Below are 287555 nucleotides of genomic sequence, written 5' to 3'. Positions count from 1 at the left end.
TAAAGAATTGTCTGTGACTGTATTCATCTTTAAAGAATTGTCTGTGACTGTATTCATCTTCAAATAATTGTCTGTGACTGTATTCATCTTCAAATAATTGTCTGACTGTATGGATCTATAAAGAACTCTGTGGCTGTTTTGATATTTCAGAAATATCTGTGACTCAGTGGAGGCTGCTTGGGGGAGGACAGCTCATAATAATGTCTGAAACTAAGTGAATGGAATGGTATTAAACCATGTGTTTGATGCATCATTGTACCATTCCACTAATTACATTCGAGCCATTACCAGGAGCACCTTCTCAACAATTAAGGTGCTGCCAAACCTCCTGTGCTGTGACTGTATTAATCTTTAAAGAACTCTCTGTGACTGTATTAATCTTTAAAGAACTCTCTGTGACTGTATTAATCTTTAAAGAACTCTCTGTGACTGTATTCATCTTTAAAGAACTCTCTGTGACTGTATTCATCTTTAAAGAACTCTCTGTGACTGTATTAATCTTTAAAGAACTCTCTGTGACTGTATTAATCTTTAAAGAACTCTCTGTGACTGTATTCATCTTTAAAGAACTCTCTGTGACTGTATTCATCTTTAAAGAACTCTCTGTGACTGTATTAATCTTTAAAGAACTCTCTGTGATTGTATTAAGCTTTAAAGAACTGTCTGTGACTGTATTAATCTTTAAAGAACTGTCTGTGATTGTATTAGCCTCCCTGTGGCTCAGTTGGTAGAGCATGGTGTTTGCAATGGTGTTTGCAACGCCAGGGTTGTGGGTTCGATTCCCACGGGGGGCCAGTACGAGAAAAAAAAAATGTATGAATTGAAATGTATGCATTCACTACTGTAAGTCGCTCTGGATAAGAGCGTCTGCTAAATGACTAAAATGTAAAATGTTAAAGAACGGGCTGTCAGTGTCTATGCTGTCTGTCTGACCTGCGTGTAGATATATTAGTTCTGATATCCATCTTTTATCTTATTCATCTGATACTGCCATTCTCAGACCAAGGAATATTATACTGCACTGAGGAGAATCAGAGATCTTTTTATAGCGCCCTCCTCTGGCACTACTGTTAAATGTCAAGTCTGCCGCCAGACACCTCTGTAGATCTACAGGGACCCATAGAGACGTATAGAGATCTCTACTTAGCAACAACCCATTTTGCATGGACATTGCCATTGAGGGCTTCCACCATTTTAAAGTAGTCAACTGGGTGGGTATTCCTATGGGTTGGGAACGATCAGTCAATGACTTCTTCAAATTGTTTTGCCTAGTTTATAAATGTATTTCAGCTATATTACCGCCATCTAATGGCCACAATAAATAAATGACCAGATTTGGTTCAAGACTCCAGCACTGCACGTGGTGGTAAATCAACAATATTATCTTTACACTTTTTTCCAAACTTCTAAAGAAAATAAGACTACTTGAAAGTGGATATTGCCTCAATGTGGGTGCTTTGGTGTGTTTGGACCCCAGGAATAGAAGCTGCTGCCTTGGCAGGATGGAAAAGGGATCCCTAATAAATACAACATAAAAATGCAAACGGCACTCCCCATTCTGCCACAGACGCCATAATAGCAGATACAATGTTGAGAACTTTTTGCATCTCTATGCCAATGACACATAGGTTTTAATGCCACTCCACAGCACACAGACATCAGAGAACGCATCAGTGCAGGTTTTATTTCTTTTATTTCAGGCACACAGTACTGACACACCTCAGTAAAATGAAAATGGCAGGGAGGTATTTAGCCAACCAATATCAGTCGTCTACATGTAAAACACCACAGACATCTGGACCTGGAAGTTGCCCCTCGAAACTGATCTAGGGTCAGTTCTGCATTCTCCACCTCAATGGTGGTGAAGGTTAAGATATGGGGAGGGTTATCTGATCCTAGACCTGTGTCTGTACAGCTATCTCCTAGGTCCAGGTGTGTTCAGTGGGCAGACAGACACTTAAACAGGTATGTTCAGGGTCATGTTCATTAGGGCCCGAAATGGAAAGGGTTTTAAAACAATTTGCAATGGAAAGAGTAAATGAGCGTTCAGGGAGTGCAGGAAGTTCCTCACAGGTTGTATTTTTTCTTCTGTTTGGTAAGTAATGAACACAACCCGGGTATGTCACATCAGTCAGAACACAGTAACAAAGCTCATCTCCCTCCTATTCAAAGATCACTCAGAAAAAGAAAGAATCCTCTTAAAATACCAGGCAGTTTCTACTGATAAATCTGCTAACTCTCCTCAGTCTCTCAAACCCATTATTGTGTGTTCACATCTGTATGGCACTGGAGGGGATGTCGAACATGGAGGGATCAAACTGTTGTCCTTTAAAGGGAGAGCCCTCAGCATCCCAGCCCTTCTTCAGCATGTCATGCACCTTCTACATGAGGAGAAAGAGAGAGAACTTGTGAGAACGGAATTCCCACATACATACAGTGCATTCGGAAAGTTCAGACCCCTTGACTTGTTCCACATTTTGTTACATTACAACCTTATTCTACAATGGATTAAATAGTTATCCCCTTCATCTATCTACACGAAAAACTGAAATATGACATTCACATAAGTATTCAGACCCTTTACTCAGTACTTTGTTGAAGCACTTTTGGAAGCGATTACAGCATCGAGTCTTCTTGGGTATGATGCTACAAGCTTGGCACACCTGTATATGGGGAGTTTCTCCCATTCTTCTCTGCAGATCCTCTCAAGCTCTGTCAGGTTGGATGGAGAGCGTTGCTGCACAGCTATATTCAGGTCTCTCCAGAGATGTTCGATCAGGTTCAAGTCCGAGCTCTGGCTGGGCCACTCAAGGACATTCAGAGACTTGTCCCGAAGCCACTCCTGCGTTGTCTTGGCTGTGTGCTTAGGGTCATTGTCCTGTTGGAAGATGAACCTTCACCCCAGTCTGAGGTCCTGAGAGCTCTGGAACAGGTTTTCATCAAGGATCTCTCTGTACTTTGCTCCGTTCATCTTTGCCTCGATCCCGACTAGTCTCCCAGTCGGTGCCGCTGAAAAACATCCCCGCAGCATGATGCTGCCACCACCATTCTTCACCGTAGGGATGGTGCCAGGTTTCCTCCAGACGTGACACTTGGCTTCCAGCTAAATAATTCAATCTTGGTTTCATCAGACCAGAATATCTTCTTTCTCATGGTCTGAGAGTCCTTCAGGTGCCTTTTGGCAAACTCCAAGCGGGCTGTCATATGACTTTTACTGAGGAGTGGCTTCCGTCTGGCCACTACCATAAAGGCCTGATTGGTGGAGTGCTGTATAGATCATTGTCCTTCTGGAAGGTTCTCCCATCTCCACAGAAGAACTCTGGAGCTCTGTCAGAGTGACCATCGGGTTCTTGGTCACCTCCCTGACCAAGGCTCTTTTCACCCATTTGCTCAGTTTGGCTGGGTGGCCAGCTCTAGGAAGAGTCTTGGTGGTTCCAAACATCTTCCATTTAAGAATTATGGAGGCCACTGTGTTCTTGGGGACCTTCAATGCTGCAGAAATACACTGCTCTAAAAAATAAAGGGAACACTAAAATAACACATCCTAGATCTGAATGAATGAAATAATCTTATTAAATACTTTTTTCTTTACATAGTTGAATGTGCTGACAACAAAATCACACAAAAATAATCAATGGAAATCCAATTTATCAACCCCATGGAGGTCTGGATTTGGAGTCACACTCAAAATTAAAGTGGAAAACCACACTACAGGCTGATCCAACTTTGATGTAATGTCCTTAAAACAAGTCAAAATGAGGCTCAGAAGTGTGTGTGGCCTCCACGTGCCTGTATGACCTTCCTACAACGCCTGGGCATGCTCCTGATGAGGTGGCGGATGGTCTCCTGAGGGATCTCCTCCCATACCTGGACTAAAGCATCCGCCAACTCCTGGACAGTCTGTGGTGCAACGTGGCGTTGGTGGATGGAGCGAGACATGATGTCCCAGATGTGCTCAATTGGATTCAGTTCTGGGGAACGGGCGGGCCAGTCCATAGCATCAATGCCTTCCTCTTGCAGGAACTGCTGACACACTCCAGCCACATGAGGTCTAGCATTGTCTTGCATTAGGAGGAACCCAGGGCCAACCGCACCAGCATATGGTCTCACAAGGGGTCTGAGGAGCTCATCTCGGTTACTAATGGCAGTCAGGCTACCTCTGGTGAGCACATGGAGGGCTGTGCGGCCCCCCAAAGAAATGCCACCCCACACCATGACTGACCCACCCCCAAACCGGTCATGCAGGAGGATGTTGCAGGCAGCAGAACGTTCTCCACGGCGTCTCCAGACTCTGTCACATCTGTCACATGTGCTCAGTGTGAACCTGCTTTCATCTGTGAAGAGCACAGGGCGCCAGTGGCGAATTTGCCAATCTTGGTGTTCTCTGGCAAATGCCAAACGTCCTGCACGGTGTTGGGCTGTAAGCACAACCCCCACCAGTGGATGTCGGGCCCTCATACCACCCTCATGGAGTCTGTTTCTGACCGTTTGAGCAGACACATGCACATTTGTGGCCTGCTGGAGGTCATTTTGCAGGGCTCTGGCAGTGCTCCTCCTGCTCCTCTTTGCACAAAGGCGGAGGTAGCGGTACTGCTGCTGGGTTGTTGCCCTCCTACGGCCTCCTCCACGTCTTCTGATGTACTGGCCTGTCTCCTGGTAGCGCCTCCATGCTCTGGACACTACGCTGACAGACACAGCAAACCTTCTTGCCACAGCTCGCATTGATGTGCCATCCTGGATGAGCTGCACTACCTGAGCCACTTGTGTGGGTTGTAGACTCCGTCTCATGCTGCCACTAGAGTGAAAGCACCGCCAGCATTCAAAAGTGACCAAAACATCAGCCAGGAAGCATAGGAACTGAGAAGTGGTCTGTGGTCACCACCTGCAGAACCACTCCTTTATTGGGGGTGTCTTGCTAATTGCCTATAATTTCCACCTGTTGTCTATTCCATTTGCACAACAGCATGTGAAATTTATTGTCAATCAGTGTTGCTTCCTAAGTGGACAGCTTGATTTCACAGAAGTGTGATTGACTTGGAGTTACATTGTGTTGTTTTAGTGTTCCCTTTATTTTTTTGAGCAGTATATTTTTGTACCAGATCTGTTCATAGACACAATCCTGTCTCAGAGCTCTACGGACAATTCCTTTGACCTCATGGTTTAGTTTTTGCTCTGACATGCACTCTCAACTGTGGGACCTTATATAGACAGGTGTGTGTCTTTCCAAATTATGTCCAATCAATAGAAATTACCAGAGGTAGACTCCAATCAAGTTGTAGAAACATCTCAAGGATGATCAATGGAAACAGGATGCTCAATTTTGAGTTTCATAGCAAAGGGTTTGAATAATTATGTAAATAAAGTTTGTTCTTTTATTTTAATAAATTTGCTAACATTTATGAAAACGTGTATTCGTTTTGTCATTATGGGGTATTGTGTGTAGGTTGATGAGGGGAAAAAACAATTTAATCCATTTTAGAACAAGGCTGTAACGTAACAAAATGTGGAAAAGGTCAAGGTCAAGGTCGGAATACTTTCAGAATGCACTGTACATACAATACAAATACAGAACTGCACAATTGGACTCAACATAGTTCAGCACCAAATTCCTCCACGTGTCCCTACAGTTGAAGTCGGAAGTTTACATACACCTTAGCCAAATACATTTAAACTCAGTTTGCACAATTCCTGACATTTAATCCTAGTAAATATACCGTCTTAGGTCAGTTAAGATTACCACTTCATTTTAAGAATGTGAAATGTCAGAATAATAGTGGAGAGAAGTATTTATTTCAGCTTTAATTTCTTTCATCACATTCCCAGTGGGTCAGAAGTTTACATACACTCAATTAGTATTTGGTAGCATTGCTTTTAAATTGTTTAATTTGGGTCAAACGTATCGGGTAGCCTTCCACAAGCTTCCCACAATAAGTTGGGTGAATTTTGGCCCATTCCTACTGACAGAGCTGGTGTAACCGAGTCAGGTTTGTAGGCCTCCTTGCTTGCACGCACTTTTTCAGTTCTGCCCACAAAATTTCTATAGGATTCAAGTCAAGGCTTTGTGATGGCCACTCCAATACCTTGACTTTGTTGTCCTTGTCCATTTGGAAAACCCATTTGCGACCAAGCTTTAACTTCCTGACTGATGTCTTGAGATGTTGCTTCAATATATCCACATAATTTTCCGTCCTCGTGATGCCATCTATTTTGTGAAGTGCACCAGTCCCTGCTGCAGCAAAGCACCCCCACAACATGATGCTGCCACCCCCGTGCTTCACGGTTGGGGTGGTGTTCTTCGGCTTGCAAGCATCCCCCTTTTTCCTCCAAACATAACGATGGTCATCATGGCCAAACAGTTCCATTTTTGTTTCATCAGACCAGAGGACATTTCTCCAAAAAGTACGATCTTTGTCCCCATGTGCAGTTGCAAACCATAGTCTGGCTTTTTTTATGGCGGTTTTGAAGCAGTGGCTTCTTCCTTGCCGGCTGAGCGGCCTTTCAGGTTATGTCGATATAGGACTCGTTTTACTGTGGACATAGATACTTTTGTACCCGTTTCCTCCAGCATCTTCACAAGGTCCTTAGCTGTTGTTCTAGGATTGATTTGCACTTTTCACACCAAAGTATGTTCATCTCTAGGAGACAGAACGCGTCTCCTTCCTGAGCGGTATGACGGCTGTGTGGTCCCATGGTGTTTATACTGGCGTACTATTGTTTGTACAGATGAACGTGGTACCTTCCGTTTGGAAATTGCTCCCAAGGATGAACCAGACTTGGAGGTCTACAATTTTTTTTCTGAGGTCTTGGCTGATTTCTTTTGATACACCTCCAATTGACTCAAATTATGTCAATTAGCATATCAGAAGCTTCTAAAGCCATGAAATCATTTTCTGGAATTTTCCAAGCTGTTTAAAGGCACAGTCAACTTAGTGAATGTAAACTTCTGACCCACTGGAATTGTGATACAGTGAATTATAAGTGAAATAATCTGTCTGTAAACAATTGTTGGAAAAATTACTTGTGTCATGCAGAAAGTAGATGTCCTAACCGACTTGCCAAAACTATTGTTTGTTAACAAGAAATGTGTGGAGTGGTTGAAAAACAAGTTTTAATGGCTCCAACCTAAGTGTATGTAAACTTCTGACTTCAACTGTATGCCCTTCTCAACATCATGAGGCTTAGGTTAGTTTGATGGTAGTGTATGCATGTTTACGCGCGTGTGTGTGTCCATTCTTGTGTGTGTGTGTGTGCGTGCTCTCACCATCTCGTGGCTCTGGGGCTTGCCCTGTAGTTTCTGGTGGTAGTCGAAGGTGAGTCTGTCCAGCACGGCGTGCTCCTCCTCGTCCACCGTGGCCATGGAGCGCTCTCTGTTGATCTGGTTCACATCAATCTCCTTCTCCCCTTTCAACACAGCACTCCACCAGACCTCCCCACTCTTACTGAGAGACAACTACAGGGAGAGGGAGGAAGGCTGCGTCAGTGAGTGAGTGTGTCTAGATACATTTGTAGGTGTGTGTGTGTGTGTGTGTGTGTGTGTGTGTGTGTGTGTGTGTGTGTGTGTGTGTCACTCACCACCACACAAGATCCAGGCTCCAGGCTCCATAGTGAGTTCTCAGTGTTGATCTTATGTGTGAGCTCTCCTTCCATCAGGACCGTCTCTCCTGCCTCCTCCTTCAAACACACACGCACACTACCCGGTTGCATGTTCACACACACCTGGCACGGACACACACAAAGAGAAATTAAAGCATGAATACTTCACATACATTACATGGTACAACCCCAGGAGAAATGTTTAACTCAAGAATCACATCAACTGGACACAGAAAACTCATCACATCATAATAATTCAAACAGGAATTTATAAACATTAAGGATTTGTTTTTGAAAAGGTTGAAATATGTAGAAAGAGGAGCCCTGTGGTGACCGTGTTTACCTGTCTGCCCTTGACGACGGTCTTGGGAACGTTGACCCGGACCTCAACATCGGTGTAGTCCTGAGACCAGCTGTAGGTGTCCCTCACCGCCCCATTGTAACTATCTGGACTGGCCTGTTGCACCACCTGACCACTGACACACACACACAGTGGAAGAAGCACTCGATACAAGGGTTGGTATTAGGGTGGATTTTAGTATTGGGGTCAATTCCATGCCACTAAGGAGATTCTACCAAATTCGAAACTGCCAACATGTATTTGTAGAGCATTTCTGCAAATATGTAAATGTCCCATCTATAACAGGTTTTAACAGTTGTGAACCTGTTTTGTGTAACTTTGTGAAAGCATTGAAAAAGCTCGGAGAAAGAACCAGTCATACTGGCATGGCCAAGAGAGGCAGTACAATACTAACTCTGTAGATGCTGAACAGGCTGCTGCTGCCTGGTCTCCATGTGATGACGGCTGGGCCACACTGCTGCAATGGGGCTGTGGAATAGAGTCTGGGGCTTGGCTGGAAGAGGCTTGGCTAGAGGAGGTAGTGCTAGAGGCTGCACTGGGCTCTCCAGAAGCTGAGTCAGAGCTCTCTCTCTGGGCATCAGGCTCTGTCTTCTCCCCTCTCGGCACCTCTAGCTGCTCAGTGGCCTGCAACTCCAGCTCCTGCACCGCGGGGGGCACCATCCTGGCCTCCTGTCTCTGCTGCAGCTCCCTCTGTTGCCTCTCTCTGTCCTGCTCAGCCACACGCTCAAACAGACGGAAGGACTGTGGAGAAAAACAGAGACATGACGAGCTAAGTCCATAATTAACCCCCTAATCACTTTTTGTGCACCTTAAAAGGTAGTCTGCAAGATGGCATCATCATCATAGAAAAGGGGACGACATCCCAACTTATAACCAAATCAGCCTAACATCAGACTAACATCTCTTCCCATACGAGTTAAGACGCAAGGAGAGATGCCAACAATGGTAGTCTTGACAGATTAGGTCACTGTTAACCTATCGTAGCAGGAGTAAAAGAAAATGCATGAGCGGAGTTCCCACATCCGCTGAATCCCTGAAAACCGGATACAGCCGACTGTTGGCAACTAAGTTAAGAGTGGGTCAAATGCCACATTCAAAACAACTGTAGCAATCATAGCCAAATACCATCCGGTCACGCAGGGCGCCTGACCTCCAGGGCCCACCCCCCTAGCTAATTTCCTGCAATTCTACACATTTTACTATGACTTATGCCATGTTAATGATACCTGAATGAGAGTGACTAACAAAATCAATGGGGCCCCCTGGAGGTCAGGGCACATGCCCTGCGTGACAGGTCGGTATTTAGCAATGATTACTAGAAGTTTAGATAGCTGGCTAGACTAATTTACCAATCTAAAAATGTTTAGCTGACATGGCTAATTGAGTGACTGTAAGTGACCGACATAAGAGAAAAATTGTTGATGCACAACCCAATTTCGAACTTGCACCTTATCTATTCTACTATTCTAACTCTCAACAGTAAGTTGAGACTATGACTGAGTTCAATAAGCGCGGTTGCTTATGCCTGGAGCAGGCCCTTGTTCAAGACCACTTGACTCGGAATTCCTAGTCGGAAACTCGGGCATCTTTCTAAAGTTCCGACCTGAAGATCACTGACGTGAGGATTTTTACCTCGTTTTTTCCGACTTCCCTGTTGTCTTGAAAGCACCATCTGTTGATGTTGTAGGTAAATCGACCCGTTGTTTATGCTTATGTCATACTACTGAGTATACGTTTAAAAATTACGTCTATGTTGAGCAGATGTCTATGGATAGGATGGACACCTTACATTTTTAGCAATGCTTTTTGTCCTGATAAAAACTAGATAATTGTATCCACCGTGGGGCCCAGTTTCATAATATTACCATATGTCCCAGCTGGTTGCTGTAGTTTTGAAGAAATCACGAAAAAACAGGCCTTGTTTTAGGGCATTTTCACCCTGCCAGCTCCTATTTGTTCTATTGACCACCATGGTACCAACTCGCCTTCCGAACATTCTAGGGGGCAAATTGGCTGGCCTAAACGGCTAACACAGAAGTTGTCAAATATTTAACTAGCTAACTGCAGTAGTAGGTAAGCTACATTTGCTACCTTTAGGACCATTTTCTCGGCCACCCCTGGAGGGAAGCCCATACGGTCGTTGGGGGTTGACAGCAGACGGTAAAAGTCTGTCTTGCGGTACAGGAAGCCGAAGTAGACCTGAAGGAAATTCTGGATGTTTCCAACATGCTGCAAGATTCCAAGCAAAGCGTTGTCATACAACTCTGTCATTTCCATGGGCGACGCCATTGTAGATTTTAAACGTTCTGCGTAGTTTGTCAAACTGTTGAAACTTGACACTAAAGACTATTGTATTTCAATAAATGTATCTTTATCGCAAAAATATGTAGTTGTCGTTTGAGATTGTGCTCCCAAGCTAGCTGGATAGCTATTTTGATTTTTAGGTACGAACTGAAAATTGTCCCCAGGGTAACACCACCACCTGCAAAATAAGGTTCCTATGTCAAAACACTGTTTTCTAATATAATACATTGTGTTGAATATAATGCATCCATATCAATGTATATAATCAATAACAAAATGTAATTAGTGTTTATATAATTGTACATCTTGATACAATGAGAACGGCTAATTTCTGGCTCTTCCCACAAACCCTCTCATCAGTCAAAATGGCTGCGTCCTTGAGTTGTCAGTGTGATATCGGTGAGAAACATGTTTACATTCGTTCAATAACTGTTTGAGATTATTCTACTTTAAAGTGTTGTGATATAGTCGAACGATGACTAGTTTTGTTTTGATACGTTGGCGGGGCTTGGACAAATAGCGTGTTTCTGGCTGGCTAGCCAATGATATAGCAGCTAACGTTAGCCAATGTTACTTGGCTGTTGCTCAGTGTCTTTGTTTCCACACCTTTGCCCCACAGAACGCGCTTGCCAGAGTCGGCACTTCGATATACAATAACTTTGCAACACGAGCACTTCATGTCACTGCAGCATGCTGCAAGGTATGTATTCAACCTGACTGTTAAAGCCATTGACTACTGCCTCACTCACTGGCTGCTAAAAAGAGCCTCCAACTTGGCATCTGGTACTTAAACTTTTGTGTTGTCAGAATCGTGCAGCTCGTATTCGGGTGGGGAAAGGAGACCGACCAGTAACCTATGAGCAAGCACTCCATCCCCACCACATAGGACACCGCAAGGGCTGGCTCTCCCAGCACACGAGTGAGTCACTGTCTAGTTTTCCCCACTTATCTGACCGTGCACAAGATAACTCGGTGTATAGCGAGTAACAAAGTTACTGTCAATACGCTGGGCTAGGTTATAGACTAACCATAGTAATCAGATAGAAATGCTGACAAACTTGATCGTGTGTCAAAGGAGACCTAACCTTTCTCCCTCCATCCTGCGCTTTATCTCCTAGGTAATCTACAGCGAGAGGGAGGAGCATCAGATCGTACTGTGGAAGACGTGTTTGTACGACGTTTCCTCTTCCGAACTTTCCATAACTGCCTGGCCAATGAGATTGTGATAAAGCTACGAGGCAACATGCTGGTGGTGTGTACCTTGATGCTGCAGAAACTCCCACAGAAGTTCTACTTCCTGATTGGCTACACTGAGACACTGCTCTCCCACTTCAAGTGTCCTGTTAAAATGGAGGTACAGACCCTGGAGGATAAGGCTGTCTACAAGTACGTCTGAGACAGGAATTGCTAACAGATTTGATATAAGACTTGTATACAGGACTATTCTGGGGAAACTCACCGATGTACAGTTAAAAAATAAATTGAATTTGAAAGGGTCTATTGAAATGTATCTACAGTGTGTGGAAACCAACTATTGAGTGTGTGCCTTGGAGTTGGCTCTTCAGAGTTGGAATAGACAGACTACCAGATAACATTATCTTCAGGTTAACAGCAGTACACCTGTGTATTTAGTCAGGTGAAATGTCTACTTAGTGAAAATAAATATAATGTATACAAGTGACACGCGTCTCCATCCTACACAGCAGACAATCTGTTCCAATGTGCTACATCTCTTTTTAAGGAGAAGGAAGTGAGAAAGGTAGGAGAGCGTGTCACAAATAGGCATTGGGTTAGATTCAAACCCACAAAGTGGTAGGTATGTGCGCCAAAAGTGGTGGTACTGACAGCCAGACCATACATTTTTTTCGGAGCATTCTGTAACACATTGCACCCTCCTGAACAGGCCCCATTGTTTTTCCATCTCTTTGAATTCCATTCCAGTCTAACTATTCACTACTTGTAAATCATGTGTTGGAGTTAAACGTACTTATGAAAAATTCAGTGGAATGCTTTTCGTTTATTGATTTCTCACGACGCTGTCACATTGAACAAGGCATTAAAAAGCTGCTTCAGTGCAAAAAGACAAGGCACATGGATTACATCATTTTCGTCCATATCAAAGGTTAGAGTATGAAAAATTCCCTTAAATATCAGTGATATATTCCTGTCCGTAAGGCCACATTGATTTTTCAAAACAACTTAAACGATTCCACACGAACATAACATTTGTCTGATCTACATCTAGGAAAATGTCCCTCTTGATTTATTTTGAAAAAAAAGAGTCATTGCTACTGTAATGGTTAATACTCAGATTGTATCACTCATTGTAGAACATTTTGTTTACACCGACAGTAAACTTCACATTCTCAGACACTTTGCCTGTGTCCAAATCTGTTCTTTCTTCTGAAGTGTGCACTTGTACACTCCTCCCCATACATGTAATACCATTGGATCAGTATAGACATGGACTAAAGGGAGTTAATGTCTTATAATACCAGTCATTTACTTTGAAAGCCACAAAGTCAACAAGTGCACACTAAATGGAAAGTACAGCTTATTGCAAAGCAGGTTTGGAGACACACAAACAGCAAAGATAGGACAAATACCACTTGTCCTCTGGGCTCACATTCTGAAGGAACAGGCTCATTCAGTTTTCCCTTCTTTCACCTCACTTTCCCTGGAAAAGTGCTCATAGACTAAAATGTAAAACACAGCTCTCATCTTCGTTATGCTCCATACATACAGCTAGTGGCAAACACAGGGAAGTAATTCCATTGGGCGAGAAGTAGCTACTTTGCCACCCACAGTGTGAACAAGACCATAAAGCAAGGGGAAAGGCAGGTTGGCTAAATGGGATTGATGGTAAAAAGCATTGAGGGGAAAACAAAAAACTGAGATCAATGTCTAGGGACAACTTCATCTTACTCCGGTAAACCTTGGGCTAAATTGGTTCAAAACCCCTACATTGCTATTGCAACCTCTTCCTTTCGGTGGTTATGACACTGACTTCTGATTAGCTCTGGCTAGTGAGAAAAAGGTTCTGATTGGATGCCAGACCCTGTACTCACATATAAAGAACATAATCATGATAAAGAGTGTGTTCCAGGTACATTTTCTGCATATATTTTCTTATTATTAGAACATATTGATGTGGTTCCTTAAATTCCAATTCACACATGCGAGTGAAATAGGACAAATATAAGCACCCACCAAATTATTATAATCATCTGCATGGAAAATGTGTCTCTGGAACACACCCAAGGAGTCTATACAGTGCAACATGTCTGCCAACACAATAACTTCACAGTATGCGGATGGACTGAGGGTAGGTCGAGAGTTAGTCCATCCACAGAGTGAAACATCAGCACAGTTCAGGTGGAACAGTGCTCACTATGCTAATTATACTCCCAAATCAACCTCTCTAGCCCTTGCTCCTAGGCACTTGTGTAGATCTGAAAAGGAGCATTACACCACAAGCAATCTGGTGAATATTATGCCAAATCTATCAAAATGGACCTTATTTTCACATTCTAATGGGGATTTTCTAAACATTGACACCCATATTGATATGAGCCGTGCTTTGGGAAAACCTCTGATGGTGTCCAACATAGTGGTCACAGACGGTACCTCCCAACCGTCACCTACTGCTTTCGAGGCGTTTTGTATGCCATCTCAAACAAGCTCGTCGCCATATTGTTAATACCTTTCAGATCTACATTTGGTTGCATATGGATAAGGGGCTATGGGGTCAATTTGGGATAGGACGTTGGCACTAGGCTATGGTCCCGCCCTGCTTGCAGTGTAATTGGTTAAATCTTGGTGGCGCGGCAGCTGTCGCCCTCGCATGACTGCAGCTTGATCAGCCGTTGGTTCATGGCCTGGAGGAGGGTGGGGTCAACCTTCTTAACAATGTTCTCCAATTGGTGCGGGTCAGAGGTCAAGTTATATACCTCCACAAATGACTGAGGAGAGAGAGAAAACAGATTGAGAGGTCAATTACTCATTAAAATCCATAGAAACAAGACAACATGTATTAAATAAGCTAGGTAGTACACTTCCAAAGTTCATTTAAAAACGGTACATAAAACAGAGCCATATACAGTCTTTACATATATGGCTCTGCATAAAACTACTAACAGACAAAACTGCAAGTCATAAAAACATGACAAATGCACATGCCCACACACACACACACACCTCACTGTCTGCAAACTCGCAGTACTGCAGGTTGTGTTCAACCAGGGTCCTAACACAGGCATAGGTGTTGTTGTAGGCATCCTCACACACACAGTCTGGGAAACATTGCTGGAGCGAAAAAGAACAAGAGACATTTTGCATTCCTCCAAGACACAGAGCTGCACTTCAGTGGGACTATTGCCTCTACTACAGGAATAATGTACAGTACTAAAAGAGTCAGTCAACTGCTGCTGGAGGGTAGGACAACAGGGCAATTACATGAGTTCATTGTCAGTGGTAACAAGGGTATTGTAAAGGGGTAACTCACTGACAGACCAGGGCCCAGTTTAGGGCAGGCGGGGTCGGGGTCAAGGTGTCCCTCTCCTGTGTACTCTACCAGGAAGTAGGGGCGAGCTGTACCGTTACGCAGCTCAGGAGCCTACAAAGAGACAGAGTCAGATGGACACACTGTTACATAGAGAGAGGTGGATTGATAACCTGCAGACACACAAACAGACGAAGACGATAAATGGACAGAGAGAATAATAAGTAACCTAATTGACCATTAGAGAGGAAGGACTGTCAATCCAAAACACTCAGAGACAAAAGATAGGAGGTAGACAGTCATTTAGCTCACCATCTGAGAGAGGAAGGACTGTCCATCCATATTAACAAAGGAGAGGTTGAGTCCGGAGATGTCCAGAAAAGTGGGTGCCAGGTCTATGTTCAACACCGGGGCCTGGAGGAAGACACACACGTATGGATGGAAAAGTGGAATGAGAGCATAGATGGATGTGTGGTTGATGGATAATAAGTGGATTGATAGATAAATGGAGCTAGGGACTCACCGAGAGTGTCTGTTGGGGTTTGATGCCTGGCCCACGCACCATGAGAGGGATCCTGATATCAAAGTCGTACAATTGTCTCTTGTCAATGGGCAGAGAGAATTGACCTGGGAGACAGAGAACATAAAAGGCACAGAATACCTTAGAATGCCATTAGAATACATCACTATAGAACATTTCTGTTGAGAGTGGTGACATATCCTGATACAGAAAACTGGGGATTTCATTACGTTTCCCAAACGTAGCTTTTAATAATCTGACAGATGTGAAGTTGATACTAGGGGTCTGTTTGTTGTGAAGTCGAGCTGTGAAGTTGAACTGTTACATCAACCACAGGAAGGGGGTCACTGCAGGTGTGAAACAAACAGATACCAAATATAAACAGGCAGACAGACACATACACCCACACTTACCGGTGTGGTAGCCATTGTCAGAAGTGTAGAAGATGTAGGTGTTGTTGAGCTCCTTCAACTCTTCTAGTTTCTTGACCAGCACCTCCACCATGTCGTCCACTGACAGCAGGGTCTGCCACCTGCAGTACGGGAGGGGAATTACAACCATTACTGGAAAATCAGACGAGATAAGAACATTTTTATATTTTGCTACAATTGTATCCAGGTGAGTATTATGAGAGGTTTATTGCGATGGAGAACAGTGATTTGATTAGCTGGGTGTATTATGAAAAGTGTATCAGGATGATTTGATTGGCTGTTGTACCTTTTCCTGTAGGCGTTATCCAGGAAGTTCAGGGAGGTGCTGGGCATGGGGTTGCTAGGCTGGCGCAACAACCAGTGTTTATCCTTCCCGGGTTTGTCAAAGCTACCATCCCGGGGGGCTTTGACATCTGTAAAGTTTTTCTCATACTGAGGTGCGGCGGTCCAGGGGGAGTGAGGGGCGGGAGGGGACAACATGATGAAGAACGGACGCTGGGGACTCCTGTCATCCAGGAAATGGAGAGATCTGTTCAACTGGAGAGACAACATTAAAGAGAGAGCAAAGATTAAAAAAAAAAAATAAAAAAAAATCAGGTGCTTTAATCAAATCCTAACAATCACAACACAGCCAGATGAGCTTTTGTTATATGAAAAACCAAACTAAAACCTGTAACTTATAGTAGTTAGAACCCAAACAAGACTGGGGGAATATATTTTTGGAACGTCGAGACAAAACTCCTCTCAAGCATCCAGAGACAATAGTCGGAGTGATGGCGGACAAAACAAAACCAGACCGGCCATGTAATGAACTGGAGGAGTTGGAACGAAGACAAGTGGTGAGTTGCACAACACATCTGTGAAACATTACAGGCTTAGTTCTGGTCCTGGTTCAGATGGCTCAGTGTATTGGAGCATGGTGCTGGCAAAAAAAAACAGTATGCTTCATAAATGTGAACACTAAATAGCTACTAAATGAACATTTCTGCTAAATATCCGTACAGTGCATTCAGAAAGTATTCAGACCCCTTGACTTTCCACTCCCTCTCTCCCTCTCCTTTGTTACGTTGCAGCCTTGTAAAATGTATTAAAATTGGGTTCTCTCATCAATCTACACACAATACCCCATAATGACAAAGAAACTGGTTTTTAGAAATGTGTGCAAATTGATTAAAAATTAAACTGAAATATCACATTTTATTAGTCACATGCGCCGAATACAACAGGTGTAGACCTTACAGTGAAATGCTTACTTACGAGCCTCTAACAAACAATGCAGTAAAAAAAAAAAAAAAAATACGGATAAGAACAAGAGAAAAGTAACAAGTAATTAAAGAGCAGCAGTAAAATAACAATAGCGAGACTATATACAGGAGGGTACCGATATAGAGTCAATGTGCGGAGGCACCGGTTAGTCGAGGTAATATGTACATGTAGTTAGAGTTATTAAAGTGTCTATGCATAGACGACAACAGAGAGTAGCAGTGGTGTAAAGAGGGCGAGAGGGGCAATGCAAATAGTTTGGGTAGCCATTTGACTAGATATTCAGGAGTCTTATGGTTTGGGGGTAGAAGCTGTTTAGAAGCCTCTTGGACCTAGACTTGGCACTCCGGTACCGTTTACTTAAGTATTCAGACCCTTTAAGCAGTACTGTGTTGAAGCACCTTTGGCATCGATTACAGCATCGAGTCTTCTTTGATATGAAACTACAAGCTTGGCACACCTGTAATTGGAGAGTTTCTCCCATTCTGTTCTGCAGATCCTCTCAAGCTCTGTCAGGTTGGATGGGGAGCGTCGCTGCACAGCTATTTTCAGGTCTCTCCAGAGATGTTTGATCGGGTTGAAGTACATGCACTGGCTGGGCCACTCAAGGACATTGAGACTTGTCCCGAAGCCACTCATGCGTTGTCTTGGCTGTGTGCGTAGGGTCGTTGTCCTGTTGGAAGGTGAACCTTTGACCCAGTCTGAAGTCATGAGCGCTCTGGAGCAGGTTTTCATCAAGGATCGTGCTTTGCTCCATTCATCTTTCCCTCGATCCTGACTAGTCTCCCAGTCCCTGCCGCTGAAAAACATTCCCACAGCATGATGCTGCCACCACCATAGGGATGATTCTGCCACTTCACCGTAGGGAGGGTGCAAGGTTTCCTCCAGACGTGACACTTGGCATTTAGGCCATAGTTAAATCTTGGATTCATCAGACCAGAGAATCTTATTTCTCATGGCCTGAGTGTCCTTTAGGTGCCTTTCGTCAAACTTCAAGCGGGCTGTCATGTGCTTTTTACTGCAGAATTTGATCATATTACTCCAGTGCTAGCCTCCCTACACTGGCTTCCTGTTAAGGCAAGGACTGATTTTAAGGTTTTACTGCTAATCTACAAAGCATCACATGGGCTTGCTTCTACCTAGCTTTCCGATTTGGTCCTGCCATACATACCTACACGTATGCTACGGTCACAAGACGCAGGCGTCCTAATTGTCCCTAGAATTTCTAAGCAAACAGCTGGAGGCAGGGATTTCTCCTATAGAGCTCCATTTTTATGGAATGGTCTGCCTACCCATGTGAGATACGCAGACTCAGTCTCAACCTTTAAGTCTTTATTGAAGACTCATCTCTTCAGTAGGTCCTATGATTGAGTGTAGTCTGGTCCAGGAGTGTGAAGGTGAACGGAAAGGCTTTGGAGCAATGAACCGCCCTTGCTGTCTCTGCCTGGCCCGGTTCCCCTCTCTCCACTGGGATTCTCTGCCTCTAACCCCATTACAGGGGCTGAGTCACTGGCTTACTGGTGCTCTTCCATGCCGTCCTTAGGAGGGGTGCGTCACTTGAGTGGGTTGAGTCACTGACGTGGTCTTCCTGTCTGGGTTGGCGCCCCCACTTGGGTTGTGCCGTGGCAGAGATCTTTGTGAGCTATACTCGGCCTCAGGATGGTAAGTTGGTGGTTGAAGATATCCCTCTAGTGGTGTGGGGGCTGTGCTTTGGCAAAGTGGGTTGGGTTATATCCTGCCTGTTTGGCCCTGTCCGGGGGTATCATTGGATGGGGCCACAGTGTCTCCTGACCCCTCCTGTCTCAGCCTCCAGTATTTATGCTGCAGTAGTTTGTGTCGGGGGGCTAGGGTCAGTCTGTTATATCTGGAGTATTTCTCCTGTCTTATCCGGTGTCCTCTGTGAATTTAAGTACGCTCTCTCTAATTCTCTCTCTCAGGGGACCTGAGCCCTAGGACCATGCCTCAGGACTACCTGGCATGATGACTCCTTGCTGTCCCCAGTCCACCTGGCCGTGCTGCTGCACCATTTTCAACTGTTCTGCCAGCGGCTATGTAACCCTGACCTGTTCACTGGACGTGCTACCTGTCCCAGACCTGCTGTTTTCAACTCTCTAGAGACAGCAGGAACGGTAGAGATACTGTCAATGATCGGCTATGAAAAGCCAACTGACATTTACTTGAGGTGCTGACTTGTTCCACCCTCGACAACTACTGTGATTATTATTATTTGACCATGCTGGTCATTTATGAACATTTGAACATCTTGGCCATGTTCTGTTATAATCTCCACCCGGCCCAGCCAGAAGCGGACTGGCCACACCTCATAGCCTGGTTCCTCTCTAGGTTTCTTCCTAGGTTCTGGCCTTTCTAGGGAGTTTTTCCTAGCCACTGTGCTTCTATACCTGCATTGCTTGCTGTTTGGGGTTTTAGGCTGGGTTTCTGTACAGCACTTTGAGATATCAGCTGATGTAAGAAGGGCTATATAAATACATTTGATTTACTGAGGAGTGGCTTCCGTCTGGCCACTCTACCATAAAGGCCTGATTGGTGGAGTGCTGCAGAGATCAGTGTCCTTCTGGAAGGTTCTCCCATCTCCACAGAGAAACTCTGGAGCTCTGTCAGAGTGACCATCAGGCTCTTGGTCACCTCCCCGACCAAGGCCCTTCCTTCTCCCACGATTGGCCAGCTCTAGGAAGAGCCTTGCCAGTTCCAAACATCTTCCATTTAAGAATTATGGAGACGACTGTTCTTGGGGACCTACAATGCTGCAGAAATATTTTGGTACCCTTACTCAGATCTGTGGCTCAACACAATCCTGTCTCGGAGCTCCACGGACAATTCCTTTGACCTCATGGCTTGGTTTTTGCTCTGACATGTATTGTCAACTGTGGGACCTTATATAGACAGGTGTGTTTCTTCCCAAATCATGTCCAATCAATTGAATTTACCACAGGTGGACTCCAATCAAGTTGTAGAAACATCAAGGATGATCAATGGAAACAGGATGCACCTGAGCTCAATTTCAACTTTTTTTTATTTAAATAAATGTTTGAATAAGGCTGTAACGTACCAACATGTGGTAAAAGTAAAGTGGTCTGAATACTTTCCAAAACGCTGTATAAAATATGCATCTAAAACAGCAGACAGGTTGGTTGTTTAGCAACAAAACCGACGTGTGTGCAACTGGGCATCATAGCAAAGTTTAAAAAATATATGGCAAATAGAAATCAAAACGGGATGGTCTTCAGAGATAGATGGGAGTTGTCGAGGGTAGCTGAAGGATGGGACTAAAAACACACAAAAGATAACTACTGTAAAATAGACTGTGTCCGTAAACTGCATATAGTATGTATAAGCTGAAAGTAGAAGTATTGTTGTCTATTAGTTTACTCCAATTAGGAGGGGTGGTAGGGTTAGGGGAAAATAATAAAAAGTGGGAAAAAATGAGATTCCTACTTGGAATGTATCAGAACCAACCAATAGGAAAGCTCTACACAAATTGTTCTCTTTACTCTGAGGCTCAGAGTTTCCGTCATACAGCATATGGCTCTGGGTTTATGATCACAAAAGGTGTTCAATTTTAGAAAACTAATTGTAGACGTCGCACCATTTGTACATGTATGTTTTTTATACAGAATAAATGTGTCAATCATAAAGTTGCCCTAATATTCTTTTTTTTTATTAAACAGACTGGGTTGTTGACATGTAAACTATATTTCATCTCCAATGGTTATTGTGCAAATGCATTTATGTTTTCAATGAGCACTTCTGTCTCAAACACATTGTTACAGTTGTTGGTTAGTTAGCCAGCTAGAATTTTTTGCCATATTAGCATTGACATGAAATCAGTCAAAACACGGTATTAAGAACAAGATGAAACTATGATTCCCACATCGCAGTTTCTTGTCATTTTTGGTAGCTATCTGGCCACCCAGCCAACTCACGGCCCCATTTAAGCCTGTGCATCAATTGTGACATTGTCAGCTACCAAACTCTTACAGACAAGTCCAAGATCCGTTCATTGACATTTGTAAGTAACAGGCATCTTTTACATACATAAACACAGCTAAACTGAAGCTTTAAAGTAAAGTGCCTGTGGAGCTGATTCACCATGGGTTAAGAGACCGTTTCACCCTTTCAAAGGGCCAGCCAAGCAGAAAGTTGACCAAGTCACATGACCAGGGGTGGGATATACATGCAGACACACATAGGTAAGAAGACTAACTGCCGGAGAATAATCACTCATTAACCACACACAATATGGAAAATAAAGAAACTGCCCTTTTTGCATCTTTTGCATCTCATTGGCTGCTCCAGATAGCTACCTTTCCATTGGCAAGATTAGTAAACTTAGGCATGACATGCCAACAACAAAATTCTGACCTACATGCATAACTGACCAAATTATGAAAGACATTGTAATTTTGAATTCCATAAAGTGAGTATGGAAGAGGTGAAAAACAACAATGGAAAGCCATCTGGGTCTGACAAGTTTGATGGAAAATTACTGAGGATGATAGCGGACTACATTACCACTCCTATTTACAATCTCTTTCATCTAAGCTTACAGACCTGGAAGGAAGCAAGTCATTCCACTACCCAAGAATAGCAAAGCACCCTTTACTGGCTCAAACAGCTGACCAATCAGCCCGTTACCAACCCTTACTAAACTTCTGGGGGAAAAAATGGTGTTTGACCAGATTCAATGCCATTTCACAGTAAACAAATTAACGAGACTTTCAGCACATTTATAGGGAAGAGCACTCAACATGTATGGATGGCACTTACACAAATGACTGATGATTGGCTGAAGGAAATTGATAAGATTGTGATAGCTGTTTAGTTAGACTTCAGTGCAGCTTTTGACATTATTGATCATAATCTGCTGCTGGAAAAATGTATGTGTTATGGCTTTACATCTGCTGCTATATCGTGTTACCCATCTAACAGAACACAGAGGGTGTTCTTTAATGGAAGCCTCTCCAACATAATCTGGATAGAGTCAGGCATTCCCCAGGGCACATCCTTTATATCCATGCCAAACTTGGTGCAAATCAATGCCCACGAGAAACCTAGCAACATTCAAAGCCACACTGATTGAGTTCGGTTGTTCCCTTGTGAGAAGCAAAGGCACGTGCGAGAAGGAAGAATGCAAGAGACAGATTCCCCACCAAAACAAAACATTGCCATCAATACCTTGCATTTTCCAAAATAAAAAATATATATAATAAAAGGGGGTCAATGTAAATAGTACGTGTAGCCATTTCATTAACTGTTCAATAAGATGGTCCTAAATATTGAAAAAAACTAAAAGCATTGTATTTGGGACAAATCATTCACTAAACTTCAACTAAGTCGTGTAATGAATAATGTGTCAATTTAGCAAGTTGAAGGAGACTAAACGGTGTAACCCTGGATTGTAAACCGTCATGTTCAAAACATATTTATGCAACGGTAGCTAAAATGGGGAGAGGCCTGTCCATAATAAGTGCTTCTCTGCTTTCTTGACATCGCTATCAACCAAAGTCCTACAGGCCCTAGTTGTTGCACCTGGACTACTGCCCAGTCATATGATCAAGTGCCACTAAGAGGGACATAGGCAAATTACAGTTGGCCAGAACAGAGCAGCAAATAACTCTATTTCACATCAAGTAACTCATGAATTAAAAAATAATTTAAAAAAGCAAGCAATAAAATCAGCTTTAAAAAACTGCACCTTATGGAACAGCGCAGACAGAAGACACACTCGTACATTGTAATATTGCTGTATTATGGATTTGGTATTGTAGATATGTTGTGGCATTGTACTGTGTATTGTACAATTAAGGTGCCACCAACCTCCTGTGTCACATACACCCTTACATAGTTCAGAATACACAAGATCAAGCACATACAAAATAACATTTTTTTCATTTTTAAAGCCATCAGTGTGAATTATTGATGCCCAGAGCTGGAAACACATCAGATGGCTTCCACAACAAGAAAAAAAATTGGGATTGATAGACTGCAGAGTGAAGGAAAAGCAGTCAACAAGTGCTCAGCATATGTGGGAACTCCTTCAAGACTGTTGGAAAAGCATTCCAGGTGAAGCTGGTTGAGAGAATGCCAAGAGTGTGCAAAGCTATCATCAAGGCAAATGGTGGCTACTTTGCAGAATCTCAAATATATTTGGATTTGTTAAACACTTTCTTCGTTACTACATGATTCCATATGTATTATTTCATAGTTTTGATGTTTTACATCCCAGGTGTAGATGATTAGATTTCACATTCACCGTAGCTTGTGCATGTCGTGATAGAAGGACTGCTTCAAAAACGCTGCCAGGAAACAAAACGAACTGGCATTTATAACAGAAGATCTGTTCAATACTTGCAGTTCTTCCTTTTGTCATGCATGTTGGATAGTGGCACTCACCTTGAGTGAGGGGTCAGGTCAGGTGATGGTTGTGAGGTTGCTTTAGGCCACCAATTTAGCCATTTCCAACACCAGCTGCTCTTGGAAAGCCAACTGGGAGGGGTTTGACCTTTTGCTTGTGGAGAATGAAAGCATTTACTGTAGCAATGTCCACAAAGTTTTAAGAAAAAGTCTTATACCACTTCCTGGTCTTGTGGAGGACCTGGTAGTAGCCTATCAGAGCATCAGATAGGTCGACACCCCCCACGCTGGCATTGTAGTCCTTCACAGAAACGGGGACATTCTTCCCTTTTCACCCTCGAGACATGGTCATAATTGAATGTCTTATGCTGTGTGGTGAGTATGGTTACTTCCCTAGTGATCTTCCATTTCACAAAAAGCAGCTCGTTAGTACTGATCCAACATATGGTCCCCCTCTCCGCTGTCTTTGTCATATTGTTTACCTAGGTCTTGGGGAAACCGATTCTGTTAGGATGAATGGTGCCACAAGCCCGTATTTTCTTTTTCAAGAGGTCTATTAAAAGTGGATGTAGAACCACCAGACGGGGTGACATAGCAGTGGGGGGTGAAGACCTTGACCGGGGGCGTGTGCTGGGGAGGAGTGGCTCCCAAACGTCATCATCCAAATCCTCTGCATCCTCCACTCTGTGGTGAATAAAATAAAGAAATATTATTGTAAGACACACAGAATTACAGTTGACAATTTACAGAACAACATAACTGTAAAGTAAAAACACCAAGTCTAAACTGTCTGTACAGTGACTCACATAGGTGTGAAGCACACACATGGCAAACATTAACACTTTGGAGACAAAGGCAGATTTGAGAACCACAAATAAACAATGGCCATGAGAGTTTAATAGCCTCTCTAAAGTTACAAGAATGAAACAGCAAACAGTGAACTAATATGAAGCATACACAATAACTACTTTGGAATTATATAACATTGGAATGATGTTACATAGGCCTACGTAAACTAAATCCAAAGCACAAAAAGCAGACAACTTAGAAAAAACAAAATACATATAGTAAGTTAGCTATATAAAGTCATGAAAATTATTTACTTACAGATCTAACAGTGGATCCAATCCTTCTAGAAAGCAATATTCGTCGGCCGAGTCGAAATCCTTGTTGTCCAAATTGTTCCCGAGCCGAGTCCGACCAGTATTTTATTCAAAGCTTCTATGTCGGAATACTTATTAATATCTGTCTTGTTTTTAGCTTCCTGTTCGATATTCTTAGTTTACCTTTTTTTCCCCCCCTTGAGAAGCCATCTTTCATGCTAAAGCAAAATGAAAGCGATGAAATCTGTTTACAATGTAAAGTAGCGTGCTCAACGCATCTCTGAGCCAGGTAGCAATAGTTCGCATTAAGCATAAAAGGTTCTAGGCCTTGCTTTGTCCCACCCAGGTCAACTGCATATCCCTGGAAAGCTTATCTCATTGGCTACAAGACTGTCAAGGTGCCATAGTAGCCAATCCCCTGAATAATAGATGTCTACAGCTCGTAAGCGGGCAACGTCATATTTTTGAGGCGCAAAGAGTCACTCGGTGGACAGTCGATGTTGCCATTAAGTCATACATAATTAGATAACATGGCAATAGGCTACATGTGTTCCTACCAACCTAAGGATTCATTTGATCCCCCCACCCCCCCACGTAGCTTCAGCACAAACACAGACCAAATCAAAGCTTACCTTGTAAGATATTTGCTGTTTGGGGAAAACGTTGTGTAAAATGAACATTTTGACTCTCGGGGCTGGTGACTAATAACTGTAGGTCACAGGCAGACAAATAAGATATCCTCATGATCTGTGGAGTCCCAGCTCTCGGTGTGTATTAACATATTCTGTGTTTATTTCATTTATGCTTCACAACGCTAACCGGAATGTAGGTAGCAGCCATCTTGAAATGAGGTCATCGGCTCGGCCTGCCCTTATACATTTGTATACCCACATATGGTAGTAAGTCACACCAAAGATTTTAAGGCACAGATCAATAGTCAAGATACTCAGCTTTCCGCAAGACACCCTGCTTTGACAGATAGGGGGTTACCGTTCTCATACCAGACTGAATTAAAAATAATCAAATAGGGTCCCCAAATATGCGCAAACTGTTTCGGGTGGGGAGCATGCGGATGGTTTAGGGGTTAAGGAAAATAGATTTTGAATGGAAATCAATTTGTGGTCCCCACAAAGATAGTAAAACATATGGTGTATGTGTACTGTACGTGTTTGTAGAAGGACAGGTTTTTGCTATCATCTGTGTATTGTGTAAAGTGTCCCGATAAGCAAAGCTCCTCTCTGAGAATCTACATTCCACTCAGGGAAGTGATCTCTGTATCTGTCATCAAAAAGGCTCTACCGCGTCACGTCTCACAGGGGCTCTACCGCGTCTCACAGGGGCTCTGCCGCGTCACGTCTCACAGGGGCTCTGCCGCGTCACGTCTCACAGGGGCTCTGCCGCGTCACGTCTCACAGGGGCTCTACCGCGTCACGTCTCACAGGGGCTCTACCGCGTCACGTCTCACAGGGGCTCTACCGCGTCACGTCTCACAGGGGCTCTACCGCGTCACGTCTCACAGGGGCTCTACCGCGTCACGTCTCACAGGGGCTCTACCGCGTCACGTCTCACAGGGGCTCTACCGCGTCACGTCTCACAGGGGCTCTACCGCGTCACGTCTCACAGGGGCTCTACCGCGTCACGTCTCACAGGGGTTATACACACCCACACAGTTGCATGGGTTGAGGACTTACTATGAGGTCTGTGAGGTAGTCTTTTTCATAATTGTCTCCGTGCTGCTCCGCTTTACCGTTGACTGACAGAGTGTAGTTGTAGTACTGAGAGTTCCCCATCTGCAACGACACACACACACACACAAAAGCATCAACACAGCTGTGACATCATCATCATCATGCACCAATATATCATGTGTCTGTACAGGACTTACCAGTGCATGCCATTGGTCCCAGCCTGGGGGAACATAGCCAACATTCCCTGTTTCCTTCTTCCCGTACTGAGGAGAGAGAGGAACACGTGACATAGTGCTACAGACAGACACATGTGAAGCAGGGTTGGGGTCAATTCCATTTCAATTCCAGTAAATACAGAAAGTAATACAAATTACAAGTTCAAATGTTCCATTCAGTTAGGAATGGACCCCAACTCGGATGTGAAGTACAAAAAGACTAGACACACAATAGACAGATCTGGGAACAACTGACAGTCTAACTAGATGACATTACAGAAGGATCTGGGGAAGGAAATGCATGAAGCCAAAAAGAGACTGATTTCACCACAAGAATGTGCACATATTTACTACTTTTTCTATAATAAAAGAGCTGTTAATACAGTTTGGAAGTTGAGATGATTCATAGATCTGATGATCTTGGCAGAAGTTAGCCTAACTCAGGTTGAGCCTGGTGAACATCCGGGTTAAAATGACATGACACGTCAGCATGTCCAGCAGAAAAGTGGAAGCAGTGGTAGATCCATGCACAGATTATATGACCACATCAATTAACAGCTAGGGAAACATCACATGATGACATGCATGTAGTTTGTATGATGGGGGAAAAAAAACATCAATACAGTTACATAGATACTTTAACTCCAATTTATATATATATATATATATATATATATATATATATATATATATATATATATATATATATATGTTAGTACCAGTCAAAAGTTGACACACCGACTCATTCATATTTAATAGTCAAGACATCAAAACTATGAAATAACACATAAGGAATCATGTAGTAACCAAAACCCAAAAAAAGTGTAAAAAAAAAATCTAAATATATTTTATATTTGAGATTCTTCAAAGTAGCCACCCTTTGCACACTATTAGCATTCTATCAACCAGCTTCATGAGGTAGTCACCTGGAATGCATTTCAATTAACAGGTGTGCCTTGTTTAATGTTAATTTGTGGAATTTCTTTTCTTCTTAATGCGCTTGAGACAATCAGTTGTGTTGTGACAAGGTAGGGGTGGAATACAGAAGATAGCCCTATTTGGTAAAAGACCAAGTCCATATTATGACAAGAACAGCTCAAATAAGCAAAGAGAAACGACAGTCCATCATTACTTTAAGACATGAAGGTCAGTCAATTCGGAAAATGTTAAGAACTTTGAATGTTTCGTCAAGTCGCAAAAACCATCAAGCGCTATGATGAAACTGTCTCCCATGAAGATCGCCACAGGAAAGGAAGACCCAGAGTTACCTCTGCTGCAGATAAGTTAATTAGAGTTACCAGCCTCAGATTGCAGCCCAAATAAATGCTTCACAGAGTTCAAGTAACAGACACATTTGAATATCAACTGTTCAGAGGAGACTGCGTGAATCAGGCCTTCATGGTCGAATTGCTGCAAAGAAACCACTACCTAAGGACACCAATAAGAAGAGACTTACTTGGGCCAAGAAACACGAACAAATCAAAGTTTATTTGTCACATGCGCCGAATACAACAGGTGAAATGCTTACTTACAAGCCCTAACCAACAGTGCAATTTAAGTAACAAAAAAATAGGTATTAGGTAAACAATAGAGAAGTAAAGAAATACAAAATAAAATGAAAATAGTAAATGACAGTGAAAATAAAAGTAGCGAGGCTATATAGAGGTGGTACCGGTATAGAGTCAGGCTAATTGAGGTAATACGCACATGTAGGTATAGTTAAAGTGACTATGCATAGATGATAAACAGAGTAGCAGCAGCGTAAAAGAGGGGTTGGCGGGGGGAGTGGCGGGACACAATGCAAATAGTCCGGGTAGCCATTTGATTACCTGTTCAGGAGTCTTATGCTCTGTGTTTTGGGTCATTGTCCTGTCAAATAGACTTGGTGCTCCGGTACCGCTTGCCATGCAGAGCAATGGACATTAGACCGGTGGAAATCTGTCCTTTAGTCTGATGAGTCCAAATGTGAGAATTTCTGTTCCAACCACGTGTCTTTGTGAGATGCAGAGTAGGAAAATGGATGATCTCCGCATGTATTGTTCCCACCGTGAAGCATGGAGAAGGAGGTGGGATGGTGTTAAGCTGGTGACACTGTCAGTGATTTATTTAGAACTCAAGGCACACTTAACCAGCATGGCTACCACAGCATTCTGCAGCAATACACCATCCCATCTGGTTTACACTTAGTGGGACTATCATTTGTTTTTCAACCGGACAATGACCCAAAACACCTCCAGGCTGTGTAAGGGCTATTTGACCAAGGAGAGTGATGGTGCTGCATCAGATGACCTGGCCTCCCCAAATCACCCGACCTCAACCTAATTCAGATGGTTTGGGATGAGTTGGATGGCAGAGTGAAGGAAAAGCAGCCAACAAGTGCTCAGCATGTAGGAACTCCTTCAAGACTGTTGGAAAAGCATTCCTCATGAAGCTGGTTGAGAGAATGCCAAGAGTGTGCAAAGCTGCCATCAAGGCAAAGGGTGGCTACTTTGAAAAATCTCAAATATATTTGGATTTGTTTAAAACTTTTTTAGTTACTACATGATTCCATATGTGTTATTTCATAGTTTTGGCGTCTTCACTATTGTAGAAAATAATGTGTCCAACTTTTTGACTGGTAATGTATATTTACTTATTTTTGCTAGGAAGCGTTAGCTAGCGCTAGTCGGTTGTACCTGCACCAAAACTTTTTCATCCTCTATCTTGTTCTCAATCTTCTTTTTAAAATAGTGAGCCAATAGGGTTTCAGCACTTTTATTTCCATGACTGATCAAAACAAATGTTCTCATGCTTTCTCTCGTCACTCTGCAGCAGACATAAGAGTAATATGTTTGGCACATCAAATTGCAATCAATCGCAGTATCCAATCGCAATACATACAGAAACACGAGAAAGGTGCCGATACGATATGTATTGCCAAAGTATCATGATAATATCGTATTGTGAGGTCCCTGGCAATTCCCAGCCCTAGTGTGTGTGTTACCTGGTTGAGGTACTTCCCGGCGTAGAAGGTCTGGTAATGCTGTTTGCTGAGGTAGACAGGGAAGGCCGTGGTCTCTGGTCCTTTCTGCCACAGGGGGCTGGAGCAGTTCCCATCCAGGGAGTTGTTCCTCACTGCGTGGTTATGGGGGTACTGCCCCGTTAGGATACTACTCCTACTGGGGCAACACAGCGGGGTCGCCGTAAACTGGAGAGAGAGGGAGGAAGAAATAAGATGAGGGGAGAGGAGAGATTAGGGACATCTCAAAACCTTAGTGAAACTGCAGCAATTGGAATCTCAGTGTAATGGCTTAGGTGTTGGACTGACTGACAGGTGCAGGTTCGAGGACCATGTTGTTGACGTGAAGCTGTTCGGTACTCACAGCATTTGAAAAGGTGGCTCCAGCATCTCCAATCAAGGCTTTGGTTTTCTTCATAGGTGTCTGTTGAACCGAGAAGCACAAAATGGAGAAGTGGTTTATTTTACCTCAACATGAAACCTTAAATACACACACTTTTGTTTAATCCGAAACAACACTAGGAAGAATAAAAAATATTAGACAACCTGTTTTGGTCCAGATTGATATAAAATGTTTTAGGTTGAAACATTCGGTAGCCTATTTCTCATACTTTTAATAGACTACCTGACACAAGAAGCATGTAGCATGATGACCATACGATCAAAAATATATGAATAGTCCTATTGCCTATATATTGACCATGGTTTTGATTTTGTTGAACGTCACTGCTACAATGTGGGCTTCTGTATGTCGCACAATGTTATTGCCCTCTGCCTCAACATATAGGCCTTTAGCCACGTAATGTACGTATGGCAAGTAGGATAAGAACATGGCTGTGAGTGGATCAAGCTTGTTCCCCTCCATTCAAAACACCGTCAGCCCACCATAACTATAGGCCTGGCTATATCAGAGGACCACCACAATTATATTAGCCTACACATTATACAGTTTTCATATACATTAATTAATACGTTTGATTTACGCACAAAACGTACTCGATTTAGTTCTTAACAAACCCAGCCAAACTAGAATTACTCACCATTCCCCCGAGGTACACGTCCTGATCATCGGCTAAAATCAGGACGATATTGCTCGGTTTTTCGCATTCCGAACACCTGAGCGTGCAGGTAAACAGCGCGAGAAACAACGCTGCGCGCACTCCCACATTCGGTGTTCGTTGTCGCTGCTTTTGTCTGGTTCTTGCCTCCGAACTTGCCATGAGTTAGCTGGCTACGGCTCCACTGTTATAGCGCGGTGTTTTCTGCTCTAGGCGAAGTAATGTACATATGAAAACACCTATGGAGAGGGCACAGACAAAATGCAAGTCACACTGCAGCTGGTCACAAGGGAAGAGACGGCTGAAAAAGTTTGAGGAAGTAACCAGCTAATGATCATATGATCACCTTTTTTTCACTCGATTGAAGAGGGAGGACTTTAAACCGCTTGTGGTGTGGTGTTTTAGATAAATACCAATAAATGTGCCAACTTGCTTGAAATACCACAAAAAAAAACAGTGTTCTTAGAACGAGTCACAAATTGCAGACATCAGTGTAATGCTGTTTAATATATTATGTTGATGATTCGTCTTGAAACAGCTGAAACTTGTTACAACAGTTTGGTCTACATTTCTGTATACTAGTTTTGCTCTATTCGAAATCAAAATAAATGTGTATTGGTTTCTATCTAGACATTTGCCATGCGGGTCATTACATGTGTTTATCCTAATAGAGAAGTGATTAATTGGACGTACAGGGATAAAACCCCGCGAACTCTTATGTTGACCACATGGGCGCGTGGTGGGAAGAGCACTTCCTGTTTCCCCGTCGGAACAATTTTTTGTGTTGCACCAAAATTGACTTGATGAGACATGTAAATCATCGTGGTAGCAAGACAGCAGCACGCTTTTTTTTTATTTAACCTTTATTTAACTAGGCAAGTCAGTTCTTATTAACAATGACGGCCTACCCCGGCCAAACCCGGACGACGCTGGGCCAATTGTGCGCCGCCCTATGGGACTCCCAATCACGACCGGATGTGATACAGCCTGGATTTGAACCAGGGACTGTAGTGACGCCTCTTGCACTGAGATGCCGTGCCTAGACAGCTGCGCCAGTCGGGAGCCCAAGATACTAGTCACTATCCGTACTGTAGGTGGCGGCAATACATCAAGTCTGCCATGAAACCTCAAGGAAGAAGAAGCACACTCGTGAGAATTATGAACCGTTGTGTATGTATCTGTTGTCGTTTTCTAGACAGATGAGCGAGTCTGCCAACAAATATGGTCCCTCTAAAGCGCAGGAAAGTGAACTGCTCCGTTACAAGTGACAGCAGCGGTGACAGGACCAGCAAGTTTCCCGGGGTTGTCATCTTTCTCCTGGAGAGAAAGATGGGAGCCAGTCGGAGAGCCTTCCTCACTCGGCTCGGACGGGGGAAAGGTTTCAACATAGAATACTCCTTAAGGTAGTGTGAACAACAATCTTCTGGGGTGAAAATAATGTATGCTAATAACTTCACCTTGTCTCCAGTACTATCCCTGCTGATCTAAGACCGATAGCTAGACTAGAAAGATTGAGTATGTATCATTCGAGACTTAAGTTCCTATAAATCAGTGGTCTTGAATGAAAGGGAACAAGGGTGCTTAGGGACACTTTAGGGATATTTGCCAATGTAAATCAAGTCTTGGTAACCTCTGTTTTTCCCTAGCCGTTCCATCACTCATATTGTGTCCGAGAATAATTCTGGGGAGGAAGTCCGGACTTGGCTGGACCTCCAGACTGGAGGACAGGGGAGAGAAGGAGGAGAAGGCAGGACAGCCCGACCTGGTTCTGTCCATCTCCTGGACATTGTGTGGTACACAGAGAGCATGCATGCTGGCATCCCCGTGATTATACTGGACAGACACAGACTACAGGTAGGATATAGCCTGGCCACCTACCTGTACCTACTACCACTACCCGTACTTTGACTAATATCATCTTCCTTGCATAATGGGTTATTTTCATGGGGGCACGCAACTGAAAACCTTTTGCAACAAAAAGTCCAGGTTTGTCCTTCCCTGCTTGTCTGTTTTCTGACAGCCCCTGTAACATAACGCATTTCATTGCACCTGTCCAGTCTGTGACAATAAAATAAATGTTGTGGGGTGTGCCTAATGTACACAACCTTGTTCCACAGGAGAGAGAGAAGCCTGGTTTGGAGCTGACAGTGGTCTCAGTACCCAGCTATGCCTGTCAGAGACACACCCCTCTACTGCACCACAACACAATACTGACCGTGAGTCCTTCTCACAATCCCCTCCTTACTTACGAGGTGTTGATGTTCTGAATGATGTCTATGGCTACTTTGTTCCATCCCAAACACTAACTTATGATGTCAAAAGCATATTGTATTTTCTGAACGAGCTGTCTATATCTTTCTCTCCTCCTTTTCTCTCTCTCTTCCTTTTCTCGCTCTCTCTCGCTCGCTCTCTCTCTCTCTTCCTTTTCTCTCTCTCTCTTCCTTTTCTCTCTCTCTCTTCCTTTTCTCTCTCTCTCTCTTCCTTTTCTCTCTCTCGCTCGCTCTCTCTCGCTCCCCCCTGTAGGATGCGTTGTCCATACTGGCTGAGAATGCGGAGCTCAGTGAAAACGAGGGACGGGGAGTGGCGTTCCGTAGGGCTGCAGCCTTGTTGAAATCCCTCCCCCAGGAGGTCAGAGGGGCAGAGCAACTACGAGGACTGCCTTGTCTGGGGGAGCACTCACTCAGAGTCATCAAGGTCTGGATACAGACATCTGTCTATTTTTTTCACTTCTCTATGTTTTCACCTCTTGCTCTTTCTGTCTGTGTATTTCTCTCTCTCTCTCTCTCTCTGGTCTCTTCTCTCCAGGTCTCTTATCAGAACCTCTCAATTTGCCTCTCAGTCCCTCCTTCTCCCTGTTTATCTTTAGGAGGTTCTGGAGGATGGTGTATCTCATGAGGTGGAGACCACCACACATTCAGAACAGTTTAAGGCCATGAAGGTGAGTTAGGGTGCGCTGAGACCTCCATCTCTGGTTATGGTCCCTGAATCTCTGTCCTTTGCTTCCACTTATTGGAGAGAAGTGTGTGTGTGTGTGTGTGTGTGTGTGTGTGTGTGTGTGTGTGTGTGTGTGTGTGTGTGTGTGTGTTTCAGGCCCTAACAGGTATTTTCGGGGTAGGGGCAAAGACAGCAGACCGTTGGTTCAGGGAGGGAATACACACCCCCTCCAACCTGCAAAGATCAGGACACACACTCAACAGAGCGCAACGAGCAGGTGTGTGTGTGGAGCCTCTGAGCAGTGGTAGTAATGGTAGTAAGCCCAAAGTGCCCTCTGCACAATAGTTTTCTACAGTCAGTGCAAAGGTCACTCAATCCTCTTCTCTTCCTCTCTCCCTCTCAGGTCTGAAGTATTATGACGAACTGAACCTGCCTGTCACGAAACCAGAGGCTGTTGCAATTGGTCAGATTGTGGAGAGGGCGGTCCATGCTGTGCTCCCGGGTGCAGAGATGACTCTGATTGGAGGATTCAGGAGGTACGCTGAGCAGTTTTCACTGCTCTACGCATTCGGTGACATAACTGGTCTGTATCTCTCTCCTTTTCTTTCTTTCCTCTCTTTCTGTCCTCCGTTGATCTCGTTCCTCTTTATTTCTCTCTCTAGAGTAGGGTTGTGAACGTTTAAACGAAATTTGGATCCTTTCCCCCCACACAATTAAATTCACAGTGCAGCTGGCTCTCCTGCTCTTTCTCTTCACTAATGATGCCAGTGTGTCATCAGTCTGTTGCGTGTAGAATATCCTAGCATATTCATTGATGATAGGCCCTGCTTTACTGAAGTTGCAAGACATTGCAAGCTAAGAACTTGCGAAATACAGCATTCCATTGCGAGATACAGCTTTTGATTGCGGATAGATGGGCCTACTGCACGGTTCTGACTCGTCTGTCTGGTGGCCGACCTGTCTATACTGATAGATAGGCCTACTGCACGGTTCTGACTCGTCTGTCTGGTGGACGACCTGTCTATACTGATAGATAGACCTACTGCATGGTTCTGACTCCGTCTACCTGGTGGACGACTTGTCTATACTGATACATAGACCTACTGCATGGTTCTGACTCCGTCTGCCTGGTGTACGACCTGTCTATACTGATAGATAGACCTACTGCATGGTTCTGACTCCGTCTGCCTGGTGGACGACCTGTCTATACTGATAGATAGGCCTACTGCATTGTTCTGACTCCGTCTGCCTGGTGGACGACATGTCTATACTCATAGATAGACCTACTGCACGGTTCTGACTCCGTCTGCCTGGTGGCCGACCTGCCTATACTGATAGATAGACCTACTGCATGGTTCTGACTCCGTCTGCCTGGTGGCCGACCTGCCTATACTGATAGATAGACCTACTGCATGGTTCTGAGTCCGTCTGCCTGGTGGCCGACCTGCCTATACTGTGCCCCTCCCCTCTCTCTGTCCCTCGCTAGCTCGCTATGAAAGATACGAGTGTTTGTGTTCTCGGAAGTACTGCAACTTATTAGTCTCCTCCGTTCCAAAAATACTGGAACTTTGTAGTCGATGCCTAGTGGAAGATGTTTTCTGGTAAATGTCTTGGTAAGTCACAGTATTTTAAAAAGAATGTACATACTTTTCTTAGGCGAGAGTGGTCTGCACGCAGGCAGCTCGAGGTCATTTTATTGACCGTTATGGTTGAATAGTGATGGAGGTTAGTAAAATGCCCGTTCAGTGGCGCTTCGAAACGATCCCCAGAGAAGGTTAGTTTCAGCATTTAAAAAGCCGTAGTGTACCCTTACAGACAAACAAACATGCTGTAGCCGAGGCGTTTTCAAGGGTAGGCTATATGACTGGTAGTTAGAACTTCATTGCCTGGCTAGTGGTAGTACGTGCGTAATAGGACCATCAAATTGTATTGGTCACATACACATGGTTAGCAGATGTTATTGGTCACATACACATGGTTAGCAGATGTTATTGGTCACATACACATGGTTAGCAGATGTTATTGGTCACATACACATGGTTAGCAGATGTTATTGGTCACATACACATGGTTAGCAGATGTTAATGTGAGTGTAGCGAAATGCTTGTGCTTCTAGTTCCGACCATGTAGTAATATCTAACAAGTAATCTAACCTAAGAATTTCACAACTACCTTTTACACACAAGTGTAAAGGAATGAATAAGAATATGTACTTAAAAATATATGAATGAGCGATGGCCGAACGGCATAGGCAAGATGCAGTAGATGGTATGGAGTACAGTATATACATATGAGATGAGTAATGTAGGGTATGTAAACATTATATAAAGTGGCATTGTTTCAAGTGGCTAGTGATACATTTATTACATCAATTTTTCATTATTAAAGTGGCTAGAGATGAGTCAGTATGTTGGCAGCAGCCACTCAATGTTAGTGATAGCTGTTTAACAGTCTGATGGCCTTGAGATAGAAGATAAGGATTGATTGAATATGTCCGTAAACACACCAGCTAGCTGGTCTGCGCATGCTCTGAGGACGCGGCTGGGGATGCCGTCTGGGCCGGCAGCCTTGCGAGGGTTAACGCGTTTAAATGTTTTACTCACGTTGGCTGCAGTGAAGGAGAGCCCGCAGGTTTTGGTAGCGGGCCGTGTCAGTGGCACTGTATTGTCCTCAAAGCGAGCAAAGAAGTTTAGTTTGTCTGGGAGCAAGACATCGTGGTCCGCGACGGGGCTGGTTTTCTTTTTGTAGTCCGTGATTGACTGTAGACCCTGCCACATACCTCTCGTGTCTGAGCCGTTGAATTGCGTCTCTACTTTGTCTCTATACTGACGCTTAGCTTGTTTGATTGTCTTGCCGAGGGAATAGCTACACTGTTTGTATTCAGTCATGTTTCCGGTCACCTTGCCCTGATTAAAAGCAGTGGTTCGCGCTTTCAGTTTTGTGCAAATGCTGCCATCAGCCATTTCTGGTTGGGGAAGGTTTTAATAGTTGCTGTGGGTACAACATCACTGATGCACTTGCTAATAAACTCGCTCACGAATCCGCGTATTCATCAATGTTATTGTCCGACGCTATGCGGAACATATCCCAATCCACGTGATCGAAGCAATCTTGAAGCGTGGAATCCGATTGGTCGGACCAGCGTTGAACAGACCTAAGCACGAGCACTTCCTGTTTTAGTTACTGTCTATAGGCTGGGAGCAACAAAATGGAGTCGTGGTCAGATTTTCCAAAAGGAGGGCGGAGGAGGGCTTTATATGCGTCGCGGAAGTTAGAATAAAAATGATCCAGGGTTTTGCCAACCCGGGTCGCGCATTTGATATGCTGATAAAATTTAGGGAGTCTTGTTTTCAGATTAGCCTTGTTAAAATCCCCAGCTACAATAAATGCAGCCTCAGGATATGTTGTTTACATAGAGTCAAATGAAGTTCTTTCAGGGCCGTCGAGGTGTCTGCTTGGGGGGGATATACACGACTGATTATGATCGAAGAGAATTCTCTTGGTAGATAATGCGGTCGGTATTTGATTGTAAGGAATTCTAGGTCAGGTGAACAAAAGGACTTGAGTTCCTGTATGTTGTTATGATCACAACACGTCTCGTTAATCATAAGGCATACACCCCCGCCCTTCTTCTTACCAGAGAGATGTTTGTTTCTGTCGGCGCGATGCGTGAAGAAGCCAGGTGGCTGTACCCACTCTGATGTATCCCGAGTGAGCCATATTTCCGTGAAACAAAGAACGTTACAATCTCATTCTGCACTGTGAATTGACTTGGAATTGTAACATATTTTTTCTTTCTGTTTTTAAATGTGAAGCAAACTTGTTCATTTCTCACATCCCTACTATAGAGGTAAGCAGACTGGTCATGATGTGGACTTCTTGATAACCCATCCCGACGAGGGCAGAGAGGAGGGGCTCATGCCTAAGGTGGTGTCCTGGCTTGAAGCACAGGTAACACACACCAGTTGTTTCTATTTTCCATCCGAACAACTTTACACTATCTATTACAATTCCCAGAAAGCATTTCCCTATTTCCTTCTATCAGCTAAATATGGAACGTGTGCTTAGCTGTTTACTATACAAAATACCATCAGGCCTGGTCAGTTCAACAAGCCAACCTGAGTAAGGATGGTTCTGTACCTCCAGGGGTGTAACACTCTATTTTGTCCCCAGGGCTTCCTGTTGTACCAGAAGACCACCGGGAACTCTTATCTGGAGAGCAAAGAGGGTCCTGCGAGGCCAGCCTCTAACATGGACCGCTTTGAAAGATGCTTCTCCATCTTTAGACTGAGCACAGACAACGAAGGGAGGGAGATCCAGACTGGGAGGGAGATCCAGACGGGGGAGGGTCCACAGACATACTCACCAACACTGACCAATACAGATCCACACACCCACTCAGACACTCACCCACACTCAAAAACAGACTCTCACCCACTTCCCCAGACCCTTGTGGTGGTGGGTGACCATGCCCAGAAGGTGAGCTGGGTGCTGGGTAATTCTCAGTGCTCAGGTCCCCGGTCCTGGAGGGCAGTGAGGGTAGACCTGGTGGTCTCTCCATACAGCCAGTTTGCCTTCGCATTGCTGGGCTGGACTGGATCGAAGGTACGGCCTAAACCTAAACCCCGACCTCTAACTTGTGATCCTGTTATAAGGCTTCAAGATGCACCTCACCCCCCCCCCCCCCCCCCCCCCCACCAGCCTTCCATGTGAATCTTAGGCCTTATCTCATTTGGGGAAAAGTCTGTCCTCTGTCTTCTCTCCTCCGGAAACCAATAAGTAGTCAAGGAGAGTATACATTTGTTAGTAGGAAGTGTGTCCTCCCCTCCTCGATAGCCACCTTTCATCGAGGATAGTCGTGTATCCTACCGGAGTCCTTCCAGGAAGAGTTTTGATCTGCTACACCCCCTTTGAAGCAGTTGTTTTCTCCAAGGAGAAAAGCATGCACACATTTACAAACAATATGCTAATTACTGTAAAATGTCTTGCACAGCTAGCTACATTTTGTTTGATCACTTTACACGTTTATTTTGGGATTCCACCCCTGTAAATGTCTTTTGCCTGATGACGTGCGAGCGGAGCGCATTTTCAACCAGCCTTCTCTCTCTTTCACTGTCTCTCTCTGCCTCTCTCTCTCTCTGCTTCTCTCTGCCTCTCTCTCGCTCTGCCTCTCTCTCTCTGCCTCTCTCTCTCTCTGCCTCTCTCTCTCTCTGCAGTTGTTTGAGAGAGAGCTGCGTCGCTGGGCAATACATGAGAAGGCCATGACTCTGAGCAGCCATGCTCTGTACGACAGAAAACGGGTACATACACTCTAACACACACATTTTAAATACTGTAGGGGTTAATTTCTGTATTATCAAATGAGAGACAAACTTATCACACAAGTCAGAGTTATACTTAAACTAAATCTTTATCCACTTATTAATAAGGGAGCAGGTCAATACAACACACATATGAAGTGACTCGATTGAGTGCTCTGCGATAACGATGGCTGGTTGACGAACCACTCTTAGATGATTTGTTGAGAGCCCCGAGACCAAGGATACCTTTTTTGCTACATTTTTATAACAAAGATACATCCTCTTAGTCTACATGACAAACAACAGATGTGTGGAATGGGTCACAGGGTTAGAATTTGTATAAAATATACTAATAATTCACAGCAGACAGTATCTGCTGTAAAGACTTCTCATTGTGTAGAAACCAGGGTATGGCCCCCATAGACAAGGTTTGTCTCATAATTATTCCTACTCGAGCCATCTCCACCCTGGTACCTCCCAGCACACAAACACCAACTCATGCGATGGAATGCGGCCTTTTAGATTTTATCACCAAAGGCATCATAAATCTACTGTCCGCATTAAGCCCGAGGCCCACTGTTCACACAGACACAATATAGTTCTAACAACCCCCATTCTGTTGCATAACACAACCATTTGATGCAATAACAGTATTATAACAGTCTTGTAATTTCAGTCTCACAATACTTTATTTGAATCAGCACAGTCCAAGAAGGATTCAAACATTTCAAAGGTCACAGATACTTGGACACTAATGGATACAGACACACACTCTCAAAAGTCATACACATGCACACATTTGAAATACTTTATTTGGGTACACATAGCATCATGTCTTTGTGTGCTCACTTCAAAGGGCTGGCACCTGCACAAAGACGTGATGCTGACAATCAGCTGTAGCGATCTGAGGGTTAAACTGTGGTCTTATGTTTCCTACCTCAGTCTTTTCCATCTCCCTCTTATTCTCTCTCTTGCTCGTTCTCTCTCTCTCTCCCTCTGCTCTCTCTTGCTCTCTGATCAGATGCAGTATCTAAGGGCTAGTTCAGAGGAGGAGATTTTTGCTCATCTGGGTCTGGAATATATCCCTCCGTGTGACCGGAATGCCTGACGACAACATACTGGACTGATAACAGATACAGTCTAAGAGCTAAGCTAAGCAAACCCAAGCTAACTTTAACCTAAACATAAGCCACATCAAACTAAGCCTTATCCCGAGAACAACACACAGGCCAGATACAGCCCAGGGTAGACAAGATGGGAGGGTGAGAGGTAGCTAGATCGTTACATATCTGTATTTTATTAAATTGTAAATAATAGATAACATACAGACCCAGGATGTTGTAAAGTACCAAATCTATAGATGTGTTTAATTTAGTTAACTAAATTAAAATAAATTAACTGCTCGAGCCATTAATTGTACAGAATATGCTTTTTTTCATATCTGACATATTAGCTCATTTTCTTTCATTGGTGCCATGTTATTGAATACGTTTTTAATATTTACTGCAATTTGTCTGCTTGTTTGTAATATTTAGAATGCAGTTAAACTATGTGAATTAAAATTATATCAATAATTTTAGACTTACCAAAAAGCTTTTAAAATGTGACATAATGTAGGCCTAAAACTGTGTTCATTCTGAGGGAAAGTGCTTAATATATGCATGCCGTCATGCAGTGTGTGTGGTTTTGTTACATTTTGCATGATGACAGCAGTGGCCTATTTACACAGCAGGTGTACACTACACACACACCATCCATCCAACTCACATTATGTACAAAATAAGTTTAAAAAATGCCAAAAAACACACACAATAGCATAATTGGTTAGGGGATCGTAAAACAGCAGCCATCTCCTCCGGTGCATGTGACAAATAAAATGTGATTCTATTACCTCTCATGACATGTCTGAGCATATATATATGTTTATACATTATTTTATATATTATCAATTTATGCATTGTGGTGGTTTCTGTGTGTACTCTTATTTTTTTATTTGACAGAAATAAAACTCCCCTATTATTGAATGAGGATCATGTGGGTGCAGCAGTTTATATACGACCAGTCGGGGTGTATGGTCCCTCACCAACTCAATCTATGGATTTCACATAACTGGGCAGGGGCGCAGCCATGGGTGGGTATGGGAGGGCTTAGGCCCACTCACTGGCTGGGCCTGGCTCACAAATCAGAATGAGTTTTTCCACACAAAAGGGCTTTATTACAGACAGAAGTATTCCCCAGCACCCCCATGCAGGTGAAGAAACCAGGTGTGAGGGTCCTGGACAGTTGGACTTACTGCCAAATTCTCAAAAATGACATTTTATTTCAGCTCATAAAACATGGGACCAACACTTTACATGTTGCTTTCATATTTTTGTTCCGTATATAACTGGGAATAAAGTGACAGTTGCAGTAGCGTATGTGATGAGTCCAAAAAAGTGCAAAAGGTTTAATGCAGAGGTCCCGAGTGGCGCTGTGGTCTAAGGCACTGCATCTCAGTGCTAGAGGTGTCACTACAGTCCCTGGTTAGATTCCAGGCTATATCACAACTAGACGTGATTGGGAGTCCCATAGGGCGGCGCACACTTGGCCCAGCGTCGTCCGGATTAGGGTTTGGCTGGGGTAGACCGTCATTGTAAATAAAGAATTTGTTCTTAACCGACTTGCCTAGTTAAATGAACGTAAAATAATAGTCCAGGTAGCTATTTGGCTAACTATTTAAATATTTAGCAGTCTTATAGCTTGGCGGTAGAAGCTGTTCAAGGTCCTGTTGGTTCCAGGCTTGATGCATAGGCACCGAGTCTATGACTCGGGTGGCTGGAGTCTTTGGCCATTTTTTGGGGGGGGCCTTCCTTTGACATCGCCTGGTATAGAGGTCCTGTATGGCAGGGAGCCCGACCCCAGTGATGTACTATGACTAATATAGTCATCGGATGAAATGAAAGCCAGACAGTACCCCAGACAGTCAGCCAACCAATCAACAATTGCATAAAATTGAGGTTGATTTGATTTAAATCAGCATCAGATACAATTACACTCTTCAGTCTGATTAACCAACTTTTTTTTCTTTAAATGTCTGCTTTCTCAGGCTGCTGAACTACCAAACATACATTTGACACAAATGTACCCAAGATTCAAACTTGCAGTAGAAAATTATATGCAAGAGAAGATTTAAGTTATTTTGCTCAACATTTAAACACAGCTCACATAATGAAAATCTCCTCACTGCAACCCTGCCTTATATTTCATGTTCACATAATCACCACCTCTTCCTACAGGGTTTTAAAGGTTTATTGGAAACAGACCAGGTCATTTATCATAGTGTGCGTGCCTCCACTGGCGTTTCCAGCACCTCTTCCTAACAGCCTCATTAACCTCTAAATGCCGGTTCAACTTCAAAAGCACCGTCACCTCTCACAAGTCCTTGGTTACACCCCTCACACACACACACCTCAGATCGCTCTGTCACACCAAACTCAATGGGACAGGAAAAGCTTAGTGAAAGACCCCTAGGATAGATCTCTCCTAAAGGCATTTCTAATCGTCAAACTAGTTATGAGTTAAAATAAAACATTTATTTATATAGATAAGCATGTAAAGGGGCTTGTCAATCTCAGAATGTGTGTCTGCATGTGCGTGTGTGAGAGGTGGAGCAGCAGTTTTCCTCCACGACGCCTGCTCCCCATTGGCACGTCACCTGTTCCCACGCTAGTGATGCCACACGTGTGAAACAAATGTTTACTGACTGACTGGGAGGGAGAGACACACAGCAACAACACCTTTTGTGTTCTGAGAGGAGCAGCAGCGACTGTAGGTCTGTGGGACTGGGTCGTGTTCTGAGAGGAGCATCAGAGACTGTAGGTCTGTGGGACTGGGTCGTGTTCTGAGAGGAGCAGCAGAGACTGTAGGTCTGTGGGACTGGGTCGTGTTCTGAAAGGAGCAGCAGAGACTGTGGGACTGGGTCGTGTTCTGAGAGGAGCAGCAGAGACTGTAGGTCTGTGGGACTGGGTCGTGTTCTGAGAGGAGCAGCAGAGACTGTAGGTCTGTGGGACTGGGTCGTGTTCTGAGAGGAGTAGCAGAGACTAGGTCTGTGGGACTGGGTCGTGTTCTGAGAGGAGTAGCAGAGACTGTAGGTCTGTGGGACTGGGTCGTGTTCTGAGAGGAGCAGCAGAGACTGTAGGTCTGTGGGACTGGGTCGTGTTCTGAGAGGAGTAGCAGAGACTGTAGGTCTGTGGGACTGGGTCGTGTTCTGAGAGGAGTAGAGAGGAGTAGCAGAGACCAAAGGCTTGTTCCCCCCCCCCCTCCTCTCCTTTTGATCATAGGAGTCACAGTGCCTGCTTTTCCTCCACAACCAGTATATCAAAGCACCAGGAGCCTTTGAAGGAGCTGATGGGGATCTATAAGACAAGGAGAAGAGGTCTGACTGACTGGCTGTTATACACCACACAGGGCGGGACACTGGTGGACAACAGGAGCCAAACAGGTTCATAATTATTACATCACAGACAAACTAACATGAACAAACAGGCCGTGAATAGCAGATTCACCGATATAAAACTTCAACCAGAGGGTTGTTTAGGTGTCCTTCAACTGATTGGTCTGATGATATTGTACATGTATTGAACTAAAACAAAAGGCACCTCTGTATGTGTGGTATTTGAACATGTGTTACAATATTTTATCAATCCCCCTTTCCATGTTGGGCTGATGTATCAATGCTGTCAGTTAGACTGCTTCCTGTCCTCTGTCTCTCCTAAGCCTGCACTGGGCACAGATCATGGATCACCTTAACCTCCACAAATCCTAACCATAACCATTTGGGGGTTAAAGTGCTAAAGTGGTCTTAGATCCGTGTCTAGTAGGGACAACTTCTGTTTGTGTATGTGTCTCTGCACGTGTGCATGCGTGCATGTGTCGTCCACGACAGTGCCTGTGTGTGTGCGTGCCTGTGTGTATGTGCGTGCCTGTGTGTGTGTGTGCACCCCTGCATGCTCGTGTGTGTGTGTCCTGAGAGGGCAAGGGGAGTGTCTGTGTCCATAACAGAACAGCAAACAGGGCCGTTAGAGATGAAAGGCTGTGAATGGAGCCAATCAAAGAGAAGCACAGCTGGAGACTGTCAGCCCACAGACAGAATGGCCTCTCCCTGATCACACACACACACACACAAACCAACTAATAATGTAACCATGTGAGTTAGTTGAACACACACATACAGCAGAGTGTTGGTCCATTTCATTTTGTCAAGAGTTGAATTTGAGAAAAGACAAAGGGGTCTATCTCAAATCGGGAGTGGAATTTGACATGAAGGTCAAATATGGCCCAGTTATGTAGTAGGGTTTGACCCAGGTGGAAACAGTGTGGCCATAAATAAGTGTAATGACAGAGCAAACAAACTACGTGAGCTATAGCTAATACAGTTGAAGACACACACATACCACGAAAGACCAATCAGTGACTACATTAAGAGTCCAAATGGAATGGGCCTTTAAACAAGGACATCACAGAACCAGGAATATGCCTTAGCAGTGTATTTATGAGTGTGTGTTGGGTTGACTAACTCAATGCCATGTGAGTGTCACTCACATACCAGGTTTTAAGATTCTGGAAGTAGGGCATTGTCATGAATAAAATGTCATAACCTGTTTTTATTTTATTTAACCTTTAACCTGTTCTGTAACTGCAGATTATAATGTTCCGGGAGCTTCCAACAATAGAATAAGAACTAATTCTAAAGTTCCATCTTACACAGACAGCAGGGCTTCCCAATAGCACCTTCCCTCCCTCCATACCCTGCAAGGACTGTATGTATAAATTAGCAAGGAAATAGATTAATAAAATAAAATAAACTACATTCAAATTAGAAGTAGTAGTGCAGAGACACATTCCTAGGATTCATTTCCTCAAGTGATCTGCCTTCCACACACACACACACTGAGGAATTTGCACACAGGCCTATTTATTACAGTTAGGACTTCAAAAGATTCTGATCTTTTTGTTTACTCTCTCCTTCCATATCTCCATCCCTATCTCTCTCTCTTTGTCTCTTTCACTGCTAGGCACTCGGTCTCTTCATGCTGTAGAGTGGGATGGGTACCTAGCCCACCTGTCTGTCTCCCCTCTGTCATTCTGATCGGTGATAGTGAGCTGGGTGCTGTGCTTTGATCTGGGGCTGTTGAGCAAGAAAGTGAGAGACGGGAGTCTCAGACGGGAGAGGTACTGCAAGAGACAGCACGACCATCTCTCCCATACCACTGGCATACAGAGGCCATCAAAAACCCTGATTTTGTGCGTGTGTGTTGCTCCCTACATAATAGAACAGGCTTCTGTCCCAGGAACCCCACATTAATGATTATTTACCACAGAGTGACTATAGACAGTTACTACTTGCATTATTAATTAATAGGAGCCTTTTTGTACAGCAATGCAGCTCCTGTTGTGCTGTAGACTATAGTAGCCATGCCTGCCTATTGATTGGCCTACTGGCCATCTATCCATTTAAATCAGACAAATATCTGATACCATTTAATAAAAAAATGAAGGCATGGAGCGACTTTTGCCAAATGCGCAATGTTTGGAGACAGGAGCGGTGACGCGCTGCTGTGGATTCGTGGTTCAGCTGACGCCTCTAGTCCCAGTGGGTTTCTGCCAGCCTTGTGTCTTGTCTCCCTCCCTTTCAATGTTACAATAACGATCAGGTGATCAAGTCAATCGGTCGCCTTTATGGCCGATAACAGATTAAACGTTCCTGTCTTTTCTAAAAGACCAAAGTTGTGAAGTAGCCTCTCTCCACTCTCCAGCACTGTGTCTCTGAAGGCAGGGGAGGGAGAGAGGACTGAGGCTGAGAGAGGGGATGGTATTATGTGGATAATATGCAGAGTGGCTGAGCGAGTGATACATTGTGTTAGGGATTAAATCTAATCTAATCAAAGTTTATTGGTCGCATACACAGTTTTGCAGATGTCATTGCAGGTGCAGCGAAATGCGTATGTTTCTTGCTCCAACAATGCAGCAATATCTAGCAATAAAATAACAATATACAGATAATAATCCAAAATCGGCTTAACCACAAACTGACCCATTAATACAATAATTAAGGTCTGTTATTCGGACCGGTGGGTGGAATGGATCCGAGGGCTGCTGCGCGCACTCTCTCTCCACTTCTCCGCCTCCAGACGGCTGTCTCTGCGCGCAAACGGAGACCGGTCCCTTCAGTGGAACGCGGATCTTTGATACTCACAAACCCGAATGACATAGACGTCTCAAGGCGACCGTCTTCAGAGAATAAATCACATTCGGTAGCTTCTCAGAACTCCAATAGGAAAATAAATAGTTTCCATAAATGTAAAACAGTGATGTGGTTGATTGAAGGCCAATTTTATAATTCTACGCTTTTGGCGACATGACCAGTTTAACACTTTAGAAAGCCTAAATACTACATACAATAGACCAAGGGTTTCAATACATTTTTGCGCAAACAAACCAAACAACAACCCAATTATTAAATTAGAGCTGTCAGTCCTCTCGCTCACCAGTGGAGACGAGACCCAATGAGACTGAACATTATTAGACAACAATGTCTTTCGGGATCAGGAAGATCCGCCATTATGTCATAATGTTGAGCCAATCAATCAAGCCTGGTCACCATTCAACGGGTTAAAGACATATTCAAGTGTTGAATGACTTCCCAGTAGGCCTATACTGTAGCATCAGCAGATCATGGAATGTATGAAGTTGTAATTTGATATGATGAAATATACAATGATGGGTGTTACTGGATCAGTTAATCATATTAATAAATATAGTGAAACATTCTATTTTTATTCCATGGGTGGAGCCGAGGAGCAGGAGGAAACGCTTCAGTGTTAAAGGAATAGTTCACCAAAAGTACAAAATGTAATATTTTTCTTATTCTGCTTAATGGAGAGATATGACAGCAATCCATGCTTTGGTTTAGTTTCCCTGCTTACAGGTTAAGGAAACCAATGGGTAATGTTGTTATTTGGGTGAGCTATCCCTGATAAGAATACAATATGTTATTTAAGAATACATGTACATGATGATTTAGCTCCTGAATGGCGCAGCAGTCTAAGCCACTGCATCTCAGTGCTACAGGTGTCACTACAGCCCCTGGTTCAATCCCGGGCTGTATCACAACCGGCTGTGATCAGGAGTCCCATAGGGTGGTGCACAATTGGCCCAGCGTCGTCTGGGTTAGGGTATGGTTTGGCAGGGGTAGGCCGTCATTGTTAATAAGAATTTGTTCTTAACTGACTTGCCTAGTTAAATTAAATAAAAATGAAATAATGAGCCCTTGCTCTCACACACACTCATAGGGCTGTATTGTGAGGACAGTGTGTGTGTGTGTGTGTGTGTGTGTGTGTGTGTGTGTGTGTGTGTGTGTGTGAGGGGGGTAACCTTTCCAGACTCACTGGAGCCAGCGGGTAATGGCCTCATCTCATTCAGGTTGATTTAGACATCTTAATTACTGCAGTTGTGAAAACTGAAGGAGGAAGGAGAGGATGTTCTTTGATCCTTAGCTGAGTGAGTTGTAAATGAGAAGGAATTCCCTGGATAAATACTGACTCTACTCCTGAGACTCAGATCATTACTCCATTTACCAGGACACTGACCCGCTGAGAGAGAACACACACTCACGCACAGTTTTCACTGGATTTACCCAGCTTTGAGAAAAGGTTGTTTCCATTTCTGGAACACAAAGGATAACCTTAGATGATATAAGTTTTTCCACCCAAACAACAGGACTTTTGCTGGATTTTGATTTATTTTGTTGGATATCTCCATCATCCAACCATGAGGGGACATTTCTCCATCGAGTGGCTTGCCCAAAGTAGTCAGGCATTAGGAAGCACGAGACCCTCGCCTCTCCCCTCTTCCTGGACTTCTGTTGGACCCAACAGCACCTCTGTGACCCAACCTGAGAGCCTGCCTGGGTTCTACTGCTGCCCGAAACCCGAGAATCAGGAGAACCAGGCAAGGAGAGGACAGGGGCTCAACCCATGCAGCTATCCCTGCCTGGCAGGCCCTGAGATGGGTAAACATACCAAGAGGATTAGCCCCCTCCACCACAACCACCAAGGTAGGTTCACTCTCCCTCAAATGAACTCACCTCAGGATCTGAGCTTAGATGGGAAACATACATTAATTTAAATAGTGTCTTGTTGTTTTGGGGTGTGTTTTAAGCTATGTATTAGAGGAATTAATTGGCTCAGAGATAGAGAATTCATAAGCAATAGCTACATCTGATTTGGCTCTTAAGTGCTGAAAGCTCCATAGTTAGGACGCACCTCAGAGACATGAATTTGTTTGAAAGGTACAGAGCACACAAACGTTTTGGGAACTACTATGATGTGACATAAGGATGGATTTGAAATCTAACTTCTCTCCATTTCTACCCCCTGTCTCCTCAGAAGTGGCTGAGACTGGCTTCATCAGGAGAACAGAGGAGGAAACGTCAGGGTACGAGAGCGAAGGCGGGCGATCCCTCTCCCCCACCACCCTCCCGGACGGCACCTTCACCTCTCCCTCCTTGTCTCCCATCTCTCTCTCTCTTCCTACAGGGAGGCGGCCACGTACAGCCTACACAGCGGAGCAGATCAACAGTCTAGAGATAGCCTTCAAGAGGAACGCCTACCTGGGCACTCAGGACAAGGCCGAGCTCTGCAAGAGACTCAACCTTACAGACAAACAGGTAGGTACCACCCACACACACACACACACCGAAAGGTTGCAAGATCGAATCCCTGAGCTGACAAGGTAGAAATCTGTCGTTCTGCCCCTGAACAAGGCAGTTAACCCACTGTTCCTAGGCCGTAATTGAAAATAAGAATTTGTTCTTAACTGACTTGCCTAGTAAAATAAAGGTTAAAAAAATTGTCAAATTACCCGCCAAACCATGGGTAATTTTGTTAGTCACGCCCACTCAGATATCATATTTAAAACTGCAAACATTTCTCTCTGCCCCATGGCAAAATGTGTAGAATTGCAGCAAACCTGCTTTAAAAGTGCAACATTTTGGGGCCTCCCGAGTGGTGCAGCGGTCTACAGCACTGCATCGCAGTGCTAAAGGCGTCACCACAGACTCGTGTTCGATCCTGGGTTGTATCACAGCCGGCCGGGATCGGGAGTCCCATAGGGCGGCTTACAATTGGCCCCCGAGTCCTCCGGGTTAGGGGAGGGTTTGATCGGGGGCTTTACTTGGCTCATCGTGCTCTAGCGACTCCTTGTGGCGAGCCGGGCGCCTGCTAGCTGACCTCAGTCGTCAGTTGAATGGTGTTTCTTCTGACACATTGGTGTAGCTGGCTTCCAGGTTAAGCGGGCGGGTGTTAAGAAGCGCGGGTTTGGCGGGTCATGTTTCGAAGGACACAGTTGGGAGTTGCAACGATGAGACAAGATCAAAAAGAGGGTAAAATAAAATTGCAGGAATTTAACTCTAAAACGTAAAGTTTTTTTCTCTCCTCTGTCAAGAGGTGGGCCGCTGAAATGTTTTGCCCGCAAGGTAGGTTGGAATCCTCTCAAATTTCACTTAGGTCCCCCAAAAGGCTAGGACTGCATGTGTGGGTATGGATGTGAGTATGCAGACCCGCAAGCCACTGCGGCCCTTAATAATGAGTTCAGATTTTGTGGCCCCATCAAAGTTGCCCATCAGTCCCTAAACTAACTCTTCTCTCTTTGTTTCTCCTCAGATCCGTAACTGGTTCCAGAACAGGCGTATGAGGATGAAGAGGATGGTCCAGGATGCTCTGGCCCAAGCCTGCCAAGCTAAAGTAACCCCTCACCTGCTGCACTACACCGAGCTACAGGCCTACCGCCCTGGCCCCAACCCCACCTACCATCCCCATCACGCAGGAGCCGAGGGGGGCGCTTCCACCCCATACCTCCACCCCCACTACAGCTCCTCCATGGCCGGTTCAGCACTGCCCAGCCTCCCTGCCACTCCCATGGACTCTTTATACCAATACGCCAGCCTCCCCGGCCTGGTGATGCCCACTACCGGGTCTAACCCACTGATGGGGGCCTACCAGCCTCACTCTCACCTGTGTTAGAACTTTTGGATGAAATAGGGTGGTTCTCAATAGTCTGAAGTGATTTTAAGGAAGTGAGATGAGGGTAGAAGCTACTTTAGACTATTGAGATGTATTCCATTACCTCTTCACCAGCTTCTATACTATTCTAATGGATTGACAACTTAAAAAGCTACTTAAAGGAGTGGTGAAATTGTTACGTTTTCCACTCAGGGTAGAGTGCAATAATGAATGTGTTCCTGCTTTCTTTTGTATTGTCATACTGTAAGTTCTATTCAAGTATATTCACTTTTAATTAATCTATGTGGCTGCTGTATGTGTTCTAAAGAAGTGAGAAATATACTGTTTTTTTGTTCTTCAATTGCATTATAATCAAGATAATCTCTGTTCCTCCACTTGATTTATATATTTGGAAGTATCGTGAAAAATAAAAACAATGCCTGAATATAGACTGGATTTTGTTGTACTGTGATAGAATGTCTGATGTTTCAAACACCTCAATATCTCTGACCAGTTACAAATGGTTGAGGAGAGCCACCTACTGCCTAACAGACGTTGTCATGTTGTGTGGATGTGACTCAGTATGCACCAGCTAACTCACATCTTTTCTTTCTGCTTGCATTTAGTTTTCATATTTTGATGTGTGTATTTTCTGTAATTCATGGCTCATCTGTAAGAGATTGTGGTCTCAGTATGACTCCCTGATAAAATGAAGCATCAAGTAAAAACATTTAATAGCGAGAAGGTCCACACTCATGAATGTGGTGAAAAATTTAAAATTGATTTCTCAGAACAAACATTTCACAAAACTTGTTTTATTCCCCCCCCCCAAATTCATGAGTGCCGACCGACCTTCATTCTCCACTGAATAAAATTAAATAATATCTAAACTACTATATCTCTAAAGGTAAGCGAGGTCAAAGCTACATAGAAAACCACTAATCATATTCTGACTAAAATATGAATAACACACACAGGTAGTTTTTTTAAAAGACTTTATCTTTTGTAGGTATAAAACAAGTTTGTAGCAAAATCCAATCAACTCAAAGTTTTTCAGAACATGACAAGAACTTCAGCATTTGTTGGTCAGTAGCTAGGTTTCCATCCAATTGGCAACAGATTTTCATGCGAATACTCAAAAATGTACATAACGAAAATATGCAAATTTTTCCATCAGTGGTGTTTCCACCAAACAGACTTTTTACTGATAGAAATCTGTGTGTGATGACAGTGCACACAAAATGTACTTTTTTGCTTACGTTTTCATGTACCGAATAAAAAATCTAAAGTTCCATGTATGTGTTTCCATCGCATTTTCAACTCTACCGGTAGTTGTCACAAAAATTGTTGCATTAACTAGCAAATATGCCTACTCTGTTGTTATTGGAAAGGAGCATCAAGCTCATCACCATACACTTTCACCACCCTGTGAAGTTCATCATAAAATTTCATCTGTAGCCTAATAAAATGCATGGTTTCTTCTTGTCAATATTTGTGCATAAAGGAGTTTTCACTGGCATTTCTCGCATCATACATTTTACCAACACAAAAAGATCCCACCATGTTAAATGAACAAATTGTCTGTTGGCATTTATAAAATTGTACCGAAAATTCCTGTTTCCATCACAGCTGTCTTGGTTTTTTATACACTATGACTTTACTCGCATAAAAACTGTGGATGGAAACATGGTTATTGCACAAGTTTCTTGTCTGCAAAAAACCCTACCCTAAAACACACCCCTTTAAAACAGTACAAATCAACACATACCTCAAAGACTACACATCTCCCTCGAGAGACTACAACTATGGTTACAAAATTTCCCCTCAAAAAAATATGAGAAACAAAATGAACATGGCTGCCCATTCCTTCCTGGTGATGTGGGAGGTCACTTCCTCTATGCAGTCTTCTGTTGGCCCTTCTTTCCAATCAGAGACTTGTGGATGTGAGGGATCACACCTGCAGGAGGGAGAAAAAGGGACATTACGAATGGGTGATAGTGATACACATTGGTAGGTGAAGAGGTGAGTTTGCCCTAACCCATGTAATATAAAAAGTGCTTTGAGTTCCTGGAAGAACAATACATAAACCCAATTCATTAGTTTACAACTCACCTCCTCCAGCGATGGTAGCCTTGATGAGCGAGTCCAATTCCTCATCTCCGCGGATGGCCAGCTGTAAGTGACGTGGAGTGATACGCTTCACCTTCAGATCCTTGGAGGCGTTCCCTGCCAACTCCAACACCTGAAAGGGAAACACAAAAATAGGTTCAGTAAGTGTGCATTAGGGAAGTGTTGGAGCAAAAGCCTGCTCTATTGACCTTCATTAGAGTCCTCAATGAGTCTCCTTTTTTTGGGGGGGGGGGTTTAAATAAAAACATCTCACTTCAGCAGTGAGGTACTCCAAGATGGCGGCGCTGTAGACAGCTGCGGTGGCTCCCACTCTGCCATGGCTGGTGGTCCTGGTTTTCAGGTGTCTGTGGATACGACCCACCGGGAACTACACAAGGAGAAACATACACACAATGAGAAGATGCCTATCTTATGTAGGACTCACTTGTGACTAATTCAACAGGGAAAACCTGGGAAAAGAGACTGAGTTTCACATGTGACTACAGAAAACCAGGGGAAAGAGTGGGTACATGCCTGGAGTCCAGCCCTCTGGGAGCGAGAAACAGCCTTTGCCTTAGCTTTACCACTGTCCTTTCCAGCTTTTCCTCCTGCCTGGAAGGGGACAAACAAAAATTCAGTGAAATGACTTATGATACATCAACTTGATAAAATGTTTTTTTTTGTTCTACTTCTCAAAGCCTTGCCGAACTGTGTCCAGGGTGAAAAATACTCAATGTAGCGTTGGTGTACAAATACATTATTAATACACTAGCATTTTGTTAATGTTATTTTTGTTTACAACTTCCAGCAAATCGAAGAAGGCACATGCAATCTGTCATTACAATCACACTTATCCCGCCAACTGGAAGATAATGGACAATTTCCGGTATATAGTTTACCAGTTACCTAATTGTCATTTGATTTATTCAAGATGATTCATTCAAATGTTGCAAACAAAAAATATGCATAAATACGCAGTAAGAATGGTTTTACAATAGCTATCTAAAACTGTGAAATATTGGTATGCTTGTAGCTAGCTAACGTTAGCACAGGTTTTCTTGGCTGCTCGCCATTAGTATCTCTGTGCTCACAAGGCGGATTAGTGCTAACCTGGTTTAGCTGGCTAGCTCGGTGGAAACTTGCTACCGTAACGTTAATTCAATACACAACCCAAACTTTGCGAATATCTTGGAATATTAACATAATAAGAATCAGAAAGAGGCGGGGGGTAACGTAGCCAGATATTAGATATAGTTAAGCTATGTTTGAAATAAGTATGAGAAGCGAGTCGGTTGTAAAACAGATGGCGTACTAGCTAAATGTAGATGGCGCTCTTTCGTTAGCTAGCTTTCGAGTGTCAGTCGACGACGTCCTAACGTTATTTTGCACGCAAGCTTGAATTCGTGAATGCTACTAGCCTGTTTAGCATATCATTTACATTTAATCCAATTTACTATATTATGTCCTATAATACAGAGTGCACACACAGAATGTGCATAAAATAATCAAAAACTCGTTACCATGTCGCCGGTGACTTTTCCCTGTTCTATTTCGAAACGGAGAGAAACAATAAACCACGAAGCAACGCCAAGCGGATGAATGAGGATTCCCCGAGCTTCCAGAGCCAACCAATAGCTTTACTGCTTGCTCGTTCGAACGGTCTCTTCAACCAATTACAATCGTGTTTGTACAGTGTTTACTCATTCCTGCAACTGTATTGGACATTTTGGGATAGTAGAAACACCAGATAAATACTACCGCATTTATAATTCATTGAAGGTACGGTCACACAAGTAGGTCCTACATGCAGATTAAGATGAAATACCAACAATTCTGTGACATGAACAAATTTCAACTACATAATCCATGTAATTGTGCTGATCTATGAATTTTAGAAATAATGACTGTCTCATTGTTTAATATTTTTTTCCGGTGATATTCAGAATGATCATTCAGATAGAACGAAAGAGTAGGCTACATTTGTACTTAGGTTTTTTAATAAATGAATAATGATGGGATTTATATTGTGCTTTTCCAGGTGCTCAGAGCGTTACATTGTATAATAAAAACTCCCCTCATCCACCACACAACCAATAACTGACGTACCTGAATCCCATGTCACTCTGTTCACCAGCTCTCGCTTGATCAACGTTGATGCTGCCAGACCCGGGTAAAATGCATGAGTGCTGTGATTTAGTTTGGCTGGCACAATCGAAGCAATAAAAATGCCCCAAAAGTGCAAACTCCAAACTAGTAAGTGATGTGCCCCTCAACTAACCTAGCCTGCTTTACAGTATTTGACCAATGTTATCTGCCACTAGATTCAAAACCCTATACCAGTGGACATTGACGTTTGCAACCTATGTAGTAGGTGAGCAGGCTAGGCACTGTTAGCTGATGCCCTTCCACATTCAAAAGGATGCAAATTTACAAAAATTTAAAATATAAATTTAGTATATTGGACCAATGTTTGTATTGATATTTTCTTGTTAGGATTTAGGTTAAACATTGTTTAAAAAAAGAAGTAAATAAAACATATAATGTAAAGCCTAGACTGTGGCTTTAATAAGTATTTACTCTAATCATATCTAATTGACAGAGAGAAGCATGTCTGTCTTCTACTATCTGAACTTTATGTAGCGTTATGTCCTCTTGGGAAATCCTCTGGCTTGCCCATCTTCCTTGTGAGAGAAGCCCATCCCAGTCAGGCCTCCTTAGTGGTGGAGTGAGTCTCCCCTGCTGCCAGTACTGCTGTGTTTGGAACTGGACTGGACTGATGGGCATTACAAATCAGGGCGCCTACATAGGAGATTAAATATCAATGTGGTTTGAACACCCCCATAAGTGTCGCTGTCAAGAATATTTTGGGCACTCCCAACATTCAATGTGTAATTTGTACCCTTGACTTACGTGATAAAAGGTGAAATATAATGGGATAAAACATCGGTATGGGTGTTGCCTGCCTGCTGGATGTACACTGAGTGTACAAAACATTAGGAACACCTTCCTAATATTGAGTTGCACCCCCTTTTGCCCTCAGAACAGCCTCAATTCGTTGGGCATGGACTCTACATGGACTCTACAAGGTGACTTCAATGCTTCACACAGGTGTGTCAAGTTGGATGTATGTCCTTTAGGTGTTGGACCATTCTTGATACACACAGGAAGGTGTTGAGTGTGAAAAACCCAGCAGCGTTGTAGTTCTTAACACACTGAAACCGGTGTGCCTAGCACCTACTACCATACCCTGTTCAAAGGCACTTAAATCTTTTGTCTTGACTGTTAACTCTCTGAATGGCATGCATACATTTTCACTCTCAATTGTCTCAAGGCTTAAAAATCTTTCTTTAACCTGTCTCTTCCCCTACATTTACACTGAATTAAGTGGATTTAACAAATGACATCAATAAGGGATCACATTTTTCACCTGCATTCACCTGGTCAGTTTATGTCATGGACATAGCGGTTCCTAATGTTCCTAATATTTTGTACACTCAGTGTATATGAGGTCAATGTAAAGAGGGCCTCTTTGCCACATTATCAATATACTGTAGCGTGCTTGTTTTGGAACCAGAGTGGCCTTGGCCCAGTAAAAAAAAATCCAGATCAAAATGACGCTTTGTTGTCCCATTCGATTTTGTTCCCCCTTCCTTTTAGAAAATATTTAGACCAAATTTCATGGGATCATATAACATGATCTTTGTTGTAGCATATGATGTGATATGTTATGGTTCGGTTCTGTTTTTGTCTTTTAAACTACATCAAAAAAACAACGTGGGATCACATCTGAGGGAGGAACAGAATTTAACTCATGTTTTTATCTGGATTAAATGTTTTGAAAAACTGGGCACTGGGTTCGAGTCATAACCAATCCACCACTGAATTCCCTACACTGGTGTCAGAAGTGAGATAGTGGAGGAGGGATATATAGTGTAGTGATCTTTGGTGCTTGCCTCTGAATCAGAGCCCCATGTTCAAGTCCAGTGTACAACCCCTCTGAATTTTCTACAGTACTAGCTGACTGATCATGGGTTGATTGTTTGATTGGTGGCAGGTAGTCTAGCGGTTAAGAGAGTTGGGCCAGTAACCAAAAGGTTGCTTGTTCGAATCCCCGATCCGACTAGGTGAAAACATCTGCCGATGTGACCTTGAGCAAGGCACTTAACCCTAATTGCTCTGGATAAAAGCGTCTTCTAAATGACAAAAAAAATTATAATAATATGGGCACCACTGTGGTGTAATTAATAGTAACATTCATATCTGGATGACAGGGAAAATATTAGGAGTTACATGGTTAAATATTTCTTGTAACAATGCCTAGGTTTATGAAAATGTACAAGGTAAAATGTATTAATCTCATTGTAAATGGCTGGTCTTTTGTGACATTGTCAAATGACTGTCACTGTATAGTATAAGTGTAACAATTGATATGGAATTGCTTTTATTACTGCTTTTGTCTGTAGTATTCCACCAGTCTAGAATTTCACGTTTGCCCAGTTTTGCCTTAAATACCATAGCAACTGCACAGAAAAGGATCAGCTACAATTTATTGGAACTTCATTATAAAAATGGTTGTAAAAATGTTGGCCCGTTGATTGGACGGTGGTGTGGTCGTGATCCCGGTGTCCAGTAGGGTAAAAGCTCCATGAGAATTACGTCAACAGAACCTACATCTGAACCAATTACATGTTACAAGGTTAAGATGTAAGCGTGATTGACAGCGGAAATCGACCAATGAGGGAAAGCGAATTCGTTGAACCTAGAGTGATCGCCAGACCCAAGGCCAATGCGGGAGCGCTTGGGGCGGGTTTTGGTGATGACCATGAAAGGGGTGTGCAAGCCGAGAGGGAGATACGCAGGAGAGGGAGAAGCTGGCTGGCGGTGCTGAAGATGGCGGATGGTGACAGTGGGAGCGAGCGCGGCGGTGGCAGCAGCGGAGGAGGAGGGGGAGGTGGAAGCGGGTTCCAGCACTCCCAGAGAGAGCAGGAGACCCAGGAGCTGGCGTCCAAGCGACTGGATATCCAGAACAAGCGTTTCTACCTGGACGTCAAGCAAAACAACAAGGGCAGGTTCATCAAAATCGCCGAGGTCGGGGCCGGGGGCTCCAAAAGTCGCCTGACCCTGTCCATGTCAGTTGCGGCGGAGTTTCGCGACTACCTGGGGGATTTCATAGAGCACTACGCCCAACTGGGGCCTAGCAGCCCGGAGCAGATCGCCCAGTCCTCGGTCGGAGAGGACGGCGGGCCCAGGCGAGCCCTGAAGAGCGAGTTCTTGGTCCGTGAGAACCGTAAATACTACCTCGATCTGAAGGAGAACCAGCGGGGGAGGTTCCTGCGGATCCGACAGACCGTAAACCGAGGGCCCGGGTTCGGAGTAGGGGGGCCGGGAGGAGGCATGCAGGCCGGCCAGACCATAGCCCTTCCGGCCCAAGGCTTAATAGAGTTTAGAGACGCCCTTGCCAAGCATATAGATGATTACGGTGGAGACGACGAGGAGTTGGCGGGTGGAACGGCGGCTGGGGCCTATGGGGAACTTCCCGAGGGCACATCCATCATGGTGGACTCTAAACGGTTCTTTTTCGACGTCGGGTCCAACAAATACGGCGTGTTCCTGCGAGTGAGCGAGGTCAAACCGAGCTACAGGAACTCTATCACCATCCCGTTCAAAGCGTGGGGGAAGTTCGGAGGAGCTTTCAGCCGCTATGCGGAGGAGATGAAAGAGATCCAGGAGCGACAGCGGGATAAAATTTATGAGAGAAGAGAGGAGTCGGAGGGAGAGGAGGTGGATGACGACTGAGTAGTTGAAACTGCTTATATAGTTCAGTTCACACAGTAAGATCAGCAATAGGATATCTGGCAGAAATGGCAGATTTAAGTGCATGACGAATCGAACTTTAATACTAGAAAATATCGTGGCGTTAAAAAGTAAATTTGACAGGGGAGCTATTGACGTATTTAACACCTGGAGTTTGTTTATGAGGGTTAGATGGGGTGTGAAGTAAAACAAAAAGTTAAAGTTATGGGACTAGTATAGTAGTGTGTAAATGAGACTTTTCTCATGGATTTAAAAAAGATTGCAATTGTGTTTTGTAGAAAAAGAAATATACCTAAAACCAGCAACTTGGTTTTCATAACAATTTAAGAAGCCAATGACACCTTTATAATAAATGTTTCCTTTCAAATATAGATCTATATTTAAAAGAGTAAGGAGTGTACCTTGACCCCATTAATTTAGCTATTTCCATTTCTCCATGTAAGGAGATAACCAGCATCCATTGTATTCCCATTCTAGGTCTCCTATGTGGGCAGTGTGTGTGGGATCCTTACAAGTTAGTGAAAGTAGTAGGAAGGAATGTCTAGAATGCTGCCTGCTGTCATTTTGTGGAGGTTTATATTTAGTGTGTTAACCGATAGAGATAGCTATATAACACAGGCAGGCCCCTTTACAGACGATTATGATGAGAAATGTTACTGAGAGAACTATATCTGCAGGCCTGTCTAAAGGCCTCAGAGACTAAATTGGAGCCATGTGCTAATGTAGTTAGCTGGCAGTATCACATCACTCTCCAAACAAATAGACCTAAACATGGTGGAGGAGTGAATTATTTTCTTCTTTTTTTTTACATATAAATGCCAGGCAATATTTACAAAGTCTGTTTCCTCTGACTTAATGGGTTTGAAAGTAATCTGTAAGTCTCTGTAAGAGGGGAGCACTGTGTCTCCTCAGTCCTCACGCAATGTGGCCTGGTGTCAATAGATTGGCAGGCCTGTTAACCAATTGGCAACCAGGAAGGACAGTATCTTCCTGCTGTATGAGTCCCGTGGGAGCCTTCCCTCTCAGCGTTGACACACGGATGGGACCCCCACTTATCCACACACACACACCAACACACTGCGAGAGCCTTGTGAGCAGGTCATTGCAAGTTATCGCTGGGTGAAACCCAGAGCTACTACTACTGTCACCCAGCCAGCCAGGCTGTGTGGGGCATCAATGATAACATAGCACCAGTTCCTCTGCTCAGGCCCAGCCAGGACAGACCACACACACTCTGTCTCTCAGAGCCCAGGCATCAGCACAGCCACACCACTAACATCACACTACGTTACTGGATAGTAACGGATGGATGGATGGTTTCCTTTTTATTTCGAAAGAGAACTATATTGAAAGAAGATTATACGTATAAAAGAGAAGATACTGAACAAACCAGCATACAATATTTTTTAAATACCTTAAAAAGAAAAGGAAAAATGTATATGAATTATATAGCCTAAGTATTTCATGAAACATAGCTGGGATGTGACTAAATAGTCCATGATGTTGTTTTCTTTGAGTTTTTTCTTTATTTTCACTTTCATTTTCATTTGTTGGGTTTCTCCCAGAAAGTGAAAGAAATAACACTTCTGTGATTAAAAATAATATAAATGCAATAGATATTGTGATTGTTACTTCAGAAATCCCTTTCTCTCCCCTCCTCACTCTAACAACCAGCAGCTGCTGAACGGTACCTCATAGTTCTCCATTTTAACGTTCCCTTCTTAGGTCGTATGACTTTTAAAGCTCCTACTACAATCAGTTAAAATCATTCTAGTCCCAGCTATTCTCTGTTGCTTGTAGTTGTTCCAAAATAAACATGTAGAACCAGTCACAGGCATTTGATCTGAGTTGGGGGATGACTGCCCAACGCATCGTCAATACCTAAGAGTTTTCATATTACACCTTCTCAACTCCAAGCTTGAAGTCGCCTTCTGTTTACCTTATACCATATTCTCCTTTAACTTTGTTCACAGTGCCATCAAGGCAATTAGATGTTTTTGTAATTGAAAACCGACTACCAAATAGTGTGCTATAACTACATGAGAAGGCAAACAAAGCACTGACGGACATTCAGGGCTCAGTTAGGTATTTAAAATGCGTAGTAAACCAATTGCTTTCTGACACTAAGAATGTGTGGTGTTGGATTCTTTGCCACTTTGTTGTTGCACTTTAAGATACCAAACACAATGTCATATTATTCCTTAGACTCAGCCAGTTTAGGGAGGGGGGGGTCTCCAGTCTTCTCCCCAGCACCATCTCAGTGACACGGCAGCTGTCCTGTGTGCTCTGCTGTTGCAACATATCAAGACCCTCCTCTCTTCATCAGTCAATAAAGTAGCTCTTTACTTAGGAAAACAGCCTATCTGGCCTATACATTTACCACAACACAAGGTAAACGTCTCAAGCATACAGAAGAAATAGGAGCTAGAAGGCATATCTTTCTGGTTTTGATCTACAATTTGTCACAACTGTTCAAATAAATGAGTGTGTTTGAGATACTCAGACTCGGCTTATAATATGTCTGCACAGATGAGCGGTTCATTATCAACAGCAAAATATCTGTTGATTTGTATAATCTGTTTATCTGGAACAAGTATGTCTCCATCAGACCAAATGAAACTAGGGGTAACATGTTTGACGTACCATAGAAGTTGTCCTTAACCATATGTCTCGCAGATTACTTTACCCCCAATCCCAACCTTAACCATTTTGGGGGTTGAAAAAATATCTGCCCCTACATCTGAGGTTAGGGGTAACATCTACCTACATATGTGGCTTGGTGAAAGCACATGCCGTGTCGGCTGAGGGGAGGGTGAGCTCTGTCATACGAAGCAGCAGGATGACTACTGTAGGCGTAACCTGACTCCTCCTCCCTTGCACTGGTCTCTTCCTCTGTTCTCTGGGCCTATCAGGTCTCTCGCCCTCTTTCTCTCTCCTCTTTCTCTCTCCCTCTCCCGCTCTCTCTCTCTCTCTTTCTTTCTTTCTTTCTTTCTTTCTTTCTTTCTTTCTTTCTTTCTTTCTTTTTTTCTGTAAATCTGGAGTGAGGACATCCTTGTGTGTGTGTGTGTGTGTGTGTGTGTGTGTGTGTGTGTGTGTGTGTGTGTGTGTGCTGACAGGGCAGTGGGTGCTATTTTAATGTTGGAGGCCTGGACAGACTAACATTCCTCCTGTCGTGCCTAGGAGTCAGCTGTGCCATTAGATCCTGAGTGCCCCACACACGCATGCTCATATACACACATGAACTCACATTCTCACACTCTCAGGGTTTGATAGTGTTAAAGCATGTTCACACGCAGTGCACAAACCCAATTACAGACAGACGACAAACTGCACATCCAGAGAGACGGAGCCTGGCCGGACAGGACTAGCACAGATGCTCAGTGTCTCAGATATTGTGCAAGCACACACACACACACACACACACACACACACACACACACACACACACACACACACACACACACACACACACACACACACACACACACACACACACACACACACACAGCGATGTAGACCTCAGTATACCTCACCCGGATCATCCTAGCAGACACGTTATTTATACTACCAATCTTTGTGTCTGGTCTAAGCAGCTGTGATGTGATGGTTAGAGGAGACAGGTTCAACATAGTCAACCATTCTGCCTGCCTGTTCTACCGGCTGTTAGTGCTGTGGTGGGCGGTGATGTGTGTGCTGGTTGTGTAGCAGCTGGTGAGTCACTGATGGAATTGGTGGTGTGTGTGTGTTTGTGTGTCGTTTTAGTAGTCATTTTGTGTCTCCAGGAGGAGGCAGGGTTTGGCCAGTAAATCAACTGAAAGCGTGACACAGCTCTCTCTCTCTCTCTTACACACACACTCCCCTCTTCTCCCACTCTCTCCTTCCTCTCTCCCCTTCTCTCCCTCTCTCTCCTTCCTCTCTCCCCTCCTCTTCCTCTCTCTTCTCCCTATTTTCCCCTCCTCTTCCTCTCTCCCCTCCTCTTCCTCTCTCGCCTCCCTCTTCTCCCCTCCTCTTCCTCTCTCCCCTCCTCTTCCTCTCTCCTCCCTCTTCTCCCCTCCTCTTCCTCTCTTTCCTCCTTCTTCTCCCCTCCTCTTCCTCTCTTTCCTCCTTCTTCTCCCATCCTCTTCCTCTCTCTCCTCCTTCTTCTCATGTCTTCTGGCAAACTGTTTTTGTGAGGCAGAGCAGAGAAGTTAACTGGCATGTGAGGGAGAGGGAGAGAGAGTGGCCTGTGGAGGGGAGGAACACACAGCATGATTACATCACCCTATCCTGTGATGCTTTGAGAGTGTGTGTGCACCACCTGACACACGTTAAGATCTTAGGTTTAGACAATGAGTGTGTGTTGAGGGTTAGTAAAAGGGTTGTGGATGATTCTGGAAGATCTTTCCCCCTCGAGGCTGATAACATGTTCTACCACCAGCTTCCTGCAGTGCAGTATGGGTTTACTCTATTATTCCTTCAGGCTGTGCAAGCTTTGATATGGAGTCAGATACATTTCCCCATTGACACTGTTATGAGGTCAGTTTTACGTCTAAACTGCACATAGATCAGTAATATCTCTGTTACTCCTTAGGCTAGAGTTTTACCCAGAGCTCCTGACACAACAAAATGACGCAGCGTCGATGATGTCACCCGCCACAAACACACAGAGGCATAGTTGCAGACAAAAAGCTGGCAAATGCCCTTTTTAGCAAGCGACACAGGGTGGGGTGGAGGATGAGGAGGGGGCATGAGAGGGAGGTTAGCTCTAAACCCCATGTCAGTGTGTGGACAGATCGACAGGAAGCAGCTTTCACACACAGAGGGAAGGGCAAATGAGAACATTTCCTGCTGGACTCTCCACCCATCAGATTCCTCCTGATGACAAATTTGACTTCCTATTTCTCTTAGATGGGAGAACGATGTGTTTACTCTTATAAACAAATCTATGGTCATTTTTCCATTATAAGTCATCCCCTGGGCACAGATCTAGAATCTGCTTACCCTCCCCAAATCCTGACCTTAATAATTATGGGGGGAAACGCAATATTGACCTTAAATCATTGCCTAGGGGCAACGTCATCCTACTGTCCTACAGTCCTACAGTCCTACTGTCCTACTGCCCTACAGTCCTACAGTCCTACTGTCCTACTGTCCTACAGTCCTACAGTCCTACTGTCCTACTGCCCTACAGTCCTACAGTCCTACTGTCCTACTGTCCTACTGTCCTACTGTCCTACAGTCCTACTGTCCTACAGTCCTACTAGTATTTCTGTCCTGACTGATCCTTTCCTTACAGACAGCCTCACGCTGACCTCAAATCCTCCCCCCAACGTCACACAGACAAACCTTCTCTTCTTCAAGCACAGGAGATGTGTGAGAGAGAGGGAGAGAAAGAGAGAGAGCGAGGGAGGGAAGTGGAAGTAGTGAGACTATGAGCCCTGTCATATCACACTGGGCTCTGTGCCAGATCAAACTGGGATTATTCCACATGCTCCCAGCAGCTCTCTGCCATCACGCTAAGTGTGTGTGTGGATTCAACACTTGAGCAATTGAGGAAGCCTGTAAAACACCTTGGCTTGGACCCATGTGTGACTGTATGACATCATAGTGTTGGCCAGTGAGTATAAAAACACTTTATAAAGATAGAGTTAACACTATTATCCCTGTATGATTAGATCAGAATGGTAGCTAGCAATAATAAGCCTACACCAACTGTAGTCAGTGTCTCATCAGTGCAGCTACGCGTCAGCTGGGGCACTTCCTACAGCCATGTTTAATCATAATGTGAGGGTCCAGTGTGTATGTGTGTGTGTGAATGCGTACATGCATGTAAGCGGGTGTGTGTGTTGCACGATTCAGAGGGCAAGGACCAAAAGGCTTCTTAACAGCTTCTACCCCCAAGCTATAAGACTGCTGAACAATGAATTACCCGGACTATTTACATTAACCCCCAGCTGCTACTCGCTGTTTATTATCTATGCATAGTCACTTCACCCCTACCTACATGTACAAATGACCTCAACTAACCTGTACCCCCGCACATTTACTCGGTACCGGTACCCCCGTATATAGCCTCGTTATTGTTATGTAATTTTGTTGTTTTTTATTTATTTTTATTTCACCTTTATTTAACCAGGTAGGCCAGTTGAGAACAAGTTCTCATTTACAACTGCGACCTGGCCAAGATAAAGCAAAGCATTGCGACACAAACAACAACACAGAGTCACACATGGAATAAACTAACATACAGTCAATAATACAATAGAGAAAGTATATACAGTGTGTGCAAATGAGGTAGGATAAGGGGGGTAAGGCAATAAATTGGCCATAGTGGCGAAATTATTACAGTATGGCAAATTAAATACTGGGGTGATAGATGTGCAGAAGATGAGTGTGCAAGTAGCGATACTGGGGTGCAAAGGAGCAAAATAAATAATATGGTGATGACGTAGTTGGATGGGCTGTTTACAGATGGGCTATGTACAGGTGCAGTAATCTGTGAGCTACTCTGACAGCTGGTACTTAAAGCTAGTGAAGGAGATATGAGTCTCCAGCTTCAGAAAGTTTTGCAGTTCGTTCCAGTCATTGGCAGCAGAGAACTGGATGGAAAGGCGGTCGAAGGAGGAATTGGCTTTGGGGATGACCAGTAAGATATACCTGCTGGAGCGCGTGCTGCGGGTGGGTGCTGCTATGGTGACCAGTGAGCTGAGATAAGGCGGGGCTTTACCTAGAAAGGACTTATAGATGACCTGGAGCCAGTGGGTTTGGCGATGGATATGAAGCAAGGGCCAGCCAACGAGAGCATACAGGTCGCAGTGGAGGGTGGTATATGGGGCTTTGGTGACAAAACGGATGGCACTGTGATAGACTGCATCCAATTTGCTGAGTAGAGTGTTGGAGGCTATTTTGTAAATGACATCACCGAAGTCAAGGATCGGTAGGATAGTCAGTTTTACTAGGGTATGTTTGGCAGCATGAGTGAAGGATGCTTTGTTGCGAAATAGGAAGCCGATTCTAGATTTCATTTTGGATTGGAGATGCTTAATGTGGATCTGGAAGGAGAGTTTACAGTCTAACCAGACACCTAGGTATTTGTAGTTGTCCACATATTCTAAGTCAGAAACGTCCAGAGTAGTGATGCTGGACAGGCAGGCAGGTGTGGGCAGCGATCGGTTGAAGAGCATGCATTTAGTTTTACTTGTATTTAAGAGCAGTTGGAGGCCACGGAAGGAGAGTTGTATGGCATTGAAGCTTATCTGGAGGTTAGTTAACACTGTGTCCAAAGAAGGGCCAGAAGTATACAGAATGGTGTCATCTGCGTAGAGGTGGATCAGAGAATCACCAGCAGCAAGAGCGACATCATTGATGTATACAGAGAAAAGAGTCGGACTGAGGATTGAACCCTGTGGCACCCCCATAGAGACTGCCAGAGGTCCGGACAACAGGCCCTCCGATTTGACACACTGAACTCTGTCTGAAAAGTAGTTGGTGAACCAGGCAAGGCAATCATTTGAGAAACCAAGGCTGTTGAGTCTGCCAATAAGAATGTGGTGATTGACAGAGTCGAAAGCCTTGGCCAGGTCGATGAATACAGCTGCACAGTATTGTCTCTTATCGATGGCAGTTATGATGTCGTTTAGGACCTTGAGTGTGGCTGAGGTGCACCCATGACCAGCTCTGAAACCAGATTGCATAGCGGAGAAGGTACGGTGGGATTCGAAATGGTCGGTGATCTGTTTGTTAACTTGCCTTTCGAAGACCTTAGAAAGGCAGGGTAGGATAGATATAGGTCTGTAGCAGTTTGGGTCTAGAGTGTCTCCCCCTTTGAAGAGGGGGATGACCGCGGCAGCTTTCCAATCTTTGGGGATCTCAGACGATAAGAAAGAGAGGTTGAACAAGCTAGTAATAGGAGTTACAACAATTTCGGTGGATAATTTTAGGAAGAGAGGGTCCACATTGTCTAGCCCTGCTGATTTGTAGGGGTCCAGATTTTGCAGCTTTTTCAGAACATCAGCTATCTGGATTTTTGGGTGAAGGAGAAATGGGGGAGGCTTGGGCAAGTTGCAGTGAGGGGTGCAGGGCTGTTGACCGGGGTAGGGGTAGCTAGGTGGAAAGCATGGCCAGCCGTAGAAAAATGCTTATTGAAATTCTCAATTATCGCGGATTTATCGGTGGTGACAGTGTTTCCTAGCCTCAGAGCAGTGGGCAGCTGGGAGGAAGTGCTCTTATTCTCCATGGATTTTACAGTGTCCCAGAACTTTTTGGAGTTAGTGTTACAGGATGCAAATTTCTGTTTGAAAAAGCCTTTGCTTTCCTAACTGCCTGTGTATATTGGTTCCTAACTTCCCTGAAAAGTTGTATATCGCGGGAGCTATTCGATGCTAATGCAGTACGCCACAGGATGTTTTTGTGCTGGGCAAGGGCAGTCAGGTCCGGAGTGAACGGCCTTCCCTGTGGCTCAGTTGGTAGAGCGTTGTGTTTGCAACGCCAGCATGGTGTGTGCAAAGCCAGGGTTGTGGGTTTGATTCCCACGGGGGGCCAGTACAAAAAAAAATGCATGAAATGTATACATTCACTACTGTAAGTCGCTCTGGATAAGAGCGTCTGCTAAATGACTAAAATGTAAATGTAAAAAATGAACCAAGGGCTGTATCTGTTCCTGGTTCTACATTTTTTGAATGGGGCATGCTTATTTTTGTGTTACTATTTATTTTATTTTTTACTTTAGTTTATTTAGTAAATATACTGCTAAAAAAAATAAAGGGAACACTAAAATAACACATCCTAGATCTGAATGAATGAAATAATGTTATTAAATACTTTTTTCTTTACATAGTTGAATGTGCTGACAACAAAATCACACAAAAATAATCAATGGAAATCCAATTTATCAACCCATGGAGGTCTGGATTTGGAGTCACACTCAAAATTAAAGTGGAAAACCACACTACAGGCTGATCCAACTTTGATGTAATGTCCTTAAAACAAGTCAAAATGAGGCTCAGTAGTGTGTGTGGCCTCCACGTGCCTGTATGACCTCCCTACAACGCCTGGGCATGCTGATGAGGTGGCGGATGGTCTCCTGAGGGATCTCCTCCCAGACCTGGACTAAAGCATCCGCCAACTCCTGGACAGTCTGTGGTGCAACGTGGCGTTGGTGGATGGAGCGAGACATGATGTCCCAGATGTGCTCAATTGGATTCAGGTCTGGGGAACGGGCGGGCCAGTCCATAGCATCAATGCCTTCCTCTTGCAGGAACTGCTGACACATTGCAGCCACATGAGGTCTAGCATTGTCTTGCATTAGGAGGAACCCAGGGCCAACCGCACCAGCATATGATCTCACAAGGGGTCTGAGGATCTCATCTCGGTACCTAATGGCAGTCAGGCTACCTCTGGCGAGCACATGGAGGGCTGTGCGGCCCCCCAAAGAAATGCCACCCCACACCATGACTGACCCACCGCCAAACCGGTCATGCTGGAGGATGTTGCAGGCAGCAGAACATTCTCCACGGCGTCTCCAGACTCTGTCACGTCTGTCACATGTGCTCAGTGTGAACCTGCTTTCATCTGTGAAGAGCACAGGGCGCCAGTGGCGAATTTGCCAATCTTGGTGTTCTCTGGCAAATGCCAAACGTCCTGCACGGTGTTGGGCTGTAAGCACAACCCCCACTTGTGGACATCGGGCCCTCATCCTCATACCACCCTCATGGAGTCTGTTTCTGACCGTTTGAGCAGACACATGCACATTTGTGGCCTGCTGGAGGTCATTTTGCAGGGCTCTGGCAGTGCTCCTCCTGCTCCTCCTTGCACAAAGGCGGAGGTAGCGGTCCTGCTGCTGGGTTGTTGCCCTCCTACGACCTCCTCCACGTCTCCTGATGTACTGGCCTGTCTCCTGGTAGCGCCTCCATGCTCTGGACACTACGCTGACAGACACAGCAAACCTTCTTGCCACAGCTCGCATTGATGTGCCATCCTGGATGAGCTGCACTACCTGAGCCACTTGTGTGGGTTGTAGACTCCGTCTCATGCTACCACTAGAGTGAAAGCACCGCCAGCATTCAAAAGTGACCAAAACATCAGCCAGGAAGCATAGGAACTGAGAAGTGGTCTGTGGTCCCCACCTGCAGAACCACTCCTTTATTGGGGGTGTCTTGCTAATTGCCTATAATTTCCACCTGTTGTCTATTCCATTTGCACAACAGCATGTGAAATTTATTGTCAATCAGTGTTGCTTCCTAAGTGGACAGTTTGATTTCATATAAGTGTGATTGACTTGGAGTTACATTGTGTTGTTTAAGTGTTCCCTTTATTTAAGTGTTCACTCTATTTCTTGAACTGCATTGTTGGTTAAGGGCTTGTAAGTAAGCATTTCACGGTAAGGTCTACACCCATTGTATTCGGACTATGGTGAGAGCAGATGGGGTCATGTGTTTTCAGTATTACAGAAGTGCTAAAAACAGCCCTGTGTGTTTGTGTCAGCAACAGAATATAGCCGTCTATTTGCAGCAAAATAAAGACACACAAGCAGAGAGAGAGAGAGAGAGAGAGAGAGAGATACACACTATACTGGCACTACTGTATCGTTTATACTGTAGTGTGTTTATAATTCTACTGCTGCTATGGGCTTCCCTAGTGACCCAGAGAGGAAGCCCACTGAGCATGCTCAAAAACAGAGGGGATGGAGCGGGGGGAGAATGAGGGAGCGAGGGAGAGGGAGCAGGAGAAGGAGAGAGAGAGGGTGCGAGTGAGCGATTAAGTGAGAGAGGGAGAGGAAGGGGGTGAGGGAGTACCATGATGGCTGGAATGAGAAAGAGGGAGGGATGGAGAGTAGCATGACAGAAGGATCCATGCCTGCACGAGGAAGCGCTGATCCTGCTGTGATGCCGGGTCTGCTGGGCTATATTTAGCTCGTGTTGCCATGTGCCCGGAATGTCCATGGCAGATGCACACACACACACACAGATTCAAACGTACACATGCAAACACACCCGGGTGTGTGTGTGTGTGTATGTATGCATGCCACAGAGAGACAGGATGAACATCAACAGATGATAACTATCTTTCTCTGTGTTCAGTGTCTAATGGTAACACAGCATCTCTCTCTGTGTTCAGTGTCTAATGGTAACACAGCATCTCTCTCTGTGTTCAGTGTGTAATGGTAACACAGCATCTCTCTCTGTTCAGTGTCTATGGTAACACAGCATCTCTCTGTTCAGTTTCTAATGGTAACACAGCATGTTTCTGATCAGAGTCTAATGGTAACACAGCATTTCTCTGATCAGAGTCTAATGGTAACACAGCATCTCTCTGATCAGTGTCTAATGGTAACACAGCATCTCTCTGATCAGAGTCTAATGGTAACACAGCATCTCTCTGATCAGAGTCTAATGGTAACACAGCATCTCTCTGATCAGAGTCTAATGGTAACACAGCATCTCTCTGATCAGAGTCTAATGGTAACACAGCATCTCTCTGATCAGAATCTAATGGTGACACAGTATGGTAATCAGTGTCTAATGGTAACACAGCATCTCTCTGATCAGAGTCTAATGGTAACACAGCATCTCTCTGATCAGAATCTAATGGTAACACAGCATCTCTCTGATCAGAGTCTAATGGTAACACAGCATCTCTCTGATCAGAATCTAATGGTAACACAGCATCTCTCTGATCAGAATCTAATGGTAACACAGCATCTCTCTGATCAGAGTCTAATGGTAACACAGCATCTCTCTGATCAGAATCTAATGGTGACACAGCATCTCTCTGATCAGAATCTAATGGTAACACAGCATCTCTCTGATCAGAATCTAATGGTAACACAGCATGTCTCTCTCCCTCTGATCATCACTAACCTTAAAAGGAGGGATGAGGAGTGCATTGGTGACTGTACATTTTCAAGGTCAAATGATGCACAAGCTAGTACAGTGCAAATACACAGTCAACACACAAGCAATTAATATATAGAACCTATATAAACTTATTGAAACATGACCATGTAGATGGCTAGAATGAGGGGGCAGGGCGACCCCTATAGGTCTTCAGTGAGTTTTCAAGGGTCCCCAAAAGCAGGGAGAAAACTAACAAGAACCAAATACCTGAAGCAAGACCAAACATTTCAATGTATTTTCGAAGAGCAGTACAGTATTTGACTTGCTTACAGATCACAATAGAATATAATTCCATTAATAGCTAACTCATATAGGCTAGCAACATTTATTTGGGGGGGGGGGGGGTCTGCACTTTAGAATGTAGAATCCTCTCTCCACCCCTGACATGAATCTGTCCTATTTTTACCTTCCTAGAGCCAAAACCACATACACTGAGGGAAAAAAGGATTTGATCCCTTGCTGATTTTGTACGTTTGCCCACTTACAAAGAAATGATCAGTCTATCATTTTAATGGTAGGTTTATATGAACAGTGAGAGACAGAATAACAACAAAAAAATCCAGAAAAACGCATGTCAAAAATTTTATAAAATGATTTGCATTTTAATGAGGGAAATAAATATTTGACCCCTCTGCAAAACATGACTTAGTACTTGGTGGCAAAACCCTTGTTGGCAATCACAGAGGTCAGACGTTTCTTGTAGTTGGCCACCAGGTTTGCACACATCTCAGGAGGGATTTTGTCCCACTCCTCTTTGCAGATCTTCTCCAAGTCATTAAGGTTTCGAGGCTGACGTTTGGTAACTCGAACCTTCAGCTCCCTCCACAGATTTTCTATGGGATTAAGGTCTGGAGACTGGCTAGGCCACTCCAGGACCTTAATGTGCTTCTTCTTGTGCCACTCCTTTGTTGCCTTGGCCGTGTGTTTTGGGTCATTGTCATGCTGGAATACCCATCCACGACCCATTTTCAATGCCCTTGCTGAGGGAAGGAGGTTCTCACCCAAGATATGACGGTACATGGCCCCGTCTATTGTCCCTTTGATGCGGTGAAGTTGTCCTGTCCCCTTAGCAGAAAAACACCCCCAAAGCATAATGTTTCCACCTCCATGTTTGACGGTGGAGATGGTGTTCTTGGGGTCATAGGCAGCATTCCTCCTCCTCCAAACACGGCAAGTTGAGTTGATGCCAAAGAGCTCAATTTTGGTCTCATCTGACCACAACACTTTCACCAGTTGTCCTCTGAATCATTCAGATGTTCATTGGCAAACTTCAGACAGGCATGTATATGTATTCTTGAGCAGGGGGACCTTGCGGGCGCTGCAGGATTTCAGTCCTTCACGGCGTAGTGTGTTACCAATTGTTTTCTTGGTGACTATGGTCCCAGCTGCCTTGAGATCATTGACAAGATCCTCCCGTGTAGTTCTGGGCTGATTCCTCACCGTTCTCATGATCATTGCAACTCCACAAGGTGAGATCTTGCATGGAGCCCCAGGCCAAGGGAGATTGACAGTTCTTTTGTGTTTCTTCCATTTGCGAATAATCGCACCAAATGTTGTCACCTTCTCACCAAGCTGCTTGGCGATGGTCTTGTAGCCCGTTCCAGCCTTGTGTAGGTCTACAATCTTGTCCCTGACATCCTTGGAGAGCTCTTTGGTCTTGGCCATGGTGGAGAGTTTGGAATCTGATTGATTGATTGCTTCTGTGAACAGGTGTCTTTTATACAGGTAACAAGCTGTGGTTAGGAGCATTCCCTTTAAGAGTGTGCTCCTAATCTCAGCTCGTTACCTGTATAAAAGACACCTGGGAGCCAGAAATCTTTCTGATTGAAAGGGGGTCAAATACTTATTTCCCTCATTAAAATGCTAATCAATTTATAACATTTTTGACATGCGTTTTTCTCGATATTTTTGTTCTTATTCTGTCTCTCACTGTTCAAATAAACCTAACATTAAAATGATAGACTGATCATTTCTTTGTCAGTGGGCAAACATACAAAATCAGCAGGGGATCAAATACTTTTTCCCCCCCACTGTATCACCCCACAACCTGCATCTCTCTACTACTCCACATACATTATGTACAGCTACAGCATAGGAGCCAACATCGCCACACATGGCGGGAACCAACCACATGGCGTACAGAGATATCACTATGCAAACCAGCGTACCGACGACCAATGAGGAGGTCTCTTCCTCCTCTGGTTGGCTGGGTCCATTTCATCCCGCCATGCGAGATTCTAGGCTTATGGGTTTGTGTTTGATGGACACAGAGCTCCAGAGCCCTGATTCACACTGTGTGTGTGTGTGTGTGTGTAAGAGTCGCTGCAGAGCGCTACACCAAGCCTATTTCAGACGGAATATTAACAGAAGTCAACTCAGAAGTCACTACCGCATGTAGATGTGTGTTTTAGGTAGATCGTCCATCCTCCTGTTATTGTCTGTTCTGCTCACATCTCCACAAAAACATCCAAATGCATTGTAACATATAGCAAAATACATCATATACTCATTGAAAATGTTTTTTTTTTAGTTAAAGTGTCTTGAATCATTTAAATATGACAATAATTGCTTTAAAAAGACATAACATTGTGTATTACATATTAGTTGACGTTAGCTGTTATGTAATATATTAGCTTAGCTTTTTAAATACATCATAATATTAGAAAAGGGATAACTGACTTTCTTATAGACAATTAACTAAATAGCATTGATGTCACAATGTCACAGTGGATAATACTCCAAATAAAAATTACATTTGCAATGTTAGACAAGGAAAAATAATTAACTTTCTTATAGCAAATAGAACAAAATAGCTTAAAAATCTCCTCTTCACTGATATGAAGCAGATCATTCAGTCAGAGCACAAAGACACATTAAAAAACGATTTTCACATAACTAGATATTACCCAGTAGTACAGAAAGTTGACAAAATAAAAACAAATGAGAACTGTCCTGCTTGGAAGACTATTAATGATTCTACTCTACTGTAATATTGGCCTACTGTACTTAGCCGGTGGTACTGCAACCATAAGATAAAGAATTCAATATCAAGTTACTTTTTTTTTTATACTGAGTATTTACGGTCTGTGACTAAAACTTTGCGAAGCTAGAGCAAAGGCTCTTGATCCTGTCTCTAGCTGACAGCGTGGTCAGTAGTAACTGGGCCGTCCCTGAAACAGAGGTGGCGCTACTGAGCCACAACTCAACACTGCAGAGAGAATGAACACACAGCACCACCTGCTGGTCACACACACTCACTACAACCAAACCACTTTCAAAAGACAATTGGTGCAACTAATTTTGCACGGCCAATTTTTCAGTTTTTTATTTGTTAAAAAAGTTTGAAATATCCAATAAATTTCGTTCCACTTCATAATTGTGTCCCACTTGTTGTTGATTCTTCACAAAAAAATACAGTTTTATATCTTTATGTTTGAAGCCTGAAATGTGGCAAAAGGTCGAAAAGTTCAAGGGGGCCGAATACTTTCGCAAGGCACTGTACATCAGCATGCAAATTGGAAATAGGTTTAAGGCTAACAAATACATGCAAACCAAAAATACAGTATTCCTCAGGAATCAATTCAGAGATATCCTACCTCGTCAGAGCATCTGCCAATTTCAACTCCATGATTCTGAGACAAAATCAAAACAAAAATGAGATTAGCCTACCATTAAATACCTGAAATGAATTGGACTATTTTCTATCTTTTTTAAATGTATTTTGAAAAGTTTAGTACGTTTTTCTAAATACCCTACCTTTAGAGTGATCGTTTAACTCTTAGTGGAGTTTAAGCGTGAAAATGATGCCAACTGTGCTTTGGTAAACTCTTTATGTTCTACTTGTCTCTGGGGCATGGAAAACTCCCGCACCTGCTCTAAACGTGGTGGGAAAGGAAAGATCAATTCCACAGTTTAATCACTATCTAGGTTTCTAGTTGGCGACAGATTTTCATGTAAATAGTCACAAATCCGCATGTAGAAAATATGCGTATTTTCCCACCTGTAACCACATTTCCGTCCACAGTGTGAGTAAAGTCATACCATATAAAAAGCAATTCACGACAGCTGTGATGGAAACAGGAAGTTTATGTACAATTGTATAAATGCCAAAAGATTATTTGTTCGTTCGACATGGTGGGATCTTAATTATGCGCGAAATGGCGTTTGAAACGTCTTTATGCTCAAATATTGATATAATAACCATCATATCCAAGTAAACTTGGAAACACGGGATGATATGGTTTGTGGTCCTCCCACTACTATAATAAATTACACTACATGGACAAAAGTATGTGGACTGCCCTTCAAATTAGTGTATTCGGCTAATTCAGCAACACCAGTTGCTGACAGGTGAATAAAATAGAGCACACAGCCATGCAATCTCCATAGACAAACACTGGCAGTAGAATGGCCTTACTGAAGAGCTCAGTGACTTTCAAAGTGGCAGCACTGTTTCCAACAAGTCAGTTCGTCAAATTTCTGCCTTGCTAGAGCTGCCACTGTCAGCTGTAAGTGGTGTTATTGTGAAGTGGAAATGTCCAGGAGCAACAACAGCTCAGCAGGGAAGTGGTAGGCCACACAAGCTCACAGAACAGGACCACTGAGTGCTGAAGCACATAACGCGTAAAAATCACCTGTCCTCGGTTGCAACTCTCACTACCAAGTTCCAAACTGCCTCTGGAAGCAACTTCAGCACGTTAACTGTTTGTTTGGGAGCTTCATGAAATGGGTTTGCCTGGCCGAGCAGCCGCTAGCAAAGCCTAAAATCAAAGCTCGCCGCCATTGGACTCTGGAGCAGTGGAAACGTGTTCTCTGTAGTGATGAATCACGCTTCACCATCTGGCAGTCCAATGGATGAATCTGGGTTTGGCAGATGCCAGGAGAATGCTACCTGCCCGAATGCATAGTGCCAACTGTAAAGTTTGGTGGAGGAAGAATAATGGTCTGGGGCTGTTTTTCATTGTTCGGGGTAGGCCCCTTAGTTCCAGTGAAGGGAAATCGTAACGCTACAGCATACAATGACATTCTAGACGATTCTGTGCTTCCAACTTTGTGGCAACAGTTTAGGGAATGACCGTTCCTATTTCAGCATGACAATGCCCCCGTGCACAAAGTGAGGTCCATACAGAAATGTTTTGTCGAGATGAGTGTGGAAGAACTTGACTGGCATGCACAGAGCCCTGACCTCAACCCCATCGAACATCTTTTCAGATGAATTGGGAGGCGACTGTGAGCCAGGCCAATTCGCCCAACATCAATGCCCGACCTCACTAACGCTCTTGTGGCTGAATGGAAGCAAGACCCCGCAGCAATGTTCCAACATCTAGTGAAAAGCCTTCCCAGAAGAGTGGAGGCTTTTATAGCAGCAAAGGGAGGACCAATTATATATTAATGCCCATTATTTTCTAATGAGATGTTGGACGAGCAGATGTCCATATACTTGGTGATGAGCTTGATGCTCTTTTACAATAAATATAAAATTGAAGGTCTTATTCTGGTGATATGATGATCGATGCTTGGCTGCCGTTTGACAAATAAAAATAATCTTACTCTTTTATCCATAATAATCTCATCATGTAGGCATCATGTACCCGTTGCGAGCTGTTGGCTAGAGCGCAGGTTCCAATGCCAGAGTGGGCACATTCCCTATATAACACCATTTATTTTGTGATAAAACCATCAGTAGAGTTGAAAATATGATGGAAAAGTTATGTTTATTATGTGCACAACATCACGCACAGACTTCAATTTGATGGAAACACATCTCTGGTGGGAAAATGCACATATTGTTTTTATGCATATTTTTGAATATTTGCATTCAAATCTGTTGCCAAACAGACTTGCTGTGGATAAAAAATCAGTGTGTGATAAGGAAGTGCACCAGTAGAGTCTCCTCAGAGGAGGAAGGAGAGGACCATCCTCCTCAGTGAATCTCAGAAAAAATGTAATAGTGTCACCAAATAATTGATTAAAACACACTGTTTTGCAATGAAGGTCTACAGTAGCCTCAACAGCACTCTGTAGGGTAGCACCATGGTGTAGCCAGAGGACAGCTAGCTTCCGTCCTCCTCTGGGTACGCTGACTTCAATACAAAACCTAGGAGGCTCGTGGTTCTCACCCCATTCCGTAGACTTACTCAGTAATTATGATAACTTCCGAAGGATATCCTCCAACCTATCAGAGCTCTTGCAGCATGAACTGACATGTTGCCCACCCAATCAAAGGGTCAGATAATGAATCTAGTACTGAAAGCATAAATTAGAGCTAGCTAGCACTGCAGCGCATAAAATGTGGTGAGTAGTTGACTGAAAGAGAAAGACAATAGTTGAACAGTTTTGAACATATTCATTTCTTCAAAACTTAAGATGCAAGAGAGAGAGAGAGTGAGCTAGCTATATTTCTTGTTTTTTCACTTTCACTTACTTAGCTAGCAGCTAGATAGTTTAGCCTACTCAAACACTTGGCTCAAGCAGAGAGGGATGCTATGTTACCTAGCTGACTATGGCTATCCAACACAAACTCTTCCAAGTCAAGGTTGTTTATTGCCACCGGGGCCCTCCTGTGTAACTGCTAAACTGCTTTCTAACTGTACACTGTACTGCATGATTGTTGCATGTTTACTAACGCGTTAGTTCTAGTAGCTATGTTGATGTTGACTTGATGTTAGCTAATATGGTGACAACGATGTAGGCTGTGAGTAGCGGTTAGCGGTTATGATATGAAGGTTTGACTTGGAAAGTTTTGGTTTTCCTGGTAACAGACAGCTGATGTGTTGTGCTCTGAAGTCGATAAGCGAATGGAAAAGGTGAGAGGAGGAGAGCGCGTAGATCCTAGAAGGAATAATACAACGATCTGGCTGCTATGAAAGTGAACTTTGTTTGCGTGTGATTCATTCCGCCGGGTCTGTTAAAAACGTTTCTTAAATGGAAGCAAACGGAACGAAAAGGGGATAAACATAAATGAATGTCCAATAGAAACTCTCGAAACTCTAATATTTACACCCTAGATTAGCTAGATGTTGGCATGATTGTCCAAGGCGATATTATATTAGTCAGTCTGTCACCTTGATTACCCTAATTTCTCTCGACCTACGCTGTAAACTTTCATTCGTAGGCTAGGTTGTAGCAACCTCATGATGGTTATGAAAATTAGAGTATCATGTAGTAAGTAGCCAAAACATATCCATGTTACATTGAGCTGGGTGTATAGAATATGAATTACAGTCTTCCAATGAGCTGTAATAGAAATAAGGCCATGCTCATTAAAAAAATAATTGTCCTCCTGTAACGGTTGTCCAAAGGAGTAGACCAAGGTGCAGCGTGGTAAGTGTTCATCTTTATATTTATTTTAAATCAGAACACTTAAACAAAATAATAAACAATGATAAACGACCGTCACGTCTTGCAGGCTATACCGAGCAGTACAAAAATAAGATCCCACAACTCAAGGAGGGAAAAGGGCTGCCTAAGTATGGTTCCCAATCAGCGACAACAATAGGCCTCTGATTGGGAACCATACTTGGCCAAAACATAGAAATATAAACCATAGAATGCCCACCCCACACCCTGACCTAACAAAATAGAGAAATAAACCGTCTCTCTCAGGTCAGGGCGTGACACCTCCCTCATCTTCAACAGCACCGACTGCCACTGAAGTGCACACAGAATGTTTTTCATGTACCAAATTACAATGTAAAGTTGAATGTGATTCCAGCGCATTTTCAACTCTACTGGTAGTTTTGTCACAAAAACTGTTGCATTAAATAGTACAGTAAACGTGCCTAGTCTTGGCACTGACAGACACAATGTGGGTAGGCTAGTAGTCCACATGATGACATTATTATGGGTAAAAGTGTTGCCACTGCCATTTCTCACTAATTAATTTTACGGACACAAAAAGATCCCACCATGTCCAACAAACACATTATCTGCAGGCATTTATTAAATTGCACCAAAACTTCCTGTTTCTATCACAGCTGTCTTGATACATTTCTTATAGTATGCATAATGAAAACATGGTTACTGATGGGAAAAGCTTAAATTGTAAAATTGCACACTTACAAATAGTGTCATCGAATATGGTTAAGGTGTGTGTGGAAGATTGAAGTAGCCCTATAATTCCTTCTTCAGGTCATTAAGATCACAGGTTAATTGATATAATAATATTACTATTAGATAATTACCATTAGACCTATAGGCCTACTCTAATTATATGTTTTATATCCCACAAAATACAGAGCAAGTGTCTCAATCCTGAAAAGAGCCTATGCATTGCTTATAAGAGTATTATTGTGCTGTATTTAATTGTGCCCCACAATGTAATTGGAGAGGGGACTGTGGATCTGTCTCCATCCCTACTATCACACATTAATCATGCGCAATATATCAGCACAGTCACCGGATCTGAAACCTGTTGAGCTGTTGTGGGAGCAGCTTGACCGTATGGTATTGAGCTGTTGAGGGAGCAGCTTGACCGTATGGTATTGAGCTGTTGTGGGAGCAGCTTGACCGTATGGTATTGAGCTGTTGAGGGAGCAGCTTGACCGTATGGTATTGAGCTGTTGTGGGAGCAGCTTGACCGTATGGTATTGAGATGTTGAGGGAGCAGCTTGACCGTATGGTATTGAGCTGTTGTGGGAGCAGCTTGACCGTATGGTAAGTAAGAAGTACCCATCAAGCCAATCCAACTTGTGGGAGGTGCTTCAGGAAGCATGGGGTGAAATCTCTTCAGATTACCTCAACAAATTGACAACTAGAATGCCAAAGGTCTGCAAGGTTGTAATTGCTGCAAATGGAAGATTCTTTGATGAAAGCAAAGTTTGAAGGACACAATTATTATTTCAATTAAAAATCATTATTTATAACCTTGTCAACATCTTAACTATATTTCCTAATAATTTTGCAACTCATTTCATGTATGTTTATTGGAAAACAAGGACATTTCTAAGTGAACCCAAACAGTGTAAATACAACAATTACTTGATTAAACACTGAATTTGGCTTTACTGCTATTAGCCCGTAGAAACACATTGAATAACAGATTCATACATGGAAAAACAGATAGTGAAAACATTTATCAAAAGGAAGTTTGTTTTGTAGGTTCTGTCCTATATCTGAGAGATGCCATATTTACCCCCTTTTTGGGGGGCACTAAACTATTTCCATATATATACAGTACTGGTCAAAAGTTTTAGAACACCTATTAATTCAAGGGTTTTTCTTTATTTTTACTATTTTCTACATTGTAGAATAATAATGAACACATGTAGTAACCAAAAAAGTGTTAAACAAATCTAAATATATTTGAGATTTGAGAATCTTCAGAGTAGCCACCCTTTGCCTTGTTGACAGATTTTACACTCTTGGCATTCTCTCAACCAGCTTCACCTGGAATGCTTTTCCAACAGTCTTGAAGCAGTTCCCATATATAATGAGCACTTGTTGGCTGCTTTTCCTTCACTCTGCGGTCCGACTCATCCCAAACCATCTCAAGTTGGTTGAGGTCGGGATTGTGGAGGCCAGTTCAATCACTCTCCTTCTTGGTCAAATATCCCTTACACAGCCTGGAGGTGTGTTGAGTCAAAGTCTGTTGAAAAAACATGATAGTCCCACTAAGCCCAAACCAGATGGGATGGCGTATCGCTGCAGAATGCTGTGGTAGCCATGCTGGTTAAGTGTGCCTTGAATTCAAAATAAATCACAGACAGTAAAGCACCCCCACACCATAACACCTCCTCCTCCATGCTTTACGGTGGGAAATACGCATGAGGAGATCATCCGTTCATCCACACCTCGTCTCACAAAGACACGGTGGTTGGAAACAAAAATCTCAAATTTGGACTCCAGACCATAGGACAAATTTCCACCGGTCTAATGTCCATTGCTCGTGTTTCTTGGCACAAGGAAGTCTCTTCTTATTATTGGTGTCCTTTAGCAGTGGTTTCTTTGCAGCAATTCGACCATGAAGGCCTGATTCACACAGTATCCTCTGAACAGTTGATGTTGAGATGTGTCTGTTACTTGAACTCTGTGAAGCATTTATTTTGGCATCCTGACTGGTTGCATCACTGCCTACGGTATGGCAACTCCTCGGCCTCTGACCACAAGGCACTACAGAGGGTGGTGCGTACGGCCCAATACATCACTGGGGCCAAGCTTCCTGCCATCTAGGACCTTTATACCAGGCAGTGTCAGAGGAAGGCCCTACAATTTTTTATTTTAATTTATTTTATTTCACCTTTATTTAACCATGTAGGCTAGTTGAGAACAAGTTCTCATTTGCAACTGCGACCTGGCCAAGATAAAGCAAAGCAGTTCGACACATACAACAACACAGAGTTACACATGGAAAAAACAAACATACAATCAATAATACAGTAGAAAAATCTATATACCGCATGTGCAAAGGAGGTAGGATAAGAGAGGTAAGGCAATAAATAGGCCATGGTGGTGAAGTAATTACAATATAGCAATTAAACACTGAAATGGTAGAATGTGCAAAAGATGAATGTGCAAGTAGAAGTACTGGGGTGCAAAGGAGCAAGATAAATAAATACAGTATGGGGACGAGGTAGATTGGATGGGCTATTTACAGATGAGCTATTCTGCAGTGATCTGTGCAGTGATCTGTGAGCTGCTCTGACAGCTGGTGCTTAAAGCTAGTGAGGGAGGTAAGAGTCTCCAGCTTTAGTGATTTTTGCAGTTCGTTCTAGTCATTGGCAGCAGAGAACTGGAAGGAGAGGCGGCCAAAGGAAGAATTGGCTTTGGGGGTGACCAGAGAGATATACCTGCTGGAGCGCGTGCTACGGGTGGGTGCTGCTATGGTGACCAGTGAGCTGAGATAAGGCGGGGCTTTACATAGCAGAGCCTTGTAGATGACCTGGAGCCAGTGGGTTTGGCGACGAGTATGAAGCGAGGGCCAGCAAACAAGAGCATACAGGTCGCAGTGGTGGGTAGTATATGGGGCTTTGGTGACAAAACGAATGGCACTGTGGTAGACTGCATCCAATTTGTAGTGTGATTTGTTTGTTGGATTTGTTGAGTAACTCTAATGAATGTATCCTCTGCAGCAGAGTTAACTCTGGGTCTTCCAAGAATTTCAAATATAAAATATATTTTGATTTGTTTAAACCTTTTTTCTTACTACATGACTCCATATGTGTTATTTCATAGTTTTGATGTCTTCACTATTATTCTACAATGTAGAAAATAGTAAAAATAAAGAAAAACCCTTGAATGAATAGGTGTTCTAAATATTTTGACTGGTAGTGTACCTCCATTAATGCTTTTAACTGGTACCGGGCTACCTTCAGACGAGTCTTGTGAGGCTTATGGGCGTGAGAGCATAGAGCATGTATGTGTCATAGAGCATGTATGTGTTATAGAGCATGTATGTGTTATAGAGCATGTATGTGTTCGTGAGAGTCTCACCTTTTGATGGTGAGGTCATATTAGTGTGTAGCCCAAACAGGCAGAAGTTGGCAGGTCGACAGTACAGACTTCAGACGAGTCCCGGGACGCTTGTATGTGTCATAGAGCAAAACGGAGAACACCATCGTATTCATGAGTCTTTCCATAGAGGGTATCAGGTAGATGGTGATTCTTTTATTATACTAATTACATTTCTGCGTGGGCGCAGATATCGACTCTAGGGTTTTTTAAATGCATAGCAGAGGTGTAAGGTGTAAAGATGAAAGTGTGGTGTTATGTTCACATGGCAAAAGACAAGGAGAATTACGCACTTCCTTGTTCAGCTGACTCAATTCAGTCTAACATGGTGCTAGGGTTTCCATTAACAGGAAGTTTGGGATTTGGGGGGAGAGGGTTTGGGGGATTCTAATGGATTTTTTTGTGATGCACATTTGAATGATTTACAAGACAAAAAACGAAATCATTCTAATCATTGTAACACTGGTCTTTTTGATTCAGGTGCCAAAGACACTATGACATAGAGGATTTTGGACAATGGCAGAACCCTGCACTATATTCCCTATTGGCTCACAACAGTGGTTTTGTAATAATGAGAATTAGCCAGTAGTGTCCCTTGCCTCCCACATTAACAGAGTTTTCTGCTGCTCTAGGTCTGGGATTTGGTAGACTAGCCAGTAGTGTCCCTTGCCTCCCACATTAACAGTTTTCTGCTGCTCTAGGTCTGGGATTTGGTAGATTAGCCAGTAGTGTCCCTTGCCTCCCACATTAACAGAGTTTTCTGCTGCTCTAGGTCTGGGATTTGGTAGATTAGCCAGTAGTGTCCCTTGCCTCCCACATTAACAGTTTTCTGCTGCTCTAGGTCTGGGATTTGGTAGATTAGCCAGTAGTGTCCCTTGCCTCCCACATTAACATTGTTTTCTGCTGCTCTAGGTCTGGGATTTGGTAGATTAGCCAGTAGTGTCCCTTGCCTCCCACATTAACAGAGTTTTCTGCTGCTCTAGGTCTGGGATTTGGTAGATTAGCCAGTAGTGTCCCTTGCCTCCCACATTAACAGAGTTTTCTGCTGCTCTAGGTCTGGGATTTGGTAGATTAGCCAGTAGTGTCCCTTGCCTCCCACATTAACAGAGTTTTCTGCTGCTCTAGGTCTGGGATTTGGTAGATTAGCCAGTAGTGTCCCTTGCCTCCCACATTAACAGAGTTTTCTGCTGCTCTAGGTCTGGGATTTGGTAGATTAGCCAGTAGTGTCCCTTGCCTCCCACATTAACAGAGTTTTCTGCTGCTCTAGGTCTGGGATTTGGTAGACTAGCCAGTAATGGTAAAAGGTGCAGGTTAACGTGTGTCGCTCTATCAGACCAGAGAGGAAAGTTAGGCTGGGTATGTAACCCGTGTGTTTCATCACCTCTGCGGACGGTACTCTTACCACACTGGGAATTCCACTGACAAGGTCAATGCAGTGCACAGGAGGTAAGTGTGTGTGTGTTTTTGTGTTTATGTATACACATGCAGGCCACTCTCCCACACCTCTCTTCACTTTCTCTATTGGTTTATAAAGAGGCTTCTCTTCACCGGAGACACCTGTTGTTGTTATTTTACCTTCATCAATATGACCACTTTTTCCCAGAACAATATCGAAGTTATGGAGAACCGCTTTTTGTTGTGGAACTAAAAAGTGGTAAAAAGAACTACAAGTGAAACTTATTTTGAGGCACTTTATTGGAGAAGTGAATTACTCTGGCATCTATACAGCATAGTCTCAGTCCCATAGTCTCTCAGTCTCATAGAATCTCAGTCTCATAGTCTCTCAGTCTCATAGAGTCTCAGTCTCATAGTCTTAGTCTCATAGTCTCTCAGTCTCATAGAGTCTCAGTCTAATAGTTTCTTAGTCTCATAGTCTCTCAGTCTCATAGTCTCTCAGTCTCATAGTCTTAGTCTGATATAGTCTCAGTCTCATAGAGTCTCAGTCTAATAGTTTCTTAGTCTCATAGTCTCTCAGTCTCATAGTCTCTCAGTCTCATAGAGTCTCAGTCTCATAGTCTCTCAGTCTCATAGAATCTCAGTCTCACAGTCTCAGTCTCATAGAGTCTCAGTCTCATAGTCTCTCAGTCTCACAGAGTCTCAGTCTCACAGAGTCTTAGTCTCATAGTCTCTCAGTCTCACAGAGTCTCAGTCTCACAGAGTCTCTGTCTCATAGTCTCAAGTCTGAAAACCATGATTGTGTTCTGACACACACACACACACACACACACACACACACACACACACACACACACACACACACACACACACACACACACACACACACACACACACACACACACACACGAATGGCATCAAACAGTCGGAAACCATGTTTTATTTTTTATTTTCTTGTTTGTTTCGGAGGAAACACCATACACCTGGCTACTGTGTCAGCGTGACCTGCGCCCGGCCCGCCACAGGAGTTGCTAGTGCGAGATGGGACAAGAACATCCCTGCCGGCCAAACCCTGCCCTAACCCGGACGACGCTGGGTCAATTGTGAGCCGCCCCATGGGTCTCTCGGTCGCGGCCGGCTGCGACAGAGCCTGAACTTGAACCAGGATCTCTAGTGGCACAGCTAGCCACGGACACAACTGCTACTCCTGTGTGTGTGCGTGTGTGTGTGTGTGTGTGTCACAGGAGGTTGGTGGCACCTTAATTGAGGAGGATGGGCTTGTGGTAATGGCTGGAGCGGAATGAGTGGAATGGTATCAAATACATCAAAAACGGCCTCCCGAATGAGGCAGTGCCTTAGACCACTGCGCCATTCGGGAGGTCGTTTTTGATGACTGACACACACACAAATCTGCTGAGCAGGCACTGAAGTCATCTTGATGTCATCACTCTCTCCATTTCCCTGATCCTTCAGTCTCTACTTTCTGTTGTCCAGCAGTCACAATGTTGCAACTTCCTCTTTCAGTCAAGTGGGTGACCAATGTGCACAGAAGATTGATCATGGTTTTAATGTTGATTCCCATGACTGTTGTAAGAGTAGATGTGATCATCTGGGGCCTCATTTATAAAACATTCGTTCACAGAGATTTGATCACAAATTGCGTGTATGACGAAATCCAAGCTAATGTGATTTAAAAATCTTGAACTTACACTGTCAGAAAAGTGGACCAAAACTGAGGCTTGAATGGAAAAACAGAGCTGGTTTATTGGGTCGTCATGATGCCCAGGAAGTGCAGAAAAAAATGCAGGTCTATTGCCAATTGTTTTCATATCTAATACCTATCTGATCTTTTCTTCAATGTGTAAACAGCAAACAAATCGGATCTGTTGACTTCCGATATATATAACCTCCATATGTGAATCTCATTCCTGATACAAACCCGATACTCCATATGCGACCTCAGTTTGGACGCTCAGATGAGATATCTTTTTTACATGGCCTATTGTTACCATGACAAACACAAATTTAAAGGGACAGTGACAGGAAATGAGCATGGCATCTGTGTGCTACTTCAGAGGCTACATCAGATTTAATGCGCAAATCTGATATGGGTCACATGTAAAACTGAGTGGACAGTCAGAAAAAAAACCATCAGATATAGAAAGAAAATCAGATTTGTGTAAACAGTGTGAATTGATGTTACTGAACTGCACTGATTGCTCTCGCAGGTGTGGCATGCTTTTGGCTCCCTCTAGTGACAGATAGGCTTCTACACCAAAGGCCACTCAGACCGTTATGCACCATAGGGCCCTAAGACAATGAGCTAAGGTCAGCGTTGCTTGTTCCATCTTAAAGGCTAAGGTTAGGATTGACAGAGGGTTATCTGATCCTGGATCACTGCCGAAAACTTCTGCCCAGAACGTAGCATATAGACAGACGATATACACTGAATATACAAAACATTATGAACACCTGCTCTTTCCATGACAAACTGACCAGGTGAAAGCTATCACCTGTGAAATCTACTTCAATCACCGTAGATGAAGGGGGGAGACAGGTTGGAAAATGATTTTTAAGCCTTCAGACAACTGAGACATGGATTGTGTATCTGTGCCATTCAGGGGGTGAATGGGCAAGACAAAATATTTAAGTGCCTTTGAACAGGGTACGGTAGTAGGTGCCAGGCGCACCAGTTTGTTTCAAGAACTGCAAAGCTGCTGTGTTTTTCATGTTCAACAGTTTTCTGTGTGTATTAAGAATGGCTCACCACACAAAGGACATCCAGACAACTTGACACAACTGTGGGAAGCATTGGAGTCAACATGGGTCAGCATCCCTGTAGAACGCTTTCAACACCTTGTAGAGTAGAGATGAATTGAGGCTGTTCTAAGGGCAAAACGGGGAAGGTGTTCCTAATGTTTAGTGTACTCAGTGTATAACCTCAGTGTTACTTTAGTTGAACGAAACAGTGGATCTCCTGAGTATGTGGATGATGCAACATGGGGTGTTTAGGAGGAATATGACTAATGTGATTAACTCTCAAACTTATTTGATCTACAGTGAGCTGCAAACAGTGACCAATGTTTTGTTGTTTTGGCTCTATACTCCAGCACTTTGGATTTGGAATTATACAATAACTATGAGGTTAAAGTGCAGACTGTCAGCTTTAAGGGCATTTTCATCCATTTACCATTTAGAAATTACTACACTTTCTGTACATGGTCCCCCCATTTTAGGGGACCAAAAATATTGGGACAAATTCACATATGTATTAAACAGGGGAGGGCGGCTCATAATAATGGCTGGAACAGTAGAAATGGAATGGCATCAAACCATGTGTTTGATGTATTTGATACCATTCCACTTATTCCGCTCCAGCCATTACCACAAGCCCATCCTCCCCAATTAAGGTGCCACCAACCTCCTGTGGTATTAAAGTAATAAAATGTTGAGTATTCGGTCCCATATTCATAGCACGCAATGACTACATCAAACTTCAGACTCAACACATGTTTTGGATGCTTTTGCTGTTTGTTTTGGTTGTGTTTCAGATTATTTTGTGCCCAATAGAAATTAAATGGTAAAAAGTGTATTGTGTCATTTTGGAGTCACTTTTATTGTAAATAAGAATAGAATATGTTTTTAAACCCTTCTACATGAATGTGGATGCTTTTATGATTATGGATAATCCTGAATGAATTGTGAATAATGATGAGTGAGAAAGTTACATGCACAAATATCATACCAACAAGACATGCTAACCTTTCACCATTACAATAACAGGGGAGGGCAGCCTTTTTTTTTTTGGGGGGGGGGGGGGGTTATGATATTTGTGCATCTAACTTTCTCACTCATCATTATTCATGATTGATTCCGTGTTATCTGTATTCATGGTAGCATCCACATTAATGTAGATATTGTTATTTACAATAAAAGTGACAATACATTTATCATTAATTTCTGTAATGGAAGAAGACCATTTCACATGGGAGAAAGGAGCCATTTCATAGGATGTAGTCTGGAGAAGGTTGCAATGTGCAACTAAACCAAACGCTTTCTTTCTGGCGTAGTATTTGGCACGAGCAGTGTGAACAGACCATAAAACCATCTAATCCTGAAATGAGGGAGTAAAGCCGCACTGTAACTAAGTAACAAATCAGGATAAACAAACAAAAACAAACAGAAAAAAGACAGATGTATACAAGGACTGGGTTTATTTACTAAGAAACAGCAGATATTGAAATAGTTCAATGCAATGTTCTCTGCACACACACACACACACACACACACAACTCTCAGCTTCCAGAGAAGAATTGGGGAAAAAAAATCTATACAAAAAAATTCCTGGAGAGAAAGTAGTGCTGGTCCGGTTCTCATCATGATAACAGTATTCTACATTTGTACCTGAAAACTATGAGCTTAAATCTGCATCCTTGATTCATATTCTCTCTAGATAAGCATATATATAAATATACAGTTTTCTACCCCCATCAAAAAACCCAACATTTCTCCCAAACAATATAAGTAGCATAAGTAATGACCTTTTTTACAATATACATTGTCTTTTAATACAATATAAATGGACTTGAAACATAACCAACAGTACAATATCGTTAAAACAGATGGAAAATATTTACTTTGAATCACATAGTTAATCCCTTGTCTTAGCATATGTCATTAATTAGCGTATGTCTGTAATTAGATCAACTAAACAAAAACGCTTTATGGGGTGGAGAACGACTGAGGCAACCAAGATGGCCGCCAAAATAGCCGACCCCCATCATGGTTGCTGGGAAACATGGGTCATGTTCATTAGGCACCAAACAGAAGAAAACGTACTGAAACAGGGAGGGACTATCTAGAAGAAATGTTTGTTTTCCGTTTCAAGACATTTTGCAACAGTGTGCACTAATGAATATGACCCTGGTAGAATCTCTGTTCCACGCCAAAGACTCCTATCCCCAATCCCCGCTCCAAAGACTCCTAGCCCCATTCCCCGCGCCAAAGACTCCTAGCCCCATTCCCCCCTCCAAAGACTCCTAGCCCCAATCCCCACTCCAAAGACTCCTAGCCCCAATCCCCACTCCAAAGACTCCTAGCCCCATTCCCCACTCCAAAGACTCCTAGCCCCATTCCAAACCCCTATGTTTGCAGATCTGAAGGAACCAGATAGGTGCTGCCATCACCTTTTAATCAGATCTGTAAACACTAAGTGCTGGGGCCTAGGAGCAAAGGGTAGACAACTAGGGGCCAGGGGAAGGACCAAGGGGTTGATTCTGGACCAGGCCTTTATCTAGGCGTTTCCTGTCTCCACAGGACAGTGGGAAACAGATGTATTCCCTGCACACATGGGTAGTTACACACAAACATGGGAAATTGAGTTTCCTGAAAGAGTCTGTAAGACTGAATACTGACTGACAGGCGGCAAGAGTCACGCACTCAGTCATGCACACACACACACACACCAGGCCAGCCACACAAGAGCACATATCACTTGTGTCTGTGTGGAATGTTAATGGAACTCAACCTACTTGGCTATCAAGGATGAGAAAATCAACAAGGTGCTTTAGATGTGACACACACAAACATATTGTCTATTCTGTATGGTGTCTATGTGGACTTGTCTGTTTTATCGATTCTGTATGGTGTCTGGGTAAATATACTGAGTGAATAAAGGGGATTGTGATTGTCTCTATGGCCAAACAAAAGGAATGCATGAAAGCAGACTGGGTCAGAGTTGGCACGCCGTAAGAGAGGTCAAATGGGAGAGGGCACACACACACACACACACACACACACACACACACACACACCTACCTACCACTCCCATCACAGACCTGAAGCTAAACATTGACTGTGCAAAGGAATGGACACAAGCGTTGCATCAGCTCTCTTAAAGGGATAGAATGAACATTTTTCAAATACATATTTGTTTCTTTACTGTTGGGTGATCTAGCCCTTTAACTGGAGAAAACAGTTCCAATCATCCCGTAGGTCTCCTGATATACAGGCCTTCCATTAGGTCTAGGTAGACAAATATGTGGGAGTGTATCAAATAAAATATGGACGTATAATCAAACAACTAAAGCAAATCACCAAAAGCGGTGTACACATTTCTGTGAAAATTGGCTTTTTTTGACCAACCTGTGTCTAATGCTTGGATGGATGGGTTTTGACAACACGCACACACAAGCACACACAGGGGGCTGACGTGAGTTGCTTTAGCACACAGACAGGCTAATAATGAAGGAACAGGCAATGTAACTTTTAGGCAAAGGAGGCTGAATTACAACAGGAAGGAGAGGCGCACGCGCGCACACACACACACACACACACACACACACACACACACACACACACGATTGGCATAAACGCGAAATGTATAATGAATGAGGAAAACGGCTGAGGACAGTGCAGTAGCCACACACACACGCTCACTCCAGCCAGGTCCAATCACTGCATTCTAGAGATAAGAGATTCACTGATATATTTTTTTAAAAAGCCTCCTTGTTGGTTGTCTGAGTAACACACATAGTTCTGACAGAGAGAACTTCATTACCCATGAGCCTCCTCTTCTGTTGAACTTTCCTGGGATTTACTGCCACCTGTGGAACCCAGTCAATGAGAGAGAGGGGGAGGCCGTGAGTGGGGAGATGACATCACACAATGACATAATGCCACCGATTACGAAGTTACAATGCAGCCCACTATGACATCACAATATGCTCTTTGACATTGACATTCAATGCAATGCAATGGACACGTTTTGGTGCTTGTTTCTTTTTGTCAACAGACATGCAGTCTTTACCTCCTGTGGGTGTCCTGTACACACAGGAGATGGAGAAAAGCAGCATACGTACCCAGTACAGAGGGATGAGATGGGGCAGCCAGAAAAGGACAGAAAGATGCGACGAGATAGAACAAGGAAACAGACATAAGCTTTTCAAGCACATACACGCACCTCTCATTCACCCTGACCTGATTGCGTCTCACTATCTGTATGATACAAATAAAGGGCACAAAAATAAATGGCACCAAGTATTTAGAGAAGAAACAGTCTAAAAGAACCCCTCTAACTGGGCACATTCCACACAGAAAGCTTTATCCCAGTGTCTGTGAAAGATCTGGCAAAGAGACTAACCTTTCTAAAGGCCATATTCAGACTTGAAATCTGCATGCTTAACTTTCACATAAACCATACAGTGATGTCAATAGAAGACTTCAGTTGCAGATCTCAAGTCTGAATAAATCCCTAAATGACTCTCCGGTGCTTGTGACTAAAAATTTAATTCTCAATGCCTTGGTGTCCTTTTAGTGTGTGTGTGTGTGTGTGTGTGTGTGTGTGTGTGTGTGTTGTAGTTGTCATGCCACTGAGGAGACTGCGTTTTATTTACCTCATGCACACAGAAAACACTAACAGTAGTTCTCAATGGTGTCAAAAAAGGAAAAGTTTACAGGGAACTCTGGAGTGGCCAGAGGAGACGAGAAGGAGACGACAGGGGAGAGGAGAAGACGGGAGAAGAGGAGTCAGGGAAAGGAGGAGAAAGGGAAGAAAAATGAGAAAAAAAAGAGAAAGAGAAGTCTTAGTTCATCTAAAGGTAGCACAGGTTATACATTATGGAGAGAAGTAACAACAATTGTTATTATACTCTCATGTTCAGTTTGTCTTCATTCTAGCCCATGGTGTTAGTATAAGGGTGTGTGTATACAGTGTGTGTGTATACAGTGTGTGTTACTCCTACCTTGTGTGACAGTGTTCTTCTCGTTGAGCAGCTTGGTCTGACTGTTAGGCAGGATGTTGATCTCAGGAGATTCTGGGCTCTGGCCAACACGCGACGCCATCAAAGCATTCAGGTACTGCATGCGAGTCACCTGGCAGAGGGAGGGTACTGTTAGTCTGACACACACACACACACACACACACACGGAGAAAGACAAACACACACTGACCCGTATGAGCTGCAGGTCAGTGAGGGCGTGGACGGTGTAGTCAGGACAGTAGCTGGACGGGCTGGTGGCGTCTCCCATCTCAAATGGATCCTTGGGAGGACGACGCTGGGTTGAAACTGGAGACTGGTGCACTGGACACACACAGGTGAATCAAACATGCACACACACAAATGCTGCAGTCAGCAAAATGTTGTGCCACCCCCAGTAAATTTCTGCCACGATGGTGTTGCACTGAAGTTCACAGGAAACTCAAGAGACAGAACTCGTGTCAGCTCATTTTGTGCTTCCCTGTCAAACTGTGCTGCCTTCAAATAATTATGACACTAACTTTGCATTATGTAATCAAATAATTACAACAGAGTAAATGTAAATGAGGCTACTAGTCTGGAACTCATCCTAGAACTGGGTTAGGGTCGGGGGGCCGGAGCGGACAGTCTGGGGGCCAGAACATCAGAATAATTTGTACAGTGCAAAGTGACCACAACTAAGCCTAAACATTGAGACATGATCACATACACTACATGACCAAAAGTATGTAGACACCTGCTTATCGAACATCTCATTCCAAAATCATGGGCATTAATATGGAGTTGGTCCCCCTTTGCTGCTATAACAGCCTCCACTCTTCTGGGAAGGCTTTCCACTAGATGTTGGAACATTGCTGAGGGGACTTGCTTCCATATTCAGCCACAAGAGCATTAGTGAGGTCGGGCACTGATGTTGGGAAATTAGGCCTGGCTCACAGTCGGCGTTCTAATTAATCTCAAAGGTGTTGGATGGAGTTGAGGTCAGGGTTCTATGCAGGCCAGTCAAGTTCTTTCACACATTTTTGTATGGACCTCGCTTTGTGCATGGGGGCATTGTCATGCTGAAACAGGAAAGGGCCTTCCCCAAACTGTTTCCAGAAAGTTGGAAGCACAGAATCGTCTAGAATGTCATTGTATGATGTAGCATTAAGACTTCCCTTCACTGGAACAAAGGGGCCTGAACCATGAAGAACAGCCCCAGACCATTATTCCTCCTTCACTGGAACAAAGGGGCCTAGCCCGTCCACATACTTTTGGATATATAGTCTTGTTTTATTCGTGGGAATACTGAGAACAAATTTCCAAAATCAAACTTATTTCTTGCTGAATTTTACAAAAAACTATTTTGTAAAACAATGACTTGCGGGCCAATTGTGCTGACTCCTGTCCTAGAAGCTCTAGGTAGCCGATGTGGATTGATAACCTACAGGGTTGTATTCAATAGGCACTAAGCAGAGGAAAACAGACCGAAACGTTGTGAAACATTTTAGAACATCTTCCATTGACAGCCCTAATGAGCCTGACCCAGGTAATGGTACTGGTGAGGTAAGTACTCATGTGCGTGCTGCAGTTCTGTGTCTTACCTGAGGTTGGCGCTGTGAGTGCAGACACACCGTAGTAAGTGAACGCTCCGTTTTCAAACTTCAAGCCCTCTTTACCGATTTCAACCTCCACACGCCCCTACAGGGACATAGTTAGGTACTGTGAAACGTGCCAACACACACACTGACCTGTAGTAGCAGTATGAAGTAGTCTACGGGGTGGTTGTGTGTGTAGAGGTAGTGGTCACACACACACACTGACCTGTAGTAGCAGTATGAAGTAGTCTACGGGGTGGTTGTGTGTGTAGAGGTAGTGGTCACACACACACACTGACCTGTAGTAGCAGTATGAAGTAGTCTACGGGGTGGTTGTGTGTGTAGAGGTAGTGGTCACACACACACACTGACCTGTAGTAGCAGTATGAAGTAGTCTACGGGGTGGTTGTGTGTGTAGAGGTAGTGGTCACACACACACACTGACCTGTAGTAGCAGTATGAAGTAGTCTACGGGGTGGTTGTGTGTGTAGAGGTAGTGGTCACACACACACACTGACCTGTAGTAGCAGTATGAAGTAGTCTACGGGGTGGTTGTGTGTGTAGAGGTAGTGGTCACACACACACTGACCTGTAGTAGCAGTATGAAGTAGTCTACGGGGGGGTTGTGTGTGTAGAGGTAGTGGTCACACACACACACTGACCTGTAGTAGCAGTATGAAGTAGTCTACGGGGTGGTTGCGTGTGTAGAGGTAGTGGTCACACACACACTGACCTGTAGTAGCAGTATGAAGTAGTCTACGGGGTGGTTGCGTGTGTAGAGAAAGTGGTCACACACACACACTGACCTGTAGTAGCAGTATGAAGTAGTCTACGGGGTGGTTGCGTGTGTAGAGGTAGTGGTCACACACACACTGACCTGTAGTAGCAGTATGAAGTAGTCTACGGGGTGGTTGTGTGTGTAGAGGTAGTGTTCACACACACACACTGACCTGTAGTAGCAGTATGAAGTAGTCTACAGGGTGGTTGTGTGTGTAGAGGTAGTGGTCACACACACACACTGACCTGTAGTAGCAGTATGAAGTAGTTTACAGGGTGGTTGTGTGTGTAGAGGTAGTGGTCACACACACACTGACCTGTAGTAGCAGTATGAAGTAGTCTACAGGGTGGTTGTGTGTGTAGAGGTAGTGGTCACACACACACACTGACCTGTAGTAGCAGTATGAAGTAGTCTACGGGGTGGTTGTGTGTGTAGAGGTAGTGGACACACACACACACACACACACACACACACACACACACACACACAGACCTATAGTAGCAGTATGAAGTAGTCTACGGGGTGGTTGTGTGTGTAGAGGTAGTGGTCACACACACACTGACCTGTAGTAGCAGTATGAAGTAGTCTACGGGGTGGTTGTGTGTGTAGAGGTAGTGGTCTCACACACACACACACACACACACACACACACACACACACTGACCTGTAGTAGCAGTATGAAGTAGTCTACAGGGTGGTTGTGTGTGTAGAGGTAGTGGTCACACACACACTGACCTGTAGTAGCAGTATGAAGTAGTCTACGGGGTGGTTGTGTGTGTAGAGGTAGTGGTCACACACACACTGACCTGTAGTAGCAGTATGAAGTAGTCTACGGGGTGGTTGCGTGTGTAGAGGTAGTGGTCACACACACACACTGACCTGTAGTAGCAGTATGAAGTAGTCTACGGGGTGGCTGTGTGTGTAGAGGTAGTGGTCACACACACACTGACCTGTAGTAGCAGTATGAAGTAGTCTACGGGGTGGCTGTGTGTGTAGAGGTAGTGGTCACACACACACACACACACACACACACACACACTGACCTGTAGTAGCAGTATGAAGTAGTCTACGGGGTGGTTGTGTGTGTAGAGGTAGTGGTCACACACACACACTGACCTGTAGTAGCAGTATGAAGTAGTCTACGGGGTGGTTGCGTGTGTAGAGGTAGTGGTCACACACACACTGACCTGTAGTAGCAGTATGAAGTAGTCTACAGGGTGGTTGTGTGTGTAGAGGTAGTGGTCACACACACACTGACCTGTAGTAGCAGTATGAAGTAGTCTACGGGGTGGTTGCGTGTGTAGAGGTAGTGGTCACACACACACACACACTGACCTGTAGTAGCAGTATGAAGTAGTCTACAGGGTGGTTGTGTGTGTAGAGGTAGTGGTCACACACACACTGACCTGTAGTAGCAGTATGAAGTAGTCTACAGGGTGGTTGTGTGTGTAGAGGTAGTGGTCACACACACACACTGACCTGTAGTAGCAGTATGAAGTAGTCTACGGGGTGGTTGCGTGTGTAGAGGTAGTGGTCACACACACACTGACCTGTAGTAGCAGTATGAAGTAGTCTACGGGGTGGTTGCGTGTGTAGAGGTAGTGGTCACACACACACTGACCTGTAGTAGCAGTATGAAGTAGTCTACGGGGTGGCTGTGTGTGTAGAGGTAGTGGTCACACACACACACACACACACACACTGACCTGTAGTAGCAGTATGAAGTAGTCTACGGGTGGTTGTGTGTGTAGAGGTAGTGGTCACACACACACTGACCTGTAGTAGCAGTATGAAGTAGTCTACGGGGGGGTTGTGTGTGTAGAGGTAGTGGTCACACACACACACTGACCTGTAGTAGCAGTATGAAGTAGTCTACGGGGTGGTTGCGTGTGTAGAGGTAGTGGTCACACACACACTGACCTGTAGTAGCAGTATGAAGTAGTCTACGGGGTGGTTGTGTGTGTAGAGGTAGTGGTCACACACACACTGACCTGTAGTAGCAGTATGAAGTAGTCTACAGGGTGGTTGTGTGTGTAGAGGTAGTGGTCACACACACACACTGACCTGTAGTAGCAGTATGAAGTAGTCTACGGGGTGGTTGTGTGTGTAGAGGTAGTGTTCACACACACACACACTGACCTGTAGTAGCAGTATGAAGTAGTCTACGGGGTGGTTGTGTGTGTAGAGGTAGTGGTCACACACACACACACTGACCTGTAGTAGCAGTATGAAGTAGTCTACGGGGTGGTTGCGTGTGTAGAGGTAGTGGTCACACACACACTGACCTGTAGTAGCAGTATGAAGTAGTCTACGGGGTGGTTGTGTGTGTAGAGGTAGTGGTCACACACACACACTGACCTGTAGTAGCAGTATGAAGTAGTCTACGGGGTGGTTGTGTGTGTAGAGGTAGTGGACACACACACACACACACACACACACACACAGACCTGTAGTAGCAGTATGAAGTAGTCTACGGGGTGGTTGTGTGTGTAGAGGTAGTGGTCACACACACACTGACCTGTAGTAGCAGTATGAAGTAGTCTACGGGGTGGTTGTGTGTGTAGAGGTAGTGGTCTCACACACACACACACACACACACACACACACACTGACCTGTAGTAGCAGTATGAAGTAGTCTACAGGGTGGTTGTGTGTGTAGAGGTAGTGGTCACACACACACTGACCTGTAGTAGCAGTATGAAGTAGTCTACGGGGTGGTTGTGTGTGTAGAGGTAGTGGTCACACACACACTGACCTGTAGTAGCAGTATGAAGTAGTCTACGGGGTGGTTGCGTGTGTAGAGGTAGTGGTCACACACACACACTGACCTGTAGTAGCAGTATGAAGTAGTCTACGGGGTGGCTGTGTGTGTAGAGGTAGTGGTCACACACACACTGACCTGTAGTAGCAGTATGAAGTAGTCTACGGGGTGGCTGTGTGTGTAGAGGTAGTGGTCACACACACACACACACACACACACACACACACACACACAGACCTGTAGTAGCAGTATGAAGTAGTCTACGGGTGGTTGTGTGTGTAGAGGTAGTGGTCACACACACACTGACCTGTAGTAGCAGTATGAAGTAGTCTACGGGGGGGTTGTGTGTGTAGAGGTAGTGGTCACACACACACACTGACCTGTAGTAGCAGTATGAAGTAGTCTACGGGGTGGTTGTGTGTGTAGAGGTAGTGGTCACACACACACTGACCTGTAGTAGCAGTATGAAGTAGTCTACGGGGTGGTTGCGTGTGTAGAGGTAGTGGTCACACACACACTGACCTGTAGTAGCAGTATGAAGTAGTCTACAGGGTGGTTGCGTGTGTAGAGGTAGTGGTCACACACACACTGACCTGTAGTAGCAGTATGAAGTAGTCTACGGGGTGGTTGCGTGTGTAGAGGTAGTGGTCACACACACACACACACTGACCTGTAGTAGCAGTATGAAGTAGTCTACAGGGTGGTTGTGTGTGTAGAGGTAGTGGTCACACACACACTGACCTGTAGTAGCAGTATGAAGTAGTCTACAGGGTGGTTGTGTGTGTAGAGGTAGTGGTCACACACACACACTGACCTGTAGTAGCAGTATGAAGTAGTCTACGGGGTGGTTGCGTGTGTAGAGGTAGTGGTCACACACACACACTGACCTGTAGTAGCAGTATGAAGTAGTCTACGGGGTGGTTGCGTGTGTAGAGGTAGTGGTCACACACACACTGACCTGTAGTAGCAGTATGAAGTAGTCTACGGGGTGGCTGTGTGTGTAGAGGTAGTGGTCACACACACACACACACACTGACCTGTAGTAGCAGTATGAAGTAGTCTACGGGTGGTTGTGTGTGTAGAGGTAGTGGTCACACACACACTGACCTGTAGTAGCAGTATGAAGTAGTCTACAGGGTGGTTGTGTGTGTAGAGGTAGTGGTCACACACACACTGACCTGTAGTAGCAGTATGAAGTAGTCTACAGGGTGGTTGTGTGTGTAGAGGTAGTGGTCACACACACACTGACCTGTAGTAGCAGTATGAAGTAGTCTACGGGGTGGTTGCGTGTGTAGAGGTAGTGGTCACACACACACACACACTGACCTGTAGTAGCAGTATGAAGTAGTCTACAGGGTGGTTGTGTGTGTAGAGGTAGTGGTCACACACACACACTGACCTGTAGTAGCAGTATGAAGTAGTCTACAGGGTGGTTGTGTGTGTAGAGGTAGTGGTCACACACACACACTGACCTGTAGTAGCAGTATGAAGTAGTCTACGGGGTGGTTGCGTGTGTAGAGGTAGTGGTCACACACACACTGACCTGTAGTAGCAGTATGAAGTAGTCTACGGGGTGGTTGCGTGTGTAGAGGTAGTGGTCACACACACACTGACCTGTAGTAGCAGTATGAAGTAGTCTACGGGGTGGCTGTGTGTGTAGAGGTAGTGGTCACACACACACACACACACACACTGACCTGTAGTAGCAGTATGAAGTAGTCTACGGGTGGTTGTGTGTGTAGAGGTAGTGGTCACACACACACTGACCTGTAGTAGCAGTATGAAGTAGTCTACGGGGGGGTTGTGTGTGTAGAGGTAGTGGTCACACACACACACTGACCTGTAGTAGCAGTATGAAGTAGTCTACGGGGTGGTTGCGTGTGTAGAGGTAGTGGTCACACACACACTGACCTGTAGTAGCAGTATGAAGTAGTCTACGGGGTGGTTGTGTGTGTAGAGGTAGTGGTCACACACACACTGACCTGTAGTAGCAGTATGAAGTAGTCTACAGGGTGGTTGTGTGTGTAGAGGTAGTGGTCACACACACACACTGACCTGTAGTAGCAGTATGAAGTAGTCTACGGGGTGGTTGTGTGTGTAGAGGTAGTGTTCACACACACACACACTGACCTGTAGTAGCAGTATGAAGTAGTCTACGGGGTGGTTGTGTGTGTAGAGGTAGTGGTCACACACACACACACTGACCTGTAGTAGCAGTATGAAGTAGTCTACGGGGTGGTTGCGTGTGTAGAGGTAGTGGTCACACACACACTGACCTGTAGTAGCAGTATGAAGTAGTCTACGGGGTGGTTGTGTGTGTAGAGGTAGTGGTCACACACACACACTGACCTGTAGTAGCAGTATGAAGTAGTCTACGGGGTGGTTGTGTGTGTAGAGGTAGTGGACACACACACACACACACACACACACACACACACAGACCTGTAGTAGCAGTATGAAGTAGTCTACGGGGTGGTTGTGTGTGTAGAGGTAGTGGTCACACACACACTGACCTGTAGTAGCAGTATGAAGTAGTCTACGGGGTGGTTGTGTGTGTAGAGGTAGTGGTCTCACACACACACACACACACACACACACACTGACCTGTAGTAGCAGTATGAAGTAGTCTACAGGGTGGTTGTGTGTGTAGAGGTAGTGGTCACACACACACTGACCTGTAGTAGCAGTATGAAGTAGTCTACGGGGTGGTTGTGTGTGTAGAGGTAGTGGTCACACACACACTGACCTGTAGTAGCAGTATGAAGTAGTCTACGGGGTGGTTGCGTGTGTAGAGGTAGTGGTCACACACACACACTGACCTGTAGTAGCAGTATGAAGTAGTCTACGGGGTGGCTGTGTGTGTAGAGGTAGTGGTCACACACACACTGACCTGTAGTAGCAGTATGAAGTAGTCTACGGGGTGGCTGTGTGTGTAGAGGTAGTGGTCACACACACACACACACACACACACACACACACACACACACACACACACACACACACACACACACTGACCTGTAGTAGCAGTATGAAGTAGTCTACGGGTGGTTGTGTGTGTAGAGGTAGTGGTCACACACACACTGACCTGTAGTAGCAGTATGAAGTAGTCTACGGGGGGGTTGTGTGTGTAGAGGTAGTGGTCACACACACACACTGACCTGTAGTAGCAGTATGAAGTAGTCTACGGGGTGGTTGTGTGTGTAGAGGTAGTGGTCACACACACACTGACCTGTAGTAGCAGTATGAAGTAGTCTACGGGGTGGTTGCGTGTGTAGAGGTAGTGGTCACACACACACTGACCTGTAGTAGCAGTATGAAGTAGTCTACAGGGTGGTTGCGTGTGTAGAGGTAGTGGTCACACACACACTGACCTGTAGTAGCAGTATGAAGTAGTCTACGGGGTGGTTGCGTGTGTAGAGGTAGTGGTCACACACACACACACACTGACCTGTAGTAGCAGTATGAAGTAGTCTACAGGGTGGTTGTGTGTGTAGAGGTAGTGGTCACACACACACTGACCTGTAGTAGCAGTATGAAGTAGTCTACGGGGTGGTTGTGTGTGTAGAGGTAGTGGTCACACACACACACTGACCTGTAGTAGCAGTATGAAGTAGTCTACGGGGTGGTTGCGTGTGTAGAGGTAGTGGTCACACACACACACTGACCTGTAGTAGCAGTATGAAGTAGTCTACGGGGTGGTTGCGTGTGTAGAGGTAGTGGTCACACACACACTGACCTGTAGTAGCAGTATGAAGTAGTCTACGGGGTGGCTGTGTGTGTAGAGGTAGTGGTCACACACACACACACACACACACACTGACCTGTAGTAGCAGTATGAAGTAGTCTACGGGTGGTTGTGTGTGTAGAGGTAGTGGTCACACACACACTGACCTGTAGTAGCAGTATGAAGTAGTCTACGGGGGGGTTGTGTGTGTAGAGGTAGTGGTCACACACACACACTGACCTGTAGTAGCAGTATGAAGTAGTCTACGGGGTGGTTGTGTGTGTAGAGGTAGTGGTCTCACACACACACACACACACACACACACTGACCTGTAGTAGCAGTATGAAGTAGTCTACAGGGTGGTTGTGTGTGTAGAGGTAGTGGTCACACACACACTGACCTGTAGTAGCAGTATGAAGTAGTCTACGGGGTGGTTGTGTGTGTAGAGGTAGTGGTCACACACACACTGACCTGTAGTAGCAGTATGAAGTAGTCTACGGGGTGGTTGCGTGTGTAGAGGTAGTGGTCACACACACACACTGACCTGTAGTAGCAGTATGAAGTAGTCTACGGGGTGGCTGTGTGTGTAGAGGTAGTGGTCACACACACACTGACCTGTAGTAGCAGTATGAAGTAGTCTACGGGGTGGCTGTGTGTGTAGAGGTAGTGGTCACACACACACACACACACACACACACACACACACACACACACACACACACACACACACACACACACACACACACACACTGACCTGTAGTAGCAGTATGAAGTAGTCTACGGGTGGTTGTGTGTGTAGAGGTAGTGGTCACACACACACTGACCTGTAGTAGCAGTATGAAGTAGTCTACGGGGGGGTTGTGTGTGTAGAGGTAGTGGTCACACACACACACTGACCTGTAGTAGCAGTATGAAGTAGTCTACGGGGTGGTTGTGTGTGTAGAGGTAGTGGTCACACACACACTGACCTGTAGTAGCAGTATGAAGTTGTCTACGGGGTGGTTGCGTGTGTAGAGGTAGTGGTCACACACACACTGACCTGTAGTAGCAGTATGAAGTAGTCTACAGGGTGGTTGCGTGTGTAGAGGTAGTGGTCACACACACACTGACCTGTAGTAGCAGTATGAAGTAGTCTACGGGGTGGTTGCGTGTGTAGAGGTAGTGGTCACACACACACACACACTGACCTGTAGTAGCAGTATGAAGTAGTCTACAGGGTGGTTGTGTGTGTAGAGGTAGTGGTCACACACACACTGACCTGTAGTAGCAGTATGAAGTAGTCTACAGGGTGGTTGTGTGTGTAGAGGTAGTGGTCACACACACACACTGACCTGTAGTAGCAGTATGAAGTAGTCTACGGGGTGGTTGCGTGTGTAGAGGTAGTGGTCACACACACACTGACCTGTAGTAGCAGTATGAAGTAGTCTACGGGGTGGTTGCGTGTGTAGAGGTAGTGGTCACACACACACTGACCTGTAGTAGCAGTATGAAGTAGTCTACGGGGTGGCTGTGTGTGTAGAGGTAGTGGTCACACACACACACACACACACACACACTGACCTGTAGTAGCAGTATGAAGTAGTCTACGGGTGGTTGTGTGTGTAGAGGTAGTGGTCACACACACACTGACCTGTAGTAGCAGTATGAAGTAGTCTACGGGGGGGTTGTGTGTGTAGAGGTAGTGGTCACACACACACACTGACCTGTAGTAGCAGTATGAAGTAGTCTACGGGGTGGTTGCGTGTGTAGAGGTAGTGGTCACACACACACTGACCTGTAGTAGCAGTATGAAGTAGTCTACGGGGTGGTTGTGTGTGTAGAGGTAGTGGTCACACACACACTGACCTGTAGTAGCAGTATGAAGTAGTCTACAGGGTGGTTGTGTGTGTAGAGGTAGTGGTCACACACACACACTGACCTGTAGTAGCAGTATGAAGTAGTCTACGGGGTGGTTGTGTGTGTAGAGGTAGTGTTCACACACACACACACTGACCTGTAGTAGCAGTATGAAGTAGTCTACGGGGTGGTTGTGTGTGTAGAGGTAGTGGTCACACACACACACACTGACCTGTAGTAGCAGTATGAAGTAGTCTACGGGTGGTTGTGTGTGTAGAGGTAGTGGTCACACACACACTGACCTGTAGTAGCAGTATGAAGTAGTCTACGGGGGGGTTGTGTGTGTAGAGGTAGTGGTCACACACACACACTGACCTGTAGTAGCAGTATGAAGTAGTCTACGGGGTGGTTGCGTGTGTAGAGGTAGTGGTCACACACACACTGACCTGTAGTAGCAGTATGAAGTAGTCTACGGGGTGGTTGTGTGTGTAGAGGTAGTGGTCACACACACACTGACCTGTAGTAGCAGTATGAAGTAGTCTACAGGGTGGTTGTGTGTGTAGAGGTAGTGGTCACACACACACACTGACCTGTAGTAGCAGTATGAAGTAGTCTACGGGGTGGTTGTGTGTGTAGAGGTAGTGTTCACACACACACACACTGACCTGTAGTAGCAGTATGAAGTAGTCTACGGGGTGGTTGTGTGTGTAGAGGTAGTGGTCACACACACACACACTGACCTGTAGTAGCAGTATGAAGTAGTCTACGGGGTGGTTGCGTGTGTAGAGGTAGTGGTCACACACACACTGACCTGTAGTAGCAGTATGAAGTAGTCTACGGGGTGGTTGTGTGTGTAGAGGTAGTGGTCACACACACACTGCCCTGTAGTAGCAGTATGAAGTAGTCTACGGGGTGGTTGTGTGTGTAGAGGTAGTGGTCACACACACACACTGACCTGTAGTAGCAGTATGAAGTAGTCTACGGGTGGTTGCGTGTGTAGAGGTAGTGGTCACACACACACTGACCTGTAGTAGCAGTATGAAGTAGTCTACAGGGTGGTTGCGTGTGTAGAGGTAGTGGTCACACACACACACACTGATCTGTAGTAGCAGTATGAAGTAGTCTACGGGGTGGTTGTGTGTGTAGAGGTAGTGGTCACACACACACTGACCTGTAGTAGCAGTATGAAGTAGTCTACGGGGTGGTTGTGTGTGTAGAGGTAGTGGTCACACACACACTGACCTGTAGTAGCAGTATGAAGTAGTCTACGGGGTGGTTGTGTGTGTAGAGGTAGTGGTCACACACACACTGACCTGTAGTAGCAGTATGAAGTAGTCTACAGGGTGGTTGCGTGTGTAGAGGTAGTGGTCACACACACACTGACCTGTAGTAGCAGTATGAAGTAGTCTACAGGGTGGTTGTGTGTGTAGAGGTAGTGGTCACACACACACTGACCTGTAGTAGCAGTATGAAGTAGTCTACGGGGTGGTTGCGTGTGTAGAGGTAGTGGTCGGGGCTCAGGCGGTTGGAGGGGTCAAAGTGGACTTCCTGGTTGACACTAGGGTGACGGAGCAGGTGGAACAACACCTTTTCTGACACACGGGCTGGACTGAAGTGCTCTACCTCTGCAACGAGAGACACACACACAGCACATTGATTATCATTGCTTTGTTCAAGCATCCTGTCTAACACACAGGTCTGTGGAGCTTTAGTATCCAATACATTTGTGTAGGGTTGGGGCAAAAGCCTGCAACTATCCAGGAGCAGGGTTGGCGAACCCTGGCCTATGGTTTCGTCACTGATCAAAAGCATACTAGTTTGTCTAACAAACCTTACATCTTGTCTTTTCTATTGTAATTAGCTACACTATTCTATCGTAGTATACATTCTGTTCTATTTTCAGTCCAAACCTCAGCAGCTAAAGGTCAATCTATGTCAAGAAGCTGAAGAGGACAGAGAAAGGTCAAACAACACCCACCCACATCCAGAGTGTAGTCCTATAATGCAGACAGATTAACGATCCAGGTTGAATATCCATTCCTGCATATTTTCCACTGTGAAGACTTAGTGTGTTTCCATTTCCACTTCTGTTACAGCGATGTAACCATTACTTGTGGTGATAAAGTGTTACTGTCCTGGTTAGAGGTCGACCGATTATGATTTTTCAACGCTGATGATACCGATAGGAGGACAAAAAAAAGCCGATACCGATTAAATCGGCCGATTTTTAAATATATATTTTAATATATATTTGTAATTACAACAATACTGAATGAACAATGAACACTTATTTTAACTGAATATAATACATAAATAAAATCTATTTAGTCTCAAATAATGAAACATGCTCAATTTGGTTTAAATAATGCAAAAACACAGTGTTGTGAAGAAAGTAAAAGTGCAATGTGTGCCATGTAAAAAAGCTAACGTTTAACTTCCTTGCTCAGAACATATGAAAGCTGGTGGTTCAATATTCCCAGTTAAGAAGTTTTAGGTTGTAGTTATTATAGGAATTATGACACGTCAACTATTTCTCTCTATACCATTTGTTTTTCATATATCTTTGACTATTGGATGTTCTAATAGGCACTTTAGTATTGCCAGCCTAATCTCAGGAGTTGATAGGCTTGAAGTCATAAACAGCACTGTGATTCAAGCATTGCTAAGAGCTGCTGGCAAACGCAGTAAAGTTTGAATGAATGCTTACGAGGCTGCTGCTGCCTACCACCGATCAGTCAGACTGCTCTATCAAATATCAAATCATAGACTTAATTATAATAAACACAGAAATACGAGCCTTTGGTCATTAATATGGTCAAATCCGGAAACTATCATTTAAAAAACAAAACGTTTATTCTTTCAGTGAAATACGGAACCGTTCCGTATTTTATCGAACGGGTGGCATCCCTAAGTCTAAATATTGCTGTTACATTACACAACCTTCAATATGTCATGTCATAATTATGTAAAATTCTGGCAAATTAGTTCGCAACGAGCCAGGCAGCCCAAACTGTTGCATATACCCTGACTCTGCGTGCAATGAACACAAGAGAAGTGACACTATTTCCCTGGTTAATATTGCCTGCTAACATTAATTTATTTTAACTAAATAGGCAGGTTAAACATTTTTACTTCTGTGTATTGTTTTTAAGAAAGGCATTAATGTTTATGGTTAGGTACATTCGTGCAACGATTGTGCTTTTTTCGCGAATGCGCTTTTGTTAAATCATCCCCCGTTTGACGAAGTAGGCTGTGATTCCATGATAAATTAACAGGCACCGCATTGATTATATGCAACGCAGGACAAGCTAGTTAACCTAGTAATATCATCAAACATGTGTAGTGATTATGTGAAGATTGATTGTTTTTTATAAGATAAGTTTAATGCTAGCTAGCAACATAACTTGGCTCTTTGCAGCCACAAGGTCCTTTTGCACTCTCGTAACAAGTGGTCAGCATGCCACACAGTTTCCTCGTGGAACGCAATGTAATCGGCCATAATCGGCGCCCAAAAATGCTGATTACCGATTGTTATGAATACTTGAAATCGGCCCTTCCGATTAATCGGTCGACCTCTCGTCCTGGTAAACCACTGACTGAATGAGACAGGTACCGCAACACAACTCATGAGATCAGTGTATGTCTCCATGCGTTACGCACACCCGCGTGCACCCTCACCTCTGGAGAGGAAGCGGTGTGTGGCCAGCAGTAGCTGAGGTGAGGTGCGGATCTTGGGTTCTCCCTCTGGGAGTTTGAACAGAGAGAACTCTTGGTGGACGCTGCGAGGTTCCAGAGGAATCTCCAGAGGGGCCAGGGGACGCTTCACCTTCATGTCCACTACAGAGAGAGGGTGGAGGGTGTAGGGGTTAGTGGACAGTGGGGAGGGAGAGGTGTTACGGGACAGGGATTAGAAGAGAGGGAAGAAAGAGGATGAGATTAGGAAAGAGAAAGCCGGAGAGAAGGAGAAGTGTAATGTTTAACCATCAATATTTCCTTACAAAATACACATTCTATCCTCTTTCCCAACCATTTAGTGTAGACATTGCACACACACACACTACCGTTCAAAGATTTGGGGTCACTTACAACACTGTGTACTACTCCCTTCACAGAACAGCGCAAACTGTCTCTAACCAGAATAGAAAGGAGTGGGAGGCCCCGGTGCACAACTGAACAAGAGGACAAGTACATTAGTGTCTAGTTTGAGAAACAGACACCTCACAAGTCCTCAACTGGCAGCTTCATTAAATAGTACCCGCAAAACACCAGTCTCAACATCAACAGTGAAGAGGCGACTCCGGGATGCTGGCGTTCTAGGCAGAGTTCCTCTGTCCAGTGTCTGTGTTCTTTTGCCCATCTTAATCTTTTATTTTTATTGCCCAGTCTGAGATATGGCTTTTTCTTTTCAACTCTGCCTAGAAGGCCAGCATCCCGGAGTCGCCTTTTCACTGTTGACGGTGAGACTGGTGTTTTGCGGGTACTATTTAATGAAGCTGCCAGTTGAGGACTTGTGAGGCATCTGTTTCTCAAACTAGACACTCTAATGTCCTTGTCCTCTTGCTCATCAAATGATGATGCTCCAGATACTCAACTAGTCTAAAGGCCAGTTTTATTGCTCGTTTAATTAGTACAACAGTTTTCAGCTGTGCTAACATAATTGGAAAATGGTTTTCTAATGGTTTCTAAATTTCAATTAGCCTTTTAAAATGATAAACTTGGATTAGCTAACACAATGTGTCATTGGAACAGAGGAGTGATGGTTGCTGATAAATGTAGATATTCCATTAAAATCAGCTGTTTCCAGCTACATTAGTCATTTACAACATTAACATTGTCTACACTGTATTTCTAATCAATAAGATGTTATTTTAATGGACAAGAAAATGTGCTTCTCTTTCAAAAACAAGGACATTTCTAAGTGAGCCCAAACTTTTGAACGTTAGTGTATACACACATACGCGCGTGCGCTCACAAACACATTAGCAGTTTCTCGCGCTCTCTCTTACTGTAGCCGTCTGACTCATCCAGGATCTCTGATTTGATGATCTCCTCGATGACGTCCTCCAAGGTGACCAATCCCAGCACCTCGTAGAAGGGATCCCCCTCCCCCTCGTTGTTCACCTTCTGAACGATGGCCAGGGCAGAGCTTCCTGGGGGGGGGGGGGGGTGAAGTAAAGGTCAAAGTTGAGGAGAGCTGGGTACCTTAGTGGTCATATCGCAAGCCGACCCCAACTTTTTCACATTAGTCTACAAGGAGGGCAGGAATGACGGTAAAGAAATTGACTTGATATTGTGGCTATCTTTCTAAAACGATCACCACATACACACACGTATTAACACACACCTTTCTTGAACTCCTCCAGCATGGCGTCCAGTTTAGTGTCGTTGAAGACAAAGTGCAGTGGGTGATTGTAGAACTTGGTGATGGTCGTCATGGGAGTACAGTCGTCAGGATCGACCAGAGCCAGGTCCTTCACGAACAAGATCTCCACGATGTTGGACCTGGGTAAATTACATTAGATATCTGTTAGTGTGTGTGTGCTTGAATGACCCACCTGTCTTCTTTGTAGACAGGATGTGTGTGTGTATGTTTCTTTAAGTGCATGTCCCTTTGTGTCAGAGTGTGTGTGTGTGTGTGTATGGCCCATCCACCCACTTCTCCTCTTCATAGATGGGGACTCGTGTGTATCCACTCTGCATGATCTCTGACATGGTGGAGAAGTCCAGCACAGCGGTGGACGGCAGCATGAAACAGTCGTTCAGCGGAGTCAGGATGTCCTCCACGGTCTTCCTGCGCAGCGCACCACGGCTAAACTCCTCCTTCACAAACTCACTGCAAATCACAATGATGACAAACGATAATGATGGATTATAACATTTACCATTTATTCGGTGTCAAAGAACTTTACAATCCCATATCAACCCATAGCCTCTAAACCCTAGACAGAGGGCAGTCAACTCCAGTCCTGCAAGCTTTTCAGCCCAGTACTCGCAAACCTGATCAGGTGTGTTAATGTTGGGCCGGAACAAAAGCCTGCTCCTGTTGGTCCTCATGACCTTGTGGGGTATAGGGGCTAGATATAGATTTTGTTTATTGCAGTATGGGAATCACCATAGACACAGTTGTCCTATTGATCAGTGATAGAGCAGTGCATGCTGGTACCGATGTGTGTGTCAGGTACCTGTAGGGGTCGTTGACGTTGGTGCGGATCATCTCCATGGCCCTCTCCCTCACACCGCAGGTGCTGATGTCACGTCTCAACACCAGGTCCAGCACCAGGCCCAGCGGGCATGACAGTGGGCACGTCAGCACCATACACACCTGGCAGAGGAAGATGTAACCTGTTCAATTCTACCTTCTTGTTAAGAAACAAAATGTATACGAGGTTGCTAGGAGCCACCGGTCCAGGTATTCCCTCCCTGTTTCAGTCTGTTTTCTCTCGGTTGGTGCCTAATGAACATGACCCTTGCCTTCTGTTAGGTTCCATACAGACCTGTGCCAGCCAGGTGAAGCCTGGGGCTAGCTGGAAGCCGTAGCCGGAACACACTATGTGGGGAACAAGCTCTGACACCATAAAGATGAGGAACCCGCTGGTAAAGACGGCGGGCGCTATGGAACCCAGGACCCTGTAGAGTAGCACACCAAGAACCGAGTGGCCCAGAGCGCACAGGAACAGCAGAGAACACACCTAGAAACGAGAGTGGGGATGGTGTGAAGTTAGATAGTGTGGATTTCAGAGTGTGGATTTCAGAGTGATGTCATACATCTGAATATTATTTGATACGGTAGGCCAGGGATCTCTAGTCTTGGATGTGCAGGCTTTTATTCCAACCTAGCACTAACACAGGGTTGGGGAGTAACTGATTACATAAAAAAAATTGTAATCAGTTGCGTTTCCAGCTAAAATATTGTAATCAGATTACAGATACTTTTGAAAAACTAGATGATTACTTCTTGGATTACTTTTAAATTCAGAAAGGATGTTTGTGAAAAAAACACATCATACCTTAATGTTTTCTCAATGACATTCAATTCAGCATTGAAAAAAGCTGCACGTTTAAGCTTGTGCCATCTGAGTGAGTCTGACCCCAAGTCAGAGACTATGATGACACATCAAATGCGTTTGATGGATCCCTTTTGTCTTCTTCTAATGCCTCTTAAAGGAAATGTAATCCAAAGTGACAAAGTAATCAGATTACATTACTGAGTTTGGGTAATACAAAAGTTACATTACTGATTACAATTTTGGACAGGTAACCAGTAACAGATAATATTTAAAAAGTAACCTACCTAACCCTGATAACACACCTATTTCGACAAATTTATGTCCAGACATGAGCTGTTTATTTGAAACATGTGTGTTAGTGCTGGGATGGAACAAAAGCCTGCACACCCAATAGCATAGCTCTCCAGGAGGGGTGTAAATTGGGACCCCAGGCATGGGCGTCATGCACGCTAAAATTCTGAGGGGTCAAAGTATGTGAGGCTCTGCCCCCCTGTCCGTAAATTGGAGAATTTAGCATTTTTTCAAACATCTTTGTCCTGCAATCTAGAGCCATAATCAATATTCTTAATTCGATGAAGGAAAAAAAACATTTTTTTCTGCATATCTAAGCATACCTGGAGCATACCCCATACCTGGGTAAAAGATTGAAAGGAATGTGAGTTTTAATCAGCACATGTATTCAGTCTACCAACCTTGCCAGCAGGCATGCCAGCTAAAATAGACAAGCTAGCTACTCTAATTTGAGATAGCATAAAATTGCTACTTGGTAGCTAGTTATGAGGTTGGGAGATGGAAACCTATGTGGGCTGGCTAACGCCAACTACAATTGCTAAATGGCTAGAAGTATTACAGAGAAGAAAAAAAACTATTATTATAAACAGGACAAATCTGAAGGGGGTATGTGCCCCTTTATCCCCCATGGGCATCACGTCTCTGACACCAGGTCTAATCCTTGTGTTGTGTCGTAGTAGTAACCCACCAGGCAGTTGCCTCGTCTCCGGATTGGCTCGAGGCGCTTGGCGGTCCGTTTGTCCTCCTCTGAGCCGCAGCTGTGGAAGACGTAGAGCTCCAGGGGGTCCAGCCACAACAGGCTGAGGTTCACGCTCCTCAGCACCCCGCACACCAGGATCAGCAGCACGATCAGCACCGCCATACCCCACGGAGGGATGTAGTCCGCCGGGAGACCTGCGTCGTTGTTGATCTGCAACCTGTCCGGTCCCACCGACACCCAGCTTCCGTTCTTCAGCACGCACAGGTGGTGGTGGTGGTAGGTAGGGTTGGCATCATCCCCTCCTCCCGTGGAGGATGCAGCGGGAGAGATGCTGCTCTTGTCCCGCGTCTGTACCGTTATCAACCCGCTGTACTCCTCGTCCGCTGTGAACTCCCCGGTGACCTGGAAGGCGGCGGAGTCACGGCGGGTGTCCTGCTTGCACGGATCAGCTGCATCCTCCACCACCCCGGTCTCCTCCTGTCTTGTTCCAGCGAACGCCACCCACGGCCAGGTCCCATTTAGATCCCAACCGAACAGCCGAAGCTTGAAACTGGCCCCTTGCGGCGCAGAGATGATCCGCTCCTTCATATACACCTGGCCTTCTGGGTCCTCCAGTCGCAGCCCCAGAACCCACGGGGCTTGCTGGGTGCAGGCGCCGTCCCTGATCCTCCAGCAGAGCAATAATATCATCAACAAGAACCGTAGGTCTGCCAAGCTGGCCACCATATTGGAATTGGGCAGCTGGGCTTTGCGCGAATCATGTGACTGCCTGCCCGCGTCGCAGCTGCCCGCCCACTGAGGCTCTGCGAGCCACACAGCGCTCAGAAAGACACTGGCTCTCTTTCGACGCCATTTTGGGGAGAAAGTGCATGAGCTTCGTGTCTTCCACTGCTCTCGTTTGGAGCCGCAATGGACGTAATTTCCTCTTTTACAAATGTTTATAAACGCCTCGAAAATTGACCAATGAGTCTCTATGGCTGATGACACCCAATCAAAAAAGTGGATTGTACCACGCCCATATTTGTTTGGGAGTCTTAACAAGTCAGCTTCCAGCCAAATGTAAAATGTCCTTGCTATCCGGGATCCTTGGGACGTCCCTACCCCGCCCCCCACTCCCAGAAGTTTACATTTAAAATGGTTAGGTAAGGTTTAGGGTACGGATGTCCCAAGGATCCCAGATAGCACTGACCAAAACTTAAAGGGGCTTCATCAATATTCCTTGAAGCATAATAGAGACCACTTAGGCAGCCTAAAGATTATGTAACTGCATGTTGTTAAAGCATTCTTTAGTCATCCAGATTTCTGCTGTTCTCCGTTTGAGGATATTGTCATCAGCTTTGTTCTGCACCGTGAAAACAATAGGCCTACAAAGAGCGTTCAACTATAATGTTATTTCAGGATCCCTGTGAGTCCAACTCCTAACCCTGATCGCAGATGAGTTTAGGACCAAATGCATGATACTCTGTACAGAGAGACAGCTCCACCTGAGACAAAGACATCCCCTGGAGGATACAATCACCACAAAAGTAGCCTAAACAGTCACACCCAGCACCACACTGACTGGGCAAGTTAAAACACTGACTAAGTCCCTGTCACAGAGCCAAACACTGTAGTTATGTAACCCCCAATGAAAACACAGCATAAACGTGCAGTGGAACAGTTCAATTCCTATCTTCATGTAGCAACCTGCAGACTTCAACTTTCTGAAGAAAAACTGTCTTCGACAAACTGAACTACATGACTTTGTGCTGTTGGGAAGTTATACGCACCACAAAGAAAGATACTTTTTGTTTATCTTTTGTTACTTGGCATTGGCAAAAAGGAAATCTAACAGTCACTAATGTTTGCCATCGGTGTGGCCTACTGTTGACATTACCATTGTGGGAATTTATTTAACCTTTTCTATACGTTTGACTTGTCTAGGTGGAAAAAAAGAGCACACGAGACACAGGAGTTTACATAGAGAAATATCTCTCAGGTTTATTAACCCAATATCGACTTCTTCAGAACTCCATACAGATTCATTATTAGAAAACAGTAAGTACGCATTGCTTACCACAGAACGTATTGCTGATCAGTCATTACACATGAAAGTCGTTGTGGGACACAAGCACTCCAAACCCTAACCTCAAGTAATAAATAATAGAACATTTAGAACTCTGACCGGCTTCTTGTGGAAGACTAGCAGAGAGAAAAACTGAGAGTGAGATCAGTGTGAACCGGAGGCCAGACCCCTAGTCTCTGTCAGACTGTTCAGTGTGTGCTTATGGGTTTATCTAAAGAATCATTGTACCCATTCTAATTTCATACACAAAAAACATCCTTCTTGGAGGAGTTCTATTCTATTCCATAGTGGGGGTCTGGCTCTCAGGCTAGCAGTATGGCACTAGGCTGTTCCCAGATCTGTGTGTGCCGTCTTGCCAATTCCTGCACTGAACAAAAATATAAACGTAACACCTAAAGTGTTGGTCCCATGTTTAATGAGCTGAAATAAAATATCCAATACATTTCATATGCACAAATTTGTTTACATCTCTGTAAGTGAGCATTTCTCCTTTGCCAAGATAATACATCCACCTGACAGGTGTAGCATATCAAGAAGCTGATTAAACAACATGATCATTACACAGGTGCACCTTGTGCTGGGGGAAAATAAAAGGGAAATCTAAAATGTGCATTTGTGTCACACTAGTCCACAGATGTCTTAAGTTGAAGGAGTGTGCATTTGGCATGGTGACAGCAGGAATGTCCACCTATTGCCAGAGAATTTAATGTTCATTTCTCTTCCATAAGCCGCCTCCAACGTTGTTTTAGAGAATTTGGCAGTACGTCCAACCGGCCTCACAACCGCAGATCATGTGTATGGCGCCGTGTGGGTGAGCGGTTTGCTGATGTCAACGTTGTGAACAGAGTGCCCCCATGGTGCCAGTAGGGTTATGGTATGGACAGGCATAAGCTACGGACAACGAACACAATTGAATTTTATCGATGGCAATTTGAATGCACAAAAATACTGTGACGAGATTGTGAGGCCCATTTCTTTTTAGGCATCTGTGATCAACAGATGCATGTCTGTATTCCCAGTTATGTGAAATCCATAGACTAGGGCCTAATGAATGCATTTCAATTGACTGATTTCCTCATATGAACTGTAACTCAGTAAAATCTTTGAAACTGTTGCATGTTGCGTTTATATTTTTGTTCAGTATATATAGTCATTGGCGTGACAATGGCCACATAGTAGCTGGCAGACAGGCTAGTATGGCACCCTCGTGTCTCCCCCGTCATCACCTCTACCAGCCACCAGTGAATCAACCACCCACAGTGGAAAAGCGGTCTCTGGTCTGAGAATACAGCACCAGGAATCTTTATACCTCCTCGTCTAGGTCCCAGGTCTAATCACAACACTGGGGCTGAGCTAACAACCACACAACAGAGCCTGGCTGCCAGTTAAGCTCTGCCATCCCGCCAGGAGCCAACCACCAGGAGCTGGACAACCATCCCGCCAGGAGCCAACCACCAGGAGCTGGACAACCATCCCGCCAGGAGCCATCCCGCCAGGAGCTGGACAACCATCCCGCCAGGAGCTGGACATTAAAAAAAGCTTATAGGAATGTTCAGATCAGAAGTCAAAGAATTTAAACATTACTTGACCAGCGAGAGGGAAGAAGGGGGTAGAGAGAAGGGAAGGAGGGGAGAAGTGGGGGTGTGAGGAGCATAGAAGCTTGGGGAGTGGGTAAAGAAAGGACCGGAGAAGAGGCAAGAGGGAAGGAAGAGAGGAAAGAAAATTAGGAAAGGAAAAGAGGGGAAGGAGGTATGCTAGTCTGCCCAGACAGCCAGCTAACAGCCAGCTAACAGCCAGCTAACAGCTAGCTACGCTACCACAGTGCTGTGACTTTGATCATTCCTGTCAAATGACAATTCACGGTCAGTGTTACTAAATGCTACAGAAGGCTACTTCAGCTGGGGGGAAAAAATATATCAGAGAGAAAGAGAGAAATGTTCTTTGAGGTCAAATCCAAGCAATGTTTTTATTGCTATTCCAATGTCTTCCTAGTAAAACATCTTAGTCTAAAGACATTTTTATCTCCGGTAAGTATTCTCACAGAGGCTACTTTATACATGTGTTCCATATAGGCATCCTCGCTTACTCCAATTACACACAATATAGCAGACAAATGCCTGTTTCTTCATATACAGTAGTATTTACAGTAACATAATACAAGCAGGAAATATATAACATCTCTTCGCCTGTCACAATAACCCGTTGATAGACGCGATTGTCGTAAATGGAAGCCCATTTCACAAGAGAACACATAACAAAAAACAGAATATTATTACTTTTCAAATAAATACAACATTTCTAAGTATTTGAACAATGCTTTCCTAACATCACCGTTCCTGGTACACAGACTAGGAGCATCACAGCCAACCAGTGGCTAGACTGGCAACCAGACCAGTGCTGTAACACAACCAGTAAGACCCAATTCTACAAGTGACCTATGTGAACCAGCAGTCAGGTCTAGGGTTTCTGTGTGAAGTAGTGTGTAAGGCCACACCCACCATAGACTTAGAAAATCCTAGAATAGACGACCCCATTCAATACCCTGTACTAAGGGGCTTGTGTCAGTTCTATTCATTCTAATATGTGCTATACTCTTAAAATTCAGGTATGAACTCTTGCCTGTGGAACAGAATAAATACTCAGTTCTACCTCGCAGTTAGTGATTTTCTTACCAAATTCATGTGTGTAAATCAATCTTTATCAAGTTGTTTTCCTTCATGTTGATGGTTGCTTGAGTTACTTCATTGTCAGTTCATATATCTCTGGGGCTCAAGATCGGTAGATTTTCATGATAGCAGCGTTATATATCTGGTCTGCCCTCCATCCATAAAGAATGCACGGTGAAGGAGACACAGTCATCTCTAAGCTCTGTGTCCATTCCTCTGGAGGAGAGCCCAGTCCTACAGTTCCTCTATATGTGTTATAGATACCATATCTACCCATAGACAGCAAGCCTGGGCACAGAGCGTGTAACAATTTCACAAATTCACACAATAAAACCTACATCACATTGAATCTGAATGGTCAATTGTGGATCCCCTGTTTTGGAATGTCATTTTTGGAGTACATAAAATGTAAATGGGAAATGGGAACATTGTGGTAGAGCTGACATGCCTGTTTTCAGGTCATTAGCAGTGCCAACCACCACTCACTGACTGTAACATCACATAACAAAATTCTCAATTCTAAAGTTCATTGTGACATCACAAATGGGAACTTTGAACTCCATTGTGACATCACCCCTGAAAACAGTGAATTCTATACTCCATTGTGACATCACACAGTAACACTCGGAACTCTAAACTCCATTGTGACATCACTCCAAAGCAGCCAATAATGTTAAACCACAGTGTCTCAGACACCCAAGTGCTATTCCACTGCTTATGTGAAATGATATAAACAGGAAAAGAAGCTAGTATCATAGTCGAATTGAGCTCTGTTCACAGTTAGGTGTGTGAGTGTGTAGGTGCTAGGAGGAGTTGGTTGCAATACAGTAGTAAAGTCTGTTCTGGAGTGTCAGTGTCATCAGTCACAGTACATGGAGTTTTGAAAGTTTTCAACAAAATAAAATCTATAGAATATAAAACATTTGACATCAAATAAATCTCTCTCATATATATATATATACACACACACACACACACACAAAGTAATAAATAAATATTACTATTTATATTTAAATAATTCATAATATAATACACTTCACATCTCTGGTCAGGAGGTGGGTCTGTGTTAAACAAACCCACCTGTTAGTCAATCAGTCAGCCAACTCCTCTCTTTCAGTAATCCCACCCCCACCCCAGCCTGATAGGCCTGACAGGGTCAGCTAATCAATCACTTCTAGTGTGTTTCATTCAACAAAAATCCCAAAATGAGATGCAGCCCAGGAGGTACACACACAAATCCTTACTCTCCTGTATAGCCCTTGTGTAAACAGACCCCAAACGCAACAATCGCCATCTTTAACAATCATCTACTCACAACCTTCTAGTTCACTTTTTGGGGAAATCGCCATCTTTGGAAAAAAGAAAGAACAGACAAACAAAAATAAAATAAAAACGAACCAAGATTCTAGGACTCCCTCATGAGAATGTTCCATTGAGGGGGGGGTTCGAAAGTCATTGCCATGGAAACTGGGCATGTGGGAGGGGAGTGGGACAGAAGGTTTTTAGAGAGAACACAGGTAGAGATGTGTGGGTGAGGGTTCACAGTGAACACTAAGCTAAAAATGAATGACTCTCTCAATATTGCTACATTTCTCTTTAAAAACATATTTTTCAGGTCATATTATATATTTTACCCAAAACCTGAGGGCAAAGAATTAACACATACAATAAACATGCTATAGGCTGGGGTGTATATCACCCCCTCCTCTATCCTCCTCACCCACATAGCTGATCCCAGGCTGTCTGCAGCATCTGTAACACTGACACACACACACACACACACACACACACACACACACACACACACACACAGAACCGTATGACAGAGACATCACACATGGTCTCCGCACTAGTGCGTAACGCACCAGTGCTCCTGGTCTCCTTCTCCCATCTTGAGAGGAGGGTGGGAGGATAGGGGACAGAGGAGGGTGGGAGGATAGGGGGCATTATAGGGGACAGGGGAGAGTGGGAGGATAGGGGACAAGGGAGGGTGGGAGGATAGGGGGAATTATAGGGGACAGGGGAGAGTGGGAGGATAGGGAGCAAGGGAGGGTGGGAGAATAGGGGGCAGGGGAGAGTGGGAGGATAGGGGGCAGGGGAGGGTGGGAGGATAGGGGGCAGGGGAGGGTGGGAGGATAGGGGGCAGGGGAGAGTGGGAGGATAGGGGGCAGGGGAGGGTGGGAGGATAGGGGGCAGGGGAGGGAGGGAGGATAGGGGGAGGGAGGGAGGATAGGGGGAGGGAGGGAGGATAGGGGGAGGGAGGGATTATAGGGGGAGGGAGGGAGGATAGGGGGCAGGGGAGGGTGGGAGGATAGGGGGAGGGAGGGAGGATAGGGGGCAGGGGAGGGAGGATAGGGGACAGGGGAGAGAGGATAGGGGACAGAGGAGAGTGGGAGGATAGGGGACAGGAGGATTCCCATAATGCACCTTGCTCCTTAGAATCCTCCAGCGCTCCAGGGATAGTGTCAGTCAGGGCCAACAGAACTTGAGAAGGGAATGTGTGTGTGTATTTATTTTAACACATCTTAACAAACCCCCCTCATGGGTAGTTGTCAGATGGTGCTCTCGGTGTGTGCGTGACTGATGGTGTGCATGTGTGTGTGCGGGTGTTGGTGTGTGTGTTGTGTGTGTGTTTGTGGGTAGCTGGGCCTGCGTGTGCCACCCAGGCAGTTCTGTGGCTGCTCAGAGAGCAGAGAGGTCATCTCACCTGGCCCATTCTCCCCCCCTGGCCTCGCAGAAGGGGGGGATTTGGGGGGGAGAGAGGTGAGGGGATGCGGCAGGTGGGGGAGAGAGGATGAGGAGGAAGATGGAGGTGGGTGAGGGGTGCGTGCACCCGAGAAGGGGGAAGGGGTTGTCTTGGGCAGAGGTGTGCCTTTTGTGGGAGGAGGGGTGGATTGGGGCAGGGCCGGGTGGGGATTGACTTGGGTGGTGGTTTGGGGTAAGGGTGTACGGTCGGTGGGAGGAGGGGTGGGCTGGGAGATGGCAAGGGGGCGTTTGAAGGGTGGGGTGGCCAAGGGGAGAGGGATGCGGGGAAGGGCTGGGGTGGTGATGGGGGGCAGGGATGCGGAGGTGCTGTCCAGGTGGGGGTGGCTCCCCTCGGGTGACTGGGGGGTGCTGTCCAGCCTGGACGCCAGCAGACCGTTCTGGTACTGGGAACGAGTGATCTGAGGAGAGGAGAAGAAAGCGACAGAGTGTTAGGAGGAGGAGAGTACAGAGAGACCAAGGCCCTGTTAAAAAAACAAACCCTCACCCAAGTATGTGCGACTACTAGACAGAATAGTGCTGTCAGCATGAAGGTGACTAAGATATACGTAGAGTTATAAGCAGCTTAAAAGTCAAGGTCAGGGGTTAAAGTTGAGAGAGTTACCTTGACATACTGCAGGTCAGTAAGAGCCCGTACGTAGAAGTCTGGTGTGTACTGGCAGGTGGTGACCTGCGTGTTGCTAGCGGTTACCGAGCTGCATTCTCCGGGAGCGCCACGCTCAGTGCAGCTCAGCGACGCCGAGCGGTTCAGACCACTGCTGTGAGTAGGAGAACGGAACTCTGGGATACGGAGAGGGAGAGAGTGGGTGAGCTTGGAATAATACACCTACACACATTCACACAAGAACACACACATTCACTCGCACCCACATGAATGCATGCACACACACATATATTAGGTAAACACATACATGCATGCACGTGCACAGACAGAGGAGAACACAGGAGAACAGAAGAGTAGAACAGAGCAGAGGAGAACAGGGGAGGGGAGAACAGGGGAGAGGAGAACAGGGGAGAGGAGAACAGGGGAGAGGAGAACAGGGGAGAGGAGAACAGGGGAGACGAGAACAGAACAGAGGAGAACAGGGGAGACGAGAACAGAACAGAGGAGAACAGAACAGAGGACAACAGAACAGAGGACAACAGAACAGAGGACAACAGGGGAGAGGACAACAGGGGAGAGGACAACAGGGGAGAGGACAACAGGGGAGAGGACAACAGGGGAGAGGACAACAGGGGAGAGGACAACAGGGGAGAGGACAACAGGGGAGAGGACAACAGGGGAGAGGACAACAGGGGAGAGGACAACAGGGGAGAGGACAACAGGGGAGAAGGAGAACAGGGGAGAGGACAACAGGGGAGAGGAGAACAGGGGAGAGGAGAACAGGGGAGAGGACAACAGGGGAGAGGACAACAGGGGAGAGGACAACAGGGGAGAGGACAACAGGGGAGAGGACAACAGGGGAGAGGACAACAGGGGAGAGGACAACAGGGGAGAGGACAACAGGGAGAGGACAACAGGGGAGAGGACAACAGGGGAGAGGACAACAGGGGAGAGGACAACAGAGCAGAACATGATTGTACAGTAGAATGTCATGGCTCTGACAGCAGTAATTCAGACACAGATGAAGTTAGTGAGACAGTGTGGTATAAATCACTGGATGGATGCTGGAGGTTAGTGGACAACACACACAGGCATGCAGACTCACATGATACGCACCAACGTCAGCAGCCACTACAGCCATGTCTCACTCACACACACACACACACACACACACACACACACACACACACACACACACACACACACACACACACACACACACACACACACACACACACACACACACACACAGCAGCAGCAGCAGCAGCAGAGAGCAACAGATATATATATATATATATATATGCAACACAAACATATGGAAACACAAAGACACAGGTTGCGTATGATTGACTGGTGATTAGAGGAGGAAGTGGTTATATATACACGGATCGGGAGTGATGGGGACCAATCAACAGCCAGGACCAAGGGTGATGGCATTATGGCTACCAATCAACAACCAGGATTCTGTGGCGTTTGATCTCGTTGAGTTTTCATGGCCCTGGGATCTGCCTGCCATGCAAACGAGGCTCTGATTGGCTTGGCGGGAGGGGGAAGGGGTCTGGACATGATGAGTGTGTGTGTGTGTTGGTTAGGGGAAGTGGGGAGAAGGAGTGTGTAGCTCGTTCCTTCTAGGCACACTTCTGAAAACATTGGATAGGTAATGAGGTAGAGCCCACCTTGTATTTGGGTAGGCTGGGTCAAACTGGCCTCATATTGCCTGTACCCATCTACTCTTTTTAGATCTATACAAGTGCCTAGGGGAATGGTCTAGGGAAGTATTAGTTCTAGGAAGTAGGGAGGGTCAGAAGTAGAGCAGTGATCATAGAACTCTAATTCTATGCTAGTGACAGGATCAGGTAGTAGTGGCGCAAGGTAGAACATGGCCTTTAACCACAGATCTAGGATCAGATTACCCAAAATGGAACCAGTAGGGCGATGAGAAAAGATCTGAACCTAGACCAGTGGTTAAGGCAACTAGGTAGAAGGGGTCAGGGGTTAAAGGTCAGAGATGAGAGGTAGTGCCGTGGAGCAGTGGCTCCACCTAGAGCCCCATCCAGCAAGTTCCTTCCATCCTCCTTCCTTTCCCTCAATCTGTACTGTGTAGTCCAGCAGTTCCAAAGGTCCAAAGAAATTGGTATCACTCAAAGTCCCTGACCCTGCTCCAATATCATGAAAATACTTTCCCTCCCTACTGTCCTACCTTCCATACTTCCTCACTTCCTTCCATACTTCCTCCCTACTGTCCTACCTTCCATACTTCCTCCCTACTGCCTCTCTTCCACACTTCCTCCCTACTGCCCTACCTTCCACATGTCCTCCCTACTGCCCTACCTTCCACATGTCCTCCCTACTGCCCTACCTTCCACATGTCCTCCCTACTGCCCTACCTTCCACACGTCCTCCCTACTGCCCTACCTTCCACACGTCCTCCCTACTGCCCTACCTTCCACACTTCCTCCCTACTGTCCCACCGTCCACACTTCCCCCCTACTGCCCTACCTTCCACACTTCCTCCCTACTGCCCTACCTTCCACACTTCCTCCCTACTGTCCCACCGTCCACACTTCCCCCCTACTGCCCTACCTTCCACACTTCCTCCCTACTGCCCTACCTTCCACACTTCCTCCCTACTGCCCTACCTTCCACACTTCCTCCCTACTGCCCTACCTTCCACACGTCCTCCCTACTTACCTACCTTCCACACTTCCTCCCTACTTACCTACCTTCCATACTTCCTCCCTCCCTACTGTCCCACCTTCCATACTCTTCCCTACTGCCCTACCTTCCACACTTCCTCCCTACTGCCCTACCTTCCACACTTCCTCCCTACTGCCCTACCTTCCACACTTCCTCCCTACTTACCTATCTTCCACACTTCCTCCCTACTGCCCTACCTTCCACACCTCCTCCCTACTGCCCTACCTTCCACACTTCCACCCTACTGCCCTACCTTCCACACTTCCTCCCTACTGTCCTACCTTCCACACTTCCTCCCTACTGTCCTACCTTCCATACTTCCTCCCTACTGTCCTACCTTCAATACTTCCTCCCTACTGTCCTACCTTCAATACTTCCTCCCTACTGTCCTACCTTCAATACTTCCTCCCTACTGTCCTACCTTCCACACTTCCTCCCTACTGTCCTACCTTCCACACTTCCTCCCTACTGTGTTACCTTCCACACTTCCTCCCTACTGTCCTACCTTCAATACTTCCTCCCTACTGTCCTACCTTCAATACTTCCTCCCTACTGTCCTACCTTCCACACTTCCTCCCTACTGTCCTACCTTCCACACTTCCTCCCTACTGTCCTACCTTCAATACTTCCTCCCTACTGTCCTACCTTCCACACTTCCTCCCTACTGTCCTACCTTCCACACTTCCTCCCTACTGTCCTACCTTCCACACTTCCTCCCTACTGCCCTACCTTCCACACTTCCTCCCTACTGTCCTACCTTCAATACTTCCTTCCACGTTACTGATCTAACATAAGGTTGGTGAAACCAGTACTGAGGAAAGTAGATAAGCTATTATTCCAAGGAAGAGACCAAGGAAGAAAGGTGAGATGCATAATATATAACTTGTAAACCCTAACCTCATTGGAATAGGACCCGTCAACAGCACTAAACTGAGTAATGTTGTCCCAGGCTCCTCTGCTCTGTCCTGCTGACTGGGGACGAACCCACTGATGTGGCACTTGGTCTGTTAGCATCACATACTGTACAGGGCTCAGCTGTCAGCATCAGCAATTACCAGGCAGAGTAACAATTGCACCACATCACTCAGTCACTCCTAGTGAGAGATGACTGCAGAGGACCGGCTTGTCCACCAAACCATGAATAATTCAATACCATCCCACTCCACTGAGAGTGATGTGGAGCGTAGATATGCGTTATGCTAAAATAGCGTTATTAACTAGCATTAGTGCCGCTGCCTGTTATCTCGACCGGCGTTCAGTCTGGTTTGACCAGGCTACTGTGAGTCTGCTATCATCTCTGGAGAAAAGCATTAGAGGCTTGAGGGCCTGATTAGATTACTAAACCTTTGTAACTGCTGGTTTCCAGAGGGAATAAGACCAGCAGAGAAGGAATAGATCTTGGGAGTTAAGAGTCGTTTGGGAGTTAAAATGTTTTAGTGTTTACTCTACTTAAAACAAAAAAACAACAGGTAAAACAAACAATTAGTATAACTTCCACTGTATGTAAGGTATGGATATTCTAGTGGATCTCCACGCTGTTTTTCTATCAGGTTGTACTTGCTGGAGCAGGGCTCTGAAGAAGAGGATGATGGGAGGGAAACAAATGTGATTTTGGCATATAAAGTGACCCCACCCCCCTCCCCCATGTTACCCCGCCCCTTAGGGTGGTTGGTTCTTTACCTGGAAAGCGAGAGAACAGAGAGAATCTCTTAAGGGAGAGGCGTCGTGGAGGGGGGGACGCCACTGAGGGGGAGAGAGGGGGAGTGACGGCTGAGAGAGGGGTGGGCAGAAGGGGGAGAGAGAGAGACGCTCTCGTTTACTCATCGGTAGGCAGTAACAGCACTGTAGGAGTTAAATCTGCCTCTCTCGCCCAGACTGACCTGAAGACACACAAACCTTTCTCCTTCACAGAGCACTTTGACATGATCACCTCTATACATCATATACATTTAGTGAACAATACATTGAGTCTGTGTCTAAAATAGCACCCTATTCCCTATTATAGTGCACTACTTTTGGCCAAGGTTAGCCACATAGGGCTTTGGCCTAAATTAGTGCACTACATTGGGGTTAGGGTGCAATATAGGATTCGTCCTGAGTGACTCGTCATTTTCAAAGGTCAACGAAGGCCTGCTGTCAGATTGGAGGCAGACAGACCAATGGTAGGGGCTTAACTGAGTGACATCAGACACAGATGTGAGTTGGACACAGTTTGACATGTAGGCAGCAGTACAGTACACAGCATATAGCACATGCATACACATCATACACAGACAACACCATTACAGAGAGATATTAGACAGAGACAGATGGAGAGAGAGCAAGAGAAAGGAAGACAGGGGAGAGAGAGAAGAGAACCCGTTTGTCCTGTAACGGTAATATTTGGGTTTAACTTTAAAAGGCTTTCGACAACCAGAACCTACTCTGCTTACGTCTGAATGTGTAGCGCCATCTACAGGACTAGTTACACTACTGACAGCATAGAAAGCCTAACTTAATTCCATTTTATGACTCTCAGCACACTGATTACATTGTCAAATCTTTAAGGGAGGCTGCTGGTCATACTGGTATCTGACCACTAGGTGGCAGCAGTGTTTCTAAAGAGATCTGGTTTCAGAGACACATTTCTCTCCTATTTCAACAACTCCAGCTCACGTGGGACTAAACACCGCTCTCTGTATCAGGGAGTGTGAGTCACCTGTTAGGTCCCAATACTACCCATAGTTGGTATCACAGTTCCAGCCCTGTGGCATCATCACCTTCCTGCCAACTAAGCCCTCTCTCTCTCACACACACACACACACACACACACACACACACACACACACACACACACACACACACACACACACACACACACACACACACACACCACTGGGGGCTGGTGGCAGAATGGGCTGGTGGTAATGACTAGAGCGGGATCAGTGGTATGGTTTCCATGGTTTCCAGGTGTTTGATACAATTCCATTCGAACAGTTCTGAATATTATGAGTCGTCCTCCCCTCCTGCCAACACACACACCTCATTGTGAGTATTTCCAACACACACGCCTCATTGTGAGTTTTTCCAACACACGACTCATTGTGAGTTTTTCCAACACACACACCTCATTATGAGGTTTTCCAACACACACCTCATTATGAGGTTTTCCAACACACACACACCTCATTGTGAGTTTTTCCAACACACACACCTCATTGTGAGTTTTTCCAACACACACGCCTCATTGTGAGCTGTGGACAGTGCTAGTAGCAGCACTATCTACTCTGGTGTGTGTGTGTGTGTGTTGGAGTTTAACATTTATGGATGTTGGTCAGTGAAGCTGGTGTTTCAGAAATAAAACAAGCACACTAGAAAAACAGGATAGAAATACTGTCTGACTGAACCAAGGTTATTGTTTGTGTTCCTGCCAGTGTGTATGACAGAGAAAGTTAGAGAAAGTTAGAGAGAGAGAGAGGCTTTGTGTTTGTCTTTGACAGTTTGTATGTGTGCATTGCTTGTCTTTTGTCTGATCATATACTGTATACAGTACACTACGTGTGTGTGTGCTCACCCAGTGATGCTGTGCTAAGTGCCATGACTCCATAGTAGGAGAAGGGTCCTGTCTCAAACTTCATGTTCTCGTTTCCAGCCTCCACCTCCACTCGGCCCTGAGGAACACACAGTGACGCACACAGTGACACACACAGTAACGCACACAGTAACGCACACAGTGACGCACACAGTGACGCACACAGTGACGAACACAGTGACGAACACAGTGACGAACACACACCCAGTGACCCAATACATAAAGACAGGTACCTATACACTGATGAGTACACCTGGAGTATGTGCAGTAAAACGTCCATTCATCAGTGTGCGGATACCTACCTTCATGTCATACACATGAACACACACACACAGAGACATGCAGTGTCTACGGTTTCACTGGTGTTGTTTGATCACTGATCGACCCATAAAGGCCAGAACACTAACCATTGATATTCCATGCATGATTTACACGGTCAAGTTAAGGCTGAGCATCTGATGATAGGATTTCTGCCCAGGATTATGGATTTATGGGATTATTATAACATGATAATTATGGATTGTTATTATTCTATTTGTACTGCGAGAGTGATGTCTGATCTATCTGCTACGTTTCTTTGAGAGAGCTCTCCTAACAGGGTAAAAGAAAACCCTGGCAATCTCATCAATATTATATCAAAGTGCAGGTGTGCATGCTGTGTCACACCCCCACCCTGAGGGTTTCATGTCAACGCGCCCTGGATCAACACACCCCAATCAGGGTTCATTTTGGCAGCTGTTAGTTTTAGTCTTTAAATACCTTTTAGTCTTAGTCACATTTCAGTCATTTCATCCTTCATTAGTTTTAGTTATTATCAGTCGATTAAAACTCAGGACAATTTTAGTCTAGTTTTAGTCACAGACATTTTAGTCAGATAATAGTCAGCGCATTTTTCTTCTTCTATTAAATAATGAATATTTAGGCAACCTCTAACTTCCATCACGTTCACATAGTCTTGTCCAACTTGGCCTCGTATAAATTAGCTGGAAACATTGATATTGTGGCAGATTGTAACCAACACCAGCCACAATTAACCACATAGGCTATAAAGCCTTGGCTACAGGTTAAACAATTTACAATTCAGATTTTCTTCCCATCATACCTGTTAAGGGGGGGGGGGGGGTAAGCGTTTCCAAAAATCCCAGAAGTATTACTGTACTAGTATAGCTATGGCAATACAGATGAATGAATAACAGAACACATGACAAAATAGAGCTTCTGGTGTGATCAAAGCTAAAATATCCTCCATGACAGTAAGAGAGAGAGTAAACATTGTTTCTAGCTGAGGTTAGTTAGAAGTGAAGGCTCCCGGCTTCGCATCAGTTCAAAAGATTGACGAGTGACTGAAGTGACCTCCTGGGAACTGTGCAGGAGAGCCAGGAACAGCTCAATCAGACTGCGCAACTGAAACAAGTCAATTCTGCCAACGAGAGGATTGCATGAAATATTCTGCATGAAATGAAAAGGGAGCTTCGTGTCAAATGAACTGTCCATTAGTCTCATGTGGAATAGTCGCCTCGTCACATTTTCATTGACTAAAATGAAAAGTAATTTGTAATGGGTATGGTTTTTTCCAAGGGCATCTCATCTTGTTTTTGTCATAGTTTTAGTCAGGAAGAACAGGTTGTACAGTGATCCCAAAGACCTCCTGGAGATGACCCCCCCACACACACCTTCCTGAATGATGGTACCAGAGCAGCTGTGCTCATGTTGCCGTCAGTGTATCTGCAGTGTCACCTTGTGTCAACAACAGAGTATCACACACACACAGGGGGATTGGGTTCTGAGGGCAAAGTCTGTGTTGATGTATTGTCTTTGAGTGGATTGTGGTAGGCTATGGTGTGTACACTTGTAGTGCTTTGACCTTGCTCAGAAAAGAGATCCAAACCTCCCACACTGACAGGCGTGATGAAGTGACTGATGGGAAAACCAAGAGTCATCGCCCTGATCTCTGCCCCAGGGTGATCTGGGTAATCCCCCCAGCAGGGGGATGGGTAACCTTGGCCTGACTGCCACTAAGAGAGAGGTAATCCAGGCTGTGATTTAGTGATGTGCTCTGTGGGGCAGTGTGTGTGTGTCTGTGGGCTTGGCATACACAGAAGGCTTTATCGGTCTGCAGTCAGGGTGGACTAATGTGTGTGTGTGTCTGATATAGCACAGTGCCAACTTAAGCAGGGATGTGATTCTTGTGTTAATGAGAATGACACTAAAGTGACTGTGTGTAGCTGTGAGCCTCTCCCTCTCTTCTCTCTCTGCGTGTGCTTCACTTCTACTCCTCTCTCTCTCTGCGTGTGCTTCACTTCTACTCCTCTCTCTCTCTCGGCGTGTGCTTCACTTCTACTCCTCTCTCTCTCTGCGTGCTTCACTTCTACTCCTCTCTCTCTCTGCGTGTGCTTCACTTCTACTCCTCTCTCTCTCTGCGTGTGCTTCACTTCTACTCCTCTCTCTCTCTGCGTGCTTCACTTCTACTCCTCTCTCTCTCTGCGTGTGCTTCACTTCTACTCCTCTCTCTCTCAGCGTGTGCTTCACTTCTACTCCTCTCTCTCTCAGCGTGTGCTTCACTTCTACTCCTCTCTCTCTCAGCGTGTGCTTCACTTCTACTCCTCTCTCTCTCTGCGTGTGCTTCACTTCTACTCCTCTCTCTCTCTGCGTGTGCTTCACTTCTACTCCTCTCTCTCTCTGCGTGTGCTTCACTTCTACTCCTCTCTCTCTCTCTCTCTCGGCGTGTGCTTCACTTCTACTCCTCTCTCTCTCTCAGCGTGTGCTTCACTTCTACTCCTCTCTCTCTCTGCGTGTGCTTCACTTCTACTCCTCTCTCTCTCTGCGTGCTTCACTTCTACTCCTCTCTCTCTCTGCGTGCTTCACTTCTACTCCTCTCTCTCTCTGCGTGCTTCACTTCTACTCCTCTCTCTCTCTGCGTGCTTCACCTCTACTCCTCTCTCTCTCTGCGTGTGCTTCACTTCTACTCCTCTCTCTCTCTCTGCGTGTGCTTCACTTCTACTCCTCTCTCTCAGCGTGTGCTTCACTTCTACTCCTCTCTCTCTTTGCGTGTGCTTCACTTCTACTCCTCTCTCTCTCTCTCTCTCTCTGCGTGTGCTTCACTTCTACTCCTCTCTCTCTCTGCGTGTGCTTCACTTCTACTCCTCTCTCTCTTTGCGTGTGCTTCACTTCTACTCCTCTCTCTCTCTCTCTCTGCGTGTGCTTCACTTCTACTCCTCTCTCTCTCTGCGTGTGCTTCACTTCTACTCCTCTCTCTCTCTGCGTGTGCTTCACTTCTACTCCTCTCTCTCTCTGCGTGTGCTTCACTTCTACTCCTCTCTCTCTCTGCGTGTGCTTCACTTCTACTCCTCTCTCTCTCTCTCTCAGCGTGTGCTTCACTTCTACTCCTCTCTCTCTCTGTGTGCTTCACTTCTACTCCTTTCTCTCTCTGCGTGCTTCACTTCTACTCCTCTCTCTCTCTCTGCGTGTGCTTCACTTCTACTCCTCTCTCTCTCTGCGTGTGCTTCACTTCTACTCCTCTCTCTCTCTCTGCGTGTGCTTCACTTCTACTCCTCTCTCTCTCTGCGTGTGCTTCACTTCTACTCCTCTCTCTCTCTCTGCGTGTGCTTCACTTCTACTCCTCTCTCTCTGTGTGCTTCACTTCTACTCCTCTCTCTCTCTCTCTCTCTGTGTGCTTCACTTCTACTCCTCTCTCTCTGTGTGCTTCACTTCTACTCCTCTCTCTCTGTGTGCTTCACTTCTACTCCTCTCTCTCTCTCTCTGTGTGCTTCACTTCTACTCCTCTCTCTCTGTGTGCTTCACTTCTACTCCTCTCTCTCTCTCTCTGTGTGCTTCACTTCTACCTCCTTTCTCGGCGTGTTCCTTTCTTTCTCTCTCTCTCTCCCTCCCTCTCTCCCTCCCTCTCTCTCTCTGCGTGTGTGTCAGTGTAAGCGTCTCCAGGGTCAGTAGCTATAATACAGGGTCAGATCCAGGGTCAGTAGCTATAATACAGGGTCAGATCCAGGGTCAGTAGCTACATACTGGGTCAGATCCAGGGTCAGTAGCTATAATACAGGGTCAGATCCAGGGTCAGTAGTTACATACAGGGTCAGATCCAGGGTCAGTAGCTACATACTGGGTCAGATCCAGGGTCAGTAGTTACATACAGGGTCAGATCCAGGGTCAGTAGCTACATACAGGGTCAGATCCAGGGTCAGTAGCTACATACAGGGTCAGATCCAGGGTCAGTAGTTACATACAGGGTCAGTAGCTACATACAGAGTCAGATTCAGGGTCAGTAGCTACATACAGGGTCAGATCCAGGGTCAGTAGCTACATACAGGGTCAGTAGCTACATACAGAGTCAGATCCAGGGTAAGTAGCTACATACAGAGTCAGATCCAGGGTCAGTAGCTACATACAGGGTCAGTAGCTACATACAGGGTCAGTAGCTACATACAGGGTCAGATTCAGGGTCAGTAGCTACATACAGGGTCAGTAGCTACATACAGAGTCAGATCCAGGGTAAGTAGCTACATACAGAGTCAGATCCAGGGTTAGTAGCTACATACAGGGTCAGTAGCTACATACAGGGTCAGATCCCGGGTCAGTAGCTACATACAGACTCAGATCCAGGGTCAGTAGCTACATACTGGGTCAGATCCAGGGTCAGTAGCTACATACAGAGTCAGATCCAGGGTCAGTAGCTACATACTGGGTCAGATCCAGGGTCAGTAGCTACATACAGAGTCAGATCCAGGGTCAGTAGCTACATACTGAGTCAGATCCAGGGTCAGTAGCTACATACAGAGTCAGATCCAGGGTCAATAGCTACATACTGGGTCAGATCCAGGGTCAGTGCCAATACCATATTTACAATGTGCAGGGACACTGGAGTGGTTGGGTTATTTGTGTGTGAGCCCCCCCCCTCTCTCATATCTTGGTGCAGGGTAGGAGAACAGGGGAGGAGAGGAGAGCAGGGGAGGAGAGGAGAACAGGGGAGGAGAGGAGAACAGGGGAGGAGAGGAGAACAGGGGAGGAGTGGATAACAGGGGAGGAGAGGATAACAGGGGAGGAGAGGAGAACAGGGGAGGGATTAGTTGATGCTAATTCACTGGCAGTGGGAGCAGAAACACTTGGCCTCTCCTCTCCCCTCTTCAATTATCATTCCATTTTTCTCCCCTTTCCAATCCTCGCTCTCTTCGACCCATTGTCTCCTCTCCTTCCTTCACCTTTCCACCTGACTCTAGTCATGTCTTCTCTACTCTCCATCTCCACCCTTCCTTGCTCCTCTCTTCTCCCTTTCTCTCCCCTTCCCCCCTGTCTCTCCTTACATAAGAGGGATCAATTAGTGAAGGGCAGGTCTGCCCCCCAGCAAGCTTCACACGAAGACATCTGACACACCCACCCATATATACATTGTGCTCAAGTGCTGTACACTTAAAGCGCTAAAGCCAGTAGCCTTAGTCACACCACAGGAATCACACTGTTCACCTTAATCCAGTCTGTGTTTAAAGCTGTGAGTGAGCCGTCTATCTGGAAGATGAGGATAGATATTGCATTGGTGTTGAAGTTTTTACATGTTGGACTATGTGTGTGACTGCACGTGTGCATGTACTGTGTACCTGCAGAATGAGTATGAAGTAGTCGACAGGTTTGCCTCTCTGGTAGATGTAGTGCAGAGCAGAGCGCTTGTCGCTGTCGCTGAACTTGATCTCCTGGATGACGTCAGGGTGCCTCAGAATCCTCAGTAAGACCTTCTCAGTGACCTGACTGGGACTGAACAGACTCACCTCTGTTGGGCGGAGACACACACCCAGAAATCACTTCCAGATTCTACCATCAATTTAGACAAATCAGTCACACTAAAGGCTGTAGAACACATGAACAGGATGCAGTTATACACTGTAAGACTTGTTATGAGGATGTATGACCCATTTATGATGTCTAATCATCTCAACATCATCCCGACTAAATACCAACAATTTTGTTGATATAGAGATTCCTTTTTTTAATGACATTATAAAGTCTCATAAATGCTTATAACAAGTTAAAGCGTTATACCTTCAGGCTTTAAGTCAAGTGTAACCGACAAATCTCCACTGGAATGCCATCTGGTTGACCTGTGTTAAGTTCTTAACTATAATACCATGGTATGGTACTTCCTGTCAGGTGATAGTCAACTCACCTGTAGCCAGGAAGCGATGAGCAGCCAGCATCAGTTGAGGAGAGATCTTCACCCTGCACTCGTTCTCTGTGTGCTTAAAAGCAGAGAAGTCACGCATTCTCTTGTCAGGGTCCACCTTCTTTCTGTTCCTATTGTCAGCTGGAGAGAGGAGAGAGAAAGAAAGTAGAGAGAGAAAGAGAGAGAGTCGAGAGAGAGAAAGTAGAGAGTCGAGAGAGAGAAGGTAGAGAGAGAGAAAGTAGAGTCGAGAGAGAGAGAGAAAGAGTAGAGAGAGAGAAAGAGAAGACAGAGAGAAAGAGTAGAGAGAAAGAGTAGAGAGTAGGGAGAGAGTAGAGAGAAAGTAGTGAAAGGAGAGAGAGAGAAAGTAGAGAGAGTCGAGAGAGAGAAAGAGTAGAGAGAAAGTAGAGAAAGGAGAGAGAGAGAAAGTAGAGAAGGAGAGAGAAAGCGAGGATAGAGAGAAAAGAGAAAGCGAGGATAGCGAGAAAATAGGAAGAGAGGATAGAGAGAAAATAGGAAGAGAGGATAGAGGGAAAATAGGAAGAGAGGATAGAGGGAAAATGACAACAGCCATGTTTACCATGAGTGAATTCACTATCCACAAAAAAAAATGTTTAGGAGTATGGGAGCTTCATTCTCTTTATGTATTTTTCTGTTGACAATCCTGAAATGAAATGGGACACAGTGATAGATGGGAGATGAGAGTATGAAATTGGCGGAGGGGTTGGCATTCGGAAGGCGATGTGTGTTGGGAAACTGCAACGCTGTCTCTGTTTCAATACAACACAACTCCTCCTGAAGAGCTGATAGGTAGGCTTTTGCTCCAGCCCTACACTTGAACACACGATTCAGTTAGTCAAGGTCCTGAGGAGAAGCTGCTTCGTAGAATCAGATGTCTTAGAACAGGGTTGGAAACAAATCCTGCAGGAGGGTTGTTCTCCGGGAGTGTTAACCAATTTCCATCCATAATTTAACTCATTACACTCCAGTTCACTACAGAATAAGTAAATTGACTCTGGACTGTTCCATTGTCCATGTGTAGTTTAAAATCAGGGTTGGTTGATGTTGACTCACTATAAAGGTCGGACTCGTCCAGTATCTCTGATTTGATGATCTCCTCGATGACATCCTCCAAGGTGACCAATCCCAGCACCTCGTAGAAGGGATCCCCCTCCCCCTCGCTGTTGACTTTCTGAACGATGGCCAGGTGAGATTTACCTAGAAGGGTGAACACCAGAGACAGAGTCAAGGCTAGAACCCACAACACCAAGAAGCAGAAAATACCCAGACCTAGTGTTTCCAAGTGAGACTGTGACAAGACCAAGATCAGTCAGTACTGGGGTCAGTCAGTCAGTACTGGGGTCAAGCAGTCAGTCAGTCAGTACTGGGGTCAGTCAGTACTGGGGTCAATCAGTCAGTCAGTACTGGGGTCAATCAGTCAGTCAGTACTGTGGACAATCAGTCAGTCAGTCAGTCCTGGGGTCAGTCAGTCAATCAGTACTGGGGTCAGTCAGTCAATCAGTACTGGGGTCAATCAGTCAGTCAGTCAGTACTGGGATCAATCAGTCAGTCAGTACTGGGGTCAATCAGTCAGTCAGTACTGGGGTCAATCAGTCAGTCAGTCAATCAGTACTGGGGTCAATCAGTCAGTCAGTCAGTCAGTACTGGGGTCAGTCAGTCAGTACTGGGGTCAATCAGTCAGTCAGTCAGTACTGGGGTCAATCAGTCAGTCAGTCAGTACTGGGGTCAATCAGTCAGTCAGTCAGTACTGGGGTCAATCAGTCAGGACTGAGGTCAATCAGTCAGTCAGGACTGGGGTCAATGAGTCAGGACTGAGGTCAATCAGTCAGTCAGTCAGGACTGGGGTCAATCAGTCAGTACTGGGGTCAGTCAGTCAGTCAGTCAGTACTGGGGTCAATCAGTCAGGACTGGGGTCAATCAGTCAGTCAGGACTGGGGTCAATCAGTCAGTCAATCAGTACTGGGGTCAATCAGTCAGTCAATCAGTACTGGGGTCAATCAGTCAGTCAGTCAGTACTGTGGACAGTCAGTCAGTCAGTACTGTGGACAATCAGTCAGTCAGTCAGTACTGTGGACAATCAGTCAGTCAGAACTGGGGTCAATCAGTCAGTCAGTACTGGGGTCAATCAGTCAGTCAGTACTGGGGTCAGTCAGTCAGTCAGTACTGGGGTCAATCAGTCAATCAGTACTGGGGTCAATCAGTCAGTCAGTCAATCAGTACTGGGGTCAGTCAGTCAGTACTGGGGTCAGTCAGTCAGTCAGTACTGGGGTCAATCAGTCAGTCAGTCAGTACTGGGGTCAATCAGTCAGGACTGAGGTCAATCAGTCAGTCAGGACTGGGGTCAATCAGTCAGGACTGAGGTCAATCAGTCAGTCAGGACTGGGGTCAATCAGTCAGTCAGTCAGGACTGGGGTCAATCAGTCAGTCAGTCAGTACTGGGGTCAATCAGTCAGTCAGTCAGTACTGGGGTCAATCAGTCAGTCAGTCAGTACTGGGGGTCAGTCAGTCAGTCAGTACTGGGGTCAATCAGTCAGGACTGAGGTCAATCAGTCAGTCAGGACTGGGGTCAATCAGTCAGTAGTGGGGTCAATCAGTCAGTCAGTCAGTACTGGGGTCAATCAGTCAGTCAGTCAGTACTGGAGTCAGTCAGTCAGTACTCTGGACAATCAGTCAGTCAGTACTGGGGTCAGTCAGTCAGTCAGTACTGGGGTCAGTCAGTCAGTACTGTGGACAATCAGTCAGTCAGGACTGGGGTCAATCAGTCAGTCAGTCAGTCCTGGGGTCAATCAGTCAGTCAGTCCTGGGGTCAATCAGTCAGTCAGTCAGGACTGGGGTCAATCAGTCAGTCAGGACTGGGGTCAGTCAGTCAGTCAGGACTGGGGTCAGTCAGTCAGTCAGTCAGTCAGTACTGGGGTCAGTCAGTCAGTCAGTCAGTAATGTGGACAATCAGTCAGTCAGTCAGTACTGGGGTCAATCAGTCAGTCAGTAATGTGGACAATCAGTCAGTCAGTCAGGACTGGGGTCAGTCAGTCAGTCAGTACTGGGGTCAATCAGTCAGTCAGTACTGGGGGTCAGTCAGTCAGTAGGTACTGGGGTCAATCAGTTAGTCAGTCAGTCAGTCAGTACTGGGGTCAGTCAGTCAGTCAGTCAGTCAGTCAGTACTGGGGTCAGTCAGTCAGTCAGTCAGTGCAGGGGTCAATCAGTCAGTCAGTACTGTGGACAATCAGTCAGTCAGTACTGGGGTCAGTCAGTCAGTCAGTACTGGGGTCAATCAGTCAGTCAGTACTGTGGACAATCAGTCAGTCAGTACGTCAGTCAGTCAGTACTAGGGTCAGTCAGTACTGGGGTCAATCAGTCAGTCAATCAGTCAGTACTGGGGTCAATCAGTCAGTCAGTCAGTCAGTACTGGGGTCAATCAGTCAGTCAGTCAGGACTGGGGTCAGTCAGTCAGTACTGGGGTCAGTCAGTCAGTCAGTCAGTACTGTGGACAATCAGTCAGTCAGTACTGGGGTCAATCAGTACTGGGGTCAGTTAATCAGTCAGTCAGTACTGTAGTCAGTCAGTCAGTTCTGTAGTCAGTCAGTCAATCAGCTGGAGTCAATGGTGTTGTGAAATATCTGAAGATTGAGAGGAGATACTATTCCTGGTTCCTGGTTGTTAGGGTACTGGGGGTAACCTACTTAAGTGTACTGTATATAGTAAGTCACATAACATCACTCCTCCCCCTCTCTCTCCCCCCCGAGTCTGTTCTGATCTCTGGTTCTTCCCCCAGTCCTCCTCTCATTAAGCTCGAAGTCCATACAAGAAAGGGGGATGGGGATAGAGAGAGACAGAAAGGGGTAATCCACTCACTCTCCTGGTTTACTATTCCTCCTCTCTTATCCTCCTCCCAGCTCTTATCCTCCTCCCCGCTCTTATCCTCCTCCCAGCTCTTATCCTCCTCCCAGCTCTTATCCTCCTCCCAGCTCTTATCCTCCTCCCAGCTCTTATCCTCCTCCCAGCTCTTATCCTCCTCCCAGCTCTTATCCTCCTCCCAGCTCTTATCCTCCTCCCCGCTCTTATCCTCCTCCCCGCTCTTATCCTCCTCCCCGCTCTTATCCTCCTCCCAGCTCTTATCCTCCTCCCCGCTCTTATCCTCCTCCCAGCTCTTATCCTCCTCCCAGCTCTTATCCTCCTCCCCGCTCTTATCCTCCTCCCCGCTCTTATCCTCCTCCCCGCTCTTATCCTCCTCCCCGCTCTTATCCTCCTCCCCGCTCTTATCCTCCTCCCAGCTCTTATCCTCCTCCCCGCTCTTATCCTCCTCCCCGCTCTTATCCTCCTCCCAGCTCTTATCCTCCTCCCCGCTCTTATCCTCCTCCTAGCTCTTATCCTCCTCCCCGCTCTTATCCTCCTCCCAGCTCTTATCCTCCTCCCAGCTCTTATCCTCCTCCCAGCTCTTATCCTCCTCCCAGCTCTTATCCTCCTCCCAGCTCTTATCCTCCTCCCAGCTCTTATCCTCCTCCCCGCTCTTATCCTCCTCCCCGCTCTTATCCTCCTCCCAGCTCTTATCCTCCTCCCAGCTCTTATCCTCCTCCCAGCTCTTATCCTCTCAGGTGTTGGGAACACACTGTTCTGTGTATTTTACAAGCTCTGTCACATGTATAATATTGAGTGTGATATACCCTATTGTATTTTCAGCCTGCACTTAAAGGGACAGCGAACACACAGTGGGAATTGATTGGCTGAGTCAGTCAACCTAACACACACACAAACATCAGAGTCAACCAAACCCAACACACATATACTGTACTGTATACCTTCCCACTGATAACACGGCTGACATCTCACACACTGCTGTCACAATCCAGCCAATAAAAAAAGAGTAGAGAGACACCAGTGGGTCAGAAGAGTGAGGTCACACGGTAATTCTAGCCACAGCGATGATCTGAATGCGTGGTTGTTAGGCTCAGTCAGTGTCGTCCATCTTTGATCTCTGACTGTCTGTGTGGTGTGAAGATCAGCACTGACCTGTCACTATCCCTCCACTAGGTCACCATGCTGTCTAACCACAGATACAAGGCTACTTCAACAACTAACCCTTAACCCTCACCCATACCTTGTCCCCAACCTTACTCGTGTGTAATGTAGGGATGGAACAAAAGCCTGCACATCCTGTGTGTCTGCAGGACAGGCACTGTGGCAGCAGCAGCTTGCTCTACAGCTGAGACCCCAGCTCCAGACTGACCGTTCAGCTGTTCCCAACTGGTATCCCAAGTCTGAACGAGCCTCTGATTAAACTTTGAGGATGTAAACAAGCAGACACAGTGGCCCTCCAGGACCAGAGCTGTCCATCCCTAGCCTGGAATTCAAACTGATATGCACCGTTTGCAGTACATAACAGTTTGGATTCCAGGCTACATCCCTGCTCTGAGCACAGAAATGAGACCATCGAAGGTCATCTAGTCAGTTCTGCTCACTATGGTGTGTTCTGATGGTGCTGGATAACAACTGCAGTGATGCTTGACTAGGACCCTCTTCACAATAAGGCCTAGGCTATATATATATATATATATATATATATATATATATATATATATATATAAACAGTTATGACAGCTGGTGACATTGTCATTCTTCACACACACGATGATACAAACTGTAGTTTGGGTCAGCTAACTGGCTAGGCATATAGTTAGCCACCTAGGTTGTGTTATGAGCATGCAACATCAAATGACTTGATGTTGATAACATGCGTTACAACAACAGCCTAGCTAGCCTAGCCCCTGGATAGCCCTAAGACTGAGTGACGACAGCAGCCCTACGACTGAGTGACGACAGCAGCCCTACGACTGAGTGACGACAGCAGCCCTACGACTGAGTGACGACAGCAGCCCTACGACTGAGTGACGACAGCAGCCCTACGACTGAGTGACGATAGCAGCCCTACGACTGAGTGACGATAGCAGCCCTAGCCCAATGCTCTCCCCGTGTGGCTCTACCATCCTAAATGACAACAGAACTGAAATGACAACAGAATGGACCCAGAACTAATTATGGCAGAGTTCCTGGAGAGTTATAGGTACAGACTTCAGTTCCAGGCCAGCACTAACACAGCTGATTCAACCAGGTGTGAATAGTGCAGGTCTAGAACAAAAGCCTATTCCCTGAAGCTATCCAGAGACAGAGTTGATGACCCCTAGATTGTGATGTGTCACATTTGTTCCCTGCCATGACAACTGGGTTAAGATATTCCACTCATCGATACACACATCAATACAGCCAGGGGCACATCTATGTCAGTGTGTGTGTGTGTGTGTGTGTGTGTGTGTGTGTGTGTGTGTGTGTGTGTGTGTATTGATTATGGGGAGTGACGGATGCATTATAAATACTTTTCCATACATCAACCATTTATGTAAATATGGTGATGTATGACACATGCTTCCCCCGTCCCTCCAGATATACACACCTTTCTTGAACTCCTCCAGCATGGAGTCCAGCCGTGTGTCGTGGAACACAAAGTGGACCGGGTGGTTGTAGAACTTGGTGATGGTCTTCAGGGTGGTGCAGTCGTCAGGGTCCACGAACGCCAGGTCCTTCACATACAGGATGTCCACAATGTTGGAGCGCTCGTCGTCGAACACGGGGATGCGCGTGTAGCCGCTCTCCATGATCTCTGACATGGTGTTGAAGTCGAGGACCGCGTCATTCTGGATCATGAAGCAGTGGGCCAGAGGAGTCATCACGCTCTCCACCGTCTTATTCCGGAGTTCCAGAGCTCCTTGGATCATGTTGAGCTCCTCTTTGACCAGGTCGTTGTATGGTTCCGTCACCCTGAGCATCTCCACCAGCTTCTCGCGGTTATACACAGTGCCAATCTCCTGGCCGAGGAGCACGTCTAGGAGCTTGCTGACGGGGAAGGAGAGGGGGAAGGTGAGCAACATGAAGAACTTGGTCACCTGGATGGTGTTGGCGCCCACCGCCAGCCCGTGGCGAGAACACAGCGCCTGGGGGACGATCTCACCGAAAATCACAATACCCACTGTGGAGGCGACCACGGCGCCCAGCCCAGAGCCTATCAGGTCGTCCAGGAGGATGGTGAGTGTGGTATTGACCAAGACGTTGCCAAGCAACAGAGAACAGAGAAGGTAGTTCCCCTTGCTGCGGATGGGCTCAATTTTGCTGGCGTATTTCTTCTCCTTCTCTGAGCCACAGCTCTGGACTATACGGAGCTCCATCGGGTCCAGAGCCATGAGCCCCAGGTTCAGCCCGCTGAACATGCCAGACAGCACCAACAGACAGCAGATGAGGATGATCTGGAACCACAGGGGGAGGAGAGTTTTCTCCCCCTCCACCACCCGCAGTCTCCCGTCGCTATCCCCGAGCAGAGCCCACCTACCATCAGCAAAACTCCTGATGCACAGCCCGTACTCCTTGTGCGGCTCGCTCTTACGAAGCGGCTTAATGTTTATGCTGAGTACCCCCGTGGTCCCCCGGCTACTGATGTTCATGTAGTTTGCGATGCTGAAGTCTTTTGTGAAATCAACACAAGTGCTGTTAGGTGTGTCGTCAATGAGGTTATTATTTCCCCCATCCTCGCTCCCATCCCCTCGTTCTGTGAACCGTATCTGAGCCCAGGTGCCCGAGTTGAGCTGCACACCGTAGAACCGGAGCTGCACTGTGCTCTCCTCCGTTACCTGGATGACCCCATCGTCAGTGGTCGAGGCCGGTTTGTCGCTCCTCTCCAGCCGCATACCGAGCACCTGGCTCCCGCTGCTGCTGACACTCGAAGTGGCTGTCTCGGTGCGTCCCCCCACTGCACTCCAAAGGAAAACGATTAGAGTCAGAACGTAGCCTTGCTGCCCGCTCCATTCTGTCGCCATGTTTGTTTCACTGTACTGGCGACCTGGGTGCTGACGTCACTACTCATCTCCCTCCAGCCCCGCTCCTATTACCATAATAACCCTAAAGCACCGCCTATCGGACACGGCAGGTATACCATACACACGTACACGTCTGTAACGTACTGTTGGGGTTCAGCACAGGAGGTTGGTGGCACCTTCATTTGGGAGGACGGGCTCGTGGTAATGGCTGGAGTGGAATTGATGCTATTCCATTGACTCCGTTCCAGCCATTATTATGAACCATCCTCCCCACCCCTTGACTTGTTCCACATTTTGTTGTGTTACAGCCGAAATTGAAAATATATGAAATAGATTTTTCTCTCACACCCATCTACACACAAAGTGAAAACATGTTTTTGTCATTTTGATCAAATGTATTGATAAGGACATACAGAAATATCACATTCACATAAGTATTCACACCCCTGAGTCACACCTTTGGCAGCGATTACAGCTGTGAGTCTTTCTGGGTAAGTCTTTAAGAGCTTTGCATGTCTGGATTGTACAATATTTGCACATTATTCTTTTTTAATTCTTCAAGCTCTGAAGTTGGTTGTTGATCATTGCTAGACAGCCAAGTCAAAGCTGTAACTAGGCCACACAGGAACATTCAATGTCGTCTTGGTATGCAACTTCAGTGTATATTTGGCCTTGTGTTTTAGGTTATTGTCTTGCTGAAAGGAGAATTTGTCTTCCAGTGTCTGTTGGAAAGCAGACTGAACCAGATTTTCCTCTAGGACTTACTTTGCCTGTGCTTAGTGCTTAGTTACTCCATTGCTTTTTATCCCCCAACAATCCCTAGTCCTTGCCAATGACAAGCATACCCATAACCTGATGCAATCACCACCATGCTTGAAAATATGAAGAGTGGTATTCGGTGATGTGTGTGTTGGATTTGCCCCAAACATAAAGCTTTTTATTCATGACATAAAGTTAATTTATTTGTCATTATTTAAAATTGTTACTTTATTGCCAAAAGGATGAATGTTTTGGAATATTTTTATTCTGTACAGGCTTCTTTCTTTTCACTCTGTCATTTAAGTTAGTAATGCGGAGTAACTACAATGTTGTTGATCCATCCTCAGTTTTCTCCTATCACAGCCATTAAAGTGTGTAACTGTTTTAAAGTCACCTTTGGCCTCATGGTGAAATCCCTCTCCGGCAACTGAGTTAGGAAGTACATTTACATGTTTTACATTTTAGTCATTTAGCAGACGCTCTTATCCAGAGCAACTTACAGTAGTGAATGCATACATTTCATACATTTATTTATTTCTTTTTTCCGTACAAGTACCCTTGTATCTTTGTATTTACTGGGTGTATTGATACACCAGCCATAGTGTAATGAATAATTTGCTCAAAATAATGTTCAATGTATTTTTTTTTACACATTTACCAATCAGTGCCCTTCTTTGTGAGGCATTGGAAAACCTCCCTGAGACATTGCAGCTTTTAATTTTTTATTAATTTGTAAAAAAAAAAAGAATAATTGAAAAACATAATTCCACTTTGACATTATGGGGTATTATGTGTAGGCCAGTGTCACTAAATCTCAATGTAATCCATTTGAAATTCAGGCTGTAACACAACAAAAGGGGTGTGATTCTGAAGTCACTGTACACCTCAGTGACTGTCACTGGGCTGTGATCGGGGCAATGTTCTGAGCTGCACGTTCACGCTGGACTGCGCTACCGTTTTCTCATGTCGCACGCCGTGCGTGTGAACGGTAGAATCTGGCAAGCATGAATGCTATTGGGCGCGTCCTCTTCCCAGGCGTTGCTGACCAATGCAAGATCTTACAATGCCTGGATAGGTATTTTAAGTATCAGCTAACCACATTATATGTTATAGCAATCTGTCAGTCAATGACACAGTCAATGACGTCGCACGCAACCTTCGCTTTGATGCATGCAACGCCACCTCTATGTACACTTACTGTATGTTCACTACATGACCAAAAGTATGTGTACACCTGCTCGTCGAATATCTCCAAAATTATGGGAATTAATATGGCATTTGTCCCCCCTTTGCTGCTATAACAGCCTCTGCTCTTCTGGGAAGGCTTTCCACTAGATGTTGGAACATTGCTGCGGGGACTTGCTTCCATTCAGCCACAAGAGCATTACTGAGGTCGGGCACTGATGTTGGGCGATTAGACATGGCTTGTAGTCGGCATAACAATTCATCCCAAAGCTGTTCGATGGGGTTGAGGTCAAGGCTCTGTGCAGTCTAGTCAAGTTCTTCAACACCAATCTCGACAAACCATTTCTGTATGGACCTCGCTTTGTGCACAGGGGCATTGTCATGCTGAAACAGGAAAGGGCCTTCCCCAAACTGTTGCCACAAAGGTGGAAGCACAGAATCGTCTAGAATATCATTGTATGATGTTGCGTTAAGATTTCCCTGCACTGGAACTAAGGGGCCTAGCCCGGACTATGAAAAATAGCCCCAGACCATTATTCCTCCTCCACCAAACTTTACAGTTGGCACAATGCATTGAAGCAGGTGTTGTTCTCCTGGCATCTGCCAAAACCAGATTCGTCCATCGGACTGCCAGATGGTAAATCGTGATTCATCACTCCAGAGAAGACGTTTCCACTGCTCCAGAGTCCAATGGCGGAGCGCTTTACACCCCTCCAGCCGACGCTTGCCATTGAGCATGGTGATCTTAGGCTTGTGTGCAGCTGCTCAGCCATGGAAACCCATTTCATGAAGCTCCCAACAAACAGTTATTGTGCTGATGTTGCTTCCAGGGGTAGTTTGGAACTCGATAGTGAGCGTTGCAACCAAGGACAGACAATTTTTACGTGCTACACGCTTCAGCACTTGACGTCCGTTCTGTGAGCTTGTGTGGCTACTTCGTGGCTGAACCAGTGTTCCCATTTCACAATAACAGAACTGACCGGGGCAGCTCTAGCAGGGCAGAAATTTGACGAACTGACTTGTTGGAAAGGTGGCATCCTATGACAGTCTCACTGAGCTCTTTAGTAAGGCATTGCCAATAAGAATTTATTCTTAACATTCTACTGCCAATGTTTGTCTATGGAGATTACATTGTCAACAACGGGTGTGGCTGAAATAGTTGAAGGGGTGTCCCCATACTTTTATATATAGTGTATGTACTTGCAGTTCGTGTTAGCCAGACTAATTATGTAGACCTATAGTGTACACACATTTTGGACTGAGCAATTTTAGTGTTTGCTAATTTCATTCTGTATCTTATCATTTATTAGGCTCACCGTTGTGATTGTTTATAGCCCATACATAGGCTTCATTGTCACCTCAAATGGTCTACAAGATAGAATATCATAACATTGCGCCTAATCAATGATCCATAGCTTGCGTCTTAATATCAGCCCAAGGCATATTATCCCTAATTAAATTGCATCATCCCATTTTGCCATAAAGGACCAAGGCAATGTGGCAGAGTGAATCCTGCGGTGCCCTGCGGTTTATAGACAGTCAAAGACCCAGCTGTTATGTAAAGGGTCGGCACACTGCATCTATGTGTCTCACCCGCATCTCTCTGGCTCTGGCGGCCAGGCATAGCAGTGTGGGCAACAGTGGGTCTCAGTTCAATTTAAGTTTCAACCAAAAGACCCTGTCTAAAAGTTGTTGTTTTTTAGATTGGATTCAGGGTTGAAGACCACTCAACCAAACCAAAGATGTGCATGATGTGGTAACGTCTGTGCTCAGTGGCAAAGCAGATGGATAGTCAATGGTCATTCGCGTCACTGAGACAGTTGCAGTCAGTGTTACTGATGCAACTCACCGCAGGTGGTCACTGGTAGATGTGACTATGAGCTGATAGTCTCTCAATCTCTTATTAAGGGATGGATGGTCAAAAACAAAGGGTGGACAAGAATGACATCAACAAACATCAACAACAAAACGTGTTAAATGTGCATTTTTAAACAGACTAAAATATGAATAATAAAACAATTTAGGCTAAAAGGCTAGCGTAATGATTGAAATAATCTAATGTTTTATAAAAAAAAATAAACCTATGCTTTAGGCTATTCAATTTGTGCGTACCAGTTTTAAATATGTCACCGTGTAGTAGCCTAGTGAGGTAGATATGACTTAATTCTCTGCTAATCTATGATTTAAAAAAATCCTCTGACTTTTCCGTGACCTAGAGCTACGTAACAATACTGTAGAAATCACGGTTGTGTTTAATCCAATGATAGTAGTTTTTATGCGATCTTATATTGCCATCTAGTGGACAAAAACGGAATATCCCTGATTGGGCAGCGCTTTTAAAATAGCGCAGTCAAATAACATTTATTCTTCAAAAAAAGAATCATGGTACAAGAACATTTAAAATGTCATGATACTACAACATTTGAATATTATGAATATAATTCTGATCAAGAAACATCTTAAACATTTTCAGGATTCAACTTGCATTTTGAAAATAAATATTTTACGATTATGAGAGATAGCCTTTCTAGAATGACTGATCTATTAATACCACCCATTGACAATGAGTGCATCTTAATCTTAACATTGTGTAAGAATCATCTCTTTAGGGTTGCTATAATAGTAAAACAACCTATAAAGATATGTAGCCTATCTATCGGCTGTCAATTAATACAATTGTTAATGAAACTGTTAATGAGAGGCATCGTTAGTGAAAACACTAAACTATATTCATTGCTCCACTTCATACGGTAATCATTCCTTCATTCCTTCCACATGCACCGTTTGTCTTTTTATATTGAACTAATGTAGCCTATATAACAAAGTGTCTTTTCTGTGCTGAAAACTGTCTCTATTCCATTCACACAATACTATTAAACAAAGACGTATAGTCCTAACTCAAACCTAACGTGACTCTTGTACAAAATGTTTGTACAGATCCTTTTTTCTAGAAAAGCATTGGAAAATGTCCTGTCATAATAGCTAATGCTCATAACTGAGAACAGTGGTGTTTAAACTGTATACTCTACATTGCTATCTTCACTACCCCAGATCTCATATTTGTGTGTTTGTGTGTGGGCATGTCTGTGATGCTAGATGTCTGGGCCCTCTCTCCTAGGGCTCTGTGTCTGTCTGTCAGTTGGTGTGTGTGTGTTGTGTGTGTGTGTGTTACTCCAGCCGTCCATCCCCTCTGATACTCCTAGGGCTCTGTGTCTGTCTGTCAGTAGGTGTGTGTGTGTTGTGTGTGTGTGTTACTCCAGCCGTCCATCCCCTCTGATACTCCTAGGGCTCTGTGTCTGTCCGTCTGGCAGTAGAACATTGACAGTGTAGCTGATCTTCTTCGACTGCAGCACGCTGTAGGTGTTGTCAAAACGCAGCACATCTACACACAGGACACAATACAGAATTACTACTGTGTATCTGTCTAGCTGTATGTGTGTACATGTCTGGCTGTATGTGTGTATATGTCTAGCTGTATGTGTGTATATGTCTAGCTGTATGTGTGTATATGTCTAGCTGTATGTGTGTATATGTCTAGCTGTATGTGTGTATATGTCTAGCTGTATGTGTGTATATGTATAGCTGTATGTGTGTATATGTCTGGCTGTATGTGTGTATACGTCTAGCTGTATTTGTGTATACGTCTAGCTGTATGTGTGTATACGTCTAGCTGTATGTGTGTATACGTCTAGCTGTATGTGTGTATATGTCTAGCTGTATGTGTGTATATGTCTAGCTGTATGTGTGTATATGTCTGGCTGTATGTGTGTATCTGTCTAGCTGTATGTGTGTATATGTCTAGCTGTATGTGTGTATCTGTCTGGCTGTATGTGTGTATACGTCTGGCTGTATGTGTGTATATGTCTGGCTGTATGTGTGTATATGTCTAGCTGTATGTGTGTATCTGTCTAGCTGTATGTGTGTATATGTCTAGCTGTTTGTGTGTATATGTCTAGCTGTATGTGTGTATATGTCTGGCTGTATGTGTGTATCTGTCGAGCTGTATGTGTGTACATGTCTGGCTGTATGTGTGTATATGTCTAGCTGTATGTGTGTATCTGTCTAGCTGTATGTGTGTATCTGTCTAGCTGTATGTGGGTAAATATCTAGCTGTATGTGTGTATATGTCTAGCTGTATGTGTGTATATGTCTAGCTGTGTGTGTATATGTCTGGCTGTGTGTGTATATGTCTAGCTGTGTGTGTATATGTCTAGCTGTATGTGTGTATCTGTATAGCTGTATGTGTGTATCTGTTAGTGTGAGTGTCTATTTGTATGTGCAAGTGTATACAGTGCATTCAGGAAAGTATTCAGACCTATTCACTTTTTCCACATATTGTTGCATTACAGCCTTATTCAAAAATGTATTAAATAGTTTCCCCCCCTCATCAATCTACACCCCATAATGACAATGCAAAAAACATGATTTTATTAACTGAAATATCACATTTACATTAGTATTCAGACCCTTACTCAGTACTTTGTTGAAGCACCTTTGGCAGTGATTACAGCCTTGAGTCTTCTTGGGTATGACGCTACAAGCTTGGCACACCTGTATTTGGGGAATTTCTCCCTTTCTTCTCTGCAGATCCTCTCAAGCTCTGTCAGGTTGGATGGGGAGTGTTGCTGCACAGCTATTTTCAGGTCTCTCCAGAGATGTTTGATCGGGTTCAAGTCCGGGCTCTGGCTGGGCCACTCAAGGACATTCAGAGACTTGTCCCAAAGCCACTCCTGCGTTGTCTTGGCTGTGTGCTTAGGGTTGTTGTGCTGTTGGAAGGTAAACCTTCACCCCAGTCTGAGGTCCTAAGTGCTCTGAAGCAGGTTTTCATCAAGGATCTCTCTTAATCTTTCCCTCGATTAACGGAGTGGCAGTCCCTGCCAATGAAAAACATCCCCACAGCATGATTCCGCCCCACCATGCTTCACCATAGGGATGGTATTGGCCAGGTGATGAGCGGTGCCTGGTTTCCTCCAGACGTGATGCTTGGAATTCAATCTTGGTTTCATCGGACCAGAGAATCTTGTTTTTCATATTCCGAAAAGTCCTTTAACTCCAAGCGAGCTGTCATGTGCCTTTTACTGAGGAGCGGCTTCTGTCTGGCCACTCTACCATAAAGGCCTGATTGGTGGAGTGCGGCAGAGATGAATTCCTTCTGGAAGGTTCTCCCATCTCCACAGAGGAACGCTGGAGCTCTGTCAGAGTGAAAATCGGGTTCTTGGTCACCTCCCTGACCAAGGCCATTCTTCCCCGATTGCTCAGTTTGGCCGTGCGGACAGCTTTAGGAATGGTGGTCTTGGTGGCTCTAAACTTCTTCAATTTAAGAATGATGGAGGCCACTGTGTTCTTGGGGACCTCAATACTGCTGATTTTTTTTGTACCCTTCCCCAGATCTGTGCCTCGATACAATCCTGTCTCGGAGCTCTACGGACAATTCCTTCGACCTCATGGCTTGGTTTTTGCTCTGACATGCACTCTCAACTGTGGGACCTTATATAGACAGGTGTGTGCCTTGACAAATCATGTCCAATCAATTGATTTTACCACAGGTGGACTCTCAAGGATGATCACAGGTGGACATCTCAAGGATATGAAATGTCTGCATTCACTACTGTAAGTCGCTCTGGATAAGAGCGTCTGCTAAATGACTAAAATGTAAAACATGTAAATGTAAGGATGATCAAGGGAAACAGGATGCACCTGAGCTCAATTTCAAGTCTAATAGCAAAGGGTCTGAATACTTATTTAAATTAGGTATTTCTGTTTTTTATTTTTATAAATGAGCAAAAATGTGTAAAAACTTGTTTTTGCTTTGTCATTATGTGGTATTGTGTGCAGATTGATGAGGATTTTTTAAAATTGTATCAATTTTAGTATAAGGCTGTAACGTAACAAAATGTAGAAAAAGAGAAGGGGTCTGAACATCTTTGTGTGTATGTGTTCATCTATGTGTGTATCTGTATCTGTGTGTGTCTCTACCAATGTGTGTGTGTGTGTGTGTGTGTGTGTGTGTGTACCAAAGGAGGTTGGTGGCACCTTAATTGGGGAGGACGGACTCATGGTAATGGCTTGAGTGGAATGAGTAGGATAGTATCAAATACATCAAACACATAGTTTGATTCTATTCCATTCGCTCTGTTCCAGCCATTATTATGAGCCGTCCTCCCCTCAGCAGCCTCCACTGGTGTGTACTCACAAGTTCCAGGCTCAGGGCAGGTGAGTGAGCGGTCCTCTGGGACCATGTGTGAGTTGTAGCGTTCACTAGGCACCACCTGCAGCATATCCCCCACCTTCTGAGCCCCACCCCCCTCCTGCGTCTGCATGAACACCCCAAAGCCTATGTCTGCCCCATCACTGGCAAACTGCCACCTAGAGAGGAGAGGGTGGAGGAGGAGATGGAGGGAGGGAGGTGGGGAGATAGAGGGGAGGAGGAAGGAAGATGGACGAGAAGAGAGGAGGGGAGGTGTTACTCCACGTGACATCTTTACCAGGGCTGCATCTCAATAGTGTAAAGTGGCTTCCTCTCCTTCATCTGCACTGATCTGAAATCACCACTGGGTAGGAGAAATCAATATGGAAGACACCCATGTCAGTTTGGGGTCAGGGTTTAACTCTAGTGTGTTCGGTCAGACTTAAAGCTGGAATCTGCACTTGGTGAAACTGCCATGTCCGTTTGGGATATTACAACAACAAAGAAGTTACTTCAAACAACGAACACTGTTGTTTTCCCTCAGGCATCATGGCATGAGAGATAGAACACAATAAGTTTTGCAGATTTTTGGTTTGTTTCAGCAACAAAAACAACAAAGGCGCTGGGGGCGAACAGTAATGCTGTTTCACCTTATGCGGACTTCAGCTTTAAGGTCAAAGATTACAGCCCGGTTTGGGAAGTAAGGTAAGGGTTAGAGGTCAGTTGTCAGGGTTAAAGGTTGGTTACCTGAGGATGCTGCTGGGGGTGGTGATGTCATACTCCAGTGTCAAGGCGGAGCCTCGGCTGATGGTCACACTGTTGTCATACTGGATCTTGACCATATTGTCCTGAACATAGTACGACCTGGGCACCGTACCACCGTAGTTTATCTACCACCACAACACACACATGAATTCATGCACAAATACACACACACACACACACACACACACACACACACACACACACACACACACACACACACACACACACACACACACACACACACACACACACACACACACACACACACACACACACACACTCTCTTAATTCAATAGAGATGTTTACATTCAGGCTATATCACAACCGGCTGTGATTGGGAGTCCCACAGGGCGGCGCACAATTGGCCCAGCGTCGTCCGGGGTTTGGCCGGTGTAGGCCGTCATTGTAAATAAGAATTTCTTTCTTAACTGACTTGCCTAGTTAAATAAAGGTTAAATAAAATAAAACATTGGCAAAGCAAGTGACATTGATACTAAACAAAAGTGAAACAAACAATAAAAATGAACAGTAAACATTACAAAGGAATAGAGACATGTCAGATGTCATATTATGTTTATATATGGTGTTATAACGATGTGTAAAGGGAGAATAAATACACATTAATAAGGGTTGTATTTACAATGGTATTTGTTCAATGGTTGCCCTTTTCTTGTGGCAACACGTCACACATCTTGCTGCTGTGATGGGACACTGGTATTTCACCCAATAGATTTGGGAGTTTATCAAAATTGGATTTTCGAATTCTTTGTGGGTCTGTGTAATCTGAGGGAAATATGTGTCTCTAATATGGTCATATATTTGGCAGGAGGTTAGGAAGTGCAGCTCAGTTTCCACCTCATCTTGTGGGCAGTGTGCACATAGCCTGTCTTCTCTTGAGAGCCAGGTCTGCCAATGGCGGCCTCTCTCAATAGCAAGGCTATAGCAAGAGTCTGTGGTCACTAAAGGTCCCATGGCACTTATCATAAGAGTAGGGGTGTTAACCCCGGTGTCCTGGCTAAATTCCCAATATGACCATCAAGGTCACCTAATCATCCCCAGCTTCCAATTGGCTCATTCATCCCCCTCCTCTCCCCTGTAACTATTCCAAAGGTTGTTGCTGTAAATGAGAATATGTTCTCAGTCAATTTACCTGGTAAAATAAGGGTTAAAAAAAACAACAACAAAAAACAGTTATTGCTTTCCTTATGTTTGGGTCAGTCACAGTGGTCAGGTATTCTGCCACTGTGTTCTCTCTGTTTAGGGCCAAATAGCATTCTAGTTTGCTCTGTTTTTTGGTAAATTCTTTCCAATGTGTCAAGTAATTATCTTTTAGTTTTCTCATGATTTGGTTGGGTCTAATTGTGTTGCTGTCCTGGGGCTCTGTGGGGTCTGTTTGTGTTTGTGAACAGAGCTCCAGGACCAGCTTGCTTAGGGGACTTCTCCAGGTTCATCTCTCTGTAGGTGATAGCTTTGTTATCGAAGGTTTGGGAATCGCTTCCTTTTAGGTGGTTGTAGAATTGAAAAGCTATTTTCTGGTATCAGCCTAGTTCTGCTCTGCATGCAATTTTTGGTGTTTTACGTTGTACAAGGAGGATATTTTTTATCAAAATTCTGCATGCAGTCTCAATTTGGTGTTTGTCCCATTTTGTGAATTCTTGGATGGTGAGTGGACCCCAGACCTCACAACCATAAAGGGCAATGGGTTCTTTAACTGATTCAAGTATTTTTAGCCAAATCTTAATTGGGATGTCGAATTTGATGTTCCTTTTGATGGCGTAGAAGTCCCTTCTTGCCTTGTCTCTCAGATCGTTCACAGCTTTGTGGAAGTTACCTCGCTCCCTCCCTCCCTCTCTCTCACCATGGTGCGACAGCGAGGGTCACCATCAGGGTCAGTAAGGGTTCCTCCGTACGCCACCGGGAGTTGCTCCGGGTCAACGTGCTTAAGTAACACCTCCTGCCAGTTAGCTAGAGACAGAGAGAGGGGGAAAAGAGAGGGGGAAAAGAGAGGGGGAAAAGAGAGGGGGAGAGAAAGACAGACGGGAGGTTCAAAAGCTTGTTACAGCTGTACACTTGGCCCACCACCACCTGATGTGAGATTACCACCTAATGGCAAGAAGTGACATCTCAAAACGATACAGACCAGGGCTCTCCAACCCTGTTACTGGACAGCTACCCTCCTGTAGGTTTTTGCTCCAACTGTTGTTACTACCTGTTGTAACTAACCTGATTCAGCTTATCAGCCAATTAGATTAGGGTTGGAGTAAAAACCTACAGGACGGTAGCTCTCCAGGAACAGGGTAGGAGTGCCCTGGATTAGACAGACACATACCATATCAAAGAGCAATATTAGGTGATATTTTGTCATTTACAGAAACCATATTCCAATAGTCCATATTGATAAGAAAAATACCTCACATATACTGTAACTGCTCCCTAGTGTGTAGTATATATGGGAACACAGTACTCACATCCCAGAATGATGATCTTATGACGTGTCTCTTCACTCAGGAAGTGTTTGACCAGGTTGTAGGCCATCGGGAATAGCTTAGGAGCTGCAGGGAGAGAGAGGCACTATAAATACACACACGGACGCACGCACAACACAGGAGGCTGCTGAGGGGAGGATGGCTCATAATAATTCCGCTCCAGCCATTACCACAAGCCCGTCCTCCCCAATTAAGGTGCCACCAACCTCCCGTGACTCACATTTTATTGACATAGATATTGTAAGACATAGATTGTAAGACATAGATACTACACACACACACACACACTCACACACTCATACACACATACAGAATCTAGATGACTCACTCTTGATGAGAAACACCCTCTTGAGTCCTTCAGGATAGTTCTCCTCAAACATGGTAAGGATCTGCAACAGTATTAGTGAGGGACAGCCAGCCAGCCAACAGACAGGCAACAGCCAGCCATGCAATGGCCAGACAGACAGACAGCCAGCAAGACAGACAACAGCCAGCCAGACAGACAGCCAGACAGACAGACAGCCAGCCAGACAGACAACAGCCAGACAGACAGCCAGCCAGACAGACAGCCAGCCAGACAGACAACAGCCAGACAGACAGCCAGCCAGACAGACACATTGTTTTTCAGACACGTCTATTCATGGTGGTCTCACCCGAAGAGATGCATAAACACTACAAGATGAGGGTCCCCAAGGGATCTTTAGGAAGGGTGATGGTTCTATGTGGAGCCATAATTACTCAAATAACCCTTGTGTTCTTCAATGGTTCTTTAAAGTTCACAGAAGGGTTCTTTGCTCTTTTAGTGATAATTAAATGTAGGGGAGGTGGCTCATTAGAAGATATGTAATATAATATGACTGACCAGAATAAAAACCTGTATGGTTCTTCTACAGGATCTACAAAGAATATTTCAGATTGAGAAAGGCTTTTTATAAACTCAGAAAAAAAAGAAACGTCCCTTTTTCAGGACCCTGTCTTTCAAAGATGATTCGTAAAAATCCAAATAACTTCCCACATCTTCATTGTAAAGGGGTTAAACACAGTTTCCCATGCATGTTCAATGAACCATAAATAATGAATGAACATGCACCTGTGGATCCTTTGTTAAGACACTAACAGCTTACAGTCGGTAGGCAATTAAGGTCACAGTTATGAAAACTTAGGACACTAAAGAGGCCTTTCTACTGACTCTGAAAAACACCAAAAGAAAGATGCCCAGGGTCCCTGCTCATCTGCGTGAACGTGCCTTAGGCATGCTACAAGGAGGCATGAGGACTGCTGATGTGGCCAGGGCAATAAATTGCAATGTCCGTACTGTGAGATGCCTAAGAGAGTGCTACAGGAAGACAGGACGGACGGACAGCTGATCGTCCTCGCAGTGGCAGACCACGTGTAACAACACCTGCACAGGATCTGTACATCCGAACATCACACCTGCGGGACAGGTACAGGATGGCAACAACAACTACCTGAGTTACACCAGGAATGCATAATCTCTCCATCAGTGCTCAGACTGTCCGCAATAGGCTGAGAGAAGCTGGACTGAGGGCTTGTAGGCCTGTTGTAAGGCAGGTCCTCACCAGACATCACCGGCAACAACGTCGCCTATGGGCACACCCCATCGTCGCTGGACCAGACAGGATGTCAAAAAGCGCTCTTTACTGTCTCACCAGGGGTGATGGTCGGATTCGCGTTTATCGTCAAAGGAATGAGCGTTACACCGAGGCCTGTACTCTGGAGCGGGATCGATTTGGAGGTGGACGGTCCATCATGGTCTGGGACGGTGTGTCACAGCATCATCGGACTGAGCTTGTTGTCATTGCAGGCAATCTCAACGCTGTGCGTTACAGGGAAGACATCCTCCTCCCTCATGTGGTACCCTTCCTGCAGGCTCATCCTGACATGACCCTCCAGCATGACAATGCCACCAGCCATACTGCTCATTCTGTGTGGGATTTCCTGCAAGACAAGAATGTCAGTGTTCTGCCATGGTCAGCGAAGAGCCCGTATCTCAATCCCATTGAGCACGTCTGTGACCTGTTTGATCGGAGGGTGAGGGCTAGAGCCATTCCCCCCAGAAATGTCCGGGAACTTGCAGGTGCCTTGGTGTAAGAGCGGGGTATGATCTCACAGCAAGAACTGGCAAATCTGGTGCAGTCCATGAGGAGGAGATGCACTGCAGTACTTAATGCAGCTGGTGACCACACCAGATACTGACTGTTAGTTTTTATTTTGACCCCCACTTTGTTCAGGGACACATTATTCCATTTCTGTTAGTCACATGTCTGTGGAACTTGTTCAGTTTATGTCTCAGTTGTTGAATCTTGTTATGTTCATACAAATATTTACACATGTTAAGTTTTCTGAGAATAAACCCAGTTGACAGTGAGAGGACGTTTCTTTTTTTGCTGAGTTTAGAACCCTACTACATAAAGTTTCTATAAAGAACCATAAAACAGGGTTCTATATCACCCCAAAAGGGTTGTAACCATAGCAGAACCCATTTTTGGTGCTATATAGAACCTTTTTTAATGATTCTTTATAGAACCTTAGGAAAGGGTTCTTTATAACACCATACAGGTTCCATTTAGAACATGATGGGTATGGTTCTTTATTAAACCTTCAAAAAAGGGTTGTATATAGCACCAAAAAGGGTGCTGCTATGGTTACAAGCCGAAGAACCCATATCTGGTACTATTTAGAACCATTAGTGTATATATATTATGTTCTTATCTATTTCATTCAGTGGGTTCACCTCTCCATAGGCCTCTAAAGCAGGCTTCCACAGGTGCTTCAGGCCCAGGCCCTCACAGTCATAGATCAGGGTTATCGCCTCCACATTAACCCCCAACTGATAGAGGGGGAAGGAGAGGAGGTGGGGAGGGACGGGGAGGGGAGAGAGAGAGAGCGAGAGAGAGTGAAAAAGGGGTGGGGGATATTTTTTAGAGCGTTTTAAGTCAAACCTCTCGTTGTTCTATATAATAATAATAATAATAACAATAACAATATTATACACCATTTAGCAGACACTTTTATCCAAAGCGTCTTACAGGCATGGGTGCATACATTTTATGTACGGGTGGCCCTAGCGGGAATCAAACCCACAACTCTTGGCGATGCAAAAATCTCTTTAATGAATGTCTGTCTCTGGCACTCTAATAAATAAAGCCTTATCTTTTTGAATATATATGTAATAAATCATACTCAGTCAAAGCGTCTGCTTCTGGCACTCTGAGATTAGAATAAAGGCCTGTCATACTGTAATACATATTCCACATTTTGTTGTGTTACAGCTTGAATTCAAAATCGATTAAATATATATATTTTCTCCCTCATCTACACACAATACTCCATAATGACAAAGTGAAAACATGTTTTTAGAAATGTTTGAAAACATATTGAAAGAATCTCATCTACATACACTACATGGCCAAAAGTATATGGACACCACTTCAAATGAGGGAATTTGGCAATTTCAGCCACACCCGTTGCTTACAGGTGTGTATAAAACCGAGCACACAGCCATGCTATCTCCATAGACAAACATTTGCAGTAGAATGGCCTTATCAATGTGGCACCATCATAGGATGCCACCTTTCCAACAAGTCAGTTTGTCAAATTTCTGCCCTGCTAGAGCTGCCATGGTCAAATGTAAGTGCTTTTATTGTGAAGTGGAAACGTCTATGAGCAACAACGGCTCAGCCGTGAAGTGATAGGCCACACAAGCTCACAGAACGGGACTGCCGAGTGCTGAAGCGCTAGGCGCGTAAAAATCGTCTGTCCTCGGTTACAACGCTCACTACCGAGTTCCAAACTACCTCTGGAAGCAACGTCAGCACAATAACTGTTCGTTAGGAGCTTCATGAAATGGGTTTCCATGGACAAGCAGCCACACACAAGCCTAAGATCACCATGCGCAATGTCAAGCGTTGGCTGGAGTGGTGTAAAGCTCGCCGCCTGTTAGTTGAAGTGAATGGAAATCTTAACGGTACAGGATACAATTACATTTTAGACGATTCTGTGCTTCCAACTTTGTGGCAACAGTTTGGGGAAGGCTCTTTCCTGTTTCAGCATGACAGTGCCCCCATGCACAAAGCGAGGTCCATACAGAAATGGTTTGCGAGATCGGTGTGGAAGAACTTGACTAGCCTACAAAGGGCCCTGACCTCAATCCCATCAAACACCTTTGGGATGAATTGGAACGCCGACTGCGAGCCAGGCCTAATCGCCCAACATCAGTGCCCAACCTCACTAATGCTCTTGTGGCTGAATGGAAGCAAGTTCCCTCAGCAACATTCCAACATCTAGTGGAAAGCCTTCCCAGAAGAGTGGAGGCTGTTATAGCAGCAAAGGGGGGACCAACTCTGTATTAATGCCCATGATTTTGGAATGAGATGTTCGACAAGCAGCTGTCCGCATTGTATTTTAGGATATTGTCCTGCTGAAAGGTGAATTTGTCTCCCAGTGTCTGTTGGAAAGCAGACTGAACCAGGTTTTTCTCTATGATTTTGCCTGTGCTTAGCTCTATTCAGTTTCTTTTTAACCTAAATACTCCATTGTCCTTGCCGATGACAAGCATACCCATAACATGATGCAGCCACCACCATGCTTGGTGATGTGTTGTGTTCGATTTGCCCCAAATATAATGCTTTGTATTCAGGACAAAAAGTGCATTGCTTTGCCACATTTTTTGCAGTACTTTAGTGCCTAGTTGCAAATAGGATGCATGTTTTGGAATATTTTTATTCTGTACCTGCTTCTTTCTTTTCAATCTGTCAATTAGGTTAGTATTGTTGAGTAACTACAATGTTGTTTATCCATCTTCAGTTTTCTCCTATCATAGCCATTAAACTGTTTTAAAGTCACCACTGGTCTCGATGGCCGAAATCCCTGAGCAGTTTCTTTCCTCTCAGGCAACTGAGCTAGGAAGGACACCTGTTTCTTTGTAGTGATTGGGTGTATTGATACACCATCCAAAGCACAATTAATAACTTCACCATGCTCAATGGGATATTCAATGTCTACTTTTTTATTTGTACCCAACTACAAATAGGTGCCCTTCTTTGCGAGGCACTGGAAAACCTCCCTTGTCTTTGTGGTTGAATTGGTATTTAAAATTCACTGTTTGTCTGAAGGACCTTACAGATAACTGTATTTGTGGGGTGTAGAGATGAGGTAGTCATTCAAAAATCATGTTAAACACTATTATTGCACACAGAGTGAGTCCATGTAACTTATTATGTGATTGTTAAGCACATTTTACTCCTGAACTTATTTAGGGGCTTGCCCTAACAAAGGGGTTGAAAACTTAATGACTCAATACATTTGAGCTTTTCATTTTTTAATGATGGTAAACATTTCTAAAACCATCATTCCACTTTGACATTATGAGGTATTGTGTTTAGGCCAGTGAGAAAAAATCTCCCATTTTAATCAATTTTATATTCAGGCTTTAACAAAACTAAAATGTGGAAAAAGTCAATGTGTGAATACTTTCAGAAAGCACTGTAATTGTATGTGTGGGGTACAGAGATTTGAGGTAGTCATTAAAAAATCATGTTAAACACTATTATTGCACACAAAGTGAGTCCATTCAACTTATTATGTGACTTGTTAAGCTAATTTGTACTCCTGAATGTATGCTTGCTATAAAAAAGGGTTTGACATAAAAAAGGGTTTGAATACTTATTGACTCAAGACATTTCAGCTTTTCATTTGTAATTAATTTGTCAAAATGTTTAAAAAAAACGTAATTCTATTTGACATTGTGGGGTATTGGGTGTAAACCAGTGACCAAAAAAATCTAAATGTAATCTATTTTAAATTCAGGCTGTAAGACAAATAAATGTGGAAAAAGCCAAGGAGTGTGAATGCTTTCTGAAGGCACAGTGTGCTCAATTCTGTTAATATTGTCATACATATAAAAGCATGGTAGTTCAAAGTGTACCTTCTCTGTCTGTTTCTGACACTCTCTGCGGAGCATCTCTGTGTCTCTGATCTTGGTCCTCATGAAGTCCTGTTTGGTGCAGGACAGCAGCAGACCTTTGGGGTCCAGGGGCCCAATGACATCGTACCAGATGGGACTTCCCTCGAGGTCGAACCCACACATCCCCCCGGACACATACCGTTCGATCACCTGGGGAACCACATCATACAGTCAGACCCGGCGCCAGAACGAATCCGTTGGACAGGCCTTTGATTTCCATAGGCAGGCCCGTTTTTTTCAAGTTTGGGGAAGCTTACAATTTATCCTACCATTTCTACCGATCTGCGTGCCAGTTATGAATATGTATATACAGTTGAAGTCGGAAGTTTACATACTCCTTAGCCAAATACATTTAAACTCCGTTGTTCACAATTCCTGACATTTAATCTTAGTAAAAAATCCCCGTCTTAGGTCGGTTAGGATCACCACTTTATTTTAAGAACGTGAAATGTCAGAATAATTGTAGAGAATGATTTATTTCAGGTTTTATTTATTTCATCACATTCCCAGTGGGTCAGAAGAAAACAGACCCTCAATTAGTATTTGGTAGCATTGCCTTTAAATAGTTTAACTTGGGTCAAACGTTTCGGGTAGCCTTCCATAAGCTTCCCACAATAAGTTGGGTGAATTTTGGCCCATTCCTCCTGACAGAGCTGGTGTAACTGAGTCAAGTTTGTAGGCCTCCTTGCTCGCACACGCTTTTCAGTTCTGCCCACAATTTTTCTATAGGATTGAGATCAGGGCTTTGTGATGACCACTCCAATACCTTGACCTTGTTGTCCTTAAGCCATTTTGCCACAACTTTGGAAGTATGCTTGGGGTCATTGTCCATTTGGAAGACCCATTTGCGACCAAGCTCTAACTTCCTGACTGATGTCTTGAGATGTTGCTTCAATATATCCACATAATTTTCCTGCCTCATGATGCCATTTATTTTGTGAAGTGCACCAGTCCCTCCTGCAGCAAAGCACCCCCACAACATGATGCTGCGGCTTGCAAGCCTCCCCCTTTTTCTTCCAAACATAACGATGGTCATTATGGCCAAACAGTTCTATTTTTGTTCCATCAGACCAGAGGACATTTCTCCAAAAAGTACAATCTTTGTCCCCATGTGCAGTTGCAAACCGTAGTCTGGCTTTTTATGGCGGTTTTAGAACAGTGGCTTCTTCCTTGCTGAGCAGCCGTTCAGGTTATGTTGATATAGGACTCGTTTTACTGTGGATATAGATACTTTTGTACCTGTTTCCTCCAGCATCTTCACAAGGTCCTTTGCTGTTGTTCTGGGATTGATTTGCACTTTTCGCACCAAAGTACGTTCATCTCTAGGAGACAGAACGCGTCTCCTTCCTGAGCGGTATGACGGCTGCGTGGTCCCATGGTGTTAATACTTGCGTACTTTTGTTTGTACAGATGCACGTATTTTCTGAGGTCTTAGCTGATTTCTTTTGATTATCCCATGGTGTCAAGCAAAGAGGCACTGAGTTTGAAGGTAGGCCTTGAAATACATCCACAGGTACACCTCCAATTGACTCAAATTATGTCAATTAACCTATCAGAAGCTTCTAAAGCCATGATATAATTTTCTGGAATTTTCCAAGCTGTTTAAAGGCACAGTCAACTTAGTGTATGTAAACTTCTGACCCACTGGAATTGTGAAACAGTGAATTAATACAGTGAAATACAGCGAAATAATCTCTGTAAACAATTGTTGGAAAAATTACTTGTGTCATGCACAAAGTAGATGTTCTAACCGACTTGCCAAAACTATAGTTTGTTAACAAGAAATTTGTGGAGTGGTTGAAAAATGAGTTTTAATGACTCCAACCTAAGTGTATGTAAACTTCCTACTTCAACTATATGCACATTTTCATGGAACAGTTTCATTTCAATAACAACATTTTAGTTTCTGAAAATCATTGTCACGTGGTTAATCATAACACTCTTAAGTAAAATTCAACTATGGCGAGAGCACTAGCCTCTGCCATATGGACATATTGATACATTGTGATCCATTGGCGGCTAAAGAAATGAGAGCATGGAACTCAGAGATAGCCTATAGATCAATGCAGCAGTAGGCCTATAACGTCCTTCATCAACTAAGTAAAATACATAGACCTAAACCGGACAAATAAAATCAGAAGAAAATATCCTTTCAATCACATTCATCTCTCTTCACCTGTCTGCCTCCCATTCTATATGTCTTGACTTGAGCTATTGCTAGTGAAATTCAGCATTGTATCAAATTATCACAGGGTCTGGCCCGAAGCTGTCCTAACAAATTTGCAACAATGTATCAACTAGCCTATTCCGGGCCCTCAAAGTTTCCTGTGCCAATGAGTTCGGAACAGAAAGCTGTGTTTTAGGATGTTTTCACTGGATATATGGGATCATCAGATCGTGATATTTTACTAATTCACACTCAGGCTTGGTGATTACCGGGAGTGTTGACAAGATTTTTCAAATACTGAGGAATTATCAGTGGCAATGGATATAAAAAACAGACTTTGTTGACTTGCGTGAGGCGAAGAAAAAATGTGTTGTGTATGTGGAGAGTTAAGACAATCAGAAATAAGACATTGCCAAATGGGCACTTTCCTACATATGCATTCTGGAGACGCACCATATCTTCACCCCCCCCCCACCCCGCCTTTTTCTTCATGCAAATGATACTCACAAGACATTATCTTATCACATTTTTTAGACGGTTTTCACTGACAGCCAGAATTCAATCAGCTAGACCTATTGCCAAGCACACAACCCAAATTGCGGCTTCCCAAACACACTTGTGATTTGAAACAATCCACAGCAGTTTTCTTAAAATAAGCAAATTCTCTTTTGTGGCTAAGTCATGCTCCCTGGTGAAATATTTTGAAATATTTTATTTAGACAGGACTAATTATACTGAACAAAAATGTAAATGCAACATGCAAGAATTTCAAATATTTGACTTGCAGTTCACATAAGGATATCAGTCAATTGAAAGAAATTAATTTGGCCCTAATCTGTGGATTTCACATGACTGGGAATACAGATATGCATCTGTTGGTCACAGATACTTTAAGAAAAAAGGTAGGGGCGTGGATTAGAAAACCTGTCAGTATCTGGTGTGACCACCATTTTCCTCATGCAGGGCGACATCTCCTTCGCATAGAGTTGATTAGGCTGTTGATTGTGGCCTGTGGAATGTTGTCCCACTACTCTTCAATGGCTGTGTGAAGTTGCTGGATATTGGCGGGAACTGGAATACACTGTCGTACAAGTCAATCCAGAGCATCCCAAACGTGCTCAATGGGTGACATGTCTGGTGAGTATGCAGACCATGAAAGAACTGGGAATTTACAGATTACAGATCCTTGCGACATGGGGCCATGCATTATCATGCTGAAACATTAGGTGATGGCGGCGGATGAATGGCACGACAATGGGCCTGAGGATCTCGTCACGGTATCTCTGTGCATTCAAATTGCCATCGATAAAAGCAATTGTGTTCGCTGGCCGTAGCTTATGCCTGCCCATACCATAGTCCCGTGTGGCTCAGTTGGTAGAGCATGGTGTTTGCAACGCCAGGGTTGTGGGTTCGATTCCCACGGGGGACCAGTACGGAGAATAAAAATTAAAATGTATGAAATGAATGAAATGTATGCATTCACTACTGTAAGTCGCTCTGGATAAGAGCGTCTGCTAAATGACTAAAATGTAAAAACCCCACCGCCACCATGGGGCACTCGGTTCACAACGTTGACATCAGCAAACCGCTCGCCCACACAACGCCATACACGTGATCTGTGGTTGTGAGGCCAGTTGGATGTACAGCCAAGTTCTCTAAAACAACGTTATAGGCGGTTTATGGTTGAGAAATGAACATTCAATTATCTGGCAACATCTCTGGTGGAGATTCCTGCAGTCAGCATGCCAATTGCACGCTCCCTCAAAACTTGAGACATCTGTGGCATTGTGTTGTGTGACAAAACTGCACATTTTAGAGTGGCTTTTTGTTGTCCCCAGCACAAGGTGCACCTGTGTAATGATCATGACGTTTAATCAGCTTCTTGATATGCCACACCTGTTAGGTGGATGAATTATCTTGGTAAATGAGAAATGCTCACTAACAGGAATGTAAACAAAATTGTGCATAACATTTTAGAGAAATTAGCTTTTTGTGCGTATAAGAAAATGTCTGGCCTCTTTTATTTCAGCTCATGAAACATGGGACCAACACTTTACATGTTGTGTTTATATTTTGCTCAGTATTGTAGAACTCATACAGCTTGAGAATCAAGACGATTTTACAACCCAGATATATTATAGTTGTTCTATTTAATTCTGTGCCCATACCAACCTCTATCTGACCATGCAAGGAGGAAAGCCACACAAATGATCATAATGTGCATTGTGTAAGACGGTAGTTTGTATCAACATCTGTGTCGTGTTATTACACTGTGTAATAACCCTGGTAGTCCTAATGGTGTAGCTGTACTCTGTCACAGACAGAGCTGTACTTTTCCACCAGACAGACAAACAGAAAGGCAGGCACACACACAGGCAGACAGACAGACAGGCAGGCAGGCAGGCAGGCAGGCAGGCAGGCAGGCAGGCAGGCAGGCAGGCACACACACAGGCAGGCAGGCAGGCAGGCACACACACAGGCAGGCAGGCAGGCAGGCACACACACAGGCAGGCAGGCAGGCAGGCAGGCAGGCACCTCAGGAGGCCTCCAGTCAGTGATGATGCTGTCTGCTTTCATGTGTTTCCTGAACTCCAGATGCTACAGAGGAGAGAGAAACTTGTGTTCAGAACAGTCTTTTAGCAGTAAGAGTTATGTTAAATAAATGTTGCCTTTGAAAAGATTCTCAAGTGTGTGTTTTTAATGTGGGATAATGTGGAGTTCTGGATAAACACAACCTCAAGGCTTTGAACTTTGAACAAAAGGCAACACACACATATAATGGAGCATTTTGGAAGCAGTGCACTCTGGGAAGGGATCAGGAGGCTAATACTGATACTTTATTATCTCCTGTGTGTGTGTGTGTGTGTGTGTGTGTGTGTGTGTGTGTGTGTGTGTGTGTGTGTGTGTGTGTGTAATAAGTAGCTTGAAGATGCAGCTCGCAGGGTTCCATATTATAATCCGATGATGTAAAAGAAAAAACAAATCCATAGAAATAGATTGTTTCTATTAAACAATCACCATGGAGAACGTAGACACCAGACAGTCACCTTGTTATCTCACCATCTTTATTATTACATTCTAGTCACTCTTATCAATATAACACGTTACTCTTTAATTACAGGGTAATGCATCATGGATACACAGTATATATTAACATGCACATGGTATATTGGATATATCCAGTCAATAATTCTCATTACAAGTCAACCAGAGGAAAGTAGCCAGTATTTAGATATCAGAGAGTACAGGAGGACCTTGTTAGATCAACAAACACTTGAAACAGGGTCTCACCTTTCTAAGCATCGCCTCTGCTTTCTGAACATTGAAGCTTCGGGCTGGAAAAGAAGAAAAACAACACTCGTCATGATACAAAAAAAGACAAAACAAGATGTAACATAGACAATCATTATGGCCATCCAAGCATGTACACTCGTTACCAGGCATAACATTAACACCTGCCAAATGCAGGTAGATTTAGGTATTGGCGGGTAAGAACGTCTTTTTGACCAGACACGTAGGTGGTCAATGTGCAGGGCTCTACAGTGCGTTACATTTGCATTTGCAAATAAAAAGTCAAAGGTTAAGTCTGAACATGTGATTTATAGCTGAAAGAACTGAGTGTACATTCTGAACCTTGTTTGAAGTCAGTAGGTCACATGAGCAAGGAGCTACTGAAATTAGAACATTTGAAAAATGCATGTAAAATTGTGTGAGATGAAAATGGACAAACTAAAGGGTGTGCAATGTGTAGGCCCACTGAGTGTACATTCTGAACCTTGTTTGAGGTCAGTAGGTCACATGACCAAGGAGCTATTAAAATTTGAATGTAAAAAAGTTTGCTCCCTAGCTAATTGAACTAGGAATACATAATGCTGCTCACACATTTCCACATGTTTATTAGCTTTGCAAAGCAAATGAATGTCCAAATCGTGAAAATCAGACCTGTGCAATGTTGTGCTCAATTTTTCCAATATCATGACACTTATTTGGAGTCTGTGGCTCAAGTGGTTTGAAAGCTATTGAGGCTTGAAAGCGTGAATATCCATTGAATATCCAACCTGAAACTTGCTTTACCTCGGTCAAGAGAAAGTGCTCGAGTGGCCACGTTACCAGGGTCACTTCCCGCCTTTAAAGTGGCATCTGATATTTTAGTTAAGACTCACAATTATGAAATGAAATTGAGCAATATAGGCTAATACAATACCTTCTTACTAACACTAATGTCATGTCCTGACCCTTGGAAGAGGTCATTTTCCATAGTAGAGTGGTCAGGGCATGACAGGTGGGTGTTTTGGGTGGTATGGTTTTCTGTTTCTATGTGGGGTTTTTCTAGATTTCAATTTCTATGTTTTTGTTTTCTATGTTTTGACCAGGTATGGTTTCCAATCAGAGGCAGCTGTCTATCGTTGTCTCTGATTGAAAGCCATACTTAGGCAGCCTGTTTTTCATGTGTGGGTGTGGGTAGTTGTTTTCCGTTTTGTCTATGTACCTGACGGAACTGTTGGCTGTCATTTTTGTTTAAGCGTTATCATTAATAAAGGAAATATGAGCACTTTACACACTGCGCCTTGGTCCCCGTTAGACGACCGATGTGACAACTCATTTCTTGTTAGCGAAACATTACAAAGCATTGTCATCTCTTTTTTGTGTGATGTTTATGTAATTTTGGTGGGAACCTTTATTTAACTAGGCAAGTCAGTTAAGAACAAATTGTTATTTACAATAATGGCCTACACCAGCCAATCCCGGACGATGCTGGGCCAATTGTGCGCCTATGGGACTCCCAATCACAGCCGGTTGTTATATAGCCTGGATTCGAACCAGGGTCTGTAGTGATACCTCTAGCCCTGAGATACAGTGCCTTAGACCGCTGCGCCACTCTATCTGGTGATGTTCATGTTGTGCTGTTGAGTTTCAAATGCAAGACAAATTTCGCGAAAGGGACACATAATAAATAATTATTATGCTTGAGTGAAAAAACTCACCTATGGAAATTTGGTTATGCATATATTCCTTAAGCATACAGTATGGACCATAGAATTGTCATGGCCTTGAATTTAGGTTGGCCGATGTCATTCATATAATTAAGTGCAAATAGTGTACAGGGTACATAGTAACACCATCCACTGACAGTGAGACAGCGAATCTGACACAGTTGAAAAAGTTGTATAAACTCCTGAAAGTAATGCCCACTACGTGGAAGAGTCAACTCATATGGACACAAACGTGCACATACACATCATGTAATAGCTAATATTTAATGGCATACCTTGCCTGTAGTGAATGCTGATACAATATTTGCAGAATGAGTTTTAATCTTCTACGTTATAAAAGCCCAAACGCCAATGCATGGCACCTAGTAGCTACTACAACACTGCTATGTGTGTTTAATGACATTGTCCTCACACACCTGTGTGTACAGACAGTGAGTACACTACCATCATCCTAGTTGCAGTAATCTGGTCCCTGTGTTGTCTAATGACTATTACAGGATAAGTGTCCAGCTGCCTGCCTGGTTGTCAATGGGTAGGCTAAAGATACTGGACCTGTTCCCCTACCTGTCCACCTACCTCATTCAACAGGTCAATACACTTCCCTAAGAGACTAATAGGAAATTGAGTGCTCTATTGAATTGATCAGGGCCTTTGTCCAACCACAGAATATAAAATAATCACACACATTAACAATGTGGCACAGAAGCTGGACAATGAAATACAGTCATAGACAGAAGTATGTTCACTGTTTGCTGCTTAAAACATGATTTTCTAGAACAGTGGTCGCCAACCTTTTCTGAGTCAAGATCACTTTCTTAGTCAAAATGCATGCTGAGATCTACCGCTCTGATTTTTATTATGTAAGCCTATGCAACATTAACCAATTAAAAACAGTACTGTAGCAATAAGTTCATTACATTATCACCGAATACTGGCTTTGCTTGAATTTACCTGCCAATGCATTGTTGTTTGGTATATTTTTTTTAATTATATTTCAAAATTTGAGGTAGGCTATATGATCACACCGGTAGTAGATCCATTGTTGTATTACTTGTGAGGCACAGCTGAGTGAGCATACATTTAAATCATTTGCTTTTTATTTTACTGTGCAGATGGTGCCTGCATCTGATGGTCAGTCTCAGCGAAGACAGCAGTCCGTCTCTCAACATCCCTCCGCTCTCCCTTTCCACCACTGACACTGACCAAAAAGAGACACCGTCTTCCAGCTGATGGTGAAACTCGAGTCACACCGCGTTATTTCTGCCTCGTGCACAAATGCATGTTGTTACTCATATGAACAGAGAAAGTGAAATGTTCCTTGATATTAAAAAAGACCCAAGTCGCTAATAATAACAACAACGCAAGCCAATAGATACACTTTCCTACTCATTCATTACTGCTGCAGTGCTTGTTGTTGTTGAGTGGAAATAGGAAGAACGCGCATTTTATAGTTTCTAAAAGTGTTGAATACAAAGCGTTGACAGTGCTGAGTAAGAACTTAAACATGAACTCACTCATATAAACATCAGGTCTTTGGTGTACTCGTTGACAGTCTCTCTCTAGTTGTTGTTTTAAATGTTTTGCCAGCCGTAGGCCTATAGTGCACTTGATTGCCTTCCCGGTGGGCCTGGAGAGGAAGAGTTTGTAACTTCAGACACATGAAATGGCAACAGTTTGCCTATCCGGCGCGCAGGACAACTGAATTGGATGCACCTACCACCAACAGCCCAATACTAATACAAAAAATAGGAACACAAGGCTTTATCGTTGGGTTTTTTACTGAAATGTTTGGTGATCAACGAGAAATGCCTTGGAAATCGACAAGTCGATCGTGATCGACCGGTTGGTGACCACTGTTCTGGAATATAGGTAGCCTAGTGGTTAAGAGCGTTGGGCCAGTAACTGAAAGGTCGAATTCCTGAGCCGACTAGGTGAAAAATCTGTTAATGTGCCCTTGATCAAGATACTTAACCCTAATTGCTCCTGTAAGTCACTCTGGATAAGAGCGTCTGCTAAATTATGTAAATGTGCACCAGCTTTTAGGAAGATCAGGCTTTGGAAGTCATCTGATATTTAGCCTACTTTGCTTGTCCAAACCCGGTCTACTGGCTGAGTAAATATGCTCTTGTGGGCATAGGGCAGGAGGAGGAGAGGGCGCACGGTCCATCCCTATTGGTCAGGCCAGCGAGGTGCCCCATAAGCTGATGTTTACTTCCAAAACCTTATCAAAAACAAAGTGGCCGAATGTCAGATGTCACCAGAGCAGAAGCCACACTGGCAGGCAGAAACGACAGAGACCAGTCTCTAGATACACAAACATGGATGCAGTCCCCAAATCTTACTTGACTCTTCAGCTACCTATACACAAGTTTTTGAACAATCCATGTTTCTGATTATGTAGTGGTGCATCTTGTATCACAAAGGTGATTCTCTCTCTTTTCCCCTCTCCTCCCCTCTCATTTTCTCTCTGTGTGTGTTTCTTTGTATTTATGTTGACAAATGTATTTGCTAGTATTTGATATAGAGGGCACTGTTTCGCTCTTTTTTATAGGATTGAGGCTAATACTGGTTGGGGGAGTGGGGGAGTGGAGGGGGGGGGCTGTTTGAAGGGATCTGTATTATGTACTCTCATGTAGTCTGTAATTTTGTGTATGGGGGGGTTTGGGGGTAGAAGGGGCATTATATTGTTGAAAAATAAATTACTTCCTTGAAGACATGCTCCAGAACTTTGGCTACTACTAAATCTCCCACTTTGGACTGTATTTGTAGTTCATAAATACATAATATATGAGCAGAATTACTGTCTTGCCTCAATTATCTACAAAATCCATATTTTGAAAGCGACTGTCTTTCTGGAAGCTGTGCTACGCTATTTTCCCTACATTTTCCACTACGTGGGCCAGCCCCCTAGCAATTTGACTTCAACCAATGAGCTTCAACCCCTCGCCATATGAGTGACAGCAAGCAAGATGCACAACATGTACACACAGCAGAGCGAGAGAGAGAGTGAACAATGATGTGGTGCACATATCTGCACATACAGTATGTGACGTAGTATAAAAGTGAACACTACTTTCAAACTACTTGCTAAAAAGTATACAAAATAATCTCCTTAAAGTTGGACTCCATAACAGTGAAACTGCCAAGTCTGTTTGCAATCTTACAACAACAATAATATTACTTCAAACAATGAACCCTGTTTTTTTGTAGGATATCATTGAGTGGGAGCTGATACTGGAGACATGGGGGAGTGTAGAAGGGGAATTATCTTCATGTTTTTTTGTGGGGGATGCTTGTGAAAATTTTTAAATGCCCAAAAATATATTGTTAAACAAATCTCCCTTCCTTAAAGACATGCTCCGAAACTTGACTACTAAATATTTGTTAAAGTGGCAATATGTACATTTTTGGGGCGATTTGTAACAGTTCCATTACCACTGGGTCTGCTGAGTGTGGGTTAACAATACCTCAATACCTTACACCCAATCTGATAGGAAAACTAGTGTCTCTCTGCAACAGGTAATATATGTACAAAATACTGTATTTGACTGTAAATTTACAAAAAATGTCACCACCATCAATAGGAGTCAAATATCATTTGAAAACAGGGTTGTGGATTGACGGTTAGTCAAAACACAACAACTTGTCAAAATGCCTCAAATGCCTAGGCTACCTGTGTGATTTAGCTCCCTATGGGGACAGAGAGTGGAAAGTTATTACTGTACATTTGTCTTATGTGGTTGTCACATAACCTGTTCTCATATTCTTGGACAACAAGTTTCACTGTAGGGTTCACTCTCTAGGGGTCAGAGAAACTGAGAGCATGTGCTGTTGGCTAAGCCCATGTCCACTACATCAGTGAGATAATGAAGCCTTTAGGTCTACTTTTACTCAGACATAGACTACTGTATCAACACACGTTTCATCCTCTTTCTATTCACCACGAGGAACATAGGCCTGCTTAAGTAGGAATAGAGGTGTTGAAAAGCACTTTAGATAGTACTACCCTATTTTAATTTGATCTCAGAAAAAGGAGATTTACATGACCATCCTACCATCATATCGTAATGTATGCAATTCATGTTGCGGGTAAAACAAATACATATAAACATAACCTGCAGAAATGCAGGGTAGGACTATCTGATGTTGCTATGGGAACAAAGATGTAGCGTTGACTTCACCTCGGAGCCAGCGGAGCAGGTAGTGATCATGCTGCGCGGGGAGGTCTGGGAGAATGTCCTCAATCCGCTCCCGAAACTAGCAGCACGAGACAACACAATACTGACACAACGAACTAAATAAAGAATTGTTGGGGGAAGAAATTAAGGAATACACTGAATAGGCTATATGACAAAAACCTTTTAGACAGTAACTTGAATACACAGAGGCTAGAATATAGGCCTACAAAGAACATGAAATGTTATAGTGGAAAGTTTAAATTACCTCGGCTAAAACGTCCACCTGCTTCGGGCTGAGGTCGCCCACTCGTCTGCTCATTCTATCTGTTACGATTTGCCGCGCAGGCGCTCCAGTAAATCACTTTCTGTGAATAACCTCCGGTGGAATTAAGTGGTCACTGTCACACACACACCTCCCATGCCATTCCCCTCCCCTCCCTCCCTCCAGGCCGAGGCACACTGAACCAGGACCAGCCTATCCTTCCCAAATCCTCACCTTTAACTACACTGGGGAAATGCTAAATTGACCTCAGCTCAGCGTCTAGGAACAACTCCATCCCAGATAAACCCCCAACACAGTACAGTAGTGATATAGAATAGTAATAACTCTACAACAATCAAACAATGCAATGAACAAAATTATATTTTATTATCATATAATATACGCATATTTGGCATATTATATTTAGCACAACATCTAATATCATTCCCATGCATTTTAGCACATAACTTACTGTAAAGATAGCAGCCTGATGGTCTAGTTAGGGGCTTTGAAGATACTTTATAGTCTGCTTTGGCAGAAATGTGCCCTTGCATTACAACGGTCCTTTACAAAACAGGTATAAAAAGTTAACAAAGGAACAGATAAAGTGGATACATAGAAGCTGCCTGGACAACAGCTTCAAAAGGCAAAGCACACTAACAATTGACCAAATGTCAATTACTAACAGAAATAAGATTTCAGAGATTCACAGCAGAGCTCTATGACCACCAATACAATCAATAAAGATCATATCATTGGCCAATGCATTAGACCAGGGATACTTAAATATGTCCCACTAGGTACTGCTGGTTTTCATCTTTCCCTTCTAGTCAGGCAGGGATTGATTCACACCTGGGTCCTGTTTGAACTACTTTGAATTCTTCTTTCCTATCTCTTTCTTAAAGGGATCTGATCTGGTTGGATTGGTGGAAACAATAGGTTGATAACATTGCTATCATCTATCCTATTGAGTCACTTCTAGGTCTATGAACCTTTTGACGTTCTCCACTCTGAAACACTTGACGTTCTCCACTCTGAACCGCTTGACGTTCTCCACTCTGAACCGCTTGACGTTCTCCACTCTGAACCGCTTGACGTTCTCCACTCTGAAACACTTGACGTTCTCCACTCTGAACCGCTTGACGTTCTCCACTCTGAAACACTTGACGTTCTCCACTCTGAACCGCTTGACGTTCTCCACTCTGAAACACTTGACGTTCTCCACTCTGAACCGCTTGACGTTCTCCACTCTGAACCTCTTGACGTTCTCCACTCTGAAACACTTGACGTTCTCCACTCTGAAACACTTGACGTTCTCCACTCTGAACCGCTTGACGTTCTCCACTCTGAACCTCTTGACGTTCTCCACTCTGAAACACTTGACGTTCTCCACTCTGAACATTAGCACATGAATGATGAATGATCCTGAGGGTTGAGCTTGCACTAAAGATTGGATGAAGGGGTTCATCTGGGAAGTTGCATTCTACATAAGAATAGATATGAGTATTATCGCTGTTGGTCATGTTGTAAAGGAGACTATATTCTTCTCATAATCTACAAATACCCCAACCCTCTTCAACTCATTCTCTTTGTCAGTGCGGAAGAGAGAAACAAAAGTCCCATCATAAACTCTTACTTTACCCTCCACACACCTCAGAGTCCAGGCATCATCTTTAGGTCCAAACCTTACTTTCTTCTCCTTGTTGATGGACATCTTGACCACTCCTACAATCCATGATTGTTCCACATCCACAACAAAGTAAGATGTCCCCGTTATTTGCAGATTTCCCAGGACAGTATGACTTTTTAATCTCTGTTCTTCCTTCTCTTTTGTAAGTGTTTGTCTTACCACATTGAGAGAATAATGTGCTGTTTCAGGGATTAGGGTGATAGGAACTGGAATGGAACAAATGATGGTTCAAATAGTATTCAGGGATTGTAAATTAGACTGTGTTTTTGTTATATAATCATACAGTTATAAAACATCTAGTCGACTATAATTTCAAGCATCAAACATCAAAAGGGATTACAACAAGTATCTGTCAATTACAGAAATTCTCAGCATTACAACCAAAAACCACCCACACAGACACCCACACACACACAAACACTTTCCCTCTGTCTGATAGATTTCGTTTGTACTCACCATGATACGTATTTTTGTTCACAGAATTTAAGGGGATAAACATACAGCATTTTGTAATGGTAACACATAACATTATAACAGCTTGTGTTATAGTCTATAATGCCATGAAGCAAACACACACACACACACACACACACACACACACACACACACACACACACACACACACACACACACACACAATGCTTACCTAGGTGTTGCTTGAGACATTCTGCAGACATAAGAAAGCAGATTATTCCATTAGAAACTGAAGTGCTTCCAATTTTGGACATGAAACATGAGCAAACAGAAGCTTTAAACGATCACATACAAATACTACTTACCACGTTTCTTGGCATGTACATTAACTATAAAGAAACAGATTTTAGTCAGGAAGAGGTCATATAGTTAATGTTTATCAATGCTGACCGACGATGTCCCACTATCATTTGATTTGATTTGATATCAGCGAGAAAAGGCGAGGTGACAAAATGACAGAAGTAATTCATTATCAACAGAGAGCAATTTGTGGTAACGTTAGCGATGTAACCATGCATAGGTGATATGATTCTGGCGGGCAGTGCAAAGTGAAAAAGTAGAAACTTTCTACATTATGCACATTATCAGTGATGTTGCGGTGAAGTTCACACTATGACATTCTCAACTATCTGTCAGTTTGACTTGTGGACCAATTAATGAATAGTTAAATAATTCAAATATAGTATTTACAGTGCATTTGGAAAGTATTCAGACCCCTTGACTTTTCCACATTTTGTTACCTTACAGCCTTATTCTAAAATGTATTAAATCGTTTTTTCCCGGGCCTGCAGAGTGGCGCAGAGCCGGGTTCAATCCGCAGCAGGCCGCGACTGGGAGACCAATGAGGCTGCGCACAGTTGGCCTAGCATCGTCCGGTTTAGGGTAGGGTTTGGCCGGCAGAGATGTTCTTGTCTCATCGCGCTCTAGCGACTCCTTGTGGCAGCCGGGCGCATGCACGCCGACTTCAGGACACTCAGGCTTCCGGGTTAAGCAAGCAGTGTGTCAAGAAGCAGTGCGGCTTGGCAGGTCATGTTTTGGCGGATGCATGGCTCTCGGCCTTCGCCTCTCCCGAGTCTGTACGGGAGTTGCAGCGATGGGACAAGACTGTAAATACCAATTGGATATCTCGAAATGTGATTTAAAAAAAAAAAAATCTAATTCCCCCATCAATCTACACATAATACCCCATTAATGACAAAGAAAAAACGGGTTTTTCGAATTTTGCGCATATTTATAAAAAATGTAAAACTCAAATATCACATTTACGTAAGTATTCAGACCCTTTATTCAGTTCTTTGTCGAAGCACCTATAAGAATATTTTGAAGATAAATACACAGCGCAGAGGATGAGAGGATGAGAGTACTAAAAAAGAAATAGAGTACTAATGGTCAATAGGGAATTGTTAATGGAAATAGTTGCGTCTCAGTTAAACAGCTGTTAACATCTGTGGAATGTGGTACTGCAAGGACTTCTGATTGGTCAATCCCTGGCTAGGGTGGGGGCTTATAAGTGGCATCCTGTTTCTTTGTTCTGTGGAGAAAAGCTGAGGACAGGGGAAATGAACATCTACCATCTACCTCCCAGCATAACATCTATGATTTGTCCTTTTCAAATAAATCAATTTTTGTCCCCGATTTGCTTTGGGGTTTGTGTCATTGAAGAATAACATCAACTGCTAACACAGCGTTGTGAGCAATTACAGCCTCTAGTCTTTTTGGGTATAACGCTACAAGCTTGGCACACCTTTATTTGGTTCTTGGTCACCTCCCTGACCAAGGCCCTTCTCCCCCGATTGCTCAGTTTGGCTGGGCGGCCAGCTCTAGGAAGAATCTTGGTGGTTCTTCCATTTAAGTATAATGGAGGCCACTGTGTTCTTGGGGACCTTCAACTCTGCAGAAATTTTTTGGTAACCTTCCCCAGATCTGTGCCTCAACACCTGTCTCGGATCGCTACAGACAATTCCTTAGACCTCATGGCTTTTTTTTGCTCTGATATGCAGTCAACTGTTGGACCTTATATAGAAAGGTGTGTCTTTCCAAATCATGTCCAATCAATTGAATTGACCACAGGTGGACCCCAATCAAGTTAAGGATGGAAATCAGATGCACCTGAGCTCAATCTCGAGTCTCAAAGCAAACGGTCTGAATACTTATGTAAATAAGGTATTTATGTTTATGTTTTATTATACATTTGCAAAAAAATCTAAAAACCCGTTTTCGCTTTGTCATTATGGGGTATTGTGTGTAGATTTATGAGTAAACCAATTAATTTAATACATTTTTGAATAAGTCTGTAACTTGACAAAATGTGGAAAAAGTCAAGGGGTCTGAATACTTTCTGAATGCACCGTATAATTTGACTAATATGTGGGCTGGGGTGGTGTAGCGGTTGGGGACACTGCCTTCAGCACACATACAGTTTGCTGTGTTGTTCCATCACATCTTCAACTCCACTGATGGTTTTGACCCCCAAAAAATGACATGTGCCCACTCTGGTCTTGGCACATGCGTTCTAGCCAACAGTTTAGATACAGTGCGGGTTTAGTCTACACGATGAGATTATTATGGACAAAATATATTTTTATTTGTCAAACGGCAGCCAAACATTATTCATCATGTCACCAGAATAAGACCTTTGATATATAAAAGAGCATCAAGCTTTTCACTGTGCACTTTCACCACACTGTGAAGTTCATCATCATTTATTTAATCTGCAGCCTAATAAACTGCATCGTTTCCTGAGTCGTAGTGGGAGGACCACACATGTCATTGCGTGACTCCCATGTTCACTTAGATATGATGATGGTTACTTACTATATCAATATAGTTTCCACCGCCATTTCTCGCATTATTAATTTTACAGACACAAAAGCATCACACCTTGTTTGGAGTATTTTGTTTTATCGACATTTGGAAAGTTAACCGACAAATTAGCGGTTTCCATCGGGGCTGTCATGAAATGTTCTATATCCGACATGTACTTTACTCGCATAAAAAGGTTGGATGTGTCACGATTCTCTAAAGCTGAACCCAGAAGCAGACCAGGACAAGGTGAGTAAAATGAAGGTGAGTATTTATTTACAGTCTCGAGGTAAAAATAGAATAATCCAGGAGACGGAGCGGCAGCGGAGGTGAGTTGAAGATTGTGAGTAGGCAGATCCAATGATGTCACTGCAACCACCGACGGCCAGGCAAGGGAGTTGAATGTTCCGGGAGGATGACTGTAGACAGAGTAAACGGGGGTGAGTAACCGGCAAAAAGTACAGAACAACAAAACTAACTCTGGTAACATGAGGCTGATACGCTGACACAACATACTGTTCATTGCTAACGATCCGGCAGGGAATGGATGTCAGGTCAGGGCTTATGAAGTGGAGAGGTGATGATCAGGACCAGGTGTGCAGATAGCTGATGAGATGCAGGTGCGGGTAATCGAGAGATCTCCCGCCTAGCTTCGTCGCCTGGCAACCAGACAGGGTGCGTTCAGGAACCTCAGGAAACAGACTCCAAAACAAAAAAAACAGTCAGCTCAGGCAGAAAACAGACTCAGGAAGTGGGATTCCTGACAGTACCCCCCCTCCGACGAACGCCACCGGGCGGACAACCCGGAGCGCCAGGATGGAGGCGGTAGAAGTCACGAAGGAGGGCATCATCAAGGATCTGACGCCAAGGAATCCAACTCCTCTCCTCAGGACCATACCCCTCCCAGTCCACGAGATACTGGAAACCCTGACCCCGCCGTCTAGAATCCATGATGCGGCGCACTGTGTAGACTGGACCACCTCCGATCATCCGAGGAGGAGGAGGCGGAGGAGGTAGCAGAGGACTGAGGTGCACAGGCTTGAGGCAGGAGACATGAAAGGTGAGGTGGACTCTGAGCGCTCTAGGCAACTTGAGTCGAACCACAACAGGATTGATCACTCTCTCCACCACAAACGGACCAATGAACTTCGGTGACAGTTTCTTCGACTCAGTCCGCAGAGGAAGATCCCGTGTAGCCAACCATACCTTATCTCCGATGGCATAAGCGGGGGCTGGAATCCGGCGACGATTCACCTGGAGCTGATAACGGTCAGAAACTCTAAGGAGAGCCTTTCTGGCCCGATGCCAGGTCCGGTAGCAACGACGAATGTGGGCCTGGACCGAGGGTACCGAGAGATCCTTCTCCTGAGAAGGAAACATGGGAGGTTGGTAACTGTACAGGCACTGGAAGGGAGACATCCCAGTAGCAGATGTAGGGAGAGTATTGTGGGCATACTCGACCCATGGCAACTGAGAGGCCCAAGAGGCGGGGTTGGAGGAGACAAGGCAGCGCAGCATGGATTCCATCTTCTGGTTGGCTCTCTCCGCCTGACCATTAGATTGGGGGTGAAATCCAGATGTGAGACTGACAGTAGCTCCAATGGCCAAACATTAGGATTTCCAGACAGCAGAGGTAAACTGAGGACCACGGTCGGAAACTTTGTCACTGGGCAACCCGTGAACCCTGAAAACCTCCCTAACCAGGATCTCGGATGTCTCAGAGCCATTGGGAAGCTTGGAGATGGGTACAAAGTGGGCGAACTAGCTGAATCTGTCCACAATAGTCAGAATGACCGTGTTCCCATCAGAAGAGGGAAATCCAGTGACAAAGTCCAGGGCCAGATGTGACCATGGTCACCGGGGAATAGGTAGGGGGTGAAGAAGTCCAGAGCTGGCCCGATTGGCACTTTTATTCTGTGCACATACTGGGCATGCAGCAACAAACCTCTGAGTATCTTCTCCCATGGCAGGCCATAAAAATCGTCTGCGTAGTAACGCCATCGTCCGAGCCACCCCCGGGTGACAAGCCATCTTGCTGGCGTGGGACCATTGGAGGACGGCAGAACGGACAGACTCAGGCACAAACAACCGACCGGGTGGACCGTTACCGGGACCGGGCTGTGTCCGAAGGGCCGCCAGAACCTCCTCCTCAATCCTCCATGTGACTGCTCCCACGACGAAGTTCTGGGGAAGAATCGTCTCAGTCTTGGCCCCACTCTCCTCTGTCTTGGAGAACATCCGCGACAAGGCGTCCGCCTTGCCATTCTTAGACCCAGGTCGGAACGTCAGGGAAAAATGAAAGCGTCCAAAAAACAAAGTCCACCTGGCCTGACGCAAGTTGAGACGTCTAGCCGACTGCACGTAAGCAAGATTCTTGTGGTCAGTCCAGACAATAAACGGTTGCTCCCCTCCCTCCAACCAGTGACGCCACTCCTCCAAGGCCAGTTTCACCGCGAGAAGCTCCCGGTTACCCACATCGTAATTCCTCTCCGCAGACGAAAGACAACGAGAGTAGAAGGCGCAGGGATGGAGTTTACTGTCAGTGGAGCTTCGCTGGGACAGGATGGCGCCAACCCCCACATCAGATGCGTCCACTTCCACGACAAACTGCCGAGCAGCATCAGGTTGAGAGAGAATCGGGGCGTTGTTGAATCGACTCTTCAATTCCAGAAATGCTCGGTCTACATCAGGATTCCAACTGAAGGTCCTGGTGCTAGAAGTCAGGGCAGTTAATGGAGCGGCCACACGGTTGTAGTCACGGATAAATCTACGATAGAAATTCGCAAACCCCAGAAACCTCTGGAGCTGCAATCTCGTATCGGGCTGGGCCCAATCCAGAACTGCCCTAACCTTCTCTTGATCCATCTTAATCTCTTAATGTACCCGAGGAAGGATGTAGTGTGGGCGTGAAATTCACACTTTTCGGCCTTCACAAACAGCCGGTTCTCCAACAATCGCTGCAGAACCTGCTTGACATGCTGGACGTGGCTGGAAGGCTCCTTAGAGAAGATCAAAATGTCATCCAGGTAAACGAACACAAACAAACAGATCATATCTCTCAAGACGTCATTAACCATGCTCTGGAACACTGCTGGAGCATTGGTCAATCCAAACGGCATCACCAGATACTCGTAATGACCCATTGGTGTATTGAAACCAGTCAACCACTCGTCCCCCTCTCTGATCCGGACCAGATGATACGCATTGCGTAGATCTAGCTTCGTGAACACCGTAGCACCCTGTAAGGAATCGAAAGCTGAGCTCATCAATGGTAGGGGATACTTGTTCTTGACCGTAATATCATTCAACCCCCGATAATCAATACAAGGTCGAAGAGAGCCATCCTTCTTACTCACAAAAAAGAATCCTGTTTGGGATTGTGTTCTCTCAGCCAGGGGTATCCAAGAACCAGAGGAACATGGGGAGAAGGCAGAATGAAGAAGGAGATAACCTCTGAATGATTCCCTGACAACAACAGCTTAACCGGTTCAGTCCTCATAGTGATACGTGCCAGACTACTGCCGTCCAGAGTGGTTGCTTCAATGGCTTCCGGTAACTTCTCCTTGGAAAGCCCCAGCTGTTCCAACAAGTCGGCATCTATAAAGCTGCCATCTGCACCTGAGTTGATAAATGCGTTAATCGCTAAACTCTGATTCTTGATCATGAGTGTAGCAGAAAAAAGGGGTCTAACAGAACTATTGAGAGGTTGAAACTGACTCGCTAAAAGACCTCCCAAACTTAGCGAGCCGAGCAGTTTAACGGGCGCTGGGAACAAGCGGAGATGTAATGTCCCGAGCTACCACACACAATTAATAGGTATTTGTAGGTATTTGTAGTTGTCCACATATTCTAAGTCAGAACCGCTGGACGGGCGGGCAGGTGTGGGCAGCGATCGGTTGAAGAGCATGCATTTAGTTTTACTTGCATTTAAGAGCAGTTGGAGGCAACAGAAGGAGAGTTGTATGGCATTGAAGCTTGTCTGGAGGTTAACTAACACCTTGTCCAAAGAAGGGCCAGAAGTATACAGAATGGTGTCGTCTGCGAAGAGGTGGATCAGAGAATCACCAGCAGCAAGATCAACATCATTGATGTATACAGAGAAGAGAGTCGGCCCGAGAATTGAACCCTGTGGCACCCCCATAGAGACTGCCAGAGGTCCGGACAACAGGCCCTCCGATTTGACACACTGAACTCTATCTGAGAAGTAGTTGGTGAACCAGGCGAGGCAGTCATTTGAGAATGTGGTGATTGACAGAGTCAAAAGCCTTGGCCAGGTCGATGAATACGGCAGCACAGTATTGTCTCTTATCGATAGCGGTTATCGTTTAGGACCTTGAGCGTGGCTGAGGTGCACCCATGACCAGCTCTGAAACCAGATTGCATAGCGGAGAAGGTTTGATGGGATTCTAAATGGTTGGTAATCTGTTTGTTAACTTGGCTTTCGAAGACCTTAGAAAGGCAGGGTAGGATAGATATAGGTCTGTAGCAGTTTGGGTCAAGAGTGTCCCCCCCTTTGAAGAGGGGGATGATCGCGGCAGCTTTCCAATCTTTGGGGATCACAAACGATACGAAAGAGAGGTTGAACAGGCCTGTAATAGGGGTTGCAACAATTTCGGCAGATAATTTTAGAAAGAGAGGGTCCAGATTGTCTAGCCCGGCTGATTTGTAGGGGTCCAGATTTTGCAGCTCTTTCAGAACATCAGCTATCTGGATTTGGGTGAAGGAGAAATGGGGGAGGTTTGGGCGAGTTGCTGTGGGGGGTGCCGGGCAGTTGACCGGGGTAGGGTAGCCAGGTGGAAAGCATGGCCAGCCGTAGAAAAATGCTTATTGAAATTCTCAATTATAGTGGATTTATCGGTGGTGACAGTGTTTCCTAGCCTCAGTGCAGTGGGCAGCTGGGAGGAGGTGCACTTATTCTCCATGGACTTTACAGTGTCCCAGAACTTTTTTGAGTTTGTGCTACAGGATGCAAATTTCTGTTTGAAAAGCTAGCCTTAGCTATCCTAACTTCCCTGAAAAGTTGCATATCACGGGGGCTATTCGATGCTAATGCAGTACGCCACAGGATGTTTTTGTGCTGGTCAAGGGCAGTCAGGTCTGGAGTGAACCAAGGGCTATATCTGTTCCTGGTTCTACATTTTTTGAATGGAGCATGCTTATTTAAGATGGTGAGGAAGGCACTTTTAAAGAATAACCAGGCATCCTCTACTGACGGGATGAGGACAATATCATTCCAGGATACCCCGGCCAGGTCGATTAGAAAGGCCTGCTTGCTGAAGTGTTTTAGGGAGCGTTTGACAGTGATGAGAGATGGTCGTTTGACCGCAGACCCATTACGGATGCAGGCAATGAGGCAGTGATCGCTGAGATCTTGGTTGAAAACAGCAGAGGTGTATTTGGAGGGCAAGTTGGTCAGGGTGATATCTATGAGGGTGCCCGTGTTTACGGATTTGGGGTTGTACCTGGTAGGTTCATTGATCGTTTGTGTGAGATTGAGGGCATCAAGCTTAGATTGTAGGATGGCCAGGGTGTTAAGCATGTCCCAGTTTAGGACACCTAGCGGCACGAGCTCTGAAGATAGATGGGGAGCAATCAATTCACATATGGTATCCAGGGCACAGCTGGGGGCAGAGGGTGGTCTATAGCAAGCGGCAATGGTGAGAGACTTGTTTCTGGAAAGGTGGATTTTTAAAAGTAGAAGCTCGAATTGTTTGGGTACATACCTGGATAGTAAGACAGAACTCTGCAGGCTATCTCTGCAGTAGATTGCAACTCCGCCCCCTTTGGCAGTTCTATCTTGGCGGAAAATGTTATAGTTAGGGATGGAAATTTCAGAGTTTTTGGTGGTCTTCCTAAGCCAGGATTCAGACACGGCTAAGACATCCGGGTTGGCAGAGTGTGCTAAAGCAGTGAATAAAACAAACTTAGGGAGGAGGCTTCTAATGTTAACATGCATAAAGCCAAGGCTTTTACGGTTACAGAAGTCAACAAATGAGAGCAACTGGGGAATAGGAGTGGAGCTAGGCACTGCAGGTCCTGGATTCACCTCTACATCACCAGAGGAACAGAGGAGGAGTAGGATAAGGGTACGGCTAAAGACCATACGAACTGGTCGTCTAGTACGTTCGGAACAGAGAGTAAAAGGAGAAGGTTTCTGGGCGTGATAGAATAGATTTAACCGCCATCAGATGGTATTATGGCAGCCATCTTGGATTTTGAACCTCATATTAGATTTGAGGCAAAATCCAGGGTGCCCCCCCCACCCTAATCCAACCATAACCCTACCATTAACCATTTTACCTTTCAACTTCAATGGGGTAGGGACCTCCCAAGGATGTTTTCGATTATAGCTGATTACTATAGCCACAAAATCGAAAACATGTATAACTAAGTGTTTGTCAGGCAGGAACATACAGCAATGAGTGAGTCGAACCCATGTTTGTATGCAGCTTTATTAACTCAATGATTATAAATATATATATTTTTTTGACATTGATTGCAGGCTGATTTGTGACATGTATGAATGCCAAATGAACATGCTAAACAGGCAAGCATAAAGCTTTATTTTATTTTTATTTATTCTTTTGCTACAAATTTGGGGCGCTTGGGGTCGCCACTGCTTGTTACCTTCAGACAAGTCCCGTAGAGCAATACAGAGAACACCATCGTGTTTGTGAGTCTCCCTTTTCCATAGAGTGGGCAAACCATTCGGACGTTAGACGTTTTCGTGAGACTGATTTTTGGGATGTCTCATGGTCTGACAAACACCGCTGTAGCTCTGCCATCTTTCACCGCAGACGCGGAAGGCCGCCATAGGCGGATGCGGTGGAATGAGACGCACAGATAACTCTAGTTTAAATTGACAGATGTTGATGGGGATTTTTTTATGTTACTTATTATGTCGACTAGAGGGTTTTAAGAGCGCCGCAACACAACAGGATGAGAAATTAAGATATGGTCAATCAACGTCAATCATATGCATCAATAAGAATTTATATAGATCAATGTTACATTAATACTCACCTTCATCAATAAGATTGGACCATATCAATAACATCAGTCAGTATCGGTGATATTGTTGAAGAATGTGTCTGGCTGGTTCAAGGCTTTCTAGGGCAGCTAATAACTCAGGCCAGACAAATGTGAAGGGAAGTTTTAATACCTTTACAGTGTTCATCATCAGGGGAAACTCTTGTCCATCGTTTTTTCCCATGCTCCTCAGGCCTTATTTGCAATGCACCTGCGAAAGTGACTCAGCTAGCTAACGTCCTATCAAAAATACGAACATCGATTCCATTTACGTAACGGTTCCAAAAAAAATAGTACTTTAAGCTTAAAAAAGCTTGATATAATTTCTATAGATTTGGACAAGACAGTGAGGGTTGTCAGAGAATTCCCCACATATAACACAACTGGAGAGACCACTGGTCTGCCAAACAAGACTCTGCACTCTGCCGATGAAGAGAGAGGAAGTTCAAAACGACATTCTAGAATTTCCTCATTCTAAAATAGCGTTCACATCCTCAAATAACAGTTTATCTAGAAACTTCTACAAAGCACTTCAGTGTCTCATGTCATGCTGCTCTTCTCAAGCTTGGTATACAGCTGTCAATCAAGTAACTTCAATATAATTCATCATTGTTTTACCATGTGGTCATTCTAAATATACAGTAAATACATTAAAAGAAGAGTAGAGAAAAGAAAGCAGTTTGTTGACAGTGTCGGTTGGAAATATTCAACAAGGTGCTCCTTGGCTGGCTGACAGACAGATGTCAGCAAGAAGTCAAGACAGAGCAGGAAGAGATGAGAAAAGTCAGTTTCAGGAGAGTTCATTCTTTTTGGGATTGTTGTTGTTATTTGTGCTAAGTGTTTGGCCTCGTGGGTTAAAGCAGAATTCATAATGTTTCTCAGACTTAAAGCCATGTCACTGTTACAGTTTCTCCACTGTCCATCCTGGAACAACGGCCTACATCTCTATTCTCTAAGGCCTTCAGAGAGAGACTCTGTGGGAATGTCCTGCCGTTGGCGGCGTGTGTCTTTAGTTCAGTTATTAGCCACGCCTGATTGGCTGTTTGTCTACAGAGGTTCTGTCAGTTTGTCCAAGGTCCTCTGAGCTCCAGCCTCTTACTCTATGAAAAGACATCCAGGCTGTGTGTGTGTGTGTGTAATGGCACATACAGTGTTTAAAAGTTTTTGTATTTCCATGTGCGAGACTGTGTGTGTTAGACAGTGTGTGTGATGTAGAAGATAAACTCCATGTCCATGGCTGTCTGTGGTACTCTGGCTGAACCTCCGTGGATGATGGGGATAAGTGCGCTGTCTAGCTCGTTCATATAGCGCTGGGGTAGGAGCCTGCCTCCTGAACCGGCCTGGTACTCCACCTGCCACACACACACACACACACACACACACACACACACACACACACACACACACACACACACACACACACACACACACACACACACACACACACACACACACTTCAGTTAAGATCCTTAATATCCTTACAGTTTTGTTTGGTTCCAGTGGGTCTTGTTTCTAGAATATTAAATCAACCAATTAATCAATCAATCAATCAATCAATCAAATGTTTTTATAGCTCTGTTCACAGATACATTAGTCACAAAGTGATACCCTTTCATATCATTACAGTGTGTTAGTACATTAGTTACCATGTCAGTGTGTGTGGAGACTCTGAGGGCGAGGGAGTTGATGCCACTGGCTGAGAGGACAGAGAGGTGAGGGGTCAGAGCACTACAGCTGGCCACAGCCATCTCCCTGTGGAACACACTGCAGGACGGCAGCACCGCAGACAGGGACACGTCTGGAGTCTTCAGCCAGTAGAACACCTCGAGGGAGAGACAGACAGAAGGATGGGGTTCGACAGGTACAGACAGACAGGTTTGAGTGACTGAATGTGTGTGTTTACAAGTGTGTGTTTCAGAGAGATGTGACTCAGAAGGTGAACAGAACTCCATGTCTGTATGTATGACCTGTGTGTTTGTGTCCTACCTCAGTACACCTGATGGTGCGTCCGTCCGACTCAAACTCTGTGTCCTGCTGCATCCTCACACTGTGGACCCCCTCCAGAGGTTTCCTGTCCACACCACTGGTCACACTACAGGGACATACACACATAAATTAATTCATTGACCAATCATGCACCAGGGAGAAGATCACCATTATATGTGTATGAGTCTGTATGTTTTAGTGTGTATCATATCCCTTACCCAGCGTTGATGGGGGAGCTCCAGTCAATCCAGCGGACGGTGACATTGTCCCGGAGCTCCCCTCCGTCAGCCTTGCCACAGGGGATGTGGAAGTCAGTCTGCCCCCTCAGGGCGGCACGCAGGGCCTCCATGGTTTCTGGGGGGGTCTGAACCATCAGGCCGTCCTCCACGATGCTCGACTTGGCGATGAAGCCTGACGAGGCCTTCAGAGCCCCGTTGAACACCACGAAGCTGGCCCCCGTCACTATAGAATAACACAATAATACACTGGTTAGAATAACACAATATCATAGATAAAACTGAAAGACAAGCAAGAACTACTTAATGTTTCAACTAGTCAAGACCACAACTCCAAAAGAAACACCTGCTTCATATCTGGGACGTATTCATTATCCACCAAATAGAAAAAAAAACACTGACTGAAACAGGGGTGGGCTACATGTAGTTGTCCAATAAGAAACATTCTTTATCATTTTCTGTTGCAAAACATTTTAGATTTTGCCCTAATGAACACAACCCTGGTTTCTGAAGCAAAAAAAACAAACAGTTTATTCTGACCTCTAGTGGGCAATCTGGGTTGTTACTGACCTGTGCGTGTCTTGCCAGGCTGGCTGTTGGCCTGGGTCTGGTAGATGCCCTCGTTGTTCTGGAAACAGACCAGGTGTGAGTCAGCCTCTGAGCTGAACCCAGCACCCACACTGATCACATGCTCGTTAGACGCATTCACAACCTTCAGCATCTAGAAAACACGCACATATACACTACCGGTCAAAAGTTATAAAAACACTTATTCTACAATGTATAGGTGAAGACATCAAACTATGAAATAACAGAAATGGAACCATGTAGTAACCAAAAATGTGTTAAACAATTCAAAATATATTTTAAATTTGAGATTCTTCAAATAGCCACCCTTTGCCTTGATATCAGCTTTGCAGACTCTTGGCATTCTCTCAACCAGCTTCACCTGGAATGCATTTCCACTAGTCTTGAAGAAGTTCCCACATATGCTGAGCACTTGTTGGCTGCTGAGCACTTGTTGGCTGCTTTTCCTTAACTCTGCGGTCCGACTCATCCCAAACCATCTCAATTTGGTTGAGTTCGGGGGATTGTTTTATTTATTTTAAATTATTGTTTATAATTTATTTTAAATTTTTTAATTTAATTTTATCTTTATTTAACTAGGCAAGTCAGTTAAGAACAAATTCTTATTTTCAATGATGGCCTAGGAACAGTGGGTTAACTGCCTTGTTCAGGGGCAGAACGACAGATTTTTACTTTGTAAGCTCGGGGATTCGATCTTGCAACCTTTCGGTTACTAGTCCAACGCTCTAATCACTAGGCTACCTGCCGCCATCTCTCTCCTTCTTGGTAAAATAGCCCTTACACAACCTGGGTCAGTGTTGGGTCATTGTCCTGTTGAAAAACAAATGATAGTGGGACCAAGCCCAAACCAGATGGGATGGCGTATCGCTGCAGAATTCTGTGGAAGCCATACTGGTTAACTGTGCCTTGAATAATAAATAAATCACAGACAGTGTCCAGAGCAAAGTACCCCCACACCATAACACCTCCTCCTCCATGCTTTACGGTGGGAAATACACATGTGGAAAACATCCGTTCACCCACACCTCGTCTCACAAAGACATGGCGGTTGGAACCAAAAATCTCCAATTTGGACTCCAGACCAAAGGACACATTTCCACTGGTATAATGTCCATTGCTCGTGTTTCTTGTCCCAAGCAAGTCTCCTCTTCTTTTTGGTGTCCTTTAGTAGTGGTTTCTTTGCAGCAATTAGACCATGAAGGCCTGATTCACACAGTCTCCACTGAACAGTTGGCGTTGAGATGTGTCTGTTACTTGAACTCTGTGAAGCATTTATTTGGGCTTCAATTTCTGAGGCTGGTAACTCCAATGAACTTATCCTCTGCACCAGACGTAACTGGGTATTCCATTCCTGTGGTGGTCCTCATAAGACCCAGTTTCATCCGAGCGCTTGACGGTTTTTGCAACTGCACTTTAAGAAACGTTCAAAGTTCTTGACATTTTCCATTTTGACTGACCTTCATGTCTTAAAGTAATGATGGACTGTCGTTTCTCTTTGCTTATTTGAGCTGTTCTTGCCATAATATGGACTTCGTCTTTTACCAAATAGGGCTATCTTCTGTATACCACCCTACCTTGTCACAACACAACTGATTGGCTCAAACACAATAAGAAGGAAAGAAATTCCACAAATTAACTTTTAAGAAGGCACACCTGTTAATTGAAATGCATTCCAGGTGACTACCTCATGAAGCTGGTTGAGAGAATGCTAAGAGTGTGCAAAGCTGTCATCGAGGCAAAGGGTGGCTACTTTGAAGAATCTAAAATATATTTATTTTGATTTGTTAAACACTTTTTTGGTTAATACATGATTCCATATGTTATTCCATAGTTTTGATGTCTTCACTATTATTCTACAATGTAGAAAATTGTAAAAATAAGAAAAACCCTTAAATGAGTAGGTGTTCTAAAACTTTGGACTAGTAGTGTAGTTATACAGTAATGCACACAAAAAAAACACATGCACACCAGGGTTTCCGTTAAGAAAATTTGGCTGCGGACAAAAGACAGGCAAGATTTAAAATCACCAAATGTATGAGAGAACTCCCAGAGCCATCTGCACTGGGTGCTTAACTGTGCTCAGAATGACAGACAGGACCAGCCCTCCTATTAGGCAGGAGGACCACTAGGGCGGCAGATGATGAGGGTGGAGCTTTCTGAGCTCAACTGACCAAGACGAGCTCAGAAAGCTCAGAAACTGACCAAGACGAGCTCAGAAAGCTCAGAAACTGACCAGAAACTGACCTCCAACAACATATGGTGCCCCCTGATAAGCAGTATCCACTTTTCCAAAGATAGTCAGGTACGCAAAATATTTAGCTTGTCCAGGGTGCTGTTGGAGAGACGCAGTGCTGCAGAGCTACACGTACACTGTCAAAGTCATCAAATATAAATCAAGGCAAGGCCATTGGCCTTCAAGAGATGCCCAATCTACCAGGGCAACAAGGCCATCTGCTAGGGCACCAAGGCCATTAACCAAAATAGCCAATTAAAATGGATTTGAAAACCAAAAAACATGAGCTTTTCTGTTAAGAAAAACTTAAGTGTATGTTTGTAAAATGTACAGAACATTTTAATGAGACTTGATTACATATAAGCTAAACGCCAGCCATGTTGCACAAATATAATGTAGGATAATTAATATTAACGTCTAAAGTCTTGAATCTGACATACTCCAGGCACTGTTCGTTCAGATCGAAGAGAAAGGCCAGTGCCTGTTGCGCACCGCAACATCACCCTCCTGGCAATCTGAGTGGAGACAGTCAACTTTTCTGAAACTAGTTAAACATAATTGTTTAAAACAAGGACTTTTTTGTTTCAAAGTAGCCTATCCAAATTCCGACCATAAGAATGATGGAATTATTTTATATATACTTCCTCAAAAGACATTCAAAACAGTATTTATCATGTTCTATTGGTTTTCAAATCAACTTTCTCCAGCATCTAAAGGCACAATCCTTGTCATATTCACAACCCATGCTAGTTGTTGCATCTTTAGATCTTCCCTCTCAACATTTCTAAAAGAGATGTTCATCTCTGTCACATAGGCTATGGAACCGCTCGCATCATGTGCGCTGTTTAGAATGGTGTTTTCCTGGGAACCCTGAGACACACACATCGGTATTACCTCAGGGAAGCTGCTCTTGGGAATGTCGATGTAGCTGTGGCCCATCTCCATGTGGATCCTCAGACCCTCCACAGCAGGCAGACTGTACTGGTAGTTCCTCAGGTCCTGTGGATGATCACAACACACACGTCACCAGTTTATTTTGGGGACATTAATCGTATGTGGCCTACACATCTCTTTAACCTGTCTGGGCTAGGGGGCAGTATTTTCACGGCCGGATGAAAAACGTACCCAATTTAAACAGCTTACTACTCTGGCCCAGAAACTAGAATATGCATATTATTAGTAGATTTTGATAGAAAACACTCTGACGTTTCTAAAACTGTTTGAATGGTGTCTGTGAGTATAACAGAACTCATATGGCAGGCAAAACCCTGAGAAAAAGTCAACCAGGAAGGGGAGGATCTGAGAATTGTAGTTCTTCTTTCTAGTCCCTTTCGAAACTACAGCATCTGTGGGGTTACGCTGCACTTCCTAAGGCTTCCATTGGCTGTCAAAAGCCTTCAGAAAGTTGTTTCAGCCTTCTCCTGTTACTGGGCAGATAATAGGAGCTCAGTTACTAAGTGGACTGCCTGTGGACAAAGGGATTGGATATGCGCAGTCACACGAGCGCGCCGTTCCTTCTTTTTCACCTTGAATGAATACGCTATTGTCCGGTTGGAATATTATCGCAATTTGACGTTAAAAATACCATAAAGATTGATTTTAAACAGCGTTTGACATGCTTCTAAGTACGGTAATGGAACATTTTGACTTTTCGTCTCTGGTACCGCACTCGCGCGTTATGCCTTTGGATAGTACTCTGAACGCACAAACAAAACGGAGGTATTTGGACATAAATATGTATTATTTCGAACAAAAACAACATTTCTTGTGGAAGTAGCAGTCCTGGGAGTGCATTCTGACGAAGATCAGCAAAGGTAAGAGAATATTTCTAATACTAATTTAGGTTTCCCCGAACTTGGCGGGTGTCTGTATAGATCTCTGTGATGGCTGAGCTGTGTACTCAGAATATTGAAAAATGTGCTTTCTCCGTAAAGCTATTTTAAAATCTGACAAAGTGGTTGCATCCAGGAATAGTCTATCTATAATTATTTAAATAATAGTTATATATTTTGTCAATGTTTATGATGAGTATTTTTGTAAATTCATGTGCACATTCACCGAAAGTTTTGGTGGGAATACATTTTCTGAACATCACACGCCAAAATAAAATGCTGTTTTTGGATATAAATATGAACTTTATCGAACAAAACATACATGTATTGTGTAACATAATGTCCTAGGAGTGTCATCTGATGAAGATCGTCAAAGGTTAGTGCTTCATTTAGCTGTGTTTTGGGTTTTATTGACATATGTCCTTGCTTGGAAAATGGCTTTGTGATTATTTTTGTCTATGTACTCTCCTAACATAATCTAATGTTTTGCTTTCGCTGTAAAGCCTTTTTGAAATCGGACAATGTGGTTACATCAAGGAGAAGTGTATCTTTAAAATGGTGTATCATTGCTGCACAGACGACACACAATTAATCTTCTCCTTTCCCCCTTCTGATAACCAGGTGGCGAATCGCATCTCTGCATGTCTGGCAGACATATCAGTGTGGATGACGGATCACCACCTCAAGCTGAACCTCGGCAAGACGGAGCTGCTCTTCCTCCCGGGGAAGGACTGCCCTTTCCATGATCTCGCCATCACGGTGGACAACTCCATTGTGTCCTTCTCCCAGAGTGCTAAGAGCCTCGGCGTGACCCTGGACAACACCCTGTCGTTCTCCGCTAACATCAAGGCGGTGACCCGATCCTGTAGGTTCATGCTCTACAACATTCGCAGAGTACGACCCTGCCTTACACAGGAAGCGGCGCAGGTCCTAATCCAGGCACTTGTCATCTCCCGTCTGGATTACTGCAACTCGCTGTTGGCTGGGCTCCCTGCCTGTGCCATTAAACCCCTACAACTCATCCAGAACGCCACAGCCCGTCTGGTGTTCAACCTTCCCAAGTTCTCTCACGTCACCCCGCTCCTCCGCACACTCCACTGGCTTCCAGTTGAAGCTCGCATCTGCTACAAGACTATGGTGCTTCCCTACGGAGCTGTGAGGGGAACGGCACCTCAGTACCTTCAGGCTCTGATCAGGCCCTACACCCAAACAAGGGCACTGCGTTCATCCACCTCTGGCCTGCTCGCCTCCCTACCTCTGCGGAAGCACAGTTCCCGCTCAGCCCAGTCAAAACTGTTCGCTGCTCTGGCACCCCAATGGTGGAACAAGCTCCCTCACGACGCCAGGACAGCGGAGTCAATCACCACCTTCCGGAGACACCTGAAACCCCACCTCTTTAAGGAATACCTGGGATAGGATAAAGTAATCCTTCTAACCCCCCCCCCATTGTAAAGTGGTTGTTCCACTGGATATCATAAGGTGAATGCACCAATTTGTAAGTCGCTCTGGATAAGAGCGTCTGCTAAATGACGTAAATGTAAATGTGTAAAATAGTTGTATGTTTGAGAAAGTTGAATTATGACATTTTGTTGTTTTTGAATTTGCCGCCCTGATATTTCACTGGCTGTGTCCCGCAGGTTAGCGTCCCACCTTGCCCATAGAAGTTAAAGTCATTATTGGACAGAAATTACACACTGTGAGTGAGTGAGTGAGTGAGTGAGTGAGTGAGTGAGTGAGTGAGTGAGTGAGTGAGTGAGTGAGTGAGTGAGTGAGTGAGTGAGTGAGTGAGTGAGTGAGTGAGTGAGTGAGTGAGTGAGTGAGTGAGTGAGTGAGTGAGTGAGAGAGAGAGAGAGAGAGAGAGAGAGAGAGAGAGAGAGAGAGAGAGAGAGAGAGAGAGCGTGAGAGAGACGTTCATTCATGTATTCTGAAGGCAGCAAACCTAACTGCTGTACCACCTGAGACCACTAAAGGCTCCCCTCTCCTCCCGCCAGACAACAGCTGGCAGGGAACCAAACTACTGCAGTATGTTCTCCCATCTGAGACCTGATCTAGATCTGTGTGTCATTTCTGTCCTCTGTCTCTAAATTTATGTTATTTATTTATTTCACCTTTATTTAACCAGGTAGGCCAGTTGAGAACAAGTTCTCATTTACAACTGCAACCTGGCCAAGATAAAGCAAAGCAGTGCGACACAAACAACAACACAGAGTTACACATGGAATAAACAAACATACAGTCAATAATACAATAAAAAAAGTCTATATACAGTGTGTGCTAATGAGGTAGGATAAGGGAGGTAAGGCAATAAATAGGCCATAGTGGTGAAATAACTACAATATAGCAATATTGGCTGGCGTCCTGCGGGAAAACACACTGCACAGCATACGGCTCAGTGATCATCACAGACGATCAGGGAGACGGGTCTTAACTCTGCTTTCAATCAGGGCTAGAGACCTACATTTACTACCTGGCTTCAGTGTGATGTCAATGGTTATTATCAATGTTTTACAGTGATTCAATTGCTAAAAGAAAAGACTCTAAAATACATGAGATTTATAATAAAAAACTCCAGCTATTCTTTATAACCGTGTGTGTGTGTGTGTGTGTGTGTGTGTGTGTGTGTGTGTGTGTTTTCAGTACTTACAGCCAACAGGTTCATGATGGTGTGACCTGTCTCTCTGAACACAGTTTCTCTGAAGCGGACGCTGACCAGAGTGCTGGGGTACACTGCAAAAGAACAACAAAGGTAATTTGAATCAGGCTCCACATTCATCTAAACACTTGTTGTAATAATGTCATTATTATTTCACCATGTCATTATTGTAAGTTATGGGCACGTGTGTAAAGTGAAAGTAGAGGTGATCGCAGTAGCCTACTGTCTACAGCAGATATCTAGGACTTGATCAAGTTCAAAAGTTTGAAACAGCTATCAAAACAGATTTTACTTTGAAAACCAGTCAAAGTGAATAGCCTTCTAAAACAAATTACCATGAACACTACATTACCAAATGTGGACACCTGCTTGTCGAACATCTCATTCCAAAATCATGGGTATTAATACGGAGTTGGTCCCCCTTTGCTGCTATAACAGCCTCCACTCTTCTGGGAAGGCTTTCCACTAGATGTTGGAACATTGCTGCGGGGACTTGCTTCCATATTCAGCCACAAGAGCATTAGTGAAGTCGGGCACTGATGTTGGGCAATTAGGCCTGGTTTTCGATTGTGTTGAGGTCAGGGCTCTGTCAGGGCTCTGTCAAGGCCAGTCAAGTTCTTCCACACAGATCTCGTCGACAAACCATTTCTGTATGGACCTCGCTTTGTGCACGGGGGCATTGCCATGCTGAAACAGGAAAGAGCCTTCCCCAAACTGTTGCCACAAAGTTGAAATCACAGAATTGTCTAGAATGTTATTCTAAGCAGTAGCGTTAAGATTTCCCTTCCCTGGAACTAAGGGGCCTAGCCCAAACCATGAAAAACAGCCCCAGACCATTATTCCTCCTCCACCAAACTTTACAGTTGGCACTATGCATTGGGGTAGGTATCGTTCTCCTGGCATCCACCAAACCCAGATTCGTCCGTCGGACTGCCAGATGGTGAAGCGTGATTCATCACGCCAGAGAACGCGTTTCCACTGCTCCAGAGTCCAATGGCGGAGCGCTTTACACCACTCCAGCCGCTGATTGGTGATCTTAGGCTTGTGTACGGCTGCTCGGCCACGGAAACCCATTTCATGAAGCTCCCGGCGAACAGTTCTTCGGCTGACGTTGCTTCTTGTGCTGACGTTGCTTCCAGAGGCAGTTTGGAACTCGGTAGTGTGTGTTGCAACCGAGGACAGACGATTTTTATGCGCTACGCGCTTCAGCACTCGGCGGTCCCGTTCTGTGAGCTTGTGTGGCCTACAACTTCGCGGCTGTTGCTCCTAGACGTTTCCACTTCACCATGACAGCACTTACAGTTGACGGGGGCAGCTCTAGCAGGGCAGACATTTGACCAACTGACTTGTTGGAAAGGTGGCATCCTATGACGGTGCCACATTCAAATTCACTGAGCTCTTCAGTAAGGCCATTCTACTGCCAATGTTTGTCTATGGCTGTGTGCTCGATTGTATACACCTGTCAGCAACGGTGTGGCTGAAATAGCCAAATCCACTAATTTGAAGGGGCGTCCACATAATTTTGTATATATAGTGTATACTGAGTGTACAAAACATTAAGGACAACTTCCTAATATTTAATTGCACCCTCCTTTTTGCATTCACGACTGATTCAATTTGTCTGGGCACGGACTCTACAAGGTGTTGAAAGCGTTCTACAGGGATGCTGGCCCATGTTGACTCCAATGCTTCCCACAGTTGTGTCAAGTAGGCTGGATGTCCTTTGGGTGTCGGACCATTCTTGAAAAACAAGGGAAACTGTTGAGCGTGAAAAACCCAGCAGCGTTGCAATTCTTGACACAAACCAGTGCGCCTAGCACCTACTACCATACCCCGTTCAAAGGCACTTAAATATTTTGTCTTGCCCATTCACCCTCTGAACGGAACACACACAATCCATGTCTCAGTTGTCTCAAGGCTTAAAAATCCTTCTTTTCCTGTCTACTCCCCTTCATCTACATTGATTGAAGTAGATTTAACAAGTGACATCAATAGCTTTCACCTGGATTCACCTGGTCAGTCTAAGTGTTGGAAAGAGCAGGTGTTCATAATATTTTATATATGCAGTGTATTTATTCCCACTGAACTTAGACAGGCTAGTAACTGTCGGGGGCTCACCACTGTGTTCTGCTCCCAGCCGTAGCAGCAGTCTGAGGGGGAACACCTTGGCCCAGGGCACCTCCAGCCTCTGGATGAGCAGACCACAGAGGAAGGGCTGTGGGGGCAGACAGAGGCCCTCCAAGGGCTGGAAGGTAGGGGAGTAAAACAGCACGCCGCCGTGCTCCTTACTCCCCAGGAAACTACCTGTAAACGCCACGTTGCCCAGCTCCTCTACATACTTCCCTGGAGGAGAGGAGGGAGAGACACAGTGGGCAGTGTGTGTGTGTGGCTTTCTAGGTGTCCTGGTAGATGGAGAAGTAGAGTGTGTGTGTGTGTATGTGTATGTATGTGTGTTACCTCTCTGTGCGTCCTGGTAGATGGAGAGGTAGAGTGCGTGTGTGTGTATGTATGTGTGTTACCTCTCTGTGCGTCCTGGTAGATGGCGTGGCAGAGTGTGTGTGTGTGTGTGTGTGTGTGTGTGTATGTGTGGTACCTCTCTGTGCGTCCTGGTAGATGGAGAGGTAGAGTGTGTGTGCGTGTGTATGTATGTGTGTTACCTCTCTGTGCGTCCTGGTAGATGGAGAGGTAGAGTGTGTGTGTGTGTGTATGTATGTGTGTTACCTCTCTGTGCGTCCTGGTAGATGGAGAGGTAGAGTGTGTGTGTGTGTGTGTGTGTGTATGTATGTATGTATGTGTGGTACCTCTCTGTGCGTCCTGGTAGATGGAGAGGTAGAGTGTGTGTGTGTGTGTGTGTGTGTGGTACCTCTCTGTGCGTCCTGGTAGATGGAGAGGTAGAGTGTGTGTATGTATGTATGTGTGGTACCTCTCTGTGCGTCCTGGTAGATGGAGAGGTAGAGTGTGTGTGTATGTATGTGTGGTACCTCTCTGTGCATCCTGGTAGATGGAGAGGTAGAGTGTGTGTGTGTGTGTGGTACCTCTCTGTGCGTCCTGGTAGATGGAGAGGTAGAGTGTGTGTGTGTGTGTGTGTATGTGTGTTACCTCTGTGCATCCTGGTAGATGGAGAGGTAGAGTGTGTGTGTGTGTGTGTGTGTGTGTGTGTGTATGTATGTGTGGTACCTCTGTGCGTCCTGGTAGATGGAGAGGTAGAGTGTGTGTGTGTGTGTTACCTCTCTGTGCGTCCTGGTAGATGGAGAGGTAGAGTGTGTGTGTGTGTGGTACCTCTTTGTGCGTCCTGGTAGATGGAGAGGTAGAGTGTGTGTGTGTGTGGTACCTCTCTGTGCGTCCTGGTAGATGGAGAGGTAGAGTGTGAACAGGTCTTTGGGCAGAGCCCGCTCCTCTGGCAGAACCTCCAGGATGAACACTATCTCCCTCTGTCCCACAGTCTGTAGACCACTGGAGCCCATACACCAGCACTTCCTACTGCAGTCTACAGCACAGTAGACATACACACAGTGAGGATACACAGACAAATACACACACACATTGCCTGCAAAACACCTACGACCACAATCTGATAAAAATAACAGAGATACACACAGGATACACATTCGTTTTTAGAATGGGCCTAGGGGTGCATCTCAATACTCTCTCCTTGTCACCTTTCCTTTAATAAGAACTGATCTGAAAGAATTGGACAGGTGAAAGCTAGCCCCCAGTAGGCATCGGCTAGGTTACATTGCTTCACTTGTCCGTCTTTACAGATCAGTGCAGATGAAGGAGAGGAGACAAGAGGACACTTTACATTATTGAGATGTACCCCAGGAAGAAAAGGAGGGTAGAGATGGGTGTTCAACTCACAGGTGACCAGTTTGACGTTGACCAGCAGGTTGGCGTTGAGGACAAAGGTCAAAGGTCGCGGCCCTCCCTCCTCCAAAAGGAGAAGGATCTGGCAGGGGGCGGGGCGCTCCTCCACCAATAGATCCCCTCCTCCTTCCTCCTCTCCAGTGGTGATGAGTAGAGGTGGCAAGCCCTCCTCATCCTCTGGCAGCAGACTGGGGCTCCTCTCTACACAGCCCCCCACCCCACACAGCAGGCTGTAGTCCCAGGGTCCTGACAATGGGGGGCGCACCACCTCCACTGGGGCCGACACACCACCCTCCGACACCGCTGCAGAGCCAGGGGACACTCTGCTGCCAGCCTGGAGGACACAGACGGATAAGAGATGGATGAATAGACGTATTAACAGACAGAAAGAGAGATAAATGTATGTGCTCTTTATGTGTGTTTCTGTGTGGGGTCTAGCCACATACATGTGTCTCAGTGTGTGTGTGTGATGCCTCTTACCGTAGGTGGGTCAGGTGTGACAGGGCTGGACTCCTGGGAGCCCCTCCTGCCAGTCACAGAGAGCCTGGTGGTGTTGGCCACCTCTCCATTGGGCAGGATGCCATCTGCAAACCACACACGCTTCTGCTCACGAGAACAACCTGACACATGCACCACACAGGGACAGGAACTTCTGTCACTTCCCCTTTCATTTCAACTGTTGTTTAGATTAGAGTGTCAAAATTAATATAAATGTGAAACAAACAGAAAATAAAACAAGAAATAAAAATCAGAAAGAAATCAATAAAATGTAATCATAACCAAACTGTGGCTGAATAAGCTATTCTATGGAGAGTAACAGATGTTTACCCCTTTTGGGACTACTGTTACACAACTAGCGACAACAACGGCCCATGTAGGCGTGCGTACGTACCGTCGCTGCCAGGGTTTTTGAGCACGGAGACAGGCACCATGACGGTGGGCGGGGGGGAGTTGAGGGTGCCTGCAGCCCGGGCCTGCTGCAGGGGGGGGATGGTGCTGCAGTACTCTGACGGGACGTTGGGGTTGGGGCTCGGACCTGGCGGACTCCTCATACACTCCAGCGCCTGGGCTAGAGGGGAGAGGAGAGACAGGTAGGTAGAGGTAGACAGAGAGGAAAGAGCATTAGCATACAAACATGGGACACGAACACAGACAGAGGTCAGGAGGCAAGACCGAGTACACAATTTGTATACAGTATGTACACAGATCTGGACATGATTGTCGATACACAGAGATGCATACACGGATGTACAAACTGATCTAGACATATGATGTTCTGTGCTATAGCTAATAAACGTTGTATGTGTTTAATGTTTGGCATGAAGTAGAAGCATTTCTTGTATATAGCCTCTGTAAACGTAAATGGTGAACTGTAATCAAAACAACCGTTCCACCACCTCTCCTGGCCAGACACTCCAATATCCATACAGGAATCTACTGTGGACAGATGGAGGCCCAGCATCACATGGAGACAGCTCTCCTTTTTACACTACTGAGCCATACAGAGCTGAACCAAGCCAAGCTGTACTGGGCTGGCCTGGTTACGCATCCAGTTGCTGGAACCGTGCTGGAAAAGACAATGTCAGAGCCAGCAAAGCCAAGTTCAGGTCGGCCCTATTGTGTGAATCAGGCAAGAGTGAGCGTGCAATGATGGGGAAAACAAGAGAATGAGAGAATGGAGAGTGACAGAGAGCGAGAGGGTGAGATGAGGAGAGTGAGAGATGGGGAGAACGAGGGCGAGAGAGAGGGCGAGAAAGGGAGAGAACGAGGGCGAGAGGGCAAGAGAGAGGGCGAGAAAGGGAGAGATGCAAGAGAGAGAGAGAGGGCGAGTGAGAGAGGGTGGACGAGAGAGAGGGCAGGCGAGAGAGAGGGCGGGCGAGAGACGGCGAGAGAGAGAGGCCGGGCGAGAGAGTTAGGACGGGCGAGAGAGAGAGAGGTAGGGCGAGAGAGAGAGAGGTAGGGCGAGAGAGAGTGCGAGAGCGAGAGGGGGTGAGAGAGTTAGGGCGGGCGAGAGAGAGAGAGGTAGGGCGAGAGAGAGAGAGGTAGGGTGAGAGAGTTAGGGCGGGCGAGAGAGAGAGAGGTAGGGCGAGAGAGAGAGAGGTAGGGCGAGAGAGAGAGGTAGGGCGAGAGAGAGAGGTAGGGCGAGAAAGGGAGAGAGAGAGAGAGGGCAGGCGAGAGAGTTAGGGCGGGCGAGAGAGAGGTAGGGTGAGAGGGAGGTTGGGAGAGAGAGAGAGGGCGAGAGAGAGAAAGGGCGAGAGAGAGAGGTAGGGCGAGAGAGAGAGAGGTAGGTCGAGAAAGAGGGCAAGAGAGAGAGAGGTAGGGCGAGAGAGAGAGGTAGGGCGAGAGAGAGAGGGCGAGAGCGAGAGGGGGTGAGAAGGAGAGAGAGAGGGCGAGAAAGGGAGAGAGAGAGGGTGAGAGAGAGAGGGCGGGCGAGAGAGAGGGTGGGGCGAGAGAGAGAGGGCGGGCGAGAGAGGGCGGGGCGAGAGAGAGAGGGGCGGGAGAGAGAGTGGTAGGGTGAGAGGGAGGTTGGGAGAGAGAGAGAGAAAGGGCGAGAGAGAGAAAGGGCGAGAGAGAGAGTGGTAGGGCGAGAGAGAGAGGTAGGTCGAGAAAGAGGGCAAGAGAGAGAGAGGTAGGGCGAGAGAGGGCGAGAGAGAGGGTGAGAGAGAGATAGGGCAAGAGGGCGAGAGAGGGCGAGAGAGAGAGAGGGTGAGAGAGAAAGAGAGAGGGTGAGAGAGAGAGGGCGAGAGAGGGAGAGATATAAGGAGTGAGAGGGCAAGATATGGGGAGAGAGTGAGAGGGAGAGAGCGAGAGGGGGCGAGAAGGAGAGAGAGGGCGAGAAAGGGAGAGAGAGAGAGAGAGCGAGAGAGAGAGAGGGCGGGCGAGAGAGTTAGGGCGGGCAAGAGGAGGTAGGGCGAGAGAGAGGGAGGTTGGGAGAGAGAGAGGGGCGAGAGAGAGAGGGGTAGGGCGAGAGAGGGAGAGGTAGGGCGAGAGAGGGAGAGGTAGGGCGAGAGAGGGAGGTAGGTCGAGAAAGAGGGCAAGAGAGAGAGAGGTAGGGCGAGAGAGAGGCCGAGAGAGAGAGAGCGAGAGATAGGGCGAGAGAGAGCAAGAGGGCAAGAGAGAGTGCAAGAGTGAAAGAGGGCGAGCGAGAGAGGGCAAGAGAGAGAAAGGGCGAGAGAGAGAGAGGGCGAGATATAAGGAGTGAGAGAGAGAGAGAGAGAGAGAGAGAGAGAGGGCGAGATATAGGGAGAGAGTGAGAAGGCGAAATATAGGGAGAGAGAGAGGGCGAGATATAGGGAGAGAGAGAGGGCGAGATATAGGGAGAGAGAGAGAGGGCGAGATATAGGGAGAGAGATTGAGAGGGATATAGGGAGAGAGAGAGAGGGTGAGATATATATAGAGGTATAAACAGTTGAAGTCAGAAGTTTACATACACCTTACCCAAATACATTTAAACTCAGTTTTCCACAATTCCTGACATTTAATCCTAGTAAAAAGTCCCTGTCTTAGGTCAGTTAGGATCACCACTTTATTTTAAGAATGTGAAATGTCAGAATATAGTAGAGAGAATTATTTATTTCAGGTTTTATTTCTTTCATCACATTCCCAGTGGGTCAGAAGTTTACATACACTCAATTACTGTTTGGTGGCATTGCCTTTAAATTGTTTAACTTGGGTCAAACGTTCCGGGTAGCCTTCCACAAGCTTCCCACAATAAGTTGGGTGAATTTTGGCTCATTCCTCCTGACAGAGCTGGTGTAACTGAGTCAGGTTGGTAGGCCTTGCTCTCACACACTTTTTCAGTTCTGGCCACAATTTTTCTGTAGGATTGAGGTCAGGGCTTTGTGATGGCCACTCCAATACATTGACTAGTGTCCTTAAGCCATTTTGCCACAACTTTTGAAGTATGCTTGGGGTCATTGTCCATTTGGAAGACCCACTTGCGACCAAGCTTTAACTTCCTGACTGATGTCTTGAGATGTTGCTTCAATATATCCACATAATTTTCCTCCTCATGATGCCATCTATTTTGTGAAGTGCACCAGTCCCTCCTGCAGCAAAGCACCCCCACAACATGATGCTGTAACCCCCGTGCTTCACAGTTGGGATGGTGTTCTTTGGCTTGCAAGCCTCCCCCTTTTTCCTCCAAACATAACGATGGTCATTATGGCCAAACAGTTCTATTTTTGTTTCATCAGACAAGAGGACATTTCTCCAAAAAGTACGATCTTTGTCCCCATGTGCAGTTGCAAACCGTAGTCTGGCTTTTTGATGGCGGTTTTGGAGCAGTGGCTTCTTCCTTGCTGAGCGGCCTTTCAGGTTATGTTGATATAGGACTCGTTTTACCGTGGATATAGATACTTTTGTACCGGTTTCCTCCAGCATCTTCACAAGGTCTTTGCTGTTGTTCTGGGATTGATTTGCACTTTTCGCACCAAAGTATGTTCATCTCTAGGAGACAGAACACGTCTCCTTCCTGAGCGGTATGACGGCTGCGTGGTCCTATGGTGTTTATACTTGCGTACTATTGTTTGTACAGATGAACGTGGTACCTTCAGGCAATTGGAAATTGCTCCCAAAGATGAACCAGACTTGTGGAGGTCTACAATTGTTTTTCTGAAGTCTTGGCTGATTTCTTTTGATTTTCCCATGATGTAAGCAAAGAGGCACTGAAAAAAAAATTACTTGTGTCAAACATAAAGTAGATGTCCTAACCGACTTGCAAAAACTATAGTTTGTTAACAAGAAATTTGTGGAGTGGTTGAAAAACGCGTTTTAATGACTTCAATCTAAGTATATGTAAACTTCAGACTTCAACTGTAGATAGATAGATAGATAGATAGATAGATAGATAGATAGATAGATAGAGAGAGAGAGAAAAAAATAAATGTCCTCTCACTGTCAACTGCGTTTATTTTCAGCAAACTTAACATGTTTAAATATTTGTATGAACATTTTTATTTATTTATTTATTTCACCTTTATTTAACCAGGTAGGCCAGTGGAGAACAAGTTCTCATTTACAACTGCAACCTGGCCAAGATAAAGCAAAGCAGTTCGACACATATTACAACACAGAGTTACACATGAAATAAACAAACATACAGTCAATAATACAGTAGAAAAAGTCTATATACAGTGTGTGCAAATGAGGTAGGATAAGGGAGGTAAGGCAATAAATAGGCCATGGTGGCGAAGTAATTACAAAATAGCAATTAGATACTGGAATGGTAGATGTGCAGAAGATGAATGTGCAAGTAGAGATACTGGGGTGCAAAGGAGCAAGATAAATAAATAAATACAGTATGGGGATGAGGTAGTTGGATGGGCTGTTTACAGATGGGCTATGTACAGGTGCAGTGATCTGTGAGCTGCTCTGAGAGCTGGTGCTTGAAGCTAGTGAAGGAGATATAAGTCTCCAGCTTCAGTGATTTTTGCAGTTCGTTCCAGTCATTGGCAGCAGAGAACTGGAAGGAAAGGCGGCCAAATTAAGATTTCGCTTTGGGGGTGACCATTGAGATATACCTGCTGGAGCGCGTGCTACGAGTGGGTGCTGCTATGGTGACCAGTGAACTGAGATAAGGCGGGGCTTTACCTAGCAGAGACTTGTAGATGACCTGGAGCCAGTGGGTTTGGCTACGAGTATGAAGCGAGGGCCAGCCAATGAGAGTGTACAGGTCACAGTGGTGGGTAGTATATGGGGCTTTGGTGACAAAATGGATGGCACTGTGATAGACTGCATACAAATTGTTGAGTAGAGTGTTGGAGGCTATTTTATAAATGACATCGCCGAAGTCGAGGATCGGTAGGATAGTCAGTTTTACGAGGTTATGTTTGGCAGCATGAGTGAAGGATGCTTTGTTGCAAAATGGGAGGCCGATTCTAGATTTAATTTTGGATTGGAGATGCTTAATTTGAGTCCGGAAGGAGAATTTACAGTCTAACCAGACACCTAGGTATTTGTAGTTGTCCACATATTCTAAGTCAGAACCGTCCAGAGTAGTGATGCTGGACGGGCGGGCAGGTGCGGGCAGCGATCGATTGAAGAGCATGCATTTAGTTTTACTTACATTTAAGAGCAGTTGGAGGCCACGGAAGGAGAGTTGCATGGCATTGAAGCTCATCTGAAGGTTAGTTAACACAGTGTCCAAAGAAGGGCCAGACGTATACAGAACGGTGTCGTCTGCGTAGAGGTGGATCAGAGAATCACCAGCAGCAAGAGCGACATCATTGACGTATACAGAGAAGAGAGTCGGCCCGAGAATTGAACCCTGTGGCACCCCATAGAGACTGCCAGAGGTCCGGACAACAGGCCCTCCAATTTGACACACTGAACTCTATCAGATAAGTAGTTGGTAAACCAGGCGAGGCAATGAGTTGAGAAACCAAGGCTGTTGAGTCTGTCGATAAGAATGTGGTGATTGACAGAGTCGAAAGCCTTGGCCAGGTCAATGAAAATGGCAACATAATATAACAAGATTCAACAACTGATACATAAACTGAACAGGTTCCACTGACGTGACAAACAGAAATGGAATAATGTGTCCCTGAACAAGGGGGGGGGGGGGTCAAAAGTAACAGTCAGTATCTGGTGTGGCCACCAGCTGCATTATGTACCGCAGTGTATCTCCTCCTCATGGACTGCACCAGATTTGCCAGTTCTTGCTGTGAGATGTTACCACATTCTTCCACCAAGGCACCTGCAAGTTCCCGGACATTTCTGGGGGATATGGACCTAGCCCTCACCCTCTGATCCAACAGGTCCCAGACTTGCTCAATGGGATTGCGATACGGGCTCTTCGCTGGCCATGGCAGAACACTGACATTCTTGTCTTGCAGGAAATCACGCACAGAACGAGCAGTACGGCTGGTGGAATTGTAATGCTGGAGGGTCATGTCAGGATGAGCCTGCAGGAAGGGTACCACATGAGGGAGGAGGATGTCTTCCCTGTAACACACAACGTTGAGATTGCCTGCAATGACAACAAGCTCATTCCGATGATGCTGTGACACACCATCCCAGACCATGACGGACTGTCCACCTCCAAATCGATCCCGCTCCAGAGTACAGGCCTCGGTGTAAAGCTTATTCCTTCAACGATAAACGCGAATCCGACCATCACCCCTGATGAGACAAAACCACGATTTGTCGGTGAAGAAGCACTTTTTGCCAGTCCTGTCTGGTCCAGCGACGGTGGGTTTGTGCCCATAGGCGACGTTGTTGCCGGTGATGTCTGGTGAGAACCTGCCTTACAACAGGCCTACAAGCCCTCAGTCCAGCATCTCTCAGCCTATTGAGGACAGTCTGAGCACTGATGTAGGGATTGTGAGTTCCTGGTGTAACTCGGGCAGTTCTTGTTGCCATCCTGTACCTGTTCCGCAGGTGTGATGTTCGGATGTACCGATCCTGTGCAGGTGTTGTTACACTTGGTCTGCCACTGCGAGGACGATCAGCTGTCCGTCCTGTCTCCCTGTAGCGCTCTTAGGCGTCTCACAGTACGGACATTGCAATTTATTGCCCTGGCCACATCTGCAGTCCTCATGCCTCCTTGTAGCATGCCTAAGGCATGTTCACGCAGATGAGCAGGGACCCTGGGCATCTTTCTTTTGGTGTTTTTCAGAGTCAGTAGAAAGGCCTCTTTCGTGTCCTAAGTTTTCATAACTGTGACCTTAATTCCCTACCGTCTGTAAGCTGTTAGTGTCTTAACGACCGTTCCACAGGTGCATGTTCATTCATTATTTATGGTTCATTGAACAAGCATGGGAAACTGTGTTTTAACCCTTTGCAATGAAGATCTGTGAAGTTATTTGGATTTGTACTAATTATCTTTGAAAGACAGGGTCCTGAAAAAGGGACGTTTCTTTTTTCGCTGAGTTTTGAGATAGAGAGAGAGAATTCAAATTGAAATACCTATTCAACTTTGGCTAAAACTAATTGAATGTGTCATTGAACCAATTGCACTTTATGGCAGCGAGGTGTGGGGTCCACTTGCAAAACAAAAATTAACCAAATGGGACAAACACCCCATTGAAACCCTGCATGCAGAGTTCTGTAAGATTCGCTTACATGTCCAGAGGAAAACTACAAATGCATGCAGGGCAGAATTAGGCCAATATCCACTAATAATAAAAACTCAGAAACATCTGAAATACAGTGACCCCCTCTCATATCATTACCAAGCCCTGCAATGCCAAGAACTGAGCAAAGAAAAGAGTCCCCTCATCCAGCTGGTCCTGGGGCTGAGTTCACAAACCTGTTCTACTAACACACTGAAGTCTCAGGACCAGAACATCCAATCAATCAGAACAAAACAAATTACAGCCCAATCAAAACAAAACTACATTGCTTACTGGGAAACACAAGCACAAAGCAAAATGCAGTGCTATCTAGCCCTAAATCGACAGTACACCGTGGCTAACTATTTAACCATGGTTACTGACCAAAACCTTAGAAAAACCTTGACAAAGTGCAGGCTCAGTGAGCACAGCCTTGCCATTGAGAAGGGTAGACACAGGAAAACCTGGCTCCCTGTAGAGGAAAGGCTGTGCAACCACTGCACAACAGCAGAACCTGAGACGGAGCTGCATTTCCTGACAAAATGTAAAAAATATTAAACAATTATAGTGTCATTTCCCCAAATGTGAAACCCTTATTCAAGGTTACAAAGACCTCTCTGATGAGAATAGGCTACCCGAGAGCTGTGGGTTGGCAGCGCACTACATTGCTGCCTGCCATAAGATGAGGGACAGTGTCTGACAGACCAACCAACCTGCACATGTCCTCTATGCTTATTGTTATTGTTCAATGTATGGTTATTTTGACTCTTGATTATTGTTTTTACTGTTGTCCCGTTGACAATTTTGATTCTTATTATCTTAATATTGTAAATATCCAAAGTATGCTTTGGCAATATGTACATTGTTACGTCATGCCAATAAAGCAAATTGAATTGAATTGAGAGAGCGAGAGAGAGAGAGGGTGAGATATATATATATATATAGAGAGAGGGTGAGATATAGAGAGGGTGAGATATAGAAAGAGAGAGGGTGAGATATATATAGAGAGAGAGGGTGAGATATAAAGAGAGAGAGGGTGAGATATAGAGAGAGAGGGTGAGATATATATAGAGAGAGGGTGAGATATATATATATATATATATAGAGAGAGAGAGAGGGTGAGAGAGAGGGTGAGAGAGAGGGTGAGATATAGAAAGGGTAAGATATAGAGAGAGAGAGGGTGAGATATATATATATATATAGAGAGAGGGTGAGATATAAATATAGAGGGTGAGATATAGAGAGGGTGAGATATATATAGAGAGGGTGAGATATATATAGAGAGAGGGTGATATATAGAGAGAGGGTGAGATATATATAGAGAGAGGGTGAGATATATAGAGAGAGAGGGTGAGATATATAGAGAGAGGGTGAGATATAGAGAGAGAGGGTGAGATATATAGAGAGAGGGTGAGATATATATAGAGAGAGGGTGAGATATATAGAGAGAGAGGGTGAGATATATATAGAGAGAGAGTGAGATATATAGAGAGAGAGGGTGAGATATAGAGAGAGAGGGTGAGATATAGAGAGAGAGGGTGAGATATAGAGAGAGAGGGTGAGATATATAGAGAGGGTGAGATATATAGAGAGAGGGTGAGATATATATAGAGAGAGGGTGAGATATAGAGAGAGAGGGTGAGATATAGAGAGAGAGGGTGAGATATAGAGAGAGAGGGTGAGATATAGAGAGAGAGGGTGAGATATAGAGAGAGAGGGTGAGATATAGAGAGAGAGGGTGAGATATATATATATAGAGAGAGGGTGAGATATAGAGAGAGAGAGGGTGAGATATATATATATAGAGAGAGAGGGTGAGATATAGAGAGAGAGAGGGTGAGATATATATATATATATATATAGAGAGAGAGAGAGGGTGAGAGAGAGGGTGAGATATAGAAAGGGTAAGATATATAGAGAGAGAGGGTGATGTATATATATACACTGCTCAAAAAAATAAAGGGAACACTTAAACAACACAATGTAACTCCAAGTCAATCACACTTCTGTGAAATCAAACTGTCCACTTAGGAGGCAACACTGATTGACAATACATTTCACATGCTGTTGTGCAAATGGAATAGACAACAGGTGGAAATTATAGGCAATTAGCAAGACATCCCCAATAAAGGAGTGGTTCTGCAGGTGGTGACCACAGACCACTTCTCAGTTCCTATGCTTCCTGGCTGATGTTTTGGTCACTTTTGAATGCTGGCGGTGCTTTCACTCTAGTGGTAGCATGAGACGGAGTCTACAACCCACACAAGTGGCTCAGGTAGTGCAGCTCATCCAGGATGGCACATCAATGCGAGCTGTGGCAAGAAGGTTTGCTGTATCTGTCAGCGTAGTGTCCAGAGCATGGAGGCGCTACCAGGAGACAGGCCAGTACATCAGGAGACGTGGAGGAGGCCGTAGGAGGGCAACAACCCAGCAGCAGGACCGCTACCTCCGCCTTTGTGCAAGGAGGAGCAGGAGAAGCACTGCCAGAGCCCTGCAAAATGACCTCCAGCAGGCCACAAATGTGCATGTGTCTGCTCAAACGGTCAGAAACAGACTCCATGAGGGTGGTATGAGGGCCCGACGTCCACAGGTGGGGGTTGTACTTACAGCCCAACACCGTGCAGGACGTTTGGCATTTGCCAGAGAACACCAAGATTGGCAAATTCGCCACTGGCGCCCTGTGCTCTTCAGAGATGAAAGCAGATTCACACTGAGCACATGTGACAGACGTGACAGAGTCTGGAGACGCCGTGGAGAACGTTCTGCTGCCTGCAACATCCTCCAGCATGACCGGTTTGGCGGTGGGTCAGTCATGGTGTGGGGTGGCATTTCTTTGGGGGGCTGCACAGCCCTCCATGTGCTCGCCAGAGGTAGCCTGACTGCCATTAGGTACCGAGATGAGATCCTCAGACCCCTTGTGAGACCATATGCTGGTGCGGTTGGCCCTGGGTTCCTCCTAATGCAAGACAATGCTACACCTCATGTGGCTGGAGTGTGTCAGCAGTTCCTGCAAGAGGAAGGCATTGATGCTATGGACTGGCCCGCCCGTTCCCCAGACCTGAATCCAATTGAGCACATCTGGGACATCATGTCTCGCTCCATCCACCAACGCCACGTTGCACCACAGACTGTCCAGGAGTTGGCGGATGCTTTAGTCCAGGTCTGGGAGGAGATCCCTCAGGAGACCATCCGCCACCTCATCAGGAGCATGCCCAGGCGTTGTAGGGAGGTCATACAGGCACGTGGAGGCCACACACACTACTGAGCCTCATTTTGACTTGTTTTAAGGACATTACATCAAAGTTGGATCAGCCTGTAGTGTGGTTTTCCACTTTAATTTTGAGTGTGACTCCAAATCCAGACCTCCATGGGTTGATAAATTGGATTTCCATTGATTATTTTTGTGTGATTTTGTTGTCAGCACATTCAACTATGTAAAGAAAAAAGTATTTAATAAGATTATTTCTTTCATTCAGATCTAGGATGTGTTATTTTAGTGTTCCCTTTATTTTTTTTAGCAGTATATATAGATAGATAGAGAGAGAGATAGAGATAGAGATAGAGAAAGGTGGAGGAGTTGATTCAGAGAGAGAGAGAGAGAGAGAGAGAGAGAGAGAGAGAGAGAGAGAGCGATAGAGATAGAGAAAGGTGGAGGAGTTGATTCAGAGAGAGAGAGAGAGAGAGAGAGAGAGAGAGAGAGAGAGAGAGAGAGAGAGAGAGAGAGAGAGAGAGAGCGATAGAGATAGAGAAAGGTGGAGGAGTTGATTCAGAGAGAGAGAGAGAGAGAGAGAGAGAGAGAGAGAGAGAGAGAGAGAGAGAGAGAGAGCGATAGAGATAGAGAAAGGTGGAGGAGTTGATTCAAGGAAAGTGAGTGATGACCTAATGGGGGGAAGAGAGAAGTGCTGACTGGGCTCTGGACTGCATTATAGTGATGTAACGTCATATGATCTTTATCAACCTGGTTGGACTGGCCCGAGCTAACAGTCTGCCAGGCTACCTGTACAACACACACATACATAGACTGGAACACACACACACACACACACACACACACACACACACACAATAAAAGGGCACTACTTACAACAAAGAGAGAGACAGAGGAGAGAGTTGAAGAGTTTCACCTTGATCTCAGACAGACAGAATGACACAGCATAACAACGCCAGCAGTCAGTGTCCTTCACCAAGCTGGGAGCAGACTCAACAAGCCCATACAGATAAACACAGAGATGACCTGAAATACATTCAGCGTGTGTGTTTATGTTTATGCGTGTGTGTATGTAAGCAGCATGCATGCTGTGTGTGTGTGTGTGTGTGTGTGTGTGTGTGTGAGACATCACGCAGCAAGTTCTCCACGTTGCGCACCACAACAACAAACAGAGAATGAGATGGTAACAGATAAACCAGTATGAGAGAATATGAGATGGTAACAGATAAACCAGTATGAGAGAGAATGAGATGGTAACAGATAAACCAGTATGAGAGAATATGAGATGGTAACAGATAAACCAGTATGAGAGAGAATGAGATGGTAACAGATAAACCAGTATGAGAGAGAACGAGATGGTAACAGATAAACCAGTATGAGAGAGAATGAGATGGTAACAGATAAACCAGTATGAGAGAGAATGAGATGGTAACAGATAAACCAGTATGAGAGAGAACGAGATGGTAACAGATAAACCAGTATGAGAGAGAATGAGATGGTAACAGATAAACCAGTATGAGAGAGAACGAGATGGTAACAGATAAACCAGTATGAGAGAGAACGAGATGGTAACAGATAAACCAGTATGAGAGAGAATGAGATGGTAACAGATAAACCAGTATGAGAGAGAATGAGATGGTAACAGATAAACCAGTATGAGAGAGAATGAGATGGTAACAGATAAACCAGTATGAGAGAGAATGAGATGGTAACAGATAAACCACTATGAGCTAGAGCATCAAGCTTCTCCTTCTCTTTTACAAAAGTCCGTTCCCATCTTACCTTTCCTCGTCTTCACTCCTCCAAACTCCCAGTTAAGACAGTCCCCTTGGTCACGCTAACCTACTTAGCCTTACTGACACTAGCCCCAGTTAGCTGAATGTAAATTGACTGTATTAGCTGAAGCTAACTATATTAGCCTTGTTACAGTAGATGCTAGTGACTGAAGCTAGCTCTGTTAGCCCCACTGGGCTGACTCCAGGCAGGCAGGGGGGTGTACTCAGAGCCTCGCAGGCTTTTCCCCATACTGATGAGAGCAATGGAGAGAGTAATGGAGGGAGGGAAGGAGGGAGCATCACATCACTCTGTCCCAGCACTCACAGGCCCAAGCGAAGTAGACAGCCCCCTCTCTCCTTCACACGCAATCTCTACCACCCTCACACAGCAGACAAGGAGCCGAGAATAGAATAGTCACACCAGCCTGTCCCTGGACCGCAGAGAAGCTCGGAGTATGTGTGTGTGTGTGTGTGTGTGTGTGTGTGTGTGTGTGTGTGTGTGTGTGTGTGTGTGTGTGTGTGTGTGTGTGTGTGTGTGTGTGCGCGCGCATCACACTCTCACTGCGTCAGGTGGCTCCAGTCCCACACTCACAGTCAAGGACACACACCAACGTCCTGACTCCTCTCAGCCATAACTACTTAGCTCTCTCTCCCCCTCCTCTCTCTCCCACATCCTCTCTCTCCCCCCATCCTCTCTGCACCAGTCATATTGTCCTGACTCTAACCTCAGCTCTGTCTCTGGAGAGGATAAAGTCCTTCATCACCCGACCGGGGAAGCAGAACCATAGAGAAGGAATACATAGAACAAAAACACTTTTCTATTCCACATTATTTATCGCCACTCACCAATAACAGCATAGAGCAGCGTAAATCACTGGTTAGTAGTGATCTGCGAGCACATACAAAAGCATTGTTTTCAATGGGGAAGGAGGTTCTAGCCATTTTGTTTCTATAGCAGCTCAGGCTCCCAGTGAAGGCTAGAGTCGTTGTTCAGGAGAGCAGGAGGGCAGGAGACGACAGGAGATTGGAGAAAAGCAGACACACAGAGAGACAGGGGAGCGCGCACACACACACACACACACACACACACACACACACACACTTTTACACAACCTGGTCTTAAGTTTTTACGCAGTCCCACACACACTCAAAGCAAAGTAAACACTTTCACACAGGCTGTGTAAGAAAGCACTTTAGGCACTAGGCTCTCTGATACAATGTAGCTGTTTTAGCCTTGAGATTACAATGCACATCTAACTTAACCGAAGATCCCCGGCCATTCTCAGGCTGTGTCTGAAAACTTCACTAGCTGTTAAGTCCTTGCTTCCTCAATTCCTCGGAAAGCCAATTAGAGGAGGTCCAAGAGAGGGACATTGGGTCCTCTCCTCCAATGAGCTTTGAGAGAAATTGAGGAAACAAGGAGAGAGGAAGCAAGCATTCCACGGCTGGTGACGTTTGCTACACTGTGACCAAGCCACAAACAAGCACAACAACTTCCAGCTAAAAAACAGGGCTGTTCATCAGTCATGTGTTGCTCTAAATATAATTCACCTTTATAAAGCAACTCTTCTAACACCGTACCCAAACCAGCAGCACACGTGTTCATCAGTCATGTGTTGCTCTAAATATAATTCACCTTTATAAAGCAACTCTTCTAACACCGTACCCAAACCAGCAGCACACGTGTTCATCAGTCATGTGTTGCTCTAAATATAATTCACCTTTATAAAGCAACTCTTCTAACACCGAACCCAAACCAGCAGCACACGTGTTCATCAGTCATGTGTTGCTCTAAATATAATTCACCTTTATAAAGCAACTCTTCTAACACCGTACCCAAACCAGCAGCACACGTGTTCATCAGTCATGTGTTGCTCTAAATATAATTCACCTTTATAAAGCAACTCTTCTAACACCGTACCCAAACCAGCAGCACACGTGTTCATCAGTCATGTGTTGCTCTAAATATAATTCACCTTTATAAAGCAAGTCTTCTAACACCGTACCCAAACCAGCAGCACACGTGTTCATCAGTCATGTGTTGCTCTAAATATAATTCACCTTTATAAAGCAACTCTTCTAACACCGTACCCAAACCAGCAGCACACGTGTTCATCAGTCATGTGTTGCTCTAAATATAATTCACCTTTATAAAGCAACTCTTCTAACACCGTACCCAAACCAGCAGCACACGTGTTCATCAGTCATGTGTTGCTCTAAATATAATTCACCTTTATAAAGCAACTCTTCTAACACCGTACCCAAACCAGCAGCACACGTGTTCATCAGTCATGTGTTGCTCTAAATATAATTCACCTTTATAAAGCAAGTCTTCTAACACCGTACCCAAACCAGCAGCACACGTGTTCATCAGTCATGTGTTGCTCTAAATATAATTCACCTTTATAAAGCAACTCTTCTAACACCGTACCCAAACCAGCAGCACACGTGTTCATCAGTCATGTGTTGCTCTAAATATAATTCACCTTTATAAAGCAACTCTTCTAACACCGTACCCAAACCAGCAGCACACGTGCGCCATCGTGCACAAATTGACTTTGTCCCCCCACACCAAAAGTGATCATGACATGCAGGTTGAAATATCAAAACAAACTCTGAACCAATTATATTAATTTGGGGACAGGTCGAAAAGCATTAAACATTTATGGCAATTTAGCTAGCTAGCTTGCAGTTGCTAGCTAATTTGTCCTGGGATATAAACATTGAATTGTTATTTTACCTGAAATGGACAAGGTCCTCTACTCCGACAATTAATCCACACATAAAACGTTCAACCAAATCGTTTCTAGTCATCTCTCCTCCTTCCAGGCTTTTTCATCTTTGAACTTTATATGACGATTGGCATTTAATAGTTATCACGACGACCGACCAAACTCAGTTCATCTTTCAATCACCCACGTGGGTATAACCAATGAGGAGATGGTATCTGCTTCTATAAACCAATGAGGAGATGGTATCTGCTTCTATAAACCAATGAGGAGATGGCACATGGGTATCTGCTTCTATAAACCAATGAGGAGATGGGAGAGGCAGGACCTGCACCGAGTTCAGCGTCACAAATAGAACTGACTTCTATTTTAGCGCTTGGCAAGGCAGACGCTCGTTGGCGTGCGTGAGCAGTGTGGGTGCAATAATTGAATAACATGTATGTTCAAATATATTTTTGTAACTCTCGCACACGTGACACGAGTGGTGTGGTCAGCATGTAACAGACCATGTCTGTTAATGACAACTCCAGACATGGCCTGTTAATGACAACTCCAGACATGGCCTGTTAATGACAACTCCAGACATGGCCTGTTAATGACAACTCCAGACATGGCCTGTTAATGACAACTCCAGACATGGCCTGTTAATGACAACTCCAGACATGGCCTGTTAATGACAACTCCAGACATGGCCTGTTAATGACAACTCCAGACATGGTCTGTTAATGACAACTCCAGACATGGCCTGTTAATGACAACTCCAGACATGGCCTGTTAATGACAACTCCAGACATGGCCTGTTAATGACAACTCCAGACATGGCCTGTTAATGACAACTCCAGACATGGTCTGTTAATGACAACTCCAGACATGGCCTGTTAATGACAACTCCAGACATGGCCTGTTAATGACAACTCCAGACATGGCCTGTTAATGACAACTCCAGACATGGCCTGTTAATGACAACTCCAGACATGGCCTGTTAATGACAACTCCAGACATGGCCTGTTAATGACACACACGCACACACACACACACACCTCACTGTATATTAGCAGACAACACATACATTCTTAAACATGTGTATGATCTTCTAGACAAAAACACACTCAAACCTTGGGTCTTACTTCTGTGTACGGTCTCGAAGCAGACGACACACACCCGGGCCTCCTTGTCCAGGTACTTGAGCTTGCATCTCCTGTTGCAGCAGATGGCACAGTACACCTGTGTCACGGGTGGGAGGACAACCATCAGGCAGGAGACAAACACTACTGCAACACATCACTATACACGCAATCTACCTGAAGTTATTCATGCAATGTTAAGTGTGTGAGCCATGTCTTGCCCTAGCATAAAGAAAAGCAGTAAATTAAAGGAATAATTGATAGAATTGATTGTGCAGCAATTAAGAAGAGAAGTCAAAGGAGGTTGTAAAGTACATTAGACTAGTCCTCTTTATACAGTACCATGGCATTGTTGAATACTCATATCTGATTGGCTTGAAGAGCATTCTAGAGCATGTATTATTTCCCTATAACGTACAGTATATCAGCACGGTAGAATTCAATGGCTGCAATTCATTCATACATGTTCTATGTTTGAGCTGCTTTTGAAGCAAAAGTCGAAATGAAAACATTACTTACATTGTTGAATTTTATTTTCATAATAGCAACCTAAGACTGTTGGTTTGGTTAGCTAAACTAGCAAGTCAGTTTGTTTGGCTAAAAAGGCAACTACTGTAGCTATCTAGTGAACTTGCTAGCTACTTCAGTGGATGGTGAACACATTTCTACTGACAAATAAACACATTTCTAGAGGAAAATGTGTTACATTATAGCCATGGTATAAAAAGGGATAATCAATTCGGGGCTCTATGCGTTCTCCTGAAATGAATGCAACTCTGTGGAAGGTTAGTTCCACGTCGTTCATTATTTTCAACAGAACACATAACCCCTCACTGATTATCCCTTCCATATCCTGTTGTACTGCAGTAAGTAGCTTATAGTGTTAAAGCCCCTGGGACTCCTGTGTAATGCTGCTTTAAATCAGTGTGGGCTGTTAGGGCCTGAGCTCTGGCTTTAGTCACTGGGCTGTTAGGGCCTGAGCTCTGGCTTCAGCCACTGGGCTGTTAGGGCCTGAGCTCTGGCTTTAGTCACTGGGCTGTTAGGGCCTGAGCTCTGGCTTTAGTCACTGGGCTGTTAGGGCCTGAGCTCTGGCTTCAGCCACTGGGCTGTTAGGGCCTGAGCTCTGGCTTCAGCCACTGGGCTGTTAGGGCCTGAGCTCTGGCTTTAGTCACTGGGCTGTTAGGGCCTGAGCTCTGGCTTCAGCCACAGGGCTGTTAGGGCCTTAGCTCTGGCTTTACTCACTGGGCTGTTAGGGCCTGAGCTCTGGCTTTAGTCACTGGGCTGTTAGGGCCTGAGCTCTGGCTTCAGCCACTGGGCTGTTAGGGCCTGAGCTCTGGCTTCAGTCACTGGGCTGTTAGGGCCTGAGCTCTGGCTTTAGTCACTGGGCTGTTAGGGCCTGAGCTCTGGCTTCAGCCACTGGGCTGTTAGGGCCTGAGCTCTGGCTTCAGCCACCGGGCTGTTAGGGCCTGAGCTCTGGCTTCAGCCACCGGGCTGTTAGGGCCTGAGCTCTGGCTTTAGTCACCGGGCTGTTAGGGCCTGAGCTCTGGCTTCAGCCACCGGGCTGTTAGGGCCTGAGCTCTGGCTTTAGTCACCGGGCTGTTAGGGCCTGAGCTCTGGCTTCAGCCACTGGGCTGTTAGGGCCTGAGCTCTGGCTTCAGCCACTGGGCTGTTAGGGCCTGAGCTCTGGCTTCAGCCACTGGGCTGTTAGGGCCTGAGCTCTGGCTTCAGCCACTGGGCTGTTAGGGCCTGAGCTCTGGCTTCAGCCACTGGGCTGTTAGGGCCTGAGCTCTGGCTTCAGTCACTGGGCTGTTAGGGACTGAGCTCTGGCTTTAGTCACTGGGCTGTTAGGGCCTGAGCTCTGGCTTTAGTCACTGGGCTGTTAGGGCCTGAGCTCTGGCTTCAGCCACTGGGCTGTTAGGGCCTGAGCTCTGGCTTTAGCCACTGGGCTGTTAGGGCCTGAGCTCTGGCTTCAGCCACTGGGCTGTTAGGGCCTGAGCTCTGGCTTCAACCACTGGGCTGTTAGGGCCTGAGCTCTGGCTTCAGCCACTGGGCTGTTAGGGCCTGAGCTCTGGCTTCAGCCACTGGGCTGTTAGGGCCTGAGCTCTGGCTTCAGCCACTGGGCTGTTAGGGCCTGAGCTCTGGCTTCAGCCACTGGGCTGTTAGGGCCTGAGCTCTGGCTTCAGCCACTGGGCTGTTAGGGCCTGAGCTCTGGCTTCAGCCACTGGGCTGTTAGGGCCTGAGCTCTGGCTTCAGCCACTGGGCTGTTAGGGCCTGAGCTCTGGCTTCAGCCACTGGGCTGTTAGGGCCTGAGCTCTGGCTTTAGTCACTGGGCTGTTAGGGTCTGAGCTCTGGCTTCAGCCACTGGGCTGTTAGGGCCTGAGCTCTGGCTTTAGTCACTGGGCTGTGTCATGACTGTCCTGATCAGGTCAGGGTACAGGAGACCACCACCCTACAGATTATCTCCCAAACCCCCAACAGAGGAGGAGAGATCTAGGGGTCTGAAGATGTGGGGGTTTTATGACACCTCATGCCCATAATACAGAGAAATTCCTTTGTCCTAACAATGGAGAACTGGCCTCAGAACCTTAAACATGCAATAAAGGGACTTCGGAACAATGGTTTCCGTCAGCCACAATGGTGGTTATGACGAAAAGTGGAATATTAAAATGTATGTAACTTTTGTATTTGTTTTTAAAGGTTAAGAGATGACGTTATTATGAAAACATTGTACCTTTAAGAGTTTTCCCAGTATATGCCTGATGTTTATACATTGTACGCTGTTTGGAAAATATCCAAATCAAACAGAATGTTTTGATAAAGATGAAATGTGAAGTTAGTGTCTAAAATCGAGAACAGAGGAACCCACTTTTCGGCAGCTGTAATGACCGAACTGTGGAAGCTCCTGGGAGTCAAAGCTAAACTCCACATCGCGTACCACCCTAGGAGCTCGGGGGGGGGGTAGACCAGAGCAAACAATCAATTGTCAGAATCTTGAGGAAATATGTGGCAGCCAACCACAAAGATTGGGATCTCAAACTCCCATTGGTACTGATGGCAATCAGAGCCACACGCAACAAGTCTACAGGAATGACACCCTTTGAGATGATGACGGGCCGGCAAATTACCCTTCCTCTGCATCTCCTGTACCAACCGGGAGATGTCGCCGCAGCCACCGCCTACACGGCTCATCAATACGTGACCGACTTGCGGAACCATCTCCAGACTACCTTTGCGTACGCTCAAGGACAATTGGAAAGAAGTGCAGAAGGTGACAAGACCTATTACGACAAAAAAGCCTCACACCAGGTGTTCGAGGTCGGAGATAAGGTGTGGTACTACATATACACCAAACCCGCGGGCGTCGCAACAAAGTTCCTGCCCCACTGGACGGGGCCACACGAGATTGTGGTGAAGCTATCACCTGTAGCTTACCAGATCAAAATCAGCAAAGGTCGACAAACCGCCACATTAAAGTGGGTCCACCGGAACCAAATCAAGTTGTACACTCCCCCCATGGGAATAGAAGGGGTGCTAGCCAGCACCGAATAGATAAAAACCCTAGCAAAAAAACCAGAGGTACTAAGAAAATTCTTAAGTACCCTCAGCTGATCCCTTCCAGGAGACCAGTACGTTGCACCTAATATCTTTTATTCTCTTCCCAGCTACCAGATATACATCTGTTGTCACTAGTGATATCGTCCTGCGCTGTACTGATTAAAAATAAGAAAAACAGAAAAATAGTTGTCAAAACAATTTTTGTTTACGAATACAAATAACTGAAATAATCCAACAATCTCTGATTATGCGTTTCTGTAGGATGGAGTTCCTTTGGATGATCCTGACACTCTGCGCCCTGGTCAAAACCAACCCAGCAGACGTAATCACGAACGGACCCCCTACGGGAATCGTTCTCCGCGACGATCCAGGACTCCTCATAACTAACTGCAGAGTACACACGCAGAGGGTATATGTCCGCCTAGATGCAGAGAATGTGTACCGCCAACACATTCCACCTGCGGCGCATTTGAGTTGGGCCGGGGCTGACTGGACCAGCCAGGCAATTAAGCACGCCCAGCTAGACACTGCCCATATGTTGGCCCAACTCCAAAAGTTCACAGTAACCCAGTCAGAACTAGCTGAGCCCAGGCGAGAAAAACGATTCGTCGGGGCGCTACTATCGATAGGGGCAGCCGTAGGGTCACTATTTGCCCTAGGTACCACTGCCGTCAACGCAGTCAGTCTAGCCACAGTCAAGAGGAATGTTAGGGAGATTACTGAAGAGATGCCACTTATCCAGCAGCAGATGAAGGCACAGGCCCTTAGGTTGCAACATGTGGGAAAGTCTCTCCAGGACACTATTCTGGTGGTCAACACACACGCTACTCTCCTGAACAAAACTATCCTGTCTGTAGGAAAGCTAGCAGAGGTCATGAACCATGACTATGCCCATGTCCAATTGGTTCGATTGTTACTGGAGGATTTTCTCCGTGAAGTTAGCTCTTCTATGGACCACTTGGCCATGAATAGAATCCCCTCATATCTAGTGCCCCTCTCAATGGTGCACGACATATTGACCTCAGCTACTTCAACCACACTAAGGCCGTTACAATCACATTTGGCCTATAGTCTGGGGTCGGCCATCCCAATACACGTTGATGTTGATCGTAATGAAGTGGGTTTTCTACTGACGCTGCCGGTTGTTGAACTGGAGAATATCTATAGATTGAAAACGGTTCTCAATGTAGGATTTTGGCGCGACAGTACCCACGTAAAGATTGCCACGCCCCCAGTTGTAGCTTACCAGGAAAACAACCCAGATTTCTATCTCACCCCTAACCTGCTAATGTGTACTCTAACCAAAGATGTCCACTACCTTTGTCCTAGCAAACCATTTGTCAGGGATAACACTGAGCGTCTTTGTGGTATTAAAGCTATCACCAGCGAAGAACGCTGTAGAGCCAAACTAACAGCCAGGGATGGGGCCACCACCACACAAGTGGAGGTGGTAGGGAACCGATGGTTGGTCAACACACCGTTCGCGTCCGCCACTATGACTTACGAACGCCATGACTCCATCACCCAATTGAACCTCCCCAACCAGACTGTTTTTGTTACGGTACCAGAGGGGGCGATTATTCACGTAGACGACCTCGCTCTATACCACCTTCCCGACGACCGGATAGACACAGAGATTGAAATGCCGGACGCTTTTGCTAAACGTTCCCTTGAGTTACCACAAGCTATTCAATACCAAATCCAGTACGAGGGACCCATGACTGTTGATCTTAGCGTACTGGATGAGGCACTGTTAGTCGACCCGACTGACTACAGACCAAAAGATTGGTCTGTCGCCCGCTCTTGGACGGTGCCGGACAGTATCCTGACTGTTACCATGATCCTTGGTCTCATTTCCCTTGGCGTGTGCACCTACTACGTACACAGGCACACACGTGCAATGGAAGACCTAATGAGGTCTTATACTAGGATCACCCGTGGGACGGAAGCGATCCCGATTTTTGGAAAGGTGGCAATGGATCCGGAAACCCTCTTACAGGGCCCAGTCCCAGCCTCCTCTCCCGAACTCGCTAGGTCAGCCCAGTAATGTCCCTAATGTAAGCTTGGCCTTCAGGGGCCAAGTTTTTCCAAGTGCCTTAACTACCCACCTGCAAGTAGGATCAACCTAGACATGACATTAGAGACAACGCCATGATAGAGCTATTTAGCCAAGGCCTTGGACATATATAGAACATAGTCCATATTAGATGATTAAGGTGTGGTAGACATATTTTGTATACTGTTATGTTTTTATTCCAATTTTTCGTTTCATTACCTTTGACACTTAGGAAGCCTTAGAGCCAAGACACCGCTCCTTTGGGGAGGAAATGTAATGATGTATTGCCTGAGTGTTGTGCGTTATTAACGTCTGCCAAGTTACTGCCTAGGTCCACTAACCGGGATAACCGGACGACGGGCCGGAACACAGAGCCACTGCCAGACCTCCTTGATCCATTCTGGTGGTGATCCACAGCTTGCGGAAAGCCTACCAGGGGGAACCACTAAAGGGGGGGGGGCTGCTCTGATGATCCACAGACCAGGACATCCGATGGTCATTCTTATGGTGGGTTGCAACATGCAGAATCATTCCAAGTTGAACCTACCAGAGGGGGACTGTCATGACTGTCCTGATCAGGTCAGGGTACAGGAGACCACCACCCTACAGATTATCTCCCAAACCCCCAACAGAGGAGGAGAGATCTAGGGGTCTGAAGATGTGGGGGTTTTATGACACCTCATGCCCATAATACAGAGAAATTCCTTTGTCCTAACAATGGAGAACTGGCCTCAGAACCTTAAACATGCAATAAAGGGACTTCGGAACAATGGTTTCCGTCAGCCACAATGGTGGTTATGACGAAAAGTGGAATATTAAAATGTATGTAACTTTTGTATTTGTTTTTAAAGGTTAAGAGATGACGTTATTATGAAAACATTGTACCTTTAAGAGTTTTCCCAGTATATGCCTGATGTTTATACATTGTACGCTGTTTGGAAAATATCCAAATCAAACAGAATGTTTTGATAAAGATGAAATGTGAAGTTAGTGTCTAAAATCGGATTTTTAGCCAAATCTAAGCCTTGCCCCCTTTGACTTGGTCCGCCCAGAGAATCGCCCTAAAGGCTGTTCCACCCACTTCTGACCCGAGGGTATAAGACAGGAGAGTGAAGAATTAACATAGTAGACTATTGACCCCAAGCTGCAGCCAAGGTCTAACAAAGTCGACGAACCCCAAAACGAAACACAAGGTTGAAGACAAAGAAATATTTTTCTACACGAGCTACGGACGAGTAGCTGTGTCTAAGCGGGTGAATTCAAGCCGAACTACCCAGCCTCCACTCTCCATTGAATCGTGGTATCGACACCATTCGAGCCGAAGCTGTGAGCTCTGAGCTACAGAGCTGTCTGTCCTCAGAAGACCCCTTTCCGATCAAGGGTGAGGATCAGACCACTTAGCCAAGAAGGACACTGACATCGTGAGGACAACCAGAGAGTTGCGCCGGAGAACTTCGTCATTTAGAAGCCTAAACGACCCACGCGGAGCTTCCCACCTGAGAACTCCAACACGTAATTACACCATTATATTCTGACCCATAAGAGCGGCAGTTCGGGGCAAGGCTAATTTTAAATAAGCATGGCTGACAGATGAACCCAAATGTATATTTCTCTCGTGTACTTCCTTTATTTCTCTCTCTTTAAAATCCCCATTTTGGGTAACAAGCGCCATAGTGTGTTGGCCCGTTATACTAAGTCCTAATCGATAGCTAGACTGTGTTTTGTGTATGTGCATTTTTATCATCATTTTAGCTTGCTAGTAAATAAATAATCAACTAAGATTGGTGTGGTAAATTCAGTGGTAAAGCCCGGGTCCGTGCAGATTCCCGGATTATACGACTTTCAGATTATGAGACTGTAGAGGAAACTGATTAATTTAGCGACTGTTGTAATCGATATTCTGATATCCTTTGAGTTAATTTGGGAAATAGAAACTCAATCAAAACAATGTTCCCATGGTGCCCCAGGTTAATGAGTTAATAATTGCTTGATTCATTGCTTAATTCATTTAATCACGTAATTATAAACCGTTAATCATTCGATGAGCAACAGTCGTCACATTAACTAATACAACGTCACGACAGCTGTTAGGGCCTGAGCTCTGGCTTTAGTCACTGGGCTGTTAGGGCCTGAGCTCTGGCTTCTCAGACCTCAGAGAAGAGGCGATATATAGAGAACCTGGAATAAGAATGATTGACATGCCTCTATCTGAGTAAGCTATATATAGCAGCAGAGGATGGGGGTATGGTATATAGGCGATATCGTGCCATACTCTGTGATCAAGTGTGACGTATGTGAGCAGGGGACTCCGTGTTGCTTTGTAAACACAAGACAGGAAGTGTTCTCTCTACAAAGAGAAAATAGGTAATAGTCTGGATGAACTGAATCATAGCTAGGTCACTGCTCCACATTGTAACCCACATTTACACTTGAATCCTCTGACTCAGTAAATACAGAAATGTGCTTCATTGGAATTGGCAGTATCGCTGCTGTATTGACGTTAACTGATTGTTTAATTATGTTTAATTGTTTAATTATGAGAGGACGAGATTGCCCTATTTCCATCATTTATTTTCTTCAGTTTCCATTCATATTCAGGATCTTTGTGACTGGGTCACACACTTATACTCAACAAGAACATAATCTCAACATGTCACAATTTCTAAGATTTTACAGAGTTACAGTTCATATAAGGAAATCAGTCAATTGAAATACATTCATTAGGCCCTAGTCTATGGATTTCACATGATGGTGAATACAGATATGCATGTGTTGGTCCCAGATAGACTATATACAGTGGGGAGAACAAGTATTTGATACACTGCCGATTTTGCAGGTTTTCCTACTTACAAAGCATGTGGAGGTCTGTCATTTTTATCATAGGTACCCTTCAACTGTGAGAGACGGAATCTAAAACAAAAATCCAGAAAATCACATTGTATGATTTTTAAGTAATTAATTTGCATTTTATTGCATGACATAAGTTTTTGATCACCTACCAACCAGTAAGAATTCCGGCTCTCACAGACCTGTTAGTTTTTCTTTAAGAAGCCCTCCTGTTCTCCACTCATTACCTGTATTAACTCCACCTGTTTGAACTTGTTACCTGTATAAAGACACCTGTCCACACACTCAATCAAACAGACTCCAACCTCTCCACAATGGCCAAGACCAGAGAGCTGTGTAAGGACATCAGGGATAAAATTGTAGACCTGCACAAGGCTGGGATGGGCTACAGGACAATAGGCAAGCAGCTTGGTGAGAAGGCAACAACTGTCGGTGCAATTATTAGAAAATGGAAGAAGTTCAAGATGACGGTCAATCACCCTCGGTCTGGGGCACCATGCAAGATCTCACCTCGTGGGGCATCAATGATCATGAGGAAGGTGAGGGATCAGCCCAGAACTACACGGCAGGACCTGGTCAATGACCTGAAGAGAGCTGGGACCACAGTCTCAAAGAAAACCATTAGTAACACAATACGCCGTCAATACGCCGATTAAAATCCTGCAGCGCACGCAAGGTCCCCCTGCTCAAGCCAGTGCATGTCCAGGCCCGTCTGAAGTTTGCCAATGACCACCTGGATGATCCAGAGGAGGAATGGGAGAAGGTCATGTGGTCTGATGAGACAAAAATAGAGCTTTTTGGTCTAAACTCCACTCGCCGTGTTTGGAGGAAGAAGAAGGATGAGTACAACCCCAAGAACACCATCCCAACTGTGAAGCATGGAGGTGGAAACATCATTCTTTGGGGATGATTTTCTGCAAAGGGGACAGGACGACTGCACCGTATTGAGGGGAGGATGGATGGGGCCATGTATCGCGATATATTGGCCAACAACCTCCTTCCCTCAGTAAGAGCATTGAAGATGGGTCATGGCTGGGTCTTCCAGCATGACAACGACCCGAAACACACAGCCAGGGCAACTAAGGAGTGGCTCCGTAAGAAGCATCTCAAGGTCCTGGAGTGGCCTAGCCAGTCTCCAGACCTGAACCCAATAGAAAATCTTTGAAGGGAGCTGAAAGTCCATATTGCCCAGCGACAGCCCCGAAACCTGAAGGATCTGGAGAAGGTCTGTATGGAGGAGTGGGCCAAAATCCCTGCTGCAGTGTGTGCAAACCTGGTCAAGAACTAGAGGAAATGTGTGATCTCTGAAATTGTAAACAAAGGTTTCTGTACCAAATATTAAGTTTTGCTTTTCTGATGTATCAAATACTTATGTCATGCAATAAAATGCTAATTAATTACTTAAAAATCATACAATGTGATTTTCTGGATTTTTGTTTTAGATTCCGTCTCTCACAGTTGAAGTGTACCTATGATAAAAATGACAGACCTCTACATGCTTTGTAAGTAGGAAAACCTGCAAAATCGGCAGTGTATCAAATACTTGTTCTCCCCACTGTGTGTGTGTGTGTGTGTGTGTGTGTATATATATATATATATATATATATATATATATATATATATATATATATACACACACACACAAAGGTATGTGGACACCCATTCAAATGAATGGATTCGGCTATTTCAGCCACACCTGTTGCTGACAGGTGTATAAAAACGAGCACACAACCATGCAATCTCCATAGACAAACATTGGCAGTAGAATGGCCTTACTGAAGAGCTCAGTGATTTTCAACGTGGCCCAGTCATAAGATGCCACCTTTCCAACAAGTCAGTTCTTCCAATTTCTGCTCTGCTAGTGCTGCCCCCGGTCAACTGTAAGTACTGTTATTTTGAAGTGGAATGCCTAGGAGCAACAACGGCTCAGCCGCGAAGTGGTAGGCCACACAAGCTCACAGAACGGGACCGCCGAGTGCTGAAGCGCGTAAAATTGTCTGTCCTCGGTTGCAACACTCACTACCGAGTTCCAAACTGCCTCTGGAAGCAACATCAGCACAAGAACTGTTCGGGAGCTTCATGAAATGGGTTTCAATGGCCAAGCAGCCGGACACAAGCCAAAGATGACTATGCGCAATGGCAAGCGTTGGCTGGAGTGGTGTAAAGCTCGCCACCATTGGACTCCGGAGCAGTGGAAATGCGTTGTCCCACTCCTCTTCAATGGCTGTGTGAAGTTGCTGGATATTGGCAGGAACTGGAACACACTGTTGTACACGTTGATCCAGAGCATCCCAAACATGCTCAATGGGTGACATGTCTGGTGACTATGCAGGCCATGGAAGAACAGGGACATTTTCAGCTCCCAGGAATTGTGTACAGATCCTTGTGAAATGGGGCTTTGCATTATCATGCTGAAATTTGAGGTGATGGCGGCGGATGAATGGCACGACAATGGGCCTCAGGAACTAGTCACGGTATCTATGTGCATTCAAATTGCCATTGATAAAATGCAATTGTGTTCCTTGTCCGTAGCTTATGCCTGCCCATACCATAACCCCCACTCAAAACTTGAGACATCTGTGGCATTGCGTTGTTTGACAAAACTGCACATTTTAGAGTGGACTTTCATTGTTCCCAGCACAAGGTGCACCTGTGTACTGATCATGCTGTTTAATCAGCTTCTTGATATGCCATGCCTGTCAAGTGGATGGATTATCTTGCAAAAGAGAAATACAAACACATTTGTGCACCAAGCTTTTTGTGTGTATAAAACATTTCTGGGATCTTTTATTTAATCTCAAGAAACATGGAACCAGGACTGGGGCTGGGGCAGTTGGGGGCAGTGTTATAGTACAGGGAGTTTAGGTCAGGGAGAGAGTGTGGAACTGCATGTTGCATTTATATTTTTGTTCAGTGTATGGTAGAGCTCTTTATTATGTGCTACTATGTAAAAGTATATTTAGCTACTAACACCTGATGTCAATAAAATGAATATCTTCAAAACACCAAATATGTTATCAACAACAGTGCAAAAGATGATCCTAGAAATGAGGGTAAAGGAAGTCCCTTCATGGCCAGATTTAGGTACGTACCTTCCCACAGGCCCGGCAGTGGTGCCTCCTCCTGGTGAAGGTGAACTTCTGCCAGCAGTTCATACAGTTGGGTGCCTCCGAATCCGGCACCCAGGGGGGCTGCTTGCACCCCAGCCCCTCTTCATCCTCCGCCTCCCTCCCCTCTGAGGACCCGCTCCCCTCTCCAGCAGGCTCGCCAGGGTAGGGCGGGGGCTCTGACAGTTCGTCGTATCCCACACTGCTCACATAGCACTCAGGCGGGGAGTAACCTGGACAGGGCACACCTTGGTTAGAGGGGTCCTCGGCAGGGTTGGGGCTGGGAGGAGAGGGGCTCTGGTCCACCTCTTCCCCAGTGTCGGTGCGGTCTGTGGGGCTACTGGGCCCTTGGTCCTCCCCCGCTGCTGGAGGTGCTCTGGGTGCTTGACAGTGCAGCTGTTTTGGTCGGGCCCCTCCATAGTAGGGTGGTGGGAGCTTACTGGGACTACAGGTGCTGGGGTCTGTGTGGTAGGGGCTGGGGGGGTCCTGGGAGGGAGCGGAGAGAGCTCGACTCACGTTCCCCTCTGCAGACAAGGTCCTGTCACTCTCCCGGGAGGCCAGCCTCTCCAGCCCCTCCCCTAGGCTCCGGCTGCAGCTCCGCAGCTCCTCCTCCACTAGCCGCTCCTCCAGGTTCCCGTTGAGCTCGGAGAAGCCCTCATCCTGGAGGTTCTCCCCGGGCCTCCCGCAGTCAGGGACCCCGTGGTCCTCCTGGCCCTGGGTCTCCCCCCGGAGGAAGGCGTCCAGCTCCTCATCCGTCACCAGCAGCCTGGCCTGGTCGCTCTCCGGCAGGTACTCAAACCCAGGTGGGTCCATTGGGTTGGGGCTGGGCTCTGAGGGAGGGGAGGCTGGGCACTGTGGAGCCCCTGGGACTGGCTGCTTTTCCACTAGGGAGAAGCTGACCTTCAGTGGCCGCTGGGAGACGGCAGGAGCCGAGACTGCCAGGTGGAAAGGCATGGTGGTTGTCTCTGGGCTCTGTGTGTTAGGTGACTGGACAGGTTTGTTCTCAGGGGCAGCATCAGGGTTTGTACAGTCCCCCACAGTCTCAGGGTTCTCTGGAAGAGTAACTTCCTCCTGGACTTCGAAAGCAGACAGGGACTCTGCCTCTAAGGTCTCAGTTAGGCCAGCCTCCCCTTCCCCCCCTCCCATGGCTTCCTCAGGGTTCTTGGAGGCCACCAGGGCCCCACACATGGACACGCCCATGGGCAGGCAGGACAGCGAAAGCTCTGTCTCTGTTGACGGGCTCTCGGCCACACCGCCACTGCCGTCCTCAGGGTTAGGTTCCTGTCCAGTGCAGCTCCCAGAGCTCTCTGCTTCAGTCAGCTCAGAGGGCTCCAAAGACCCCTCACCCTCCTCCCTGGCCTCTATGTCGATATCACACGTGGGAGTGTCCTCTTTCTTGGTGTCTATGGCAACAGGCGAGACACTAGCCTGGTCCTGGTGGGCTGGTGTGATTTTCAGGTGTTGGTTGACGAAGGCCACCTCTGTCGCCTCTCCCTCTCTGTCTCGCTCTTCCTCCGTCTCTCCAGACTCAGAGTTCCTCAGTGAGGGGGCCCTCTCCACAGCAGCAGGGAGAATCACATCCAGCAGACTGAGATAGGCAGAGTAACCACCAGAGTCCAGCCCCAGCAGCCCCTCCCCTCCCCCGGCAAGAGCCTCCCTCCCCTCAGTCCTCCCATGGCCGGGACCCAAACCTGCTAAGGAGTCCTCAGGCAGCGCCACCACAGGGCTGGTGAAGTCCACCAGAAGCTCCTCCTCCAGCCGTCTCTCCACCACATCCAGCTCACTGAAGGCGTCGTGGCTGTTGGCCCGGAGGAGGAGGTGGGCTGAGCCTGTGTCACTGACCAGGTCACACACAGGCTTCAGGGCCCGCTTGGGGAAGGGTGGCACACAGCTCTTAGCAGCCCCCCGGCCGTCCACAGAGGAGAGCAGGTCAACCCCCGTGAGAGGCCGTCCCTTGGCCTCGCGATCCCCAGGACTGGGGCTGGGACAGTCGGGGCAGCTGGGGGCAGTGCCATAGTGCAGGGAGTTTAGGTCAAGGAGAGAGTCTGGAACTGTGGAGGTTTCCGGAAGGAAACCCTGGGGACCCAGAGAGTGGCCGGGATACGCGGGAGGTGACAGAGAGACTGATCTGTAGTTGTGCTCATCTGGTCGGGAGGGAAAGAGAGAATTATCTGTTAAACAATTCTGTCGTTAATAACTCAGCAGAACATGTGAGCAACACGTTTTAAGTTAGCAACTACAAAGTACAATGTGCACCACATGTACAAGTATCAAGTATAATTTTTCAGTTATAGGTGCAATATGCAGAATTCGCTCCACCATTTCCTGGTTGTTAAAATTTTAATAGTTTGCCTTATTTCAGTTTAGCGTAGAGAATCATTGTACCATCTAAACCGCTGTGAAATATATTTTTAGTACCCAGAAATATTGTATTTTCAGCTGTTTGAAGCTGGTGTACAAAACCCAAAGTAAAAGAAGCCAAAAACAAAACTTCAGAACGGGAAGCATAGAAATAGTGTACATAGAACAGATCTACCGCTTCTTCAACTTGCTTTCAATGCGAATTACATATCTATAACTCACATCTCTATGTGAAGTTGGTCAGGTCATCCAAAAAGTTACATATTGCAGCTTTAACACCACACCCTTCCAACCCACATATAGAAATATAAAATAAATACATGCTATCAATGGGGTTTTTCATAGTAACCACGTCTAACCTGTATTGAGCTCAAAGTCATCCAGAAGCTTGTCCAGGTCACATACAGCAGCCTTGAAGAAGTTGTCCATGCTTGGCTGTTGGTGGTTGGTGGGAGAGAGGCTACACTCGCTACTTCACCTCCTGAAAGTAGAACAAAATAAAGTATTGTTATCTGTTATCTATTGGTCTTATGTGGACTGGGCGAATGCATTTCAATCAACATTTCGGTTTCCATTTCAGTTTCCAAGTCAGTGTAAAAATGTTGTAATTAGTTAGGTATAGCTTAGGTATAAACCAAAACCTTCATCCACAGTTTCCACTCCCCAGACAGGTTGATGAATTAATAGCATTTCAATTGTTGACCAAGTTAGCGTCTCAACATTCTCCAGCTATGTGTTATTGTGTACTTCAGACTCTGACCCCTGCTCTCCATGTTTACGGAGAAATCTAATTCAAGATCTACTATTAGGGAAGATACCAAGGGAAATAATAGCCCCATAGGGTGTCACAATAAACAAGTCTGCCACAAGTTTACAGCAGCCTCATCAGTTTAAGTACACATAAAGGGATTTTACAATGCTTTATGTGTATTGCACCAACTATTTGGTGTGGAAATGTGACTAGGGCAACCCTTAATGTGAGAAAACAGCCAGCTAGGCATTGCAGATGTATACAAATGTTGAAATCATAGCAACAAATGAACACCAATCATGCATTATATACCATTTATTCAACTACGTGACCAAGACACTATACATTTATACATCATTTGAAGGAGTTTTTTGGTGGTTTCTGTACTTTTTACATTTTTGGCAACCTTTACTCCACTACATTCCAAAAGAAAATATATACTTTTCAAATGCTTAGCAGGACATGAAAATGGTCCAATTCACACACTTATCAAGAGAACATCCCTGGTCATCCCTACTGTCTCTGATCTGGCACTCACTAAACACAAATGCTTTGTTGGTAAATTATGTCTGAGTGTTGGAGTGTGCCCCTGGTTATCTGTAAATACAAATAACATTTATGTTCAATTAATGTTCTGTATTATGTCATGTTTCATGTTTTGTGTGGACCCCAGGAAGAGTAGCTACTACTTTTGCAACAGCTAATGGGGATCATAATAAAATACCAAAAAGAACAAGAAAATCTTGCTTTCTGGTTTGCTTAATATAAAGAGTTCGAAATGATTTATTATTTTTATATTTATAATTTTGATACTTAAGTATATTTGAGCATTTACTATTACTTTTGATATTTAAAAGCAGATACTTTTAGACTCACTCAAATACACTGAACAAATATAAATGCAACAATTTCAAAGTTCATAAAAGGAAATCAGTCAATTTAAATAAATGAATTAGGCCCTAATCTATGGATTTCACATGACTGGGCAGGGATGCAGCCATGGGTGGGCCTGGGAGGCCATAGGCCCAGCCACTTGGGAGCCAGGTCCACCCACTGGGGAGTCAGCCCAGCCAACCAGAATGAGTATTCCACACAAAAGGGCTTTATTACAGACAAAAATATCCATGAGTTTCATCAGCTGTCCGGGTGGTTGGTCTCAGACGATCCTGCAGGTGAAGAAGCTGGATATGGAGGTCCTGGGCTGGTATGGTTACACGTGGTCTGCACTTGTGATACCGGTTGGACATACTGACCATGTCTCTAAAACGAGGGCTTATGGTACAGAAATAAACATATAATTCTCTGGCAACAGCTCTGGCGGACATTCTTGCAGTCAACATGCCAATTGCACGCTTATGCCTGCCCATACCATAACCCCCACTCAAAACATGAGACATCTGTGGCATTGTGTTGTTTCACAAAACTGCACATTTTAGAGTGGTCATTTTTTGTCCCCGGCACAAGGTGCACCTGTGTAATGCACATGCTGTTTAGTTAGCTTCTTGATATGCCACACATGTCCGGTGGATGGATTATCTTGGCAAAGGAGAAATGCTCACTAAAATGGATACAAACAAATTTGTGCACAACATTTTAGAGAAATAAGCTTTTTGTGCGTATGGAACATTTCTGGGATCTTTTATTTCAGTTCCTGAAACATGGGATCAACACTTTAGATGTTGCGTTTATATTTTTGTTCAGTATAGTATTTTACTGGGTGACTTTCACTTGAGTCATTTTCTATTATGCATCTTTACTTTTACCCAAGTATGACAATTGGGTACTTTTTCCACCACTGCCTATTGTGTATATGTCTGTTGTACTACTATGTACTACTATGGATGTCAAACGTTCAGTGTTTGTCTATTGTTGTGACCTAGATGAAGATCAGATCAAATGTTATGACCAATTTATGCAGAAATCCAGGTATTTCCAAAGGGTTCACATACTTTTTATTGCCACTGTAAGGAGGAAATTGTCACATTTGCAGCCTGAATGGAGAATGTTTTAGGTACGAACCGGTTCATGGGGGATACAAGTGTATTGCCAGCTGAAGACAATAGCTGTGTTCGAATACCCATACTAACCATTAGTTCATTTTAGTATACTGTAAATGAATGGTATCCTTTCACTTGAGCATACTAGCGCTACGCCTGTCTACCGGAAGTTGATTATCTTGCTATGCAACCACTTGCTAGCTTGTTAGCATAACAAATTACTAGCTAGACATTTTTTTTGTGTTCGTAAATTCTTAAATTCAGAGCGTTGTCAGATTGTCCATTCGTAAAATTCTGAGCATTTCCCCTCTCGGAGAGTTCAGAGCGCACACTGACGGAGAAGTAGGGTTGATCCGAGCGTTCTGACCATCACAAGGCAGTAAAGCACACAAGCTAACTGGCAAGCTACTTCCAGACACAAATGAGAGAACACCTCACTCTGACCATTTTACTTGCCATAGCAGAGCTGGTTAGGTTGTTTTCATGTTATCCACAGCGTTGGTGACTAACTGTGCTGCAGACATTTACTGACACCGGCCATATTAAACGGGTGTTGAGCATTCGTAAATTCATCAGTTATTCTGCGCTCTGGCACACTCAGACGAGAGTGCTCTCAAATCGGAGTAGATAGCCAGAGTGAATTTATGTCCATTGAGAACATACGACTATACCACTTAGCTAAGGATGACGTGAATAATCAAGTCAATAAACGTTGGGCAGTTAGTTAGCATATAGTTAATACACTGGCAAGTTCAATATATTAGTAGCCAACGAACGAGGTAGCTAGCTAACATACCGGTAGTACCTACTGCTGTAATGATATGCGGTTCGTAAGGATAGCGTAGCCAACACATTGTCAGCCAACATAACGTGTAGTGTAACTTATTTGAAAAGTCATTACTTTATTACATTGCTCAACATTTTCTTAACATTTGTCAAAATTAGTTAAAGCAATGGTTTTGTATCTGCTCTTGTCGGACTGTATATTTTCCACCATATTCCTCAAATCTGAAAATGGTGTGAAGCCACACCCATTTTCTGAAGAATTGCATTATGGGCCTTAAAAGTACAGAAAGTGTCCTCTGAGTGAATTCTTTGTATTTTGTAGAATGTAGTAAGACATCCGGGAACTTTTGGCATACTAACTCTATCCAATACTATGACCAATAAGTATACTACATACTCAATTTACATCACAAATAGTATGGTTAGTGCGGTCGAACACAGCTAATGTGTTTGGACCGTATAATGAAACAACTCAATATCGCCATCTGCTGGTCTTTGGGCTATATCATGACTAACGATCAGCTAGCTAGCTAGCTTACTATTAGCCATCTAATTATGCTGCTAGTATCCATGGTGACCAAGATTTCCTAATCATGACAATGGGTAAATAGTAATACTAGGGCTACAATCCAAAAGACACACCCTCGTCCACTTACCCTCGCCTTATGCCCTTGGGGGAATCCCCGTCACCATCTTGGAGGGTGGTGCAAATGATTAGCTAAGCAAGGGAAGTTTTCAGTGTAAGCCCCTCAGCCCTCGTTTTTAGCCGGCTTCGCGGGTGTTCACTATGGGGCCTGAAACTCCCCATAATTCAATTCGCGACGATTGTACATCCGCTAAGAAAAGTCCGCGAAAACTTAAAAACAACATCAATGGAGAAGTCAACATACAAGTGTAAGTAAAATCAAATGCAGATAAGTTAGACATTTTGCTACAACGTAAAAAGTAAATATGTTTTTGTTTGGTTATCTTTTGGAAATTGTAGAAATATGTTCCAGCTAGGCAGGCTAACGTCAGTTAGCTAATTAATTTGCTAGCTATCATACAGTAGGCGTACATTAATAATTATATATTTAATATAAGTAGACATACACTCATAATTGACTGAAGCGCATATAAAAACACCCACAAGCTACGGGTGTCTGAAAACACAATCATCGCGGGATGAATGAGTGACGAGTTTCCGGCCAAGTGTGGTCCATTTAAAATCGTTCCTTCCTCGCCCTGCAAGTGTATACTTGTCAGACGTCATCAGAAGTGTCCACTTCATTTGAGGGTGTGTCTTAAGTGTTTGGACCAGAACCTAGGTTATAACTAGAGGTGGTATGGCTATCATTTGCTGAATTAGCTAGCAATTAATCTCCCAGTTGTTAACTAGATAACGTTAGTTAACTAACGTTAGTCCGTTAGCTATAAATGAACTAGCTAATGTTAGCGAGCTAGCTAAACAGTTTGACAGCTTCCTGCTGACATTACCTGAAACACACATCACTGTTATCACGTCATCTCTATCGTGCATCATCATCCGTGAATAGCATAAAGCGGAGGGCAGACAGGTTACATTAGCTTAGTTAATACTAGCCGGATAACCAATGCAATGTGTCTATATTTACAGTCAACAATCAATTTTCTGTGTCATTACCGGAAGATTCATCATTTAGCCTTCCAACCGTTTTACGATTCTTCTGGTTATAACGAAGAAGGTGTGTCTACTCTTGATTGCATCCTCTTTGTCCTTTTGTTATTCCTGAAGTTTTTAAAGCTCAGTGCAGTTTTTACTCCGGCGTCCATTTTGGATCTATCACACCGGTGGAATCGGTTACCATAGCCCCAAAGTCAACATTGGCAATCGTAAAAATGTATGGAAACTAAAATTAGATTTTTGGTCTTAATTTGAAGTTAAGGTTAGGCAAAATGTTAGTAGTGTCGTTATGGTTCACATTTTAAGAAGCGAAACTGTAGGAATAGGCGGGGTTTATGGCTGTGGTAACTAGTGACGACCGGTGAAATCACAACCTTCCTTAATTAAAGTGAGCGCGCCTATTTAGCTTTGTTTACTTAGGGCAAAGCAGTCAGTCAACTTTGGTAGTGGGTGACTGGGCAAGCACATTACCTGGCTGAAAGAGCCCAGACCTATGCCGAGTTTACATGCTATCGGAATGAGTTCCCAGTGGGAAATTTCACTTGAATGACCCTCTTAATGAGAATTACAAGTGGGAAATTGAGAAAATCAACTTAGCCAAGTTGTGAAGTTTCACCACTGATCTTTTACATTTTCAACCAAATGATGACAGCAAATCCGTTTTTGACAATTACAAACTTATCAATATGTATAATTTAGCTAGTATGACCCTTGTCAATGTTAAGCAAGCTAGTTAACTTTATTATTAAAACATTTTGCTAGCTAAAGTCTTAGGCTATTGGTTGAAGAATTGTTCCGACTTTAATAGCGCATGAACACAATCATGTCGGATTTACGACTTTCCAGTTGCCCAATTCCGACAAGCACGTGAAGCCAGCACTATTGATACACATACACTCACTTACATTGTTATGTTGGAGGTAGTGTTTCCAACTTACTGCTTCCATCTATTTAGCCCTGTCAGATACGTGATCAAGGGGCTGCAGGTAGCGGTTACCTCATCTGATTAATCAAATCAAGGGTTATGTTCCACTGCTTAGACCTTGCCAGATCTTACAACGCCTGGATAGGTACTTTACCTATCAACTAACAACATATGTTATAGCAATCTGTCAGTCGATGAAATATGCCGCATTCAAAACAACTTGGAACTCAGAAATCTCAGACTTCTGACTTCAGTGCGTTCAAGACAACTGGGAACTCTGGAAAAAATAGCTCCGACTGAGAAAAATCGTTTTGAACAGTCATCCAACTTGGAATTCCATCTCAGGAACTCGGGCCTCTTGCTAGAGCTTCGACTTCCCGACCTGAAGATCACTAACGTCATGATTTGAACTCGTATATTTCTGAGTTCCCAGTTGTCTTGAACGCACCAACATTCCATTATGACACAGTCGATGACACAGTCACACTGTTGATTACGTAGGACGCAACCATTGGCCGCCCATACTTTCTTTGCCAGAGGAAGCAGGAAGAGAAGGGATTGACTGTGGAGGAGTTTGTGGTCCAAACTAATGCGAAATAATTGTGACTTCCTAACAAGTATTGTATTACACTCTCTCTAAAGTGATTCTAAAGCCAGAAGTAATGACATGGGATGAGAAGACTAATTAAGCAGACACATTGGTCCCGTACTGTTAATGTTATTTAAATGTATTTTTGAAATGTACTGTTTCATAGTTTTAGATTCAGCTACCAGTGTTTATCATAAACATTTGAAGAATGTTAAAGAATCTAAAAGAAGATTAATTGAGAACTGCTCAATTAGATGGAATGTTAGCCCCAAAGTTAACCACTTGGCTTGTACTATACCCTTTTTAAGGAGTGGAAATTGTCATTTTATTTAACATATAGGACAGTGGAGAAAAGACAGGAATGCAAGTCACAAGGGCAGTGGGTCGGATTCAAACCCACATCGACCCCCCTGGTATACATGGGTCAGCAGCGGCACCAACTGCTGGACCTCACAGGCCACTGCTATTTTAACTTTATTGCCAATATATCTCAGATTAGCATCACTGGGTTACATTTGGCGTGGTTTGTTTGACCAGATGGTATTGGAGTGAGATGTGGGTTTATTTTTAAATGTGTTTATACTATAGGCTGTCTCCACTGCAGGTTTTGACATGAGGTTGCATCTCTGCATCCGTTGGCCTCCTTATCCCCGCCTTAATCCCAGAGTGGGAGGTGACAGCCAGAATGTGTCTGGTTGTAAATTCACTACATACTGATGTGAGACAGGTGATGGTCACTTTTTATGGGCCCCAGAGAGCCGGACTAAGATGGCTTTTGCGTGGAGCGTCTGGGGTCATGGGGAGCTCAAGTGGCTGTTTATGGAACCCTCTACTCTGTCTGGGATATTACAATTGCTATACAATGTAGCTAAGAGACAGCCATGTTACAGAAAAACCAGGCCAAAGTAAGCTAATGCTGCCACATCTTGTTTGGAAACAACAAAGAAGCATCACTTTAATTTCACAATCATATTTCTTACGACATTATTAAATATTACGTTTACTTTTATGACTGTCTAATGTCCATTGTCATATTCTCTCAAGATATAGTCCTGTTTGTGGGGTGGATTGCAGGACTAAACAGCCGTGGTGTGAAAGCCGTTGAATTCAGTGTCCCACAGAGGAAACAGCTGCTGCCCAGTGTTCAAGACTATTACTACAACAGCTGCCAAACTCAGGAGACTACCTCAATTTTTACTGTGTAAAGATCCTTGAGCTCTGGAAAAGCACTATATAAATCCAATCAGTTAGGTCTATTATTCTTAGTCTTATTTTAAACTCATGCATGGACAGACAGGACCATCTTTCCTCAAATAAATGGACTGTTATCAAATAATCTACATAACACACATTCAGAAATACTTTTGGACTCCTTTGTGTTCCTCAATGTATTTTGGACTCATGTGCTGTCACTTGCATTCACTTCCTTTCAGGGCTGAACTGGAGGAATTTCCTCTGTGACCCCAGTTACAGAGCAGCTGCTACTCAAACAACTTCAAACCTGTTAACCTGTTGTAACCTGTGTCTATATAAGGCCAGATTCTCTAGCATACAGCTCAAATGGCAGCTGATCACATTCAATATTCTTCTCTATTAGGGTGGGTTCTAAAGCAATCCCCAGTCTCCAGATTGTGCTGTGATGCTGTATGTATTTCTGACACCCAGTACTTCCATGACCATTAAGGAAGTTGCTTTTGGGCTTGTAAATGATGTTGTTATTGTTTACATCTTGTACTTCATCAACTAGCATCCCACTGGGCACAAACGTCAGTTCAACGTCTAGTTTTGATAAAAATTTGGATGAGCTGTCAACTAACATGAATTCAACAAAACATTACTCCATGTCATTGGATTTAGGTTGAAAGTTGGTTGAAAAAAATACTATATTCACTTAGGTTAATAACTTTTTAAATCCAATCAGTTTTCCACATTGATTCAACGTCATCACATACAGTAGAATTTTTTGGTTGATATGACATGGAAACAAATGCATCCCAGGTTATTTTCACATGCAAATAGCTTTTTCAATCAATGATACTGTATATCTGTAGTGCCTAATGAATTAGAAAGATTACATTTTAAAAGATGATTTTTAAATATACCTAATTGTTGTCTAAAATGACCTATGACAACAAAAACATGGCGTAATAGGTTTTTCAATTATGATAAGGTAAGAGAGTGTACATGAAGGTACAAGTAAGTTACTGTTGAAGTCGGAAGTTTACATACAATTAGGTTGGAGTCATTAAAACTCATTTTCCAACCACTCCACAAATTCCTTGTTAACAATCTATAGTTTTGGCAAGTCGGTTAGGACATCTACTTTCTGCATGACACAAGTAATTTTTCCAACAATTGTTTACAGAGATTATTTCACTTATAATTCACTGTATCACAATTCCATTGGGTCAGAAGTTTACATACACTAAGTTGACTGTGCCGTTAAACAGCTTGGAAGATTCCAGAAAATTATGTCATGGCTTTAGAAGCTTCTGATAGGCTAATTGACATCATTTGAGTCAATTGGAGGTGTACCTGTGGATGTATTTCAAGGCCTACCTTAAAACTCAGTGCCTCTTTGCTTGACATCATGGGAAAATCTAAAGAAATTAGCCAATATCTCAGAAAAAAAAATGTAGACCTCCACAAGTCTGGTTCATCCTTGGGAGCAATTTCCAAACGCCTGAAGGTACCACGTTCATCTGTACAAACAATAGTACGCAAGTATAAACACCATGGGACCACGCAGCCATCATACCGCTAAGGAAGGAGATGCGTTCTGTCTCCTAGAGATGAATGTACTTTGGTGCGAAAAGTGCAAATCAATCCCAGAACAACAGCAAAGGACCTTGTGAAGATGCTGGAGGAAACAGGTACAAAGGTATCTATATCCACAGTAAAATGAGTCCGATATTGACCTAACCTGAAAGGCCGCTCAGCAAGGAAGAAGCCACTGCTCCAAAACCAACATAAAAATCCAGACAACAGTTTGCAACTGCACATGGGGACAAAGATCGTACTTTTTGGAGAAATGTCCTCTGGTTTGATGAAACAAAAATAGAACTGTTTGGCCATAATGACCATTGTTATGTTTGGAGGAAAAAGGGGGAGGCTTGCAAGCCGGAGAACACCATCCCAACCGTGAAGCACGGGGGTGGCAGCATCATGTTGTGGGGGTGCTTTGCTGCAGGAGGGACTGGTGCACTTCACAAAATAGATGGCATCATGAGGGAAGAAAATTATGAAGCAACATCTCAAGACATCAGTCAGGAAGTTAAAGCTTGGTCGTAAATGGGTCTTCCAAATGGACAATGACCCCAAGCATACTTCCAAAGTTGTGGCGAAATGGCTTAAGGACAACAAGGTCAAGGTATTGGAGTGGCCATCACAAAGGCCTGACGTCAATCCCATAGAAAATTTGTGTCTAGAACTGAAAAATCGTGTGCAAGCAAGGACGCCTACAAACCGGACTCAGTTACACTAGCTCCGTCAGGAGGAATGGGCCAAAATGTATCCAACTTATTGTGGGAAGCTTGTGGAAGGCTACCCAAAACGTTTAACCCAAGTTAAACAATTTAAAGGCAATGCTACCAAATACTAATTGAGTGTATGGAAACTTCTGACCCACTGGGAATGTGATGAAAGAAATAACTGCTGAAATAAATCATTCTCTCTTTGACATTTCACATTCTTAAAATAAAGTGGTGATCCTAACTGACCTAAGACAGGGGATTTTTACTAGGATTAAATGTCAGAAATTGTGAAAAACTTAGTTCAAACGTATTTGGCTAAGGTGTATGTAAACTTCCTACTTCAACTGGATATTCTTCTAAACCAAAAAGGGTATATTTTATTAGTTGGACATTTAAGTTCATAGTATATAGCCATTGATTCTGGAAGAACATACTGTATAAATGCCTCATGAGCTTAGTTCAATTGTCTAACCCCATCAGAACCCAAAATATAAGCTTGTTTTATGGCTTTGTTTATAAACAATGCAATTGCAAACAAACACTGTATAGCCTCAATACATGGTTAAAACTATAATATTAATATCATAGATCGTCAGTCCTTGCATCCATAGCTCTGCCTATGAATTTGTTGGTTAAGACAACATATAAAAAAGTGCTGCATTTCTCCAGGCCCATACTTCAGCTGGTGTCCACTTTGTTATTGTTTGAACTGCAGATTGCCCCTTTAAAGTGAACATCCGACACCGGTCTTCTGTAGACTCCACACTATTGAAGCCCCATGATCTACTATGTAACACGGAGATCCGGTGCTGGGAAGCACAGTAAATTGTCCATATTAGTCATCCCAACCTTCACTTTACTGAAATCAGTACTGCAATAAACTTGCATTCAGATATGCTGTCAGGAACATGCTCGGGCCTCTCCCAGGTCCCTGTGTTATGAGTTGCAAATCCCAAGTTAGACTTTCACTGCAGGGACACGAATGATGTAAATCTTGTCATTATAAAATGCTGAGAGGCAATAAACTCATGCTGGCAGTTATGATCACAAAAATGTTCTACCCCAATATAATTTCAATAATCCTTACTGCAAGGGATGGTTTACCTTCTTACTCAATGACAGCAAACAGTTGTTAGTAAGGCATTGGCATAATGTTGATAGATAAACAAATATACGTATATTTAACTCATTCTTATATTTGTCTGTTTGTGGTTGTGTTTGGTAGTAATTAGCTTACTACAGTAACATCTACACATGTATGGATAGTGATTTGTAAATGACAAACAACTATTAGCAGTGATTTAATATGATACCTTATTATAACACATTGCCTTTATATGAAGTTAGCAAAATCCAATTCAAAGACAAATATCACAGAAATACATAGTGGCAATAGGAGTCAGCCCCTAATTCTCTCATCCAATCCACATCCTTGATTAGGGGAGCCATAATTAACTTCTGCTTGGTTAGCACTCGAAACTCTCAACCAGATAAATAGAGCCTCAGAGCAGTATCAATGACAGACAGCTTCTACCTCTGTGGTAAGACTAACTCCTTTTACTCCTTTTACTAACTCCTTTTACTTCTTTTACTAACTCCTTTTACTTAAACTACTGTTTATTCTAATGTCTCGGCACCTGATAATGTAGTTGAATTGTAAAGTTGAAATCTGTTCTAAATGCCATTTGTCTGTTGTGACAGGGTATGAAATGTGTTTTGTGCATGGAATGTGTTTTTAAGTGGATTAATCTGGGATGCCATTCAACTTTTTTTGCAACTCTTCAGGTGGGATGAGACTAAGTACCGGTAATGTGTGTTTAATCATGACACCTCAATGTCTTACAGAACCCTCTAACACACAATTTAATCTGGGAGAGGAAGACAAGGTGAGACATTGTTAGTTTTTCACTCACATTTTTTCTATTGGAGAGTATTCTATGAGAGACACTGTTTTATTAATTACACAAGCTTACTACTTACCTAACTTTGTTGCTAATGTATAAAAGAATGAGCTACCAAACCCGCTCACAGGATTGGTTAACTCTTGAGGTCCGTCTGGTCTCGACCAATTTAGGTAAATCCTCTAATCCTTTTATTGGAATAATATAAAAACATGAATTCCCTGGTGCCGCCACGGCAGTTTAGGACTGTGGTGTTGAATGAATTCATTGAGGATTGCAGTTGTTTCAACTGATTGTAGTATTTATTTGTTGAAATTGTGGTGCTGAGGTTGTGCCTTGTGGTTATAGTTATTCTTATTATTTGAATTGTAATGTAAATTGTTCTTCCTGTTGTGAGAATTTTTATACTCAGGGCAACATTGGGAATGAGACCTTGGTATCAATTGGGCTATCCTGAATAAATTACAGTGAATAAAAAAAAAAATGTTTAATTCAAAATAAACTCAATCATTTGTTTATGTTTCTCAGTGAGTTGCCACCATGAGTACCGACGCAGAGATGGCCTCTTATGGCAAAGCTGGTGTATACCTCCGTAAGCCTGAGAAGGAGAGGATTGAGGCCCAAAGCAAGCCCTTCGATGCAAAGAATGCCTGCTATGTGACCGATGTTAAGGAGCTGTACCTCAAGGGTACCATTGTTGGCAGAGAAGGGGGAAAGGTCCAAGTGAATGTCCTTGACACTGGGGAGGTAAGCCTACAACATAGGACAGAATTCAGTTTCAAGTTGAAGTTTGTTTATTCACAATTATATTTCAAAGAAAAATAACTTCAGATGTTGCAGGAGAACTTAAAACTTGTAGTGTATTTGAGGTTTAAAAAGGCTTCTGAATTTTGTAATTTCAGACATAATAATGAACATTTCCTGTTGCTGCACGATTATTTTACTGGTGTAGTAAACTGGCTCCAATTAAGATCCTACATCTGTACAGTAAAATGTATGACTGACTTGATGATTACGAAATCAAAGCAGTGTCGACACAGATTCAGTAACAGTTCTTCCAATTGATCCAAGTGTAATGTAGATTACCGACTGATTTTCAGACTAATGACTTCAAAGAAGCTGATGTCTTCGAAATGAACCCTCCAAAGTTTGACATGATTGAGGACATGGCCATGATGACCTACCTCAATGAAGCCACTGTCCTGTATAACCTCAAAGAGCGTTATGCAGCATGGATGATCTACGTAAGAAACTTATTGTACATATAAATTACTGTATATAGGTATATATACACACTCATAAGTGAACATAGGACACCACCATATAAGGGAAATCTAAAATGCCAAAACTCCAAAATGCACATGCTTTTAAAAACACCTTTGCAAAAATGATGTAACTGAATACAAGAAACACTTGTTAGTGTTCCATAGAAGCTCTATACAGTTTAACAGAAAGGCTGATTTTGCTAATCCCCTAACTTCCTTCCCTTCATCCAGACCTACTCCGGTCTGTTCTGTGCCACGGTGAACCCCTACAAGTCCCTCCCTGTGTACGACGAAGAGGTTGTTAACGCTTACAGAGGAAAGAAGCGCATGGAGGCTCCACCCCATATCTTCTCTGTCTCTGACAGGGCCTATCAGTTCATGTTGACGGGTATGATTTTATACATGTGGATGAACGGATAGATTGATGGATAAATAGATAGAAGCTCATACAAACAGATATGGGCAGCCAAGGTACTAGCTGGAAACATCAATGCAATAGTATTTTTTAAATTTACATCTAGTGAAAAGCGTGTGCAACACTATCCACTACTTTAAGATAATTGGCAAATGCCATAATGTATCAAAACTGTTTATAATCATATTCTTTGTTGTTTTTTTGCCTGCAGATAGGGAGAACCAGTCTATCCTGATTACGTAAGTTCTCAACTAACATCTAACATTATAGTTAGTTGGATATCATAACAATTATTAAGCGTATACATGAACTATAGTAAATGAGTAAACAACTCAAAGTGTACTTTTTAGTGATTATGTTTTGAATGTCTGACACTGAAACATGAACCTCTTATTCTCTGTCATATAAACCAGCGGAGAATCTGGTGCAGGAAAGACTGTCAACACCAAGCGTGTCATCCAATACTTTGCCACCATTGCTGTGTCTGGAGGAGAAAGGAAGAGGGCGGCAGAACCCGGCAAAATGCAGGTACAGGTGTACGATCTTAATTTGATGACCCTGTTGCAGGACAACTTTCAATGCAATGCAGGAAATGTAAAACTTGTAGTGTGTTTTAGGTTTAAAAATCCTTTTGAAGTTTTCACTTTGACCTTTAAGACTTGATTTCGCCTTAAGAAAAATGTATCATCCCCTACAAATATTTCCATTAATTATACTGAACAAAAATATAAACGCAATATGAAACAATTTCAAAGATTTTACTGAGTTACATTTCATATAAGGAAATCAGTCAATTGAAATAAATTCATTAGTCCCTAATCTATTTCACATTACTGGGAATACAGATATGCATCTGTTGGTTACAGATACTGTACCTTTAAAAAAAAGTAAGGGCATGGATCAGAAAATCAGTCAGTATCTTGTGTGACCATGCAGCGCAACACATCTCCTTTGCATAGAGCTGATCAGGCTGTTTATTGTGGAATGTTGTCCCACTCCTCTTCAATGGTTGTGCGAAGTTGCTGGATATTGGTGTGAACTGGAACAAGCTGTCGTACATGTCGATCCAGAGCATCCCAAACATGGCATGACAATGGGCCTCAGGATCTCGTCACGGAATCTCTGTGCATTCAAATTTCGATCTATAAAATTATATTCTATTTAAACATGAGACACCTGTAGCATTGTGTTGTGTGACAAGACTGCACATTTTCGAGTGGCCTTTTATTGTCCCCAGCACAAGGTGCACTTGAGTAATGATCAAGCTGTTTAATTATCTTTTTGATATGCCAAACCTGTCAGGTGGATGGATTATCTTTGCAAAGGAGAAAAACGAACAGAGATGTAAACAAATTTGTGCACAACATTTGAGAGGAATATGTTTTTGTGTATATGGAACATTTCTGCGATTTTTTTTATTTCAGCTCATGAAACATGGGACCAACACTTTACATGTTGCATTTATATTTTTGTTCAGTGTATAATCCACATAATTATTCACATTTCCTGTTGCTACAGCATTATTTAGCTGCGGTGTCTGGCTCAAATTAAGATCCTACATCTGTAGGCCAGCCATATATAGCCAGTTTGTCACCGCAGCTATATATAGATCTTAATTTGAGCCAGTTTGACACCGCAGCTATATATATATTTAAATATATATATATATATATATATATATAGCTTATTTTAAGACAGTTCCACCACTGTTGAAGAAGGGTGTTCTACAGTACTGTATGTCATGCTGTTTCTGACCAACTTGTGTTCGTCTCCCTCAGGGGTCTCTTGAAGATCAGATTATTGCTGCCAACCCTCTGCTGGAGGCTTACGGTAATGCCAAGACAGTTCGGAACGACAACTCTTCTCGTTTTGTAAGTATGAGGGACACACTTGCCATACTTAAATATTCCTTATTGATCTAGAATGACATGACAATGAAAGGCTGTACGATTGAGACCTACTCAGTATTTCCAAATGTCAGTGTTAAACGACGGTTTAGAAATAAAGGAAAGCACTATTTTCAGAGTACTGAGATGGACACCATGACAGTTTCCTTTTGTTGACTCATTCCCTCATTTCTAACCCCCATGCTCTACTTTAGGGTAAATTCATCAGGATTCACTTCCACAGTAATGGCAAACTGTCTAGTGCTGACATTGAGACCTGTAAGTTGGGTGGATTGTTTGTCATGAATGCACAATGTCCTAAATTCACAGAGATTATGTTTTAAGGAGACCAAGCACTGAATGTTATCACCTGTTCTCTTTCAGACCTGCTGGAGAAGTCCAGAGTGACCTTCCAGCTGCCCGATGAGAGAAGCTACCACATATTCTACCAGATGATGACCAACCACAAGCCTGAGCTGATTGGTACGACAAAGTAGAAAGCTGTTTGACTATTTTTCTCATTTAGTTGACAGGGAAATTGCACCTGAAATGTGAAATGTGTCTTCCGAATTTAACCCAACCCCTCTGAATCAGAGAGGTGTGTGGGGGGATGCCTTAATCGACATCCTCGTCATCAGCGCCCGGGGAGCAGTTGTTATTGGGAGGTTAACTGCTTTGCTCAAGGACAGAACGGCAGATTTATCCACCTTGCTGGCTCGGGGATTCGTACCAGCGACCTTTCGGTTACTGGCCCAATGCTCTTAACCACTAGGCTACTTGCATGGAGAACTACTGCACTCCAGTGGAAATGATGGGGTAAAATCAATCAAACAATCCAAGACAAAGTGACAATTCACCACTCAAATGTTGCCCTTATTTGATGACAAGTTAAATGGTGTTGTGAAAGATGACATTTCCAGCCTCAGAGAGTTGGAGTCGCGCAAACCAATAAAGGTTCTTCCTGTAGTTTAATGTGCCTGAGAGTCATAAAGTCAGCTTCGTACTCCTGTGGTATAGACTCCTAGGAGGAATAGGGAGGAGAAATGATCAAATCCATACGGTTTCATTTGACCGCTCTATTTTTCACTGCATTACATTTGTATTTTGAGTTGCATTTGGCTCCTAATGCAGACACAGTACGTCCTTTATGTCCGTACTTTCTAACCTTAATCTTCATCTCTTGCAAGAGAGGAAAAGGGAGGGGAAAGCAAATTCCATCTGGTTTAACTAACTCTCTGTCCGGTTCTCCGTCCCCACAGAAATGACGCTCATCACCACCAACCCCTACGACTTCCCCATGATCAGCCAAGGGCAGATCAAAGTGGCCTCTATCGATGACAAAGAGGAGCTGGATGCCACAGATGTGAGTCTCAAACTATATACAAGAATGAATAACGCCTCTATCTCCACTGAATGCAATGCACAATTATATGTTGTAACTTAACTCCAAGCAGTGCAGCCCCATGACAGTTTTGTCCAGTTTGAAACTCCCTGCACTTGTGATATCTCCTGTATGTGCGTACACTAACTTTAACTATGAAATTCCTGTCACTCAGGCCGCCATTGACATCCTGGGCTTCACCAATGATGAGAAGATGGGCATCTACAAGCTGACCGGCGCTGTCATGCACCACGGCAACTTACGTTTCAAGCAGAAGCAGCGTGAGGAGCAGGCCGAGCCAGACGGCACAGAGGGTGAGTCATTTCTCCAAACACCGGAATAGACAGAATGAAACTGGTTTCTCTGTCAGAGTAACACTACATTTGTGCCTGTACATTTGTCCCTGATGCTCTTTCTCTCTACAGTAGCTGATAAAATCGGTTACCTCCTGGGTCTGAACTCAGCTGACATGCTGAAACTCCTGTGCTACCCCAGAGTGAAAGTTGGCAATGAGTTTGTGACCAAGGGACAGACCGTGCCTCAGGTGAGGTCTTTACATCCAAGATTACATAATTGCTACAACACCACGATTCATTTTATGTTCGATTTTTTTTTTTAAATCAAGCTCTATACCAGCAAGACATGATCAATGTCTCACATATTAACTGAAGGTATTGTTTTTGCACAGGTGTATAACTCTGTGAGCGCTCTGGCCAAGTCCATCTATGAGAGGATGTTCTTGTGGATGGTCATCCGTATCAACCAGATGTTGGACACCAAGCAACAAAGGAACTTCTACATCGGTGTGCTCGACATTGCTGGGTTTGAGATCTTTGACGTAAGTATGTGATTATTACAGAATAAAGAGTTTATGGCTTTAAGGTCTTATGACAGAAGGTGATTGAACTAATCTTCTTTGAACTTCACTAACAGTACAACAGCATGGAGCAGCTGTGTATCAACTTCACCAACGAGAAACTGCAACAGTTCTTCAACCATCACATGTTTGTCCTGGAGCAAGAGGAGTACAAGAAGGAGGGAATCATCTGGGAGTTCATTGATTTCGGCATGGACTTGGCTGCCTGCATTGAGCTTATTGAGAAGGTACGCAGACTGAGAATTCTACTTAAAAAATAATGTACTGTAGAATGGCCTACAACAGAGTTGACAGGGACGGATGTTGGAGTTGAGAGTGAATTATTATCCCTTTGATACAAGATGGCTGCAATTAATCCTGCTGTTACATTTTTCATCAGCCAATGGGCATCTTCTCCATCCTTGAAGAGGAGTGCATGTTCCCCAAGGCTTCAGACACTTCCTTCAAGAACAAGCTGTATGACCAGCATATGGGCAAGAAAAACACTTTCCAGAAGCCAAAGCCTGCCAAGGGAAAGGCCGAGGCCCACTTCTCCTTGGTGCACTACGCTGGTATTGTGGACTACAACATCTGTGGCTGGCTGGACAAGAATAAGGACCCCCTGAACGACTCAGTGGTGCAGCTCTACCAGAAGTCTTCAGTCAAACTGCTGGTTCTGATCTATGTTGATTCTCCAGCTGAAGGTCATTTAACATCGTTAAATAATAGTTTTTGCCAATATTCCCGATATCAACATTACATTACACAAACTATTTGGTAGCAGTTGCAAATAGATTATCTCCTAAATAAAATATGGTGTTCACCAAATCACTCATGATTTGAACTATTTTTACAGACAGAGCATCCAAGAAGGGAGGCAAGAAAAAGGGAGGCTCCATGCAGACAGTGTCTTCCCAGTTCAGGGTGAGCTTTTCAAACTTGTATTCAAAGTTATCTGGTTAACTTGTCTGGTCAACATTTTTAACGCACCTTATTGACCAGATAAGTTCATTTGTATGAACGATTTCTGAGGCGGCTGTTTGGCATGTCCCCGCCCTGCAGGAGAACTTGGGCAAGCTGATGACCAACTTGAGGAGCACTCACCCTCACTTTGTGCGCTGTCTGATCCCCAATGAGTCAAAGACTCCAGGTACAAGAAACATCGAGTGAAATACAAAATTGTAACCCAATGGTTTAGCAGCTAGTGAGATTCAGTACCTTAAAACAAAATAAGTACTAAGTAACTACCTGTACTTACATGTGGTACAAGATAGCTGATTATAAGTTATTCCCATATATTTACCCAGAAATAATAGCACTTACATCACCACAATGTAATTGTAGCCCTTACAATGTTTCAGTGTTTCTTAGCTTTAATGATATTTTGTGTTTTTCCAGGTCTGATGGAGAACTTCCTGGTTATCCACCAGCTAAGGTGTAACGGTGTACTGGAGGGTATCAGGATTTGTAGAAAGGGGTTCCCCAGCAGAATTCCCTACGGTGACTTCAAGCAGAGGTACCCTTTAGAAATGTCATCTATCTAACATGGCTCCATGTTAACTTTAGAATATAACTGAATTTGACAAAATAATAAGAAACTCAGAAACTCTTTCATTCTGAGATCTTAAAATATTATATTCTGAAATCTTAAAAGATTACATTCTGAGATTTAATAAATACAGACCAAAACAATGTTTGGCATCAATTGGCCTATGCTAGATTTCATAAAAAAATGTGAAAGAAGAATGGCTAGAATGTTCAGCTGATTTCATAAACAGTGGTAGAACTGTGACACAGCAACAGAATAGCTTTGTTTGCCCACAACTTAAAAACTGACAGTTGCCAGTCTCTCCTAATCCAGGTACAAAGTACTGAATCCCAGTGTTATCCCAGACGGAACATTTATGGACAACAAGAAGGCTTCTGAGAATCTGCTTGGGTCAATCAATGTGGCGCATGAGCAGTACAAGTTTGGACACACCAAGGTCAGGGTTCAAATACACTCAGGAAAGCAAACACAAAACATAAGTAAAACAACAATGTAAATGCTAACCACTCAACGCCTTTTTACAATAAATCTTGCCGTGTTGATCCCTCATTTAAATTCAACCCTGCTTTCTGACTTCTGATGACATCCATAGATAATGTTGACCTATTCTCAGGTGTTCTTAGTTCTTACCGGTGTCTCTGGCATTTACCTTCCTGTTACCTTCCTGTTACATGCGCTCAGGTGTTCTTCAAAGCTGGTCTGCTGGGTGTCCTGGAGGAGATGCGAGACGAGAGACTGGCCTCTCTGGTCTGCATGATACAGTCTCTGTGTCGTGGGTTCGTCATGAGGAAGGAGTTTGTGAAGATGATGGAGCGGAGGTGAGGGATAGAAGATATCTCAAGATAAAGGCTCATCCAAATTCATCTAACAGGGTTGCAGCGGTTTCCATTTAATCTCCAACGATTCCAGGGATAAAATTGAACATGTTATATTCACCTTAAATTTACAAATCCTATACTTTTTTGATTCATTAATTGAATTTCACTTTATTTTCTCTGAGGAGCTGGAACGTTGTCCTGTAAATAACATATTACTATTATTTAGCCATAACACTCACCAAGATCCCTGTTTCCTGTTGTTCAGAGAGGCTGTCTTCACCATCAAATACAACATTCGCTCATTCATGAATGTTAAACACTGGCCATGGATGAAGGTGTATTACAAGATCAAGCCACTGCTGAAGAGTGCTGAGACTGAGAAGGAGCTAGCCAACATGAAGGAGGACATTGAGAAGTGCAAAATTGCCCTGACCAAGGCTGAGGCCCGCAAGACAGAGCTTGAGGAGAAGATGGTGACCGTTCTGCAGGAGAGGAATGACCTGACGCTCCAAGTTGCATCTGTGAGCATCTGTCAATTGCCTGGCTTGATTGCCCATATTTTATTGAAGACGATGGACAGGAGGTGTGCACTGATTAAATTCATGTCTGCCTATTTTTCTATCATTGTGAAACTAGGAATCAGAGAATCTGACTGATGCTGAGGAGAGGTGCGAGGGGCTGATCAAGAGTAAGATCCAGCTGGAGGCCAAACTCAAAGAGACGACCGAAAGGCTGGAGGATGAGGAGGAGATGAATGCTGAGCTGACCTCCAAGAAGAGGAAGCTGGAGGATGAGTGTTCGGAGTTGAAGAAGGACATTGATGACCTGGAGCTCACCCTGGCCAAAGTGGAGAAGGAGAAACACGCCACTGAAAACAAGGTCTAAAATGTTGACATAGCTGAACAATAGTAAAATCAAACCAAAGCTAAACAATGATTGAAACTAACCACACAACTTACATACAAATGTTTTTGCTGCTGTGTCCAGGTCAAAAATCTGACTGAGGAGATGGCCTCTCAAGATGAGAGCGTTGCCAAGCTGACCAAGGAGAAGAAAGCCCTCCAAGAGGCCCACCAGCAGACACTGGATGACCTGCAGGCAGAGGAGGACAAAGTCAACACTCTGACCAAGGCCAAGGCCAAGCTGGAACAGCAAGTTGATGACGTGAGTGGTGTCACACTTTATCGAGTCATGGATTTCTATATTGTTAGATTATACATTTAGCTAGGCCACGGCATAATCATTGATTGTTTAAAATTAACTGACACAAGTATCTTAACATGTAGCTTGAGGCTTCTCTGGAGCAAGAGAAGAGGCTCCGTATGGACTTTGAGAGAGCCAAGAGAAAGCTGGAGGGAGACCTGAAACTGGCCCAGGAATCCATAATGGACCTGGAGAATGACAAGCAGCAGTCTGAAGAAAAGATCAAAAAGTACATTAAAAAAATAGTTTTCTGTAGTTAGGAGTTTGAAAGACTCTTTTAAATGAAAAAAATACTGCTGAGTAGTGATGCATTTATCTTACCATAGGAAGGACTTTGAGACCAGCCAGCTCCTCAGCATGATTGAGGATGAGCAGTCTCTGGGTGGTCAGCTGCAGAAGAAAATCAAGGAACTCCAGGTACAGTAGAGTATCTAAACCTGGCTTCAGTATAGTATTCCATATAATACTAGATGTTCTAGATACTAGATGTTCAAGATACTACATGTTCTAGAGACTACATATTCTAGATACTAGATGTCAGTCTTACGTATTTAGCAACTTTCAACAATAAAACTTTGTATAAATACACAACTATCCAGCCTATTTTTTATTTTTTTGCAAGGTCAGTTTAAATTTCTCCATCCTAAACCCCCTGCCTTGTTTTAGGCTCGTATTGAGGAACTGGAGGAGGATATTGAGGCTGAGCATTCTGCCAGGGCAAAGGTTGAGAAGCAGAGGGCCGATCTCTCCAGGGAACTTGAGGAGATCAGTGATAGGCTGGAGGAAGCTGGAGGAGCCACTGCTGCTCAGATCGAGATGAACAAGAAGCGCGAGGCTGAGTTCCAGAAACTGAGACGCGACCTCGAGGAGTCGACCCTGCAGCACGAGGCCACAGCCGCAGTCCTGAGGAAGAAGCAGGCTGACAGCGTGGCGGAGCTCGGAGAGCAGATCGACAACCTGCAGCGTGTCAAGCAGAAGCTGGAGAAGGAGAAGAGCGAGTACAAGATGGAGATTGATGACCTCTCCAGCAACATGGAGGCTGTCACCAAGACTAAGGTGAGTATTTGAATCAAACCCCAAATACTCAACATGAATGGATGAATGGAATGCTGCCAGACAGCAGAATGGCATCCAGCTCTAAAGTTGGACACATTTGTAAGCACACCACAGCTTCCTAGTGGGTTAATCCTATAAGCATATAGGGTAGTGCAATGACCTTGAAGGTGCAGGGCTGGAGTAGCATCGCTCCCAAATTACTATCTACAAAACCCTACTGAAAGACAGAAATGTATACAAGCTGTACACCATAAGAATGTAAAATAAAAATGACATATCTATATTTCACTAACAGGGCAATCTGGAGAAGATGTGCCGTACTATTGAGGATCAGCTGAGTGAGCTCAAGACTGGGAACGATGAGAACCTTCGCCAGATCAACGACATCAGTGGACATAGGGCCAGACTCCTGACTGAGAACGGTACCCACAACAATGACCAACACATTTTCCATACATAATCTAAATCAGTACCCAACAACATGTGTTAGGGGCTATTGTACAAGGATACAGTATTTTTAAGAACAGAAGAATTTACAATGTGTATTCTCATCCCTTGCAGGTGAGTTTGGACGCCAGCTGGAAGAGAAGGGAGCTCTGGTGTTTCAGCTGACCAGAGGCAAGCAGGCCTTCACACAGCAGGTGGAGGAGCTAAAGAGGCAGATTGAGGAGGAGGTCAAAGTAAGGGAGGCAAAATGCTCTACCAAGCACAGAGTATAGAGTCAAATGCCTCTTGTCATGTTTATAATAACTAAACCATCCTCAGCAATGTATTACTGTAACCTGTTTTGCTATCTCTCACTCAGGCTAAGAATTCCCTGGCCCATGGTGTCCAGTCTGCCCGCCATGACTGTGACCTTCTGAGGGAGCAGTTTGAGTTGGAGCAAGAGGCCAAGGCAGAGCTGCAACGCTGCATGTCTAAGGCCAACAGCGAGGTGGCTCAGTGGAGGACCAAGTATGAGACGGATGCCATCCAGCGCACAGAGGAGCTTGAGGAGGCCAAGTAAGCAGTTACACTTGAAAAGAAACCTCTCATTAGAACTATGATCCTAAATGTGCGCATCTTCACACCTTCCTAATTTCACTTAGTTATGAGGCATCGTGTTTATATGATACGTTTGTCTGAATACCTGTGGAAGCATTAGAAGATGGACTCTTTCCTGTCTAACAGGAAAAAGCTGACGCAGCGTCTGCAGGACGCTGAGGAAATGATTGAGGCAACAAACTCAAAGTGTGCTTCGCTGGAGAAGACCAAGCAAAGGCTGCTGGGAGAGGTGGAGGACATCATGATTGATGTAGAGAGGGCCAACGCTATGGCTGGCAACCTCGATAAGAAGCAGAGGAACTTCGACAAGGTGAAAAAGAACACTTCACACACTATACTGACTTTGAAATGTGCTATTAAATGGACTGGAAAAATAAATAGCAACAACACAACAACAAAAGATCTGATAGGCATTATCAATATGACCCTGCTGGTCATCTATGAACATCTTGGCCATGTTCTGTTATAATCTCCACCCGGCACAGCCAGAAGAGGACTGGCCACCCCTCATAGCCTGGTTCCTTTCTAGGTTTCTTCCTAGATTCTGGCCTTTCTAGGGAGTTTTTCCTAGCCACCGTGCTTCTACACCTGCATTGCTTGCTGTTTGTGGTTTTAGGCTGGGTTTCTGTACAGCACTTTGTGACATCAGCTGATGTAAGAAGGGTTTTATAAATAAATTTGATTGATTGATGTGCCTCCAGTAATCATAATGTATCATGGCTTATTTCTGATTAGAGGTAAAAGATGCATCAAGAATAAACTGTTAAATCCCATAAAATCCAATAGGTTCTGGCTGAGTGGAAGCAGAAGTATGAGGAGGGCCAGGCTGAGCTGGAAGGAGCTCAGAAGGAGGCTCGTTCTATGAGCACAGAGCTCTTCAAGATGAAGAACTCCTATGAGGAGGCTCTGGATCAGCTGGAGACTCTGAAGAGAGAGAACAAGAACCTCCAACGTGAGTAAACAGCAGGAGTTGTTTATTTGGCCCATTTGGAGTGTACAGTTTACAATCACTTTTTTATTGTTATCAGTTATAGCTGTATTCTTTTGAAACATCTATGGTAGCAAAAGGCTTTTATGCAAAGCTGTATGATATTTGGCAACAATCACCAAAAATCTCCCTGTTCTAAACCATTTCTCGGTGTTTGTGCAGAAGAGATCTCTGACCTGACTGAACAGATCGGAGAGACAAGCAAGAGCATCCATGAGCTGGAAAAGGCCAAGAAGACTGTAGAGATGGAGAATTCTGAGATCCAGACCGCTCTGGAGGAGGCTGAAGTGAGCAGATAGTATACATCCTTATGTAGTCAAATAATTAAACAGAATGAAAGCTACAGTGCTGTTCAGTACTCCTGTATTGGTACTTCTTGTGGTAATATAGCTTACAGTTCTTCACTAGGTGGTGCGCTGCTCGGAATAGCGGACGTGCATAAAGATGGCGGTCTCCATGTAGTTACCACAAATTACCCTCCGTCACTCATTTTTTGTATCTGCATTACCGGTGCATCAATTCTGACACCAACAGGCTCTTGAACAGGTTCTATCCCCAAGCAATATGACTGACAAATAGCTACACGGACTATCTGAGTTTATTGACCTTTTATTTCAATCTTTGCACACTCACAGGGCCCTACCCACTCTCACACATACTCACTCCATCATCTGCTCACTCACAGGGCCCTACCCACTCTCACACATACTCACTCCATCATCTGCTCACTCACACATACTCACTCCATCATCCGCTCACTCACAGGGCCCTACCCACTCTCACACATACTCACTCCATCATCTGCTCACTCACACATACTCACTCCATCATCCGCTCACTCACAGGGCCCTACCCACTCTCACACATACTCACTCCATCATCTGCTCACTCACAGGGCCCTACCCACTCTCACACATACTCACTCCATCATCTTCTCACTCACACATACTCACTCCATCATCCGCTCACTCACAGGGCCCTACCCACTCTCACACACAGTCACTCCATCATCTGCTCACTCACAGGGCCCTACACACTCTCACACACACTCACTCCATCTGCTCACTCACACACACTCCATCATCTGCTCACTCACACATACTCACCCCATCTGCTCACACACACTCACTCATCTGCTCACTCACACATACTCACTCCCTCTGCTCACTCACAGGGCCCACCCACTCTCACACACACTCACTCCATCTGCTCACTCACACACACTCACTCATCTGCTCACTCACACACACTCACTCACTCCATCATCTGCTCACTCACACATACTCACTCCATCTGCTCACTCACACCTAATATGCACATACATTTATACTGACTCTACACACCCACTCACATACTTTATTATATATATTTTTTATGTAACCTTTATTTAACTAGGCAAGTCAGTTAAGAACAAATTCTTATTTACAGTGACGTCCTACCCCGACCAAACCCGGACGACACTGGGCCAATTGTGCGCCGCCCCTATGGGACTACCAATCACGGCCGGTTGGGATACAGCCTGGATTCAAACCAGGGTGTCTGTAGTGATGCCTCAAGCACTGAGATGCAGTGCCTTAGACCGCTGCGCCACTCGGGAGCATACAAGCTGCTGCTACTCTGTTTATCTTACATCCTGTTGTCTAATCACCTTACCCCTATACATATCTACTTCCATCACTCCAGTATCCCTGCACATATAAATATGGTATTGAATTATTATTTTTTTTTTTTATATAGTATGTTTACTTACTTTATTGTGTATTCATATTTCCTATTCTTATTTCTCATGTGTTTTTTTTCTAGTAATACATTGTTATTGATTATTGCATTGTTATGTTTTGAGTTTGCAAGAAAGGCATTTCACTGTACTTGTGCATATGACTTTAAAACTCGAAACATTAGCACAGTATACATGATCCTGTTTCTAGCTCCCAGACATCGGCATATATATAATTTAATAAAGTAGATTGTGTTGATTTATTGGCACATTGAACCATGTCGTGCGCCATAGTTTAAAAACTCGGATTGCAGTGTTAAAACAATGACGTCATATCTGTGTTCTGCCATCTTTATGCACATTGTGAAGAGTGGGCACTTTTTGATTTATGCAACTGCTTTAGGTCTTATAAACACAAAAGTAGGAGAGACAATTGTTACTTTTAGCTGTCTCCAAGTCTTATAATGTTTTAATTGCTGGGATAACCTCCCATGTCAAGCATTCTGTGACAAATGTCTTTTATTTGTCCAGGGAACACTGGAGCACGAGGAATCCAAGATTCTGCGTGTGCAGCTGGAGCTGAACCAGGTCAAGGGGGAGGTGGACAGGAAGCTGGCAGAGAAGGACGAGGAGATGGAGCAGATCAAGAGGAACAGCCAGCGGATTATAGAATCCATGCAGAACACACTGGACTCTGAGGTCTGCAGCAGGAGCGACGCCCTGAGGGTGAAGAAGAAGATGGATGGAGACCTGAATGAGATGGAGATGCAGCTGAGCCATGCCAACAGACAGGCCACTGAGGCCACGAAACAGCTGAGGAATGTCCAGGGACAACTTAAGGTAAAGAATGTCAAAACTTGTGACTGATTTGTTTTGGTCAAAGATTAATCAAGCAATGTAATAAAGTAGAACAGCAGTCACATTTTTCATAAAGACAACATTCACACGTCCTAATATTCTGTCGTTTTGAATTCCAGGATGCCCAATTGCTCCTTGATGACGCTGTCCGTGAGTCAGAAGACATGAAGGAGCAGGCCGCCATGGTGGAACGCAGGAACGGTCTGATGATGGCAGAGATTGAGGAGCTGAGGGCTGCTCTAGAGCAGACTGAGAGAGGCCGCAAAGTGGCTGAGCAAGAGCTGGTGGACGCCAGTGAGCGTGTGGGACTGCTCCACTCTCAGGTACGGGTCTGGTCACTCATTGGCAGTGTGAGATGATATGAGGAGAATGCCTAGAAAGCTGTACTACTATGGCTGACCCTGTAAAACAATACATTTCACAGCACCTATCCAGTGTATGTGACAACATTATTTGGGGATAAGGTAAAAAAGGGACTAGACAGTGATTTCATAAATCTAAAGATTTTTCAGGGATTATATCTTCACTGGGGGAGGCAAATGGAATTTCCACTTAATGGAACCAAATGAAACAGTTGTCTCCAACGTGCCTTTCATGACAAAATCTTTGTCATGTCCTATTTTAGCTCATTCTAGACATACAGTGCATTCGGAAAGTATTCAGACCCCTTGACTTTTTCCACATTTTCTTACATTATTCTCAAATGGATTTAATAATTTTTTCCCCTCATCAATCTATAAACAATACCCCATAATGACAAAGCGAAAACAGGTTTTTAGAAATGTTTGCAAATGTATAAAAAATAGAAAAACAGAAATACCTTATTTACATAAGTATTCAGACCCTTTGCTATGAGACTCGAAATTGAGCTCAGGTACATCCTGTTTCCATTGATCATCCTTGAGATGTTTTTATGACTTGATTGGAGTCCAATTGTGGTAAATTCAATTGATTGGGCATGATTTGAAAAGGCACACACCTGTCTATATAAGGCCCCACAGTTGACAGTGCATGTCAGAGAAAAAAAACAAGCCATGAGGTCAAAGGAATTGTCTGTAGAGCTCCGAGACAGGATTGTGTCGAGGCACAGATCTAGGGAAGGGTACCAAAACATGTCTGCAGCATTGAAGACCCCCAAGAACACAGTGGCCTCCATCATTCTTAAATGGAAGAAGTTTGAAACCACCAAGACTCTTCCTAGAGCTGGCCGCCCGGCCAAACTGAGCAATCGGGGAAGAAGGGTCTAGGTCAGGGAGTGACCAAGAACCTGATGGTCACTCTGACAGAGCTCTAGAGTTCCTCTGTGGAGATGGGAGAACATTCCAGAGGGCCAACCATCTCTGCAGCACTCCACCAATCAGGCCTTCGTGGTGGAGTTGCCAGACGGAAGCCTCTCCTCAGTGAAAGGCACATGACAGCCCACTTGGAGTTTGCCAAAAGGAACCTAAAGACTCTCAATCTTGTTTCTCATGGTCTATCTGGTCTGATGAAACCAAGATTGAACTCTTTGGCCTGAATGCCAAGCATCACGCCTGGAGGAAACCTTGCACCCTGTGGTGATGTTTTTCAGCGGTAGGGACTGGGAAACTACTCAGAATTGAGGGAAAGATGAACGGAGCAAAGTACAGAGAGATCCTTGATAAAAACCTGCTCCAGAGCGCTCAGGACGTCAGACTGGGTCGAAGATTCACCTTCTAACAGGACAACAACCCTGAGCACACAGCCAAGACAATGCAGGAGTGGCTTCAGGACAAGTCCTTGAGCGGAGAAACTCCCCAAATACGTGTGCCAAGCTTGTAGCGTTATACCCAAGAAGAGTCGAGACTATCGCTGCCAAAGGTGCTTCAACAAAGTACTTAGTAAAGGGTCTGAATACTTATGTAAATGTGATATTTCAGTAAAAAAAAAAAGATAAATTAGTAAAAAATTCTAAAAAACAGTTTTTACTTTGTCATTATGGAGAATTGTGTGTAGATTGATGAGGGGTGGGACAATTTAATCAATTCTAGAATATGGCTGTAATGTAGCAAAATCTGGAAAACATCAAGGGGTCTGAATACTTTCCGAATGCACTGTACATCCATGCCATCTCCAATACTATAGCATACTTTATAAAGTACATTAAAGGAAATGAATTACCTAAATACTTGATTAAAATCAATTTATTTATTTTTTTTCTTTCAACAATATTAGCATTGAAGGTTATGGAGATTGGTTTCCATGGTGTGACTGGTATATTGTGTTGAAATAAGGCAGTTCAGCCAGTCATTGATTGTTCTACATTTTCTCCACCAGAACACCAACCTTCTGAACACTAAGAAGAAGCTGGAGGCTGACCTGGTGCAGGTGCAGGGAGAGGTGGACGACATTGTCCAGGAGACCAGGAACGCAGAAGAGAAGGCCAAGAAGGCCATCACTGATGTGAGTCTATATGTTTGGCCAAAACACAGTACAAGGTCTCCAGGTTAACTACATGAAAGTGTTAGTTAGAATTTGCAATCAGATTTTTCATAAGATTTTATGAGTGCAACAGTTAATAACAGCAGAATAACAAAGTCAAGACATGTGGTTCTCAGATCATTACAGGAAAACCTGTCTGTGTTGCCATAAGGTCTCACCTTCATTAAACCTATTTAATAATATTTCAGGCGGCCTTGATGGCTGAGGAGCTGAAGAAGGAGCAGGACACCAGCGCTCACCTGGAGAGGATGAAGAAGAACCTGGAGGTCACAGTCAAGGACCTGCAACACCGTCTGGATGAGGCAGAACATCTGGCCATGAAGGGTGGCAAGAAGCAGCTCCAGAAACTGGAGTCCAGGGTGAGTTATTCAGGCATTTAGAAGATGGGGTAAACAATTGCTTTCAATAACCCATGTTGATAAGGATACTGTCATTATCATTAGAAACTCTCCCATTAAATTTGCAAAAAGGACCTAGGAAGACACAAAAACTATGTGATAGTTGAGTATCTAAACAAAGTCTGTATTAACTTTCGTCAACACCTTTTCTTTATGTTAGCCTGGAGGAATCTACCTCTATTTATTTGCAGTGATTTGAAACTGATTCCTCCTCGTAAAAAACATGACCATTTCATCTGTGAAGGTACGTGAGCTGGAGGCTGAGGTGGAGTCCGAGCAGAGAAGAGGTGTAGACGCAGTTAAGGGAGTCCGCAAGTATGAGCGCAGAGTCAAGGAGCTCACATACCAAGTAAGAAAAGCACCTTAACACACAGTAATACAGACAGATGTGTATGAAAGGATGGACACTGATACATCTACTTCCGCCCACAGACTGAGGAGGACAATAAGAATGTTATCAGACTTCAGGACCTGGTAGAAAAGCTGCAGCTTAAAGTGAAGGCCTACAAGAGGCAGGCTGAGGAAGCGGTGAGTTAGGCCTAAAATGAATAGCAAGTATAACGGTTTTAGCCTGTATTAAGTTGTGTAGCGAACTTGGCCATAGTAAGCAATGCATGAAACAAATATGCCATCCTGAATAAACCACTGATGTTGTTCTTTGTCCCTCCTCCCAGGAGGAACAAGCCAACCAGCACATGTCTAAGTTCCGTAAGGTTCAGCATGAGCTGGAGGAGGCTGAGGAACGCGCTGACATTGCAGAGTCCCAGGTCAACAAGCTCAGAGTCAAGAGCCGTGACCCCGGAAAGGTAAAGATCTCCTTTTAAACCTACACCTGAATAATGTTCAAGTAAGACTTCATCATCATCAATAAAGGCTGTCACAGACTCAGATTAAACCTAATTCTAATTCAAAACAAATAATAGTTTGGCTGCAATAACATGGCCAAAATCATTATTGGACGCAATTAAAGAAGCTATAAGTAACAATTCCACCTGTCAATTACAATATAAATCCACATGAGCAAAACATACCTTTTAGAAGGCCGCATAGCACTTTTACAGCTAATTAGCAATTTTACTGTGACTAGCTGGTCCGGCTTTTGTTGTGTACAACTTCCCAAATTATGATTGGTTATCGTTTGAGACGTTCACCACAACAGCAAAAACATTAGCAGTACAAACTTCTTAACGTCTCTGCAACTGAGGTTTTTTGGATTATGACCATGGAGAAGAAGTACTAAGCCGTTCTAGGCGTTTCTAAGCAATGTTCTTAAAAAAACATGAAGAAATTGAATTTAAGGTTAATGTTCCTTTAATCTAAATTTTAAAAGATCAGAGGCATTTCATTCCAAGTAAATTTTCATGTAACCACAATTTTAGTTATTGGTGAGCTTGAGCCCAGAACTGGATATACTCATTAATATCTATTACTTTCTCTTACAGGCCAAAGAAGAGTAAACCTATTTTATTTTAAATAGAGAACTTGGACTGAACAATTCTTACGACAGCCTTCCATTATTCTAGCTACTACAAGGCAGAGAAACCAGGCCAGGGGCTTGGTGGTCAGTGGGGGTACTGGTTTTTCGTTATTTTTTCCCCTTGTCATTTGGTTTTTGTGTTGTTTTGTTGTCCATTTTGTTTTGATGCGTGTTGTTGTGGTTGTCTTGTGTGTAAAAGGGGTAGCCCACAAATTGTTTTGGGGACTTGTTTACACTGTTGTATGCTCTTTAATAAAACATATTTGAAATGTAAAAACATATGTACAGTACCCTTGGTGACTTCGTGAATTCACTTTACATGATAAAAAAACGGTTAAATTAACATATTACACAACTAGGAAACATCTTAGAAATGTAGGCCTATAAAGAAATTCAATATTACCCGAAAGCTGTGATGTAACAATTAGATTAGATTAAACCACTGACTCCACACTGTTCTGAAGGCACATTATAAGTATAATATTTAAGTGGTAATGCCAGAGAAGCCGGAGTTTGGAGGATATATTGGCAATAGAGGTCGACCGATTAATCGGAATGGCCGATTAATTAGGGCCGATTTCAAGTTTTCATACTAATCGGTATTTTTGGCCACCAATTTGCCGATTTAATTATATATATATATATATATATATATTTTTTTTTAAATGTTACACCTTTATTTAACTAGGCAAGTCAAATTAAGAACACATTCTTATTTTCAATGACGGCCTAGGAACGGGGGTTAACTGCTTTGTTCAGGGGGGATGTGGGGATTCGTTTTTGCAACCTTCCGGTTACTAGTCCAACGCTCTAACCACCTGCCTTACATTGCACTCCACGAGGCTGACTAACTGTTACACATTTACATTTTAGTCATTTAGCAGACGCTCTTATCCAGAGCGACTTACAGTAGTGAATGCATACATTTCATAAATTTTTTCTCCGTACTGGTCCCCCGTGGGAATCGAACCCACAACCCTGGCGTTGCAAACACCATGCTCTACCAACTGAGCCACACGGGAGGGCAGCAAGAAACCAAGGTAAGTTGCTAGCTAGCATTAAACTTATCTTATAAAAAACTATCAATCTTAACATAATCACTAGTTAACTACACATGGTTGATGATATTACTAGTTTATCTAACGTGTCCTGCATTGCATTTAATCGATGTGGTGCCTATTAATTTCTCATCGAATCACAGCCTACTTCGACAAACAGGTTATGATTTAACAAGCATATAAACCTGCATATTTAGTTAATATTGCCTGCTAACATGAATTTGTGTCACTTCTCTTGCGTTCCGTGCAAGCAGTCAGGGTATATACAGCAGTTTGGGCCGCCTGGCTCATTGCGAACTGTGTGAAGTCCATTTATTCCTAACAAAGGCCGTAATTAATTTGCCAGAATTGTACATAATTATGACAATACATTGAAGGTTGTGCAATGTAACAGGAATATTTAGACTTAGGGTTGCCACCAGTTAGATAAAATACGGAACGGTTCCGTATTTCACTGAAATAATAAACGTTTCGTTTTCGAAATGATAGTGTCTGGATTCGACCATATTAATGACCAAAGGCTCGTATTTCTATGTGTTATTATGTTATAATTAAGTCTATGATTTGATATTTGATAAAGCAGTCTGACTGAGCGATGGTAGGCACCAGCAGGCTCGTAAGCATTCATTCAAACAGCACCTTCGTGCGTTTTGCCAGCAGCTCTTCGCAATTCTTCAAGCATTGCGCTGTTTATGACTTCAAGCCTATCAACCCCCGAGATTAGACTTGTGTAACCCATGTGAAATGGCTAGTTAGTTAGCGGGTGCGCGCTAATAACGTTTCAAACGTCACTCGCTCTGAGACTTGGGAGTGGTTGTTCCCCTTGCTCTACTTGGGTAACGCTGCTTCGAGGGTGGCTGTTGTCGATATGTTCCTGGTTCGAGCCCAGGTAGGAGCGAGGAGAGGGACGGAAGCTATACTGTTACACTGGCAATACTAAAGTGCCTATAAGAACATCCAATAGTCAAAGGTATATGAAATACAAATGGTATAGAGAGAAATAGTCCTATAATTCCTATAATAACTACAACCTAAAACTTCTTACCTGGGAATATTGAAGACTCATGTTCAAAGGAACCACCAGCTTTCATACATTCTCATGTTCTGAGCAAGGAACTTAAACGTTAGCTTTTTTACATGGCACATATTGCAATTTTACTTTCTTCTCCAACACTTTGTTTTTGCATTATTTAAACCAAATTGAACGTTTCATTATTTATTTGAGGCTAAATTGATTTATTGATGTATTATATTAAGTTAAAATAAGTGTTCATTCAGTATTGTTGTAATTGACATTATTACAAATAAATAAATGGGGGGGGGATTGTCCGATTAATCGGTATCGGCTTTTTGGACCTCCAATAATCGGTATCGTTATCGGCGTTAAAAAAATCATAATCGGTCGACATCTAATTGGCAAGGGTGTTGTTGGGCCCCAGACGAAGTAATTTTGATGAATTTATTCATACTATTTCATCCTTCCACAAGATATAGTCCCGACACAAATCTAGGGTTGCTACCCAAGCTTGGTCGTTCGTTCTATCGGTTCAGTTGCTAGAGACGCGACCCAGTCGTTCAGTCTTTTTGTTCTGTATCTATAGACTCGACCCAGTCGTTCGTTCTAAATGTTCCATACTGGCTGGCAACGTCATTATCCCTTGCTTGATAGCTAGCCAACTACTGCTAACTTACAGTCATGTCAAAACATGCAGCCAGAATAACAGGAAAGTAGCCACATTTGCATTTGTTTAAGTTGTTTTCTAGTGACATTTATTTGGATAAATCCGTAACAATGAGCTAATGAGGCGCGATTTCACCTGGCATAGAACATTTGCTGACTCGACAGGACACTGTTGTTCAAAGGAGTTAGCCAACAACACAGCTAACACAATCACTTAAAACTGGAAAGACTGCAAACTAGCTTCACTTAGTTATACCTTTTTTTCTATTTACATTTCTTTGTATGTATCCATAAAATTACTCCAGCTGATTCATGATTTCGACTGGCTGATAAACGCTGCCTGCCTGTCTGTCTCGTCTCGACTCCCGACACGTTCATTACTATGGGACAGCAGGAGATTGAATTTGAATATTGAAACAATGTTGCAAATGTCGGAGAGACAGACAGCAAGGTTTATACAAATCTCTGCTGTTGAAAACGAAATGTTAGTCTAAAAGATGTTGCAAATGTCGGAGCGACAGACAGCAAAGGTTATACAAATCTCTGCTGTTGAAAACGAAATGTTAGTCTAAAAGAAATGTGAGATGATGTCTAAATGCTTTTTATAGTGGAGATCAGGTTTATACATTACCTGGCTGGGCTGATGAGACAGTGGATTGTCCAGTCAGATGGAACAGATTAAATAGGCATTTTAACGTCATAGATTTAGCCGGTGGTAACTTGTGGAATAGACACCGGCTGGAATGTGGTTTTAACCAATCAGCATTAGACCCACCCGTTGTATAATGTTCTATACAAAATCAGACATAATGATCACCACATATTGCTAGTATTTCCACAATGCTACACACATAGTAAAGACCTCAGTCATATAGGGGCATCTATAAATAGAATCCTGAGCAAAAAGGCCTAAAAATGTAAAAACATTCAAAACAACATGGCACATGTTGTTTCGATGACACTCAATGGATCCTATAACCTGAAAAGATTTATCCTTCAGCAGAGACATTTTCATAGTTTCCCGATTCAGCTGTCAGCGTTAGGAATCTAAATTGGAAGACTGTTGAAAGATCGGAAAAAATAAGAGTTTGAATTGAGAACTTGCACTGAACAATTCTTACATTCTTAAAAATCCCTCCTGAGATGTGTGCAAACCCGTTGGCCAACTACAAGCAACGTCTGACCTCTGTGATTGCCAACAAGGGTTTTTGCCACCAAGTACTAAGTCATGTTTTGCAGAAGGGTCAAATACTTATTTCCCTCATTAAAATGCAAATCAATTTATAACATTTTTGACATGCGTTTTTCTGGATTTTTTTGTTGTTATTCTGTCTCTCACTGTTCAAATAAACCTACCATTAAAATGATAGACTGATAATTTCTTTGTCAGTGGGCAAACGTACAAAATCAGCAGAGGATCAAATACTTTTTTCCCTCAATGTAGATCAAATCCCCGAGCTGACAAGGTAAAAATCTGTCATTCTGCCCCTGACCAAGGCAGTTAACCCACTCTTCCTAGGCCGTCATTGTAAATAAGAATTTGTTCTTAACTGACTTGCCTAGTTAAATGAAAAAATATATATTTAAAAAATCCACTGCACTTTGATTTAAAGTCATGTGTTTTACTTGTAAATCAAATATAGCCTATTAATGTATTTTTTAAGTTAACATTCATACTACTCTATGACATCTCACATTCCAAATCAAACTTTCATGTTAATGGTTTGAATCATGCCACCATCAAATGCAAATAAAAGCCATTACATGAGGTCCATAGAGCACATTCATGATGACAGTTGTGGTAGGACTACTTTGCAACATCAATCATTCTTACTGGATCGAGTCCCTCTCTGCCAAAATGCCACTGCCAAAATACTGCATACAATCATATACTCGATGACAGTCCATGACGATTTAGCCACTCAATGACAGAAAGCACTTAACACTATGGCTAGAGTTCAACCCTCACATTATGTGTACTCAAGGACAGCTTAGTGAAACATTTAAAGAGTGAATGACAGGTTGTGTGAAGTGTAAAATAAATGATTTACCATTCAAATACTGTAACTTCAGTGATCCAATGCCATAATCCCTATTCCATTGCCTGCATGGTGAGCACACACTCTACCCATAAACACTAAGTGGGTACCCGTTGGAATTTCAGCATGAAGTAGGATGTCATCGCATCGTAAACGCTGGTGACATGAAGGAAGGTGTTTATTTATGATAACTATACCCTGTGAGTTGTGTTTAGATTATATTGAAGCCTGCTGAGCTGTAAAGATATACAATGCCTTCAGAAAGTATTCACACCCCTTGACTTTTTTCAAATTTTGTTGTGTCAAACCATGAATTTAAAATGGATTAAATTGAGATTGTGTGTTACTGGCCTACATACAATACCCTATAATGTCAAAGTAGAAATGTTTACAAATAAATACAAAAAATTAAAAGCTGAAGTGTTTTTAGTAAAAAATTATTCAACCCTTTTGTTATGGCAACTAAGTAAGTTCAGGAGTAATAATTTGCTTAATAAGTCACAAGTTGCATGGGCTCACTCTGTGTACAGTAATAGTGTTAAACATGATTTTCGAAAGACTACCTCATCTCTGTACCCCACACATACAATTATCTGTAAGGTCCCTCAACCACAAAGAAGACCAGGGAGGTTTTTCAATGCCTCGCAAAGGGTACCTATTTGTAGATAAGAAAATAATTTTTAAAAACAGATGTTGCATATCCCTTTGCGCATTGTGAAGTTATTCATTACAATTTGGATGGTGTATCAATACACCCAGTCACTACAAATACCCCCAGTCACTACCACTCTACATATTTTCAAGTAGGATGGTGGCGGCATCATGTTATGGGTATGCTTTCATCGGCAAGGGTTAGGGATTTTATCGTTTAAATAAACGGAATAGAGCTAAGCACAAGTGTCAAACCTGCTCCCGCTCTTCCCCAGCATTGCGCACTCCTGCCATCATTGTTACGCACACCTGCCTTCCCCCCGTCACGCGCATCAGCAATTATTGGACTCACCTGGACTCAATCACCTGTTTCCCTATATCTCTCCGTTCCCTGCTTCTGCATTGATTGTCATATGTCCTTCTTTGCCCATGTGCTGACGCTGTTCCTGTTACCTGTCTGTTCCTCATTAAATGTTCAACTTCCCGTACCTGCTTCTCATCTCCAGCGTTGGTCCTTACAACAGGCATAATCCTAGAGGAATACCTGGTTCAGTCTGCTTTCCAACAGACACTGGGAGACAAGTTCACCTTTCAGCAGGACAATAACCTAAAACAGAAGACCAAATATACACTGGAGTTGGTTACCAAGACGTCATTAAATGTTGCCTAGTTACAGTTTTGACTTGAATCGGCTTGAAAATCTACGGCAATACTTGAAAATGGCTGTCCAGCAATGATCAACAACCAACTTTACAGATCTTGAAGAATATAAAAAGAATAATGTGCAGATATTCTACAATCCAGAAGTGCAAAGCTCTTAGAGACTTACCCAGAAAGACTCACAGCTGTAATCGCTGCCAAAGGCGATTCTAACATGTATTGACCCAGGGGTGTGAATACTTATGTAAATTAGATATTTCTGTATTTCATTTTCAATACATTTGAAAACATTTCTAAAAACATGTTTTCACTTTGTCATTATTGGGTATTGTGTGTAGATGGGTGATTTATTTTTATTTTATCTTACTCAGGCTGTAACATAACAAATGTGGAATAAGTCAAGGGGCATGAATACTTTCTGAAGGCACTGTATTTAAAACTAAAATAAGGGGATAAATACATATAAATGTAAATAAAAATAGTTTCCTGGTATTTCTTATATTTCTCACATAGGAGAGACATCTAGATGTTCCGCTAGCGGAACACCTCGCCAATATCCAATGATAGGGCGTGGCGCGAATTACAAACACCTCAAAAATCCCAAAACTTCAATTTTTCAAACATATGACTATTTTACACCATTTTAAAGACAAGACTCTCCTTTATCTAACCACATTGTCCGATTTCAAAAAGGCTTTACAACGAAAGCAAAACATTAGATTATGTCAGGAGAGTACCCAGCCAGAAATAATCAGACACCCATTTTTCAAGCTAGCATATAATGTCACAAAAACCAAAACCACAGCTAAATGCAGCACTAACCTTTGATAATCTTCATCAGATGACACTCCTAGGACATTATGTTATACAATACTTGCATGTTTTGTTCAATCAAGTTCATATTTATATAAAAAAACAGCTTTTTACATTAGCATGTGACGTTCAGAACTAGCATACCCACCGAAACTTCCGGTGAATTTACTAAATTACTCACGATAAACGTTCACAAAAAACATAACAATTATTTTAAGAGTTATAGATACAGAACTCCTTTATGCAATCGCGGTGTCCGATTTTAAAATAGCTTTTCGGTGAAAGCACATTTTGCAATATTCTGAGTAGATAGCTCGGCCATCACAGGCTAGCTATTTTGACACCCACCAAGTTTGGCACTCACCAAACTCAGATTTACTATAAGAAAAATTGGATTACCTTTGCTGTTCTTCGTCAGAATGCACTCCCAGGACTTCTACTTCAACACCAAATGTTGTTTTGGTTCCAAATAATCCATAGTTATATCCAAATAGCTGCGTTTGCTCTTGCATTCAAGACACTATCTGAAGGGTGATGCGCCGGCGCGTATCGTGACAAAAAAATTCAAAATATTCCATTACCGTACTTCGAAGCATGTCAAACGCTGTTTAAAATCAATTTTTATGCGATTTTTCTCGTAAAAAAGCGATAATATTCCGACCGGGAAACGTCCTTTCCGTTCAAAGACACAAAATCTAAAATGGACCCTTCACGTGCACGCGCGCACCCGTCTCATTGTTCTCAGATCGACCACTATCCAAATGCGCTACTGTTTTTCAGCCATGGGCTGCAAAGTCATCATTCAACATTCTGGCGCCTTCTGAGAGCCTATGGGAGCCTCAGGAAGTGTCATGTTACAGCAGAGATCCTTTGTTTTCAATAAAGAGAATGTAGAAGGCCAAGAAATGGTCAGAGAGGGCACTTCCTGTACAGAATCTTCTCAGGTTTTTGCCTGCCATATGAGTTCTGTTATACTCACAGACACCATTCAAACAGTTTTAGAAACTTTAGAGTGTTTTCTATCCAAATCAAACAATTATATGCATATTCTAGTTTCTGGGCAGTAGTAATAACCAGATTAAATCGGGTACGTTTTTTATCTGGCCGTGCAAATACTGCCCCCTATCCCCAACAGGTTAACCAGCATGGCTACTACAGCATTCTACAGCGATACGCCATCCTATCTGGTTTGGGCTTAGTGGGACTATCATTTGTTTTTCAACAGGACAATGACCCAACACATCCAGGCTGTGTAAGAGCTATTTGACTAAGAAGGAGAGTGATGGAGTGCTGCATCAGATGACCTGGCCTCAACAATCACCTGACCTCAACCCAATTGAGATGGTTTGGGATGAGTTGGACTGCAGAGTGAAGGAAAAGCAGCCAACAAGTGCTCAGCATATGTGGGAACTCCTTCAATACTGTTGGAAAAGCATTCCAGGTGAAGCTGGTTGAGAGAATGCCAAGAGTGTGCAAAGCTGTCATCAAGGCAAAGGGTGGCCACTTTGAAGAATCTCAAATATAAAATATATTTTTATTTGTTTAACACTTTTGATTACTACATGATTCCATATGTGTTATTTAATAGTTTTCATGTCTTCACTATTATTCTACAATGTAGAAAATAGTAAAAATAAAGAAAAACTTGAATGAGTAGGTGTGTCCAAACTTTTGACTGGTACTGTACATTTATTATACATGTAAAGTAATCAATAAATTCTAGTACGGTAACATGAATAAGTATATTTCAAGCTAGAATCCAACAACACGCATCAGGAACTGACCACAACTAAGACAGAGATCAATGAGGTCAAAGAGAGTGTGAGAACCACAATACTTCCAGAACCTTTTAAAGTTTTGGAAGAAGATCCCAATTCAACAATAACTTACAAAAGACGAAGATAAGCAAACTGAGGAAAGATACCATGGACTACCGCAATGACAGGGTATACCCTTGGAGGTTTAACGCACCATCGCAGGGCTATGGAAAAGTCAGTTTCAAGGAGAAGCCATCCTTCCCCTCTGGCTCCAACACTTCCAATTTCCAATCCGACTCTGATCAGGATTTTCAACGGGAAGGAGAGCGACACAGCCCTGGAGCGCAATCAAGACCACAACGGTACCGCTACAACACCAGACAAAGAGGACGCAGAGGGGTCGACGCGGAATGGGGAGATAGATGTTAGCATGGCCTGAGCAGCAGGACCAGAACCTAATCTTCAACCTGTTTGACAACAACCTGACACTGGCCGAGCAACGCCTTCTTAAAACCTCTCTGGGGTATGTGGGACGCTAGCATCCCACCCGCGGGACACACTATGCAACAGCCAGTGAAATAGCAGGGCGCCAAATTACAAACAACTAAAATCTCATAATTCAAATTTCTCAAACATACAACTATTATATCCCTTTACGGCGAAAGCATAACATTAGATTATGTTAGGACAGTGCCGAGACAAGAAAAACCACACAGCCATTTTCCAAGCAAGGAGAGGCGTCACAAAAAAACAGAAATACAGCTAAAATGAATCACTAACCTTTGATGATCTTCATCAGATGGCACTCATAGGACTTCATGTTACACAATACATGTATGTTTTGCTCGATAAAGTTCATATTTATATCCAAAAACCCCATTTTACATTGGCGTGTAATGTTCAGAAATGTTTTGCCTCCCAAAACTTCTGGTGAATGAGCACATCAATTTACAGACATACTCATCATAAACATTGATAAATATTCAACTCTTATTCAAAGAATTATAGATACACTTCTCCTTAATGCAACCGCTGTGTCAGATTTCAAAAAAGCTTTACAGCGAAAACACACTTTGAAATAATCTGAGTACGGCGCTCAGTCACAAAACCAAACCCGCCATTTTGTGGAGTCAACAAAACTCAGAAATAGCATTATAAATATTCACTTACCTTTGATGATCTTCATCGGAATGCACTCCCAGCAATCCCAGTTCCACAATAAATGTTCATTTGTTTCGATAATGTCCATCCTTTATGTCCAAATACCTCCTTTTTGTTTGCGCGTTCAGTCGAGTAATCCAAATCCACTGTGCTCGCGCAGTTAGTTCAGATGAATAGTCAAAAAAGTTATATTACAGTTCGTAGAAACATGTCAAACGATGTATAGAATCAATCTGTAGGATGTTTTTATCATAAATCTCCCATAATATTCCAACTGGACGATTCCTTTGTCTTCAAAAAAGAAAAGGAGCACAGCTAACTCTCACGTGAGTGCGCACCACTGAGCTCATGTCATTTTCTCAGTCATCTGATTCCAATGGCTCTTATTCTCTCCCCAGTCACAGTAGAAGCATGAACCAACGTTCTAAAGACTGTTGACATCTAGTGGAAGCCGTAGGAAGTGCAAAATGACCCCATTGACACTGTATACTCGATAGGGAATCACTTGAAAAACTACAAACCTCAGATTTTCACACTTCCTGGTTGGATTTTTTCTCAGGTTTTTGCCTGCCATATGAGTTCTGTTATGCTCACAGACATCATTCAAACAGTTTTAGAAACTTCAGAGTGTTTTCTATCCAAATTTACTAATAATAAGCATTTCTTAGCTTCTGGGACTGAGTAGCAGGCAGTTTACTCTGGGCACCTTCTTCATCCGGACGTCAAAATACTGCCCCCTACCCCGATGAAGTTAACAAAGGTTTGTCCTATGTCCCCCCTTTCACCACTAATCCATTTAATGTTGAGGACAGATGTTCCGCTAGCGGAACCCCGTTCCGCCAGCGGGACCCCACGCCAACAGCCAATGGAATAGCAGGGCGTGAATTACAAAACAACAAAAATCTCATAATTCAAATTTCTCAAACAATCAACTATTTTACACCATTTTAAAGATAAACTTCTCGTTAATCCAACCACATTGTCCGATTTCAAAAAGGTTTTACGGCGAAAGCATAACATTAGATTATGTTAGGACATCACCTTGACAAGAAAAACATTTACATTTTAGTCATTTAGCAGACGCTCTTATCCAGAGCGACTTACAGTAGTGAATGCATACATTCCATGCATTTGTTTTTTTTTTTTTGTACTGGCCCCCCGTGGGAATCGAACCCACAACCCTGGCGTTGCACACACCATGCTGGCGTTGCAAACACCATGCTCTACCAACTGAGCCACAGGGAAGACTAAAAGACTAAAAACCACAGCCATTTTCCAAGCAAGGAGAGGCGTCACAAAAATCAGAAATACAGCTAAAATTAATCACTAACCTTTGATGATCTTCATCAGATGACACTCCCAGGACTCAATGTTACACAATACATGTATGTTTTGTTCGATAAAGTTCATATTCATATCCAAAAACCCCATTTTACATTGGCACGTGATTTTCAGAAAATGTATTGCCTCCAAAACATCCGGTGAATGAGCACAGCAATTTACAAAAATACTCATCATAAACGTTGATAAAATTTACAACAGTTATTGAAAGAATTATAGATACACTTCTCCTTAATGCAACTGCTGTGTCAGATTTCAAAACAGCTTTATGGCGAAAGCACATTGTTCAATATTCCGAGTACAGAGCTCAGCCATCAAAGCAAGCTATACAGTTACCCGCCATGTTCTGGAGTCAACAAAACTCAGAAATAATATTATAAATCTTCACTTACCTTTGCTGATCTTCGTCGGAATGCACTCCCAGGACTCCCACTTCCACAAGAAATGTTTGTTTTGTTCGATAAACTCCATATTTATGTCCAAATATCTCCTTTTGTTCGCGCGTTCAGATCAAATCAAATCAAATCAAATCAAATTTATTTATATAGCCCTTCGTACATCAGCTGAAATCTCAAAGTGCTGTACAGAAACCCAGCCTAAAACCCCAAACAGCAAGCAATGCATGTGAAAGAAGCACGGTGGCTGGGAAAAACTCCCTAGGAAAAACTCCTGAGAAAGGCCAAAAACCTAGGAAGAAACCTAGAGAGGAACCAGGCTATGAGGGGTGGCCAGTCCTCTTCTGGCTGTGCCGGGTGGATATTATAACAGAACATGGTCAAGATGTTAAAATGTTCGTAAATGACCAGCATGGTCAAATAATAATAATCATAGTAGTTGTCGAGGGTGCAACAAGCACGTCCGGTGAACAGGTCAGGGTTCCGTAGCCGCATGCAGAACAGTTGAAACTGGAGCAGCAGCATGGCCAGGTGGACTGGGGACAGCAAGGAGTCATCATGCCAGGTAGTCCTGAGGCATGGTCCTAGGGCTCAGGTCCTCCGAGAGAAAGAAAGAGAGAAAGAGAGAATTAGAGAGAGCATATTTACATTCACACAGGACACCGGATAAGACAAGAGAATACTCCAGATGTAACAGACTGACCCTAGCCCCCCGACACATAAACTACTGCAGCATAAATACTGGAGGCTGAGACAGGAGGGATCAGAAGACACTGTGGCCCCATCCGATGATACCCCCGGACAGGGCCAAACAGGCAGGATATAACCCCACCCACTTTGCCAAAGCACAGCCCCCACACCACTAGAGGGATATCTACAACCACCAACTTACCGTCCGAAGACAAGGCCGAGTATAGCCCACAAAGATCTCCGCCACGGCACAACCCGAGGGGGGGGGCGCCAACCCAGACAGGAAGACCACGTCAGTGGCTCAACCTACTCAAGTGACGCACCCCTCCCATGGACGGCATGGAAGAACACCAGTAAGTCAGTGACTCAGCCCCTGTAAAAGGGTTAGAGGCAGAGAATCCCAGTGGGAAGAGGGGAACCGACAAGGCAGAGACAGCAAGGGCGGTTCGTTGCTCCAGCCTTTCCGTTCACCTTCACACTCCTGGGCCAGACTATACTTGATCATAGGACCTACTGAAGAGATAAGTCTTCAGTAAAGACTTAAAGGTTGAGACTGAGTCTGCGTCTCTCACATGGGTAGGCAGACCATTCCATAAAAATGGAGCTCTATAGGAGAAAGCCCTACCTCCAGCCGTTTGCTTAGAAATTCTAGGGACAATTAGGAGGCCTGCGTCTTGTGACCGTAGCGTACGTGTAGGTATGTACGGCAGGACCAAATCGGAAAGATAGGTAGGAGCAAGCCCATGTAATGCTTTGTAGGTTAGCAGTAAAACCTTGAAATCAGCCCTTGCCTTAACAGGAAGCCAGTGTAGGGAGGCTAGCACTGGAGTAATATGATCAAATTTTTTGGTTCTAGTCAGGATTCTAGCAGCCGTATTTAGCACTAACTGAAGTTTGTTTAGTGCTTTATCCGGGTAGCCGGAAAGTAGAGCATTGCAGTAGTCGAGCCTAGAAGTAACAAAAGCATGGATTAATTTTTCTGCGTCATTTTTGGACAGAAAGTTTCTGATTTTTGCAATGTTACGTAGATGGAAAAAAGCTGTCCTTGAAGCAGTCTTGATATGTTCTTCAAAAGAGAGATCAGGGTCCAGAGTAACGCCGAGGTCCTTCACAGTTTTATTTGAGACGACTGTACAACCATCCAGATTAATTGTCAGATTCAGCAGAAGATCTCTTTGTTTCTTGGGACCTAGGACAAGCATCTCTGTTTTGTCCGAGTTTAAAAGTAGAAAATTTGCAGCCATCCACTTCCTTATGTCTGAAACACAGGCTTCTAGCGAGGGCAATTTTGGGGCTTCACCATGTTTCATTGAAATGTACAGCTGTGTGTCGTCCGCATAGCAGTGAAATTTAACATTATGTTTTCGAATGACATCCCCAAGAGGTAAAATATATAGTGAAAACAATAGTGGTCCTAGAACGGAACCTTGAGGAACACCGAAATTTACAATTGATTTGTCAGAGGACGAACCATTCACAGAGACAAACTGATATCTTTCCGACAGATAAGATCTAAACCAGGCCAGAACTTGTCCATGTAGACCAATTTGGGTTTCCAATCTCTCCAAAAGAATGTGGTGATCGATGGTATCAAAAGCGGCACTAAGATCTAGGAGCATGAGGACAGATGCAGAGCCTCGGTCTGACGTCATTAAAAGGTCATTTACCACCTTCACAAGTGCAGTCTCAGTGCTATGATGGGGTCTAAAACCAGACGGAAGCGTTTCGTATACATTGTTTGTCTTCAGGAAGGCAGTGAGTTGCTGCGCAACAACTTTTTCTAAAATTTTTGAGAGGAATGGAAGATTCGATATAGGCCGATAGTTTTTTATAATTTCTGGGTCAAGATTCGGCTTTTTCAAGAGAGGCTTTATTACTGCCACTTTTAGTGAGCTTGGTACACATCCGGTGGATAGAGAGCCGTTTATTATGTTCAACATAGGAGGGCCAAGCACAGGAAGCAGCTCTTTCAGTAGTTTAGTTGGAATAGGGTCCAGTATGCAGCTTGAGGGTTTGGAGGCCATGATTATTTTCATCATTATGTCAAGAGATATAGTACTAAAACACTTTAGTATCTCCCTTGATCCTAGGTCCTGGCAGAGTTGTGCAGACTCAGGACAATGGAGCCCTGGAGGAATACCCAGATTTAAAGAGGAGTCCGTAATTTGCTTTCTAATGATCATGATCTTTTCCTCAAAGAAGTTCATAAATTTATTACTGCTGAAGTGAAAGCCATCCTCCATTTGCGAATGCTGCTTTTTAGTTAGCTTTTCGACAGTGTCAAAAAGAAATTTCGGATTGTTCTTATTTTCCTCAATTAAGTTGGAAAAATAGGATGATCGTGCAGCAGTGAGGGCTCTTCGATACTGCACGGTACTGTCTTTCCAAGCTAGTCGGAAGACTTCCAGTTTAGTGTGGCGCCATTTCCGTTCCAATTTTCTGGAAGCTTGCTTCAGAGCTCGTGTATTTTCTGTATACCAGAGAGCTAGTTTCTTATGACAGATGTTTTTAATTTTTAGGGGTGCAACTGCATCTAGGGTATTGCGCAAGGTTAAATTGAGTTCCTCGGTTAGGTGGTTAACTGATTCTTGTCCTCTGACGTCCTTGGGTAGGCAGAGGGAGTCTGGAAGGGCATCAAGGAATCTTTGGGTTGTCTGAGAATTTATAGCACGACTTTTAATCTTCCTTGGTTGGGGTCTGAGCAGATTATTTGTTGCAATTGTAAACGCAATAAAATGGTGGTCCGATAATCCAGGATTATGAGGAAAAACATTAAGATCCACAACATTTATTCCATGGGACAAAACTAGGTCCAGAGTATGACTGTGGCAGTGAGTAGGTCCAGAGACATGTTGGACAAAACCCACTGAGTCGATGATGGCTCCGAAAGCCTTTTGGAGTGGGTCTGTGGACTTTTCCATGTGAATGTTAAAGTCACCAAAAATTAGAATATTATCTGCTATGACTACAAGATCCGATAGGAATTCAGGGAACTCAGTAAGGAACACTGCATATGGCCCAGGAGGCCTGTAAACAGTAGCTATAAAAAGTGATTGAGTAGGCTGCATAGATTTCATGACTAGAAGCTCAAAAGACGAAAACGTCATTGTTTTTTTTTTGTAAATTGAAATTTGCTATCGTAAATGTTAGCAACACCTCCGCCTTTGCCGGATGCACGGGGGGTATGGTCACTAGTGTAACCAGGGGGTGAGGCCTCATTTAACACAGTAAATTCATCAGGCTTAAGCCATGTTTCAGTCAGGCCAATCACATCAAGATTATGATCAGTGATTAGTTCATTGACTATAACTGCCTTGGAAGTGAGGGATCTAACATTAAGTAACCCAATTTTGAGATGTGAAGTATCACAATCTCTTTCAATAATGGCAGGAATGGAGGAGGTCTTTATACTAGTAAGATTACTGAAGCGAACACCGCCATTTTTAATTTTGCCCAACCTAGATCGAGGCACAGACACGGTCTCAATGGGGAAAGCTGAGCTGACTACGCTAACTGTGCTAGTGGCAGACTCCACTAAGCTGGCAGGCTGGCTAACAGCCTGTTGCCTGGCCTGCACCCTATTTCATTGTGGAGCTAGAGGAGTTAGAGCCCTGTCTATGTTCGTAGATAAGATGAGAGCACCCCTCCAGCTAGGATGGAGTCCGTCACTCCTCAGCAGGCCAGGCTTGGTCCTGTTTGTGGGTGAATCCCAGAAAGAGGGCCAGTTATCTACAAATTCTATCTTTTGGGAGGGGCAGAAAACAGTTTTCATCCAGCGATTGAGTTGTGAGACTCTGCTGTAGAGCTCATCACTCCCCCTAACTGGGAGGGGGCCAGAGACAATTAATCGATGCCGACACATCTTTCTAGCTGATTTACACGCTGAAGCTATGTTGCGCTTGGTGACCTCTGACTGTTTCATCCTAACATCGTTGGTGCCGACGTGGATAACAATATCTCTATACTCTCTACACTCGCCAGTTTTAGCTTTAGCCAGCACCGTCTTTAGATTAGCCTTAACGTCGGTAGCCCTGCCCCCTGGTAAACAGTGTATGATCGCTGGATGATTAGTTTTAAGTCTAATACTGCGGGTAATGGAGTCGCCAATGACTAGGGTTTTCAATTTGTCAGAGCTAATGGTGGGAGCCGTCGGCGTCTCAGACCCCACAACGGGAGGAGCAGAGACCAGAGAAGTCTCGGCCTCCGACTCCGACTCGCTTAACGGGGAGAACCGGTTGAAAGTTTCTGTCGGCTGAATAAGCGACACCGGTTGAGCATTCCTACAGCGTTTCCCTCCAGAAGCCATGAGAAAGTTGTCCGGCTGCGGGGACCGTGCGAGGGGGTTTATACTAACGTTACTATCTGTACTTGCTGGTGGCACAGACGCTGTTTCATCCTTTCCTACACTGAAATGACCCTTGCCTAACGATTGCGTCTGAAGCTGGGCTTGCAGCACAGCTATCCTTGCCGTAAGGCGATCGTTCTCCTGTATATTATGAGTACAACGACTGCAATTAGAAGGCATCATGTTAATGTTACTTAGCTTCGGCTGTTTGAAGTCCTGACGAACCATGTCCAGATAAAACCTCCGGGGTAGGAAAGTTGAATGAAAAAAAAGTTGAGTGAGGGAAAAAGTAAAAATATACGGTAATGAAAAAGTAAAAACCGTCAGGTAGCAAAGTAAAAACGTAAAAATATACGGAAAAAGTAAAAATATACGGTAATGAAAAAGTAAAAACCGTCAGGTAGCAAAGTAAAAACGGCAACAAAAACGCACAGCAGCGTAAACAAGTCTGCCAGACCACTGTTCCAAAGGCAAAATGCGCGAGCGCAAAACCCGAGACGAAAAGTCAAAAAGTTCCATTACCGTTCGTTGAAACATGTCAAATGATGTTTACAATCAATCCTTAGGGTATTTTTTATCATAAATATTCGATAATATTCCAACCGGACAATAGCGTATTCATTACAGATGAAAAAGAAGGAACGGCCTCAGGCAGTCCACTTGTTGAGTCAGCTCTTATTCTCTCCCCAGTCACAGTAGAAGCATGAAACAAGGTTCTAAAAACTGTTGACATCTAGTGGAAGCATTAGGAAGTGCAACATGACCCCACAGACACTGTAGTTTGGATAGGCAATCACTTGAAAAACTACAAACCTCAGATTTCCCACTTCCTGGTTGGATTTTTCTCAGGTTTTTGCCTGCCATATGAGTTCTGTTATACTCACAGACATCATTCAAACAGTTTTAGAAACTTCAGAGTGTTTTCTATCCAAATCTACTAATATGCAAATATTTGACTCTGGGCCCGAGTAGCAGGCAGTTTACTCTGGGCACGCTTTTCATCCGAACGTGAAAATACTGCCCCCTATCCCAAACAGGTTTTAAGATAAAAGTTGAGATGTTCAAATTCTATAGCTCCATCAAGTTTAAATACTTCTACAACAAAGACAATGTGCAGGTGTACAATCCCCTACTGAATCCTCACAACAAACGACTGTAAGAGTCAAAATAATTTTTTGTCCACCAGTCAACAATGCCGCTATTGATACTTTTTGTAATCTGGTGGAGAGAGATATTTAATCCTGCAGTCGTCTAAACACAGACATTGAGAAAGTTGAATGTGATACATTATCGTCCCTGAGCAGTAACAGGAACATGGTTTGGAACCCGCTAACAAAGGAGGCGGCTTAGTATTGTTAAATAAAGACAACTATGACTCTGAGATCATGTCCCAACTCTCTAATGAGACTTGTTACAGCAAGTTGAAAAGCAACCCTACCACCATTTACAAGGATGAAATTGACTATTTTCTCCAAAATGCATTGGCAGAGGGCCATATCTCTCAAGCTGAATTCAAGTATCTTACAAGACTTCCCTTCAGTCCCTCTTATGTATTGCCTTTTTTTATGGTTAAAATTAGAGAAGCCCCCTGGACGGCCTATTGTAGCATGTAATGGCAGTTTAACAACCTATTTCCCATTGTGTTGACCGGATGCTACAGTACGTCCTATATTGGTGTAATTGCCCTCATACTTGAGAGACACTGGCGATTTCATTAAACAACTATCTGAATTTGAAATAGGTGATGACTATTTGGATATCTCTCTCTCATCACCCTAGATGTTGTTTCTTTATGTACTAATGTACCACATTACAAAGGACTGGAGGCTTTAAAGTTATTTTTGGAACAGAGAGGGGACGCCCTCTGCAGGTTTTTTTGTTGGACCTGGCGACTATCTACCTGTACAATAACTTGTTTTTTGTTTGAAGACAGTTACTATTTACAAAAACAGGGAGCAGCTATGGGGCTCCATTTTCTTTCCTTACTATGCATGTTTATTTGTGGGTTATCTGGTAGACAAGTTCATTCGGCACAATAACCCGTTCTCCCAACATATACTTATGTGGAAAATATATATTGATGATGTGTTTCTCTTTGGAAGGGTCCCTTCAATGTGTTTTATGATTTGCTCGCTTACCTAACCTCTCTAGGGTAGGTGGGACGAAATCGTCCCACACTATTCAACAGCCAGTGACACATCAGAGCGCCAAATTTAAAACCACAAAATGTCATAATTCAAAGTTCTCAAACATATGACTATTTTACACCATTTGAAAGATAAGACTCTCATTAATCTAACCACACTGTCCGATTTGAAAAAGGCTTTACAGCGAAAGCAAAACAGTTAGATTATGTTAGGAGAGTTAGATTATGTTAGGAAAGCAAAATTAGATTATGTTAGGAGAGTACATAGTCAGAAATAACCACACAGCCATTTTTCAAGCAAGCATATATGTCACAAAAACCAAAAACACAGCTAAATGCAGCACTAACCTTTGATGATCTTCATCAGATGACACTCCTAGGACATTATGTTATACAATACATGCATGTTTTGTTCAATCAAATTTATATTTATATCAAAAAACAGCTTTTTACATTAGCATGTGATGTTCAGAACTAGCAACTAGCATACACACTGCAAACTTCCGGTGAATTTACTTAATTACTCATGATTAACGTTCACAATATACATAAGAATTATTTTAAGAATTATAGATACAGAACTCCTTTATGCAATCGTGGTGTCAGATTTTAAAATAGCTTTTCGGCAAAAGCACATTTTGCAATATTCTGAGTAGATAGCCCGGCCATCACGGCTAGCTAATTTGACACCCACCAAGTTTGGCCCTCACCAAACGAAGAATTGGATTACCTTTGCTGTTCTTCGTCAGAATGCACTCCCAGGACTTCTACTTCAACAAGAAATGTTGTTTTGGTTCGAAATAATCCATAGTTATATTGAAATAGCTCTGTTTTGTTCGTGCGTTCAGGTCACAAGCCAAAGAGTGATGCGCGAGCGCATTTTGTGACAAAAAAAATAAAAATATTCCATTACCGTATTTCGAAGCATGTCAAACGCTGTTTAAAATCAATTTTTATGCGATTTTTCTCGTAAAATAGCGATAATATTCCAACCGGGTGACGTTGTATTCATTCAAAGACTGAAAGAACAAAATGGAGAATTCAAATGAACGCGCATCTCCAGTGTCACTGTCCCCAGGCAGGCTAGTAACAAACAGAGCTGCTGTACTTAGCCCAGAGACTGCAGACATCTCATTACACTTTCTGGCGCCTTCTGAGAGCCAATGGAAGCCTTAGAAAATGTCACGTTACAGCACAGATGCTGTATTTTCGATAGAGAGGCTACAGAAGAACAATAAATTGTCAGACAGGGCACTTCCTGTATGGAATCTTCTCAGGTTTTGGCCTGCCATATGAGTTCTGTTATACTCACAGACACCATTCAAACAGTTTTAGAAACTTTAGAGTGTTTTCTATCCAAATATACTGAACTGTTATTGAAGTGTTTTCTATAACTAATATATTGCCTCTTATTGGTGTTCGATACCCACATCTAGTGGTTTCTCTAGGTCCCTAGTCTTACAATCCTGTCTTGTTTATTCTGAGGAAATGTTCACATGGTATATGTAAAAGCAATTATTGATTAAATATCTCTGTCTGCTTTTGTATATTTTGTATATCATGCATTCTATTGTCCTAGGTACTGATTGTTTTCTTGCTTGATCATGTGATTGGTTGACAAGATCCCAGCTTGGGAATTTGAAACTGTGTATACTCTCTTTGTTACAATATGCAATGACAATTTGATGGGCAAATATTATAATGAAGTTGCTATTCATTAGTAGTAAAGACCTACATTTAATGACAGGTATTTCAAGTAATAATGCTTTCTACATGAGCACAAAGTTCAAATGTCATAGGCCTACGCAGGTTTTGCCATTGTCTCTTGTCATAATTGAACGCCTTCAGAAAGTATCCATAACCATTAACTAGTTTTTTGTTGTTGTGTTACAGCCTGAATTCAAAATAGATTAAATATATTTGTTTCTCTCACCCATCTACACACAATATCCAATAATGTCAAAATGAAAACATGTTTTTAGAAACTTTGGGACATTTTGAGAAATGAAATATAGAAATATCTAATTGACATAAGTATTCATACCCCAGAGTCAATACATGTAAGAATCACCTTACAGTTGTGAGTCTTTCTGGGTAAGTCTCTACGAGCTTTCCACACCTGGATTGTGCAACATTTGCCCAATATTATTTGGAAAAATCTTCAAGGGCTGCCAAATTGGTTGTTGATCATTGCTAGACAACAATTCTTGCCATAGATTTTCAAGTACATTTCAGTCAAAATTGTAACTCGGCCACTCAGGAATATTCAATGTCTTTTTGATAAGCAACCTCAGTGTAGATTTGGCCTTGTATTTTTGGTTATTTTCCTGCTGAAAGGTGAATTAATCTCCCAGTGTCTGGTGGAAAGCAGATTGAACCAGGGTTTCCTCTAGGATTTTACTTGTGCTTAGCTCCATTCTGTTTATTCAGTCCATTCAGTCCTTAACGATTACAAGCATACCGTTAGCATGATGCAGCCACCACTGTGCTTGAAAATATGGAGAGTGGTACTCAGTAATTTGTTGTATTGGATTTGCCCCAAACATAACACTTTGTATTCAGGACAAAAAGTATTTATTTGCCACATTTTTTGCAGCATTACTTTAGTGCCTTGATGCAAACAGGATGCATGTTTTGGAATAGTTTTTATTCTGTCAAGGCTTCCTTCCTTTCACTCTGTCAGTTAGGGTAGTATTGTGGAGTAACTACAATGTTGTTGATCAATCCTAAGTTTTCTCCGATCACAGCCATTAAACTATGTAACTGTTTTAAAGTCACCAATCCCTGAGCGGTTTCCTTCCTCTCCGGCAACTGAGTTAGGAAGGACGCCTGTATTTCAGTAGTGACTGGTTGAATTGACACACCACCCAAAGTGTAGTTAATACCTTCACCATGGTCAAAGGGATATGCTTTTTTTTTACCCATCTACCAATAGGTTCCCTTCTTTGCGAGGCATTGAAAACCTCCCTGGTCTTCGTGATTGAATCTGCTCGACTGAGGGACCTTATATATAATTGTATGTGTCGTGTACAGAGATGAGGTAGTCATTCAAAAATCATGTTAAACACTATAATTGCACACAGTGTCACGTCCTGACCAATATTTAGGTATTATTTGTATTATATTTGGTCAGGACGTGGCAGAGGTATATTTGTTCTGTATTGTGGGGTTTTGTGTGTGGTGTAGCGGGGTGTGTTAGTTTTGGTATAGGTTCTAGGTTTGTTTTTCTATGTGTAGTTTTGGGTGCTGGACTCTCAATTGGAGGCAGGTGTTTCTAGTTGCCTCTGATTGGGAGTCCTATAAGTAGGTGTGTGTTTGTTTGGTAGGTTGTGGGTAGTTGTATTTGCACTGCGTTAGGTTAGTGGTCGGTTCTTGGTTTCACCTTAATTTAATAAATTAAGATGATGAGCACTAACTCTTCTGCGTATTGGTTCACGTTCTCCGACGATGATTTCGCTATATCGTCTGACGACGAAGAAATCTGTGACACACAGAGTGAGTCCATTTGTATTATTATGTGATTTGTAAAGCACATTTTTACTCCTGAACTTATTTAACCTAGCCATAACAAAGGGGTTGAAATCTAATTGACTTAAGACATTTAATCTTTTCCTTTTTTATTAATTTGTAAACATTTTGAAAACTTAATGGCACTTTGACATTATGGGGTATTGTGTGTAGGCCAGTTACAACCTGAATTTAAAATTGAGATTTGTTGTAACACAAGAAAATATGGGAAAAGTCAAGGGGTGCAAATACTTTCTGAAGGCATTGTGCATACCTTCTGAAAGAGGCCATTTCATCTCTGCCTCGGAGCTGGCCTGTTGCCCGCATCGGTAGGCCCCTGTGTTTGCAAATGTCCGCAAGCGGGACATCCACTATTTTACAGGGATTATAGGTATTTTTAGACATCTGAAACCAACAGGATGAATGTATCACACTAACACAAGACCAATTAACAATACATAGCAAACCTAATGTAAATTAATAGGTGACCTTTACTGCTGTAAACATGTCTCCAATATAATCGCATAGTTTACACAGGCCCACCGCGAACTTTTGACAAATACATCTCCGTGTGAAAAGGCGTCCCATGGTCTGTTTTGTCAATGAACTCAATGTACTCCAAACACTGGGGGTAACCAGATGATCCCAATAATTTAGGTACCCTGGTAAACGATGCACCCCACTGATATGTTATATTGCGAACTGACTGGGACTCGTTTCCCTGTTTACTACTGAAATACATTTTACTTATTAAGTAAAATACGAAAATGAACTGCAATACACTGGTCTCCAATATATTAGCATAACTAGGCTACACAGAACCACGGCGGCCACATTGTATAATTAGAGTATTTTCTTCATATTAAAATGTGTCTCAATCTGAAATGCCTAGCTCTGCCCACTGGGGCGTGGTTTACGGAGCGCTCTTCGAAATAAGCGCTTGTTTATTTTTCCAACGGATAGAGATACAGTACCTCACCACACCGGAACAGAATCCTGCACCTCTCAGCTTCGGACTGTTTCGTTCCGTAACCTATTTGCCAAGGTCCGGTACCTCTCGTGGCATGACACATAATTGTAACTGTTTTCAATGTAAACAAGTATAATAAAAGCAATTATAGTTCATTGAAATTGACTCCTCTGTAATTCTCCTACACCGTAAATAACGTAATGTGAAAAGGTGCCTGACATTCTAGGAATTAATTCGGGTTGGGCCGGCCCGGGATAAGCCTATGGTTTGCGCAACATTGTAGTTTATATAGACCAACGCTGCTACTCTGTTATTATCAGTGCATAGTCACTTGAATAACTCTACCTACGTGTACATATTACCTCAAACAATTCCGAATAATACACCAGGAGTAGTGCTATAATTTAGCCACAGAGTATCAATATCTTAAGTTTAAGTAGCCCAATCACAAGGCATGCCTACAGCCGGGCACGCAGAGGCAAATCTGTGAACACTATGCAGCGAAAACAGTCTTTTCGCAATAATTAAAATACAATAGCAGGGAAACACAGGTTGGAAAGCAAATGGATCCTGCTGAAAAGAGAACACTAATCTGTATGCAGGCTACCAAGTTATCAATTTAGAAATAGGTATATTGAACGAACAGCATTATAACAGAGATAAGCGCATGGGCCATCGCTGGTGAGTTCGCTGGGATCATCTTTCTTTTTCCCAACGCAGTTAAGCCAAAACCACGCCCCGTTATTCAGAGGGGCGTTCTACAATGCTCCCATTGGCTAGCTAGCGTTGTCTCACTCACAGACGATCAGCGCAGAGACAGTGACCTTCCAAGGTAAGAATGGAAAGTGTAATTTAACAATTAGGTGCCTACCGTAATGCAGGCCTATTATTATCATGTTTGTTAACATTTGCCCATGTATTTACTTTCAGAGTTTCAATGAGTTGTAAAAATGTCTCAAAGAACTCTGCTGAATTCCCTAAATTGAAGGTCAGCAAAGTTAACCTAGGCTACTTAACGTTACTAGCTCGGTATTGGAAGTTGTTATATTATAATTTGCAGTCTATTATCAGGTAAAAGCATATGCTTATTATTCATGATTTGTCAAATATTTATTAGCTAACCATTCAGTCGAATACGATATGCAACAGTCATTGAATCTGTCTTTGAGCGTTAAGGACGTTAATGGCTAGTTCGGTCCACGACATTGTTATTATATTTTTCAATGTTGAAATACAAGGGCAAATGTTATTCATCAGTGACTGAAATTTCGCGCTACGTGATATTCAGTTCCGGACTTGGGGAGCGCTCATAGCGTTGTAGAACGCCCCTCTGAATAATGGGGCGTGGTTTTGGCTTAATTGCGTTGGGAAAAGAATGACGCGAGCTGCGCATCATTGGGTCAGTCAGTGAAACTGAAATTCTAGTCTTTTCTAAGACGATAATTTCCTCCTCATATTACACAATATGTGTCTCCACACACCTAAGCCTAGGCTATTGATGGATTCAAGACAATGTATTTTTTTTTTTATCTCAGATTCTGTTTGTCAGTGTCAAAGTAGCCTGTCATTTTGATCATTTATGAGGTATTAAAAAAGATTCTGCTAAAGTCTCCAGTCATCTAAAATTATGTAGAATGTATATTATGTATGAAATGCGTTTATAAAAAGCCAAATTTTTCCCGGACCCTAGGCTACAAAAAAGGTGTGCAACTTCTGTAATTGCTCTACTCTAAATTTTTACTAAATAAAAAGTAACACAATAAAATAACAATAATGAGGCTATATACAGGGGGTACCGGCACCGAGTCAATGTGTGGGGGTACAGATTAGTTGAAGTAATTTGTACATGAAGGTAGGGGTAAAGTGACTATGCATAGATAATAAATAGCGAGTAGCAGCAGTGTAAAAACAAAGGGGGGCTTGGGGGTAGAAGCTGTTAAGGAGCCTTTTGGACCTAGACTTAGCGCTCCGGTGCTGCTTGCCGTGCGGTAGCAGAGAGAAGTCTATTTTTTGGTCCTTCCTCTTACACCGCCTAGTACATAGGTCCTGGATGGCAGGAAGCTTGGCCCCAGTGATGTACTGGGCTGTACGCACTACCCTCTGTAGCGCCTTACGGTCGGCGCCGAGCAGTTGCCATTCCAGGCGGTGATGCAACTGGTCAGGATGCTCTCGATGGTGCAGCTGTAGAACTTTTTGAGGATCTGGGGACCCATGACAAATCTTTTCAGTCTCCCGAGGGGGAACTGTCATGCCCTCTTCATGACTTTCTTGGTGTGTTTGGACCATAGTTTATTAGTTTGTTGGTGATGTGGACACCAATGAACTTGAAACTCTCGACCCGCTCCGCTACAGCCCCGTCGATGTGAATGGGGGCGTGTTTCGGCCCTCCTTTTCCTGTAGTCCACGATCATCTCCTTTGTCTTGCTCATGTTGAGGGAGGGGGTTGTTGTCTTGGCACCACACTGCCAGGTCTCTGACCTCCCTATAGCCTGTCTCATCGTTGTCGGTGATCAGGTCTACCACCAATGTGTCGTCAGCAAACTTAATGATGGTGTTGGAGTCGTGCTTGGCCACGCAGTCGTGGGTGCACAGGGAGTGCAAGAGGGGGCGGTATGGTCTAGGGTTTAAAGCCTATCAGTCTAATCGGGAGTAGGGCCTATAGCCTAAAATAGAACATCATTCATTCAAGTGTTTGAACTGATATAAAGTCGGATGGTTTCGTTGCATCCAATAGCAGTGTAGGCGATAAGGTAACACAAGGAGCCGCTTGTAGATTTACAGCTCTAACGCACATCCACCTCCGACACAGCCAAATCAACCACTATGCAGGTGTCGACCAACGCTAATCTGATTGAATCAAGCCCTAGAACGTTCAGTTTGAGTTTTTTTCCTCTGTTTGCATGGATTATGTCCATAGATCCTGTTGCGTTATTCACTCAGAATCAGTCAGTTGCCATACCCACTCATTACCTTGGGCCCCTAGGGCCTATGTGTGTGTGTAACGTTTCACATTTGGCATTAATAAACATGTTTCTATATTTCATCCAAGTCTTTGAATTACAAAAATATGTGGCTCACAAGATAAAGATATGGTGGAACAGGAAAATGGACAGGGATTTGTCTACCCTAAATACACCATCATCAAGCAGCTTAGGGAAGAGATCCTCCGGCTGTTAGCTCGGCTGCAAAAAAAGGATAACCTGCTTTCTAAGTATGCCGACCTTGCTGTAACCCACACAAACCGAATCTCAGTTTTAAATGCCCCAATATCAAAGATGTCGATGAGTCGGGTGGCGTTGATCTGTCCCAATCCGATGGACAGATGTTAAGCTCAACTCCGTGGCCCAAGGGAGACTGGACACTTAGGCATAGGAGATCAGGGAGGCAGTCAGGTCACCCTTCATCTATCCGAGAAGATCCGATCAACTATCAAATAGCTTTGCCCCGCTTGAGACGGACCTACCAGCCCCGGGAGTCAGCACCGATCCTGGTGTATACCAACAGCCGGCAGCCGCCCAATGGCACCCTCCCCCACTGCCACCGCAGTTCAGGAGGTCACTTCCCCATCGGAGTCCATCACGACCACTATCATTGTGGGCAGCTCGATGGGGAGAGATTTTGGCCTGCCTACAATCTGTGGACCGACCAAGGTCCACTGTTACCCAGGGGCATGTGTCCATGACATCAACTCCCTCCTGCCCACCGTTCTGGCCAACTACTCCAATATTGACACCGTCACTCACGTAGGTTTAAACAACCTTCATTTTAGGCGACCTGAGGAACTGTAAACAAGTACAAGGAAGGAAATAATTATCTCTGGCCCACTCCCGTGCTACCGAAGGGGTTTGGAACGTTTCAGCCGACTCTCTGCCCTGAACGAGTACCTGAAGAAATGTTGCAACGACAGGAATGTCTCTTTTTGTGACAACTTTGATTTGCTGCACTTTTTAAAAGAGACGGGATTCATCCTCAACGCAGAGGTTTCCAGGATTATTTCCAGCAACATCGCAAATAGTTTTAGAAACTGGGGGACAGGGTCTGGTAGTGCTCTAGTTCTCCCTGTCAGAATAAGCAACAGAAGACTTGGAAAGCATATCAACTCCTGTAGAAATGGCACTATGGTTATTGTGAATAGCCTAATTTATGTTCCTTTAACTCCGCTTTCTAGTCAGTTTATACAAACTGTCACCTCCTACCATTCTGATAGATTGGAGACTGTCAGAAAACATGGTTGTAACCTTAATACATTTGGTTGTTATTCCATTGGTTACCTCGAGGCAGATGCCCCAGGCATCACACTCATTGAATATGGCACTTTTAAATGTTAGAGCAATCACTAGTAAAACCTTTCTCGTGAATGACCTCATTACTGAGTGCAAAGTTGACTGCATGTTTCACTGAAACATGGCTGTCATCAGACCATAGTGCCGCTCTTACTGAAGCCCCCCCACTACAGCTTTTCATACTCTTATCAGAAAAGGGGAAAAGGGTGGGGGGAAAGCCTCTATTTTCACTAATGCTCTCACTGTATGGACATTTTGTTTGGCGACTTTGGGTTTAGGACCTATTTAACCAGTCGAGTTTGTCACCCTTGTTGAACATAACTCACAAGAAAACACATCACGTGGCGTTCCACAAGGTTCGATTTTGGGTCTGGTACTGTTCAGTTTATATGTTAACCCTTTGGCAGTGTTATCAGAAAGCACAGCATTGATTTTCACTGCTACGCAGACAATACAAAACGTTACATTTGTGTCACCAGAGGATTTTAGCTCCACGGATAAATTATGACTGTATTTGTGATTTAAATACTTGGATGGCTCACAACTTCCTCCAGATAAATCAAGACAAGACCAAGGTACTTATTGTGGGAGCCAAACCGCTGAGAATCTAGCCGCACATTTTCATTCACGGGCAATAAAGATAACTATTATTTTAGATTCTGAACTTAATTTTGAATCACATTAAGAATGTAACCAAAATAGCTTTTTACCACGTGAGGAACATTGCCACAGTGCAGTCATTTCTCTCAGGCTGATAGTCATGCTTTTATTACAAGAAGGCTTGACTGCAATGCTCTCCTGTCTGGTCTACCCACGAAAGCTATTGGTCAACTGCAAAACATACAGAATGCGGAGTACAGGTACTGATCAGGTACATTACACCAGTTAAGGTCTCTGCACTGGCTGCCTGTGAGTTCTAGAATACATTAAAATTCTCCTACTGATTTTTAAAATCAATCCACAATTGTGCACCTCAAAACATGTCAGACAACGTAAAAGCATATGTACCCAGTAGTTCCCTCAGGCACTGACCTTTTAACTATCCCAAAGCCTAGGACCAAGAGGCAGCCTTTAGTTATGCCCCCAGGCTCTGGAATAGCCTGTCAGAGTACCTGAGGGGGGCCAAAACTGTGGACATGATCTTACATAATTTCAGCTGTTTTTAGTCACTCAGTGTGTCATATGTTTTTAATTAGTCAGTTAAGAACAAATTGTTATTGACAATGACGGCCTACCCCGTGCCAATTGTGCGTCACCCTATGGGACTCCCAATCACGGCCAGATGCGATACAGCCTGGATTCGAACCAGGGACTGTAGTGACACCTCTTGCACTGAGATGCAGTGCCTTAGATCGCTGCACTACTGGGGAGAAGCTGTTGTTTTTCCCAGTAAAGCGTATTCTGTTGCAGTCCATGTCTGAAATGTGCTGTATAAATACAGCTTGATTTGATAAATCACATATCTGAACACGTGTGACCAATAAAATGATTTGACGTAGAACCTAAATGTTACCCCATAACATATTGTTCCCCAGCTTTTGCACTTGCAATGCCAGGATTGTGGGTTTGATTACCAGGACCACCCATACTTAAATGTATGCATGACTAAAGTCAATTTGGATAAAAGTCTGCTAAATGGCATATTTTATAATCTCACCACACACACACACACAACTATAAAAAAGTACTTATCCATACCATTTCCATGGCCGTTAGAGGCTGTCAACCAATGATTAAAGCAGTGGCATGGTAATGAATGCTTGCACTAAATTGGACCAAATGTGCAAGTAGACAGGAAAAAGGGGGGGGGGGTAGGATAAGTAAAAAAAAAAAGTATTATTCAATTGGGATTGGTGAACCCCACAGTTCACACGTATCTGTTGTGGAAAGAATTAATGGATGATTCATGTTATACTGAGAAAAAACCCCAGACGACTCAAAACTATCAACAGCACATTTATTTAAACAAGTAAATCCAAAGTGTGTCTAGGACGAGCTGGAGGCAGCCACTGCAGCACGCTTAGGCTTTGGGGTGGTCCCTTCCCGGAACCCGTTCCTGAAAAGGATGGGGAAAGAAAACAAGACAAGTGAAGCTTGCTTTAGTAAAGATCTTAAAAAATAAAATCATTGATATCATCAGTTCAGACATTTATTTTGTGACATCATTGGCAAGCTCATTTCCACTAGCATTATTTCAAAGCAAGTTGTAACAGAGCAAACAGGCAGATAGCAGTGGCTTATTGGCCACAAACAGACTCAGATCGAGTCACATAAGTGTCAACAACCACAATTTAACTCACATTTTAGAATGGCCTGCATGTCTTTAGCATTTGATTAACTAAGGCCCTTGAGAGCCAGTCCTGCAGGTTTTCATTTCTCCACAAAGGGGTTGAATGTCTGCTGGTTCTCTCTCCACCCTAACTAATTAATCATTCAAGGTCACCAATTAGTAAAGGAACTCCCCTCAACAACAAAAAACCTGCAGACACCGCCCTCCGTGGAATGAGTTTGATACCCCTGCACTAATGTTAACGATTGGCTGGAGTCCACACAAACCAGGGTCCCGTTCAGTAGACAGGAATCAGGAGAAAACGCTTTGAAAGGGGAATAGTCATACTTTAACTTGTCCAATAAGAATGCCATTTCCAGACCCAAACATTTTACCATGTGCCCTACTGAACCACCTTGGTTTTCCAGGCAATGAAGAAAAAGGAAAATAATTTCAGCAGTACTGTGTACCGCTGGCTTTACACGAGTGCTCTGTTGATGTGCTCACCTGAATCTGCGGTAGACGACTCGCAGGTGTCTCAGGCGACCGGACCCAGTGGTGTTCCTCCTCTTGGCCTTAGCACTCCAGTTGTCTACAGAAAGGGACCCGTTAATACACAACTTGTCACAAAGCAGGATCAAAGGTTTGAGGCAAACATTCTCACTCCTGTCAGACGTGGGGTCACACATTATGGAAAGATCTGTCAACCAATGAATGTGCATGCTTGGGGTCTCGTCTCAGTCACAAAGTAAGAATCACTGAAATTCATAAGTTCAGACATTTGTATTGAAAACATCATTGACGAGACACTGGGTAGTAAACATTAATTGTGTCATGCTGCACTGTGTCAAATATTCTAACAAGTCAACAAGGCAAGCAGTTAAAGACAATGCAGTAACAACCCTCATTCAACAAGTTGAGACAGAATGCCCACAGGTCTGACATCTTGGTTACAATATAGCAGTTTTTACAATAAAGCAATTGATCGTTCAAGGAACGGCACTTACATCTTCTCTTGCGTTTCTCGGGATACCCACACTTCCCGCAGGACGACTTCTGCAGGTGGTATGCCTTGGAGCCACAGCGACGGCACAGAGCGTGCGTCTTATTACGCCGCTTTCCGAAGGACGATGTACCCTTCGTCTGAAACACACAAGGTCCATAAGTTGCCAAAGATCTTTGTCATCCAGTGAGCATGCAAGTGAGCATGCATGGAGATGTCAGGATCATGTCTCAGCCAACAAGTAAGAATCACTGAAATTCATATGTTCAGACATTTGTTTTGAAAACATCATTGACAAGATTGGTAATTATTTGCAGAGAATTAGTCATTTGCCGCACTGCCGACTGTATGTTAAGGTAATCAAGCTGGACTACGAACGTTTCTAGTCAAATTCCTGGCAACTTAGTGTAACCGGTGTGAAATGGCTGGCTAGTTAGCAGGGAGCGCAATAATAGCGTTTCAATCGGTAACGTCACTCGCGCATAGACCTTGAAGTAGTTGTTCCCCTTGCTCTACAAGGGCCGTGGCCTTTGTGGGGTGATGGGTAACGATGCTTCGTGGGAGGCAGTTGTGTGCAGAGGGTCCCTGGTTCGAGGCGAGGGACGGAAACTTAACTGTTACATTAGTTCAATGTTTGCTTGAGGCAAGGCAGCTAACTTTAGCAATGCTTCCTTTGCTAGAAAGTTGACGTTAGCCATGTTGACTAGCGGTAGATAGGCATTGAGCTAGCTAGATATATAAATTTATTTAAGTCGTGTGAATAACGCATAGTAGAAAATTATTCACACCCGAAATAATGAGATTTAGTTGAAAGAGCACATTACTTTGCCGGTAGCAAGCTAACTAGCTGAATAGGCAAGATAGCAAGCTTTTAGGCAAGCAAACATTCAAGGTTTTTATACACCATCTAACGTTGACTCAAAAATAATATCGATGAGAAACAATTATCTGTGATTACAAGTCGTAAATTACAACAATTTATGGTAAAATAAACAGATACAGAAATAGATGTTGTACGATACATCTTTGACTATTTTTCCACTCACCATTTTCTTCCTATGGGTGGGTGAAAAGAGACCGGAAAAGCCCTTGGTGTTGCATTAAATCCCAACCGAGGTTGTTCCGGTGTAACAGTAAAATAAGCCCCCTTAATTAGGACAAGCGTTTATTTCAACAAATAGCCGACAGAGTACTAAGGATGTAAACATTGATTTTAATACACTACTCATGGCAAATCCGATCAATTTGTTTTGTTGTTCATGCCAGGTACGGACCATGTTTGAATACTTTAAAATGCATACTTCCTTCTTCGCTGTTACACACATCCAATCATGTTGAACCAGTGATTACTCCAAGGAAGGGAAGAGGAAGAGGGAAGGATATAATGTAAAAAGTATTCTATCTGGGCCACTTCTATAGCTTGCTTCTGAAATGGATATGAATTCACAGATTTCTTCCTTAGCCTATCAAGATAAGGAGTCCACAACGTTCGTCAATACAGAAGTCCTGCTTTGAAAGACTACAGAGGTGGAGTAGCATACAACACAAATAATCCATTTCAATCTGTCAATCAATGTCATTTTGTGATCATCATAGCTTATATAAAAGTTAAATTAATTTTAAAAATAAATAAATTAATAACTGATATGTTTGCAACGTCAATTGCTTTTGAGTGTAATATATTTTTTTGCCACCAGATGTTGCCATTCAGCTGCTGGTGGCTAGGAGGGACAATGATCTAAAGCAGCTTCATCTCCTGTATGCTTTCCCTCATCTGAAACCAATTTAACTGTAACGTTTAAGTGCATTCCTGCTGGGTATCCGCCATATTGCTATTCACAGATTTGTAAAGAGAGGAGAGAGGAAAATGACAGGGATCCACTCTGGATAAATGGACATGGACTCACTGAATGAGCATGTGATGTGGACTGACTATCAGTTGAGTTTATGTTGTGCATTTAGTTTTTCAATGGCAAAACAGAATTATGTATATTTCTAACGTGTATATTGTGACATTATTTTCCAGAGAATTGTATAAACATTGCTGTCTGTCTCTGACATTTCCAACAATGTTTAAATATTCAGATTTGATCTCCAGCTGTCCCATAGTAATGAACGTGTCGGGACGAGACAGAGGCAGGCAGGCAGGCAGTGTTTCTCAGCCAGTCAAAATCATGAATCATTTTTATGAATATACAGTGTGTTCGGAAAGTATTCAGATCCCTTGACTTTTTCCACATTTAGTTACGTTACAGCCTTATTCTAAAATTAATTGAATATTTTTTTACCCTCATAAACCTACACACATAATGACAAAGTGAAAACAGCTTTTTAGAAATGTATGCAAATTTATACAAAAATAAAAAACAGAAATACCTTATTTACATAAGTATTCAGACCCTTTGCTATGAGACTCGAAACTGAGCTTAGGGCTTTGAGTTTAGAGCTTTCCATTGATCATGATTGAGGTGTTTGTACAACTTGATTGGAGTCCACCTGTGGTGAATTCAATTGATTGGACATGATTTGGGAAGGCACACACCTGTCAATATAAGGTCCCACAGTTGACAATGCATGTCAGAGCAAAAACCAAGCAATGAGGTCGTAGGAATTGTCCATATAGCGCAGCGACAGGATTGTGTCGAGGCACAGATCTGGGGAAGGGTACCAAAAAATGTGTGCAGCCTTGAAGGTCCCCAAGAACACAGTGGCCTCCATCATTCTTAAGTGGAAGAAGTTTGGAACCACCAAGATTCTTCCTAGAGCTGGCCACCCGGCCAAACTGAGCAAACGGGGGAGAAGGGCCTTGGTCAGGGAGGTGACCAAGAACCCGATGGTCACTCTAACAGAGCTCAGGAGTTCCTCTGTAGAGATGGGAGAACATTCTAGAAGGACAACCATCTTTTCTGCACTCCACCAGTCAGGCCTTTATGGTAGAGTGGCCAGACAGAAGCCATTCCTCAGGAAAAAAAACATGACAGCCCGCTTGGAGTTTGCTAAATAGCACCTAAAGACTCTCA

General features: G+C 44.1%; 13 protein-coding genes, 1 long non-coding RNA gene and 3 other non-coding genes across 32 annotated transcripts; 6 read left to right on the top strand and 11 right to left on the bottom strand.

Annotated features, from left to right (window-relative positions):
- Nucleotides 1-1674: 1674 nt before the first annotated feature.
- Nucleotides 1675-10415, bottom strand: nudcd3 (NudC domain containing 3). Its single transcript, XM_029709987.1, has 6 exons — nt 10046-10415; nt 8349-8695; nt 7937-8069; nt 7573-7716; nt 7262-7450; nt 1675-2381 (listed from the first exon to the last, which is right to left on the bottom strand). Exons 1-6 carry the CDS (start codon nt 10241-10243, stop codon nt 2271-2273), a joined length of 1122 nt encoding a protein of 373 aa, XP_029565847.1. The 5' UTR covers nt 10244-10415; the 3' UTR covers nt 1675-2270.
- An 84-nt stretch (nt 10416-10499) lies between these two features.
- Nucleotides 10500-11766, top strand: mrps24 (mitochondrial ribosomal protein S24). The gene is made up of 5 exons (XM_029709872.1): nt 10500-10515; nt 10641-10657; nt 10878-10958; nt 11066-11177; nt 11377-11766. The coding sequence occupies exons 1-5, from the start codon at nt 10500-10502 to the stop codon at nt 11652-11654; spliced, it is 504 nt and encodes a 167-aa protein (XP_029565732.1). The 3' UTR covers nt 11655-11766.
- A 493-nt stretch (nt 11767-12259) lies between these two features.
- On the bottom strand, nt 12260-30745 carry gnsb (glucosamine (N-acetyl)-6-sulfatase (Sanfilippo disease IIID), b). The gene is made up of 12 exons (XM_029709986.1): nt 30393-30745; nt 29717-29776; nt 29338-29541; nt 26337-26402; nt 26143-26241; nt 15997-16247; nt 15693-15811; nt 15283-15386; nt 15072-15173; nt 14763-14873; nt 14456-14563; nt 12260-14220 (listed from the first exon to the last, which is right to left on the bottom strand). Exons 1-12 carry the CDS (start codon nt 30570-30572, stop codon nt 14068-14070), a joined length of 1557 nt encoding a protein of 518 aa, XP_029565846.1. The 5' UTR covers nt 30573-30745; the 3' UTR covers nt 12260-14067.
- Nucleotides 30746-31372: 627 nt separating this feature from the next.
- Nucleotides 31373-40674, top strand: polm (polymerase (DNA directed), mu). 3 transcript variants are annotated; one of them, XM_029709983.1, is made up of 12 exons: nt 31373-31500; nt 31606-31813; nt 32057-32264; nt 32528-32626; nt 32934-33104; nt 33277-33348; nt 33477-33621; nt 33748-33880; nt 37193-37295; nt 37518-37949; nt 38561-38644; nt 39666-40674. In XM_029709983.1, exons 2-12 carry the CDS (start codon nt 31632-31634, stop codon nt 39750-39752), a joined length of 1716 nt encoding a protein of 571 aa, XP_029565843.1. In that variant the 5' UTR covers nt 31373-31500; nt 31606-31631; the 3' UTR covers nt 39753-40674. The 3 variants fall into 3 exon arrangements, with proteins under 3 accessions (XP_029565843.1, XP_029565845.1, XP_029565844.1); XM_029709985.1 differs by having other exon boundaries at nt 31373-31813; nt 33501-33621; XM_029709984.1 differs by having other exon boundaries at nt 31373-31813; nt 39672-40674.
- Nucleotides 40675-44715: 4041 nt separating this feature from the next.
- Nucleotides 44716-49704, top strand: LOC115159815 (homeobox protein vex1-like). The gene is made up of 4 exons (XM_029709871.1): nt 44716-44854; nt 47402-47738; nt 48070-48350; nt 49345-49704. The coding sequence occupies exons 2-4, from the start codon at nt 47453-47455 to the stop codon at nt 49702-49704; spliced, it is 927 nt and encodes a 308-aa protein (XP_029565731.1). The 5' UTR covers nt 44716-44854; nt 47402-47452.
- A 960-nt stretch (nt 49705-50664) lies between these two features.
- h2az2b (H2A.Z variant histone 2b) lies at nt 50665-53434 on the bottom strand. The gene is made up of 5 exons (XM_029709982.1): nt 53313-53434; nt 52327-52404; nt 52067-52180; nt 51796-51925; nt 50665-51640 (listed from the first exon to the last, which is right to left on the bottom strand). The coding sequence occupies exons 1-5, from the start codon at nt 53313-53315 to the stop codon at nt 51579-51581; spliced, it is 387 nt and encodes a 128-aa protein (XP_029565842.1). The 5' UTR covers nt 53316-53434; the 3' UTR covers nt 50665-51578.
- A 3214-nt stretch (nt 53435-56648) lies between these two features.
- Nucleotides 56649-59219, top strand: purbb (purine-rich element binding protein Bb). The gene has a single exon (XM_029709981.1). It carries the CDS (start codon nt 56683-56685, stop codon nt 57586-57588), a length of 906 nt encoding a protein of 301 aa, XP_029565841.1. The 5' UTR covers nt 56649-56682; the 3' UTR covers nt 57589-59219.
- Nucleotides 59220-86519: 27300 nt separating this feature from the next.
- cnnm3 (cyclin and CBS domain divalent metal cation transport mediator 3) lies at nt 86520-109592 on the bottom strand. Of its 5 annotated transcripts, none has more exons than XR_003868959.1 (15): nt 108742-109592; nt 107250-107444; nt 106938-107077; nt 106412-106588; nt 106100-106257; nt 105762-105905; nt 104434-104592; nt 102259-102380; nt 92390-92437; nt 91663-91759; nt 90273-90403; nt 90065-90194; nt 89717-89785; nt 89183-89318; nt 86520-88927 (listed from the first exon to the last, which is right to left on the bottom strand). XR_003868959.1 is itself a non-coding variant. In XM_029709979.1 (15 exons), the coding sequence occupies exons 1-13, from the start codon at nt 109477-109479 to the stop codon at nt 89736-89738; spliced, it is 2289 nt and encodes a 762-aa protein (XP_029565839.1). In that variant the 5' UTR covers nt 109480-109592; the 3' UTR covers nt 86520-88927; nt 89131-89144; nt 89717-89735. The 5 variants fall into 5 exon arrangements, 4 of the variants coding, with proteins under 4 accessions (XP_029565839.1, XP_029565840.1, XP_029565837.1 ...); XM_029709979.1 differs by lacking the exon at nt 89183-89318 and adding an exon at nt 89131-89144; XM_029709980.1 differs by lacking the exon at nt 89183-89318.
- A 6237-nt stretch (nt 109593-115829) lies between these two features.
- On the bottom strand, nt 115830-137326 carry LOC115159883 (metal transporter CNNM4). The gene is made up of 8 exons (XM_029709976.1): nt 135746-137326; nt 130354-130497; nt 129286-129423; nt 128723-128892; nt 123102-123198; nt 121229-121318; nt 116852-117027; nt 115830-116648 (listed from the first exon to the last, which is right to left on the bottom strand). The coding sequence occupies exons 1-8, from the start codon at nt 137157-137159 to the stop codon at nt 116037-116039; spliced, it is 2841 nt and encodes a 946-aa protein (XP_029565836.1). The 5' UTR covers nt 137160-137326; the 3' UTR covers nt 115830-116036.
- A 4095-nt stretch (nt 137327-141421) lies between these two features.
- Nucleotides 141422-166241, bottom strand: sec14l7 (SEC14-like lipid binding 7). 3 transcript variants are annotated; one of them, XM_029709974.1, is made up of 13 exons: nt 166132-166241; nt 165870-165945; nt 159986-160029; nt 159230-159292; nt 154489-154677; nt 151297-151392; nt 148870-148930; nt 148524-148607; nt 147914-148020; nt 146038-146180; nt 145297-145469; nt 142386-142485; nt 141422-142302 (listed from the first exon to the last, which is right to left on the bottom strand). In XM_029709974.1, the coding sequence occupies exons 1-13, from the start codon at nt 166183-166185 to the stop codon at nt 142272-142274; spliced, it is 1221 nt and encodes a 406-aa protein (XP_029565834.1). In that variant the 5' UTR covers nt 166186-166241; the 3' UTR covers nt 141422-142271. The 3 variants fall into 3 exon arrangements, with proteins under 3 accessions (XP_029565834.1, XP_029565835.1, XP_029565833.1); XM_029709975.1 differs by adding an exon at nt 163203-163315 and having other exon boundaries at nt 141424-142485; nt 166132-166157; XM_029709973.1 differs by having other exon boundaries at nt 141424-142485.
- An 11994-nt stretch (nt 166242-178235) lies between these two features.
- LOC115159881 (zinc finger FYVE domain-containing protein 16) lies at nt 178236-228585 on the bottom strand. 6 transcript variants are annotated; one of them, XM_029709969.1, is made up of 17 exons: nt 227508-227903; nt 222691-222812; nt 219956-222114; nt 208397-208505; nt 192408-192584; nt 191996-192135; nt 191510-191849; nt 190996-191138; nt 190453-190465; nt 189770-189994; nt 187643-187725; nt 184061-184165; nt 180916-181066; nt 180328-180571; nt 180110-180215; nt 179770-179946; nt 178236-179475 (listed from the first exon to the last, which is right to left on the bottom strand). In XM_029709969.1, the coding sequence occupies exons 2-17, from the start codon at nt 222758-222760 to the stop codon at nt 179317-179319; spliced, it is 4401 nt and encodes a 1466-aa protein (XP_029565829.1). In that variant the 5' UTR covers nt 222761-222812; nt 227508-227903; the 3' UTR covers nt 178236-179316. The 6 variants fall into 6 exon arrangements, with proteins under 6 accessions (XP_029565829.1, XP_029565828.1, XP_029565832.1 ...); XM_029709968.1 differs by lacking the exons at nt 190453-190465; nt 227508-227903 and adding an exon at nt 228413-228585 and having other exon boundaries at nt 190983-191138; XM_029709972.1 differs by lacking the exon at nt 190453-190465 and having other exon boundaries at nt 180916-180973; nt 190983-191138; nt 227508-227905.
- Nucleotides 228586-234306: 5721 nt separating this feature from the next.
- On the top strand, nt 234307-254045 carry LOC115159880 (myosin heavy chain, fast skeletal muscle-like). Of its 3 annotated transcripts, none has more exons than XM_029709966.1 (40): nt 234307-234380; nt 234924-235142; nt 235496-235639; nt 235892-236048; nt 236287-236314; nt 236489-236603; nt 237854-237946; nt 238177-238240; nt 238346-238444; nt 239221-239324; nt 239518-239656; nt 239771-239886; nt 240031-240180; nt 240276-240446; nt 240599-240902; nt 241055-241122; nt 241261-241348; nt 241597-241714; nt 242060-242183; nt 242429-242565; nt 242831-243086; nt 243202-243444; nt 243553-243729; nt 243852-243997; nt 244095-244185; nt 244435-244824; nt 245120-245246; nt 245386-245504; nt 245630-245826; nt 245995-246178; nt 246655-246820; nt 247019-247143; nt 249105-249413; nt 249551-249754; nt 251727-251852; nt 252080-252250; nt 252534-252638; nt 252722-252817; nt 252964-253095; nt 253732-254045. In XM_029709966.1, exons 2-40 carry the CDS (start codon nt 234936-234938, stop codon nt 253744-253746), a joined length of 5805 nt encoding a protein of 1934 aa, XP_029565826.1. In that variant the 5' UTR covers nt 234307-234380; nt 234924-234935; the 3' UTR covers nt 253747-254045. The 3 variants fall into 3 exon arrangements, with proteins under 3 accessions (XP_029565826.1, XP_029565824.1, XP_029565825.1); XM_029709964.1 differs by having other exon boundaries at nt 239768-239886; XM_029709965.1 differs by lacking the exon at nt 234307-234380 and having other exon boundaries at nt 234911-235142; nt 239768-239886.
- A 29158-nt stretch (nt 254046-283203) lies between these two features.
- rpl37 (ribosomal protein L37) lies at nt 283204-285669 on the bottom strand. Its single transcript, XM_029709963.1, has 4 exons — nt 285582-285669; nt 284540-284675; nt 284040-284124; nt 283204-283319 (listed from the first exon to the last, which is right to left on the bottom strand). The coding sequence occupies exons 1-4, from the start codon at nt 285582-285584 to the stop codon at nt 283250-283252; spliced, it is 294 nt and encodes a 97-aa protein (XP_029565823.1). The 5' UTR covers nt 285585-285669; the 3' UTR covers nt 283204-283249.
- Nucleotides 283355-283438, bottom strand: LOC115160327 (small nucleolar RNA SNORD72). The gene has a single exon (XR_003869081.1). It is a non-coding gene; the product is annotated as a small nucleolar RNA SNORD72 (small nucleolar RNA).
- LOC115160326 (small nucleolar RNA SNORD72) lies at nt 284262-284340 on the bottom strand. The gene has a single exon (XR_003869080.1). It is a non-coding gene; the product is annotated as a small nucleolar RNA SNORD72 (small nucleolar RNA).
- Nucleotides 284758-284836, bottom strand: LOC115160325 (small nucleolar RNA SNORD72). Its single transcript, XR_003869079.1, has one exon. It is a non-coding gene; the product is annotated as a small nucleolar RNA SNORD72 (small nucleolar RNA).
- Nucleotides 285670-285676: 7 nt separating the features above from the next.
- On the top strand, nt 285677-286534 carry LOC115159879 (uncharacterized). The gene is made up of 2 exons (XR_003868958.1): nt 285677-286062; nt 286233-286534. It is a non-coding gene; the product is annotated as an uncharacterized LOC115159879 (long non-coding RNA).
- The last annotated feature ends 1021 nt before the right edge of the window (nt 286535-287555 follow it).

This window comes from Salmo trutta, chromosome 23 (assembly GCF_901001165.1).
Source record: "Salmo trutta chromosome 23, fSalTru1.1, whole genome shotgun sequence".
Lineage (NCBI taxonomy): Eukaryota > Metazoa > Chordata > Actinopteri > Salmoniformes > Salmonidae > Salmo > Salmo trutta.
This window is presented reverse-complemented; position numbering and strand designations above follow the sequence as displayed.

What these genes read in the sequence shown, in the direction of transcription:
- rpl37 (XM_029709963.1), bottom strand. An exon ending in CGAGAAACGCAAGAGAAGAT is followed by an intron (nt 284,125 to 284,539) that starts GTAAGTGCCGTT and finishes CCCTTTCTGTAG; the next exon opens with ACAACTGGAGTGCTAAGGCC. An exon ending in GTCGTCTACCGCAGATTCAG is followed by an intron (nt 283,320 to 284,039) that starts GTGAGCACATCA and finishes CATCCTTTTCAG; the next exon opens with GAACGGGTTCCGGGAAGGGA.
- nudcd3 (XM_029709987.1), bottom strand. Translation starts at nt 10,243, where the DNA reads ATGGCGTCGCCCATGGAAATGACAGAGTTGTATGACAACGCTTTGCTT. An exon ending in GCCTGTTCAGCATCTACAGA is followed by an intron (nt 8,070 to 8,348) that starts GTTAGTATTGTA and finishes TGTGTGTGTCAG; the next exon opens with TGGTCAGGTGGTGCAACAGG. An exon ending in AGCCTGGATCTTGTGTGGTG is followed by an intron (nt 7,451 to 7,572) that starts GTGAGTGACACA and finishes CTCTCCCTGTAG; the next exon opens with TTGTCTCTCAGTAAGAGTGG.
- purbb (XM_029709981.1), top strand. Translation starts at nt 56,683, where the DNA reads ATGGCGGATGGTGACAGTGGGAGCGAGCGCGGCGGTGGCAGCAGCGGA.
- cnnm3 (XM_029709979.1), bottom strand. Translation starts at nt 109,479, where the DNA reads ATGGTGGCCAGCTTGGCAGACCTACGGTTCTTGTTGATGATATTATTG. An exon ending in ACTTCATACTGCTACTACAG is followed by an intron (nt 91,760 to 92,389) that starts GTCAGTGTGTGT and finishes ATGTCCCTGTAG; the next exon opens with GGGCGTGTGGAGGTTGAAAT. An exon ending in CTGACCTGCAGCTCATACGG is followed by an intron (nt 90,195 to 90,272) that starts GTCAGTGTGTGT and finishes TCCCTCTGCCAG; the next exon opens with GTGACTCGCATGCAGTACCT.
- LOC115159880 (XM_029709964.1), top strand. Translation starts at nt 234,936, where the DNA reads ATGAGTACCGACGCAGAGATGGCCTCTTATGGCAAAGCTGGTGTATAC. An exon ending in ATGTCCTTGACACTGGGGAG is followed by an intron (nt 235,143 to 235,495) that starts GTAAGCCTACAA and finishes ACTGATTTTCAG; the next exon opens with ACTAATGACTTCAAAGAAGC. An exon ending in TGGGACTGCTCCACTCTCAG is followed by an intron (nt 249,755 to 251,726) that starts GTACGGGTCTGG and finishes TTTCTCCACCAG; the next exon opens with AACACCAACCTTCTGAACAC.
- sec14l7 (XM_029709974.1), bottom strand. Translation starts at nt 166,185, where the DNA reads ATGAGCAGACGAGTGGGCGACCTCAGCCCGAAGCAGGTGGACGTTTTA. An exon ending in GTCAGAAACAGACAGAGAAG is followed by an intron (nt 151,393 to 154,488) that starts GTACACTTTGAA and finishes CCCCTCTATCAG; the next exon opens with TTGGGGGTTAATGTGGAGGC. An exon ending in CTTTAGAGGCCTATGGAGAG is followed by an intron (nt 148,931 to 151,296) that starts GTGAACCCACTG and finishes ATACTGTTGCAG; the next exon opens with ATCCTTACCATGTTTGAGGA.
- gnsb (XM_029709986.1), bottom strand. Translation starts at nt 30,572, where the DNA reads ATGGCAAGTTCGGAGGCAAGAACCAGACAAAAGCAGCGACAACGAACA. An exon ending in GAGCCACCTTTTCAAATGCT is followed by an intron (nt 29,542 to 29,716) that starts GTGAGTACCGAA and finishes CTCTCTCTCCAG; the next exon opens with TTTACGGCGACCCCGCTGTG. An exon ending in ACTACCTCACAGACCTCATA is followed by an intron (nt 16,248 to 26,142) that starts GTAAGTCCTCAA and finishes TTGTCTCTCCAG; the next exon opens with TTGAACAGATCTCTCCATTT.
- LOC115159883 (XM_029709976.1), bottom strand. Translation starts at nt 137,159, where the DNA reads ATGGCGACAGAATGGAGCGGGCAGCAAGGCTACGTTCTGACTCTAATC. An exon ending in GCTGGAGGAGTTCAAGAAAG is followed by an intron (nt 130,498 to 135,745) that starts GTGTGTATATCT and finishes TCACCCTTCTAG; the next exon opens with GTAAATCTCACCTGGCCATC. An exon ending in ACTTCATACTCATTCTGCAG is followed by an intron (nt 123,199 to 128,722) that starts GTACACAGTACA and finishes TGTGTTCCTCAG; the next exon opens with GGCCGAGTGGAGGTGGAGGC.
- mrps24 (XM_029709872.1), top strand. An exon ending in TCACTGCAGCATGCTGCAAG is followed by an intron (nt 10,959 to 11,065) that starts GTATGTATTCAA and finishes TTGTGTTGTCAG; the next exon opens with AATCGTGCAGCTCGTATTCG. An exon ending in CTGGCTCTCCCAGCACACGA is followed by an intron (nt 11,178 to 11,376) that starts GTGAGTCACTGT and finishes TTTATCTCCTAG; the next exon opens with GTAATCTACAGCGAGAGGGA.
- LOC115159815 (XM_029709871.1), top strand. Translation starts at nt 47,453, where the DNA reads ATGAGGGGACATTTCTCCATCGAGTGGCTTGCCCAAAGTAGTCAGGCA. An exon ending in CCTCCACCACAACCACCAAG is followed by an intron (nt 47,739 to 48,069) that starts GTAGGTTCACTC and finishes CTGTCTCCTCAG; the next exon opens with AAGTGGCTGAGACTGGCTTC. An exon ending in TCAACCTTACAGACAAACAG is followed by an intron (nt 48,351 to 49,344) that starts GTAGGTACCACC and finishes GTTTCTCCTCAG; the next exon opens with ATCCGTAACTGGTTCCAGAA.
- h2az2b (XM_029709982.1), bottom strand. An exon ending in CCCAGAGGGCTGGACTCCAG is followed by an intron (nt 52,181 to 52,326) that starts GCATGTACCCAC and finishes CTCCTTGTGTAG; the next exon opens with TTCCCGGTGGGTCGTATCCA. An exon ending in GGCTACCATCGCTGGAGGAG is followed by an intron (nt 51,641 to 51,795) that starts GTGAGTTGTAAA and finishes TCCCTCCTGCAG; the next exon opens with GTGTGATCCCTCACATCCAC.
- polm (XM_029709983.1), top strand. Translation starts at nt 31,632, where the DNA reads ATGGTCCCTCTAAAGCGCAGGAAAGTGAACTGCTCCGTTACAAGTGAC. An exon ending in ACTCACTCAGAGTCATCAAG is followed by an intron (nt 33,105 to 33,276) that starts GTCTGGATACAG and finishes GTTTATCTTTAG; the next exon opens with GAGGTTCTGGAGGATGGTGT. An exon ending in TGTCCTGGCTTGAAGCACAG is followed by an intron (nt 37,296 to 37,517) that starts GTAACACACACC and finishes TTTTGTCCCCAG; the next exon opens with GGCTTCCTGTTGTACCAGAA.
- LOC115159881 (XM_029709968.1), bottom strand. Translation starts at nt 222,760, where the DNA reads ATGGACAACTTCTTCAAGGCTGCTGTATGTGACCTGGACAAGCTTCTG. An exon ending in CCATCATGAACCTGTTGGCT is followed by an intron (nt 184,166 to 187,642) that starts GTAAGTACTGAA and finishes GATCATCCACAG; the next exon opens with GACCTGAGGAACTACCAGTA. An exon ending in AGCTCCCCCATCAACGCTGG is followed by an intron (nt 180,216 to 180,327) that starts GTAAGGGATATG and finishes ATGTCCCTGTAG; the next exon opens with TGTGACCAGTGGTGTGGACA.